Source organism: Passer montanus, unplaced genomic scaffold (genome assembly GCF_014805655.1).
Source record: "Passer montanus isolate IOZ18808 unplaced genomic scaffold, ASM1480565v1 scaffold43, whole genome shotgun sequence".
Taxonomy (NCBI): Eukaryota; Metazoa; Chordata; class Aves; order Passeriformes; family Passeridae; genus Passer; species Passer montanus.
The window spans coordinates 3197484-3485841 of record NW_024369151.1 but is presented as its reverse complement, the minus strand read 5'-3'; the positions used below and the strand labels follow the sequence as shown (position 1 = coordinate 3485841).

Genomic DNA, 288358 nt, shown 5'->3' with positions numbered 1-288358 from the left:
AAAGAGGCACAAAGAGTGCCTTGGGACAGCCTATTCTGTTTGAAACCTCTCAGCCCCAGCACTGGAGGTGCTCTTGGGATGTTGCAGTTGTCCTGTGCTGTGAGCGTGTCTGGTACCTGCTCTCTCCTGCCAGCATCAGCTCTGCTTTAAATGTGCCATTCCTCAGGCACATCCCTGTTCAATGGTGGCACCAGCCTTTCCCCTCTGCCTCTGCCAGGCTGGGCTGGGCACACTGTCCTGAGAACCATCATCCTCTGCTCACCAAAATGATGGGGCCTCTTCTTGTTGGGCAGTGGCTCAAGGTGAGGTCTGTCATCTATTCCCAGTGTTGTTCCAGTGTGAGGGAAGTTCAGTAAAAAGGGAGAGGGATTAAACCTGAGTCAGGGGATTTACCAATTAAAATATCTGCTCCTCCTGCAGGTTTCATATGATACAAGAGAGACCCTCTCCATCTCCCCTGTGACCCCCTCCCAGTTTGTTCAGCTTGCCAGGGATTGAGATCTGGCTCTTAGAAGTAGAGGGGCAGCTGGGTCTAGGTTACATTTTGTGCTGTTTAGATAGGATAAAGCTTTCCTCCCTGTAATTGGGTGATTGGACTTGTGAGGTTTCCCAGATATTAATCTGGAGACCCTAGAGGGGGTCAGATTAGGTTATGGAGACATAATAGGAAATACTGCTCTGGCTGGTTTGGGTTATGGGGGATAGGGTGGATACTCTGCAGCATTCCCCTGCTGGGTTCCCTCTAATGGGGCCTGCACAGTGGGGTCAAGGAACAGTCTTATCTCAGCATCAGGTTGACTTGGGCTTTGCTGGGAGCGACTCTTGTGAACTCTTTCCACCCCTGTAATCCTGCTCTTCCAGAGGACAGGACCACGACCCCTCCTTTGGAGAAGGGAGGGGTGGGTGGTGCTGACCTGCTGCTGCTCGTTCACAGGGGAGAGGGAGTCTTTTTCCAAATGGGTTTTGTGACCCCAGGATCCTTGGGATAGCAAAACCTTTATGCTCTGAAGTGCTTTGTTTGGACCAAGTAAAGATCTTCCTCGTTGCTCCCCCATGTAGTGCCAGTAGTGGGGAAGGGGTTGATGCAGCCCAGGGGGGATCATTTAGTGAGCATTTAAGTGCATGTGCCCCTCTGTCCCATGTGAGAGATGTATTTGAGGAAGGGTGTCATGTCAGTCTAGTCAGAGCCAGTGAGATGAGCTTGTCCCTGTGGCCAAATAAGTGTTTTGGAGTTTGGTGAGGAGCCCTGCACTGAAGCAGCATCCTGAGGTGTCCTGGAGAACCCACCACATTTGTACTGCATTGGTTTTGTGGGTTAAAACCCCCTCCCATTCCGCTGTGTTCTCCTCCCGTGTTTGGGAGCAGGACACAAGTTCTGCAGAGACAAGGCTGACTCCAGGCACCAGTCTGCAACACTCCTTCCAGCCCTCATTTCTTTTTATTAACAGTGAGATGACAGATAGGGGATGGTCATTAATTTAATAAAGGATGTTTCTGATCACGACTGCAGAAGCAAGATCCTGAGGTTTTCCATGGTGGTCTGATGACTCACCCTGATGAAACAGGGTGAGGCTGGCATAGGAAATACCTCACTGGAGCTTGGAGTATGGCACAGAGCAGCCAGGCTTCTACAGTCATTCTGCCATCCTTGGCTGGGCTGTCCTAGCACCTTCCCAGTATGATGATTACCCCCACTGGGAAGAGCTGGATTTCAGCTCCAGAGATACCCGTGGACCCAGTGCAGCTGGGTGAGGCTCACCTCCTGTTTCCCTGGTGCCTGCCCTGAACACCTGCCTGGGGTGATGGTGGAATCAGGGAATGTTGAGGTGTGGCTGGGGGACCCCATTCCCCAGCACCCCCTTTGTGGCACACTCAGGAGGGCAGTGCAGGCTGTGCTGCGAGAGGAGAGCTTGCACAGCATAACAGATAATACCTGGCTTTCCTTTATCCTGTTCTGTTGTCTGTGAAAGTCAATAAATCTCATCAATTCCATTGTTCAGACCAGGGAATTGAGGCCAAAAATCATGTGTGGACTCTAAATCCAGAAGAGCCAGTAAAGAGCAAGGGCTCACAATTCATGTACAATTAACAGTTACTGTGCTGGCTGCTCTCAAGCCCCTGAAGTTCAACTCTTTGGCTGCAGATTTTTTCAGATCTCAGTCAACAATTCCTGTAGAAAGCCTTGGAGTTGTTCTGGTAGATGGGGAGTGCCAAACACAGGTGGATGTGTCCATGCTGCTGGGACACAGTGAGCAGGAGTGATATGTACTCCCAGCACCAAGGAAACCATCATGTCTGCCCCACCCTGATGCTGAGCTTTCATGAAAAAGATGTGGCCACCCCATCTGCCTGCCCTGGGGTGTGCCAGACCCTCTGGGGACAATGTGCAGTGGCTGCAGGGATTGTTCCTCCTCAGCATCCTGACTGGCTGTGAGTCTTCCCACAGCCTTGTAGCTGTTGGGTAACCCCAGGAGGGTGGGATGGTGTCTGTAAGCACAACCCCATCTCAGCACCCTCCCCTCTGGGGATAAAGGCATGAGCCCATTGTCCCTTTTTGAAGTCAAGGGACTTTGATATCTCCCAGATCTTTTACAGTCCTCACAGATGAGCTCAGAGGAGCTGCAGTAGATGCTTAAAATTGGGTGCTGCAGCCCTCAGACCTCAGGAGTGGCTGTGCATTGCCTTCCCAGGGAAGCTGGGAGGATTTTTAGTGCTGGCTCTGCCTGGCTCCAGCTCCCAGCCTGCTTGCTCCCTCCTGTCCCCAGAACAGGCAAGGCATGTCAGAGCTTCTTGGGAACTGCTGAGAGGAGTTCATGAGCCAGAGGGATGGCCTGTGATAGGGGAGGGGACATTGGAAAGCCACCAGTTTGCTGGGATAGTGCCAGGGGTGGGTGGCTGGACAGGCACTGCAGCTGTGTGAGGGTCGGCTGCTCGGCATCTGCTGTGAACTCCAGCTGCAAACAGCTGGAGTGTCCATGGGAACACTGCACTGGGACCAGCCTCACTCGGGTCAGCCAGCTCCCCTTGACTCCCAGCCCTGGGCTCATAGTGTGTGCTGCAGGGAGGGTGCTCTGCCCACAGAACTGAGATCTGAAAATAATCTGCACTAAAGTGTGAACTTCTGGGGCTTGAGAGCAGCCAGCACAGTAACTGTTAACAGTGCACAAATTTAGAGCCCTTGCTTTTAACTAGCTCTTCTGGATTTAGAGTCCACACGTGATTTTTGGCCATTTCTGCTGAGTGCCTCAGTTTCCCAGTCTGAACAGTGGAGCTGGTGAGATTTATCAGTTTTCCTTCTCTGAATGGTCAGTGGTGGGCACAGAGTGCTGTGGGTGCAAAAGCTGGGCAGCAGGGTTGGGAGGGGAAATACCTTTTTCCCTGCCCCTGTGCTCATCCTCAAGCACATTCCTTTTATCTGCTAATAAATATCAGTCATAAAACAATCCAGATCTATCCATAATCCTGTTAGAGCCTTTGACTCTTGCTCCTGTGACTCCCGGCAGCTCTAATTACGGATACTCACGCCGGTGATTAATGACTTGGTTCATCCTCAGTGGCACCAATTTTACATCTGCAGCCTGATTTCCCCCCCACAACAATTTATGTGAGGGCGAAATAATCCCTGTTAAAAACCAACAGCACAGAAATGTGGTGTTGGCATTGTGCCTCCATCTGGCCCTTCTGCATCCTGTCCATCCCTTCACTCATCTCCCCCCCAGCCTTTTATCTCCAAGAGAACGACCCTAATTGCCTCACACTCTAATTTTGCTGCACTGTATCCCATAAATCACTCGGACACATGGAGCATTTTCCTGCTCCTTAACAAAAGGAGTGGGATTTTCTCCTCTGCTGCATGTTTTACAGGTGACTAATTGCATCAAGGCACCTTTGAAGCAATGACTTCATCAATTGCTCATCCTGCAGACACATTGCTGGGTTTGTATGCCTGATCAGAATCCTGCATTTATTAGGATTAATTTATTCCCCAATCATTTTTCATCCACCACAAGGACAGGAAAGTTGAGTGATGTTACTTGCTCAGCTACGTAAGCACGATTTCTTGCCTCATTACTGAGCCTGAGATATTTTTGCTATACACTGAAACTTCTCCAAATGAAAATGAGTAATGTTTCGTCTCAGAGAGAAGTGCTCCCAGAATACTAGAGAAATCAAGTTATTTCAGGGTGCCTACAACTTGGCTTTGGGTATTCATCATCTTCCTTTCTAATTTTGCCCCCCACATTTGTCCTGGGGCACGTCTGTGTGAGCCGTAGCACTTCTTGGGCTTCAGACAGAGTGAGCCAGGGTGGGTAAGATGATGTTTCTCTCACCTAGAGACCATCCAAAATGGTCTTGTTGTCCTGTAGACACAGAGCTAGGGTTGTTCAGCCTGGAGAGGAGAAAGTTCCAGGGCCCTTCCTGTACCTAAAGGGGCTCTAAGAGAGCTGGAGAGGAGCTTTGGGCATGGGCAAGGAATAACAGGGCAAGGGGGAATGGCTTCAAACTGACAGAGGTCAGGGTTAGAAGGAATATTGTGAAGAAATTCTTGACTATGAGGGTGGGGAGGCCCTGGCACAGGGTGCCCAGAGCAGCTGTGGCTGCCCCTGAATCCCTGGAAGTGCCCAGGACAGGTTGAACAGGGCTTGGAGTAACCTGGAATAGTAGGAATTGTCCCTGCCCATTGCAGGGGATTGGAACAAAATGGTTTTTAAGGTCCCTTCCAATGTAAACCATTCCATGATTCTGTAATTCTGTAGGTTAGCAAATCCTTACGAGGCTGCAGGAAACACTCTGGGTGTATGGCTGAGTGTAGGGTGTGGCAGGGCTGGCAGTATGGAAAGGGAGGCAGTGGACACAGGCTGAACATCTCCAGGGAGGAGGATCTGTAACTGCTGGGGACAGAGAGCAGTAAACACGGGCAAATTCACACTTTTCTTAAAGGCTGTGGTCAAGATTTTGTGGGAGTAGTGGCTGATAATGACTGCCAGAAGACCTTGACTCAGCAGCTAACCTCCCACCCCCACAAAAGCTCCTCTTTTGGGAAGAAAGGAGCTTGTTTACATCCAGGCAGGAATTTTGCCTCTGCTACTTCCAGTCTGGTGTTCATGAGTTCTCAGGGGTGGATTTTGCAGCATAGATTATGGTCCAAATGGGGTTGTTTTGCAGCAAAACTGGGTTTGGGACTGGTTTGGGGCAGATATGGCAATGCTGTGGAGCCTCACCTGGATGATGTGCAGAGCTAGGATGAGGAGGTGCAGGAGAGAGAAGCACTAGGAGCAGATGAGTTCCTTCTGTTGTACTGGGAAGAAGTGCAGCACAGCACCAAGGGGCTGGGAAAGGACTTGTGCAGTGCTGGAGATCTGTGTTTGGCAAGAGACCAGGGAAACCTAGAGGATGGCTTTGGAGAACCTGGAGAGAGGACCTGGGAAACACACCAAAGCCTGGCGCTCTACAGGGTCATGCTTATTTGATTTTGCCACAGCAAGCTGGCAAGGTATCAGCTCTTCTGATGGCAAATCTGCTGTCCTGTGGGATGTCCAGCCTCAGTCCACATCTCGTGTAATGGGACTGGCTGTAGAGCCCTGGTCCCCAGCTGGCACCGAGCTCTGCAGCTCTGGCCCCGCGGAGGGGCTTGGGTTGGGCTGGATTAAGAGGGGTCAGGGTGGACAAGAAGGGGGAGAAAAACCGTGTTAAGGAGCAGAATGAGCTGGTAACTGTGGGTCTTTGCCTACAGAGGGGGCTCCTGCACTGCCCAAGGCCATCCGGGCTGGGAAGGCAGGAGAAGGGAGGCAGCGGCTGCCAGCTGACCTTTCTCAAACAGTTCATGGGTTTCCAGAGCAGCCGAGGTGTCAGCGGTGTAGAGCAGTCACAGCTTCCCAGTCGCTGGAGGAGGAAGGCAGGGGGCACTCGAAAGGGGAGGAAAAGGCTCCGTCCTGGAAGGGTGGAAACCTCCCAGCCCATTAACTGTTTCTCCACAGTTTGGAGAGCAAACAAGGGGCTGCTTTTCTCCTGCACCAGCTCACCCACTCCCATCATTTCTGCCCTCCTCTGTTCTGCCCCTGCCTCGCTTTCCCTTCCTTTTGTAAAACAGGGCCTGGGATGGTGAGGATTTGGGTGGAGAATCAGCTCAAGCCCAGCAGCCCTGCCCAGAGCAGCGTGCTGGGGAGCAAATTCTGCCTCGGCACCCGGAGCCCCGGCGTCCCCAGCATTGTGTCTGTGTGCAGAGCCCTCTGCTTTGACCAGCTCCCTGCAATCACACTTAATTAATAGGCAGGGACCCCCAGAAAAACCTCTCACAGCCCTTTCTAAGCAGCGTGTAGCAGGGTGCTCTGTGCTGTCAGATCTGCCTAAAAGCACATTTGTCTCAAGCCAGGGAAGGAGCCATGGCAGCCTAAAACTGAGGCACTTTTCCCTTGCAGATGACAAAGCTCGGGAGTAAATTAGCAGGCAGAGTCTGTGAAAGGAAATGTTTCCTTAAACGTTTCCATAAAAGCTAATTGGCCTGTAAGAGCAGCATACCTGTGGGCCGCTGCCTCCCGGGGTTCAGGGCTTGGGGAATCTATTCCTGGCTTGACTAATAATTTTCAGTGTGACTTTGAACAGGTCATTTCAGTTCTTTGTGCCTTGGTTTCCCTCTCTCTGAAATGAGGAGAATACTCCCTTCCAGAGCACTGATAAGGTTTAAGTACTAAAATTTTATTGCACCGTTGAAGATCCTTGGCAAAGGGATATTACGCAGATAGAAGGTTAATGATGATGATAGGGAGAGAATAAAAGAAGAAATTGCTGTTTTATTTTTATTTTGTTCTTTAAATGATGTTTAATAGCCAGTTTTCGATTGAGGTATAAAACCTAGTCCCCTGTGACCACCAAATTATCTTGCAAATGCTGGTTTTTGCATGCTCTTAAAGCTTGCAGAGAGAATGAGGAGCCCTTCTCTCTGCTTGTAGGAACAATCAGCAAGAGATGGCCTTTTCCCAATTAGGGAGCTTGTCTGGATTCCTGGATAATTGAGGGAGCTTCCCAAGAGTCCTCCACCAGTGGCGTGGGTCTGACAGGGGCTGGTGCTCACTGTGGGGCAGCTCCTTGCCCATGGCCTGAGCAGCTGAAGGCGCCTGCCTGAGGTTATTGAGTGGGTCAGGGAGGCCAGGCTAACAGGACTTTACCTCTGCCAGAGAGAATTAAAGGCTGAACTGAGCCATTACCCCCACAAATTCACCCCACAGCTTTCCAGAATAATTTCTGGGCGAGCACATCCCACCGCTGTGATGAGCCATAGAGCCAAAGCACCCACTGCAGAGCCTGCGAGCGTTTGCAGCAATGCTGAGGGCTGGGAGGGATCCCTGCAGGGTGGGTGCCCACCAGTCCTCCACTGACCCCACAGCCCTGCCCTCGGTGCCCTGCCCTGCCCGGTTTGTCATCCTCACCACAGCCACCGTAGGCTGTAAATGTCAACCACAACGGAACCGGCGCAGTCTGCGGCCAGGACGTTGCTTATTTATTCCTTTTTTCATTTGTTTCTTTCACAAACATCAGCTATGTCAAGAATGGCATGCTCGGCACCCCAGACTGTTACAAAACCTAAGGTCAAATTCATGGTATAATTGTGGCTGGGGAAAAGGACAATATAGATGTGTTGGTCCCTGGTGGGTGAAGCGTGGGGGCTGGAGGATGCTGTCTCCTCTTTTTCCACTAGCTTTGTGGATGAGGATTTCCTGTCCTCTCCAGCCATGGGGTGGAAGCTGTGTCTGTGAAGATGCACTCATGGTGCCTGTGCTGACTTTTTCCTGCTGAGTTCCATTCTGCAGGAATACTCAGTGAGATGGGGTTTGTGAGGGAAGGTTATAGCTGTTGTTTGGCCAACTGTTCTACCTGGAGAAGAAAACGGGGAAAAAAACATCAGGTTTTGGACACATATTCCTCTGTTAGTCAACAGCTAATCCCAAACACCATTCCCCCACCCTCCTCATGCTCCAGTGGCTCATTTGGGAGGTGTGAGACCTCAGCCCACTTTGTCTATCTCCTCACACATGATCAGACCCCTCTGGCTGGTGCTGTCTCCTCATGGAGGTTCTCACTGTCTGTTCACCATCTGCCCATGCCAGGAGCTGAGGAATTGAGGGCAGGAGAGCTTGGGGACTCTTTCCTGGGGGAAGAACCCTACCCCAGAGTCTGTATTAGGATCATGGAATGGTTTGAGTTGTAGGGGATCTTCACAGACCATGTAGCCCAATTCCCCTGAAGTGAGCAGGGACATCTTCAGCTAGACCAGGCTGATCAGAGCTCCATCACTCAACCCCATAATGTTAGTCCATTCCTTTTCCTCTTGGATGTTGACCTCTTTAATATCTCTGAGTTTCTTCTCAACACTTTCAAATCAATCACCTCCACAACAGGCTCCTCAGCAAGGATCCTCTCACTGTCCCCATCTCCTCATCATGTTCTCTCAAAGCTTTCTCCCAAACCTTCCGTGTGTACACAGAGCCATTTTTCTCTTCATCCTTGTGCCCTTCTCCCTCATTCCTTCATCTCTCTCTGGATTCTCCAGGCTGTGACTGGGAGGGGTTCAGCTCAAGGTGCAGGGTCTGTGCTGGGGAAAAAGGCCATGTTCCCCTTATCCCTCCCACCTCAATAAATAACATTGTGGTAAATTTGTTGAAGACATGGGTTGACTTTGGGATTTTTGCCATCTGTGTCTGAGCTGTGATGGTGACAGTATTTCACAGAACATTTCAGGTTGGAAGAGACCCATAAGGATCATAGTCCAGCTCCCTGAGGCAGGAGTTGTCTGCTCATATGTATGCACATAAAACCTCTCCCAACGAGACCCCAATCTCTCTTGGGACCTGCAGGATGAAACAGTCAATACCACTGCCCAGGAAAAGGTCACATTGCATCAGTAAAACTCCTCTTTGTAAAGAACAGGAGCTCAGTCTGTCTCTCTCTTTAAGAGCCAGGCTGCAGGTTGTTGCCAGAGGAGCTGTTTGGGTGCTTGGTTTGTGTGATAGATGATGGGGAAAAGCTGGAGAGAAGGTCTCACAAAGTCTGGGTTTGCCTTCTTCCCCCCCTGCAGTCTCCCTGCCCTGCTCTGGGTCCCAGTGCTTATTCATATCAGTGATAAACCCAGCCCTTTTTTGACCTTAAGTGATGCTTTAGGATTTCTTTTATTTGTGGACCTTGCCTTGGCCTTCTGTCACTATTTGTCTCTCCAAAAAAAGGATTCTGCTCTTTCAATTTCTGTGTCCAATTTGGAGGGGGGGATATTACCAATGGGGGTCAGTAAATAGCTCATCTCACTTCATAATACTTAGCATTTAGATAGTGCTTTCCACTGCCAGAGCCCTCTGCAAACTCCCAGTAATCCTCCCTGCACCCCTCCAGTTAGGTAAGTATAACTAATCCCAAACAAATAGCTTCAGTGTGGAACTAATGTAGAGAATGCATGAGAGTAATTTAAGGTTTAAAAGAAAACTAGTGGGTAATCTCACAACAAAATTAGGAAAAAAGGGCAGAGAGAAAGGAAAAAAAAAACCCAAAAGCCTGAGTTATTCAATGTGAAAGTTAAATCAGACTGGAATATGTTGTTAATTTGCATTTCAAGTAGCCATGAGAGGCTGTAGATATTACAGCTACTTAGTGTAGGCTGTTTGGATGTATGAAATACATCAAAGCTTCAGTAATATGTAAAATACTAAAGTGTAAAATGCCCTCAGGTTTAGTCTTTTTGTGCCTGTTGGATCTTATCAGGTTTTTCATTCATTCATATATATGTATATATGTATATATAAATTTTTTTTTAATCCTGCAAGCATTACTGAATTCCATATTTTCTATGTGTTGATATGCAATAAACTGTAGAATTACGATTCCAGGAACTGCTCAGGACCAGGCTGGATGGGACTCTGAGCAACCTGGTCTGGTAGAAGGTGTCCCTGCCCATGGTAGGGGTGTAGGGGTTTGAACAAGTTGATCTCTAAGGTCTCTTCCATATCTTGATTCTATTTACTTACTAGAATCCAAATTTCCTCCACTTTCTGCCTCTTATCTCTGATGGCTGGGAGCTCCAGAAGCTTGGACACCCTCAATAGTAATTTCATCAGTGTCTTGCTGTTTGAACCCTTGCTTCACATTTTTCCAGGTTCAATTGAACAGTTGCATTTGGAACCAATGGAACTGATCAATCCATGTTCTATTGAGGATAAGTTTCTGAAAGGGTTCAAAATCAGGCTTCCTTTGGAAACTGAGTGCCTGGTGTTGGCTCTCCATAATGACCTGCCTTCTTGTGCTACCTGCAGAAAATCACACCTGAAGAGCTTGTGAGGAATCACAGAATCGTGGAATGGTTTGGGTTGGAAGAGACCTTAGAGATCACATTTTCCAAGCCCCAGCCATGGACAGGGACACCTTCCAATAGATCAGGTTGCTCAGAGTCTCAGCTGCAATTAGAGGCTGAGACTTCCAGGCTGATGGCTCAACAGGCCACTTCCATTTGCTTTCCAGTGTCAGCCCTGGTGCTGGACCAGACCCAGGGCTCCAGACCAAATCTCATGTGAAAATACTTTTGATTGTACAGTTATTTGCCCACCAGAAAATCTGGCAGACTCAGGGATGTGGAACCAGCAGTTTCCCTGTGTGTATTCTCTGAATGGGTCTTGTATGGACTTTAAAAGATCATCTCTATGTAAAGGCACCTTTTTGGATTTCTCATACCCAGACCCTGTGCTGTGTCAGGTGTCACACGATCCATCAGGGTTTTGCAGAGCCATGTAGCTGCAGATGCTATTGCAGGTGCTAAAAACATCTGCTAGTGCAGATGCAAACCCAAGGAGCCCTCAAGGAGATTCAGAAGATCATAAGGACTTTTTGAAGCATGTTTTTACTCTCAAGTGTTGCCCTTATCCAGGTCCCTGCCACTCCCAGCACTGGTGTGCCAAAGCCACAAGTGTCCTTACTGAAGGGAGAGGTTAGATTAGATCTTTGGATAAATTCTTCCCTGTGAGGGTGGTGAAGCCCTGGCACAGATTGTCAAGAGAAGCTGTGGCTGCCCCATCCCTGCAAGTGTTCAAGGACAGGTTGGATGGGGCTTGGAGCACTCTGGGATTGTGGAAGGTGTCCCAAGAAGGGGGTAGGAACAAGTGGAGCTTTAAGGTCCCTTCCAACCCCAACCATTCTATGATTCTCTGATATGATGCTGATCTGCAACCCTGGATAAATGCTGGTGAGGTCCTGCAGGGCAGGGTCAAGGTATGCTGGGGGAGCCCTGGCAGGGAAGAGGGCATCAGGAGGGTGTGCTGGGGCTGGGGGTTCCAACTGGGGCATCTCTGAAGTGGAGACTGAGGGAGAAGCAGGCTGTGGTCCACACCAGGCTAAGCTATGCTTGCAGAACTGCAGTGGATGGTTTTCAGGGGATCTTGTCCCTTATTCTCACCTAAATCCAAGATCCACTGCCTCCTGCCCCAGGTGTTTCCAAGCAGTTACATATTTACTCCAGACTTCTCTTCACCTTCATAACCAGCCACGTTTTGAAAAGAAAGTCATGATCCAACCAGGCTAAGCTATGCTTGCAGAACTGCAGTGGATGCTTTTCAGGGGCTCTTGTTCCTTATTCTCACCTAAATCCAAGATCCACTGCCTCCTGCCCCAGGTGTTTCCAAGCAGTTACATATTTACTCCAGACTTCTCTTCACCTTCATACCCAGCCACATGTTTTGAAAAGAAAGTCATGATCCGTGCCTGGAGAGGACCAAGCATGACCATTTCTTGCAGAGACCAGGTTCAGGAGAGGCAGGAGAGAGCCCACCCCTCCCTTGTGCCCCCCACCCTCCTCTCTGCCCACTGTACCCCTCTGCTGTGAACTTCTCAAGAAGAAAGAAAAATAAAGGTTTGGCAGGTCTAGTCACACAGTGTAAAATTGAATTAGTGAAGGTATGTGAGGAACATGGCTCAATTTCCATGGGGATGAGGAGATTGTTATCACCACCCCCCAGATTATCCTGTAAAATACAAAGCTGCTTTTGGTGCTGGCAGGTGGGCATCCCCTCCGTGAGCCCTCTTGGGGTAAAATCAAGGTGATGTCTGAGTCAGGCTGGCCTTGCTGCACTGGGGGCTTAGCCAGGATGGGGAACTGAAAGGGGAGAACGGAGCTCAGGGGAAGCTGGAATGAATGTCTGGAAAGGTGAAGGCTTGAGCCCAGGTGAGCAAAAGAAGCTGGGAATCCTCATTTGTTTTCTGCCCCCTCTCCTTTGACAAGGTTCAGCACCTTTTGATGCTGTGTGCGGTTTGAGAAAGTCCTGAGCCATGGCCAGGGCAGGAGGGACTGTGCCAGAGGCAGACAGTTGAGGAGATTGCATCCTAATCCCAAAAATAACAGGACTGCTTTCCCTATCCACTGGTGATGAGCTCCACCTCCTCACGTGTTCAGTGTCAGCCGAGAAAATGTCCTGGACCCAACCTGAAGAGGTTCCAGCCGTGTTGCACAGGGTTTATCATCTGTCTGTCCCAGAAATGTCCCTGCAACCCATCCTGGGCTTGTCCACCCCAGCACATGCCCATCAAACCTCAGGGAAGGGCTGAGGCTTCCACCTGAGCGTGTGGCAGTGCCACAGGACAGATGTGACACTGTGAATGACAGGGGAGCAGTGGGAAAGCAATCCCAGCTGTCTGAACTGTTGGGCTCCACGTTCACTGCCCTGGACAGTGAAGTGCAAAATGGAAAGGAAAAGGGAGAGGGAAGAGGCCTGTGTGCACACCCGCCCCAGCGCAGGCAAGCCAAGCCTGGGGCCAGCCAGCCGGAGCGAGCGGCCTCTGTGCTTCCTCCCTCCCCACCCTGCAGGGACGTGGCTGGGTGGAGATCTGGCCAAAGCTCCTGTCCTCTCTCTTGCCAGCACAGCTGAACTGGGGCAACTGGTGTGGTTCCATCACTGGCAGCAGGGAGAAGAGCTGTGCATCCCTACGGTGCAATGGGGACCAAGGAGAAATCCTTGAGTGGGATGGGGTGCTGTGGCTTTAGGGTGTGCAGGGTTTAAAGCTGTGCCAGTTGAGGAGTTGTCTCCTCACTCCATGGAGAGCATGGGAGAAGGCACAGGGCCAAGGGAAGGGGCTGCTGAGGGCACGAGGGCACCCAGAAAGAGGAGGAGAGGGAAACCATGCGGAATCCCCCAGGAGAGCAAACCCATACAGGGGTTGGGGAGCAGGGAGATCCAGCATGGCTACAGATGGAACAGGAAGGCTGGAGAAGCTGCCCAGCCCAGATCCATCAGCTGGATCTGCCACTCACAGTGTCTTTTCCCCACCTCAGGGTGATTTTTCCTCCACTTCCTGCAGAAGGGCAGCAGCCCAGTTCTCACAAGGAGCCTGTCAGATTTGCTCAGCAGCATCTGCCCACCCCATCCTGGGAAAATCAGGCCCAAAATAACATGGGATGAGCAAATGTTCGCCCTGGGCTGCTGCCCACCCTGGATATCCAGGGCTCCATCAGCACAGTCCCAGGTACTGCACACCAACAAGCCTCATCTTTATAATTTGGAAAAGGATGTTTCATTTAGGTGTGACCCTTCACCATCCTAAAACTTAAATATCTTACTTTCCAGAGACTTGGGTGCAATCTCTATGGCTGGGACAGTTTCTGACTCAGCATGGCCCCTTAGGCCCTCATTCACACCTCTATCCTCCCCCAAAATGACAACACAGGGCTGTGAACACTGATGCTTTATTTTTCCAGTGAGGAGCTGCTGATAATCCTACATTTCTCCTGTACAGAAGCTGTGTGCAAGGATCGTGCAAACTCAGGCATCCAAGCATTCTCCAAAATGGGTGGAAAGTCTGCAAGAGGCACTTGGGGAGCTGCTGCAGCAAGATAGGGTTACAGTAATTCAGTTTGTCCCCACACACTGGGGGAAGGCAGAGCAGCTTTTCACCCTGCTCTGTGGCAGTGTCAGCAGCAGGCTCAGGAATAAAAACCATCCCTGCCTTTGGGTGCTCTGGCTGCTCTCTGTCCCCATCCAAGGCAGCTGTCCCTGTATCCCAGGGCCTCACAGGACTCTTTTCTGATGGCAGCACACTGGCTCAGGTGGTGAAATGTTCAGTTCTCAGACTAGCAGAGGGTTAAAAGCAGCCCTGTTTGTGGGCACAGTGCTGCTGCCCAGAGGCCCCTGGGTGCTGAGCCAGCCGGGATGGGGAGCACGGGGCTGCCCAGCTGCAGTGCCAGCCCCAGCCCTTGGCATTTGCCACCACACACCTTCCCTTGTCCCCATGCAGCAAAGCACACGACCCTTTTGCTTGTTTGGTTTCGTCCTCTAACCAGTTCTGTTTATTGTTCTGAAAAGGTTAAATTGGTCAGGAGAAAAAAAGAAAAAAGGATAGACTTTTTTTTTTCTTCCCCTTTCTAATGAGAGTCTGGGGACTTTTTCCCTGCTGACGTCAGAGTCATATCCAATAGCCTTTGCAGTGAGGCCTGATTTGCAAAGGACACCCTGGGGAAAAGCAAAAATCTTGGTGAAACCTTTAAAAAGAAAAAGCACCCTTTGAGACAATTTTCTACTGCTTTTATGTCCTGATTTCACCTTCTAATTACTAATTCCTTATTCCTTTTTTTTTTCCCCCCCAAGCTGAGGGAATGTTGGAGGGGAGGGCGTTTGCAGCCCCCTGTGCACGCACACAGTCTCTCCCTGTGCTTGGCTCTCCCCCCCAGCTGCCATGCAAGGAGAAGCCAAGCCTGAGCAGCTGGGCTGCTCCGTCCTGCCTTGGCTGGGAAGCTGAGGGGGCCCCATCTGGGTCGCTCTGCACTCAGGCAGCCCCAGCCCTGCCATTCCCCGTGTGCTCCTTGCCTTGCCTTGCCTTCCCTTGCCTTGCCTTTCCCTGTCCTGCCTTGCCTTTCCTTGTCCTGGCATCCCAAGGGACGTGTGGCACCCTCCCTCGCTCCCTCCCTCCCTCCCAAGGCAGGTAGGCAGAGCAGGCAGGGCCAAGGTGCAGTTACAGCTCTGCCTGTGTTCCTGCCCATCCAGGAAGGGTTGCCAAGCAAGACTGGCACTTCTGGCATTGTGTCCAGGCTGTGCAGACCCCACTTCCCCAGGGCTGCAGCAGGACCAGGGAGGGTGTCAGTGGTGGGGACATCATTTTAGCTCACTGGGTGTCCCTCTGGGGAAAGATGCCAGAATATCCCAGGTGGAGGCCGATGTCCTGTGTGTGCAGTGAGGATGTGGGAGATGCTCACACTGATGGGGGGGTCAGGGGAAGGTCTTGGCCAGAGGTGGCATTTCTGAGGTGCTGATGTGGTCACTATGGCTCCCTCATAGCCACAGCCCACAGGTGGCTGTGGTTGTGGTCAGGAATTTGACTCAATGCTCTTAATTACACCCAGCACAAATGGTGATTTGTGATCCCACGTGCCCAGGATCCCCAGGGGTGAAGGACTCCTTTGCACAGCTGAGTCATTCAGTACCCTTTGGGCAGAGCTTCTACTTTTACATTTAAATGTTTTACATTTACCATTTAGAGCTGCCTCTTCCCCCTGCATGTGCTGCCCAGGGGTAGAGGATCCCTGCTGTTGAGAGATGGCCTTGGAGTGCTCCTCTCCCCTCCTGCCTGACTGCAGCAGCCTGGCATGTGCAGGCACACTCTGCCCTTCCAGATGTGCCTCTTTGGTGGCTTTCTGGGTAACCTGCTTGCTGGTTCTGAGGATGTTCAGGGGAAGATGTGTCTCATCCTTGTTACATCTGACCTTGGTGAGGTTTGGTGGGCTCAGAGGTTCCTTGTGTCACAGAGCACAAAGTGATGCTGGCCACAGGGTGAGGGCATCTGGTTACTCTCCCATGTCCTGAGCATGAAGTGTGTTGGAGTGGTTGCAGTTTGGGAGGGCTGCAGTGTGAGTATGCAGGAGAGAGGATATGGAATATATTGCTGCCATCAACAATGGGTGCTTCCTCATAGGATGGGTGCCAACAGAAACCAGCAGTACAAACTCAGTAGGAGTTTAGTTTTGGGTCCAAACTTCATGGCTATTCTCTTCCTAAGGAGCTGAATGTTTTCCCAATTGAATAAATCCAAACTTTGAGTGAGCTCAGCTCCTGGTCTGGCTCTTAAGCCAAGCTTTGCAGATTCAATCTCTGCTTTCTCCTGCTTTGCTCTGGACATATTTCAACACTAAGCAGGAGATCTGAGTCCAATAGCCATGCTGTCTTCATCCTCCCCAAAGCTTTTCCTGTCTGGCAGCAGTGGAACCACTTGCGTTTTTGTGCGGAGCCTGGTAGAACTCCTTTACAGAATCACAGAGTGGGTCACGTTGGAAGAGACCACATTGGATCATCTGGTCCCACCTCCCTGCTCCCACACGGCCTTCCCAGATCACATGGCATTTGTGTCCAAATAGTTCTGGAATATCTCCAGTGAGGGAGACTCCACAGCCTCAACCTTTGCTCTACTCTGGTGTGCAGGGTCTGGGCACACCAGGGGGAGTGGACAAGTGTCTGGGTGTCCTCACAGGACAGTGTATGGGACACTTGCACTTCACTGATGCAATTAGCAGGACTTGCTATGAACCTCCCTAATTAACATCTCACTGCTGCAAACATCCTTGACTGGACAGATCTTCTTGTTCCTCTGCTGAGGAAATCCTGCTGGCGCTGGACAGATCTTCTTGTTCCTCTGCTGAGTGTCCCTAGTGAGGAAATCCTGCTGGCAAAAAGGGTCTCCTGGAAAAATAAATCTCTCTGTGCCCTGCTACCAGAACTGTCTGTGTACGGGGGCTCTAAATGTAGTGCTCTGGTGATATGCAGGACTCTGTACCGCAGATATTTCTGCAATAAAGGTACCCAAGGGGGTGGCAAGAGGCTTCACAAGAACAGAGGGCAGGGCTTTAGTATGATGGAAAAAAAGTTCAGCATCTCACATGTTTATTTTAGGGCAAGACTTATGTCATTGTGTTTGTGTCAGAACATCACTCCTTGGGGTAAATGAAACAAGTGGGGAGCAGCATCTGCCTCCAAGAAAAACACCCTGGCTGCTGTGGTCAAGCAAGAGGCTGGAGGGGATGAATGTGGTGGTGTGACACAGGTGGTGAGGAGGTCCTGGTGACAGCTCATCCACTGTCCTCTCACTGCGCTTGCTCCTTGCTGCAAAGCCAAGTTTGTCTTGAACAGCCACAATACTTTGGGAAGGTTGGAAGCACCCTCTCTCTGCCGCTCCCCCTTGTTTTCCCTGGTGTCTCTTGTCTCCTTCCTCCCCCGCTGCCCCACCATCCCTTTCTGCCACTGCTTCTCACTTTGTTACCTTCAGCAAACCCCTCTGCGTCCTGCCCGAGCCAGCACAAAAGCAGCTCCAGCCCTGTGGCCAAGAGCAGGCTTAGAGGCAGAGCACAGACACAGCTCCATTAAGCCAGGCTGAGCCTTACGGGAATCGTTCCTGGCCAGGGCTTGAAAAACAAATATAGCACGTTGGTTTGCTTTGGCTGCGCCAGGAGGGTCACGCAGGGACGCAGGTTTTCTGCTCGGATGGGAGGCAAGGTCCAGAGAGCAGCGTAATAGGCTGGAGAGCCGTGGAAATGGTATGTCATTATTTACATGTCAGGGACGGAGCCAGCAGCAAAGGCAGAGGATGTGCTCGGAGGGACGGCCCGCGTTCGTGCTCGTGCTCGTCACGTGCGGGGAATCGTGGAGGCTGGAGGGCTCTCAGCCACGTGTTCAGCCAGAGAAGATCCTGTAGGGCAGGGATGGGTGACAGCCAGACCCCTGCTGTCCTTTCCTGGAAGGGAAAGGCAGTGTCCCATGCATTGGCGCTCGCTCTACGCCTCTACACCCACCCGGGCGTCCCAAAGCGCGACAGCTCCGCTTCAAGGCAAAGCACCCAAAGACTTCCTGGGTTTTAGCAGAGGTTTGTCCACCTTGAACATGTCCCAGGTGCTTCTCCTGCCTTGGATCGAGCAAGGGCAGATGTGGAAGTGCTGGCAGAGGTGGTTCAGTCCTGGAAGCTTTCTTTGAGCACAGGATTTACTCTGCCCCTGGCCACACAACCTGGGCAATGCGACTTTTCTCCCAGTTTCGCTACATCTAAACTGTTTAAATTGCCAGTTCTTTGGGATCGGAATTATTCATCCATAAAGCATCCAGCATGTGTTGGTTATTATTTGGATATGTTATTATGAGTCAAATAGGCAGCAATAATTTATGCTGGAGCTGGAGCTGACCTTTGTACACCAGGGAAACCAACCTGAAGAGGGAAAACAGTGACGACATCCACTGTGTTTACTGACATTTTGGCTTTTTACTGGCATGTTTTCAAGCACCAAAAAAAGTCAGTAAGTGAATTCACTATAAGTAAATTTAGATGTAGTGTATAAACATGATGTATAAGCATGGGGTTTGGTTCTATATCTTTTTTGTGTGTGAATACATATTTATATATACATAAAAATGCAGGCGTCAGGTTTGCAATATTAATATCTAAATGATTTTCTGTTTGCATGTTTTCTATTTATGACCAAAACATTACTTCTTTTTCTTTCATAACCCTGCATTTAACTGAAAAACAAAAAAACCCCCATAAATCTAGATTATATATAAAACATTCTCATATCATCTTAGAGAAGACTAAGAGGGGGGAAAAAATACCTTAAAGTTAATTTACCATTTTTATTGCCATGTTTGGGGTGAAGGGAGGAGGAATATGGACTAGTACCAAGTTCAGCCTTTGATTTTCATTCTTTTCTTTACACCTCCTTTGGGTGATTTCAGAGGGGGCTGCTGGAGGTGGGCATGGACGTGCCTGTGGGCACGCACACACCACAGACCATCTCTCTCCTCTCTTCCACGCTCACATCCAACCCAGCCCATGTTCAGCTGTTCAGTCATCACCTTATAAATAGCTTTTCCTCCACGCACTCGGCCAAGTGCATAATGCACTGAGTGATACCCAGAGCTCTTTGGATTCTGCTTGCAGGTTTGCTGCAGAGCCTTTTGAGGGGGTTGAAGCTGTTGCTTTGCCCTTGTATCCTAATTCATCTTTTCGTTTGTTCTTTTGGGATCAGGAACTGTCCAGGATCAGGGATTGCGTCTACATGCCCAGCACAACCAGGTATTAATTAAACCTGGGGAGGGCCAGGATTTCTGGAAAAAGGTGTTCATGGATATATACATGTGTATATATGCACAACGTAAATGTATTTAATTATGACCAAAAGGAACAGTTCCCTTTCTTGCCTTCTAAAATAACTCCAAATATTCCATTAAATAAAATCTGCCCTTTACAGCCCCTACCTCCCATCCTTGCCCACTCATAAAACCCACTTAGGGCTAATTTAGAGGTTTTGTTGGGCAAAAGCAAAAAGTTTTTCTCTCTTCCTGACCTATTAAAAACTAAATATTTTTAACCATTGGTGATTGTCTTTAAAAAAGGTAATTTTGAAAGCTCGAATAGCATTGTTCCATTCCAAAAATGTCATAATAGGGCAGTTTCAATGCTACCAGAGGGATTGCCTCACTTTGTTTCCCCCAACCCAAGATTTCTTTGACTTGTATGTCTATTTCTAAACATTTTACTTTTAATAGAAGGACTTTTTTCCTGTGCAGCTGGTTTTGACCTCAAATTCCTAACTAATCCTTCTCACAACTGCTGCCTGGTCTCTTGGGAGATCCTGGAGTTTCTTGGGGATGATGCTGGAGGTGGGACACCAGTTTGGTGATTTTTTGAGTTCCCACCAAAGCTGCAGAGCAAGGGGAGGCTCTCAGGCTTGGACATGGCCACGTCCCTGCCAGGTCCCACCAGCCCAGGTGCTCTGAACTGCCCTGAGCAGAGCTGTGCCAGCCCAAGGCAGAGGTGACTCAAACACCACTGAGAACTGGTGGCCCCCCAGGCATAAACTGGGAGCCCCCACAGTGTGCCAGGCACCAGCACTGGTGTGCAGGTACATGCCTGGAGCCTTGGTTTATTCTCATGTGTTGCAACCACCCCCCCAGGTTGGCCAAGGACGTGTCCTTCTCCTGCTGTGCCACAGCTCCCCGTTGGTTTCCCTTACACAAGGGTTTCCATGCTTGCTCCAGAGAAAAGGGTTGGGTTTTCTCTGAGCCTGAGATGTTTTTGTGTTCTTTTGGTGTAATTTTTTTGTTGTTGTTTTGCACCATCTTTGCAAGGAGAGCTGGTCCAGCTGACAGGCCATGCCTTCAGCCTTCTCCTCCTTCTCCTGCCCTGACATCCATCCCTGGGTGTCTGTGAGCCCCAGGAACCCCTCCTGGCTGTCCCCAGCCCCATGTTTTGAACGTGCTTGGAAATAGCTCCAGCAGCACCTTTCTTAAATCATGTGCATTGCATCCAGCCTGGATGTTCACTGGGAGGCCACTGGAATGGCTGGGAGGGATTTACCAGGCCCAAATTCACTTGACAGAAAAACAAAATTCCAGCGTAATTTTAACCAGCTGTGGTGGGAGAGTGAAAGAGAGAGAGAGGGAAGGGGAAGCAGAGCTGGGAGTGGGGGGAGAGCAGGAAGGGAGGTGGGAGAAGGGTGGTGGTGCTCTGGAGAAGCCCTGGTGTGGGCTGGTGACAGTGGGGACTCCGTGTCTGCCTTCCCCATGGTGGCCATGGTCTCTTTGCTGTCACGGGGGTGGCTTTGTGCAGCTGAGCCATCACAGCCTTTTTTTCTGGAGGGGTGATGGGTTTCCCCTTCTGGACAGAGCAGATCCACACCATGCTCATAACATCTTCAGTGCCACAGTGGAGAGTGTGCATATGGTGTTAAAAAGATTGTCTAAAAATCCAGCTGATGTTTTAAAAGAGAGAAAAAAAAAATAGCGAAAAGAGAACAGAGAGCTCCATGAGTTTAATATTTAGCTTTATTTTTATAGTCTTTAGTAGTACAGGATGAGGATAGCATGCCCCCTAAATATGTACGGCAAAAAAAAAATTCACTTAGTTTCAGTATGATTTTAATTTTAAATTTGATTTAAATTACATAAAAATATATTTTACAGTAAAATAATGCATCTTATACATGTAAATGTCATGTGTATTTTGTATGTGTAATTGGAACAATGTAAATTTAAATTAAATATGAGCTACTTCCCAGTCTAGCTTTGTGAGAATACATGTTCATGATTTCAAAAGTTCGGGAACTTACAAAGAGAGATTCTTTTCAATAACCTGAAATGTTTATAGACATTTTTATTATGTTTTATTATGTTTCCCATCCCGTTTCCATTTTAGACTGCATGTACCAAGCAAGTCAAACATCTGATGGATCTGGGGACTCCTGTTTGAACCCTATTGCTATGTAATAATTTTTCCAGATCCATAAAACATAAGCACAGCCTCAGCCTCTTCAGCAAGCTGCTGCTGAAAAGCTCATTGGAACCAGGAAGATCTCAGGCATACACAAAGCTGTGCCCATGTTGAGAATTTGCAGGATGAGGGCAATGTGTTATGATGCATAAATGTTGGTAAAAATTAGTTCTTGTAGGACATAAATTAAGGAGAATGTTCACACCATTTACAAGGGAAAGCTGCACTGTTCATGCTGGTAAAAGTACCCAACTGAATGCTGTCCTGTGGGGAGCAACATCCTGCTCAACTGAGGTGAAATTCATTGGAGATAAATGAGCTGAGCATCCTGAGATTCCCACTGATAATTTCCATGGAAGTATAACAAGCATTTTTATTTTGTTTTACTTTTTAAAGTGGAGCAGCACAGCATTGTGCCACCATGTTTGCCTTGGTGAGGGCTCCTGTGGGCAGCAAATTTGATAGAGGCAAGAACTGGAGTGTGGTGGGGTTGGGCTGGAGCAGGAGGGCAGAAGGATGGTGAAATCTGCTCGGTCTGTGCTGCACAAGAGGCTGGTGCTGGGGCAGCTGTCCAGGATGTCCTGCAGCATGTCAAGGTGGCTGAGAGTCCTTGCTCCTCCTGTCTCCCCACAGTGTTCTCCTGTTTCCCCAGTGCTGTTGGGGAGGTGTGGTTTGAGACAGGTCCATGTACCCATCTCTAAGTGTGGCAGTGGTGTCTGGAACCTTCTGAAAACCCCAGCAGACACTGTTTGTCCCACGTACTGTGTTCCCATAGAGCCCTGGACTGTGTGCCTGCCCTTTGTCTCTCATTTCTCTTTCCTGTGCATCACATGGCTCTGACAGACCAAATGGCCCAAGCAGGCTTCATACAAGCATTTTTACCCCAATATATACGACTGACTTTGTTTCTATCTGCTCCTTCATGGCTGGGGAAGACTTGAGGGGACTTGTGGAGGTCAGCTCTGCTGGGCACAGGACTGTTTTACCTACAGCAACATCTGTTCAACTCAGTCCTGTTCAGCATGCAACAGGTCAGGATCAGGGAGACTGACACATGGCAGAAAATGAGTTGGGATGCAAATTTCCCATGGATTTCTGAGGTGCCCCTTTCCTCCAGCTGTCCTGGGGCTGTTGACATCACCGCTTCTGGAGATGCTGCTGTCTTAAATATGATTTAATGGGAAAAAACTGAGCTTAGATGTAATATGTCTAAAAGGATCTGCCTTCCCCTGGGAGCATGGAGGTGTTGACTCTCTCTGATCGCTCAGTCCTGGGCTCTCACCCATGGGTAATTATGTTCTTCCATACATGATGCAGAAGGCCAAGTTCTGCTGGAGCAGGAGGATGTGCAGGTGGGCAGTGGTCAGCTCTTCACCTCGTGCTTTGTACAGCTGCTGCTGCAGCCACTCTGTTCTTCTGTCTAGGGAGGGTGAGAGAAAGGAAAAGAAAACCTTGATGTAACTGTCCCTCTTTTCCCTGTTCAGTAGCAGCAGTGAAATTCATGATCCATTCCTGTTGGCGCCGAGCTACCCTTGATGGCTTCTCACAGGAGCACTCAGGACTTTGGCTCAGCCAAGGGGTGACACAAAACAAAACACTTTGTACCTCAGCCCACAGTGATCCCTGGATTTGGAGCCAGGCTGCTGTGGTGACCACCTCCCTCGAGATGCTTAAATCAGTCAGGCAGGGACACATCATCTCTGGTCTCTCAACTTTTTCCCAGTTGCCCTCCCCCATCCCATCTCGCTGCATGTTCTGTGCGGATACCTACCACTCCCAGCCAGTAATGACTTCCACATGGGGCTGGACCTTGTGGACAAATCCCCTTTAACAATAGGAAATGTTCCTTGGTCTCTCATTGTGTCTGTCTTTGGGAAGGAGGAGAAGGCGTTGACGACAAGCCGAAGAGCTCTAATATTCCTCCCGGACAGCTGATTAATTCCATCCTCTGCATCCGCTCTGGACCATCCCGCCCCGCCCCGCGCCTTCTGCTTTTTATTGTTCTCTCCACCTGGTTCCCTCTGGCAAGGAAGCCGATGAGAGTTTGTGCCACGTGGAGCTCCAAATGGAAAACCCAAACTGCAGGAGCCTCCGCTCCCCCCGCGGCCCAGGCCCAGTGGCTCTTGCTGGAGGAGGAGAGGCTGCACCTTCCTCACAGCCAAGTCAGAGCACTGGAACGGAGACGCAGCATTCCTCCCCAGCACGTCTGCTCTGCCTGGGAGAGACCAGACCCTGCCTTTCCCCACTCCTTCCCCCACCATCAGGGCAGCTCCTCTCTTTGCAGATAGCTACAGACTCACTCTCACACTCAGACCTTCTTCTGACATGTATGGGCACATTCCTCCTTAGAAATGTCCAGGATCTTGCCAGGATATGCCCACCCTTGCTGGATGAAGAGCCCCCTGTGCTCATTCCTTCTCCTGCTCATGTCATTTGTTCACTCAGAGGTGACATGGCCAGTGCTGTGGTGGCTCACACATGCACAGGGGTTTGCACATTCCCTCCCCACAGCTGAGCTTCACCTCCCGTCCTTGCCATTCCCTCCCACCAGACTCCTGCTCCAGCCTCACTGCTCAGCTGTGATCCACGGAAGAGGAGGGAAGAAAGAGAGACAAGGGCATTTGATTATGGAGTTGATTTATTAGAATCATTTTAAAACACAAAGCCATCTGTGTGCCTCTTCCCCATCCAAGATTTATAAAAGATGAAACCATCCATCTGACCCCCAGCTCTCCCTCCCTTCCTCTTCCCCCGCCTCATCCTCGCCTTCCATTCTCCTTTGTGGCTCTCTTGCCAAAACACTTGCCCATACTTAATTCTCCTCCCAGAGAGACAATGCTTTGCATTCTTGCATTGGAAGCCAAAAAAAAAAGAAAAAATTTTAAAAAAAGAAAAGAAAAAGACAATTCTATTCTGTCTCTGCTCTGCTGAGTTACTTTCCCAAGAGTCTGTGTTTAAAAAAAAAAAAAAAAAAGATAAAGGAAAAGGCAAGTTGGTGCTGAAAGGTGCTGGAACATCATTGTGTGGGGGTAACTTTTCCATTCACTCCACATATCAAACAGCCACTGGCAGGCTGTCCCCAGGCGGGGCATGTGGGACTGCAGCCTCTTCCAAAGGGCTCACCTTTAGGGCGGAAAGACACTTTTGGACTCTGTCTCCCATCCTTCCTTTTGCTCCCCTTTGAGGGCCTTGGCTCAAGCCCCAGTTTTCAGGGGTTGAGGTGTGCTGACAGATTCTCCAAGTTGGAGGAGCCAGTGGCTGAAGTCCAGAGCAGGAGGAGAGCTGAGGTCCGAGTTTCCTGGACTCGCCTTGTGACAAGCAGGAAGAGGCTCAGCCCTCCTCTTCCTCACTGCTCTGCTTGATGTCAGTCCAGCATCCCTGGGGCGCTGATGTCAGAGGAGATGTGTTGAGGCCACTCTTGTCCAGGCCCCACCATGACCAAGTCTTTTCACCTCTCTGCCTCTGTGTGTTCCAGATCTCCAATGCTTTAGGCATTTCTGTGCTCACCAGAAAAAGTTGAGGTCTTTTATGTCACCTTTCTCACAAGGTTGGAAGGTTGGAAGCAGATCTAGAGCTCTGGAGCTCCTGGAGCTAAAGGGAGTATTAGCATGCAGTTAAAGGAAGTTTGAAATTACCTAATGCATGTTCAGCTTTTTTCTTATTTACACATCAGGGAAGCATTTTCCTCAGTTTCAGCAAATTAATTTGTAGCCAATGTCCAGCATTCAAAGTCATAGTGATGGTGGGAAAAGGTTATGGGTGATGGTGATCTCAAATCTGAGCAGCACTGTTTTGACTTTGATTTTATTTGTGTGTGCTTGGGTACAAACAAAACCTTTCTGGGGTTTGTAACTATTCTTTTGAACTTCATTTTTCCATATAAATCTCATTTTTATGTTGTTAGTGATTCCCATATGAGATCTGACATTTGTTATTTGATACTGGCAGAGGAGAATGAAACCTATTAGCGGAGGCTCATGGGTTCAACAGGATCCTAGGGAATAAGAGCAGGGCTTGTGAAAAGGCCTGAGGATTTAGTGTCACTGTCATCTGCTCGAGCTTTTGAATCTCTTTCCTGACCCCTTTCTATCCACAGAATTGTCTGTCTTCAGTTTTCCTGGTTCCAGGTGTATATTAATTGAAGCTGATGACTTACCCACTTTGTTGGACACTAAATCACCCAAGTGCTGAGTGTCCTCCAGGACCTCTTCACAATTCCCTTATGCCTTAGAAAAAATAGGCATAGCTGCATGTATTTCTTTTGGAAAGAGGCAAAAAAGGAGTTTTACTAAGAGCACAAAACTACCGTGGTTTGTGGGGCATGTCTTTGCACCAAGGTTCCTCTCACTCCTCTTCAGAAAAGACATATTGTTGAAGAAGGGCATTACTCATCTGGCCTACAATCAGGAATGCTAGGAAAGAGCTGGAAGTCGTGGTCTTCCAGGCATGGAGCCAAATAACTCTGCTTAGACCAGCCATGACAAGGGTCCAACCAGCAGCTTTCCCAGAGCATCCACATCTACACTGAAATACCTGGACATAAGGAGGCCTTACAGGTGATTCCCCCTTTTATAGATCTCAAAAACAGTGAGGTCATGAATCTTATAGATCAGAGCGCAGAGATCCCTGGTTGGTCCATGAATGCAGATGGAAGAAAGGGAATTTCCAGGCTGTATTCCCAACATTCTCAACTTGTCCTCTTTGATATCTTCTGAACGCGCCATTCATCTGCGCGTCCAGCCCAGCGCTGCTGTCTTGTGGATTAAACAGCTGCCACGTCCCACCCTCGAGGCAGCTGTGCCTCAGGGCTGCCTCAGGAGCACAGGGCTCTGTGCCCTGGTGCTGGTCCCACTGTTCCAGCAGGATGCTGCCCTGCCACAGGCATAGGTTTAGCTGGAGGGATGGGACAGGACTGTGCCAGGCCATCCCCTGGTCACCCTTCACACTTTATAGTCTGGTACAGAGATGCCTTTTCTCCTCTTATTTTTTCCTTTCCTTTTTTTTTCTTTATTTTTCTCTCTTTTTTTTCCTCTTTTTTTTTTTTTTTTCCCTTTCCATTGGTTGTTTGGATTAAGGGGCCTTAAAGGGGCCAGACATTTTTTGTGTTCTCTCATACCCTATAAATAACCGGCACCTCTCCAGTGCTCCAACTCCACCCTTCAGTTGCAGATTCCACTGTCTAGCTGCCACTGCTCCGCATGGCCTTTCACACTCTTCCTTTTTATTTAATATGGAAATATTAGTTAAAAAAAAAACCCTTGCTGTCACCATCCTCCAAGAGGAGGAGGGGGGAAAGGGAGAGAGAGGTGGGAGCTGGGAGGAAAGGACACAACCAGCCAAAAAGAGTATCCGAAGGAATGTTCTTCTCCCTCCCAGGTTTACAGCAATGCCTTTCCATCCAGAATCATCTGTTTTGTTTTCCTTCTCCCTCAGCCTGAGAGTGCTGCTGCATTATCATGTAATGTTGCTTAATGGGACCGAAGGCTTCAAGTCGCCTCACGGACCGCAAGCATAGCCCACATTCCAGGCCAGCAATGTCTTGATGCCTGCGGTGTCTCATGAAAGCAGAAGACTTGCAGCCCTCTGTCTGCCCCATGAATGGTCGGTTGGGGCTTTGTTTTTTCCTTTTTTCCTTTTATTCTTTTTTTTTCTCCCCAAGGGCATGCCGCCACCCTATCCGGGCAGGGATTTTGTAACCACCGGCATATCTGGGAGGTATGCGTGGAATCTTGGTCAGTCAGTGTTTGGTCAGTCCTCTGTGGTTTCCTTTGAGCAACTGCCCACCCTGCCAGCTCCCACCACCCCTTCCCAAGCCCCCTGACATGCAACCGGTTGCGCCACTCGTGCCGCAGTTTCACATGACAGTTGTCTCCTCTGGATTTCTCTCTGTTCCTTCCTCCTGGCACGTTTCCTGCTGCTGGTGAAGGAGCAGAGGGTAGGAGCCCTGAAGACTGAAGCTATCTTCAAGACCACAGAGCACGCAGAGAAAGAACAAGCTGTTACTTACCTAATGTCCCAATTTAGGGAGTGAGGTGCAAGCCCCACTCAGTTCTAGGTGGCACCAAGAATTTGAGTGAGGGAAGCGGGATTCTCCAGAAGATTAATTTCTTGCTCTAAGGAGTTATTCCATCAGTATTTAATCTCTCATGATTTTTTATTTTTCTGAGCACCCATCTCTGGGACAGGGAACTCTTGTAATTCCCATTTAGGGAAGGCAGAATTGAAGCATACAGCCCTGGAGAGAAGAGTTGGATTGAGTGTTGCTCTTTCCAGCCCAGCTGGTGCCCATGGGCCAGGATGGTGAGCTCTGACCTTGCGGGTGCCAGCTCTTATGGGGCAATATCCCCACATGGCTCTGCAGAGGTGCTGCTGGGTTATGCTGTCTGTGATTTTGTCTCTGAGTGGGTGGCACATGGGCCTGTGGGATGGCATCTGATGGCTCTCCACCCACCTGCCAAAGGCAGGGACCTGTAACCTTCCCAGGCAACCTTCCCAGGTTGCTCCAAGTCCTATCCAACCTGACCTTGGACACTTCCAGGAATGGGGTAGCCACACTTCTCTAAGCAACCTGTACCAGCGCCTCACAATGAAGAATTTCTTCCCAATATCCCATCTAACCTTGCCCTCTGGCAGTTTGAAGCCATTCCCCTTGTCCTGTCACTTCAGGCCCTTGTCACAGGTCCCTTTCCAGCTTTCTTGGAGATAAAACAACACCTCAAAACACCCAGCCCTGAGCAGTGTTCGACTTTTCTCTTCCCTGCCCACCACATCCTCTTGCTGATGCACACTGTCCCCACCACCTCCCTGGGAGCCACAGCTGTCCTGTCACCATCCCTGCAAGCTGCATAGGATGATGTGTTACCAGCAGACATCCTGAGTGATGACTTTTGTCAGTTAATCTGGCTTTCCTCCCCTCCTTCTCTTCTATTTCCATCCCCAAAGCATGGCAGAGAGCACCAGTCACTGGTTTCTATAGGCAGGGTGGCATCAGCTCCATTTCTTTGGGGTAGTGCTTTACAGCCATGTTTTTAGGACCTGTTTTCATTAAAAGTAACTTTTGAAAATGGTTAAGTAATAATTTGCTAAATCGGGCCCTGACGTGCTCAGTTTAACAAATTGTTATTTATTTTTTAGAAGGAATAGATGCAAAGGGAATGGAAAATGGTCAGGTTGGAGCAGGCTGGATGTTAATTCCAGTTCAGTGTCACCACCATCTTTGTGGTCATGGTTTAGTCATGTCCTCCTTTGCATATTAATTAAACTGATGGGTCAGTAAGTGTTATAAGTACAGACTTGGACACTGGTTGTTTTTTTGCATCTGCAGTGTTGCTTTTGCAACATTTGTTTAGTTTTCATTCAATGCATAAAATATGGAGGGAACAAAAAGCTCATGCACATTGTATCATGTAATTAGACAAGTAACCAGATGTTAATTAATATATGAATATCGTTTTTATTTCCAATCGTCTGGCTGTGGTTTGAGCAAACCTATGTCCCCCAGCTGTTGCTACATGAGACACAGCCAGAGCAAAAACAGAGCTCGAGTTCAGCTGCTGTGTTCCCAGAGCACAGCCCATTACCCCAGCTGAAAGAGGAGATGCTTTGGGGATGTGCTGTCCCCAGACATGACACAGCAGTGTGACATTCTCCTGCTATCCAGTGGAGGGCAACAGGGGACACATCCCAGCTGTCTCTCCCAGCCAGTTTGGGAACCCAGAGTGCCCTGGACTCTCTTCCTGGACACCACAGTCCAGTGGGATTTCAGCTCCTGAAGAGTTCTTCGTTATGGTCTCTGCTGTTTTTTTTCTTCTATAAGTAACATAGAATAATAGTGATTGCTATTAATATCAAACTGTTTTAAAGCTTCTGCTCTATTTCCTTGATATGTAAATATTTAAAAAATGTTAACTTCTTCAAACACTTACTGCTGATATAGTGATTTATGGTGGTTTCAAACCTAATGGTGATTTAAACACCAGCTATGTGGCTCATGGATGAGACCCTGGAGCTTTCCAAAATTCAGCCCCAAGCAGCCATGCCCTGTCTCCACATTTGGTCCCACTTTGAAGAGGGTGGACTGGAGACTGTGATTTTGCCTCTCTGTTGAGGCAGGCAGTGGGTCACCACATTCAGCCTTTTGCTCTCAAACAATTTGATTATTCCTAATTTCACCTGGAAGATCTTTTTAAAGAGATCCAAGAACTTCTTTCCTTTTCTCCAGTTCCCATGTGGTTTTGCTGAGACCAGCCAGTACATCCAGGTATTCCTCCTTCTCCTCCTTTGTTTCTGTCTGGAGAAGTTTCTGCTAACAAAAGAACTATTTTATGACCATCTTTAACATAATTTGAATTTTTTAAATATAAAAAATCATTCAATTTCATTGCAATAGCCCTCAAGTTATTTTAATTTCTTTTGACTGATCCCCTGCTGCCTTAATAATGCACCACTTCATCGGTGCTAAAACTGTTGCTGTATTTCCAGTGAGAAATAAGATTGATTACAAGGCTGATCATTGAGGAGCTCTGGTAGTGATAACTCAGTTCCCATCACTCTCTTCTCAGCATTGCCTGTTTTCATCTGTCCACATTCAGTCCCTTACCTGCTGTATAATTCTGCTAATTCCCATCTTTTCTAGCGTACCTAATAATTACCTGTGTCGCATCACGGTGCCTCTGGATACCCAGATAAATGAGATTGTACCTCAGCTCTCCTGTCTAGGGAATGAGCTGTCTCACTGAAGAAATGCATCAGGCTCATCTTACACAGTTTACTAAACCTGGGGTTGTGGTTTATTCTCCTTGTCTTCATCTCATTAAAAGAAGAAAAAAAAAAAAAGAAAAAGAAAAAGAAAAAGAAGAGGGTTCCTTAATGACATAAATTTCTCTCTCAAAGCTGCACCTGTGCCTTGAATATCAGCAAGGAAGGCTGGGCTATCCAGCCTCTTTGCCCATTATGTGTCCATGGAAGCATTGACTTTCTCCAGGCATTCCATCTCCTGCTAAGCCAAGATGAAAGCCCGTGACTCTCTCAAAGTGGTCTGTAAACTCCCTGACACTCTTTCACTTTTCTGCTTTTCCTTCCCTCCATCCCTTCCTCCCTCTCAGTAGCTGGCACAAGGAGAATAACAGTGGAATCACCCACATTGCTGTGGTCTGAGCAGGTTTGTCTCATATTATGTCTAAATAAATATTAATATGAAGAATGGAATAAGAGGTCATTGACAAACTTGGCAAATATTTGCCTCCCATTCCCTTTCCAGCCACCTGGCTCCCACAGGAAAATTTTGCCCTCAGACCAGTGCATTCAGGAAATAAACACTTGGTTTATTTTCTTGGGGGGGAGGGAGGAGGAGAATGAAAATAGCATTAAGGGGCCTGAAGTCCACCTCTCACATTTTGGGTGGCTGGAGGTAACTGCCACCTTGAGCCATGGCTTTTGTCTGTGCCTTCCAGTCATAAGTTATCACAGAAGTGGCCAGAATGGCCTTGAATGGTGCCCATGAGCCCACCTTGATGACCTGCAGTGCTTTTCCACACCCATGGAAGAACTGTGTATCTAAAAAGCTCCCAGAATTAAGAGACTGAGTCTTCACTGCACTTGAAAAATTGAAACAGGAGCAATGGGCAGAAGGAATGAAGAGAGGAAAAACAAGGATATAACAGTACCTGCTCAGTGGCACTCAGTTCTCTGGCCCAGTTGACAAGGTGGGGATTGGTCACAACTTGGATTCAATGATCTTGGAAGTCCTTTCCAGTCCCAATGATTCCATGATTCTATGATGCTTGCGTGACACCTGGCCAAGGCCCCATGGCATCCCAGCTCCCTGCAGCTCCTCCAGCTCCCTGCCATGGCTTTCACTCCAGGTGCTTGCTGGGCAGAGAGTGGGCAGAAATTGTTCCTGGGATACCATGTGGGGGCATTCCCCAGTCCTCCAAGGATGGAGCAGTGCATCCCACTGTTCTCTTAACAACGCTGACTAATCATTTGTTACAAAGGAGGTTGCAGGAATCTAGGGTGGAAACAGCTCCCCAGGACACCTAACTCACACCTCAGCAGCCCTGTTTCCAAGGCACAGCACATGCTGGGGAGATCAGACCTGCTGCTGGCAGGCTCCAGGAGTGGGACCAAGGCTGGTTTATCCATGTGTGTCTGTGGCTCTGTGTATATATATGTATGTGTATAAAAAGTGCATGTGTGTCTGTGTGTGTGTGTATTTTACTATGTTAAGCCATAAACTGTATGGGTTAGGTATGAATTAGAACCTTATAAAATGTGTTTACTCATTCTGTGTAACTCAAAGCAGGGATTAAACAGTAGGAAAAACTGACCGGGAGAATTTTCCAAGCAGAAAAAGTTTTACAGCTCTCATTGTGAAGTGCAGAGGGAGGACTTTTTTTTTGTTCCCCTTTTTTTTGTGTTTAGTTTTTTGGGTTTTTTTCAGGGCAAGTATTTTCTGTTTGAATTTTTATGCTTATTAGATAAAAGGAGGGTGAGGAGAGCAGCTGAAGAAGAAGGAGGAATGGAGGAATAGCAGGAGAGCATTCTGGCAGGCAGAATTCACCCCAGGTACCCAAGCCTCATATTCTCTCCATCTCTTGTGACAATGTACTTTCTATGCCAGTGGCATCCAGGAGGGCCTCCCCATGGCATGCTGTGCTCCTAAATAAGCCCTGCTTTTCTCATCTCCTTGAAGGCATCTTTTATAGGGAAAACAGAATCACATAATGCTGCTGAATTTAAAGGGAATGGGTGTGGGAAAGGAGCAGTGGAAGCAGAAGCAACAGGGAGATGAGGCTGTCAATGAGTGAGCATCTCAGAGGGGGAGAAAAGAGAGGGGCAGGAAATGGGGATGGATTGAAGTCTTACAGACTGTTGGCTCTCCTTCTCATAAGGAAAGTCTGGACAAAGCACCCAGTGAACAACCTCACCATTATCAAGTGAGTCATCCTAGGTCAGCTGGGTGATGTTTGATAAAGAGCAAGGTGTCTTGCAACATGGAACTATTTAATTTATTATTTCCTTCTCTTCTTTGATACAACTTTGGTTCTTCATCCTCTGTTTGGTCTCTTCTACCTTGTAGTTCTTGCTGCCTTGGTGAATCATCCTTGTCTGCAGGACCGGTGATCCTTGTGTAGTTAACAGAGCCTGACTCATTCTCCTCTACATGTTATTTCCACAGAAGGTTGGGTTTGGGTTGTTGGGGTTTGGGTTAGTATTTTTTTAAAATTTATTTATTTATTTATTTTTCTTTGTTTTTGGTGTTTTTTTTTTTTCCACTTCACTTTATGAACATTTTCCAGGGGACTGGGGAAAAGGAAGGGAGAAGAGAGACCTGAGAGGGTTCATTGTTTGGGCAGTTTTCCCTACTGCTAAATGTCAACATCCTATGCTTGATGCTTCGGATACGGAGTAGCAGGCCTTCTATTTCAGGCTTTGCAAGGGATGGGAGAGACTCATCTTATCTCTCTAACATGGGCAAAGTGATGTTTGGGTTCTATTTAGGGATTTGAAGAAAAGAGGGAAGTGATAACCTCACTGCATGAGCTCTGGGTTGGGTACCTGGCCCTGGCTTCCCTCGTCAGCACAGATCCTGGAACAGCCCTGGAATCCATTCACCACTTGGCTTAATCCTGCTCTGTTCATTCTGGAAATCTGTCTTTTGTCATCCGAGTGGTCAGATGTTGCACAGTTGCTGGCGATGACACGTCTCCAATGAACCATCCTGGAGGGATCAGTGGTCCTGGGGGTGGGAAGTGTGCCCAGATACCTCACTTTGCCAAGGACATTTAGGAGTCAAAAGGCTGTTCCCACCACAGAATGCCTTTGGTGAGATGGGCTCCCAGGGCACATTGTCCATCAGATCTGACTACTAACATCTCCCCTTCCCTGTGGAGGACAGGATTGATTTGTTGTGGTTTCTAGGATGACAAAATTGGGAGCAGAAAGCACTGGCATGCCAACATCCTGCTGTGTGCCACTGGCAGGTGTTCTCAGTGCCTGGAGGTTGCACACTTGTAAGAAAGGATTAATAGTCCTTTAGGGATGAAAATCAACTATTAGTGGTGAGAGAGCTGGATTGGGCCTCTGGTTATAGCCTCAGATTTGCCTTTTCCCTGCTGTATTGGAAAAGTAATTTCTCTGCACCCCCTGTGGCACTGCAGCCACTGTGACACAGGTACGGCACAATCAAGTTTTGGCTGAGGGGTGTAAATGACACTGTCAGAGGTATTAATGGCCAACGTGAAGTCTCCACATGTCAGACACCTCATTGGCACTAGTTTGGTCCTTGACATCACCTCAGTTTAAGAAATTAAGGATGATATTCTTTCCTTGTAAGCAGAAGGTCTGTGCAGGGGGACAGGAGATCCTGTCTTGCCTTGCAGTTTCAGTGAAAAAGATGGAGGGATTGCTGAGGTGATGATGGGTGCTGAGGTAGACACCTCACAAACCAGAGAGTCCCAGCTCTTTCCTCATTTCTTGAGCCTTCTAATGGATGAAAACTGTGAAGAAAAATGTTAACTCCATTATTGGAAAATCAGTAAGTGAATGATTAATGAGCTGTGTTAAGAAAGCTGCTGTGCAGGTACTCCAGTAATTTAGGCAATTCCTTGTTCAAGAACTGATGTCAGCTCTTGCCTATGTTAGTCCTAACCAAATGGGTCTTTTCTAGCTTCTGAGCTGGGTCAGATAATGGTTATTTTTTCAGTTTTATCTTGGTATTGCCTTTGGCTTCTCTTGTGATGCCTGCTCGGATAGATGGAGAGTTATGGGAAGAGGCACAGCCAAATGAGAGGCTTTCTCCTCTGAGTCTGAGGTAACAACGTATCTACAAAAATATTTAGAACTCGCTGTGTTTGCACAAGTTTTAACCTTGGTTCTGCAAGCATGTACATTAGTTTATCTGGCACACGAGTGTAATGGAACAACTCACATGAGTAAAGCTAAACATGTGTAAATGTTTGCAAGATACGGGTCAATAATTCTTTGGAAATCATAGCAAACCAACCCTCTATTTTCTTACACAGTGCTGTTCTCTAGTCTGCCTCAGACAAGTGATCAAGAATATCTGTAATAATCATTATGGTGATGTTGTTCCAAAGAGCTCACAGCCAGGATGCAGAAACTCAACAAGTGTAAATTGTTATTGTTCCATTGACTTCAAGGGAGCTACAGGAGATTTTATGAGCTGAGGACCTTCCCCCCCCCATTCTCAAATGTTCAAAACTGCAGAGGAGGGCCAAATAAGAGGTCTGCTTCCATGCAGGTTCCTCCATAAGGACCAATTTTTTAAGTCTTTGTTGGATAGTAGCCTGCAGGTTTGGCTGCAGGTTTGCTGAGTGCTTCAGAATGTGCTGGTCCAAAGTCTTATCACTAATTCATCAGCATCTTTGCACATGACCTCTGTTTAGAATAAATGGGGCCAAAAATATTTAAATATTTCAAATATTTAAAGAAGACTTTCTTTGAAATTGTTGCCATTACAGGTGGTGATTTGGTCCACTTTCCAGGACCAGGTTGTGAAGTGTAAGAAAGGACTAGGAACAGGGTCAGGCAACAGTGGCAATATAAAAGCCCAAAAATTCCACTTTCCCAATAAGTGCAAGGAAATATGAAGCACAGACCAGTTGATGACTTTTCACCATAGATTTACATGAATTTGATTTGATAAATTACCCAACATAATTATGGTTTTAGTAATTAATTGCACACCGAGTTTCATTCTAGGGATTGTTCCTTTCCCTTTGTGCTGGTCTGGTATTTCAATATTTGTGGCCTTTCTTTAGGAAGCTTCCCAGGATTTGTCCTCAGACACAGCTCACAGTGAAAGCTGCTTCCTTTCAAATTTAGTCATCTGAATTCCAGCAGAAGATGGAACCTCCCAGCCCTCTGAACTAGTGAAGCTCAGGTCCTTGGTGCAGTGTTTGCATCCAAAATTTGGTAGTAATTTTCAGATAGTAGCTCATTCCCCTACGAACTACAAAAGTGCTCTGGTGCATTTATGGAGAGTGAGATTATTATTCAGGTTTTGTTGCCATCTCTGCAGTGTCTGACACGTCAGTTTGTGCTGGGGAAAGTGGCTCTGGGGCTGGAGCAGGGCTGGTGGGATTCCTGGTGAACTTAAGGCTCCATGCAGTCCTTGGATCTTCTACAGGCTGCCAGCTATGTGCCTTGGGGACCACAAGTGGTCTGGACCAGTGTTAGAAATTTCTAATTTAAAATAAGCTAAATATGAAAAGAAAGCAGGAGTGAGGGTGGGAATGAGATCTGTGGCAATGAGAATGAGAACTCACTCTGTGGTGATGGACACAATCTTCTGCCAGGCAAGAAGGACCTGAGGACAGAGCTTTGCTTCATGCCTGCACAACTCCCAGTACAAATGGGCTCCCACTTTGCCTTGAAATCAAGTAACTATTTTAACATGCTGCAGAGCCCGAGACAAACTCCAGGGAATAGAGACATTCACTTGGACTCTCCACCGTGCTAATGTGAATACGTGGCTTTGAGATTGGAACTGGCTCATGCCTGGATGTCTCTGAGCGTAGCAGAGTCAGCTCGTGTCTGGCTGGGGCTGACCCTTAGCAACCTAGTGAACCTTGAGAAATCCTGGAGGGCTCACAGCACAGAATGAAATGCTTTAATTCCCCCTCTTCTCCAGCAGCACACTGCCTTGGGGATGTGTTTTTACATGAGTAAAAGTATTTTTTCTGATTTTAGATATTGACTGTGAAAACCAGTGATAAGCAGTCTGTGAAGAGCTCAGATGAAGGAGCAGGGAGTCCTATTGATGACCCTGAGAGAAGAATACACTCATGATTATCCTTGTGCATCATAGAATGTTGCAGCTTGTGCAAATTAAGATAATTTTCCTCTTTTTGACTGGATCTCTTGATGAGAACAGTTCATCTTTCAGTTCCACTTGTTGACTCCATGCAAGTTCCAGCCCTGAAGAGCACCAGTGAATGTATTTGACTTCTGTGACCCTGGAATGCAAGTTTTGCTCTTAGCTCAACTAAAGCCTTGCTCCTTAAATTTAGTCATCTACAGATGCTGTCTTCCATCTGCAAATGCTGTCTTCCATCATCAGAGGAGCTGGTGCTGGAAACCTAGAGGAGATGGAGGCCAAGAGGAGATGGAAGCCCAGAGGAAAGCTCTTCATCATTATTAATATGCGTGGTGGCATACACACATAGGAAGCAAATTCCCCCAAAATTCAGAACTTCAAAAAGGTGAAGCTGTTCAGGGAACTGCAATTTGCACCTTTGTACAAGCTGGGAAGTGAAGCACAAGCAGTGCCCAAAGTTGCAGCATAATCACTGGCTTTTCTGCCTCAGCCTAGACAACCTGTGCCCAGCCAGAGAGATTCCTGATGGATGTGTCTTTGAGAAAAACCATGACAAAGAAATTATTTCTGAGGCTACAGGGTTTTGGGGTGTGGGATTTAGGCTCCCATCTAACATGAGAGGCTGGTGTGCATGGATGCTCCCAGAATGTGGGCAGAAAATTTTTAGTAATAACTGGGCCTTTTTTTATTTCTTTTATAATCTGACAAGCCATGGAGGGAAGGAGGTTTTGACATCATTCCACCAGGATCAGTAGGGATGGTTTGCTTTTAATGATCTAGGCAGCGAGACAGACCATCTGCTGATGTAAATCGGAACAGCTCCGTCGCCTGAAGTTATGTTACACTAATTTAAATCAGCCCATCATTTCCAAGACAAACCAACCACCTATCACTACCTTCCCCCACTGATTGCCAGATCCACAGCACATTAAACCCAGGTACAACCTCACGGTGGAGGAACCACCCTGCAAAACTGTGCTCCACATCTACTCATCCAAAAACCTGGTGCAAGCCTTCTGCTCACAGCCCTCCTCTGACCCTCCCTTCCTTCAAGGGAAAGCCCAGGAGAAGAGGAGGGTGAGGCAAGGACCCCCAAAAGGTGACAGACTTGGAGGGCCGAGCATGCCATTTGTTTCCTCATTTCAGAAACCAAAACCTGGCAAGGGGAAGTGGAGTAAGGTCTCTTTTTCCATCTGCTGCGCTGGCATTGCTCTGGAGGTCACTGCTGGGGACGGAGGTCCTCGCTGGGCCCCATCTGCCTTCTCTTGGCTCCCTCATTTATGCCCACTTGGGCCTCTGACATTCTACTCTGTTTTTCTTTCCTTGAAAATGGATCGGGAATTGGGAGCCGCTGCGCAGGAACGCGCCTGTTCCCCATTACAGCTCCACCGGGGCTGTAACACGATCGTGCCTGCTCCATACCCACACAGATATTTATTTATCCATACAGCCTTTCTCCTTGTTTTCATTAAGTTAGGCAGAAAAGGTTAATCTTTCTTCTGCTAAAGCTTCAAAACCAACCAAACTAAATAAAATATGATTTCTTTCATTTCTTTTTTAAAGGACACTCTCTCTCTCTCTCTTTTTTTTTTTTCCCCCCTAAGTACCAGAATGAGGTCACAGTCAGAGATGCCACAAGAGTAAATTGAAAACAGGTTGAAAAAAAGCAAAGGGGAGAAAGACAGGGAGAAAAATCCACAATCAGGGGAAAGCGCCTGGTAATGTTGCAGGGTTGGTTTCATCCAACCCAGTAAAGAAGCTGTCAAGACAGAGACATTGGTGCCTTCCTACTTTCCCCTTTGTGCTCTTTCTAGGAATCTTGAAGGTGAATGGCAGCAGGGAGGTCTTCTCTCGTCTTAATTTCCACTTTGGTTTGCAGCGCCTGGGTTTTCTCCATGCTGCTCTTGGCACAGGCACATGGGCTGAAGGTGTGGGAACGCCTGTGAGGGTCCCAGAGCTTCCTTTTGCTCCTCGAGCCTCCTGGAGGCTGCTGGCCTCGCTCTCTTGTTTAGTCTGGTTGAACTCAGCGCCGTAGCTCGCCCTGTCCTCGGTGGGATGGTTGATAGGTGATTCATCCAGCCTGCTGTCCGCAACTGCAGGGCGCTGGCACGGCCGCAGTGGAAGGACTGAGGCAGACTGAGGCTGCTGGATGCTGTGTGCGAGCGGTCTGAGCCTGCTCCCAGCCATTTTCATTCCTCAGCCCCCGTTCCTGCCTGTCTGAGCCTCCTGCCATGAGAAATGTGCTCTCTGGAGAGAACACTGCCAGCTCACCCTTGCAGATGAGGCAGCTGAGCTGGGGATGTCCTCCTCCTTCTCCTCCTTCTCCTCCTTCTCCTCCTTCTCCTCCTTCTCCTCCTTCTCCTCCAGAGATGGAGTTGAGTTCCTGGATGGTTATCCCAGTGGGATGACCCCTGGCTATGCCTGCTGTGGCCAGGAGATGTCTGCAAAGCTTCCCAGAATGGGAACCCCTCTGCAAGCTCCAAGTTTGCTGTTATTTTTCTCTGTTTTAAGGAGAGCCACACCACCAGAGTCAGTGTAAAAGATGCTTAGAAAGCAAAAAAGGAGGAGATTTGCCAAACTGCACAGCCATGCCTGTGGATGAGGACAAGGCAGTAGGAAGGGGAGAGAAGGAAATGCCAGCTGGAGGGAGCTGCATCTTCCTGACAGTTAGTAGTAGAGCAGAGATGGATTTTCAAAAGCTGCCTGGGAAGTGGATGGTTTGGGGTAGATCAGCCCTGGGAAGGCATGGAAATGAGGGAGAAAAAAGTCTTTCAAGGATATTAACTCCTTGCACTTAGGAGTGTCGGCATCCCATTGCTGAGCACAGCTGCCCCATAATTTGTAGTCAATGAGCAGCAAGTGACATTTTTTGCTCTATGCACAGCATTTTCCATAGTGATATTGAGCTCTGTTCTGGGTTTTTTACTACTGAGAAGTGAACACAGGTGAGGCACCGGCATCCTCATAGGAGCCAGTTATTTGTCCTTGATATCTGTAACAGCTTATTGCTTTATTTAGTATGACATCAATTATTTATTACTATTAATGAAGGACACAGATGTCTGTCTGGTCAATAAAATATCTCCTACTCCACAGAGATGATCTACTTAGCTATCATTTACTCTGCAGAGAACCTTTGGATTCTTTCTGAAATTTAATAACACAAGCAAAGATACTCAGGCAGTCTAGAAGGTTTGTGCTTCAGGGCTGCTTTGGGAGGCTGAAATCCTTCTTTATATTTGCTGGCGGGATGTGTCCGAACACAAGTCCAGATGGGAAAAAGAAGCCCCTTTGCTTTCCATCACGAGCTACTTATCCATGTAATCCCTTTTATAAAGTGATCAAACTTCTTCCTAAAAGACGGCTGGGTTATTTGCCCTTTGCAGGAATAGACCAACCATTTATCCATGTCCAATTTACATCCTCTTGCCATTACTGTCCATTAACTTAACTATTGCTTTTCCATCTGAGTGCCTGCCCTGTTGATGTGTTCACAGTCATGTGTCTCTATCTTTTTTTCCCCTGTTTTTTTAGGGAATTTGGGCTTTTTGTTCTTTCCCTGTGAAATATTCTCTCCTTTTCCTCTGCCTTGGTCTTGAGCACAGTTGAGGAATGCTGTGCACTTAGTCCTCATGTGGCCTCATGCAGCTGGGTCAGTGTTCTCCTGTTGCTACATGATCCCAGGATAATTTTTTCTTGGTAGGGCAACATTACTGGTCAATCAAGTAGCCCAAGTGTCCAAAGGCAGGTTGGAGAGGGCTTGGAGAAACTTAGTCTAATGGAAGGTCCCTGCCTGTGGTTGGGGGTGAGGTAAAAGGGGATGACCTTTCTTGTCCTTTCCAATCCAAACCATTCTCAGATTTATGATAATTCTCTCACCATTCCACCAAAAGCAGCTGTTGCTGTTGCTTTAGCTCTGTTCCACTGACAAAGTCCCAGTCTAAATCTAGGGAATAATTTGTTTTCTGCTCCTAAAGAAAGCTTAGGAAATTTCATTCCAGCTGCTCTCAGAACACTGAGGACTGAAGGGTCTCTGCCTTCTCTTTTGTGAGATGAACAAATACAGTCTCTGTGTGCTCTGCTTTGCCCAGGGGAGAGCATGGAACAGCAGCTCCCTGCACTGGCTACAGACTGACAGCTCTGGGTAGCTGCCTTGTCCCCAGGGTGTCCCTTCCCTGTCTTTGCTCCATGGTCTGTGCAGTGGCACCAGCAGTGATCTCACTGCTGCTTGTTCAGGTACAGAAAAACTCCCAGTCTTCGGGCTGAGGTTCCAGCACCTTTGTTGGTATCTATTTTGCTGTTTTCATAATAATCTCCTTGATTTGCAGAGCCAACAAGAGGGGGAGAGTTCCCCAGAGGCTCAGGACTGAGCAAAAAGCACCCTCTTGCTTTGTGGATTTTATTGCAAGGGTTTTGGCTCAATCCAAGTGGACACCCTGTTGGCAGACCCTGCAATCTTCATTTCCTCCTGTGCAGGGGAACAGAAATGCACTCGACTCCCTGAGCAGGTCTGATCCATGGCAAACCAGACCACTGTGGGAAGCAGCTGCTGCTGTGTGCCAGGGCAGTGCTCCCTGCCAGCCTGTTCTCTCAAAACTACCCAGAAAGACCATGGAAGATGAGCTTTCAGATGTTAGTGCGTGTCCTAGAGAAAGTTAGCTCTGCAGTTTTTGTCATAGAATGGTCTGTGTTGGAAAGGACCTGAAAGATCATCTCGTTCCAGCCACCCTGCCTTGGGCCTGTCCTGCCCTTCCACCAGACCAGGTTGCTCCAAGCCCCCGTCCAACCTGGCCTTAATACATTCTTTGATTCACTGGTTGCACATGACATTTTCCATTTCATTTTCAGTCTCCTGCAAGTCTGGTTCCACCCTCTCCCTGTCTCAGCCCATCCCCTCTCTTGTGCTCCCTGGCACAGATATCCTGGCTGATCCTACCTGGGGGCTGCCCAGTCCAAATCTTGGACTCCAAGTCCCCTTAACCTCGCCCAGCTCTCACTGCAGTCTCTGCCCAGATATTTTCTTTCCTAGCCCTCATCAGCTGCTTAGAGGAAGATGTGAGATCCCACAGCATTCATCCATGGGATGATCTGTCCCCCCGTGAAGCTTCTTCCTGGTCAGAAGGGAAGTTGCTTGAAGTTAGAAGAGCCTTAAAGCCCTTTGCTCTACTTCAACAACACATGCTGGTCTTTGTTGGTGATTCATCAGGTTTGTAAGTCATGGCAGAGTCTGTTCTCAATGACTCCTGGTGACAGGGAGTTCCCCAATCCAGCCCAATGTTGCAGGAAAAGGGATGGAAATGAAAATTGGAAATGAGTAATAGGGGTTTGTTTGTTTGCTTAAACCATAAACCCAGAGCTGAGGGACTTGTTGAAGGCTGGGCAGCGCTCGTGACTTCCAGGCAGGGATTTTCCTGCTGCCAACCCAACCTGCCTGTTGAGTTGTGTTGGGATTTGGGACAGACCTGCGTCCAGGAGCTGGGCTGAGCTAGAGACACTGGTGACAGAGCTGCCTGAAAAAGTTTGGAAAGAACAAGTCGTGCTGGGAGCATTAAAATGAATAATTAAGGCTTGGATTCCTTCAGGGAGGAAAAGAATTTATTGCTGCTCTTTTCTCTAGCCAAGGGGGATATTTGTTACTGAGTTGTGTGTTTCGAGACAAGACGCAAATGTGGTTTAGGGGGCTGGGGATGAGGGGATTTTTTCTCCTACCTGGATAATTCAGCTTCACAGTGGGATGTTCTGGGCTGGTTATACCACTGGCTTGTTCCTTGGGGTCTGTACCAAGAACTGGTGCTTCATTTCAGTACTCCTCAGTCGCTTTTGCCTTTGGAAAAACAAAAGTGCTGAGAAGGGAATTCTCCTCCTCCCTCCGCTGCGATGTCTTGACATTTCCACATGCACAAGGTACCTGGCACAGCAATCTGGGCCCAGCTTGGCTTACACCAGCACAGCTATCACCTACAGCAGCCTTGCTCCGATTCCCACCGCTGGGAATAGGACACAGCCTGGGCAGATGCTCTGTCTTATTTTCCTCCTTGGTACCTCAGGCTTTCAGTTACACCAGTGTGAAATGGGAATTAAATGCAATGAGCTCTAACCAATAGACAGGCTGCCCACTGCGAGGAGACAGGTTGCACAGCAGTGGACAGTCATGCCCAAAAACCTTAATAAATGGAGCATTTTCAGTTTCAGCTGGGTCATGATCTAAGTGTTTAACAGGCTTTATAAAATAGAAGACTAAAAAGAAAGGTTTTTCCATATTTTTAATTAGTGGGGTTTTTTCTTCAAATGCTTATAAGAAAGCAAGTGTTCTTGAACACTACTGAAGGAGATCCAGTCAGAGCTCCAGGAGCTGGCAGAGTGCAGATGAAAGAGAATGCAAAGCTACTGACTGTCATAAAATTTAAAAAAAACAACCAAAAAACAAAACAAACAACAACAACAACAACCAAACAAACAAAAAAACAAAACCAAAAAAAGTCACATTGAGAGCAATTCCACCCAAGCACTAAAAATATTTTTTTCCTGCTAGTCCAACATGGCAGGTAATGTTTGGAAAAGACCATGCTTTGTTTAAGAGCTGGACACACAGTAAGGACAGGAGATTCCTGTTTAGCCAGGCTTCCAGATCTCCTGTAGCCCACCTCTGGATGGTGGTTCTGCCTGCAGAGTCTGCAGTGAGGCCACAAATCCCCTCTGTGCTGTGATTGCAGCTGGCTATGCAATGATTTAGCCCTGGCCCCCATTCCTGCTACAGGTGGCCCAGGTGTGTTTCCTACTTGCTTTGTCCATAGGTGACATTCTCCATACAGACTTGGGACGTTCCACAGCCACAGCCAGCTGGATGGAGTTTGTTCATTGTGTGTCCTACATAGAGATGTTCCTACAGTGATTTTTAAGTGGTCAGCAGTAATTCTACACCTGTATTGATGCTCTGGTCTCGCTCCTCTCTTTGCTCTGCAGGAGAATCCTTGAGCTTTGCAGATGATTTGCTCTCTGGCCTGGCAACCTCCTGTGTGGCAGCGGGTCGGAGCCACGGAGATGTCCCTGAAACCAGCCTCTATTCAGTCATTTTCAAGTGCCTGGAACCAGATGGTCTGTACAAGTAAGGAGAGACACGTGGGGAGCTGCTGGGGGCAAGGAGGGATCTGCAATCCTGTTATTGAATTGTTAATCACCTTTTTGGTCAGCACTGTGTTACACCAGACACGGGCCAAATGGCCAGACTCTTCCTGTTGCTTTGGGTGTTACACACAGCTGGTGAAATGGAAAACCAGTGTCTGCCAGCACAGTGCTGGAGGCACTGGAAGTCCATGGGACACTCCAGGATAACAGCTACTTTCAGCATTTTGGGTTTCCAGGTCCATGCCTGGTGGACAGTGTTGTCTCTGATGGATGAACCAAGCTGATGTGGTCAGATTGGAGCAAGTTGCCAAGTGCCTGGTGGGATGAAATAGATGTCAAAAGCGTGACACGTTTTTATAAGTTGCTGTTTCCCTTAGCAGGATATATTTGAGATCAGAGAGACCCCAAATCCTTCTTCCCACTGCCCACATATTGTGGATACTTCACTCTTCTGAGATACTTTTTGGGGGTTGAATTTTCTGTTTGAATCTTGTGGATTCATGAGTTTCCAGAGCAAAGGGATAATATCGAGAACTGAATTTTAACTTCTTCAGAAACATTTGGACAGGGTCTGGTCTTTCCAATCTGGCTCATTAGCCAGGGCATCCTCTGTCTTGAGAGGGATATCAGGAGTCAGATCAGTAAGAGAGGAAAAATAGAGCAAAGAGGCAAGGAGACAGAGGAGAGACAGAGTAAGCAAGAGAGAAACACCCAGGGCTTAATGTCAGAGTGACTGCAATAATTAAAACACATTTTGTAGTGAGTAATGAAACTTTTTATGGGACCACAAAAGCATTTAAAGTGAGAGCTGGCAAATAGTCTGTCAGCAAGAACTTTTTAAGACCTTGATTAATACTTTCCCTCCACCGCCCCCCAGTTAAGTATGTTGACAGCCTCCAAAGCCTTTATTGCACATCCCTGGAGCAGGGCTGTCTCCAGGAGTGGTCTCCAAGTGATACCTCTTGCCATTTAATACTATCTGATATTTTCTTGTTAAATATCTATAATGCATAAATATAATTATTTATATATCTGGAGACTGGGCTGCTCTGAAAAGGTGCCAGGGAGAGACTGGAGCAACCACAGAGCTTGCTAATAACCCAACGCCCATAAAACTGGCCCGTTGTGAGCTCTCAGCTCCCAGCTGCCAGGGGCACTGGGAGAGGGAAGAGCCACTGGTTTTGATGGAGGCTGCTGCTGTGGTGAGCACACAGAGCTGGGAGCCAGCAGGTCTGGCTCTTGGGCAGCCTGGGCTGCCAAGTCATCTTCCCCATCTGCCAGGCAGGGGGAATTGCACTCACCCATCCCTTTAGGGGCTCTGTGATCGAATTCCTGGTGTCTGCAAAGGGCTGGGAGAGCCTTGGGTGGAAGGCAGAGGGCTTTGTCCAGGGTTTTGTCATCCCTGTGGTCAAAGCCAGTCCTCTGCTTCCCAGCCCCAAGGCACATTGCCATGGAGGTACCAGCAGAGCTGGCAGTGCCCTGTGCCCTGGGTGTGGCTCCTGCTGTGTGCGTGCCCCTGGGCAAGGGACAGCAGCTTTTGTGGGGGCTGCAGACAGCCAGCAGGCAGCATCCCCTGGCACCAGGGAGCTCTGGAGCTTGTCCTGTGTGGGGACAGGCCCCAGGGTGACGCACAGCTCTGGCTCTGTCCCACAGCTGATGCTCAGCAGGGCTTGGCTCTGCGCTCCCGGGGCGGTGCACACAGCGCACATGGACAGACACATGTTTGTGTGGGCACCTCTGGGGCACAGACCCACCTTCCTGGGCACCCAGAAAGATTGCATGTGGGCACGCCACAGCACCCCCTCCTCGCTGGCTGCTGCTGCCTGCCCGAGCACGTGGCGCAGATCAATAACCCCCTGCTCCACCTTGGCATGAGCTGCTGTGGGTCCTGCCTGCCCAACACACACCCACTTGCTGCAACCTGGGCTCTGCCCAGCGTGTTTACTGAGCATTCTCAGATACACAGGCACCCCCATTACATATTCCTCTGCTCAGATGTCCACACGGTTGCAACACAGCGTGAAGAAAGCCAGAGCAGTGAAATGTGAGGCTAACGCTGCTCTGCGCCCGCACAGACAGAACAACAACACAAACACGGGCACGGGGTCATTTCTGAAATTGAATTTCTTCTGCTTGTTTCATTCGTTTCTGTGGGAAAATAGCTATCTATAATAGCTCTGGGCTGGGTATAATACTGATTATAGCCACTCGCAGGGCTCTGTGCTGTTCTCTAGGCTGGGAGGTAAGCACACAGTCTGCAGCCTCAGAGCTCTTCAAAAACAAATCATTTGCTTCTGCAGTAGTCTGAGGGTATCACATAACCCTAGCAAGGGGACTGGGAGGTCATGGAAGTCTCTTCTGCCCCGTAAATGTGTTGAACATCCTGTCCTTTTCTTCTGTAGTACCTACAGCAATTACACTCTGCTGTGGACCATTCATTTGGAGTACTACCAGCCGGAGATCAAAGCTGAGCTGGAATATGAAAACAAACCCAAAAAAATGTTCTACAAGCAAACAAATAAACAAAGTCTGATTGATTCCTTTGCTTTTAAGACTTCTGTAATTCCAAAACATAAATGAACAAAAGGAGAACTAATTTCTTTGTCCTTTTCAGTCTGAGGAAAATATGTTGCCTGTCAGCCCTTTTCTTCCCCTTGCCTTTAACACAGTGGGGCTAAGATGCCAGTCCCTGCATAGAGGGTTTTCCAGGGTGAGTAGATCATGTCAACAAAGACACATGCTCCAAAGCCTCGTGTACACGTGTGGGCACCCTTGCCAGTGTGTCACACACGGGTGCCCATCCATGGAGATCCATGCTGCATTCCTGGGAATGTACTCCCAGGGACCTATGCATGGGTACTGAGGATGATCCGTGCAGACTGTTGAGTTTTGTTGCAGTTCTTAAAAAACAGAAATCATATTCTTGTGAAATGGAGAAGGTGTTGCTCTCCCCTGAGGTCAGCTGGACCAGAGCTGTCTGTCAAGCTTTCCCCCAGGTGGATCTGTAAGAGAATGAGGTGAGGAGGGCAGAGGGAGAGATGTCGATGTGTCTGTGAAGTGCTCACCTTGCATGGACCAGCCAGCCTGGACAGCAGCCAGTGCCACTCAGAGGGATGGTGTGGGAGCCTTGGGAGCACCAGACTTTGACAGGCAGCTTGTGATGAACCAAAAACAAAACAACAGTCAGGAGGAAGGGCTCTGGCTTGTCTCAGAGATCAAACACAGCTTGGAGTACCCAAACCCATCCAGTCTGTTCACTGTGGAGGCAGGAGCTTCCCCTGGGCACCCCACAGCCTCCCTGAGCCTTCATCCCAGCTCATCCATCTCAGCTCTCACCCTATTGCTCAGGAAGTGCCTGGGGATGCCTCATGGCTGAGCTCTACCTGCTTGGCTACCAGAAGGCAGCTTTGCCAGCCCGGCACGTTTGCTTCAGATACTTGGGGACACACCAAGTAACCCTCAGCCAAAAAGAGAAATTCTGGAAAGGGAAATGAAAACCCTCTGCAGCTCCTCAATGGAGCTGCAGTGCAAACACACCAACCTCTTCCCTGCACCACAGATACTATAATTATAGATTAGATTAAATCCCAATGTTTCACTTTATTTACATTCCTGACCTAGCCTATTCATTTCCAGTGTTTGTGCCAAGAATCAGCACAAAATTTACTGGAAATAATATGGAAGTCATCAGGATTCCTTCCAGAGCCTTTCCTTGGAGTGTGTTCATGTGCTGTGAAGAAGCCTTTACATTCCCTTTGCTGGCTCAGATGGGGTTTCCCCAGGGTGATCATGAACCAGCCCAAAGGCTCTGGGAGAGCACGTTTCAGGGGTGTTGGAAAGGTGGAAACCTCTTCCTAGGGGTTGAAGATTCAGGACTGCTGTTGGAGGGGAGGGGATTCAGTCAGAGCTCAGAATGACAACACGAGGCTCCCATCTGCAGCCAGGACCCACCAGGTCCTGCCCAGGCAGTGTCACCCTCTGTAGGGTCTGCAGGCCATCAACAGCATGGCCAGGCTCAGCTTGGGATAACATGGAACATCCCTTTTTTGGTGAGCTTAAGGAAAAAGGCAGGGGTGTGGAGCAGGGAGAGCCCATCAGAGCGTGGAGAGGCTGCAATCCCACAGGCTGAACGTGCTGAAGGAGCTGGCCTGGAGTGAGGCTGATTAATGCAGAGTGACCTCTGCTGTGTGCATAGCTGGGATAAAAAGTGGGACGGAAAACCCTTGGTGCTCAAGAGTGTGTTAATGCTGGCAGCAGTCTCCTGCTCCTTATATGATGCTAATTGTTGTTGTTGGTCTTTCGTCAGGAAGACACGTGGATGAGCACTGGAGCAATCAGAGGCAGATCCCAAATAGCTCCGTGGCATGGGTTAAAACACATCTGTTACAGCCCTTGGCCAGGTCCCCTGTGTGCACAGGAGCTGTGCTGCTTCACTGAATCCACCTCTCCCGTTCCACGTGCTCTCCAGCTTCCCAAAGCTGAGTGGGGCAGGGCTGTAGTTTCTCCTCAGGCATTCCTTGGTTACAGAAGCTCAAACAAGGCAAGTCAGGAGCTGATTTTGTTAAATCCTTAGCATGTACTCCAAATGCAGGCTCATACTTTCTCAGCACTTTGGGGTTGTGGAAGAACCAGGCTGCCCAAGCACTGGCTCAGGTGTGTGGTTTTTTTTTTTTGCTGAAGTGAGTCCAGCACAGAGCCCTCTGGGCTCACCTGGGCTGTGTGTGGATCTCTGGCTTGCAGGGGGTTTGCTCCATGGAAGATGGGCTGTGCAGGGAGGTCAGGGGCTCAGCAGAAGGGTGCAATCTCTGCACTCATTTCCATGAAGACCCATTTATGGAGGTGGGTTGGGCTCCTGCTGAGGCTCCAGCATCAGGACGATACACATCTAAAAACCACAGAGAAGACATTCATGTTTTCCTCATGGCCTGTCAAGCTCTTCCCAACTTTACCACTTACTTTGTTGAGTGATTTAAAGAGATCATTTTGTCTCACTTCTGTCATCATCTGTTTACCTGTCCCCTTTAAAAACTCGGGTTTTAATCTCTCTCGTGCTGTCTTTGTGTCCAGCCTGGCCTGGCTGGCTCAGATCAAGGCCTCCAGGTGCTGCTGTAGTGTTGCTATGCTATTTGCCATTACCTTTCTAAAGGTTGTGTTTGAATCAGCATTTTCCTTCTGATCTGTCTCTACCACCAGTACTCAACCACCTGGGACAGATGTGGAGTCAGGAGATGCCTTTCTCTGACCTCAGTAGAACCTTTTTCTTTAGTATCTGCCAAGTTTATGGGTATCTCACACCTTTTTGCTGAAAGACTGGGTTTTCCTTCCCAAATTCTCTGTTTCTGCTCACACCTCTTGTCACACAGAGCAACAGAACAGCTTTTGCTGTCTCCCCTGTCTGTCCCCTCTCTGCCCCTTCCTCAGGACAATCAGACTGAAACAACATTTTTGGTTTTGTCCCTAAAAACTGCCAGCATCTAAATCCCAGACCTCTCTGGGTCCAGGCCCATCCACAGTGTCCCTCTGGAGGTGGCTGGAGGAAGGCTGACAGTGGTGTGGCGAGGAAAAGGAAGGAGGAGGAGGAGGCATGGAGGGGTTATTTTGTGGGGTATTGCAGCTGGGGGAGTGTGCCAATATAAGATTCTTCCTGGGAATGGCAGTGGGGTGGAGAGGAAGATTTTGTCCTCTTTGCCTGTTGGTAGACAAATGGATGTTTACAATTCCACCTTTTTCCCATCAGCAATCCCATATCACCAACTCCTTTTAGTCACAGAACTTGGAGAGTTTTCTTATTCCTGACTGTGTGGAAACCTAATGCTGCTCCACGTCCAAGTCTTATCTCACAGACTAATGGGAGAGGGAGTGCAAGAGCTGTGATATAAATATCAACACGGGCCTAGCTGGCTTTGATTTGCTCTAAGCCAGCCAAACCTGCATCGTGCTACTGCCTTGGAGCCATTTGTTTTGTTCATCAGGTCTCCATGGTGCAGAGCACCCTCATCCTGAAGGCTGGAAAGCTCAGGGCCATGTTGGTTTGGTTCTTCCAGCACAGTCTGGACACACTCCAGTTACAGGACAAAAGGAACACAGGACACATCCTGCTTTTTTAATCTTGCATAGAAGAAGGGTGTAAGGAGAAGACAAATGTCCTTGTTGGCCAAGGACAAGGACACACCTAGCAAGGGCAACTGGAAGGGAGAGGTGTGACATGCCTGGAGCTCCTCAGTGATCTAGAGCTGAGCAAAGGTGAGGGCTGGCCATGCTCACATTTCACAGAAGTCCCGCTTCAGGAGAACACTTAGGAGAGTTGCTTTTTGGATCAGGTGGTTAAGAGATGTTCCCTGCAAAGAATTGTATTCTCTTCTTAACTTCCTTGTGCAGACTGGGGACCCAGGTATCTGAGAGTGGAAAGTTTTACAGCTGCCCTGCACCCATAGCAGCTCAAGCTAGTATTTCCAGACAACTCAATATTTGGGCTTATTCAAGCTTTAAAGAGTGGCCAAAAGCAGCACAATTCTGTCTACAAACATGCCCTAGGAAGGATGTGACCAGCTCCTGTGCTGCCAGGTGTTCAGTCACTACTGAACCCACAGGTCTTATCGGAACCCAAACTATCCCCACAGCCCAGGGGTCAATCAGCTCAGACAGACTCTGGGTGGGACCCCAGGTCCCCAAAGGTGGAGATATTTGACAGTGATACTTCTCTGATTAAAAGGATAAGTCACAAGATAATCCTACCTGCCCATCTTTTTGTCCACTCTCAAAAGCAAAGTTTGGATGCCATGAGCTACAAGTTCTGTTCCAGCTCAGCCCAGCAATGTGAATTTCTCTCACATATGGCTGCAAGTCCATAAAAATAGTTAAACTTTATTTTTTGTTTCATTTTTCCAAAGGACACCTGCAGCATATCCCAGCCCATCCTTTTCTTGTAACAACAGCACAGAGAGTCCTTCACCAGCCTTGTCTCCCAGAGAACACTTTGTTATTTTCATTTTCCTTTTGTTTGTGTGTTATTTATTAAAAAAAACCAAAAGTCTTTTAATCTCCAACTTGTGTAGAACACTACATCAGTAAGCACCCACCTCCTGATCATGCCAAAGTTGAGTTTATCAGCACAAAGTGACCACTCCAGCTCTGCCACCCCTTCTCCCCCTCAGGGCCATGGCTCTTTCCCAGAGAAACAGGGAGTTTCTGCAGGGAGTTTGTCACAGGAGAGCTGCAGGCAATGGAGCCCCTGCCCAGATCTCAAATGGCCTTTAATTTATTCCTTGGGGTTTGGGTTGTTTCCCCCCTGCCTGTGTTTGCAAAAGTAGCCAGTAAATTGAGACATCTCCCTTTTGGGAGCATCATGTTCAAGGCTTCACCATCAGAGCCACGGCTCCTGTTGGCTTCAGCTGAATTTGTGACATAGTTAAACAGGCATGCAAAAAGTAACCTCAAAGTAGCTGCTTCTTCTTGAGTTTTCCACCTGTAAAACATATATTAAAACTGAACCACACCCATTGCTGGGCTCCAATACAGTGAGGAGATCCATAGAAAAATGAGAGAAAAAGGCGAGGAGCATCTCTGCTGGGCTGCAGAGATGGCAACCACGTGGGGAGGTGGGGCTTGCTGTGGGTGATGCTCTGTGCTGAGCTGTGGCCCGTTGGTCTCTGCTTGGTCACCCCCATCTGCTGCCACTGCCAAGGATATTTCCTTGGAGTACCTTCAGAGCAATTGCTCCCACCACACGTGCCCCCATTGCTCCTGGTCACCTCTCACACACACACACTTGCTTCCTTCATCAGGAATGAGACAAATTTGATTACACAGCAATATGGTTTCTGTTATGAGGAGGGGAAAAAAATACCCTGGCTTTCCCTAAAAACCCTTGGAGCCAAAGCTTATATCATGATGTAAATTTTCTAAAAAAAAAAAAGAGGTAGGGTCTGTGGGGTGCTGGTGGTTCAAGGGATGGTGGATGGAGGGGTCAGTAGGGTCCTGTTTTCACTGGATGGAGCTGGGTGTGTAGACACTGCTTTGGCAGGATGGGTGTGAAGGGAGCTCAAAGCTGGGTCAGAGGGACATGTCCCAATAGCTTGTCCCAACACCTGGGCAGTGAGCTTGCCATCTTGCCACAGCTCTGGGCTGTCATACCCCTGGATCAGGGTCTGTTGCTTGTCTTCCATCTTTTCTCCTCTTGATTTTTGCCAGGGAAACTCCAGGGCAGCCCATGGCAGCAGCAACCTGAGCTAGGTCTGGGGTGTGCCAGTTTTCTCCTTCCCTCTGAGCATCTCCCACTGCTCTGCAGCTACAGGATTGGCCTCCCCTCCTAATCTCATTGCACAACCTCAAACAGAAGGGCTGGGATGCTTTCATGTTTTCCTTCCCTCTGGTTTGCATCATTGCAACATGCCAGTCTTCCAGCCTTTCTGGGCAGGGTCTGTGGGGATGTGTCCTGCACACCCCAGTTTCTCACATGGGGCAGGGGATGCTGGGGAGGGCTGGTTGGTCTCCAGGACACCCACCCCAGGCTGCTGGGGAAACCTCTCAGACAAAGCAACTGAAACCAAAATATTTCTTCAGTGTCTGGACACGTCACTGCTGATGTAAGGGGAAGGATTTCAAACTATTTCAGCTGCCACAAGTTGTACTCTTGGCCCTGCATTGCGGGGTGGTCTTGGCCCCTTGTGCCCCTCCCCTCTGGGTCTGAGGGCTTTGTTAAGTTGGTGGATGTTTTGTGGTGTTGCATCCCCATGGGCGCTGCCCTCCTGAGGACACAGAGGTGGATGGATCAGGAGCAGGGTGCCCCTCATCCATCCTCATCCATTTCTGTCCATGCTCTTTATAGCTTTGGACCTGGCACTGCGACATCTCACTTTGCTGAGGGTCTGTCCCATACCACAGCAGGTACTTTAGTGCTACCCAACAGCCCCATAAACACACCAATGATCCCATAACCCTACTCCATAGCCCTCAGGCAAAATCATGGCCAGATCCTGCTGTAAGTAGCCTTTGGGTGTGCAGGTGAATTTAGAGGTGGAGCAGTGTGGGATCGTGTGGCTGCTTTGACCCACCCTGGCAGGTGAAGCAAACTGATAAACTCTGGGCTTTCTGCATTGTTGCAGCTGAGCACACAGAGAGCAGATGTCCCAAACGCTGCTGAAGCCCAGCAAAGTGCTGCACCTGGAGTCCCCCTTGTCAGTGCCCCTTGTACCTCCCTTGCCAGGCAGCAGCTTGCAGTGACCCCTGTGGCTTTTCCATTACCTATCCAAACCCTCCTGATCCCTGCTTCACCCCAGTGAAGAAGAGCTCCAGGAGAGCCACCCCACCCCACAGCATGAAGCCCACCCCATAGAATGAAGCCCATGGGATGAAGCCCACCCCACAGCATGAAGCCCACCTGCATCACCCCACACACAGCTCCCGAGCTCTTCCAGGCCACCTCCAGCGCCGGGCTCTGTCCCTGCCTCGTACCTGCTGCCCTGCCGCAAGCTAAATTGTTTTCCAAGTGGAAACTTGAGTTGAAGGATTAACTCCACAAGAGTCTTTCCGTGCAATGCACCAGGATTAAATATTTATGTTGGCAGAAAGCATGTAATGGGCAGCTCCAGATCAGAGATAATGAAATTGAGGTGTGTGGAGAAAGCAGGGGGAGGCAGGGGCTTGCAGGAGCAGGCGGGAGAGGGACCCAAGTGTGTTGTAGTATGCGTGCCTGGGCGATTACTTTTGGTTTTATTAATACCCCACCTGTTTGTGGGGGAGCCCCAGCCCCATTGCTGGGAGCTCTGCAGCACACAAGGGAGCACAGAAATCAGCCATTCCCATTCCTTGTGTGCACACCAGTGTCAGGTAGGAGGAATTGTCACCCAGGCTTTCACTTAGAGCTACCTGAAGTGAGGGGGGGCATGCACTGTTCTGGAGGAGGTGGCTGGGTGGGGGAAGTAGGGATGAGACCCTCTCTGTGTCATCTGCAAATGATGCACAATCCTAAATCATTAATAGCAGTGATATAGGATCCCTGGCTCTTCCAGACCACTGCAGTCAAGGTTATTTACTGGTGACTGTATCATATCAGGCAGCAATGTGGTTTGGATTAGAGGGAGGGTTCCTGATCAGGTCAGGAGAAGGCTCATGGCAGCAACCACAGCATGAGCAGGAAGGTCCATGAGAGAATCCATAGTGATGTTAGGGAAGAGCCCTGCCAGGATAGGCAGCAGGGGAGCACACAGAACGTGGCAAAGGAGAGGTGATGCAGGAGGGAAGACCTTCCTCTGCTTTAGGAGGAAAACAAGGAGTACATGCAATGGCAAAAGCTGCTGCTCTTTCTCAACTCATCATTTTTATGAGACAACAACATCTCCCTCTTTCCACCCAACAACAAATAGCGCAGGAGGCGGCACAAGGGGGTGGGAGTCCCACGCGGGGCCGTGGGACCCCGGCCAGTCCCCAGTCCCCAGGGAGGTATGAAACCAGGCATGAATGGAGTGTTAGGGGAGAATGGAAATCCACTGGCTCCCAGGCCGGCTCTCCTGCGGGGGGTCCCTTGCTCACGATGACAGCGCTGCCTCTCATAAACACGCATTTCCTCATCCCCATTTGTTTCTCTCTCTTGTGCAATCTCTTGTACCAGACGGGAATGGGAGTGAGTCCCACTGGTACGTGAATGTGTTACAAAAAACCTTCCCACCCTGCCACCAACGAAGTACTGAGAAAGAACAACAGGGTTTAAAAGGAAAAAAAAAATAGAGAAAGAAAAAGAAAGATGGGGCAGCTGGATGGATTTGCTACTGGCCATGACTTATTGTTCTGAGTGTAAACTCAAGGGCATGGCTGTGCTGGTAGGTTGCAGCATCAACCAGCACTCAGAAGCCCCACTGCACTTGGTGCTCTGCATCCCTTTGGGAAATGGATGCTTCTTCCCCAAATAATTTTCCTGGGTGGAAAACTTGTGACAAAAATAGAGGCAAACTAACTTGACTGAGATCACATGGTGCTGAAATCAACAGATATCCCAGCTCCAGCCTGCCCAACACCATTCCTTGTGCTGGGTTGTTTCACTTGGGGTGTGTGAGCAGCATTGCTGCTGCCAGTCCCTGGGCATGGACCAGGCACCAGGCTGCCCTTCCCAATCCAGACTGCTCGGACAGAGCACACCTGGGGTGAGGTGTGACACTGAAGTGTGGAAACAAGGGCAAGTCCCCCCATCAAACACATCTCCTGGACTGGTGGTGGAGGTTTAGAAGGTCTCCTGGACCTGGGCTGCTGGAGCAGGGATGGAGGATCAGCTGTAGCTGCAGAGGAAGAAAACTGCAGGGAGTTACAATCCTTTCCCTTTCCCTGCAGAGCGAAAAACAAGGGAAGAAACCTGCAGGGAGCGATGCCTCTGGAGCAGCATTTGCAGGAGAGCAGGGCTGGCTCCACACCTCTGGAAGCCCAAATACAGTCACTGACAAGGGGCTCTCCCATGGCACAGGACAGAGGGTCTCCACTCCTGGCTTCTGGGGTAGCAGGGCTCTGGCTCTGAGCCAGTTGTCTGTACAACCATCATTTCAATAAAGAAATGATTAAAAGAGGGTGGGGAGGGGGGGAAAGAAAACCCCAAAACATCTGTTTTACTTCAAATCAGGGAAGATTCCATTGCTTGCAAGGAATGTGTAAATCACGCCGGGCTGGGAGATGTGCATAACCCTGCCTGAAAGCTCCTCTGCACTTCAAACGAATTCTAACATGCTTACTGGGATTTTGTTTTTATTATTTGTTTTGGGCCCCCCTGCCCCCCTATCCTGCCCTCCACCCTCTCTGTCTGCCTGCTGGACCTGTGAGAATCTCCTGCTCATTGCCAGTTCCTTGCCCTATGCCCCTGGATTTGGGGGCCTTGGGGCACAGGGACAGTGGGCACTGCAGATCTGGCTGGCATCCTTCTGGCTGGCACACAGCATCCCTGCCTGCCACCATCTCCGTGCCAACACTGAGGCCATTGCAGGGCCTCATTGGCTGCCCTTGAGCTCCCAGAGCCCAGCTGGAGTTTGTCTCTTTGGGATCCTGCCTGGGGTGCTCAGAGGGTGCCCCTCTCCCGTGTGCGTTATTGCTGGGCTTTGTTTCACACTGCTGCCTGTGCAAGGTGAAGCCAGGGCTGGCCAGCAGTGCTGGGTACAAACACAGTGGAGACAGATCAAGAGCTCTGCCCTCAGGGGTGCACAGCCACCTCCCTGTGCCAGTTCACTAAGGTGACTGTCCCTCAGGCCCAGGACCAGCTCTGCTCCCTGCAGACAGTGCAGCCCTTGCCTTTCTTCTGAAAGCAGGGGGCCCTACTGTGGTGCCTTTTATAAGAACAGTCAGCCATCAACTTGCTTGCCGTGGACCACCCACTGTTCCTCAGATGACACTGCCCTTTGAAGTCACTACCAGCCCGGGCTGGATTTCAACCAGCAGTCCAGATGGAAGCCAAGCCCCCAGGAGAATGAGAACAAGCCCTACCAAGGGGATCTCAGGAGTAGCATGCTGTGGAGTGTCTGGTTCTTGTTTAGAGGGACTATGAGGTTGGGAGGGGCAAAGATTTCCCAATTTGCCAGGGGTCACAACCTTCCTCTCGCCCATGTCCCCAGGGCCGGTGATGGCCAAGCTCTGCAGAGTGTTGGTAGGTTGAGCAGCAGGGATGGTTAGCTGTGAACATTCCCATTGTGGAGTTCCCTGCAGGGGTCCAGGGTTTTGCTTGTCTCTCCTTTCTCCTTGGCACATCTGGAGGAAGAGTATTCATTCTCTCTCCTTCTGAATATTTATTCTCTCTTTCCTGCTCATCCCCTGCAGCCAGCCACAGCCACCCTGAGCACTGCTGTCTCTTCACAGAGGAGGATGGCAGCCATCCCATAAGTGGCCCAAGGAAGGTACTAAAGGGATGTGTCACTCTGGGATAACCCACCTGGCACACAGCACCAATGCTGTGAGATGAGGCTGAAATCCACCCACCCACAGATCACTGCAAAGACAAGCAAAACCTCCCCTAAAAGCAAAACTTACCCTCCAAGTCCCAGCCTCGGCAAAGCTGGGCCTGGGGGCTGTGGGGTCTCTGTGGCTGAGGGAACAGGGCTGGGTGTCCCAAACTGATGGGGACAGCAGCAGGTGTTGCACAGGAGGAAGAGAGGATGCAGGTGCTGCCAGGGAATACCCTGCCCTGAGGAGCTGGGGGGATTGATGCACATTGCAGTGCCCTTGCAAAGGCTGTGGCAGGCCCTCAGGGACACGTGGGATGCAGAGCCTGAGGAAAGCCCTCCTTTGCTGCACCAAGGGCAGCTCGATCCTTCTCCAGCTCTCACTGATGCTCTGTAGCCCGAGCAGGACCAGCCCCTCATTGGCAGCTTTGGGCACCAACCCAAGCTGTGGCACAGTAGGAATTGTTCCAGCAGCACAGGGAGTCAGAGGCAACTCATCTGACCTCTGTCCAAGGGCTTTGTTGGGTATTCCAGCAGAACAGGGACTCTGGAACTTCACAGACTAATGAGCTGCTGTTGCTTCACTGGAGACAAAAGCACCAGCCTGCAGTGGCTTATTATCACCTCCTTCTGGTTCTTCACTCCACCAAAGGATGTTACAATTCACATTCTGGCTAACATGGGACCTTCTGTGGCCTTTCCAGGCAGTGGGGGGAACACCTTGCCTCAAGCCCTGAGACAGATGGGGAATATTGGGAATAGCTGGGCCAGTTCTTACTGCGCAGCCTTTAGAAACACATCTGCAAATCTTCATCCTCACAGCCAGCAGGACGAAAGCAAGGACATTATGACTGCCAAGAAACACGGACCTCAAACACCCTCTCTCCATCCTCTCCAAAGCTGGTAATTCCATGATGATCCTGCTTCTTCTGCCATGGTTCTGCCTTCACAGCTGGGAGCCATCGCTATGGGACACCCTAGAATTCTGCTGGGGCATCTCCAAGCTAATTAAATCGTCCTTGCTCCTTGGAGAGTGCCTAGGAGCTAAAGCCCCAGGGTTGCGACATCAGCTGTGTTAATGTTATCTGGTGTCAGGGTGGCTGTTTTGGGTGTGTTGTCCTGCTGCCACGCCAAGGAGCTGCTCTCTCATCCACATCCCATCTCCATCAGGAGCTCCAAACTTCTCTCCAGAGAAGATTGCTCTGCTCTTCATTTTACAGAGGGATAAAGCTGCTCCTGGAAGGATGCACTCAGAGAGGGAGGGAAGTGGGAGTCATTATCTGCTTCTTGCAACAGCTGGCAAGGATCAGGGGGGACAAAGGAGGAGATCATAAGGCAGAGAAAAAGGCAAGGAGGGACAGTGGCTCTGTTGGAGCTCTCAGCCCCAGGGTGGTGATGAAGACACGCTGGGGAGGCAGCAGCCAGGAGGGTGGCAATGATCTTCCTGCACCTTCTGGATGAAGCCCTGGCCTGTCTGGCATTTTCCCCTCATTTCCAGTGAAACATGTTTTCACCTAAGGCAGTCTTGGCACCTCTGCTCACAAGGTGTCCGGCTGGCAGAGGGGCTCCCATGGAATCTTGGCCGTCCAACACAGGTATCATTCAGGAGCAGGGTTCTTGGGAACAGAAGGTGGCCTGTGTATCAAGGCTTCTTTCACAGCCATGGCAGTAATGGGAATCACTTCTCCGATGGGTTATTGACAGGGTTTTGAGGGAAATCTTGGGAAATTGAGATGCCGTGGTTGAGGCTTGGAAGGTGAATGCCCTGCTGGGCATTTCTTTGTCAGGGAGACAATAGATCCAGGCAGTAGCAAGGAGTGGTCAGGATTTTTAATTAATTTCTTTCTTTCTTTCCCCTTCACCCTTTGTTTGGATCCTGTTTAACAGGGATCTGAAACAAAAGGAGGTTGATTAAATGCTCAAAGGAGAGAGAGCTGAGCAAATCTGGATCACAGTTTGGCTCAGGTGCAGGGCAGATGCTACCAAGGGGTTGAGGGGACCAGCACCCAAACCTGCCTACTCCAGCTTTTGGCTCCCTGTGGCCTCACAGCTCAGAGGACAAGCCCAGGAGACTTGGGGCAGCAATGTGTGGGATGCTGTGACACCAAAGTGACACTGTCCCACACTGCTGCCCTGTAATTCATCAGCAATCGCTGACCCTGCCCTCCTCCCTGTGAGAAGCACTATGCTCTCCAGTCACTATTTTTGAGCATGCCATGGAATCTGCTGCAATTCAGGCAACCTTGCGATGTGGATAATCCCGGGTGACTTTCCCACGGTTGGCACAAAGCAAAAATGGACCCCAGGCTGTGCAAGGCTGTCCCCAGCCCCACAGCAGTTCCACCTGCCCTCACTGTCTCAGAAATGAAGTCTCCTCTGCCCTTTTCCCAAAGTCTTCCTGATCAAAGAGCTTCTTGCTGTGCAGAGCAGCCTGTGCCTTCCTCCAGTATTTGATGGGCACTGTTTTATCCTCTTCCAAAAGGCATCAGACACCTGAGGCTTGTCCTGGCAGGTACGTCTGACAACTGTGGTCTGGTTTTGTTGGGAGACATCTGTTGAAGGACAACGATTAGTCGGGCAACATTTGCTGTCCTGGGAAGAAAAAAAGTGTGAATTATGAGAAGAGTTTACTGACAGCCCCATGTATTGGTGCAATGGCAAGGTTTTGATACTCCAGTGTGGCACCAGTTGCTGCTAACCTGTTCCTCCATCGTGCTGATGGGAGCAGGTCACTGTCACAGATGGTTAAAGGCAGCTCAGTTATAAAAGGTCCTTTTCTTGGTTCGTAGAACAGTGAGGAGAGCTTTCTAAAAGATTTTTTTCAGGCTTGCACTGTCCAGTGTTTCCTTACCAAAGAAAAGCAGAGCTGGAACCAAAGACAATGAACAACAGAAGACACTTGTGGCAGTGCCAGCCCCAGGGAGATGGCACAAGAGTGACCACTGCCCTGTAAAGTTTTGCCCAAATCCCAGGCCTCCAGCAGGGCCTTTGGCAGGGATGCAGTGTGGTCAGTCCCCTGCCAGGACACTAGCCCTCCCCTGGCTCCAAGGACATGGGCATGGCATGAGCAAGCCCAAAGCCAGAGCCCAACAAATAGACCAAGAAATCCTCTGCTTCCCAAAGCCACCCCCTGCTAATTGTCTGCTCAGTGTTTGCTGCAGAGACTGGGGGGGGTTTGGTCTCATTTACCTCTCTTAATTTTTGCAAATCACAGAGTCGTCAATTAGCTCAGCTGCATTCCTGTGGCTTGTGTGGACCGGCTGCTTTTTATTTGATTTGCTTTCTTTTTAAATTCTAATGGTTTCTGAATTGGGAATGCTTGCACTAGACACAGACACCCCTTTCCATGACTGCTCAGGCAGCTGCTGGCAGGCAAGCCCCACTCCTGCTCCATGTTCCTCAATGGAAGTGGCTGGGAGGCTCTGCAGGGGATGTACAAGCCCACGGTGAGGAGACAGGAGTGGGTGGGTGGCTCCTGGACCACTCACAGCCCATGGCATGTGGCTGGGGATGGCACACCCAAAGCTCTGCTCCACTCTGCAGCACCTCATGGTTCCCACACTGCTCAAGAAGTGTCTTTTAGGGAAACTGTCTGTGTAATTTATGGATGCTTTTAGCTCCAGGAAATGCTGGGATGAAGGTTTAATGCTGCCCACCTGTGGGTATCAGGACAAGGAAACACACTCCCCACTCAAGCCTCCTGAGAGCCCCTCACCTTCGTGTCTGGGAGCTGAGGACAATCCCAGACTACAAGACTGGGAGGGAACAGTTTCTTTGGGCCCCACAAGCACACTGCAGGGTCTGATGGGTCTGTTCCCACCCATGTGTGTGTTTGGGGGCACCATTCCGGCAGCTCCATTCTGCACGTCCTGGCACAGCCCGAGCCCGGCCCCCATCCCTCGTGCCCAGTCTCCGTGCTGAGATCACTGGGCAGCAGGGAAGCACGGAATGCCAAGAGCTGCTCCACTGAGGGCTTTTAAAGGGAGGCCTCGGCATTGTTTTTCAGCTGGAACAGGAAGCGAGAAGGGCTGGCAAGGCAGGGTGTGATGTGTGTGTGTCAGCACGCTGGAGCTGCCTCGGCGGCGTGGGGCTGGGTGCGTGCGAGCCCCGCGAGCCTGGGCTGTGCAGGAGGCACGGACAAGCTGTGACCAGCCAGGGAGTGATGGCAGGACGTGCGTGTAACACCTCAGCCAAGGCAGGATTTGTGTTTTCAGACTCGGCATGACGGGTGGTGGTAGCCACGCTGCCAGGGGAGGGAGAATCCATCACGCTGTGTGTGGGACGCCAGCCAGGGTTGCCCTCGCCGAGCTGCTGGAATTAACAGCAAGAGTCTCGTGGCTGCAGGAACACGGCACCAAGCCCAGGCAGATCAGCCAAGCTCAAGCCAAGCCCCACTGGCAGGAGCATCTTGTGGTTGCACCGCTTTGGAAAGCTTGAGGCCGCGTTTTTGCGTGACACTGGGCTCTGGAGCAGCACCTCTGCCCTGTCCTTCATCCACATGGGCTCCTCTCAGAGCCTGGGCTGGCCACACAGCCATTGCTGCTGGGTGCAGCCAGCTCCCAGGAGACACATGCTTAATTAGCATGGGGGCTTGGCATCTGCAGGAGCACTAATTGGGCTCCTTATCAGAGCCCTTCTCTGCAGCCCAGGCAGCCCATGTGGTACAGCATCTCACGGAACAGCTGCACCAGCCCAAAGGCCTCAGGAAGAGCAGACAAGGCAGACCAGAAATGCCTGTGGTATCTCTGTAGGATATAAAGAAATCAGCAGCCAAGCTAAGGAAGGTCAGACTCAGAAGTCCTTATCTCGCTTCCCGCAAATAAGGATCATGAGTAAAGCACTCAAACGTCATGAGCATCATGAGAGGGAGTTAAGAAAACATGCTGTCTATAAATAAGTAACATGTTTTGAGCTTTCATTCTCAGTCTTAAGAGTTTTGTGCCTTTATAAATTTGTATTTTGGGTTATTTTCTCTGCATTGTGAAAGGATAGAAGCATTCTTTCCTGGGTTTTAAATGTCTTGAAATGCAATGGACAATCTCAACAGCCATTGGGTTCCTTGAACCAAAGCACTAACATCTCTTTCTTGCTTTCTCTTCCTCCCCCAAGAAGCTTCTTAAGCCTGGTGATAAAACCCAACCTTCAGCCAACGCTGGGTGGGGAATTCACAAGGAAGGTATTGACATTTCCTGAGGCAAATGTTGATTGGTTTCTATCTCTCCCTGAAAGTTCCTTCAGGTCCCAATAGATTTGAATTTAGAAGTAAACATTTAACCAGCATAACTTTATAGGACTTTGTATGCTGTGATTTGCTGCAGAGGTGGCAGCATTTCCAGCCATGGAGGGCTGATCTCTGCCAAAAGCATATGTGTTTGGACCTCTCTGAAACCTCTTCAGGTAAAATACATTCTAGTATTTCTAGATATACAAGTTTTCGTGTAGGATCAGGTGAAGAAGAGAATCAGCTGTGAGACAGCAGCAGGGAGCCTGGAGCTCCTTTGGAAAGCGCAGGAAGAAGATGAGGAAATGTGGTGAGGAAGGTTTATCACTAAACAAAACATCTCCAGGGTATAAAGGAGCTTCTGCCAGATCGTAGCTACCATATGGCATTCCAGGTTGTCTGACGTGGGTTTGTGCAATGACTGTAGGTCTGAGACCTTTCAGTTTCTGGCTTTGGCTTCATCCCAGAGATCTCTGCCTTAGGCAAAGCGTTCAGAACTGCTCTTTGGCCTTATTCATTTACAAATTACCAGGGATGGCCTATTCAAGTGCAGCTCTATCCTCATCAGTGGGGACCATGCCTGGTTTGGTCTTGGCCCACAACTCTGTAACAGATTTAAGTGGGGCAGGAGGATCTCCATGGAGTGCTGCAAAATCCCACCTTGCCCTCGGCGTAGCTCCCTCCCTCAGTGTGATCACTTTGATTTTCCCCTGGTTTGTCATGTAGGTGCAAAATCATGGAATGCTTTGTGTTAGAAGGGACCTGAAAGCTCATCTCATTCCCACCCTCTACCATGGGCAGGGACACCTTCCACTATCCCAGGTTGCTCCAAGCTTTGCCCAACCTGGTCTTGAACACCTCCAGGCATGTGGAGTCCACACCTGTTTTGGTAACCTCACCGCCCTCATTGCAATGAATTTATTCCTAATACCTCATCCAAACCCACCCTCCTTTAGCTTAAAGCCACATCCCCATCCTTCCCATGCAGTGGTGGTCTCTCCTGCCACTGGCCACCCCACTGGTGTCCCCTTGGGTCCTAGGCTGCTCCTTGCCTGCATCTGCTGAAGGTTTCCAGCAAGATGTGAATGCTGGGTTTGCACAGAGACACAAAGACACAGGTCTTTGCACTCTCTTCTCTTAATTGTCCATTTCCGGGAATAAAAGAACAAAACTAAACCCCAGCACTCTGCACAGTGCCATTAACTGGCCATAAAACTGTTTTGCTGCAGAGGCTGGGTGGTCAAGTGGTTTGAGAACAAGATTGGAAACCATCATCTCCCGAGTTTTCAAACTGTTCATGTCACTGAGCCTCTCAGGGGCACTGTGCTTCACCCCATATGTCTCTGTTTACTGTCGATAAAACAGAGCTATTAATACTGCTGTGCTTCAGGGTGATCTTTTGGACTGTAATTAATGTTAAAACCTTCTGAGGTCACTGGCTGGAAGGAGCTGGAGAGGTGCAGAGACTGTGTGCTGCTGGGCTGTCAGTCTCCACCCAGCTGGGGTGATTGGTGCTGAGTCCAAAATATGTCATTCACAAGGAATGGAGATGAAAGAGTTTCCTCTAAGGTTCTTGAAAGAGGACTGGCTCCAGGTGAGGTAAAGCAATTGGGTTTGTTCTTAAAAAAAGAATTTTTGACAAGATCAAAATCACTTTGATTCTGATGTTTTTCCATTTACATTGTTGGGGAATTTTGGTTGTTTTTTTTTTTTTCCCTTACGTCATAAAAAAAAAAGAAAAAAAGATGAAATAAGGGCTTGTTTTTTGACAACTATTTTTTAACCCAGGCCTGACCAGGAGAGATGCTCTTGGCAGCTGAGTGACTTTGCTCCTGTGCGAGCTGGGCAGAGGGGAGAAGTGCAGTCGAAAGGCTCACACAGGTCTTCAGCATCACCCAAAGGGGTGGATGTGCTTCAACACCCAACCAATCCTCCTGACCCCACTGACGGTTGAATAGGTGAAATGGGCACTAATTGCTGAATATTACAAATATGTTTTGATACAAGTCTTCTGTTTTCCAAGGAAAGTGCTCTGGCACTGATTGCCTCAGAGCTAATGGAGCCAGCCTGAGCTGCTGCAGGCAGAGCAGAGGTTACACATTAGCTGTGCTCACCCTTTTTCCAAAGCAAACACAGCAGCACAGCCAGGACCCCAGGATGGTGATGGGGAGCAGTACCCTGATGTTGAGCTCTCTTACTGCTTGCTGTGCTTCTGCTGATGAGCAAGAAGAGCCCTGCAGTGGGTGGGCAGCTGGGGTTCCCTGCCCTGTTCTCCAGCTCCTCATCTCCTGGGGCTGGAGTGCCCCTGCCCTGCACTGGGTGCCCCTGTTGGTGTTGCTGAGACAGAAACCTTCCCTGCTCCCAGCAGGAGACTCCTCACTCCCCTTGAAGGGAGGGAAAGGACCAGTGGAACCTTCAGGATGGGATGCAGAGCCCTGCAGTCAGACTCCTGCATTGCCCTATTGCTCTGGGTGTCCCTCAGTGAGAACAGCCTGTGTGTGGTACTTGTGAAGTGGCACAGTGTGGATGTCCTTCTTCAGATACTCCCACTCTGAGCAAGGCTCCTGGTAAATTAAGGAAAATGATGTCATGCCAAAAGGATTAAATAGCATCTCCTTGGGTGAGCTGAGTGTCTGCATCCCCTGTGTGCCCCAGCTTTGTGAAAATGGGAGTTGTCCCTGCACACAAGTGAGTTCCTTGGCAGTCTGCTGGCATCTTTTCAGACAGCAAGTATTGTCAGGGAGCTAATGCTAATTGCTTGCAGGGAATATGTCCTGTGCTGGGAATTGCTACCGTGCAGATGTCAGTTCTTATCAGCCACATGTGGGATGTGCAGGGCCTGCAGGGAGGAGAGAGGGGGCTGGCAGTGCTCGTGTGTGGGGTGGAAAGAGGGAGGCATTGCTTCTGTCACCCCCAAGGATGCTAAGGACTTAGGACCATTACTTAAATAAACAGACATCAGGGTCTCAATCCCATTTAAGCTTCAGCTGCTTTTATAATACTCCTTACACTCACTTGCAAGAGCTGGTCAGTTTTGCCTTAGGCTAAGGAGGGGTGGCATGTTATTTCTCAGGCTGGGAACCCCACCACCAGGCATCTCAGACTCTGAGGGGTTCAAACCAGCCCCTGCACTTTGTCAAAGCCAGCTTGAGTTGCCATGCCCAGCTCACAGTGAGTAAACATGAACTGCTGCCCTTTAGGAGAGTGGACAGAAGATTGTCACCCCTGCTGCAAAGAAGCATTCTCGTCTTGGAGCTTTGATGCTCCGAGCAGGACTCTGAGCTCAGCATCCCGGGACGTTCCATGCAGCCACAGCCTGTTTATTCAATGCTCCATCAGGCACAAAAGCCATATTTTACTGTCAGATGCTCTCCATTAGCTTCAAGTGTGAAATTATCATTCCCACCCTTTGGCCAGCCCCACCCTTGTGAGGAAATGAGGGAGCAAACAACTCAAGGGCCGTTCACAGGATGAGTACGAGCTGTCACTTGTCAGCACAGAGCCCACTTATGGCAAGAATTACTGCCCTGCTCCCAGAAGGGCCAGAGAGGAGCCCGGCTCACAAACACCACCGTGTTAAAATGTTCACATCTGTGCATGGCAGAGCAACCCTGAGGTGTCTGCATCCCTCTGCAGTCAGGAGGGTTCAGGGTGAAGCCCCACAGGGATCCCCAGGATGAGGGGAGAGGAAATGGAGCCCCACAGATTCCAGAAAGGGGTGAAGTGGCCTGTCCTCTCAGCTGGCTCCTGTCCCTGGCTTCTCCTCTCACATCTCCTTGAGATGCCAAAACTGACTGACAGTACCTGGACCACATTTTTCCTTTCTCTTCTAAAGGCCAGTTCTCTTAACAACCTGGTGATGTGGGACTGAGGGATCAAGACTTTGTTCTCCTTTTGCTTCCTGCTTTCCAGATTTACCCTGTACGCGGTGGATACACGAGGGAGACACTCAGAGCTGAGCACAGTCACCCTGAGGACAGCCTGCCCGCTGGTAGATGACAGCAAGGCTGAAGGTCAGTGTTCAGGTGCCTCGTGATCCATGCCAGAAGACATCTCCTGCTGATTTTGATTTTTCTTTTGTCACCATGCTCCCACAAACCTGCCCAGGCCCTTCTCTCCCCGTGGGAAGGCTCCTTTAAATTCACCCATGGGCACAGGGACGTTCATCTGGGGATGGGTGACAAATGGCAGGAGTGTCCAGGGGCAAAGTCTCCTTGGCTGGGCAGCTGATGACTCTGTGATGCCACACAGGCATCCTTGCTTGCAGGGCTGTGGGAGCTGGTACTGTGTGTCTGACACAGGCCCCCTGGAAGAAGAGCAATCCCTTCTCACAAACCTGAGAGAAGCAGCCCTGGCACCTTTGGCTCTGGGTGTTTGAAGGGATGCTGGGGGCAGCTGCATCAGTTTGGAAACAGAAATGTTGATAAAAGCCCAGCTACTTTTGGACATTTGCATTGTTCAGTTTTGAAACTGATCCCACTTGTCCTTATACCAAAACCAGAGCACCTGGCTGTGTTCAGATTTAAAAAGATTCCTCTATGTCACCATCATGTTACCTGTTCTCTTTCTTGCTTGCTTTCAATTGGGAATATCACAGAGAAAAAAAAATGTTTAGCGCTTAATTCTATGTCCAATAAGAAAAGCATTCCCGGGGAAAAAACAGCAAAGAGGACACTAAGGAGAAAGAAGGAGGTGCAGTTTTGTGCTTTTCTCATCTCCAAAAAGAGATTTTCTTTTTTTTTTTTTTACAGCAGACAGTTTATGCTGTTGTTTAACACATCTGAGCTGCTCCAGCTGATGCCCACAATGATGAGATGCTGCATTTCTGGCTGAAGAGCCATCCTGAGATCAAGTGTTGATATCTTCCCACTCTTTAGCACCATAACTGCCAAGGGCTTTTGGTTTGGTGAATTTGGGAAGAGCTTGCCTGCCCTTCCTGGGAGGATAAGGCTATCTGCCTGTCCTGGCAGCTTTTTGCCTCTTCTCCTTCTGCTCCTTCATGGAGTACTGCTGGAGGCTTTGTGAGAGCTTTGCTCATGCAGGGCACCCACTGCAGGATCAGCCTGAGGAATTGCTGAATGCTCTGCAGTCACTGGCCCCTGCTGCAGGCAGCCCCAAGGGACTGGCAGCCACCCCAGCTGCCAAACCCCTGCTGCCAGCCCAGCCAAGGGCTCTGCTCCTCCTCTCCCATGTTACCACCTTCAGCTGGTCATTAATCCCCTGTCTCGATCCTTTCCAGAGATAGCTGACAAAATCTACAACCTCTACAACGGCTACACGAGCGGGAAGGAGCAGCAGACAGCCTACAACACCCTGATGGAGGTCTCTGCTTCCATGCTCTTCCGAGTCCAGCACCACTACAACTCCCACTACGAGAAGTTTGGAGACTTCGTCTGGCGCAGTGAGGATGAGCTGGGGCCCAGGTACCTGTCCCTTCCCTTTGTGCTGCCCTGCCCTGTGCCCAGAGCACCCCTCTGCTTGGCCACTGGGGATGTGACCCTCCTTGGCCACTGGGGATGAGACCCTCCTTGGCCACTGGGGATGTGACCCCCTTGGCCCCTGGAATGTGATCCCCTTGGTCCCTGGGATGTGATCCCCTGGTCTCCTTGTAGCTAAGAGAAGCCCCCTTTTGGTGTTCACCAAGCTGTCCTGCATCCCCTTGGAGCACCAGCTCCTGCTCAGTCCTTGGATGAATGCTGGTGGGACACTTGGCAGCTGGGTGGTCTTGAATGAATGTTTGCATCACCCAGCCTGAACTGGGTGAGCTGGGGACTTGGAAACACTGAGGAGTGGGGGGTAAAGGGTGTAATATAGGCCTGGAAAAGTTTTTCCCTCTCTGTTTGTTCCTATTGGCTTGTCAGATGTGGCTGAGGATCTCTCTATAGTACCAGGATGACACCTCAAAACTTTGCACCCCTTGTGGACATAGATCTAAGCTGCCCTGGGGCTTGTCCTCCCCCAGAGATGACCTTGGTCATAGTTTCTGTGGTAGTTCAGTGGCCTCTGGCACAGAGCCACTCTCATCTTCCCCCTGCCTTCCCTCTGATGACACTGCAGGCTAGTTTGTCCTCTGCAATTGTTCCTTTTTTTCCGAAGCCCTGGGAGCCATCAGCTTCTTCTTACACGTATTTATTTCCCCTGTTACTTGAGATCAAACCCACTGAAGGATGCTGCCTAACCCAATACCTGCTTCAAGCTGTGGGACAGCAGGGTGACATTTAAACTGCCAGTTCCAGGACCCAGCTACATCTGGAGCCCATGGTCAATTTGGCTGCTGTCTGTTGTCTTCACTGAGCCAGGGGAGTTCCTCCCAGCGCTCCTCTGCCCTGAGACACACGTGATTTGCAGCCAGGGGGATGAATTTATAAAAGCCAAGGCAGCCACTGCCAGGCTCGTGACAAGAGAGAAGCTCTGCCATCCAGCCTGGCTTCTCAGGGAGCTTGGACAGAAGCAGAGCCACTGACACAGCAGGAGGCAATGAGGATTTTTTTTTTTTTTTTTTTTTACCAAGGGAGGCCATCTCATAACAGGATTTTAATTGACAGGCTGTTCTCCTTCCCAGGGGGACATGCATTTCTGTACCTTGAAATGTTTATCAGATGAGCCTCGGCTTCACAGTGAATGTTCACTCATAAAACAGAGCGACAAGAGGGGAGTGGATTGCCTCTGTGTAATAAATACATCACACTGAGGTCCTCGTGAGCCCAGTTTCCATGAAAGCCACAGGTTACTGCAAACAGCTGCTGGCAAGAAGACACACTGACAGCCAGATGTCCCAACCAGACCGTTTACATTAAGGAGACATAAAAAACTTAGCTCATAGGTGGCCCTAAACCAGGATTTTCCGTGGTCAGCAGCATCTCAACACCTGGCTTGCCTCATCCTGCTCATCTTCTCTAGCAACAGCAGCCCCTTTCCTGCTCCCCCCATTCCTCTCACAGACACCGAGTGAATCTCACACAGTTAATTTGTTCCAACAAGACAGAGGAATCTGTCTAAATCAGTGAACTTTAATGCTACTGTGCATCTAGACCTCTGGATCCGCGCAGCCAGCCTGCTTCCTAACACAGCCAAAGGGAGATTTCACTATTATTTTCTCTTACTGTGTTTTCAGGATGATTCTTATGACCACTGCAAGCAGGGTATGGCTTTTAAGAGGAGGCAGAACAAATAATTAACTTAAAATCTTTATTCCATGCCCCTATTTGTGGCTATCAGCAACACTGGGGTCAGTACATGGAATCAGCCCAGGGCTCACAACCTGTCCCCTGCTCCAGCCAGTCACCCAGGCAGGCAGCTGGGCTGGCCAAGGGACATGAAATGCATCTCCAGAGCAGCTGCCTTCTGGTACAAGGGGGAATGCAATGTTCTGATGGGAGGCTGTGATAAGAGGCCATCAAGTCCTGGACTCACTGTCCTCATACACAAGGGTCTGAAAGACCCAGGTCAGTTCTCAGTGGAGTGGAAAATCTGAGTTTATGACAGAACCACCTCACACAGGAGCACAGCAACCAGGCAGCCACCCCTCCCTGCAGTCTCAGGAATCTCATTCTTCCTTCCAGCCCAGGTTACATTCTTTAATGGCTCCTTCATGCTGCTTTGCCCTCTTTTAGTACCTCCCTCCAAGGTGAGGCAGGGCAGGGTTTGCCTGGCTCTGAATGTATTTTCATCCCATATCAGCCTTCATGGTGAGTGTTGGCTGTCCCCTCAGCAGCTGGAGGGGACAAACATGCCAGCAGGAGCACCCCTGGCACTGGGCAGAGCAGGAAACTCCTACTCTCAAGCAAATCCTTGGGGAGCTGGGGCTGGCAGCTGGGACCTCAGAGCCCTGTCTCCTGTTCATGCAGGAGCCCTTGGAAAGTGCCCTGGCAGCAGACACCCATCCCCTCCCACTTCCTCTCCCCCTCCATGCCACGAGGCACTGCAGAGGGAAGTGGCTGCTTAGAGCTGTCACTATTTTTAAATCCCCTTCTTCATCATTTGTGACTGCGCTGTGACCTCCTAAATCCACCACCTAAGTGCAGTCCAGAATCAGTCCCTGGCTCCTGGGATGGGCATGTGGTGGGAGAGAGGACACTGCTGGCCCACACCAACATGGGGGGCATCCCCATCTGGGCTGTGGGGTGAGTGGGAAGGGGATCACTACATCCCTTTGGGGACTGAGAGCTTGGGGTCCAGCCACAGGCAGCCAGGAGAGTGACTCCCCTCTCGCTCCCCTGGTGTCCCCTCCAAATTCCTGCCCTTTAATAAGGCAATAAATTGCAATTTCTGGCAGGGATGAGGTTGGTCAGCATTTAGGAAGATTTCATTTCCAGTATTTGAAAAGGTGGTCGTTCTGACCCGACAGCCCTCCATAGGGAGCACTTGGGTAATACCCAGGGCTTGATTTATGGTGTTAAATTGGCAGCCCAAGAACTGCTCCTGTAATTTATTACCCAGTCTTCACCAGAAAGCCTCTCTCTCTTTCTCACCCCTCCCCTCACCCACTCTGTCTCTCTTCCTCCTTACTTTTTTTAAGAGGGAACAGCTGACAGCCGAAAGCTAAATCTAACATTTACACATGACTTCATTACCCTGCTAAAATAAATGACTCAAAGCAGTGAAACCCATCAAAACTGGAGCTTTGGCACTGGACATCAAAAGTCAGGGACCTGATTCCCTCTCCCCCATCACCCTGTCTCCTCTGTGACCACAGTTCAGTGTATTTTCAGTATCTCACAGGGCCAGCCCATCATGTGCCACATCCCATCCTTGAACACGGGTATTTCCTGGGACTGACTGCACAGGGTGAGCTGTGGAGACAGCCCCAGGAGAATCACAGCCTCTGGCACAGCAGGCACCAGCAGGCTGGGGTGGTTTGACCCCTGAATTTCTTGTCATCCTTCAAGTGCTTCTCACATGTAGGAATATTTTCCTGGATAAGAGGCCTGAGTATATATCAGGAAGCAAGGACAACATGGAGAGTTCTAGCAATATCCAGGTGATCATTAAAGTGTAGTGGAGGAAGTAATGAAAATGGGAAGGTAGGGAAGGCCAAGGGAAATGGAGGCAGGTTGTGTGGGAGAAAAGTGAGAGATGGGTGAGGAAAGCTGTGGAGGGTAGGATAGGGGAAGTGGTGAGAAGGGAATAGCATGGCTAGCAGAGAGCCACTGGCCATCTGAGACATCCACTCCTTGTGTTGTTGCTGGCTACCCACCATGAGGGTTTTCCTCAAGGCTGATCATGGCCACTCCTCATTGCTCCCCTCTTGCTATGCCTGGAAGAGGCCTTGTGGTGAGCTGGAATAGTAACCAGTTTGGGGGGAAAACCCAGTGATTGCTTGTTTGGCCTTTGAATAAACAACTTCCCTGTGTTGGCACAGTGTTCAGGTCCATGGACACCAGCACAAGAACAAACTAAAGGGCTGGGGAAGGGCCAGTACCCCATTTTGGTAGTAGAGCTGCTTTGGGATAAATCAGGGTGATCATGGAGCTGTGGCCTTAGAGAGATGAGATTTCTCCTCTGTGAGGGTGTTTTGGCTGGACATCTCTTCCTGAGCATGGCCAGCTGACATAAGAGTCCATCCCATGAGGTGATGTTGATCCTGTGCTTCTTCAGCCTTCCCTGGAAGGGAGAACCAGTGCAGATGTTAAGAAACAATCTTCCAGCGTGAGGATGGGGAGCACTCAAAGAATCACCAGCTCCTGACTTTAGGAACAGGTCAGAAGAAATTCATCCAGGCAGGTTGATCCCAGCAGGAAGTGGCACAGGTGATGGCTTTTGTCCCTTCCAGCTGCAGTGACTGATTTGCTGAAGTTTGGCAGCTGTAGTGACAATCACTACAGAGTTCAGTTTGCCGCTGAGCTGAGCTTGAATCAATCAGTCTTCGCTGAAGGCACCTAATGCCATCATGGAATTTGTGGCTCCAAGAGGCACGCATCCAGCAGCACAGGACCTGTTCCTGGCAGCATGTCAGGTCTTGGTGTGTGGTGGGAGCACCAGATGCTGTAGAAGGTCAGGTGGTTGCTATGGAGAGTAACATGAGTAGAGGTGTTGTGTCAGAGCTCAGCCCATGACGTCATTATTATAGATGTGTGTGTAGCTAACAAGGCTCAAATTGCCCTGTCTGCCTTGTGTCTTGTGGATAAAATCCATAAATGGATACCATGGAGTGTTGTCCAGGAAGGCCCAGCTTCCTTTGTTCTTCCTTTGCCCTCGAAGCTGACTCAGAGCACATCCCCTTGGGGAGGGGTGGGACAGTTCTCCATGCGCAGCCCTGGAGGAGCAGTGGTTTCCTACAGCCTTTCATCAGTGTTCCCACTCTGCAGGGAGAGGTCTGAGCTGTCTGGGGGTGCTAGGATGCCCTCTTGCCTCCTGCCATCGTCTCTGCCCTCTGCTCTGGCGCTGAGGTGACCCTGACCAGCCCTTCCCTGGCATCCCATCCCTGGACATCAGGCTCCCAACGCTCCCCCCGGGCTGGGAGCTCACAGCCTGAGCTGCAACACCACTCAGCTTTCATAATCAAGTAATCCCCATGTTTATGCCTTGCTGACTGACAGTGCTGCCCCTGACATATCATTATCGGGAATTTACATTCCTGCAGGAACTGTGAAATCCCCGACTCCTGAATCCAGAGCTTTCCTGTGGCACCAGAGGGAGAGGAAATAATCTGTGATCTTGAAACTTTCAAACCACTGAAGTAAACCCTCTTCCCTCCCTTTGTTTGATTTAGCACTTTGCAGACTCCCACAAGGGGATTCTTGGTTTCTTACGGGTTTATTTTGTTTTGTCTTAATGTGTTGTGCTTTTTATCGTCACTCTTCTAGTGTCAGTCCTTTTGGGCTGTTTACCTCCTGCAGACTTGGGAAATCAGGAAAGGGAGGGCAGTGCTCGTCAGTCAGGGGCAGGAAGGTGCTGGGGGTCTCACCAGGGTGCCAGGTGAGGTCAGCACATGTGCTGGAGCTGGCCAGGATCATACGGTGGTGGTGACAATCTAGCTGGGCAGACTGTCCCCAGGGCACACAAGCTGCTCCAGTAGGTCAGACCTGAGGTCTTGGTGCTATGAAATGATAGATATATCCAGAACTTTGGGAAAACCAGAGCTTCTCTCCACTTGGAACGGGAAGACTGTGTCTTAGGCAATGTCCATTCTTGCCACAAGACAGCTGGTGGCAGAAGTCCTGACTCCTGGTGTCCCCTGTGCCTTGCCTGCCCTGCTCTGTTCCCATCTCTGTCCCCTCCAGGAAGGCTCACCTGATCCTGAGGAGGCTGGAGAAGGTCAGCAGCCACTGCTCGACGCTGCTGCGCAGTGCCTACATCCAGAGCCGCACCGAGACCATGCCCTACCTGTTCTGCCGCAGCGAGGAGGTCCGGCCGCCCGGCATGGTCTGGTACAGCATCCTAAAGGACACCAAAGTCACCTGTGAGGAGAAGATGGTCTCCATGCTGCGCAACACCTATGGGGAGTCCAAGGGGCGGTGAGGGAAGGAGCGGGCCTGGAGCTGTGGGAGGCAAAGGGACTCCGAGGAGTCAAGGACTTGTGATGTGCTGAGTGGCTGGTGGGGTTTGGGGTCGGGTGATGTTCAGAGGGGGTGGAAGGGGACAGCGAGGCCAAACAGGACTTTCTCACACAGACAGCAGAGAAACAAGAAATGAGCAAGTTGGACTTTAATTTCTTTTCCTTTTTTTTTTTTTTTAATTTTTCAAGAGTGAAAAAAAAAGAAAAAAAAAAAGAAATTACCTAATTTGACTCAGCATAAAAGCCTCTCCTTTTTAATCTTTTCTTACTGAATTTCCTGGACTACACGCTCCAATACCCTGGGAGGAGGAGATACCCACTCGAGGCCAGGGCCAGGCAGAGGGGAGCTGGTGGGCACAGGGTGATCCCCTCCCTGCCTGCTCTGCCTGCCCTGCCTGCCCTACCACCGGGCAGCAGCCGTGGGGCGAGGGGCCCCGGTGCCGTGGTGGCCGAGGATGCCAGGAGGAGGCGGCGCGGGTGGCCGGTGACACCGCGCTGCCAGCGAGGGTCCCGGGGCAGGGAGCCAGGTGGGTGCCCGGGACGCTGCAGGCAAGCTGGGCTTTTGTACCACTCCGAGTGGACGGGGTGGCTCCGTGTGCAGCCTTCGTTCGAAAGGCTCCCGGCAGCTTGTTCTGTGCATTAAAGATTCATATCAAGTCCACCTTCGCTGCCTCCCTGGTGCTTTTTCCTGTCGCGGTTTCACCTCTGCTTGGGCGTCCGTGGGGTTTCAGTTCTGGTGTGGCTGAGATAAGGGAGCCCAAGATGGATGCACAAAAAGGAGGGAAACATGCAGCCTTTCGCACAGGGTTCTCCTCTCCTCAACACCCAGCCTAGCCACTGGTCCCAGTGGGAGCTGGAAGTGTGTGGGAAAGCCCAAGAAGAAAGCCAGGGGCTAAAAAGACATGGAGAATCTGGTTTCTTTTACTGTCAGATGTGGGTTAGGCTGGCCTGGGCTCCCTGTGGGTAATGGATTTCTCAGCCTGGTAGCCAAACCAAAAAGTGTGGGAGGGTGAGAGGGGAAAAAAATACAAAAATCAGATCAGCTCAAAGCTATTGCTTTTTCCTTTTTAAAGCAGAACAACGAACCTGGAGAGGGAAGAGAGAGGAGTGTGAGTAGAATTAATCCGTTTAGTCAGCCCAAAGCAAATAGTTTTGTTTAGTTTTTCAGGTTAGTTAACCCTTTAACATCAAATCAAACAAACAGGACATGAGTTTCAAAGAAAAAGGTTTTCAAACCAAACAACAGTGCAGAATTTGATGTGGAGAAGGTTCTGCCAGAGACCTTTGTCTTCTTAAGCTAAACCTGTTTGCCTGATTTGCACCCACTCAAATAATTCTGATTGCTCCTTCTGAACTTCTCTTTTTTTGCCCCTTTGGTTATGTCTCTTCATTTGAGCCACATTCATGTGCTTTGGGAAGGACTCCAGCACCTGGTCAAAATCCTGCTGAAGTACACAAAAAACTTTGCTGTGACATTGCAGCCTGTAAGACAAGCTCCAAAGCATTGCAGGTTGCCTGAGGTTTTAATTTTTAAGCTAAATCCCTTTTTTCTGATGGAGAGAGGGAGGAGGATGGCACTGAGGACTCTGAGCTATGGCCTGTGTGTCTCTGAGGGTCGTACCACACTGAAAACAAAGACCAAGGGGGAACCATTACACCACCATGTGTTAAAATCTGAGTGCCCAGCACTGTTGCTGCCTCTTCACCATCTCTTTGCCCTTTGGGGGTCAGTGGTGGCCTTGGAGTTTGGTCGTGGGGGTGAAGGAAATGATTGTGATTTGTTGCAGTCAAATAATGACTTTGGTTTTCCTGGTTGGAGCTGCAACAACACACACCAATAGCCTTGGAATGCCAGTGTGGGGGTGTTTGGGGGTGCCCAGACTGGTGTCAGACCGACCTGCCCATTTCATGTGCTGCCCGGACACAGGATGTGCACTTTGGGTGCAAAACACCCAAATGTGACTTTGGAGTCACTGATGCAGAGTGACTGGGACTAATGTGCACTTTTGAATGCCGCAGTATAAGAACGATCTAAAGCCATTGGAGAATGTCCAAAGCAGGGGCACAAAGATGGTGAAGAAGGGTGGAAGCCATACAAGGAGTGGCTGTGGTCACTTACTTTGTTCAGCCTAGAGAAGAGGAGACTGAGGGGAAATTATACCACATTTTGCAGCTTCCTCACCAAGGCCAGTGGAGGTCCAGGCCCTGATCTCTCCTCTGGTGGCCAGTGACAGTTCCTGAGGAAATGGCATGAATATATGTCAGGGGATGGTCAGGCTGGAGCTCAGGGCAAGGCTCTTCCCCCAGAGGGTGCTGGCACTGCCCAGGCTCCCCAGGGAATGGGCACGGCCCCGAGGCTGCCAGAGCTCCAGGAGCCTTTGGACAGCACTGCCAGGGATGCCCAGGGTGGGGTTGTGGGGGGTCTGGGCAGGGACAGGAGTTGGCTCTGGTCCTTTTGGGTCCCTTCCCACTCAGGATATTCCATGATCCTGTGACTCTATGATCATCCCCTCCTGGCATCTGCAGAGCAGGCAGTGCCTCTGCTGCCTGTAGGACAGGTCCCCTGGACACTCAGCAGGACACAGCTCAGGCCAAGGCTGCCAGGACCAGCAGCAGCCACAGGGAGCTTGGCTGGTCCATCCTGTCCCTGCTGCTCACCGGGTGCAGCTCCAGGTGCTTTGAAGCTGTCTTGTTTTCTCAAGGCTCTGGCCCACAGCTGTGCCGTTCCCTGTACTTTATAAACACAGGGGTTTATTTTGTTTTTGTTTGCTTGGCTCAGGGATGATTCATTTCTCTTGGAAGCCCTGTGCAGCACATGGTGATGGGGAGCAGCTCTGTGGTCTCACTGCAGCCAGTGTTGACCAGCCTGAGGGACAAATTACCTGTGTTTTCTGTCAGTGACTGGGCTGGAGGTGTGACAGGGATAATGCTGCCCCTGGGATTCCTCTCCATTGTGAGTGTGGTGCTAGGTGTTAAGAACAGGAGATGCCAGCCAAAATACAAGGCAGCTGGCTGACTGGCTGTCCCTCAGCATGTTTTTCTCCTCTCTGACACTGTGAGCTCCCCCACAGTGGTGTTTTTTGCACCTGGGATGTGCATCTCTCACAGAGCTCCGGGGAAAGGACAGAGCTGCAGCATGGAGATGTTTTGTTGCAGATGGTGATGGAAAGGAGACTTTCAGCTCTGGTAGCCCTGACTCGGAATACAGCAGGAGCACAGGCTGGTTGTCCCCTGGATCCACAGTGCAGCTGTGTCCATTGCAGAGGCTTAGTTTGCTTGTTTTGGAAGGCTGCTGAGGAGCTTTGCTTTGCATCCGTGGTGAGACTGGCTGCTCATATGGGTACATGTACAGAGTGAGTTGTGTGTGAGCCTGTGTTAATATGTACAGAGCAGGTGGAAGAGTCTAGACTCTGGGCTGCAGAGTTTGATGACCATTAACCTGTCGTGAAGCACACCTAGCTCTCAGATCAAAGCCAGGAGAGCCTCTGGCTGGTGATGATACCTGGCACAGTGCACCCAAGCCAAACAAAACAGAGGAATTCGTTGAGGTTACACATCCTCCAGCACACAGCTGAAAGGAAGGGTCTGTATTTTCTCCCTGGAAACTTTGGAGAATGTAACCCTCTGGCTTTCAAGATAAACACTTGTAGTCATAGCCCAGCAATGCTGACAGATGGACCTGTGCTTTATAGTGTACACACACACACACACAGACCCCTGCCACTCCTCTGACTACCTTGGGGAAAAGGAACCCCAGCTCCAAAGCAAGTTGCTGCCCCAAAAGCTGGTTCTTTTTGCCAGCCAATACCCTGACTTTGCTGTGTATGGGCTTTGGCAGACCAGAGGTGATGCTGTCCTGGGTGGGAGAGCACCAAGGGGTGGATGAAGCATGAAAAGCAAATGGGGAGAGGGGCAAAGAGATGCCATCCTCCATGTTTAATAGATAAACTACCCACATCCATTTGAAAAGCTCAAATTATTTCCCTAATGGCATTGCTGGGAAAGGTAACTTGGCTTCAATGGCTCCGGGATGGAGTGATCAGCTCTAGGATGGGTTAAGGTCAAGAGGAGAAACCTTCTCCATGTGTCTTTGCAGTGAGTGTATGCACACATACACATTGATAACGGCATTGATAGAGCAGCCATGAGTTCATCCTGCACAGCCTGGCTCTGCTTTCCCCATCCATGCACCCCAGCACCCCATAAACTCCAGCTCAGCAAGGGGAGAGGGTTTTCCTGCAGAGAAACCTTTAACAAGCATTCACTGCCACTTCCAGCCTCCTGTGAGAGTCCCTCCGGGCACACGCCCTTCTTGAGGGCACCCCAAATCTGCCACTTGTCTGGCAGCTCAGAGCTGGTGACAGCTGCAGGTCCCCTCCCAGGGCTGCATGGGGCTGTTCTCTCCGGAGGAGCTGAACAATCCCCATTGTCCCCACGGCCATTGTTCCCTCACCCTGGTCCCGGCCGGGCTGCAGCTGGCACGGCACACAGAGGGGCTGATTGTTTGGGTTTCTGTGCTGCTGATGACACACCACTTTGGGACAGCTTCTTCCCACGGCAGAGGCCTCTGGAGTCAAGTGCTGCATTTGCTCCTTTATTTATTTGTTTGGTTTGTGTTTTTCCTCTTTTCTTTCTTAAAAAAAAAAAAAGGAAAAAATAATTTTCTTGGTTGGATGAGACTCTGCTGAGGCTGGGGAAGAAGCCAAGGGAGTGCCAGTGGCTGTGCTGTGTGGGCAGCCCAGGTTCTCACCATCCCAGGGGGTTCCTAGGGGGACAAAGTCTTGCAGTGGCACTAATGCTTAGCCCTGGCAGTGCCCTGTGGTGCCACAGATGACTCAGTAGCCTGCAAACTCACGTCTTGTTTCCCTGGGAGGATGTAAACCACTCGTTTTACCTGCTGGACCAGGGGCAGGATTAGCTGTCCAGAAGCTGAGCATCATGCCATGAATTGATGTGTGCACTGTGACACACAAAGGAAAATGTTTCTGGTTTATTTTCCTAAGCACACGTGGTCTACCTGCCTCCCCGAGTGTTGGTGGTCATGATGTTAAACCAGGTGCATGGCTCACAGTGCCACCATGGTGGGCTGACATGCCCTGGGCAGCTCTGGCCTTGCCAGTGCCCCTCACAGCATTTCGGGCACAAAAATCTACCAGGAGACTCTTGGTCCGGGGCACCAGGAGCAGCCAGGGCTTCAAGGATTGGTTTGAACCACTATGATGTGCTTCAACTTGGGCATTTCCTATTGTGCCATGAGAGCTGGGGATCTTTAAGTGCTTGGGTAGAAAGTTTGAGCATTTCAGTAGTAATAAGTGTGCAGTAAAAAGAATTCCCATTCTCTTCCCTGCACCTGCCCACCCTCCCATCTCCCCAAGCCTGTTTAGCAGACCCTGTGGCATGGAGCCTTATGGAAACACAGCAGCACCAAGGCTTGGGAAAACCCATGTTATTAGGGTGGTGTTTGGAAAAGAACAGGTGTGTGTTACAAGGTGTGTGCCCAAATACAAAGGTGAGTTTTGGCATTCAGCCAGAACCATCCCCATATCTCAACTCTTTCATCAAAAATGTCAATGGGCTTGAAGCATAAGTAGGTTCATCCCTGGGGCTAGATGAGGATAAAGAAGAGCAGCAGTGACCTTAGGTATGGGGCTCTTGGGTTTCTTTAAAAAAACATATAACTGGGGAAGTGATTTATAAATAAAAAAACTGGCAGATAACACCTTAAAAGCAGGGCGAGGAGAGTGGCTACAAGGGATGATGTTGTTCTTTGGATTAGTTCTTCATTCATCATAAGCAAACTGATCAAAAAGTTGTGAATAACCTTTTATCTGAAAAAAAAATAATGGAAGTTGTTTTTAACCACTAACAATTCTCCCCAGGCCCAAGAGAAGTCAGCCAAAAGATTGTCAAGACCTTTAAAACTATTTTGACACAGTATTGCCTCACTTGTACTTTAAAAAAAATGAAGACCCTGGCCCTTTGGCTGCATTCTATCAGAGAACTTAGGCCAGTTGTTGACTTGAATGATGTAGGCAGCTGTAACTCCAATTCAGGGCAGAGGGAAAAGTCTGGGGCCATCACAGTGTTGGGATAGTTAATGATCAGCAAAAAGCAGAATTCTGGCCTCAGATCCACTCACTTTTCTTCACCTTCCAGATGTGTGTGCCTTAGAAAGTGAAAAACTGAGGAAGTGGAATGAAAAGTCCAGGAAAAGGTAGTGCTGGACCAGAAAGGGTTTGCTGGGTTTGCGTGTCTACATGTGTGCAAGCAAGTGAATCCATGGTTACAAACCTGCCAGTCTGAACATTAATTTGATTTTCAGATGTCCTTGTTTACATGAAAAGGAGGGTTTTTTTCATACTTGTGAGTTGTTTTCTTTATATTCCAGTCCTCCTAGGGAAGCTTTTTAAGCCTTCGTGTCTTTTTGACATGAACTTTTTCTGCTGATAACAGCTCCATTTTCTCATTACAGGATGATCTTTAAGGTCCCTTCCCACCCAAGCCATTCTGTGATTGTCACAGTCACCAATGCCATGCCTGTCTGAGAAGCTGTGACTTTGAGCTGGGAGAGGATTTTGCCACATGAATTCAGAGCAATTTCCCCAGCTTTCTTTAGTGATTGATCCCCAGACAAGACATGTAACCTGGACATAGAAACTGTTGTTCTGGCTTTGCATTCCAATTGATCCTGGGGTGGTTTTGCATGTGCAGGAGGAGTGGAGCTGAGCAGAGCCCAGCAGGAGTGAGCTGCCTGCTGTTCCCTGCCTTCATGGCTGCTCCCACCTTCAGGTCTTTATTAATCCCTAATAGATTGTTCAACACACAGCCAATTGATTTGTGCATTGCTATAGACACAGCCCCTTTAATCCTTCATTCCTGGGCCTTTTTATCTGCAGCATGTGCTATTGATAGGGCTGTGTGTGACGCACTTATACTCCATTAATAATGCATTGACCAAAGACAAGGATGGTATAGAAAACACAATGCATTTTTGCTCATGAGATTTCTCTCTCCCTGCTCAATATGTTGCAGTGGTTTTTCACAGGTAAAATGCAAACTAGTTTCTTTTTTTTTTTTTTTTTTTGATTTATTTATGCCAGAGTAAAAAAAAAAAAAAATTATTTATTCTCATCCCTCAGGATATTGCCCTCACCACACACAAATCATTGGTGCACACCTCACAAGGCCTTGGTCTGGTGGGGACCAGAGGTGTCAGAGAATAGGTTGGACTCGATGATCTTGAAGGTCTCTTCCAACCTTGTGATTCTGTGAGACTGCAAACCTGGCTCTCTCTAGACCACTGGAGACTGATTTATCTTTATTTGTCTGTTTTCGCATGTGCCCCAAGGCTCTGTGCTTCAGGATGTTCAGCTCTCTGGCTGCACATAGCTTGCTTCCAGCCTTGCTTCCCTTCTAGGTAATACCCCTGAGCCAAGGCAGGCTCCCATCGGGAGTGGTTTTCTGGATGAACATGTTCTGCATGTGATGAAGAAGCTAAGAAGAATATGAACAAGTTTGATTTTCAAGCTCTCTCACACCAAAACCTCCACCAGCCTGCCTGGAGAGAACAGGAGCCGAAACCCCTTGGCAGAGCCAAACCCACTGGAAGCGAAATGGCCTCACAGGGCCCTGGACAGCACCGCCTCCCTCCACCCCCTGCACCCCTCTGACAACACAGGGGGGTTTTCAACCCTCTGCCCCAAAAGCAAAGAGCTGGAGCAGGATGCTGAGCAGCTGTGCAGCCAGATGTGGGACCCAACAGCCACTCGCTGCCCACGCTGGGTATACCCCCATGGATTGGCTCGACCGAAAGCAAAGGAGACGTGGCAAGAGTGAGGGGTCCAGTTCAGAACTCTTTAATACAAGCTTATATTGTTTGTGTTTCTGATTCTCTGTTCTCCCAACATCTGGGGACATTAACCCTCATATGTGTGTGAGCATGTGTATGAAGATATATACAAAATCACACAGTTAAATATTTAAGCATACAAGGTATTATATATTTATATAATATAGAACTTTAGGGTATAGGAATCAACAATGGCAAAATATTTCTGATGAATCTGACATAACTTTTTTTTTTTGGAGTGAAACATGACCTGTTTTTGAAGGACCAGAGGAAGTTGTTGCTTATTCAAAGAAAGAGAAAAAGCTGTATAAAGAAATTCTGTGAAAATGATTTAAAAAACATCATGAACCAAAAAGGACAACTGTTAAAAACTGTATTGAAAAAAAAATAAATTAGATGAACAATTGTGTAAATATAAATTAAAAAAGATGACAATCTTAATAAATAAGCTTTACTATTTACATCTTTATATATTGCTTGGAGACTTAAATTAGATCCGTTAAAAACAAACGAACGCAAAATAAAACCCAAAATTGGAGCAGCAAACGTACAGGCGTGAGGTACAGAATTAAGGGTTGAACTGTATTTTGCTTGTTTCTTTTTTTTTTTTCTTTTCTCTTTTATACAGTAGACCAGTAGAATTCTTGTGAAAATAGATCCTCAGCACTTCATTGGAGTATTGGTTGACGTGGCTTCCAAAAGGTGCCAAGAAAGATTCCATAATAATAATAATAATAATAACCATAATAATCATAATAATTATAATAAAAAGATACAATATGATACATAAATATGGAAGAGCAGTTGGTAATATGAATACATTTTTCTCTAGACGAGATCACAGTTTTATTTGTAAATATTACACTGATATATATATAATATTACACATATAATATTATATATATATCACATATATATTTATATATATATTTATATATATAGTATGGCTCAATCCTGCTCCCAGTGAAGTCAACAACAACAAAAACCTGTGTTGACTTGATGGGAGCAAAATTCAGCCTCTCATCTGCAGACAGGTACGTAATTACAGAGGCCGTACAATGCAAACTCCACAATGGTTCCAATTCCCTCTTGAATTGCTGGTGAAATGTTTTGTTAAAGCCCTGGTTCTTTGCACTCAGAAGATGGAAACTGGTGGTTGAATGTGGCCTCACCAAAAGAAGGAAAAAACAAAAGACTAAAAACTAAGCCAGAATGGGAACCAAAGACAACTTGGACTTGTTAGCTCCACATCTCGACCCAACAGGACTAAAACTACCAACAAGTAGCACCAAGACTCCTCACTGAACACCTGAGGCCAACCCAAGCTCTTGAGTGTGGCCTCAGAGGAAGTGATTCTCATTCTCAATGAATCTTGGATGTGTAGATCCGGTGAAAAGGGAAAAACTCAGTTTGCTAAACGAAGACAGAAACAAAACATTAAGCCTCACTTTGCTCCTGCTAAAAAGAACAGGAGGGGTTGAACCCCTCCAGGTGGCAGGAACAGCCCAACACCAAATCCCTACTACCCAAATTGACCATAGCTACAAGGAAATACATCTTGGGCCACCTGGACCTGCTCCTGCTGATGTTCTGCTCATGCTCCCACTGAAGGCAGTGGTCAAGGTCCTCCAGGGAAATGGGACTGTTCTCGGGCCTTCAGTATGCCCAGCATATAAGGTCACCCAGAGGCAGGAGTGCTGCTGCCCTCAACAGGGAGATGGCCCTCCCCAGAGGATGGGGTAACATGGAAAAAATCTAAAACAGATCAGCTCAGCTGCACCACTGAGACCAAAATGGGGCCCACAACCATGAAGATATCTAGAGATACCTACAGCATATCTCTGCAAGGCATGTGGTCCTCTCCCAGTGATATGAACATGCCCATCAATTCTCACTGGGTCCTCCAGGGATTGGGCAGGGAGGGCAAGATGCTGCCAAAAGGCTGGGAATTTCCACAGCATCCAAAATAGTTCAAAGGCCAGACTTGCAGCTCTGAAACCCCTTTGGGCATCCCAGCCTTGCCTGACTTCACCCCATCTCCTCCTGTCTTCTAGCTTGGCCTCGAATGGGCACAAGGGGCTGGAGTGTGGGAAGGGGGTGGTCAGCACCCCGCTTCCCCAAAATGGGAATCACCTGTCTGCTCAGGTAGCAGCTTTCTCCTTCCCCCTTCACTCCCAGTCTCTCGCAGCTCTCCGGGATTCCGACTGTGCAGTGCTTCTGAGTGCAGTAATTAGAGCACAGTGAAATACTGATTAAATGCGTATGTACAGTTGGATAACGTAAAAATAAGCACAAATACACACTTAAAAAAATAATCTGGAAAAAAAATAACAAACTCCACCCCCTCCCTCCCCCCACAAACAACAATATACCAGGGGATAACCCCTTAGCCTTAGTTCCTGGACTTATCACAACACACAAGGAAAACAAAACCAGACAATGTTATAAAACCTCACGGTACTTCTAGGGAAATCTACACTTAGTATCTAGCTCTCTACTCAGCTGGCAGAATCGGTGTTTTCCTTTCAAACACACAAAAATAGGCTTTGCTCTTCTTGGATTTGGATTATGCGGGTTTTCTTTCCTTTTTCTTTTTTCCATTTTTTATGGGTTTTGTTGTTTTCTTTTTTTCTCTCCTGTTCCTCTCTGTATAGCCTCACACATTATTTTTTTTTCCACTTGAATCACTTGCAGCAAAAAAATTTTGTTGGCTATGGGGCTTTCTTTTTTCTCTCTCTCTTCTTTTTTCTCTCTCTTTTTTTCCCTTTTTTAAATTTTTTATTTTCTTAGACACAGGTAAAACCTAAAACAAACCGACAGTTACAACCAAGTGAAACTGAAACTAGAAGGGAGGTAGCTGGAACCCGATTCCAAGAATCCTCTGGTGCCATCCTCCTTTCTCAGCCTGGGGGTGACAGCGCAAGATGCAAGAAAAGCAGGAGGACACCAGCTCAGCCTGTCTGCGAGATGGTGGGGAGGGAGAGGGGTAGCAGCTGATTGGAGTTTCCCACCCCACCGTGCACCATTCACCGCTTTCTGCTCCAGCTTTCCCTCCTGCTGGCCATGGCCATCCCCCACAGCCTGGTGGCCCTAGATAAGGTGCAACCCTGGCTCACTATCTGTGACAGAGAAGATCTTGGCACTAATGGGAACTGGACTTTATGAGCAGCTAAATTTCACCAGCATCAGCACCCGCTTCTCTTCCCCCACACTTCTGGTTTGATATTGTCCTATGCTGCTGGCTCAGAGGGTGGAGGTGGGGGTTGATGTCCCTCTCACTTTCCACCCACTGCCCCCCACAGTCAGGGAGGGTCTTTCCTAGGACTCCACTGGGCATTTGAGGCCCATACAGTGGTAGATGATGTGAGGATCCAGCTCACTTTGAGCCTTGCCCAAAGTTGGAAGCACAGAGGACAAGACCTGAGCATGTGTCTGCTCCCCTCTTGGCATCTCTCTGGGTGCTTGATACAGCACCTGAAAATGCAGAGGGGATTTTCCCCAATGGAAAAAAAAACCAAAAAAAACCAACAAATCATTTGATTTAACACGACTCAGAGCAGAACTTTTTTCCACTCCTGATCCCATCAGGCCTACTGGAGGATATGGACAGTGCCAACATAGTAGTTAAAAATAAAAATCAAATAGCAGCATGGAAAGTCTGCTGGTGGGAAAGGGAATTGGGGCACACCAGGACTGCAGGAGGAAGCTGAAGAGTGAGGCTGTGCTGGTAAGAAGCCACTCTCCTTTGAGCTGAGGTTTCCAGCTCAGCAAGCAGGGGCTGGCCCTGGCTGGCCAGAGGGGCACAGCTGGCCCTCAGCTCCTGTGAGCCCACAGCAGCAAGTGGCAATAATATCTGTACAGACCGGTCTCTGCTGGGCACTGTCCAAGTGGGAAAAGCAGATGGGAAATCTCCTCCATGCTGAGCTCTGCACTGGGAAGGGCATTTTCAGCATGCACACAGGAGCTGAACTGAAGCTCCCTGCTGGGATGAAACCCAGGTGGGATGGAGAGGGGAAATCACACCAAGATACCTCAGGCGTTGAGGACATGAAGTGCCAGTCTGAAAGACTTTTGAGGTTGTGAGCTCTTCTGACAGGCTGGGTGGTACACGAACAAACTGCCAACAAAACAGGGGAGGGCAAAGGGACCAGAAGGAAGCAGCAACCTTTGCACAGTTATTTGCTTCCTATACTAGGTAGAAGGCAAAGGGCAAAAGTGGAAGCTTATGCCACTGTTCTCTAAGCTGGGGGATGTCCAGTCTGATTCCATGGCAGGAACCCTGATCCCATTGCACCTCCCTTTCCAGGACACCCCTGCACAGAAGGGGCAGAACTAGGTAGAAGGCAAAGGGCAAAAGTGGAAGCTTATGCCACTGTTCTCTAAGCTGGGGGATGTCCAGTCTGATTCCATGGCAGGAACCCTGATCCCACTGCACAGAAGGGGCAGGGCCATCCACACAGCTCCCATGGCCAGGCCTTCTCTAGGAATAGCTGGAGCTTCACAACAGAGAGCTCCTCACCTTCTTAATGACAATCCCCTCTCCAGACCTCTACTTTGTTCTTGAGACTCTTCTCTGGTTCATTCCAATAGAAATAACCCCAACAGTGGGTAACAAGAACCTGGCTCCCTGCACCTATTATTCTATAATTTTTCCATCTCTAGTTCTCCAAATCATTTTTACATCTATTTCTGTGAGCTAAATGACCCCTGCCCTTACCCTTCTGCCTTTCTCCAGTGCCTAAAGCAGGAGTTAGAAAAAAATGTTTTTCTCTTTACCCAGTAGATTGTGAAAGTCACAACAGTTCCAAGGAACAAACAAACTTAACACTGGGAAGGATGCTCTTTTGGATGTGTGTACTTCTTAGTGGGAACTTGGAGCACATGCCCAAGCCACACTGGAAAGATCTCTGGGATTTCCCTGGGATGGGCTGCAGTAGCAGCAGCAGCATTGGATGCCCTGGGTATCTCAGTGACTCAATGTAATGAACCCTGTAAGGAAGGGAATCACTGAGGGTCTGGCACATGTTGCCCTCTGGGCTGAAGCAGGAGGATGACAGGGTAGTGTGAGATCTGCTGCAGCTAATGCCCTTCTTTCTGGAAGATTACAAACAGCTAGGCTCCTGGTCTATCCCAAGTGTCCGACCCACTGGCCTGGCAGCTTAATACTGACAAATATGGCCAAAATTCTAATACTGTCTCCTATGGGCCTTTCCTCATGGCAGGTGTCTCCTCCTCCTCTCTCCCTCTCCCGAGAAAATGGGATCAAGAAGCAGTTGTCAGAATCAGATCACCCTAAGAGTGGGGTGGAGGAGGCTGCAGAACCACTTGGCAGAGTGGAGACCAGAAAGCAGATTCCTTTGGCTGGCTGGTGTCCTGTTTTCTTGCCCCAGTGCTGAGGAAGAGACCAGAGGGTTTGAAAGGCAGGTTGTAGGTAAGCTTTAAGGCAGACTGTTTGGTTGCATGGGGTTGTTTTTCACCCTGTCCTGACACAGTAAGGAAACTATTTGTATGGGACATAGCAGCAGGAGTAGCAGCAGCAGACATGCTCAAATGACAAGTGCGGGTGCGAGTTCCCCTCTCTGTGCTCCTCAGAAGCAATCATCCATGTTCCTCATTGCCAGTCCTTAGACTCCCCACTCCCTCACTCCACCATGGGCCCACCTGCCCAGCTCCACACAGAAACGCCCCAGAAGCCCTGCAGGCTACAAGGGGGCTTTTTGTTGGCTCTTTGAGGGCAGGGGGAGAAGGAGGAGCTGTACAGAAAAGCCACTGCAGTCTGCTGAGCTGCCTGGCTGGAAGTAGCGTTCCTGTGAGGAGCAGATGCATCCCACACCTCGAGCTGGCTGGGTGCCTGGCAAGTCACTTGCCAAGAGGCCCAGCCCTGTGGAGATCCCACCCCAACCACAGTGCCCCGAGCATGCGATACCTTGGCATTCAGCATCAGAAAAGGCTCAGCTTAGAGTCCTCCAAGAGCTCAGCCTCTTCTACAAACGGTCTGAGTTGTGAGTGCTGGGGAGGGGAAAGTGTTTTTGCGTTGATCATAATCTCTCACTCTTTCTCTCTCTCTACTTATTTCTATAAATATGTGTATATAAATAGTTTGTTTCTCGCCTTGAATCTAGATATGAACTGTTCAAATTAGATGGGCATAACATGCTGTTTTGATACATGAAAATCATCTTGACTTGACTCTTGGTTGTTTGTTTTTTTTTTTTTCTCATGATCACCATTTAAGATATAATTAATACATGAACCCCTACTTTGAGTTCTTCTTGGACAAAAATTAAAGGCAGACTGGTTGAATTCTAAGGGTCCCTGGTGCAGAAATGCCATCCAGTTGAGCAGCTAAATGTTAAAAACAATACCAAAAGGGATGTGGTGTCTCTCCTAGCCTGCCTTGAGCAGTGTGGTCCTCCTTTCCATGTCACTTGGCTTTATCCAAGACTGAAGCCACGGAGGTCTTTCTGGTTGTGCTCTTGGGCGTTGGGGTCCCGGCAAGCACACTCTCCTTGTAGGTCACAGGACATAGGAAACGGTGTCACCTGGGAAAGAAGCCAAAAACACAAAGGCATGAAGGAAGGAACACACCTACGGCAGCCTGGAGAACAAAAAAGATCTCCGGGGTGAGATCTTCAGAGATCAGCTGCAATATTCACTTTGTTATTTTTTACAGTGATTTGTGTTAGTGCTGAGCTGGTGCTCCAAGTAGGTTCCTAAGAGCCTATGGTTTGGGTGCTGCTGCTTTATTTAAGTCCATTTGTGCACTTAACTATGAATGTTCTTGTGTTCAGTTCCTCAGGAGCAGAACCAAGCACTGTCTCACAGATCAGTGCAGCTGGAGTCCAGCAGAGACTTCTCGGAACACCTCTTGTGTTTGAGCTAACAGGGACTGAGGCACAGCAGAGGAATGCAGTGGGAGACTGCTGCATTCACCATCTGTCATCTCTGTGTGACCCCTCTGGAGAAGCGTGGGAAGGAGCTGAAACAATAGCCTGCAATGCTTGCCCACTGCAAGTTGATTTGGGCCTTTCATCACAGTATTTACCTGCAGAAAAGGCAGTGGGACAAGTGTCTCACTTGCCCTGAAGTGAATTCCCAAGAATTTCTCCCATCTGCAGGCTGAACAAATGACCTCATTCCCCTCCTTTACACTCCTTCCAAGGCAGTGCCACAACCTGTTCCAATGTTCCCAGCGAGGGCTGCACACGCTCTCTGCTCCCCCTGGCTCTGCTGCCACACGTTCACTCTCCCTTTCACAAACACTTTTCTCCAGGCTATGATGCCTGAGTCTGCCTGCTCCCTATGCATCACCCACAGCCCATCTAGGAATGTGGACCCAGCATTGTGCTGTCATCTCCAGCTAGACCTTCCACACGAGTCCCTGCCTGTCCCTCTCCAGGATGCCTTTCTCCTGACGCACACAATTTGGGAAGGAGGGGTGTGGAGCTTTATTTCACAACTGGGTAGCCTTAGGCAGGGACATGCTGACAGAGACACTAAATAGCCAACGTTCATCACCAAAACAGGACTTAGAGAGCCTCCTCCCCTTGCTTTTGATTCCATTCACAGAAGACCTGACCCTCCAGGTGGAATAGGGTGATGACTCTTCATCAAGCCATGGCCTCGGTGACTTATGAACTAGATAACCAGTGAATAATCTGAATCTACAATTGCACAAATATGGAGATTGCAAAGAGAAGAAAGAGTCCAAAAAGTTAGAAGCTAATGAATCCAAATAACTGGCAACTGAATAAGTTTGTAAACTGCAGAAAACAATAGGAGCTTAAGGGTCACTGGATCCAACAGAAGCCAGCCCGAGCAGGACTGTCTCATATCACAGTGTTATGAATATTCTTAGATAGGAAAACAGAGAAGTCTGTAAACAATGAGGTTTGGGGAGGAGGCTGAGTAGGGTTTGTTTTATGACTGAGTTAAAATACTGGAAAGGAAAAAAAAAAAGATACATGCAAAATAAAGACTGAGTTTTTTCTGTTCAGTGTAGAAGGAAACATTTTGGTTTAGATTATCTGCTACATTGCAGGTTTGACCTTTCCCTTCAAGACAAACAAATACAAAAGACTATTTCACAGCAAAAGTTATGTCTTGAAACAAAAACTTGTTTCACTTAGAAAATGCTCAAACAAAACATTTAAGTATGCCTGGAGCTTTCCGCTGTTTTCATTTTTTTTTTCCTGAATCATTCAGTTCAATCTGGATTTGGCAATGATTTTGACTTAAAAAATCCTCCCTGATGTACAATGAAGCTACTGGTTGGAGGCGAGACCTGGGAACCTGATTCTTTCATTTGTCTTGATCAAGCTTTTTCCTCTCCCTGGCCTAGATTCCCTGTGTTTGCCTGTAACAACCTGACAAAGGAGATTAAGTAGCCCCTTCATTCAGAGGAGAGACAGGGAAGATGGATCCACACTTTGCACTGAACACAGGTCAGCCACACACCCAATTCAGGCATTCCAGTAAAGTGTCTGAAATTAGCGGTGACAGCCTACTGCACTTTGTCTCTGCTGCTGCCCAGGCTTAAGCAGGATGTGCTGCAGGCACGGAGATCCCAAACATGCTCCCATTTCACCTGCGGGAACATCAGAGCCAGGAGAGAAAGCTCTGCATAGCTCTGTCTCCAAACCACCAGCTCACATTCCCCTCACCGACTTTCTGCTGAAACAGCAGCCTTAAGACACACAAACTGGCATGAGTTTGATGTTGCCTGAAGTGCAACATCCTTCATTCTCTCTCCTCCCACTTCTCCTCATGAATCCCTTGTTTTCCTCTTTGCTTTCTCACAGGCTGTGCTCAGCCCTGGAGCGACCTGAAAAGGTGCACGTACAAGAGTGGATTGCTGCTGCATTACAGCCAATTCCTGGGGAGATGGAGCAACCAGAGAAGAAATGTCTGGCTGTTCATTGTCTCCCAGTAGTGGTCATGGATAGAAGAGCAGAAGCTTTCTCTGAGGCAGAGCTGTGGCCCCCAGAGCAGACAGCTTTGTGGCTCTGCAGCAGTTCCCAGCAGTGGGTAGCCTGATGGAGAAGGGTTTCTTCCTGATCAGATCAGTCTTATTCACTTTATGTCCCTTATGGAGGCTTTTTATGCAATTTGATTTTTACAGTGCTTTTGTCCAGATAGATGAATTGTTTTGTCTTATGGCAGTGAGCTCCAGAGATCAGTTTTCTATTATGTGAAAAGGCAGAGATTTCTATGGGTAATAAGCACAGTCACAGTCAAATTAGGCATGACAAAATTCTCCAAAAACTTAGCAGTAATACAGGGTTTTCCACTTTAAACAACATTTACAACAAATACACATTTGAGTTCCCCAAGGACCTGATTTCCATAGGTATTTAGGGAATTTAACCCACACACAGAATCTGCTGGGACTGCCTGAAGTACCCAGCTCAGGGAAACTGTAAAAGCTTAGAAAGTCCTTAGAAGAAGGACTGTCTTTTGCCTTGGGCTCACACAGTGACAGCCTCTGGAGTACACAGACATGAAATAGAGCTGCTGGATGTGCTAGAAATAATAAATGCTGATCCTTTCACTGAATGATAGTCCATTTAGGTGTGGAGCCCAGATATACATACTCCAAGATTAACTACCTCTTTTCTTTTTAAATAGGTCTGTGAAAGCCCAGCTCATTACCAGAATACATGACCTGCATTGAAATTCCCAGATAGACCCATTGTAGAGCCAGGAGCAAGGATCAGCTCCTCTTCCTTCAAAACACCAAACTCTGCATTTCATCTGTGTCCATCTCCCCATGTAGAAACCGCAGAAAATGTCTAGGAGAGTGAGAAGAAAAAGCTAAAAATTAAGTTTAGGGTCTGTCTTGGACATTTGATAAAGTAATGCAAGATATTATACCCTCAGACCAGCTAAAGTAGATTGAAAAAGACATAAGTAAAGAACACAGCTCCACACACCTACACATACAGCTCTTGGAGATGATCCAGCACAGTCATGGCACTGGATCAACAACGCTCCGGGGAATGTGAGTCACACCACAACCACACTGGACCACAGACTATCCATCATCAAGAGAAAAGAGACACAACCTCCATCATTCCTGTCACCTGGAGTGTGCAGGACATGACACGTCCTGCTCTGAACCTAGAGGAGCGAGGGCAGCAGGTGTGGGCTCACAGGATGGGCGGGAGGCTGGCACAGACAGCCAGGTGTAACTCACGGGGGATCCAAAACACCTCTGCCAACTCACCACCATTGCTGCACAGTGCATGACCTCAGACTTCCTTCTCCACCAAGGCATGGGAGCCCTGAGCATCCTCTGCCACACTGAGTGAAGAGACTTTGGATAAACTCAAACTGTCTCTTAGAAATAGGGCTAGATTTGTGCTAGATGCCATGCTCCCAACTGTGGGAACAAAGGAAACAATGCGACAGAGCAATGCAGAACTGGGATGCAGGTCATGGAACGAGAGAGAGGTCATTACTCCTTGCTACATGCACCTATCTGAAGAGGCTGGTGACATCCCAAGGCTGATGCCTGCTGAGAAAGGCCAGTCTGTAGGGAACTGGTGCGAATGTTGACAGGAGAAATCCCAGACAGGTAGAGGGAGGGATGTAAAACAGCTCTGCAAAGGCTGTAAGCTTGTCCCTCACAGAGTCTGGTATCAGGCTGACCTGGCTGTGCCTTCTGCCCATGCCTGGGGTTGGCTCACAGCAGCACCCAGGCAGGCAGGATCGGGCCCAGGGAGGGGGAAACAGGGGAGGAGGGCTGCAAAGTGTTGGGAAACAGGCTGTTGTTAGATTTCAGCCCTGAAGTGTTTGCGAAATCTCCCAGACAGGCCTCACTGGGGCTGCGGAGGCCCTGCTGCAGGCAGAGCCTCGGCGGGCAGTGTGGCCTGGGAGATAAGTGTGGCAGCCTGTGCTGAGTGTCACAGCCCTGTGCCTCCCCAGAGCCTCCCAGCTCAAACACCAGGGACTATTCTGTTCCCTGACAAGGCCCTTGAGGGATAAAAAAGCATCTTGGAAGGATCTTCCCAGTGGTTTTCAGCATTGAGGTCAACAGTTTGAGATAAGGGAGCAAGAGCAAGCCCCCTTTTAGCTCTGAGCACTGGTATGTGGGTTCACACCTAGGGCACTGCTCCAGAGGGCCTGGGAAGAAAAAGCTTGCAGGAAACCTCCTCTCCATGCAGCACATGCAGTTCTAAAAGCCTCTGTTTTCATTGACTACCCCACCATAAATTGAACTTTCCTCCAGTGAAACCAGCAACTGTGGTGTATTGAGCCGTAGCTCAGCTGAACCCAACAGATGCTCTGCTCTCTCCTTCGTGTGCAAATTGGGAGCTGCCTCACCAGAACCAGTGGCAGCAGGATGGCCCAAAGCCAGCAGGGATTCCCGGGAAAGCCCAGCCCGCATGGATCCCGCATCCCCGCCTGCCCGCGGAGCAGAGCGAAGGAGCCCGCTTGCCAAACCACATGGAGCTCAGTTGCTCAGCAATCAGCTGTGCTTCCTACTCTCGTGCTACTGATTGTGCAAACATGAATGTAATTAGTCTAAATAATCACCGAAGATTTAATAGGAGCCAGACCACCCAGAGGCCAAATAGCTGGCGGTGGAGCAGGGAAGGTTTGTTCGCTGTTTTTTGTAACACTTGCTAATGAAGTGAGGTCGGATAGCAAAGCAAACACCCTCCACTAGCACATCCCCTGGGAGCGCCGTATGTTGTGGGAAGCCCCATGTCCCTTGAAGCCAAGAACAGTTCTCTCAGGATAGGCAACATGTGCTGCTACCATCACTGCTTTTAATTTATTGACGCCTGGAAAGCCTCCCTGAAGGATTATGAAACCAAGCTCTGAGCCCCAAAATAAGCTCCCATCCCAACCAACCCTGACTGGAAACGCTCCTCTCACATGGCAAGCAGCTACAGCCACTGAGCCTGTGACTGAGGGCTGGTGGGGAAGTGAGTTCACCCACACTTTGGGGAGAACCCGCGTGCTTGGAGGGCTCAGCTGCTTCCAGAGGCATGAAGCAACACTCAGCATTGTATCCTGCCTTCCTCCCTGCTCACCCACCATTCATTCTATCTCCCTGGCTAATTATAGAGCTGGCAAACACACCCAGTTAGGAGCAGCATTGTGGCAGGAGCATGAGTTCTTCTGGATGAACAGGATTTCCTCAGCTGTGGTGGTCACTTAAGCTTCTAATGTTACCAAACTGCCTCAAAACCATGTTGTGGCAATGGAGAAAGATCTGAGATTGCCTAAGGCAGGTCTGTGTTGCAGTCAGAGAGCTGGGAGAAGGTGCTTGTTTCTCCAAAATACCAAGAAGTGGTTATTTCTGTTGGCTTTAGGGGTAGGAGTGCAGACTCATTCCCCTCCCTTCCCAGGGAGACAGGGACAGCCTTTGGAAATCCCTGCTGGAGCCAGAGCTGCCCCTCAGTTCAAAGCTCCTTTCTTTAGGCCTTGAATTCTCGGCCATAAAGTCTCTGAAGAGGTTTTGATAACTGGCCTATCTTTTAGATAAGCAAAGCTTTGGATGAATCCCACACAGCCCTCTATCTACCACAAGTCCTCATTTGTTTTCCGCCAAGGCACTTGCTGGTTTTCCTCTCCAAGGTGTTGGACAGAAATGTCAAGAGGCTGAAGGGACAGGACACTTTTTCTCTTTTTTTACCAAGTGCTATGGGGCAAAACAGTTGAAGGAAAACCTGAGTGATAATTGAGTGAGGCAGGTTTTTCTCATGGGAGCTGCAGTTTTACCCCTTATGCGACAAAAAGGAAAGGCAGAGAGGAAAGACAGATGAAAGTTCACCCTTAAAAAATGGTTGAAGTTGAGGGAATTTTAAAAAAGCAAATTCAGTGTCTTTAAATCTACAGGGACCAGACTGCAGGACCTTCAACGAGGCAAATCTGCAATCCCAGTCTGGAACAAAGTACGTAAGCAGAGCCTAAAGAAAGAATTTCTGATTTCTGCGAGGCCTTTCTAGACAGTCTGCTCTAGGGAAAACTTATAAAAGGGAAAGGGAAGAAAAGAAGTGGAGGAGACAGTTACTGGAGAGAAGATTTCCTGAAATGAATCAGAGGAAACAGCCAGAGCCTCTCCCAGCAATGCTGCACACCCCACAAGCTCCTCACCGGTGGCCAAGAGCCCAGAGACAGCCAGTTATGCCCAGGTTATTTATTTCCCTTACTCTGGCAGTGTCACGTATGTAATGTTTTAGAAAATAGTGTCTTCTTTTATCTGCAGCAGGATACAAAGCAAGAAGCAGCTTCCTAGAGCAGCCAGGCAGAAGGGAGCTGGCAACCTGTGCTGGGTCAGGAGGGGAGGAAGATTAAAAGGAGATGGGATTTTGCTTTGTCCTTCACGGAAGACTTTATCCCCTCCAGATACATAACAGAAGCTTTCCCTCCCTTGGAGGTTGGCCGGCAATGGCCTTCCTGTCTCTCAAAGCTGCTCCTGGGTCACAAACAGGGCAGCACGGCCTGTCCCCTGCCCCAGCAACAGATCTGCCATCAGCCCCCTGCTCCCCACACTGCCTGCCCATGTGCCTGCTTCCTTGGGTGGCACTCAGCCCTGTGCCAGCCCTGGCTTCTCACCCACTGCAGGGCGACGCTCATCAATTAGCGCACAACAAATAATTAAGCTGATGAATGTCTCTTTTTTCCTGCTTTCTGACTGCACTTGCCTCGAATTTATGCCCAGATTATGACTGAATTTATTCGTTGGCACTTGCAGCATTCAAAAGAGGCCGTTAATGATTTCTTTTAAGCTCTCCAGCCTGATTGTGAACAGTGCAGGGCAAATACTCATTATTTCCTATCTAAGCAGCAGTGCTGATTAGTTGGTGCTTGGTCAGATAAGTCACACTGCTCCATTCCCCACTCGCTGACGGAATCCACAAGGTCATTCCCTGCTAATGCTCAAATGCAAAGGGAAAACATAGGATAAGCATGGAAGTCCCTTGTGCATTTTCAGGGCAACAAAACAGGAGCGTGCAAAGTCTCACATTAAGTAAGAGGGCTTGGATTTAAAGTGAACTTGGCTCGAAGCATTTTGCTTTCAGGCAGCCTGTTCACAGCACTGTGTGCAGCCCAAAGTGTGTTTGGGAGGGTAGTGGGACTGCAGTGAAACTTAAGTCTTGACAGTTTGCGGACACTAAAGATCTGAAGCCAGCTCTTACTCGACTGTTAACTCCTGAATCTTCACATGGTGCAACGTTAATCTTCAGCCCTTTCCCAAAATAATGTGTGGAGTTGCTATGTTCTCTTAAATGTGAACCATGTGTCACCTCAGCAATGGCTGCTGCGGGGAAAAGATGATAAATCTAAAGCTTTTAAAATGTCCTGTGACATTTTGGGAGAAAAACAGGTGTTGCATAAATGTTGGACATTTATGGGCAAACTTGCAGGGGCTTTAAAAGACTGACACATCTGCCACATAGTATGTAACCCTAAAAGAAAAGGAGCAAAGCAGTCTCTTTCATGTGTCTCACTCCCTCTACAACCGTATGAAAATACATCCTCATCTGGTATTGGAATTAACAGAGCTGGACTCGCCCCTCCCATGTCTCCTCCAGGTTTTTGGCTTTTACACCCAATGTGTATTTTAAAACTGTGCCTTTTTAAGTAGGTGGCAAACTGTGCTGGAAGGATTTGGTATGCGGAGTATTTTTATTCAGCTCCTTTTTCTCTCACCTTTCATTGTTTTTCCCTTTGGAATATCTCCTGTAATGCTCCACTCATAAACCTCTTCAAAGGGAGGGCTGTATTTGAACAGCCTGGCCTGAAATCTGGTCTCAGTCAAAGGCCTCAGATGGGAAAATAACTGGGAGAGCCAAGCCCCACGGCCCCACGGCTGCTGCCGCAGGTGTCGGCAGCCGCTTTGCAGGAGCGAGGTTCTCCTGCTGCCTCCTTGACTCTGACCCCACAGCCCCCCTGGCTGGGTTATTATTCCCCCTTTTACCCTATAAATGTAATAAACTGGGACTTAGCATCTCGCTTTTAGTGTGGAAGATCCAAGGAGAAGGTGGTTTTCCTCACTTTTCCCAGGCGTCTCATTCAGCTCCTGGGATGTTGTTGGTGTTTTGGGAGAGAGGAGGAGACTTTGGGAGCTGAAGGCATGCCAGGGATGTGATGGGCTCCATGGCTCAGCCCTCCACCTGTGTGATCTTGAGGATGGGGGATTCTAAACTGTCAGCTAGGGCAAGTCTAATTCCCCAGTCACAATGATCCAGCTCCCAGGGAAGTCTGTGAAAGCAGACTTATCTCCAAAAAGCTACAAAACCTCCCCTTCCATGGAGAAAATCCATCAGATGTGTGACCAGCTGCCCGTCTCTGACCATTTGCCCTTTGCATCAAGCAGTTTTAGCACAAAAAACATCAACCCACTGGGCTACAAAGTGCTTCCCCTCCTTGGGAGGTCACTTGGTTTCTGGGTGGCAGGGAAGCAGCAGATATTTTGAGCGTGAGTCGCCTGGCTGGTAAGTGTTCACAACTCTGTGCAGAACCCACTTGGTCTCAACTCCCTGCCCAGCAATAAATTCTGCTCCCAAACCTTAATCCTGTCCCTCCCCACTCCCCCTCAATTCAGCTCTCACATCCCCCTTGTTTCAGTTGTGCCCTCAGCTCCTGTCTTGATGGGGCTGGTTTGGGTTGGTCCCCTCCCAGGCACCTCGCTTTTGTTCTTCTGACACTGTTTGGGATTTTTCATCGCCTGCCCTCCAGCCTGCAGGCAGTGAGATAAAGTTTCCCAGGCAGGCTGTTTTGGGAGGAGAAGACCTACACCATGCTGAGCTACCGGGCACTTCCAGCTCTGCCCTCCCGACTGGTGGGAGGTCAGCGAGCAAGCTGTGCTGCTCTTGGGCTGCTCCTCCCAAGAAGCTGGAAAATCAGCCAGAGATAGGAATCTCTTCTTGGAGACAACAGATGAGCCACTGTCTGTCATCCTGCTCTTCTCTTCAGAGGTTGTTTCACCAGGGAGCCCCTTTTGGGGTCTCCATGCCCTACTCCACCCGTGGGGAGCTGAGGAGCTGCCTTGTCTAGGCTTCCCTGCATGTGGCTCCCAGGACTTTTTTTTCAAAAGGAACACCACAACAGAGGGGAAAAGAGCACAGCTAGGAAAACAACCTCTTCCCCTGCCTTTTCCCCAGAGGAGAAATTAACTCCTTCCACTTGCCAGGGCATGCCCATCTCCCTTCCCCAGCGTTCCCAGATGGACCAGAGACAGCCCACAGTGCCGAATGAAGGAAAAGAAGTCTCCAGCCAAATCTGGAGAGAGGACCTCTTTCCTCAGCTGGATAACACGGATGGTATCATTTGTTCAGCCCAAGCTCCCTCAGGTTTTGTTATTTATTAATATGTATCAGATACTTAATGCAGCTGGATTTTTCATTCTGTTCTATCCACAAATCTGGAAGATAAGGTAAAATATTCACCTGGCAGAAACTAAAATTTGCTTTATTTTTGGGGAGGAATATAGTTCCAAATCCCTGCTGGTTAGAAACTTATAAAATGTTGTACTGCTCCAAGCCACAAGCTCTATCACCCCAGTCACTATCTCTAACAGTGCTCAGAAATTTGTGTTAAAGAAGCAGAAAAAGGGGAGATGTGTGTGGAGGGACTCTTCCCCAGGCCCAAACAGCCAAGGGTTCAAATATTCCCCAGAAACTGCATCCAGATCACAGTGTCTAATAACCACTGAAGGAGCAAAGCTCCACAAATAGGCCTGTTCTTTTTTTGACTTCAAATATATTTTTGTTCTTAATAATGCTCTGTGGCAACGCATCCTATTACTCAAACACACACTGTGCCAATAAGGATGTTCTTTCGTCTGTTTGGATCCTGCTTCAAGGAAATTACCACTTCACCCCCTCATTGCTGAGTGATAGAAACCAGTGGATTTTACTTTTCTAGGCATCATGCCTACTTTAAGTAATGATTTTATAGATCTGTGTCACTAACTTGTCTCTTTTTGCAAGGCTCTGGTCTATGTGGTCTCTGTGCAAAAAAATATTTGATATCTCCACCCAGCCATGCTGCCCTGCTCCACATTCTTCTCTGTCCCACTCTGGGATGGGACAGTCAGCAGCAAGCCAGGCACATGTGGGTACATATGGATCAAAGAACAGATCCACAATGACACTTTCCTTTTACTCTCTCCTATTTTCCCAATGACTTCTAACTTTTAGTTTCCCTTTGGAGCCTTGAGGATGGATGATAAATGAACCAGAAAGAACTCAGTGCCTATGGTGAGCTGATGCCTGGGCTGAAGATCCTTCTGAGACCTTGGACCTTCCTTTTTTGAGCAAAAATAATTTTTCCAGGCACAAAGCAGCACTCAACAAGGAATTTCCATGGGAAAAGGAAGGAGCATCCCTACCTTTTTGGTCTTGACTGTTGAGGCGCAGCAGTCCCCACCATCATAGTTGCAGAAGGCTCTGTTGTTGATGGAGTCACAGTAGTTGTCCCCCATGAAAGGCTGAAAAAGGAAAAAGCAGGAAAAGGCTGAGAGTGTGGACATGGATAAAATGAGCCCCTTCCTTATGGAGACAGGGTGAGAAAGTAGTGGCTGGAGAGGAGAAGGGTGTGTGGAGACCTCACAGACATCTTCCAGTGTCTGCAGGGGCTACAGGGGGACAGTTCATCAGGAACTGTGGTGACAGGACAAGGAGAAATGGCTTCACAGTGAAAGAACGGAAATTTAGGCTAGATGTCCAGAAGAAATCCTTCCCTGTGAGGGCAGTGAGACCCTGGCAGAGAATCTGTGGTTGCCCCTGGATCCCTGGCAGTGTCCAAGGCCAGGTTGGATGGGGCTTGGAGCATCCTGGGACAGTGGAAGGTGGCCTTGCCCATGGCAGGGGTTTAGAAGTGGATGACCTTAAGGCCCCTTCCAACCCAAACCATTTTATGATTCTATAATCCTGAAACTTGTAACAATATTTCAGAAGAAAACCACAAAAAATTTGAAGGAGCCATAGAGTTTGTAACATACCAGCTGCCCTGAAAAGCAAGAGATAATTATTCCCCTTTCCCTTCAAAACAGACAGGAAAAAAAGGACAGTAGATGGAAGGGAAATGAGCCCTTGTTGCCTCTTCACATCCCACATAAGAGGATGCTTCAGGAATATTAATTTGACTAGGCCCACAGACAGCATCCAGGCATCTAAAATTGTGGCACCTTTGATAATTTTAAGCTAACCTTCCTAAACTGTGTGGGATAAGAAGAAGGTTATGCATTGCAGCAAAATGGGCTTGCTTTTAATAGCTGAGCTTTTCACCAGAGTTCTCCTGACTCCGCAACACGTGTCAGCAACGAGGGCACAAAAAAAATCACCAGGAGGAATGGAAGAGGTCTGAGCTCAGCCCAGGGACCATGTTCTCCTGTTCTCTGAAAAGCAGTGACTGTGTGGGACCTTGGCCATGGCACGTGATCTTCCCCCACTCCACAGCTCAGAGATGGGATAATGGCAATTATTCAGAGGGACATTGTGGAGAGCTGTTAAGTGAAATTCATAAATCACCTTGAAAAAGAAAATGTGGTCATTAGGCTGGGCAATGTGATCACTAGTCCATGTGCTGCACAGGGCATGAATAATAACCACTATTCTAAAGGAAAGGCCTGAAGTCTTTCATTGCACACTGGAGCCCTTTTGTTCTGCAAGTACAGAAGTCTTCCTTGGAAGTCTCAGCTGTACCTAACAGTAAAAAGGTCCATACCATGTGTGAGAATCCCAGGCAGCAATGAAAGCTCAGAAAAATGGATGATCAGCAGAAAGCACAGTCATATGTCTGTAACTCTCCACTCAGAGGCTCATGAGGCCATTCCCATTTTATCTGCTCATTGAAAAATTCACTTATTTTGCGCTGAGAAAAACACACCAGGGACTCTCCTGCAAGAAGACATCATTGCAGAGCAGGCAGGATGTCTTGGGGAGGTTTCCTGGGAGGATTTTGCATCAATTGCAGACCCAGAGTGATGGATACCTGAAGAAGCAGCCATGACAGCTTGCCGTGCTCTCTCCAGATCTCGCCATGGCCACACTCATCAGAATTGAAATGAACTCAATGGAGCAGGGCAAATGCACACTTTTACTGCTGATGTGCTGCAAATTTAAATATTTCTATCAGGTAGAGGAAACCCAGGCAATGATGGCAATATCAGACCACAGCAGGACTACCAGGAGGGGACAGACTCACTTAGTGTCACTTGTTTAATTACGTGCAGATACTGCAAATGTTGGCAAGGAAATCAGAGTTACAGTGTGAGGCTCCTGTCCTTCTAAAATGTCTTAACTCCACCGATTTCCACAGATATTGATTTATTTATACAGGCAAAGGCTTTGACTTGAAAGCCCCCTTCCAATTTAATTAATATTCCAAGAGTTAAAAGGGAATGATTCATAAATACATGAAGAGATATTTTGAGGCCAAGCTGGTCATATTTAAAACTGTGAACTTTGCTCAACCTCACAGGAAATTCTGCAGGCTTCTCCATGTTTCTCTTGTGTTGCCTGGCTGTGCCTGCTTGATGGGAAATCTTGACTTTAAATTTCCATCCCTATGCCTGTACCCTACACCTATGAATGCTGGAAAATCCATAAAGAAACTCGTGGAAGAATTTGCTCTGGCACAGAGTAGACAAGCCAGTCCTTTGGAGGAGAAGAATGGGACAAAAAGCATCTATTCTGATTTGGGACCAAAATCTTTGCTTGGGAGATCCTGGAAGCGTGGCTGTGGAGGGTGAGGTCTCTGTTGCTCTTCATGCACGTCGTAGTGCTCTGATATTTTTGGAGGACGACTCATGTAGTCCAGAGGGACTCGTTTGCTACTGAAACACCCAAGTTAGGTGCAGACAAGTACGCGGCTGACTCATAAACCTCTGTTCCTGCCACTAGGGAGCGACAAAAAATCACATTGCAGCAGCTGCAGGGGTTCCCACTGCGATCACCAAGAGCCAAATAATGCCCCACTTACAGCCTCCTGTTCGGGGAAGCCTCCCTAATGCCAAGGATGTTCATACATTAGGGTTGTATCAGCTTAATGGCCCAGCATTATTGACCTACTGGCTTATTAGTCTCTGTTTCCATAGTCATGGGAAGAAAAAAAAAGGGCATGGTGAAGATGGCATTTCTTCTGAAATCTTAATGCCAGGCTCTGGCTCATCCATGGATCCTGGAAGCATCATGCTCTGAAAATGATGCTAGAGGCCATTATCAATTGTCTGGGCAAAGCCTTCCCAGATGATGGATTAGGATGCAGTGACACTGCTGAATGAATGTTGAAAAAGAAGAAAGTTCCTGTTGATGCAGAGGGCTCTGGCAATTAGCAGTGATGGAAAGGAAGAAAATGCTGAGAAGCAGCATGTCAGTAATAATGGCTTCTGGTAAATTATTACATCATTGCAAAGTTTGTCTCAGTAACAACTATCCTTAAACAGCAGGAGGATGGATACCCAGTGGTGCATCAGCACCTGAATGGCATTTTTTAATGGTGGCTGGATGTGATTTCAGCTCTCTTTGGAGAATGGGGGCACCCAGCCAGCCTGCATGAATGCGATGCGTGAGACAGCTTATGACATTCAGAGCACTGACAGCAGAATGCTTTTCATTTAGGGAACAGCTAGACAGAAACTATTACATTGTTGGAGAGTTATTACCCTCTTGGGCCCAACATTTGTATGCGAAGGAAACCTGTCTTTCACTTCAAGACAAATCACATCCCACAGCAGTGTGGTCTGGAGCTTTGTGTCATATTCAGGAATTCAGTCTCATGTTCTGACACTTTGGGAAAATAACTTCAGAGTGCTTGGGTCACTGGGTGCTGAGAGCCTGGGCAGTGTGGTAGAAAGTCAGGACACGTGGAGGGAAGACACAGCTCTGCCACTGCCCATTTCCATCTGTGCCTCTGCTTGTGAGCCAGCTCATTGCCAAAATGGGCATGGAGCTTCCCAACCTTCCAGGGGTGCCACAAGGATTGACTTCTTGCTGTGGGTGAGACACACAGGGGCTGGCATGATGGAAACCACATAAGTGCCATGTCACAGACTGAGGTGCTCCAGCCCTGTTTAACCATCAGAAGCATCTTCAGTCTTCTCTGACATTTCAAAAATTGTTGCTGGCAGAAACAACATCCTTCAAAATAATTACTTTTTTCTCAAGTAACTTGCAAGACTCTAAAAGTCTATCACAGCTGAAATGTAAGTGCATGTTTCTGGTTATTTTTTTCTGGTTTAGACAGAGGTGGCCAGTGGAGGGAGGTGTGATTTGTTCCATGTCCAGCTGTGCTGTCCACCCAGTGGTATCATCCCTGGCTTTCCTAAACTTTCTCTGCCCACACCGATGCCCAAAGCTTAGCTGGCCTTAGAAAGAATTGTCCCTCAAATAAGTCAAGATCAAGGAAAAACAAGAGAAGGCTTTTGCAACTTCCCAGAAACTCCCAGATTCTGGGAAATTCTTTTGGTCAACCGATGTTTTTGAGCTGTTTGATCATTTAACTCCAATGAGAGTCACCAACCATCATCTCTGGGAAAACCACCAATTTCCCCACTGAGTGTCAGAACCAGTGCAGGCAATCAGTCTGTGTGATAGGGTGGTCAGGGCAAAATTCTGCTTGCCCCACTTGAAAACCGGAATTTACAGCCCACGTGCCTGCAGTGATTGTTTCTGTAAGATTTAGGAGAGTCACCATGGACCACCTGAGCTAAAGCCGAACTCACCTCACAGCCTTTAACACAATGAATCAGGGAAGGGTGAGGGTACCACTTGAGTCCTGCTGTGCAGACAACACTCTGGAGGGAAGAAATAAAAAAAAAAAAAAGCAACAGGTTAAGACAAAGAAATCAGTGTACAGAAAGTCAGTGTGCTGGCTCCTATGGCTCTCCAATACTTAACCAATGAAGTTCAGTTCCTAACACCTCTTGTGTTCTCAGGACCTGGCTGTCCTCCAGGTATTTACAAGAAGTGTTGGACTTGACACTTGCAATAACAGAGCATTTGAGATTAAAATAATATTTGAGGTTCTCCTAAAATGTCATGCCCAATATTTCACTCATGGTGGGGGAACGTGGCAGGGAAAGGCAAAGGCACAGGTCCACTTTTGCTCTTGGGTAGGGGGAGGCATTCTAGGAATTAATTTAGGGATTTCTTTGGTGTTTCCAAGAATTGCTTTATTTCACTGCCCATCATACCTTTGATTCTTGAAGATGGAAGCAGCTAAAGGTGGATTTTCAGATACTTTTTAGCACCATCTTAAATAAAATCACCTCCCACTATACACCTTCAGAATAACCCCTAGACAGGACAGCATCCTTGGCTACATTTTATGAGCTGTATAATAATTTCTTTTCCAACTTTGTCTATAGAAAAAAGTTGTACACTTGGTTTTGGGCAAAAATGATGACCAGCCTCCTAGACAATGACAGAGACAAGGACACCTAGATTTAAAGAGTGGATGAAAACTTTGGCTGGTCAGTGGAGATGATGGTTCCACACCATGGGCGTCCTTAAGATAGGACTCCCATCCATCCAGCAGAACATCAGGCACGATGTTCCTTTGGGGTTGTTGCCCATAGATGAAACACTACAGTGTCCAGTTGAGCAAGATGAACACACAGGCACTCACCTAAAGTGTGGGGTTGGGGTTGGATGGAGGCCTGGGGAAGGAAGGGATTAACATTTGGGAAGACCCAACGCACAAGCCATCCCTTCCCCTGTTCATCTGAGGGCTAATTTATTCCATCTGCAGGGGAACCTCAGCTTGTTTTTACAGTTTGTGTCATTTGAGGCTTACCTGGCGTGTGCTAGAAAAAAGGACTTTTATACTATCTGACTCGGGCTGTTTATCTTTCCGATGCTCTTGGATTTTCCACTATTAGTCAAGCCCAGCTTGCCCCACCTGCCTCGCAACAGGGCCTGTCTGTGTGAGCAGAGAGGTGGCTGGGGAGGGGAGGATGTTGTTTATCCCCTGGGAAGGAGGGAGGGAGGCTGCAAGGTGCGGGGGCCCCGCGGTGTCACACATTCCCCCAGCGCGCTCTTGACAGACAGCTGGAGATTTCCAGGCTGTTGCCTGCCACAAATGGTGAGGGCTTTTCTCTCCCCCCACCCCCTTCTGTTTATTGCACTTCAGAGGGGGAAGAAAGGAAACTTTTCTAGGTTTGAAAAATAAACAAGGCAAATCAACAGAGTGGGAGCGGGGAGAGTAAAGGAAGCAGTTCAAGAGCATTTGAACCCAAGAATTAGAATGAAGTGGAAAAAACTCAGGGGTCTGTCTCCTGTATCCAAGGCCAGCAGACAATAAGTGGAAGAAGTGCACTTCCAAAGAGCACCTCACATTCCCCTGGTAAGAAGCATCAATATTTACAAAACCTCACAGTCTGTGTGAGTGTGTGAGCACGCAGAGTGAACAAAAGAAACCAAATAGCCCTGAACCAGGCTCTTCAGAAAGGAGCTTTCCACATGAGAGCAATCCCTTTTAGAGGATGCACTGACTGTTTTCCTGACCCTTCAAGCATCAAAACACCAGCACCTCCCTTAAAGGAATGGCTGGGAGGTGAAGTCTCTGCTGAGACAATTCTCTCTGAGTGCTCACTCAAGGTCATCCTCAATCCCAAACACAGCCATGGGCTGAGCATCCTCCAGGGAATGGGAATGAGCCCATGCTCTCCACAGCACAGGAAAGCCAGGAGCCAGGTGAATCACTGGGTTACTTGGACATTTCCATTCCTCTGGAGTGGCACTTGCCAGCAGCTTCATACCAGTTACTTTGTCTTTCCCTTGGATCATCCTTTGCTACAGAGACCACTAGAGCTGAATTCAATCCTGCTAACATTCCTGGAGCTGGAAGTAGAGGGAAGAACCCTAGGCCATAGTCCTGACTCCTTTAACTGGTTTTTCAAGCCCTCAATTCCTACCACCCAGCCTGTTTGCACCCTCAGGCTGCTGCTGTGCTGTGTGCAGTCCACTGGGAGAGAGGATGTGAGCAGAGGGAGAGACTGGGCTAGAAAACCAAGAAATTGGGAATTATTTGGATTGCTGGGCATTGTTTGTGCCTCCTGCAGTTCCAACAGGCATACAGGTGCCACAGGGTGGTGCTTGGGGCACCTGAAATAAACAAATGTATAGAAAGCAATGAAGGATGGGTGAAGGTGGTACATGAGGATGATCTGACGGAGTCGGTGTGCACAGACAGGTAAATGAGTGCTCAGAATGTCAGCAAAGGATGGCATGGTGCATGGAAGCACCACATCCACCACATGCCAGGTGGTGCCTGGGAAGTAAAACCCATCTGGCCACTGTCCCTGGGAGCCCTGTCCCTTCCCCGTGCTGCCCTGTGCTCCAGACCCCCATGGTGACATCTGCTGCCCTGCTGGCCCCAGCTCCCCTGTGCACCAGCTCCTGCAGCACAGCTGTGCAGCCAGGTGGGTTCACTCGGGTCCTGTCCCCACCCAGGAACGCCACCCTGCCACATCTGTGGAGGGTGGCTGGGACTCCATCTGCTGTGAAGGGAGAGGGAGCCGGGCTGTGCTCCCACAATAGGTGACAAAGAGCCAAGGAAGCAAATCAAGCTGTCATTTTCTTCTTTTGAAGGAAGACCCAGTGCCTCCGGTGCTGGAGCTTCCCTCCCCTGGTGGGGCTAACACAATGATGTCAACCCTTTGCAGGCTGCAGAGGGGATCAGGTTTCCCCCAGAGAGGCCAGTGGAGAGCTTTCCTCCACCTTAGATGGTTCAAGTGTCCCTGCTGGGCTGGAGCCCAGGGACAGGCATCTCCTGCTCTCAGCTAACTCGCTCCTCAGGCACTAAAGGAACAGGACAATTAACCGTGGGCTTTAGGAGTGAGGGGATCAGCCACTGCTGCCAGGAAAGGGGACTTGGGGGCTGCCTCCTCCTGTAGCTACAGATGGAATGGGATCTCCTGCCTTCCCAGGAGTGGAGCTGCTGCACCACAGTAGGTCACATCACTGCTCTGTGACTCAGTTTCCCTGCTGCAAAATGAGCCCAAAGCTCTCCAAAACCAGAAAACAAAACAAAACAAAAACAAAAACAAAAACAACAACAAAAACAAACAAACAATACTAACCCCAAAACAAACAGAAAAAAACTGAGAGGGGAAGGAAGGAGGAAAAGTGCAAAGATTTAGTGATTATGGGAGTATTTAAGGAGCATTCCCACTAACGAGTTCTGGACATTTTTAATCCCAGGGCTTGCAGTCTGCATGGGAAGAGGGGCCATGGTCACGCTCAGCCCAGCAGAGCTGGGACATGCAGACCCTTTGAAGGCTCTCCCAGGCATGCACATGCCTGCACACTATTTAGCCTATCCCTACTCAGCACTAAGGCAAGAACCCAAGTTCAGACAACATAAGAAATGAGGTGTCTGCTCTGTTTCTCTGCAGTCAATGGGAAAGAGCTGTCAAGCTGTCTCTCGGAGATATTTCCCTTTTTTCTCCCTACTGCCTGTACAGTCAGCCTTGGCAGCTCTACCCATCGGTGTCTTCAGCAGCTCTGTGTGCCACACAGAGTGAAAGGAAAATCGTGGGGACAGCACTGGCTGCTCTGAACACACCCCACTGCAGAACAGAGGCATAGAAAATTTCAGGTGATTTTTTTTTTTTTCTTGCTGAAAATACTGATTTGGAAGACACTGCCAGCTTATACTGATTTCAGCAAACTGTTTCAGACCCAATAAAGCAATTCAACCTAAACCAATTCTGAAAGATACAGAAATATTTAGACATTTCGTGAAATGAAATATCTGTTGTTGTTTATTGTTTAAGAGGACATTTAATTTCTAAGTCTTTGCTGTGTTTTTGTTTTTTCTCTAATTTTCACTAAACAAAAAGTTTACAAAATCTCCTTGGAAATGAAATGCTACGTTATGTTCAAACCAACATGTTATTTCTTCCAATTTTTTGGTTCACCAAAAATCACAATAACAAAAGAGTCCCTTTGATTAGGAATTTTTTTTTAAATTTAAGAGAACTTTGAGTGAACCGAAAAATCAAGTGATTTGCACAGCTCTGCTCTAAACAACCCTCAGAGAAGGGATAGTTCCTTCTTTCCATTTTGCTTCCATAACAGATGTTGCTTGAGCTGCTACAGACAAATTATTTATTTTTCCTTGTCAGCTCTCCCTGTGTTTTCTCTGTCCCCATCCTCTCAAAGGTAAGCACCACAGATCAGTCCTGCCTTTATCGTCTTCCCATCCTGCCCTCATTTGTACTTTACTTGTGCCTGAAATTAAAGCAACAAAAAGTGTTTCCTTTGCGTCATTCAAGGACTCTGAGATGCACAAAGACTGGCCGTGTAAATGCAACCAGCTGCTCCCTGTGCTCATATGGCACAACAGCAAAGCTGTCACTGGCCATAAACAGAGACATGGGTTATTAATGATATATAACACATTGCCATGGGGACCTTCCCCCAAGGCATCCCAGTCCCATCTCTCCAGGATGTCCCCACTCCCACGAGGCAGAGTTTCTCCTCGTATCTCCCCAAGAGGTGACTCTCCCTGTGGGTGACATCCTGTTATCTGCAGAGTTGGATAAGATGGATGTTTTACAGCTACCAATTTTTTTAATTAGGGATTTTTTTAATCCCTTCTGGCATGTATTCCCTCCCAACAAAAGTACTCCAGCCCAAATCTCACCCTCTAGTTACAAAGCATTTGTGGAGTGGAACTTGTATCTGCTCAGGGCCTAAACTCTTGCAAGATCTTCACCATCAGGGGGAAAAAACCGGCTTATTTACCGCTGTGCTCTTGGAAACCATGATTTCTCCTCCATCCCTCACTCCCCTTGTCTCCCCCTTTACTACTCTATGTTTTCCCTGCTGCCTAATGAGCCCTCCAGAGACCTGCAGGTATAAAACTCGTTACAGCTCCCTCCACCAACCCGCATCAATAAGTGAAGGAGTGCAGAGAGAACAGGAGGGAAGCTGTCACTTTATTTCCCCATGAATTACAAACCACTTTAAAGTCTGGCACTCAGGAAAGGGCCAGTGAGAAATTGCCCCTCATACAGAGATAGGGGTTTTCTTTATGTTTTATGCCAGAAACTTGGCAAAGCCCTGGCTTAAGGCAGTCACAGAACCTCAGCGTCTGGAGCGAATGGGAAGCTGGGAAGGACATTATGAGCTTGTCATATTCTCTGGACTTAGGTTTCCTACTCCTTTCCCAGATTTATTCTCTTGCTCTGCATGAAACAGTGAAGTTCAAAGTGGTGGAGAGTTCTGGAGCCACTTGCTACCCACAGCCAAGGCCAGATTTCAAAAATCCCAAACCCTAGGTGTACATTTAGGCATGTAGAGAAGCAAATAGACTGTCAAAGCTGCTCAAGACATGCTGGAGCTGTGTTGGCTGCTTGTTCTCCTTCTTAATGGAGTTCAGGTGTGTAAAACAGACTCCTGCAAAGCCAGGACCAAGTATGTAAAAGCCAGAGGTGTTTGCTCAAGCACCATCAGTAACTTGCAACCTAGTGACACCTGATGTGCCATGGTCTTCCACCATGTGCTCAAATGTGTCCAGTTTGATTTCCACACCTGCAGAAATGCCACAAAGCTACAAACACCTGGTTTGTTTGTAGGAACAAGAGGGTTTCCAGGAAGAGTTAGGTGAGTGTGCCTCTCACTGACACCCAAGTGTGGTCATGACACCCAGCAGCTGTTTGCTGCCAGCAGGGCTGAGTGTGTGTGTGCAAGGCACTGCACATGGTGTGCAGATCCCCACCAGGGCACGCTGCCACTGGTGTGTGCTGGAGGACGCTCAGGACGGGGAGTGTGAGCAGCTAATGCTGGCTCTGTGTTTGCAGCAGGCAGGAGGGAGAAGTGGTGACCTCTGGAAGGGGCTGTGCTGAGCAGGCAGCTCTCGCATGCGGGCGGAGGGGCGGGGGGAGCACTCAGCCATCTCCGCAGGGTCGGGAAATGAAAAACCCTCTGTATCAGCTTCTTTTGTCATCCAGAAGTAGCACAGAAAAATCCAGCCCTGCCACCCAAAGAATGCAAAATACAGAACAGGAGGAAGAAAATAAAGCCTGGCCAGTGCCCTTTCTCTAGCTGTCCATCACATCTTCCTGTGGCATGGATTCCATTTCCAGATCAAACCCCACTGATGTGAGGCCTCTACCTTGAACTGACTTTCACTTGGTAAACACAGAGAGAAAGCCACTTGGAGAGAAAGCCACTATGTTACTGGAACAGACACAAGAAAAATCAGGAATTCTTTCCTAAAGTTGCAAATTCCCCATTTTGCGCAGGTAACACTGATCACTCTCTGCTCATAAACATGCAACAAAGGATGTGGTTCGTGCAGTCGCCAGGCACTGACCTTCACTCTCTGAGGGTTCATCCAGTGCTGAATGTCTTGCACAGTCTCATTCACGCGCAGGAGGATGGGCTCGTGACTGTGATCCAGACAGGAGGTGGTACACTCCGTGCCTGTTCAAAACACAAAGGAGATAAAGCTAAAGCATAAAGCAGGGAGCTTCTGACCCTTCCAGCATCCTTCCAGCTGAAGGACAGGATTACGGCTCATTTTTCCTAAACTGCAATTAGCAGTCAACCATAACTATCACATATCTCCTAGCCACACGTGAAGTGCTGAGTACAACCCTGTACTGAGCAGGAGAGCGTGGGGGTGGCAGGTATTCCAGGGCCTTTTTGAACAAGCTGCAAATCTAAGTGTTTCTCTGGCTATTAACTCCAAGAAGGGGGTCAGGTTTTGCACTTTCAGATCATCAAGACAATCTGAAGGTTTTTCCATTTCAACGGCTCTTTCAAACCGTGGGGCTGATTAGGGAGAGGCTGTTGAACTCATCTCACCTGTGACATGGCAGAAACCTATTGTTTGATCTGTCAGATTTACAAACATCCAATAATAATCTTCCAAAGGGTGACCAAACCTAATGATATCGGAGACCAGCTATCACCCAAGTCCCACAGTCAATAAGAAGTATGCAGAAAGGTAATGATGGCTTTGTTCACACATAAACCTGCTTTTTCTCTGATTAACTGTCATGCCCAGTGGGAATCCTGTCCTTTCTTTATTAAAACATGCTGTGATACTCTGCAGCAATATCCCAGAGCCCTGTGGTGACACAACCATAAGCCCTTGTGTGTTGGACCATTACCATTTCCCCCCTGGAAAATCACTCTTGAATGGCACAGCTGCTGCAAACATGTCATTAGGATTTCTGCACTCCAATCAGCGCTGGGGGAGGAATTAATCTCTGCACTGGTTTGAAGAACTGAACCTTTGGCTCAACACACGCCTCAGCCTGGAAGGGCAGATTAGGTGTCTGAGGAATTACTGAAGGTGTGTGGGATTCATAGTGACCACGACTGGTTGCTATTATTTTTCCCACCTGCTTCTGCCTTCTCACATTCTCCACTTGGAGGAGTCAGTGGGAGCAGCCAGACCTAGGCTGGAAAGATGGGGAGAGCTTGAGGTTTGTTTTGCTTTCCCAGGACACCTGGAAGTGGCTTCAAAGACCTTCTGGATGAGGCCGATTGACACCACCCCCAGAGTGAATGACTGGCTCCTCTCCATGAGCGTGGTGGACACTTTTCAAAAGGACATTGATCAGGCTTTCAAAAATGCAAAGAAGAGAGGAAAACCCCAACATCTGATCCCAACACTTGGTGCTGGGTGAGCCTACAAAGTGTGTGGTATGTCTCCATCTGCTGAGAATGAAACCCAGTGACCACTGTGCCCTCTTTGAGCTCTAAATACCACTCCAGAGAGAGCCACACTCTTGTGGGGGGGTCTGCCCCATGCATCCCTCACCTCCATGATGCTGTGTGGTCCCATCCTGGGGTCAGGCCCACCACTCCCTGGGATTGGCACCTGCTGACAGTCACTGCGACAGGAGCCAGAGCTGGCAGGCACCCAGCACTCAGAAGCTCCCCTCCAAACCAGCAACTGGGGTTTCTCTCCTTGCAAAAACCTGTCTGGCCCTGGAGGTAACCTCGTCTCAAGGGTAAAACGCCTCTCCACATTAAGAGTCGTAGCAGCCTCCTCGCCGCTCGCTCTGCCGTGCTCCACCACGCTCGTGGAGAGGAGCGGGTCGGAATTGTTTTGATATATGATCTGTAATTGGCATCATTACAGAGCGGTGATCTCATCCAGGTCGTGTTCTCCTCCCCGGGGAGGGAACACAAGGAGGCTCGTAGTCCTCCGCATGGCTGCGATATAATGAGGGAGCCGTGCAAGGAGGAAATTTCTCCAAGTTCAAAGGGACAGGCAGAGGCAGGAGGGGGATGGCAGGGGCTGGGAGGGGGGCTGCAGGAAGGGGCCTCACAAACCTGTGTGGGCTGCAGGCAGTGCAGCTCCTGTTGCAGCCCTTACAGCAGGGAGACCCCCGAAATGGGGGCTGAAAGTACAATATAGCGTGTACAGCACAAAGTGTCTGTCCCTCCCTGTGTCTGGTGACACGAAGCCAAGATGAGCACAGGGGTCATCACACCATGCACAGGGAACAGGTACCCCAGAAAGGATGAAAACAGACCCTTTAAAACAGCTCTTAAACAACTCTCATAGCAAAGGGAATGCTTAGCTGGTCTCATACTGTTTCTGGGGAGACCTGAATTATCCTAGCGCTGCATTCTCCTGTCAACTCACTGCCTTTCAGCTTCTGGAGCACGGGTTTGTGCATGTGGCTGAAGGAGTGGGGCATTATGAAAGTGTAAGAGCAAAAGCAGGTACAATCCCTCCCTGTATTTTGCAGCCTGGATGTGTCTCTGGCACAGCCTGGCATGCTTCTGCCCCTGAAAACCAGCTGGCCAAGAAGGCGCATCATGAAACTGGAAGCTCTGCAAGGAGCCTGCAGTCAGAGCATGTTACATGATGCCTGACCTCTCAGAGCTTCATGTTTTCTAAGAGCATTTCCCTGAAAAGTCTCCCGTAGCAGGTTCTCACTTGGACAAACAGGTTACTTGAAGGACTCCTTCCTCCCTCCCTGCCATTCCCATCCTCTTCCTGGCCTCCTGCTGCCTGCTCACCCACCTATGCCGTAGCCGCCGGCGCACTGCAGCTTCAGGTGGCTGTTGAGCTGGGTGGGCAGAGCACACTGTCCCTGCATCTCTCTGCACAGGTGGAAGGACCCGCTCCAGGTGCCATCCTTCCGGCAGTGGATCACATTGCTCCCACGGCCCTGGGAATGAGGGAAGGAGATAATGAGGATTAACAAAAAAATAGCAAGGAGAGACTGAGAGGTGAGAAGTGAGCAGAGCTGAGCTAGGAGCGAAGTTCTGTTGGAGCTGAAAAAGCCCCTGGTTGGGACTGCCAGTTCTAGGAGGGGTAAGAAGGAGTTTTCTTCCAAAGAATAAAGAAAAGGAAACCTACAGTGTTCACACACACACAGAGAGAAATAAACACATCTCTTCTCTGCAATTCAAGGTCTTCATAAGCCCCTTGCAGGGTCTACACCTTAGAACAGCCCCACTCCTATTGCAATAAAGGTGCTTTCATCCCATTTTCCTTCCTCCTTGTTACAGAGAGGTGGTGTTGAATGCAGACAGTCTTTTTCCTCTTTGCATTTTCTAACCTGTTACATCATCTCTGTTGAAAAAGAAAGAATCCCCAATGGCCATCTGAAGGAGGAAGGGAGAGTGGGACATGAGCTTAGCAGGGCAGAACGTGCTCTTTAGAGCTTGGCTGCCTTGAGTGACAGCAGGCGAAGGGGCTGAGACAGATGCACAGAGGCAGGTGGGAAGGACGAAAAATCCTCTGGTGTGGGAATGAGTAAGGAATAGAATATGACATTTCTCTTATAGAAGAGATTCTTCGTATGATAGTGAAGAATGAATACCAAAGTCCGAGGGGAAATATCATGCCCTTTAAAGACAACAAAGGAGTGCACAGGCAATCTTTTGTCAGATCTATCCACACAGCATTGAGGATTTCTGTGCAAACAAGTTATTCTGTGGGATCTGAGAGCCCAACTGCCATGGGGCAATGTGGGACATTCAACAGGAGCTGGTCTGGTGTTGTTGGGCTCCAAAACTCCTGTGGGGGCCTTACTGGGTGGGAGAATCATGCAGGATCTCTGCTTCTCCGCTCCCAGTTTTCATGCCAGACACGTTGCCTGCAATCTACCCACCCTGCTCTTGGACACTATGCTGGATATATTTGGGGATTCTTTAATGTGCTGTCCATGCTGGGATCCCTGTGGAGGAGCTCTGCCCCACAACTCACACCCATTGTTGCACAGGGACCTGCACAAGCCCCTGGTACTGGCATGGAAAAGGGCTCAGCCTTCAGTGATATTCTCGTCCTTAATATCCTAATGCTTCCCTTTTTTTGTTCAGCTTTGTTAATGAACATAGTGTTTAGTGAGATGCAAAGTGGTATTAGCAGCAGACTCCGGTGTGGGACTTGCTTCCCCTTCTCTAGACATCTGGCCATTGCCAGAAGTAATAAGGAAATCATATGAAAGGAATAATGGAGCAGATGGACTCAGGGTGAGATCCTGCTTGGTGATTCTCACCTAAGGGCCAGTTTGGCAGAGATTGATTAATTTAGATCTGACTGTTGATATGATTTGTGTACAATATGCAGAAATGGAAGACCCTTGCTCTGGTGCCAGGGGAGGTACCTGCTTAAATGACCATTACATTCCTGGTGATTAAGAGATGCTGTATGTGCAGCCAAGTAATGGTCTTCCAGCATGGTGACAAAGCCAGGAATAAATTGCTAAATTATAATTGAGCACAATTTGCTGTTTTAGCAAGTGTGGTGCACTTCCCTTGCAATTTTCATGCCAGGGTTCAAATGTGATTCTCAAAGATGAGCCATGAAACCTGATTTATGTTCCTGGAGCTGGCTGTGCTTGAGGGTACCCTTGTATAGTATCAGCAACATACTCAGAGATCCCAGGATATCCATTGCTATAGTAACATACTGTCCATCATTCCCTGACCTGCAAAATCTCTTGTGAAAACCCCTGCTGGGTTTCTTGCTTGGATGCAATGTGTATTATCACCTTATATAGCTGAGAGAGACTTAGTGGGGTTTAATCCTTAAATAATTAACACTTCTCAAGTGGTTCTGGCTTGTGCCAGGAGCCCTTGCTCTTCTTCTGTAGACTATTTTCTGAGATATCTGAAAATACTTTTCACTGTAAATACCTTTCTCAAGATTTTATCTGCTCCTTTGCCCAAGGTGCTTTCACAGCTGAGTAGTCACTCCTCTCCCTCCCAGTGAGTAGACAGAGTTGCGTCTCTCCCTTTCCTGAGCTTACTTCATTACTGCTGTAACCCTGATTCCTCTGCTTGCTCCTCTTCATGTTCACCTCATTTAAAAGCAAACACAAGCCCGTTCCACCAGCTGTCATCGCCCTGGAGCTCCCAGTTTCCCCGCCCTAGCAGTGCTGGAACACAGCACAGGACATGCTGCCCCTCTGAGCAAGTGGTGGATGCACAAAGCCACAGCTGCTGTGTCCCAGAGCTCCCACCCACTCTGCACCCATGCCTGCAACTTCTCATTTCACACTGCTCATAACCTCACTCCAAGTCTTAAACAGGGAAAACTTTCCCAGGTGCCCTGATGTGAAACGCTGGGGCTCTGTTGTCACCATGCAGAAGGCAGGCCAGAGGACAGGGAACAGGGGCTTTTAACATGTGGAGCAGGTACCAGAGGTGTCTTTCACATAATTGCCCCTAAAGCAGCGTTGGTATCTTTTTAAAGGTCCTCAGATTCTGATCTGATGATCTGAATTCTGATGATATGAAACAGCCTTTGTCAGAGCACACCCTGCTCCAAGCAGTGCCTGAAGTTGCTGCAGCTTCCACATCCCCACTTTGTCTTCCAAAGCAGAGGGAGCAGCAGCACTTCTGGGAGAAGTTACTTATCTCAGAAACTATAATTACCTCTGGTGAGGAAAACTAGGCATTTCAAATAAGATAGTAGAGGCCAGACCTTCTCATATCAGTGAACACAGCTCCCAGGAAGCCAAAGGCAACACACTGATTTGTGCCAGATGGGGATCTGACCTCTGATGCCAAATGACACCTTCACAGCCAGAAAAACTTGGAAGTTTAGAGTGAATTCACCTGAATAGTTATAATCCCTATGGTGCTAAATTATCACACGACACACAGGCATAAAATGGTAAGAACTGGAGAGAAAAAGAGAGGTAAAACAGAATGAATACATGGGATATGTATAGATAACACACATCCTACTTACTTTGATTTGTTGCTCCTGATTTTCTAGCCAGATCATAAAGCCACTGTGGCAGATTTTTCTGCCACTTACTGTCCAAAAACAGTAAGTCAGTCACTTCTAATTCTCTACAAGTAATAGTTAATACTGTTCCTACTGTCATAAAAATAATATTTCCAGGCTCTCCCTCAACTTCCAATATGATTTTCCCTTCTGCATTTCCCTGGTTTTGGAAGAGCTCAATGTCCCTTGGCCTCTCCAAGATCAGTGTCCTTAGGGAAGATATGAAAAAGCCAGACTTGTGTGGGCTGAGGTGATTTGGGTAAGGGGGACTCACCGACTGGCTGTCATCATCCTCGCACTTGATTCGGCACTCGCTGTTGAACTGGAAGCCGTTGGAGCACTGGTAGAGCCCGTGGAACTTGGAAGGTGGAGGGTCACAGGTGACAGGCACGCAGGCGCCTGGCAGCCACGTGCCATCTTGCGTGCACTGGATCTTAAAGGCTCGCCTTTTTGTGCAGAAAAAAGCAATATTTAGTGAGTGGCTGAGTCAGCTGGGAGCCTCTAAAGCCTCTGAGCTCTGCTAGCAGGTTGCAGGAGATGGGTGTGCTGGAGCTTTTAACGCTTGGGGAACAAGTTGTGAATCTGCGTCATGAGGTCTCTGAGCAAAAATAACAATTATTTGCAAAACCAACACTGAGCTGCCCAGCCTAAACTCCTCTTTTGGCCTTGGACACATCTCCCAAGAACTCAGCTTCCCAGGCTTGTGGGCTGTGGTTGGTTTGAAGTGGGTTTGTGCAGAGTCAGAAGTATACGACAGCACTAACCCTTTTCTGCAGGGTTTCAAAGGGGACTCCCCAGGTTGCATATCAAAGGGGTATTTCTAAGGTAAAGTCTGTTTTTTGAGTACTGGTCAGGATTTTTAAAGAAGCCTAAGTGAGCTGGGTACCTAAACTGACACTTCACAGCTATCTGCATGAAGGAATTGCTCCATGCTAATCCCTATGGCACACAGAGTCTGTGACAAACAACCCCTTCCAAAATCACTGTAACTCATGGCTTTCTGAGCCAGGCTGATGGCACAGATTTAGTCTTTCACGTACTTTCTTGATTTTCTGGAGGATCCAGGGACGTGGTAACCTGGTTTGCATTTGTACTTGCAGAACGAGCCCACTTTGTGCTTGTCTTCTCGGCAGCGCGAGGTCTGGAGATCCGCGTTGGGGACGATGGAGGGTGCTCGACACATCAGCTCACACAGGGCCTCAGGAAAGGACCACAACCCATCCTCCATGCAGGTCAAGTTGCTGTTGTTTCCTGAGAAGAACAGTGAGCAAAGTTAACAACGTTCAGCAGGAATATTTTCTTTTGAAATGTTGTTACACCTGTAAGACATCAAAAGCCCCCTCAGCCGATGTGACAAATTCAACTGCATTGAGCATTCATCTGTCCTGTGCGTTCTCTCACTCTAGATGATGTCATTAAATCATTAAGGACTCTGCTTTCAGGTGACAGGCAGGCAGTGCTTATTTCAGGAAATGCTATAGCATAGGGGAAGCCACACGGGCTTTGTCATCTTTTGTATTTCTCTTCCTTATTTTGTTCCTCTCTGAAAGGAAGCTTGTTTCATACACCAACCCCCTCCTCTCCAAAGCCATGGCTTTAACAGAGGGTTTGGTGCCATCACATTCTTCATTTGGCTTCTGTGTTATATCTTTTCCCTGAATCTGTCCCTTTTATTTCAATTTGGAACCTTTTGGAGCAGCATCTGTTAGTATTAGAGTCACTACTCCAACACAATGAGGAGCCATTCTCAGCTGGGGACTCTCAGTCCTTGGGGACTACTGTGATAAATATGATTCATAATACTCATTAGAGACTCATTTTCCTCAGGAAGCTTTCTTGGCCAACACCTCAAAGGTAAAAGGTACAATAGATCTATTTGCCTCTGCTATGACCTACTTGACTTCAGAAGGTTAAGCTAAAAGTAGCCCAGTCTCAGTGTATTTTACATTCTTTGTTATTTTATACCATATGTTGAAAAGAAATAAGCTTTTCCTAAGAAACAAAGCACAGCTATGAGCCACTAACCCTTCAAAAATCCCTAATATTCCATTGAAATCCCTGAGCATTGCTGCAGGAACTCTTCTCAACCCACAAGGCATATTTTCAACAGTGAGCCAACTTCGGAGTTATCCGAAATAATACTGACAAAGTGCTAACCCCGGAGCAATGCCATCTCTCTCTGAGGGGAGGAAGAGAGCCGGGGCATGAGGCTGGAATTCAAAGAAGAAGAAAACAAAAGGCTCTGGAGGGCTCAGGAAGGTATGTGGAGGAGCCCTCCTGCCCTGCCCTCAAAGATAAGAGAAGCCACATTAAATCAGCCCCGGATTTCTCTCTCCCCTCCCCAACTGCAGATGATTGCAGAGGTATTTTGTGCAGAAGGGAGCTCTTTTCTGGAGCACCAGCATGTTCCTCTGCTCTGACTCATGCAGCAGCTCCCAGCCCAGCCATGGTGATATCATACTTGCCACTGCAAAGCGATAAGCTGTGACATTACCAACAGTGGCTGTCATGACGTCAGTGATTGAATTAGCCATGAGTCATTCCAACACTGTTCTCCAGAAGCTTAGTGGCAACATTTATTAGTCATCAGTGATGGCTCTACACCAAACAGAGCCTTTACCTCACAGCTCAGTGTTTCTGGACAAAAGTGAAGTGATGTTACACACCAGAGCTGCAGCCCCTGATCTGGGGTTGGTTGTCATCTCTCCATCTACCCCTGCCTGAGTCATCAGCTCTTGTTGGTCATGATGACTATAATTATTTTCACCACCCGCTCAAAAATATTTAAAGCACTTAAAATGAAAAAAAACCTTTTGTTGAACATAGCCCTGTGAGTGAAGAAACAGAAAAAGGGAGGTTTTTGCAAAAAAATAGTCTTAATTTTCTCTTAACTATCCTTTGAGTAGTCATAACTTTGACTGTGTTTTGTCTGTTTTTAGTTATCTCCGATCAGAATTAAAAAGAAGTAAGCAATTTGCTTATATATGAAGAAATCATCATAGCCTTTCTCTGAAATGAAGAATACTTCCCATGCCTTCCTTTTTGGGGTTTGCAATGAATCCCAGCAGAGAAGGAGATATCATGGGTCCAAAAAAAAGCTTATATTGAGTTTGTACCTGAGTTGACAACAGCAGTTACGTATATTTACAAGATGGACAAGTTCCTTCAAATTAACAATTTTCTTGTTTCCTGAGGACCAGATCAAAAAGGGAAATGTGCCAGTGAGCAGAAGAGTTGATGGTGCTGAGAAGAGGATGGGGATGTTAGCAGAAAAGTAGCAGGGAAGAATATAGAGGAGGAAAGGACAGAGGGCAGCAAGCTGTGTTATTTCTAGGGGAAAAAATAAAAGAAAAAAGGAAAACATGAAGAGTGACAAACAAGAAGAGGGCAGGAAGGTCACAGTAGAGCAAAATGAGTGTGGAAAAGAAGAAGGGTGATGGTGGATTAGAAAAAACAGTGATGGGGCTCTGTGCCATTGGGACGTGTGGCTTTTCAGTCTTCTCTTGGCTTTCCAAATACATGGAGGAGGCATAGAAGGGGGACAGACAGTGGAAATAGACAAGGCATGGGAAAGAAGATGAGAGAGTTCAATCTGATTTATCCCTATGACTTTTCCATGTTTTGGTTGTATGGAAGCAATATTCCCTGTCATTGCTGCCTGGCCAGCTGCGATCAAGGAAAGGTCAAAGCAAGGTAATAGAGAGATGCAAAGGAACTTAACTTCTAATATAAATAAACCTTCCATTGAGTCCCATAATTCTTCCTACTTAAAATATCATGAATAACTCTAAACCAACAGCAAGAGAAACATGTATTCCTAGGAGCAGTCTGCATTAGCTGTGTCTCTCAGTCACTGCACAGACATCCCCCAATACCTTTCAGAAGAGCAGGAGGTCGGCATGTGAAGGAGCATTTCTTGCCAAAGGTGGTCCCCTCACTGCAGTTGAAGGTGGCTGGGTAGACATGGTACTGGTCTGGGACACCACAGTCCACGGGCTCACATGTCACCTGCTTGTTCCACTTCCCATCCATGCAAGTCATGGTGACGCTGGACTCCGTCTGGAAAAAGACACACGGCTACAGCCACAACAGCCAGCAAGGGAGGAATCAAAACCATTTCAAGCCTAATAGCCATAATTTTGGCTCACAAGTTAAGCACAGCCATGTCTGGTCCCTACCATCATCATTTAGACAGCAGCTACCAAACCCACCAAGGCTCATAAGGAACAGTGTCAGAGAAAGGATTTTCTGCCACCTCTGGGGCGAGACACCAAAGTGCTTGCATAGAAAGAGTGCAGCTCTACAAATAATCCAAACTCTCTTCTGGCCTCCTGAGACAAGGAGGGAACCTGCTGCTCTGCCCTGCCATTGGAAAGGAGCACAAGCCTGAGCTGTTTGGAGCTGACAGCTGTCCCCCATCCCTGTCACCTTTGTGGTGACAAAGCCACTCCAAGGGGATCCCTCTGTGCTTCTGAGTAGTCAAATTCATTTTTGGGTTTGAAGTAAAAGCCAAGCTGACATGAAGCCATTTGGGATTCTCATCCAAGGCTCTCCCGAGAGGTGTCAGTCACCCTTGGATGGGGATCTCTGGGGAAGTGCAGATACTGACAGCTGCTGCTGAGGCTGCTCTGGCAGAGTGCCCCAAGGCTCCACGCAGAACCAGGACCCTGCTGTCCTGACACCACAGACACGAATGCCTGAGGGACAGACCTTTTGCAGGAGGAATTTACCATGGCCAGACCCAAGAGTGTCCTGCCCATAACTGGCACCTGGAACTTGAGAGGTTGTACACAGAGTCAGTGTCTGTGCTTTGACTTCCCCAAAGTCACTCTACCATCACAGCTACACAGAAACTAAACTTCTATGGATCTGAGGAATAACCAAAACTGCACAGCACACTGGAATCCTGGAGTGCTAGGGGCAAAGAAGAAAAACGGGGGGAACTAAAGAAGCCACCCATCTAAAGCTAAGATGAATTCACTGAGTGACTGAAGGACAAACAGATGTTGGCAAAGAGAACAGGGTAAACAACATATCCACTTTCTAATTAAAAATGGAAAAATATTAAAAGCTAGTAGTGAGGAATCTAACTCTTCCCTTTACACCAGAATAAAGAGAGGGACAGAGGTTAAGAAATGTGAGAAACCCAAACATGAGAAGGGGAAGATTCTGGCGAGGAATCTGACCAAGCCATACAGCAGCACTCCTCTGCCTCCAGGGAATATTTTATTCAGGGCTGGTATGCTCACAGGAGATTTGCACCGCCGGCCATTGATCTGGGTTTATAAAAGGAAAGGGAATTTTTCTAGCACACATCAAAGGGACCTGGATTCCCTTTTTGCAAAAACACCCTAATGGTTTCAACAGAAGTTCAGACCTGTCTCCCTTTGATATATGGTTGCATTCAGAATGGAAAAAGCAGTCCCTGAGCTGAGAAACTGGACACTTCCCAAGTGGGCACAAAACCCCTTTGCTAGACCGTAGAGTTTATTTAAACAGGGAGCACTGCTGACAGAAAAAAATGTCTTTTCTACAAACTCAGAGTAGCACATTCTGGGATACTCAGAGCCATCAGGTGAAGGGATACTGTGTGTTCACATTCCCAATAATTTCACTCCCCAGTGGCTGTTAATTCTCTCTTTGTTGCTTATCAGAATATCTGTACCATTAAAAAGTGTATATAAAGTGTAGGCAGTTGATGTCCTGAAGATTCCAGAGTGTTGCAGTGTGATGGCTACAGGAGAAGGAACAACACAGCATATTCCCCTGTCTTGCAAACCATCAGCACTCCAGGATGAGCTGCTCCAGCATCCAGCAAAGACATCCATCCATTTCCCTTTAACAGATGCTATTATCTAATAACACAGTAGCAACATAGCTGCTGGAACTTAAAACATAAACCCAAGATATTGATGTCAATAAACTCGAGCTAATGATGTCAGGGGCTATCCAAATGTTATGGAAAAGACACAGGTCTTGCATAGTTTCATGTTGGATACTGGATTCATGATGAACAGAGGGAAGCTGTATCAATGGCAAGAGATTCAGCTCCAGGAATTAAGTTATTTGGTGTGGCTGTGATCTAGTTCAGGAATAAATGAGTGTTCATAGTAGCTGCTACTGGCTGCTGAAACACAGTGTGGTGCATGAGGAAGTTTCTCTAATGATAGGGTTACACATCAGATGTACCTCTGCAGAACACCAAAGAAACAGAAACCAGAATATAACACAAAAATTTAAACAGAAGCAATATCTGTGCATGACAGTCACACTTTACAAAAGGATTGGTTTGCCCAAGTTACCACTTGTGAGAGTATTTCAGCTGCAACCCGTGGCCTTTGTTAGCAGAAAGCAGCAGGACACCAGAGCCTGCTGGAAGTGCTACAGGCCTGGGGTCCCCTCTCTTTGGGAGGGATTCCTCTCCACAGCCATACTCCCATTGTCCTTTATCTGTGCCTATGTTCTAGACCTTGATATCAAAATGTTAATAATTAGTGTCTCCACATTTTCATTTTCATTTTCATCTCTGGGTTTTTTTCTTGTGGTACTTTCCCCACAAAGCCCCTAACCTAATCTGTAAGAGCTCTCTCAGACCCCTGTGGATTTTCCTCATCCTGGGAAGACCATTCCCCAGCAGAGAAGCTGTGCCTATGGAAGACCCTGGCTACTCATCCTTTCCTAGTAATTTGTTCCATGTTTGGTATGATGGAAGCTGAGTTTTTCAAGGTCAGACATAATAATGGCACATTTTAGAGCATGTCTATCATGTCATCACTTGAAGCACATGTAATTCTGCAGCAGGACACAGCAGAGAGCATTCCCTGTGATGGAGACAAAGACCAGTGGCTGTCATTGGAAGCACAGAGGACAAACCTACCACAGAAATCATTGCTGATGGCACCCACCAGCTTTTGACTTTCCCCTCTTTCAGTGTCACACCTGAGGGAGGGATCTGCAGTGCCCAGGGGCAGCACCCCTGGCTGCTGAGCAGGATCCTGTCCCTCCCCAGCTCCATGCCACACCCTGGAGGTATTTCTGATAGACTCAGCCCTTGGATCTGGTGCTGGGTCTTAGTGGCAGCCTCTGCCTTTGCAGCTCTCCCACCCGGAGCCGAGCAGGCACGTGCCTGTTTCGCCTGTCTGATCTGACAAGGTCACCCAGCTCACAGCAGCCCACACGAAGCACTTGGCTTTCTCATCTGGTTTATTAGCTGTCACTTTGGGCACTTTGTGCTGCTTTGACTGGCATCACAGCAACTGCTTCCCTTCATGTCCTGCCTTCCAAAAGAGGCTTAAGCAAGGAGGGAGGGTGGGCAAGGAGGAAAGAGGGGGGAGAGAAAAGGGGCCTCCAAAGATGCAGTGAAGAGGATGCAAACTTAAACAAATCTGGTGCCAGAAAGATTTGTTTCTTGGGACTTTTAACAGCCTGGGAGAATTCATGTCTCCTTCCTGCTGCCCAAGATCCCAGCCAGCCCCTTCTTCAAGCGATGCTTCACGTGTGAAGTTTCCTCTCCTTAAAAATGAACAGCTGTGCCCTCCCCTCTAAGTATTCTTCCACTTCTGCCCACTACTGTGCCTCTAATTGAACCCACATGAGCCGTGCTTTCTTTTCCTGGCATGATTGATGATGCCTTTGCACAACATTAGGGAGCTGCTGGGTTTTAAATAACACCTCTTGACCAGAGCAGCAGTGGTGGTGGCTTCAAGGAGAGATGACAACAAGTCACTGAATGAGCAGGGCTTTCAGTGAAGGACAAGGGGGAGGAAAGCAATGAAAGACAAAGGGGGGAAAGAGGAAGAAGACAAGAAAGAGCGATGGAGTTGTTGGGGGGATGGGAAGAAATCAGGGAGGGAGAATGAAAACATCCCCAAGATCTTCTTTGTGAGAAAGATACATGAAGGATTTTGCTCCATCACTATGCAAACCTCTTTGTTGTTGTTGTTGTAAGTCACTAAATGAGGATGAGAGAGAGCTCAAGAGTCTGTAAACAGCTCAGCTTTCTTTTTCTTTTCAAGCAGCAAACAGTTTCTGCTGCATAGCGTGCTGACGAGTTTTAGGGTTTGGTGATTTTACAGGATTTTAACAGAATTTGGGAATGTCAATTTCTCAGAGAGGGAATGAATGAATGTTTTGCCCTAAAACTGATTAAAATGGTAGCTTCAGAAGACACAGAGTCCAGAAAGTGCAGAAACTTTTAAGAAGATTTTTCAAAGACCCTTTAGATGTAAAAGATTGATTTGAAATGTGACTTGTGCTCCTATATAACCAAGATGCTTTTGAAAAATGTCACTTTTTGTCACACTCTTTGCCCCTTTTTTTCAGTCTTTCAATGAAATAGGGAAGACAAATGTGGTTCAAATGCTAAACGAAGGTGTTTCCACTGGTCTGTGAGTCACCTTCACCAGCATGCAGTGGTTGTGGGCCACTGATGGTCAGTCTGCTCTTTGAGATATTGCACCTTAGCCCAGCCTCCTTCCTACCCAAGGGTGTGAAACATCAGTATCTGCTTCCTTCCTCCTCTTCCTCAGACAGCCCCACACACTGACAGTTAAAGGAGAAAAAATGTATCCCTAGACCCTCAAATTAGTCAAACAAGTGAAAGAACCAATTAAATGGCAAAAATGAAACAAGGAACAGCTTTGTGCAAGGTTCCCCAGCCATGACAGGGGACAAAAGTCCCTCTGGCCATGGACAACTCATGTGACTCATGTGCCCTTTCTCATCCCCAAATGCTTGTGACTGGAAGAGGAACTGAAGCTGGGAAGCAAATAAGGAAGAAGCACCATGCCTTTTGATATGAGAAATCCAGACCATGGATTCTGGACTTTCTCAGATAATTCATTTCTTGTCTACATGTTCCAGAAGTTCTAGTTTGAAGCACCTGACACAAAGAAATCAAACAAGTTGACAGTGAAAGAAACTGTCTGTTCCTTTCCAGCAGATATCTGAAGCACACTTACAAAACTTTAAAAGCACGTGTTTAATGTGCTTAGAGGGTCATGGGTATCTTTAAGATGCTCCGCTCCTTCCCTAATTTGAACAGTGAATGCACAGCACTGAGCAAAACAAAGCCACTGGCCTCAGGGGGTTTTATTGGTGGAAAAGACAACGAAGTGCAATAGCAGAGCAGGGTGAGAGGAAGCGTGTTGTAAGAGGCAGTGAATCACATTAGTGAGGGGTGCTAAAATCCTCTGCTCCTGTCATATGAGTCTGATCAAGGCTCTGAAACCAAACTTCTCCCAGCAAAACCATGCCCAGCTGGCCAAGCCTCTCCAAAAGGTACTGCTTGCATAAATAACACAGGGCTGGTGAAGAATGCTCAGGCTTTTTTATTTGGTTTGTGATCCCTGTGTGCTTCATGTACCCCATGTACAGATCCCTTCCAACAATTTCCTGGTTCAGCCGCTCAGGCTCGTTTTGGGAACTGGTTTTCTGTTCTGTAAAAATGCTCAGCTGGAGCTGGGGTTCTGGTGCTGATGCCAATTAGGATGGAAGAGGCCCCAGCTCGCGGGGTCCTGTATTTGTTTTGTAATTGAGTTGAAAGGGTTGACTCATTCCCCTCCACTCTGTCTCCCCCCTCTGCAAGCTTATGAAGAACACAGTATTTCATAAGTACAGACAGGCTGCTGAGTGTGGCTGCCCCAGCCCCCGGCCCAGATGTGAGTGCTGCCCCAGATGTGAGTGCTGCCCCCACAACCAGGGAGAGAAGGTGCTGATGGGGGAAACCACCCCCATGTCTCACTCAGAGGATGTGGCAGTGTTAGAGATGAAGGCACAAAGTGGGGTGTCAGCTCTGCATCCCCCTGTCCCCAGCATCCTGCTCCCAGGGCCATGCTGCACGTGTATCTCATCCACCTCCCCCAGCACAAAGCACTTGCTTTTTTTTTTTATGTTTAAAAAAATTGCTGGTTTTCCTCAATACCCCCCTCACTGCATCAAGATGTGCTGCTTTTGTAGGACTGGACTATTAATGCACAGATTAGAGAGGATGGGGAGAATTTCCTCCCCTGCTGGGGAGGTTTTTGGTGATTTGTTTGGAAGCAAAAGGGTTTGGGTGCTTGTTCTGTGCCCTCCATGCTCTACATGTCAGGGTGTGGTTGGAGCACATGGATTGAAACACTGCAAAGGAGTTACTATGTTGTTCATCTCAATCTGAGAAATAAAAATAAGGTATTTTACCCAGAAATTGGTTGTGCAAAAACATGAGCACCCTACTCTCAAAACACCAGCCCTTCTACTCCCTCTACTCAACCTAAACAAATGGTTTGGCTGAGTAGAACCAGTGAGATCAAACAAGGACTGAACACAAACATGGTTTTTGGTTTGAAAATTTCTAAATTAAGTGAACATCTGAGCTTTGCTAATTGCCAGAAACTCTTCCTTCAGAGTCAAAGGGCTCCTGTTCTGATGACAAGCATTTGGACAAGACCTTGTCCCAAGGCTAGGCTGAGATTTTAGCGTCTACCCTGAGTTATTCCTCAATTCCTCCACAGCTGTTTGCTCATCCTGGTCTTGTGCATCATAAAAAAAAATCACCGTGGCAGGACAAACCTGGCTCTTGATGAGATCATCGTCTCTGTGGATGTGCAGGATGTAGCCGGTCCTGCAGCTGACGTTGCACTGGGCGCCGCTGTCCCAGCCGGTGCCGCCGGTGCAGTTCAGCACCGCGTTCTCGATCTCCAGCCTCTGGCAGTCGGTGGCTTCGCAGGAGTAGTGGACACAGCTGGGAGGGAGACAAGGAGTGGTGGTGTTGTTATTTGATTATTTCAATCCATTCCACAAGAGCAGGGTCTGAGTGACAGACTTTGGTCAGAGAGTTCAGAGCCCAGCTCAGGAAAGGGCTCCACAGCCTCTTGGTGCGTGTCCTGAAGGACAGAGGCAGTGGGCACAGTGGTGACAATGACAGCAAATTACAGGTTTTATAGCAAAAGGGAAGAGCCTGCCAATTCTGCAGAAGTACCTTCTGTTCTGCAATATTCAACTGCACTATGGTCTCCCTACTCCTGTATTAATGTCCATTTTTCCATCCATCCATCCATCCACCCATCCATCCCTCCCTCCCTCCCCCCCTCCCTCCCGTGATAACACTCCCTCCAAGAGCAGTCCTCATGACCCATCCAATTTTAAATCTGCTGAATCCATGAGTGCTGATATTGGCAGTGATAAGTGGGCACATGTGAGGAGGGGTTTCTGTGATAGACACTCTTATCTTTGAGAAGCTCGATTGAAATCATCACATTCATTTTATTCCACTTCACAAGGAACACCAAACATCAACTGTGTAGCTGTGTTGATAAGCCCTTATCAAACTCAGCAGCATGCTGTCATTTCAGATCTCTCCAGTTGCTCTCCTGCCATCCATAAAATCTTTCTCCCATGGAAACTGTCTGTTCTCCCTCTGGAAAATTATTGTAACATTTAGCACAACTTGCAAAAAGAGATTTTTGTTTATTTTTTATATACACTGAGATGTCTGATTAACACAAAATCTTCCACCATCTCTGATGATCTGAGTCAAACATTATAGCACATCTTCAAATGTGAATATGGGCTAGTTCCTCAATGAAAAGCAATGAAAATGTTGAGGGTCTTAAAGAATGAGGGGAGATTTAGACTAGAGAGAGGGAAGAAATATTTTTACAATGAGGCTGGTAAAACGCTGACACAGGTTTCCCAGAGATGCTCCATCCCTGGAAAAATTCATGGCCAGGATGGACAGGGCTCTGAGCAATCACATCTAAAGATGTCTCTCTTTACTGCAGATGACCTTTAAAGGTCCCTTCAACACAAACCATTCCATAATTCTATGTGCAAAATGTTTCTGGAATAAAGATGAAATTTCTGGGATAAGGACACCTACAAGGTGATATTTCTGTGATGAAATTAAAAATTAATTTAATTTTAATACAGTTAAATTTGTTCTGAGGAGGGAAAACGTTAACTTATTTCACTATCTGCTTATTTAGGGAAGAACCTGAAAGGGAAAATTATAGAAAGAAGGGAAAGCAATACATCAATATACATATTTTGAAATAGATTACAAGCAGTTATTCCTGTCTACAGAAAAAAAGGGTTAACAGCCACTAAAGCCCTGTTCAGCTTAGTAAGCCCTGACTTAGCATGTGCATGGTGTTTTGCTGTGTTCAAAGCACCGTGCAGACATTATCTAATTAATTTTTGTGACACCCCTGCGAGACACCTGGGCTGGTATTGTTATCCCCATGTTACTGATAGAGAAGCACATCTGCACATGTCTCTACTGTGCTCTAGATCAGATTAAATGACTGTATTTATGTACCTGCACAACTCTGTCCCTCACTAGTGCTATATGGGAAGTGCCCACTGCTTGTAATTTAAGGTTGATTGTTCAGTGTTGGCCTTTCCCTGGAGTATGATGAGCCATAAACAATTCCTACATTCAGAAGTATTTTATTTCCTCATGGTGCACAAAGCATCACTGCTGACAGAGCTGAGGAAGGAGAATTCCACCTCTGTGTTGGCCAACTCCATACCCTTGTATGCAACAAACCCCTGGCTATCAGCACAGCTGTGATGTTCATCACATCTGCAGGTTGGATGATCTCTGCCAGAGCTGGCCTATCCAGGGTGATCCTGCTTTTAGGAGGATCCCCACCCACTAACCAAGGATTTCACAGATTTCCAGTCACTGCATCTCACAGCCTGGCATACAGATTTAAACTGCCATGGGTTTAACCCTGTAAGGATCAACAAGGCTGTGGTTGGAGCAGCAGCAGATCAAGTGAGCAGCACATCCTTGTGCCCAGGTGGCCCAGGTGGTGTTTCTCACCAGAGAAACAAGGTGAGGAGAACAGCCAGGTGCTAGTTCCTGGCAAATGCCCAACACTAATCAGCTGGGGGTGTGAACACAGGCTTTACACACCATGAGCCTCACACCCTGTGGGTCCCCAAGCAGAGCAGGACCTTACCAACCCCTTCCTAACCCTACCAACCTCATGGTCCTGTTGTTTGAGTAAGACCTCAGCTGACATCAGCGATAACATCTGATGCTGGATGTTGAGTGAGAGTGTAAATGGTGGAATGATGCTTTGTGGAACCCTCCCTCTTACACATCCCAGTTAGACTGGCCCATGAGGGCCAACTCTCACTTTGCTGCCTTCCATTTCTCAGATGGTGAGGCAGCAGCATGAGTGTCTCCTGTGCCAGGGCTGCAGTGCTGAGGAAGTTGACTCACTGGGGAAAAAAAAGAGCAGTATTGCCAAGCCACTCTCAGAAACACAGACTGCAAACCTCGACTGCCCATTGCAAAACTGCCTCAAAATCTGAAAGCCTTCTTCAAAGTTGGAAAAATAAATTAAAAAAAAAGCAGACTTCTTTAATCTAATACTTATGTGAATTAGTGGAGCACTGAATTCAGATTTGAATGGCTTCAGAGGGAAGGATGAGCCCAAGAAAACCCTTGTAATTTGCACAGAGGGAAATCTGAAGCAACGTCACCACAGCCAGTGGCATCGCTTTTCATTTCCATCAATGTAAAGGAGAAAAATAATCTGGTTTCTGGAGTTCAGATCAGGACACCAGATGAGCAAGCCTGGGCTTAGAAGTCCTACAGAACTGAAACGCCACAGACAAAGGCATTAAGAAACACTTATTGTGATGTTCTTCTTTCTGTTTACAAGTCCCCTTGTGGTCTTCTGAAATGGCCAGGGAACATTTTTAGCCATCCCCTCCAGGCTCCAGATTATGCCTTGGTTAGCAGATCATCTGGGCAGCTCTCTCTGTCTGTAACTCTATATGAATGACTTCAGTGACAAACAATACAACCATTCACTTTTTGTAAAAAAACAACCACTGCCACCAAATGTTTCTAATTTAAATATTTCTGGTTCTCTAGCTACTGGTTCCAATTTGGTATCAGCTACTGTCAGCCATAAATCCCAATGAATTTTGAAGTCATGATCCTGAATTGAGCTCTGCAAATGCAGAATTAGGAAGGAGAAATTAATATCTCCAAGTAGGACGTTTAGACAAAGAACCCATCACATCCATTTGTGGATTACAGAAGCTCTTGCATGGGTACTGCCATTTAGCAGTGGTCAGTCATCACATGTTCCAGAAAATGTGCATTCCTCAGGAAAGAAACAATATAATGGCATCTGAGAATGAAATCACTTCAGCTTTAACTCATGTTGACTCCTGGCATAGGACAGTTTATCCCATTTTCTTGCAGTCAAAATCACATGACTTCATCAAAACTGCCAATTTCAAATCGTCCCTGCTCTATTCTAACTCCCAAAAATCCTTACCAGAGTACAAAATAGTCTGGAGCAAAGCTACACAAAGGACCCAAGGACCACTCTAACGATTTACTTGAACAAGTGTTGGTGCCTGGAACATTCCCTGACAAGTGTTTATTTCACTAGGTTCCCTTCAGGATCCACTTGTTCCTCTTCTTTCCCTGGCAGTGTACAATTCCTAAAACAACATCTTCACACTGAGGTGAGTGCAAAGAGTAGTGGATTTCTTGCACACATTTTCCATTGCATGTTCAAAACAGATCAAGGAAGGATGTTTCAATGATGTAAAAAGCCCTGGACTGAGTTAGCTTCACATGTAGGCTGAAGTTCTGAGCCAGTTGTTACTTGATTCAAATCCATTCTGCCCATCCCAAATCTAAATGAGCTCAGTCATTAGGCTCTAAATCTGTATTTCTCTGTGCCAATATTGGCCCCAATTCAGCAAGGCACTTAAATATGTGCTTAACTTCAAAAGCACAGTTAAGTCCCACTGATAGATTTGACTACAGGGGGATGTAAGCAAATAGCTCAGGGCTTTGCTAAATTGGAGCTTTAGTGACACAATCCTAGAAACATTTGTATTTTAACATGTTTATAGAAAATTATAACAATTAAGTGGAGTTCTTCCTTCCTCACATAAAAACAATTCAGGACTTCCTCTTTCAAAAAGCTTACAGCAGCCAAACTTTCTTTTCCTAACCTCAAGGTCAAGCGCTTTTCCAAGAACTCATCTTAACATGGTGCCTTAATTATTTGTTTCCTCTGTGATGGTTCTGGACACATATCGAAGCTCAGGTGAGCTTAAAAGCTCATGGTGGGTACTTTTTAGGAGAAGGGCTACAACATAATCTCTTGGACAGAGCAAAAAACTCCCTTTTCCACATTCTGGGCCAGCCTGGGCTGCAGATCTGAAGTGCAATTTGGTTTTGTCCTATGCCACTATCCACACAACTCACATACATGTTGCCTTCTGAGGGTTTTTCTAACATATTTATCCTTATAATGGGTTTGTGTTCTCCTCTCTAGAGGTTACTCTAAAGGCAAGAGCAGGCTCTTTCTCTCTACATATATGTAGAGGCTGCTAGCCATATTTCTTGTCATAGAAATTTTAAAAGAAATAGAACTGAAAATGTGACAATGTCTTCTTCAGTCTTCAGCTAAAGCACATTGTCTCCTTGTATTACTACAAAATCTTGAATATCTACCCAAATCCATGGGTCTGGATGGGGACTGGTGAACCTGTGCTAACTGGAAGAAGGATCAAGCTCTTTCTTAAAAAGGTGTTTGCCTTCAAACTTCATCCATTACAGCAAAAACGTGAGTGGTGTCACCCATGGTCCCTTCAGCTATGTCCCCTCAGTACTGCTGGGTTTGACTCTGACAGCGATCCCAGCAAACCCCTATTTCAAACTGAAAGGGTCAAATTGAAGCTAAACCCAGAGGTTTACAGAAAACCTTTTCTCCAGCCCAAGGTAAGCCCAAGAGAGATGAGCCAGCACGTCCCCCTCACTGTCCCCATCACTGGCAGGGCAAGTTCTCCTTGGGGACGGGCTCTGCCTCCAGGCTGCCTGCATCCTGCAGTGTGAGCTGCTCCTGCCAGGGGGGTCCATATTGAACTGATAAAGCTCTCAAAGCCCCATCACTCTGCCAGCTTGGAAGTGGGACTGTGTCCCTGGGCGTCAGCAGCCCCACAGGTCTCCCTGCCAGAGTCTGTCCAGGCAAACAAAGAAAATGCATTGCCTTCCACTTTAATAAAAGCCAAATGATGCCGTTTGCCAATTACCAAAACGGGGCGAAGGTTAAAAACCCATTGAATTATAACACATGTCACGGACCAAAGCTTCTATGATTAACAGTTCTGTGAGAAATTCATTAATTTCACCCGAAGCAAGCTGACAGAGATTGTGCTTAATGACAGAATGCAGGGCAGGGGAAAGGCGGCCGAACGGAGAAAGAGAAAGCTGCATTAATTCACAACAAAAAGAGACGAGGAAACCCTTTTTTCCCCCCTTATGAAAAGGGAAAAAAAAAAAAAAAATAACCAGAGTTGTAAAGAGCGGTTGCATTTGCTCTGCTGCTGAAGATTTATCTTCATCATTTCTTGTTGGGGAAGCTGACAGCAGGCGAGAACAAGACAAAGAGAAGAGCTGGAGTGGGCTAAGAGTCCCTGGGGCTTGTTTGGGGCAGCAAAGGGTGCAGCTCAAAGGGAACCTCTCCACAGAGGCCAGAGCAGGTGATGATGTGGTGGTGAGGGGTGGGTCTTGGTCTACAGTGTCAAACACCCTGATATGCACACTTAGAGAGGGAGGAAAACCCAAGATCTCCCCTGCAGAAGCAATTTTGAAGCTGTAGCAGTGATGCTGTGCCAAGGTTTAGCCAGAGAAAGCAAAGGAAAATCTTTTTGCTACACTCATTAGAAAGCATGAGGTGGTGACAATGTGAGGCAAGAAGACTGGAGAGCAGTGGGGAGCCAGGGGGGACCTGTCTTCCCTATGAACACAGAGTTAATGGTGGATTGGGATGATGGAAACTCCTGAAATGCACAGCTCTGACAGCTGGACTGGGTGAATTGGGCTTTCCTGTCTGCAGTTTGCAGGAGAGGAACAGTGGCACCAGAAGGGGTGGTGGAAGAGACAGGTCTGGGGACCATGGCAGGGAAGTGCCACCAAGGAAAAGCAGCACTTCCCAGGAACTGCCTTCCCAGGGATGGGTGACCCACAGCTGACATTGCCTACCCAGTGAAAAAGACAAAAACCTGATTTTCGAGGAACTGCTGTCAAAGGAAGCCACAGCACATCAAGCCTTCTTGCTGCTCGAGTGACTGGTGGGTGGGAAATTACACCTCTGCTTCTGCACACCCAATTTCACTGTCCACTGCGTGAGGCTACACAGGAAACAGTAAAAGTATAATAATTCGAGCTATAAAGCACAAGAGAAGAACTAACCAGGCCATTATATCTGGTCTAAGGATGCAATGTGGAAATAAAGAGTCTCATTTTTACAGCACATCTCCAGCAGTGAGGTAAACTTCTGCTGAAAACAAAAAAAAGAGCCTGTAGTCACTGGCAGCAGAAAAAAACAACTGGAAGAATAAATTTGGAAAGGACAGAGTAGGAATTTTCAAACTATAAATGTCTTCAGGAGTATGGAATGTATTTTCAAAACAACTAAAAATGACTGAGGACAACTACCTATAAAGTCCAATTGGACTTTTAGATTTAAGCCCATTTTTCTCTAAAATACTAACTATAATACATATTTTAAGAAAGAAGAGTAAGTGCATGTTTTATTTTCAGTCATTAAGTTGTCACTAGCCCTTGGGAGGGATCTATTCACCCTCAAAATAAAAACTGTGTTAACTTTTAAAGGACAATATATTTCTTTTCTCTCACAATTTTAAAATCTGCACACTTGCCTAGAAATATCTGTATCTGGCTATAAATCCTCTCCAAGCAAAATAATTCTCCTTGAAATAGAGAAATAATACCTCTTATAGAGAGAAGCCAAAAAGCAGGCAAAAATGAAAGGGGTAAAACTGATGATCACACATAGGAAGACAAGTTCCTTTAAAAATTCATTAAACACCTTAAAAATCATATTAGGCAAATGCAACCAGTGGGGAAAGGGAGAAGGGAAAGATGGGCAGTGTGGAACTGGCACCTCAAGGGAATCTGATGGGCAGACTGTGAGCAGGGAAGGCAGAAGAGCCACATCCAGCCTCTGAGCTGGTTAAGAAATCATTTTAAAAATCTATCTTTCTCTATTCTTCCTGGATTGGGTAAAATAACCAAGGAAAAAGACAGCAGGTGACAGCAAAGGTGTCACCTATTTCCTGGCTGCAAAGCTTAATGCGCAACGTTTTCTACATTTTGGGTACCTGAATTGCTTTGAGTTTTTTGTACAGGAGAAAACAGACCTGGCCACCCCAAATGATCCCAGCACAAGGCAAACTGGGACTGACTCTCCACTGAAGCACTGTCATCAGTGGAAACAATTCCACTGATTTCAATTGCCTTTGGACCAGGGCTTTACTTTGGAGAGTTTCTAGTTCCCTGTCAGACATGGGGAATGTATGATCAATCCAGTGCTGGAACCTCCAAGACCTAAAACATTACTTTGAAAGAGTGAGGCTCAGATGGGGGTTTGGGAGAGCAGGGGGCTGAGAGGGTTCAGTGCATCCCCAAAAAAAAATGATACCAAAAAATCAAGAAGAAACATAAGAGGCAAAAGGCGGGTGATTCCTCCTCAAGGGATTTCTAAAGGTTGGGCTGCTGGGCTGCAGAGGCTCACTGAAGCTTTGCCTAAGGGGGATGAATTTTTTATTAAGGAAATAACTTTCCAAACACAGAGCACTTCTAGTTCAATAAGTGAACAAATGGTTCAATTCCTACTGAAAACTTGAGAGGGCAGTGGAATGTGGCCCTGTGTCTCAGTCCTCCTGAGCTCCCTGTTGCTTCTCACCCTCTCCTTCCAGTGGGGTTTTCTTGCCCTTTTTCTGTCCTGCTTTGGCGCTGGGATTTGGCCACACTTCCACCACCAGACTTCTCATCTGAAACTTGATCCTGCTGTCTTTGGGCCTCTGAATTTATACAACCTATTGCACACAACGATCAGACGCTTTGAATCTAGGTCAGAACACACTGACTGGATTGATTTAGCTATAGATATACTCCTTTTTTAAATTTTATTTTCCCTTCCCTCTCCCCCTTCTCACTCTCCCGCCTTTCCTGGAATAAAAGCAGGTCCTCAAAACAAGCCAGAACATTATCAAAAAACCTGACAGCTTGCTTAGGAGGCTGAGCAGAGGTTTGCTGGGATATGCAACTAGTTTTACTATTGCTGCCGCTATGGTATGACAACTGCTCACAACTTTGAACTCACAAAGGAAGGAAAAAAAAATATTCTTTCAGGGGTTTTGCTAAATTCTCTCCTCTTCTTTTCACTGCCTCGCTGAAAGGATCCATGAAGCTGCTGCACCAGAGGCCATGAAAGGTCACAATCTCTGTGGGATGCTGTAAAGCAGAGACTGAGAGGGGTTGGTGGTGATCTATTGATGTGTCTGTAATAACAACAAGAATAAAACGGTAGCCATAAACCTTTCATCCTGGGGGGTCCCACAGAGCTTTTCAGAATGGGGGTCGGATCCAGAGAGGTGCTGAGGGCCTCACCCAGCCATAAAAGCACAGCAGATGCTGATGGCCAGGGCTGAGCACCTGGCAGGATCCAGCCCCTCCAGGGCACAGGCGTCACTCTGTGCACTCTGTGTCCTCGTGGTCCCTTCCCTGGGAGGTCCCTGGCACTCTGGCAGCACAACGGGGCTCAGACTGAAATGCTGTGTGAGTGGCCAACACCACACCGAGCTGGGGAATGTGTGCAGAGCGAACTGGCCCCAGTTCCAGGCTTGGCATAAAGGAGGGAGGAGAAAGGAAGAGGAAATAATTCACTAACAGCATCCCATGCGGGTTAAATGTCCCATCCATCCTGATCAATGAGAACACTGCCGGTTTTTTACCCGTGACACAAAGGGGTCAGCAGGGTTCAGCTGCTGTGCCCCTCCTGCCTCCTCCCCAGCCCCAGCAGGCGCTGGGGGTGGTGGGTGTGAGGCAGAGGGAAGCAGGGCTGACAAGCTCACCTCTGCTCCGCAGGGCTGTAGGTCTGTCCTTGCTGGCAGCTGCTGATGGTGATGGGGTCGAAGTTGTGGAAGGAACGCAGGGCCACCCCAGAGATGGCCACAAACTGGGAGCTGAAGCTAATGAGGACAGCCTGGGTGTGATAAAAAGGGTGACTGAGGTCATGGATGACGGGGATAATCAGGGGATTGTTCCTGCAGCTCAGGACGTGGACACCTGCCAGAGGAGAGACAAGATCAGAGGAAGGGTCAGGCTTAACACAATTGCTTCCCGAAGCCGTGGCCACTTCAGAGGCATTTCACCCAGAGGAATGGCCCTATAGAGCTGAAAAGTTATGGTAAGCTGCCTGGAGGGGCTTCCCAAATGGCTGCAGAGAGCTTAGCAGAGAAGCAGATCCCTCCAGACAGCTGAAGAAAGGCTGCCATTCTCTCCGCGAGCGCGGCAGGCCCTCGGAGCCGCTCCTTTAGACCACAGCTACGTTTCTATTGTGCTCTGGTAAATCAGGAGCAGCCAGCACGGGGGAAGCAGAGTCACACCATTGTAAAACGGGTCCTGGAGGACACTTGGAGTCTTTATATGCAGGATCAAACGGTGCCGGCAGGCTGGGGGGCTTTGTGCACCAGGGCCGAGGCAGCAGCAGCTTGTTTGGAGCTGTGCATGTCATTAGCACTCAGTGTAAAACTTCTTTTTGCATGAGTTTTCCACTACCTTTGCCCAGGTTTGATTTTTTAATTCAATAGTTTTGAGCCTAAGGGTATCTTGCTCTTTGCAACAAAAGGCAGATTTGGTCCTGGAGATAAAAATGAGGGTGATGGAGCCACTGAGGATTTTACAGGTGATGTCTCTCGAGAAGAAAATAATTGTGTTCTGGGGAAGTAAAAGTATCTCAAGGTTGCAGTGCACAGAAACACCAGAGAGGTGGCAAGGAGACTCCTGAGTCCCTTTTGTCCAGTGGATAAGGCACTCAGTGACAGCTGGGGAGAAATTCCCACTTTCAGGTAGAAGCAACCTGAATTCAAATGGGCCAAACCCTTCTCAGGGGGAAGGCAGAGGACGGACAGCTGTCGGCTGCCCTCAAAATTCATTAATTGAGATTCATGGCCTGCTGGCTGCCTGCAAGGCTCTGCCTCCACAGCTCCATGGCATCACTCCGAGGATCAGCTTGGCTCCAGATCCATTTGCTTCACTGGAGCTCCCCCAGCAATGGCTTTGGCCCAGACCCCTTGGCTACCCTGATACACTTACAAATTTGAAAATAAAATAAATTCTATTTGCATGTTTAACTGGCTCAGGGATTTCTGTTATTATTTTTTTTCCCCCAGTTCATATTTCTTGACTCAAAAGGAAAGGAATAAAAAGGCTTTCATTTTTCTCCTTAGAAAGTGATTTTCTGTGAATTAAGACACGCTCTTTAAACATCTATCTCCCACCCTCTACTTAAAAAAATCTTCCTGTAATAAAAAAAAAAAAAAAATAAATATATATATATATATAAAAAGCAAGTCTCTTTTTGTTTTGGTCTTCATCTGACCCTGAAATAACCTCCCTGTCTACTTGCCTCCCAGAAGTCTTTTGATATCAGCTCCTTGTGGAACGGTGCACGTTTCTCACTTACAAACAGGTGCAGTTAATACTCAAAATCCCGGGTTCCCAAATTCCTTGGAAGTTTCTGCATTCTCTGATGGAAAGCCAAGACCTTATGGTATGAGGCTGTTTATTCACTTCTATTTCATTCCTTGCACTCAGGTGGTGTCCGCAACAGAGCAGAACCTCAGAGCTGGGCTGCACTGCTGGTTATTTCTGACCAGGAAAACGGTGGCTGGACAGGTGAAGGTTTTTTAATTCCCCTGAAATACCCATAAAGATGGTACAGGTGCCCATGGGGGCAATCAGAGCTGTCTCAGGATCACCCCTGTTTCTGTGGCTCTGTACCCATCAGTTCAGCAGCTGAACCCTGGTGTCTCTGATGGCTTTGAACCAACAGCATGGAACTGTTTGGCATCCCAACCTCTCAATTTTCTACCAGCACTTAGAAGAAGCTTCACATTATTTTCTAGGAGTCCACTTGCTCTGATCGAGGCAGAAAACTGCATGTCTGGATAGGCTATTCTTTGCTCATGGCAGTGTCTTTAGCACACTGGGGGACTGATTGAGATTTAAATTATTGCTACTTCCTTTTGGATGTACTTTCAGTTTGCTATGAACTTCTGCTTAAGGCTCATTGAGTGTCTCAGTCCGTCCTGCCCCCAGTGCATGCCAACATTTGCATCTCAGCTGCAGTTTCCAGCTTGCCATGGTGATAATTCAAACACATGAAACACAATATCCAGGAAAAGGACTTCACGTCCCTGTCAGAAGTCAGACAGAACAGCAGTGGGGAGCTCTGCCTGAGTGAGAGCTGCTGGGTAGCCCACCTACACCTCTCCTCTGCTCCAGGCAGCCTCTTCTGAAAGGTCAAAGGGGCTTTTCCATGATGAAAGCAGCATTTCAGCTGGGAGGACATCCAGACATCAGGCTGAGCCATGCCAAACTCATGTTGCAACTTCATTGAAGATTTCAAAACCTAACCGTCCGTTTCCTCTTTGCTCCTCTTTCTTGTTCTCTTTCCCTCCCAGCCTGCCTGTCTGTCCCTATAAAATGTCACATTAAGTACTGCTGGCATGCTCGTGGCTCCATCATTTATTTCTCAGAGGGATAGAGCTATGTGCCACTGTTTTGCAAAAGGAGGGTAAGATTAATTCAAGGGCTCTGGCAAACTGGGAGCCATCCTGACTCAACCTGCACAACTTGCTACAAATTTCAGTTTGTTCTTGGACAACCGACACCATACGTATTTCCTTTGTTCTCCTCCACACCCCACCTAATTCTGTATTATCCTGGATGCTCATCCAACACGTGTCACTCTGTGTCTCTTCTTCTCATCACTACTAAGTTCATTTGAGTTTCAGCTTGTAAAAATTGAAATACTATAGTAAAACAGAAAGCTGGGGGATGGGAGTTATGTTTCCTTAAAAACTGCTCTCAAGGTGACCTGGCCAGCTTTCTCCTCAGTGAAAAAAAAAAAGGCAGAGAACATCTGGAAAGGGATTATGCAAGTCCTACCCTGACACAGATTTGGGAGCTAGAGAGAGCTCCTGGGTTCTGCAGCTTAAATGCAGCCTGGGTCAATTCACCAGGCACAACGTCCCCAGCTTAGGGGCCTGTGCCAAGGGTAGAGACAAAACCTGTCTGTGCCAGCACTTCAGCACAAGAGCAGGTCCTGCCTCTGTCAGGCACATCTGCTTGAGGCCATGCCAGGAGTCTGGCAAGGCCCTGGAGCTGGACCTTCACCCCCTGAAATATTTCACCTGGGGAATTCTGGTCATTAAGTGGCTCTGGAGACCTCCTTGCAAGCAGGACTGGAGATCACCCAGCACTCCCTGTGAAACAGAAGCCTTTGTGCAGCAGCTGGTGCAGGTGCCTCACTCCCTGCTCCCAGGGGTTCACCTGTAGCACCATCAGTGTCTCTCCAGGGCACTGCTGGGTGGGAAGCATTGAGATAGTGCTGAATTTAGTGACTGAAGAGGAGCTAATCACCTCTGAATGGATAGTGAACAGCTATGGAGTAATGTCTGTATAAAATAACACATAATTTTCAACAAACTGTAGTGAGACTCAGGGCTTGGAGCATTGAGCAAGCACCTTTTTTTGTCTAATTCTGAAAAAAACTGAGCAGTAGTACTGGTGAATGGGGGCATCACCACACTAAGCAAGCAGTAAAGAGGGAGTTTAACACAACACAGTCTTACCAAGGTCGTGGCTTTGCTCTTTGGTGTCAAACAGCTGCACACCAATGGTCTCTTGCTTCTGGTCCAGGTAGTAGGTCCCATCTGTGACCAAGTGAACAAGGACTGCTGCAGCCACCATAGGCTGGGAAAAATAAGCCTGGGAAAACACAAACCCCACAAAGCCTGAGGTGCAGAACTGTGGTGGGCTTTAAAAAATCCCCAGGAGTCAGTCCAGGACTTTTAAAAGAAGAATTCCCATCCCAGGTCACACAGAAATCTTCTCTTCCAGTCTCTCCTACACAAACTAGATAAACTCAAGTCAAACAGCCCTGAAGCTGAACCCTCTCAGAAATTCAATAGCCTTGTCACACACAAGGGGACTTCACTACTCACTCTCTAGACAGTGCTCAAAGACATTGTTTTGCTCTTTTGCTCTAAACATACTTCAGAAAGGAGCAGCTTGGCCTTGGGAAGGCTGACCCACGATATTTTGCCTGCTGGAGAATCTTTGTAGAGGCAGTCAAAGAGGAAACTTCTGAATGGTGTGTGCACTTCCTACCTTCAGCCAGAAAATGGTCTGTGCCATGTGGGAGTACTGGAAGTTGGCCGTGCAGGGATACCAGGCATACTGGGACACTCCATCGTTCAAGTCGATCACCTTGGTACGGCACATCTGCAGCAGGAAAAAAAGAAACACCAAAACTGATCTAGAGGACAGCAAGGAAGGGTTCTGACTGCTTGAAGTGGGGAAACAAAGTACAGATGCACTCCTAGGATAAAGTAATGCACAATAACTGTGCTTCTAAATATCATGACATTATTCAAAATTAAGTTTCTAGGTCTTCTACCCCAGGAAGAAAAACTGAAACATGAACAGGAGCTAAAGACTCACAGCAGCAGGGTGGCAGCCAACAACCTCCTCTGAATTTGGTACCAGGTTTTGACAGCATTTAGAACAACTTTGCTCCCACCCAAATGGACCAGGATCACTTCTGAACACTCCAGCTCCCAGCACAGACACTGTGGAGCTGCCTCCACAGTGCTCCAGCACTACCCTATTTAAATCTGATATTACTGTAACCCCAGAGGAGCCACACATGGCCCTGTAAACTTAGAACCAGGTGTAGCCAGGGAAGTCCTGCTGCTGGAACCCAATTTAAGCAAATTTGTTTCTTCTTTCCCCAACCAGTTCTGCAAGTGGAATCACCTTCTTCCTACACCTTTCCATGGCAGGCAGCAGTGAAATTGAAGGTAAACTGCTCTTTTCAATAAAGTACATGATTCCCAAGTCCTGTTATGATGAAAAGCTAAAAAAAAGCCAGAATCTAAACACCAGAGTGCCACCAGTATGTCAGATGTGAAAATGAAGCTGCAAGAAATGGTCAGAATTACCCTGAAAACACACTGCTCAGTGAAGCTGCTTCAAAAAAGAAGCATGAACCACCGCAGCCTTCACCTCCACAGCAAACAGAAAAAAGGGAATGTCCACCATGGAAAAATTTACTATGCATTAGAAGGATGCTTATAGCTGAGGCTCCTGGAGCATCTGAAAGGTACCTGTTGGATTCACAAGCTTTGATGAGCTCACTGACTGTCATTGCCATAGGAATAGATGGAATTCCTTGTGCTGATGTGCTGTCAGTAAAGCTGTTCCCATCAGCAATTTCATTATTAAACCAAAAAGAGAACCCTGAAGTGAAACAAGAAAATTAGCAGCCATCCAAAATCCTATGCCCATTCGATAATTCTGCATAGAAATGCCCTCTTGGTCCTGGTACTGCAAAGAGAGCCTGGGATGCCTGGGAATGAGAAACCAGATTGGCTAAAAGTGAGGTAATCCCCTTTAAAATCTGAGTCCCTCAAGATCCAGCACAGAGGAATCTTACAGGCAAAACATAAATCAGCTTTAATGGGCTGGAAGAAGATTTTTAGTTTATTTATTTTTTGAAACAACTGGGACCAAGCTTCATTGAGGCTAGCCAGTGGATAGTGTTACATTTTACAGCAGAGCAAGGCTTTACATAAACTATCTTTGGCATTTGAAATCCAGGCCAGCAATTCGACATGTACCGTTTCGCAACTCTCCCTTCTTGCGTTTTCAGCAGCCTGTCTCTTGTTGGGAGCATGGTTTTTATTTTAATACTTCTCCAGCTAGGGAATTTATCTCACCCACATCTGCAATATATATGGTCAGAGAGCTCTTTGACATGAACAAAGGTCTCATTAGTTTTATATGATTTTGTTCTTATTCTTACTTCTCCTCCTGCTCTGTTGGTCCAAAAAGGTGGCTGAAAGAAACACAAGCACTGACTTTTGGTACTTTTTAAGTGCCACTTAATGGATGAGTGAAAACTTGTATTAAGAAATCACCCAGACCTTCACCAAAAGTTTGATTCTAACCCAAAATAAACCCCTGCTGAGGTGGGCTGGAAATCTCTGATAACTTTTAAATGCCTCGTTTGATTTGTGCGTGTGTGTGAACCCTAGCACTCTCTGCTTCTGCTGGAGAATATTAGCAAAAATCTGAGCATTGCATAAAGAGCCTGTGTTCAGGCCACGTGGGCTGCCAGACTGGCCTGGTTTGAGCAGGTTAGATAAGCTTCCCCCTGCTGAGGCTGATCCATCGCTACCCAGACAAGTGTTTCAAAGTGGTCCTGGGGTAAAAGGCTCTTTTTGAACAGTCTAATTGAGAAGAGTGGGAAAAGTCTAAGAGAGATGAATGGCTACAAGAGCCTCTTCTCCACTTGCTGCTGGCCAGTAAACTTAGCTAATGGCAAAAAAAAAAACAAAAACAAAAACAAAAAAACCACAAAAAAACAAAACAACAAACCAAAACCAAAGTTCTTTAAGTTTCTCTGGAAACAATTGGGCTAGATAAACAGCTCCTGCAACCTATAGACTACACCATCTCACCAGGCTCCAACACATGCGGTAAATCCATCCCTGTTTCAATTCTGCACATGCACTAAATGTCACATCACACCTGCCAAGCCTGAGAATCACCTGCTGGAGGAGTCTTTCACACCTCTGCTTTTAAGGCATCCTCAGACTGTGGCAGCAGCCCAAAGACCCCTATTAATTAATTAATTGTTGGATTCAATGATCTTAGAGATCTTTTCTAAGCTAAATGATTATGTGATTACTGCAGTACCAACACTTCTAGAAGCACAAGTTCCAATGGCCTGGAAAACAGAATATCATCTCTTGTCATTGCTATTCATAGGAATTCACACTTATGAGAAACAGACTATATCCTAACGTCCTCGAGTTTGCTACAGTGATGCAAAGCAGCAGCTAAGGCACCTGACAGCTGCAGATGTGTTCATCGATAGCCTTCTCATTTCAGGGTGTTACCAAACACTGAAGTATTTGCTTTGAAGAAAGACAGCATCACACACTGCTCCAAACTTCACTCACTGGGGCTTATCCAGACTCTCAGACCCACACAGCAAGTGGGATATCCACAGGAGCTTAGTATGTGCTCCAAAGTATGCAGTGACTATTTGTGTCTAGTTACTGGAAGCCCATGTCATCCCCCTCCCGAGGAAGCTGCTTTCAATTAGAAGAGCTGATGTCTGTTCCTCTCGGAGGTTCAAATCCAGCTCGTCTCCCACCCACACATTTTGTACACAAACATCGGCAGACAGAACGATCAAGGCCAGGGAGCACTGTGGGATCTTCCCACAAGAGGGAATGCCTGGAGGATTCCCTTTGACTGATTTATACAACCTCTTGTCAATCAAAGGCACAACATGTTCTTCAAACCGCCTCTCCTGTTTTCCTTCTCTTACTCAGGGGGACCGAGGAATGTGTCAGCAGAAAGGGAAAAGTGATATATTGGGAGCACTTAGCTTTTTGCCACATCAAAAACACATTTACTATTGCAATCAACTCCATTTCCTTCAAAGTAATATGGGAAAATTTGCTGAAGAGCAAATTTTGGAAGGCACCCTTGTGAATGATTCCCAGCCATCCCGTGACTGCAGGCAATGTGAATTTGCATTGATGGGTTCCTGTTGCAGCTGAACTACATGTTAAGGATCCCAAATCCCCTGGACTGGGCACTGGACTAGATCCCAGCCCAACTGTGGCAGTGCATGGTCCCAGTACGACCTTCTGGGCAGCACTTGGCTTCTCCAAGCCTGAGCTCTCTGTTTGAAAGATGAAGATGATGTTCCCCCACACCACACAGGCATGCTGAGGATGAAATCCATGAGCTATGAGCCACACAAAGATGCTCAGATGTCACTGAGAGCACACACAGGAGTGGGCTAAACACAGATCCCACCCCACTCTGACCTTCCCACTGAGCAAGCACAGCCAGACACCACAGGCTTTGCACACACTGGTGATTCTCAGCACTATAACATCAAAATAATTCTAAATGCAGACAGAAAAGCTGCTATTTAAGCTCGGATGCTGCCCTACTCAGCCCTGGCACCGTGGTTGGAGTGGACGTGCCTGTCTGCATGCCCAGGGGCGGCTGGAAACAGAGCAAACTTCCAGTGCACAGATCTGTCTGCTCCCAAAATCCCATCTGGTGAGCCGTGGCAGGGCCTCCTCCAGACCGTGTCCTCGAGCTCTGTCTGGCTGTGAGGGGCATCATGGGCACTTGGTCAGGCAGTAGCAAGCATCCTCCTTCTGGAGAGGGGAGTGGAAGTGGAAATTGTGCTACAAAAACTTCCTCTCCCCACTCCTTTCTACAAGGGACTGTGCTGCTGACACTTCTGCACCCAGACAGACAACTCAGAGCATTTCTGGGATGAAACAGGCTGTACCCTGTCCTGTTGGCAAAACTGCAACTGTGGAGCAGGCAGGAACAAGATCTTTTGGGAAAACCCACAGTAGCAGCTATTTATTGAGCACAAAACATCCTCAGTGAGGCTGCAGAAATGCACAGAAAAACTCACAGACTGATACAAAACCCATGGAGGCACAAGCTGAACATCTTCTCTTGTTTGATAGTCCAGCTAAAGAACAGATTTCAGCCATAATACTGAGACCTACAGTGTTCTACAGTAATCTACAATATTTATCTGTTTGCTATGCAGAATGCTATTTGTATTTAACTCAACACATGCCAGAGGATCCCAAGCATGACATAAGCAGCATTTTAACACATCCCTTGCAGCTGAAAACTTTCTCCCTCCCTTGCCAGACCAGGGTGCTGGCAGTCACCCAGCCTTTTTATTCTTAAATATGTTATTGTTCTTGCTGACCTGAGGTTAATCTTACCCAAGGAGGAGAAACTATGGTGCAGTTGCTAAATATCAGAAAGGTTCCTGCTTTATTATTGCCCAATATTGTAAGGCAGCTTGACTGCCACATGGACACCACCCAGTTTGCCGACTGCAGCACAGACCTCCAATCTGTTCTCAAAGCTGTTGCACTGCTTTTCTCATTTAGGCTGGGAATTGGGTTGGAATTAGGGAAAAATGAAGTTGCCCACAAGTGAGCACCGAACCATTAAAAGGCCTCCAACAAACACCTCAAACCCCAGCCAATTTCTGTGATCATTCCAAACCTCAGGAGCCTACAGAGCTCAAATGGAAATTGTACCCACAGCAGTACAAGGAATTTTGCTCTGGGTTTTCTTCTAGATTCTGGTCAGAAGTGCTTTTGGACAAGTGTCATTATCAGATGTCTTTGTCAGTGGACTTATCCCATCAGAAATCTGAGTCCAGAGTTGCCTGCCCAGCCTTGGGTCATTCTATGATGGCCTCAAAAATTTAAGGAAACCATTCAAAGCTACTTTTCCCAAACTGGGACATATATTTAATTTTATGTGCACTAACAATGTGTTTCTGTTGCAGAAAATAAAAAACTAAAACCAAATCTGAGATTCAGCAGCAGGGGGTCTAAACATAAAATGGGGGAAGAAACCTGAGTCTCTCTCTTTCAACAGCCACCTTCCCCTACAGTCTACTCCTACTTCCACAGCAGCAACTTCCCTTCATCTCTGATGCTCATCAACTGCAGCTTCTCCCCCAAAACTCTCCTTGTCCTCTGTGTCTGATAACACAGTTTTACTGTTTCATGCTCTTTGTCTGTTTTTGCCAGTTTTCATTGGGGTCCCTAAAGGTCTGATGGCAAAAAATCAAAAACTGCTGCGTGTCCTGCTCCAGGACAAAGTCCTGTGGGCAGGTGATCCACAGAAAAGCTTTATCAACTGGAAGCTGATGAAACTCCTGGGGTAACACGCTGATGCTATATTACTCCCAGATTCAGTTGGCTCAGAAGTCAGAGGAAATCTCATCTGTTAATTTTCCCTGTGTAATGAAGAACAGGATTTGGCTGTGGCATTGGGAAGCAGCTTACATCTCCTGCAGGATGAAATAAAGCCCCGCTGCCAGTCCCTATGTCCAGTCTCAGCACAGCCACGTCCACTTTGAACCTGGAGCAGCTGATGTGTCTGGACCTCACAGACTCAGTATCCATTAGCAAGATATTACAGCTTCCTCAGCACAGAGCCACGATTTTCAGTTGAAGATTTGGCTGGATTTTTTAGTAATTGGAAAGTGACCTTTCTGTGAAAACACCACGGACAGGGCACCAATATTTTGCCTGCAATGTGACATGATGATAAATTCCTCTACTTTACAACAATAGTGTTCATCTCCAAAGGGAAATTTCCTCAGAGTTTTGGATGTAACACAGGGCTGTGATTCAGAAATGAGTGGGAGATGCAAGGGCTATTTCATTTTGTCATATAAGTTGGTTTAGTTTGAGGCAAGTGAAAAGGAGCTACAGGGATTTCCATTAGATGATGGCCCAGATTGCATGTGTATTCAAGGTGTGTTATTAACTTTAGCTTTCTCAGAAATGCAGTTATTTCACTTCCAAAGAGCTGGTATGAACAATATATTTCCATTTTTAAATCGTGCAGACCTGCATTCTTTGAGCTTCCCTTTGAATTTCTGTTATCTCCAGATTCAAAGCAAACTTCATTTAAAACGAGTGAGCTCAAATCAAAATCACATCAAACCATAAACTTCACATGGCATACCTGAAAAAACTGTAAATCAGTTCTGACTGGCCCTATCCCAAACTCACATGGGCTTTGACAGCCAGCCAGGTGTAATCAAATATATAGGATGCTTGCTGGACTCATGGAAAAAAAACAATATGGAGTTTTGATTTTCCAACAAAACCCTAACCAGATGATTTTTGCACGGTTCAAAGGATCACCACGTGGATGTCAGTTAAGCCAAGGCCAGAAACTACAGAAATAGATGGAGAAAAAGGAGAAATAATTGCACTAATGGGATTTAAAAATCAACTCATCTTTTACGGCAGCCCACAAGCAAACCCCAGCATCTGGAGCTCCTGGGTGCAATTTGCACATGGCTCTGCTTCTCTTACCATTCAGAGATGCAAACTGAAGAGATGCAGAATCAAGAGATAGTTCTGAGTGCACAACACAGTCTCCTGTGCAGCACATGAAAGTGCAATCTAGCAATTTGAAATGTGCTCCTGTTTATTCCTGTCAGTCCTCTGCTATTTTTTCATCTTGGCAGTAGGACACAAAGATGCTGCTCTCAAAAAACAGCACTGCTGGGATTCCACCTCAGGAACAGGCAGCAGCACCCAAACAAGAACTTATGCCTTCAGTTCTGTGAGTATCAGCCTCATTAAAACTAAAAGACATTCTCAAACTGCAGCACAAGCTCCTGTCTACAACTTCCACATTACTGCTCACAGAAGTGTGAAGGCATTATAGACTGATAAGTGCTTTAGCAGACTGTATATCCATCCACTGGAGAGCAAGGTTAAACAAATACAGGAGCCAGAACATTATTGTTGGCTGAGCGCTCGGGTTCCCGAGCTGCCCGTCTCTGACTCGAGCGGGCCAGGTCCACTGCAGCACAGCTTCGTGGAGCTGCGGGCCAAGGCTGGCCGTGGGGTGCTGCAGCAAAGCAAAACAATCCCATCCCATCAGCTTTCATCACCGAGGAGCAGAGCAAAAGCAAATTCTTTTTTTTTGTTTTTCCTTTGACTGGAGCATTTCATTCGGGAGCAGCTGGCACCAGAAAATCAAACTGTCAAAGGCAGGATGTGTGCCACACTTTAGGAGGATCTTAAATATATTTTTGTTATTATATTCATAGTTCTGGCTCACTAGATTCATTGTACTTTTGCAGCTCCTGTAAGGCAAAGTGGGGTTGGTACAATCCACTTGGTAACATTCCCTCCTTCCTTCCCAGAGCTGGTGCCATACATTTGTTTGGATGAAGAAAACACAGAGCTAGGTAGAAAAAACACAAAAGCAACAACAACAAATCCCTTAAGAGCTTGAGTTCTCCATCGGATAATACACTGGCTGAGGTGGACAGAGATTCTTAGAAGCACATGGACAATGACACTAATAAAAAGAGAGATACAAAAGAAAGACATTAAGCCACAAATTTTTCAGCTCTCAAGCAGGAAAAAAATCCTGCTGCTTTTGTTTCCAGTATAGTAGGAGCAAGCCCTAAATATTTCCATACCTCACCCCAACTCCCTGCACCACCCTGAGTGCTCAGAGGGCACAGGAGCCACTTCCCAGAGATGTGAGCCAAGGCAGGTGCCAGCCTGAGCCCTGCAGACCCCTCACTAAGCTTTGCCTGTGCCTGAGGCAAACAGCCGTGCAGTGGTTAATGTCAGCCCCGACCACATGATCACACTCAGAAAAGGTCAAAAGAGTGATTTTTCATTTAAAAACATCTGTGTGTTTAAAGAACAAAACTTTCTCATGTGCAGAAAACCAGGGGTTTCCAGTACTTTTATTTCCAGAGTTAGAGCCGTGCTTTTCAGCTTTGTTTAGGGTTATGGCCCATGTAAACACGCTGTGTAAACCACACACTACACTCAGCACACAGCGTTTCCACAGGCAGGGATAGTTGGGGGTGCAAATCTCCCTCTCCCTGGCTCCTTTTCCCTCTCCAGGCTGCTCAGCTTTCCCCACTGTGCTCCCAGGGAGCCAGCCAGACACCCTGTTGTTGTCCTTCCCTATATGAAGACGTACACATGCCTCTAATCCTAAGGGTGTAAGTCTGCTCTGGGCTGTCAACAGGCCTTAATTGGATACATCCAGGGAGATGATGCATTGGGAAGAGGCCCTGAATTTAATAGGAAAAGGGAGGCTGCAGAGAGGCACCAGGGGAATGTGGAAGGGGGATTGGAGGACTGCCCCGTGCTCCAGGGAGCAGTCACACCTCAGCTGGCAAAACCTTTCAGTTCCCATCCAGCTATCAGCCCTCCATCAATGGGTATTAATCGAGATTTAAACCCTCTGGTTTGTTTTTCAATACCTGAAGACATGGCTTGCGGTATGAAAATCAAAATGTTCCCTCTTGCTTCACTGGGCTTTTCCCACTGAAACTGCAGAGTAATGAAACCACCATGCTGCAAACAAATTCCTCCGAATGTGCTGGACCATCCAGGCAGATCCAAAGAGCAGCTGCTGCCTCCACCCCGTGCACATCTCCACCCAAAAAAAGCTTGTCTGGGGAAGCCTGTCACTCCCTTCTCACCTTGGAACAACCTTGGTTGCTCTGATAAACCTCAAACTCCAACAAATTAAGCCAAAATACTTGGAGCATTTAGTCCTTAATGTCCCAGGTTTGTAGGGGAGTGCAGAGGAGCTCCCAACTGCTCCCAGAAGAAATTACTGGAAGAATTAAAGGATTGTGTGAAAGAGGAAGCTCAGCTTCTTCAGCCTCACTGCCTTCCAGGAGCAGGCTCTGAGAAGATGGACTGGCAGCAGAGGGGATGGAGGAATACCCAGCTGCCAAGGCTCAGCCTTTCTCACCAGGAACAACCTCTGGGAAACAGGTAAATTTCCACAGAGTGTGGCTTTCCCTCTCTAGCTGGTCCAGCTCACTGTGCATACACAGCAACTCTGCTGGAAGGCCAAATGTTTCAAAGGGATTTGAATGGAGAAAGGTACGAAGAAGGTCATCCCTACCCTGTGCTTCACCTTCCCCTCTCTGAAGAGTGACTTGTCTCCTGTGAGCATGGTGATGCAAGGGTTAATTACAAAAAAAAAAAAAAAAAGAGGAAAAATTACATTCACTCCCAGCAGTGTTAAGTGTAGGGATTTTGGCCCAGTTACCAAAATGGCTGAGCAGAACTTGATGTTCTCCTGAGCTGAGGGCTTCTCCCAGAGAGGAGGTACATGTGGGGACAGATAATAGCACTGATCCTGCAAATAACCATTTCCTGGCACATGTGACAGCTTGGAGCCAGACCCTGAGACGACAGTGGAAACCCAGTCCCCAGGAGACTCCTGCTGATAGCACGGGGGAGCTGGGCCACTTACCAGATGTGAATTTGAATTACCAGGGTGAATCATGTCTTCTTATCAGATTCCCCACTGAAATGACCTCAGAGGAAAGAGCGGTCCTCCAGCTTTGCCGGCAGCTCTTCCAAAACTGAGCACAGATGTGGGGTTCCTCCACAGTTACAGTTCCAACTAAGGAGCTGCTCAGAAGAGACTTGGAGCAGCTCAACAGGGAATCCAAATGGTTCCCACTTTGTTATTTGTTGGTTTGGGTTTTCTCCTAATATGTTGTTTATTATTATTATTATTATTATTATTATTATTATTATTATTATTATTATTAAAGCTGTTTCTTATTTTCAGGTAGGGACAGAGGGATTGACTCAAGATACTTTCAGGACAGTACTGGGTAAACACCATCCTCCAAAACCATGCCTTTTAGAGACATCTTAAGATGAACACCCTGAAATTCATTGGCATTCAAAATACGAGGTGTCTTATGACAATGTGGGCTAAAATGCCCACGGTACTCCAAACAAGTGGTGCAGACAATCCCTCATTTACAAAAAAAAAAAAAAAGAAATTCTTTGCTCCTGGCATGAGAAAGTTTACTTTCAGCTTAAAGAAATGACCGTGTGGTTTTGGGGATGGCATTCCAATCTGCTGGAGAGCAGCACCCTGCCTGCCTGTACATCCGTGGTTTTGTAGCTACATTACAACCCTGGAGAGCTCTGTTTACATATTTGACATGTTTCCTTGTGCAGAACATGAAACCAAATTACAGTGTAAAAGCCATTATGGCTTTGCTCTTGCACCCTTTTCCATCCCCTTCTCCCATTGCTTGGTTTAGATCTATCTGGGCATTTTTAACTGTGCTGGGTCGCCTGGCACTTCTTCAGGCAGGTTTATTTGCTGGTGCACAGGGAAATCATGGAAAAGCTGGTGAAGCCACATGCCAGGCAGGAGGGAGAAGACGGCGGGGCGGGGGTGGGATGAGAAATGCCGAGAACCCTTCGTGCATGAACAAAGCAGACGTGTCGATGCATTTATGCAAAATTCATTCTGCTGTGAATGGAGAGGGACCCAAGACAAACAACCCGGATGGGATGCAGGGGAGCTATCCCACGCTCACGGCTGGACATGCTCTGCATCCCAAGGCTTGTGAGCAGCAGCAGCAGACGGGGAGAGTGGCAGGTTGAGGGGCAAGGGCCGAGGAGGGGGGGGTCTCCTTTCAGAGGAGTGCATATTAATGAGCAGTGCCTCTGTCAGGGGGTCTGGCTGCCTGGCTTGCTGATGCCAGGGGGGTCCAAGCTGTTCTCTATTGATGCCTCTAATCTGGGTGGGTGGCTGGGTGTACAGCAGATATGATCATAAAATGGTAATTTACTTCCTAAAGAGGCACATAATCCCTATTGCTGCCCAAGACAATATTCCTTTCTTGCCTTTCTTCTTGCTTCTAGAAACAACAAATGCCATGGAATTCTGCTCATGTTTCATTAGTGGTAAATCTCTCTTGGTTCTAGGAAGATGGGACCAATTTCCGGCACCTGAGGATTTTTGGTTTGACCTTCATCTCTGAAAAAGTCGGATTGAACCTCTCTGAGAGTACGGTTGGCTGCTTTGCTCTCTGCATCATTCTTTGTTTCTTTTATCTATTTTCTCTACAGTACACAAAGGGAACACAGTGTACCAGCCCCTGGTACTCACTGTTCTGTTTCCCTTAGATGACTTGCATATGTGCTCTTGAAAAATTATTCTAAAAACCAAGGGGGGGAAGGGAGTGGAAAGAAAAAAAAAATATATCCCTTGAGTGTTTGTCAAAATTGCTTGGAATCTCCTCTGACATCGCATTGTGTTCTCTCCATCCTCCCCTTATACAAATCAGCCAGAGGCTACAACATCAGCCATGGGGTCTGAGGTTTACTCCAGCCAGGAGCAGAGGAGCACTGGAAGCCATGGGGGTGCAGGGGATCCCTGTCTGTCCTGGCTGGGAGCAAGCAGCCAGGTGAGGCGCAGCATCCTCCAGCAGCTCTGAACTGACTTTCAGGGTAATGCTCTTCCTCAGCCAACTCCTTGCAAATGAGCCTTTTCCAAGCCAGCTTACCTAGAAATCCCATTTCTCATTTCATTCAGCTCCCCAGAATGCTGAGATCATTCCTGAGTCATGGCACTGGTGGCATATGACACATCCTTGTAGCATCCCTCACCTCGGACCCTTGGCATGGACGACCTCCTCCAATGGGGCAGAGCAGCAAAGCAAACGTGCAAATAAGGAGCAGTGGAGTTCTTTTGCAGAAAGTTTGCAGAATCCAGCTTTCCCAGCAAGTCAGGTGGGAAGCACCATTTCCAGTCATTAAAGCAAGGAGATGGTGGGACAGTTTTCCAGTCCTTTTGTACTGGGAGTGAACAGCCAAACTGTGCTAGGATCAAGACTGATTAATTCACAACCAGGATGATGTGAGGGGGCTGACAGAGCTAAAATGCAGATTTAATGACCTCAAACCCCTCCAGGGCTCTGCTCCCAGGCAGCAACTCTCAGCAAGCCCTGAACAGTTTTCTTTTTATCCAAGATAGGAACATTTCCCTTTCAAGACATCCTGAACTTCCTAGTCCTTGGGAGGTTTAGGCTCAGTAATGCCCAGTGCCTGCAATGTCTCTGAAGGATTTTGAGTTCTAATCCTCAAACAGTAGCTTTACCTTTCTGTGCTCCCATTTCCACCTCTATTAAACGGAACAGAAATGAAGCAATGTGGCTGTGATAAGGCTTAATAAAGAACTGCACAAAAAAAAAAAAAAAAAAAAAAAAAAGAAAAAGAAAGAAAAATATCATGACTTCATCCAAGGAAGGAGCATTCCAGCCTGAATTTGCCTGACAGTCAGGGCCAGGCTCATGACGCAGCTCTCCAGCCTCAGGCAAAGGACCAAATTGGCTGGTCTGTAGTTTCCAGGGGAAATGAAGACAAAATTTTGGACCCCTGGAACTAACTTTAGACTGGGAGACTGTGTAACCTAAGCTGAAGGCCTTCAGTGGATCAGCCAGTACTGGAAATGAGCTCAGCCACGTACAGCAAACCTACATTCCTCCTGTGACAGCCTGTGCACAGTGTCCAGTTCATCTTTTTCCAGAACTGGTCTCTGATCACTCATGGTTCCTCCATTAATGGTTTTGCTTAGTGGGATTCTGCCCTCATCCTCCAGAGCTTAGTGGTTCAAAGTCTGGCTTGGCTATAAATAACAAAGACATTTGCAAAGCAAATCATCTTATTAAAAATGGGGAATTTTTATCCCTCTAACCACAACAAAACTCTTACCGTTGAAGAGCAACAGGACTTGGCTGTGAATTGGGAAGTTCAAAAAGGGCCACTTGCAGAGCCGACAGACAGACACCCTCCCTCTTCTCAGCAAGATCACCCCAAAGGAAAGGAATGGCTTCTCCATTAAAAGTTGCAGGTTTCGTCTCTTTCCACTCCTGTTCAAGATTACTCTATTTGCTGGCTCTGCTGGATCTCTGGGGAATTTTCTGCAGCATTATATTTATTAGACAGAATAAAACTGCATGGCAGAGAACTTCATCATATTTCTCTTTAATTTTCTTATGGTATTTTCTTACCACTCTTGGAGCCCTTGCTCTACCATGTTATTTCTTTTAGTAGTCAGGATATTTTTGTGCTCCTGTCTTCTCCTTTTGTGGGCTATTCCAGACATACTGCAATTCTAGACATCTTTGCTGCTGGTGGAAGGCTTGCTGCAGCAAGTCTGGATGAGTGCAATTGTGGGAATGGTAATGGGGCAGGAGGGGGCCTCTGTTTGTGGGAAAGATGTAATAAGAATCCTCTTCCACAACTTCTTACTCCATAGAAGCCCCCGTGGGGTACCCAGAGGAGAACAGGGTGTGTTCTTTAGTCCGGGAATGAAAACGAATCCCAGGATCTGTCTGTGCCCAGCAGCCTTGGGAAAGAGTCCCTGTTCTGTTAACTGTGCCTGAGCTGTGTGGCTTTTTCCATACACTGTAAAACCAAGCTCAAACAATGGCATAGGGCAAAAAAAAAAGAGTTTTATATATATATGTATACACGTATGGTTACTTGGTCTAAACAACTTCTGCATAGCTGGGAGGAAATGCAACAAAAGGCAGTTCCTGGGGGACTGTCCCTCAAAATCACCAACCCACACCAACAGCCAATTCTTGAGCACACTTGGCTGTGACAGGAGTAACAGGGTCAGGAATCAGCCACCTAAAGACCCATTAGTCCATTTTTATAATTCTCTGTTGTAAAGGCCCCAAGGGAAGCTTCAGGTCAATCACTTCTCCAAAAGCAGGAGTGCCACCAGCAAGAGGAAAGGAGAAATGGCATCTCCAGTGCCCTGTGATCAGGCTGCACTTGTCTGCCTGTGCTCTGCTCACCCCAGCTGGAGCATCCCTCCCAGAATAGGCCTGTCAGAGGCCTTAGCAAAATATCCAAATCCCCCCTGCTCAGTACAACTGACTCCAGCAAGAGAGACTAACAGGAGCTAAGGCACTCAACCAGCATAAACTGTGGCAAAAGAAAACTAATGTGCAAGGAGAGGCTGTTTGCAAACTTATAGCAGAAGCAGGAGGTGGGGAAAAGCCAGCTCAAGAGTGAGGAAAGCCATTATTGCTGAATTCCTCCTGCAGCTGACAACAGGTAGTGAGCAGCGTCTGCTTCCAAGTCTGTGGAAGACACAAGATTAGAAATCAAACTGCAAAACTACCCTGCACTGGTGTTTGCATTTCTGTGCTGGTGCAATATTGCTGACTGGCCCTCTTTGGCTCTGAATATGATGCTGTCAGTACTGAGAATATTTCTTAATCAGCACTGAAGGGTGGCTGCCAGGAAAGTAGAAGTGGCTGTCTCTCAGTCTTGCTTCTGCAGAAAGGGCGATTGTTTAAAGGGGGGGCTGTTTGACCTTTCCATTTTTCAAATCTGTATCTCTTCGCCAAGACTGTGTCATTCTTTGTAAGCGTTTTATTGTTCAAAACAAATCTTATACTGGGAACTTGCTTTTTTATCTCCCTTACTATGTTGCCAGTCGGCAGCCTCACACTAACAAGTGATGTAAGAGCCATCTCAAACTAATAACTAAGTATCTAAGGAAAAGCCAGCTGTAGACATGGGCAATGTCTGCAGTGAACTGAGCAAAGAGGTCACAGAAACAGCCCGACAATAACAAGAAAGTGCTCTCGAGCTTGTGCTTATCAGCAATCCCCCAACAGGTAAACAAGGCACGTGGGCAGATACTGCTGAGAGATACCACAACAACCAACCAACTTGGGATGCAAACTCCTCAAAAAAAGCCTTGACAGAACTATGACAGCCATGCAGAGAACCTGGCATTAAGATATCCAAGGATGAGAAACATTTTAAGTCAGGACATGCTTAAAATGTTTTAAAGCGCCTTGAGAACACTGGGGCAAGGATGAGAGGTGGGGATGGCTGACAAACAGGCAGCTTATGTATTCTGTATATTGCTGGGCACTGCACTCAAACATATCTTTCATGGCATTCCTGATGAGAAGCCAACATAAATACCACTCTGATTAATCAGGAAGCTACCCAGCAACAACACGAAAAGTTTGCACAAGACCAACAAGCACACAACCTACTCTGAAAGGTATCTGGGTGAGGAAAGGTGCTCTTTTCATCAATACAGAAAACCCCTAAGGCTCAGTGCTTGTGCAGATAATGAAGCCAAACATGTTTACACACCAGTGATCATTACATGCAGCGATTAGAGGAGATCTTAGGTTAATTTTCATCTCCACAAGCTAACAGACTGATGACCTGCTGCCCCATCTAACCTCTTCAGAGTGACAAGTCAGGTGCTTTCCCAAGACAACTGTCTTGTTCCTGGGGGAAACAAAAACTTTCCCATCATCTATATGATTAAAAAGGTCAATGAACCCCATGCACTCAAACTGGTGTAATAGAACCAGCTGAGCTAAAGCAAAAATTCTTTTTGCTGGAAGTAAATAGCACACTGTTATCTCCCCAGGGGCCAGGCAATAACAGGAGGCATGTTCCCATTCACTCTGCCAGTGTGTGATATGCCACTGCTCTGCCTATAAATACAACAGCTTTTTTTGCCTTTTTTTTTTTTCCCCAAACAAGGCTGTGACAACTTCATCTCATCTGGGTACAACAAACACGCCTGAGTTGTGTCTACACAGCAGGGTTTTGTGTTGTGTGTGTGCGTGGTGGTTTTTCCACCACAGGACCATATGTTACCTACTGTGTGGTGTGGCTGAGTTCCTTCCAGTGCTTCAGAGAAAATCAGGGCAGCTCTGGAGCAGCTGCAGGGGACAGAATGCCTGGGGACATGCCCAAAAAGCAGCACCTGAACTGGAGCCACTGGCCTTTGGTTTGCACAGGGAACATGAATGAGGAGGAAGTTGTGAAGGCACAAGCAAGGGTCCAGAGGAAAGTTCCTTTTACAGCGTGAAATAACAAATGAAACAATGACAAAAAGTCAATACTGGGCTCGGGATTCTGTCTTGATTCTCTGCCAGCTAACCACGCTTTGTGCATTTAGAACTGACCTGGTCATTAATTTGTTACAGACTTGTGCAATGTGAGCAAGGCCAAGTCTCTTGCATAAAGATGTTTTCTCTTGCAAGCCAACTGGAAATGCTTAACATTTGCTATTCACAGAGAGATCTGCTTGTCATATCTGTGACACGGCACTCCTCTCTGCACTGCCCACTCAGGACACCTCTTGGATAATTAGATTCTTAGAAAAACTTTTCTGCATCCAACCAGAAGTCAGCCAAAGTTGATTAGTGTGATAAATTCTCTATCTCTAATAAGAGAGAGCAGTGGGGGCTGAAGGAGGAATATACAAAGCAGCTCTTATATATGAAGAGCCTTTCCTTCTAAAAATCATCAACAAGCAATGCAGACTTTCCCAAATCAGGTTGCATCTGAACTGCTGCATCTGCATCATGTACAGCTCTGTTTTCCAGGCATCTATCTAATGTTTTTTTGAACTCATTTGGATCTAATTCTCTCAAAGAGACAAAAGGTAAAGTTATGGTAACTGGAGCTATTTATGTTACAAAGGAGACATAGGAGAAGGGGGTTAAAGCTAATGAATGGCTTTGGGAATGGACAGGACCTTTCTCAGAATAGAACAATAGGGTGCTTTTATGGAACTGGGAGGCAGAAAACACAAAACTATTAAAAAAGAAAGAACACTCTTTTGTATTATTCGGCATTAGCCTTCAGAACTCATTGCCACAAGCTCATTCCCTGTGCTTGCTGTGAAGAGCCCGTCTATCTCTGAGGTGATGATGGTTGGGAGAGGTGACTCCTGCACAGCTCATTGAATCAACCCAGCCACAACTTCAGCCAGTTCCAGTTGGGTGACTGGGACTGAATTTCAACTCATCACTACTAATCAGGCTCAGAAAGAGAGAAGTTGCTGCCAGGGGCCATCCTTGGTGAAGCAGGCAGGGGTAACAGCACCCCTGAACGTTGACCACTGAGCTCCACCTGAGAGCATTTCTCCTTGCTGGATTTGCAGGAGAGGAAGAGGAACATGCTGTCCTTACCTGGGTTGCAGCTGGCTGACCAATGACCACCCACCCTGGGCACTGCTGGTCACTGTGGTGTGAGACAGAGACGTTGGAAGCCCACTGATCCAGGAAGCCTTTGGGAGTGTAAACGCCACAGTCTTTGATGCTGGTCATTTGCTCAAATTCCTCACAGACTCCATCGCCGTCGTGGAAATAGCACCTGCTGGGCTCATCTGTCAGGGGAAACAGAGAAAACAAACTACATGTGTCTGCAGGGTAGTTCCTAGGACCTGATACCATCAGTGGTCGTGTATCTGCTGTGTCAGGTCACTGGGAGGTGGAAGCATTGGTCACTTCTAGGTCATACCAAGGTGATTTAAATAAAGCCAAGCAACAATAGCCAACTTTTGTATTGGGCAATTCCCTGAAGATATTTCCTAATGTTTGGGGGGTTCTGCTTATTTTCATCTATCTCCTTTTAAAAGATATAGAAGAAAGCAGAGATAGAAAATACATAGAGAGGCAAATGTGGGTGTTGGCATAATTCCACCAGCTGGAATGGAAAAATGCCAGCAGAGGGTTTGGTCTAAAATGTTTCCCTTTTTGTTTTTAAAAGATATCTGCAAATCAACAACAACAGCAACTGCGGCTGTAGAGATGGTGAAAACTTCCAAGTTCACAGTTGTAGTGACCAAAGGGCCAAACAGATCTGTTTATCCAAGGCAGATACAGTACACACAGTGTGAGGGTGAGTTTGCCTCATAAACACACGACTTCAACCAACATGACTCAGATTTGACCTGAAAGGATCAAAAGCAGCAGGAGACTTTATTATCCTTGCCCATTTATTCTGTGGCTTCTCTAATGAGACTGCCAACAAAGATGCCAAATTTTTGAGGTTGTTTCTGTAACACTGGCCCATTAAAAACTGAACTGAGATCCATCTACTCTTTTCAAACAGACTGCATAGCAATAATGACTTTCAGTCATTAGAGTACTCTGTGAAATGGAAACCTTTGACCTGTTGGTATCCTATTTTGTATTGTATTATCATTGCCAGTCCCCAGAGGTATCCAGTTCTGACAGCCTGTTGTATTTTTGTCTGGCAAATAAGCCTGTTGAAAAAATGGTAGGAAATTAGCCAGAGCTGCTAGCTGGACTGATGGAAAGGATCCCTAAGGAAAATCCTGTCGGTAGCATTGGACTATCATGAGCTAGGTGTCAGAAAATCCAAGGGCTGCTCAGTTTTGAGCTACTTCCAATCTACTAAATCCCCTGTTTATTTTTTCTCCTGGTTTACACAGTGAAATACCATCATGAGCCAGAAAACATCAGTTTATTGCTATTCAATTATTTAATGACTTTCACTCCTTTTCCTCCTGTGCAAGATTCCAGGTCTTTGAGAGGGTGGCTTTGAAAGAATAGTCTATCAGGGAAAAATGGCATTATGATCTGATTTCATCACAGCCTCTGCGGACAACTTGTGTACATGGATAAATGTAGGGAACTGTGCATTTGACAGGCCAGAGCTCCAAGCTGGTGAAAAGAAGCACAAGTCTGGAAGTGTTTCAGCTGTATGAGTGCAGTCCTGAATGAATATTCCCAGGGTGGCCAAATTTCTCGACCTTACATGTCACATCTTAACATCTTAATTTGTCTGGGAGTCACCAAACATGTATCCCATCCCTCAAAGAGCTCAGAGGAGGGCTTGGGGGAGTGTTTCCCAGACAAGAGATGACAATGGCTCCTGGGGTGTCTGGGTGGATGTGCTGATGGGCCCTAAGGCAACCCAGCAGTGCCACCCCCATGGGGCTCATTCGTCCCTGGGAGAGCCATGCCCTGTGTCTGGCCAGCTCAAGGAACGGGTGGAATGAGAATGTCACTGTGATAGCCATGGAGACAAACTCTTGGTTCCCTCACCTTATTCTTTTGCATCTTGTGTTCTGCTCCTCTCCCACATCCAGGCATAAGTCAGGTGTCAGGACAATAGGATACAATTAATTAGCTTACCCACTATGTCCCAGTTTGAGTGAGAGGCCCAACAGAAATCTCTGAAAAATGTTCAGCCCTAAAAAGACTGAGATCAGCAATCAAAATTCCTCAGAACCAAATGCCAAACAGATGCAAATATGTATTTTTTGAAAAAAGCACTTTGTCATTTTATGAAAAGAGGCTTATTTCTGTAAAAGAGGGGGGGATGAAAGGAAAATACCTATCCTGTTAAAAAGACCTGACCTTCAGCCTATAAACATATGCACAGTCAGATATGCACACATACAGTGAAACATCACCACCCTGCTGCACACCCACGCTGACAGAAACACTGACACACAAACGCACGGGCGCTCCCTTTACACATCCCCGACTCAGCCACCCCCCATGAAACACATACCCACAAACTCACAGCCTAATTTTAGGCACATGCATTTAGACAGTGTTTCCCGGCCTTCCCAAAGCACTGACTTCTTTTCACGACAGGCACTGAAGTAAGCACAGCATTTATAGAGCAACACACTCCTGCACTGGCTCCAAATGCTCCCTCCTAATACGATGATAAACGTAATGGGCTTCTGATAAGATCATGTGTTTGGGATAAAAGAATACTCAGGGCCTACTTCAGCCTGATGACTTAATTCATACTCACGTGGAGGGGAAAGCAGCCCTTGAATATCTGTGATCCAGGACAGTGTGTGATCCTAACAGAGGCTAATTTGTTCCTGATTATGCCTAAGACCCCAATAAATCTGTCTGCTCAGAGTCTGCAAAACCCGAGGGAGGAACCAAACAGAGAGCCTGAGATGTCTGATTTAAATGGGGGCTGCCTAAATGATTAACCAAGTCCTGCTGAACTGCAGAACTGCTCACTGTCATGAGCTCTGGAGCTCTGCTGGCCCTGGAGTGCCACTGCATCCATGGGACAGCACCATGCACAGAAGCTGAGAGACGAGGCACCTACTTGCCTTTGTGTGCTCTGAAAAATGATGAGGGAAGCTGGTTTTACAACCCTGGTTACTTCTAGGGAAGATCTGCTGCTCTCACTATTGACTCATCACACAGTGTGCAGAACTCTGCACTGAGGGGAGTGCCGGTGAGAACAGGGGAAGGCCTTTCCTGCCAGTGGGCTTCCCAATTCTGAGTGATGGCAAACAGGGGATTGTCATTAAATCCTTCTCAGACACGAGGGCACCAACCTTCAACAGCCAAATGTGGTGCATCACTGTGTGGGCTGCCAGAAACTAGCAGAGGTTCTTCCTTCAGGTGTTGAGCACCAGCTCTGACTGCAGATTCTTCCAGTGGTCTTGGATGATGGGCAGGTTACATGTTGAGCTTTACATTTTCATAAGCAAAGCAAAGAACAACCAGATTGTTTCTTCCTACAACTGCCCTCACAAAATAAAAACTAACAGGCTTTTTCCCTTTCTTCAGTGATAGGAACAGAGCTCAGTAATATTCATAGAGTCCTCCAGGCTCGGAGCCAGAGAGGACAGTGTCAGGAGTGGTGTATTTCTAGGAATAAGTAGCTAATGGCTTTATTCTTATAATGATGCAAAATGCTTTTTCTGTTTTCTTCTTGACTACTGTGACACCAAATGCATCCATGGCCTTGGCAACATGAGCTAATTTTTATCTCCACAGAGGTCCAGAGGCTTCCAAGACCTGGTGATGGTTGGGGATTGATCACGCATGACCTGCACCATGGACTGTGTTCAACACTATGGACTTTGCTCTCCTAAGATGAATCTGATTGAAGGAGATATGGACGAAAGGAACACAAAGGATATCTGATTTGTCCTCAAGGAATAAATTACTTCAAAAAATTAAAAAGCAGTTGCCTGGAAATCCAGCTGAAATCTAGAACAGTAAAATGTCTGCAGGCATAGCACCTGGCCGCAGGAGAGAGCATCTCTGGGGGATTAACAACAGATGATGGAGGATGCTGAGCTGAACTCAGGGAACACATTTTCATTTAGGCAGTCCAAGCTCCTTTTCCCTTAGAAAATTCTTACTGAAGGCAGAAAAACATTAGGGCTAAACCAAAGCTCCTGTCTTGTCCTTGTTTTGGGAAAAGAGGGATTAACAACAGATGATGGAGGATGCTGAGCTGAACTCGGGGACACATTTTCATTTAGGCAGCCCAAGCTCCTTTTCCCTTAGAAAATTCTCACTGAAGGCAGAAAAACATTAGGGCGAAACCAAAGCTCCTGTCTTGCCCTTGTTTTGGGAAAAGGCAGTCTCCAGCTCAGCAAAGATTTCTGTGACATCGGGGAAACCTTGAAGGAGGTTCTGTGGCAGCATCAACCTGGAGAAGTGTGACTTGAGGAAACAAATTAGCAAGACCTGTTTTGCTAACTCCTGAAGTCAGGCCTTAAGATCCAAAATAGTCTTGGGGCTCTTGTGTGTTGCACCAGAAAATTATGCAAACTCCATCTCTCCTTGCTTCCTAAACTGCCTGAGCACAGTGCAAGAGGCAGTTTTTTGTACCAAAATACAGATCCCTCCTCTGCAGTGCAGAAATGAAAGGATGCCTGAGATAACACAGGTGATTTAGTGAGCACTGGGAAGCATGTACCAGAGCAGGTCTGGATAAGCAGGTAGCTTCCCATCTCCTTTACCAGTTTGAGGAGAAGCTGGGAAATCATCAGCAAAATGAGTGAAGACTTATAGAGGCCAGCAAGCAGACAGGCAGGATATACACTTATCTGTGATAGGCAGCCTTCCACCTCATGAAATAAAGAAAAAAGAGAGATAAAAAGATCCAATTCATAGTACAGGGCACATCCTCAAACAAGGCTTTGAATGTCCAAGCAGGGTCATCAAAGTGCTGGGGACAGACACTGGGGGCAGTTTCCTGTTTTCAGTCAGGACGCAGTGATTGGCATCGGCATAGTCTTCTTTTGTGCAGTAACTACCATTTTTTTAAAAGGCCAGACAAAAAAAGAGAAGTATTTTTAAGCTCAGCTGTTTACTTAGGGATGTTTCCAACTATAACAAGCCTCATGCCACATAACTATTTGTCCAGAAAAAAAAAAAAGAAAAAAAAAGGGGGGGGACAAAAATGCAGAAGCATTGTCTCAGAGTAACAAATTCTTGGAATGGAACAAGATTTGCATTTTAACCTCTGAAAGGTCTCTCCAGAGGTGTGCAGTCTTTCAGACACAGCAAAGGCCAAACCTCAGGCTCACTAAAGTCAGCAGCTTCTGCAGAAGCAGGGTTTTACCACCACGTCACTTAATCGGCATCTCCAGTACTGGTGTTTATGTTCACACAGAGGAGAAGAAATGTATCCAGAGGTTTCTATCACAAAAAGGGAAATAATTCCACTGCAGATCACATGAACTCAGCGGCTGAGTGACCGCAGAACCTGCTCCATTTATTTCTATGGGAGTTTCACCTTTGGCTTCAGTGGGAAGAGAGTGAATAATATGGCCTGCTTCCAGGATATCTGCTAATCTCTTCTTTAATATTGAAGAAGGCAGAGACAGAGATATTTCCTGCTACAGTAAAATATTCAAGAGTTACTTTCCTTCCTGGATGTTCTGATTGAAAGGAGGAAAACCATTACATGGAGCTTGGGCAGACCTTTCAGAATAAAGTCACATATCAATAAATGGTGACGTCTTCCTTCAATGAAATAAAACAGACACCTTGGAAATGAATGCAGCGTGGGTGTTGCAATCTACTGCGGAACATCCAGGGGCCTCGCAGGAGGCTTTTTTCCGTGGAATATGACAATCATGTCTGAGCATCTCCTGAGCAGAGCAGGCAGGGATAATGCCTTTGCAGAGTGAGGCTCCCTGGTAATTCAACTGCTTGTGGAAATGCATTCCTGGGCGTGACTGGCTTTCTTTGTGTGGTGGGACTCAGCTCCTCGCTATGATATAGCAGTCGGAGCACCAGAATTATGCAATTGATCTGCCTGCTGCAGACAGATACAATTACAATTCCCTCGCAGAGCCTGGCACTGAAATTTGATATTTCACCTCCAAGAACATGAGTCTTTGTCACTTAAGAGAAAGGATATTTCCCATAGCTGGCAGTGTTAGCAAGACCTTGTCTGATCTATCAGTGCCAAAGTGGCCATCTCCAACCCTGGCAATCAGGCATGGCCAACAGGACCCAGCACAGCTATCTCTACCTGGCAACTAGGAATGGCCAACAGGACCCAACACAGCCCTCCCTAACCCTGGCAATCAGGAATGGCCAACAGGACCCAACACAGCCATCTCCAACCTTGGCAACCATGAATGGCCAACAGGACCCAACACAGCCAACTCCAATCCTGGCAACCAGGCATGGCCAACAGGACCCAACACAGCCCTCCCTAACCCTGGCAACCGGGAATGGCCAACAGGACCCAACACATCCATCTCCAGCCCTGGCAACCAAGTATTGTTGTAAGAACACTAACACATATGTTCTCTTCCTACCTCACCTTGTTTCCCTCCCTGGATGGCTGGATAAAACAGTGCCAAGAAGATTTTGATATGCAGATTTATCAGCTTAACTTGGAAACTGTTCAACTGAAAGTCTTGAGGTTTCTGTCACACAAGGGAGTAACCATCATGGTCATGAGAAAGGTGGGCAGCATGGCCCCTTGAGACACCTGGCACACTTGTTTGGGAGGAGGAACACAAGAGTAAAAACCCAGAGGTGCCATTCCCCAGGGAAAACAAAGTGCTTGTTTGTGCATGCAGTTGGATGTTACTGCAAAGGAAAGTCTTGTGCTCAGCCTCATCCTCAGCACAGTTGTTCTTGGGTCACAAAGGATGCTCTCAGGATGGGAGTCTGACCAGCTGTGGAAGCCTCTCAGATCCATGGAGAGTAATGTGTGAGGGATGCAACAAGCAGAGGAGTAGCTCTCCTGCTGGACTCTCATTGTAGCTGTGTCCTAAAAATTAAAGCTGGATTGAGCTGGGTTGGAGTCACTGGCCTAGGGAAAAATGCAGGCAAATACCACTCCAGCCCACATTCTCCCCCACAAAAAAGCATCTGTCCTTTGTATTTTGCTGCCTGAGATGTCTGCTCTCTCTGCTCTGTGGCTCAGCTGGCCTTCCTAGGATTGCACTATTAATGATGACAGTCTGAAAAGCACTTTAAGAAACTTTACGAGGATTCTGTGATTACTAACTTGCCAAATGAGTGCTTAGACATTTCAGAACATGCAGCCACACTTCTGCGAGCTGCAGGAAACAGTCAGCTTCAAAGTATTTGCCTTAAGCTGAAGGAGTCACACAAATATCATCTGAATAACCCCGGCCAGTAAATTCATGACTATTTGCCATGAAATTCTGTTATAGAACCTCAGCTGCTTTAACAACAGCCACACTCTTTCCCAAGCTCCTTGGTCAATGCTTTCACCTTATTGATGCCCTGGGAGATGCTGAGTTTCTCTTGCAAGGTGGCTCTGTTTCTCCCATGCTGTTGTTCTACTGAAAGCCCTCGGCAGGGTCAGCCAAGGCCTATTTAATGCTGGTGAAAGAAGGCAAAATCACCATTAGCTGCTGCATGGGGCCACGGTTTGGGCAGCCAACGCTGTGTTCCTGTGCAGTAGTATGAGGAAGGGAGGGGGAGAGGATGGGAGAGCTCTCAAAGCATGCCCACAATGAATATGGATGGTCATCCATCAATTTATTTTAAGCACATTACTTCTCTGTCAGAAAGGGAAAAAAGGAAAAAGAAAGAAAGGAAAGAAAAGACATATAAAATTAGGTTTGTGTCACTCATTTAACACTGCAATTTCCCCAGAGGATTATGCACCAAACACAGATAGCAAGCTCATGAATATTAATCATTTCCCTGAATGCAATGCAGCCCGCCAAACAATAAGATTAGGGGAAAGTGCTATGCTTAATTTATGGATAATGGGAGAGGTAAAGGATAGAGCTCCCACAAAGGTAAGGCTCACAGCTGGAGGGAGAGGCCTCTGAGGAGGAGGAAGACAGATCCAGATTTGTAAGGTAGCAGAAAAACATTTGGGGCCAAGCAGGAGCAAAAGAAAAGGTGTTTAAGGATCATTGTCAAATTAAAATCATACTTCTCCCTGAACAACCACTGGTGACTAATGTTTCAAGCATGCCAGAAATTGGTGGTAAATTCAAGAGCTAGATATATTTATTTTCTCTTTGCCTCTGCTCTCTGTCTTTTCTTTGTATTTTATATCCCTAAGGCCCTGATCCCACACACCACTGAGATGTGTGTCTAACCTGAAACATTCCCATTCTTCAGGGTGACCACTCCCATCTGGAAGTCAGTGCAAGTGCTGCCCTGTTTTGCTGTAAAAAGGCTTTAGCCAAGAGTCCCTTATAAGCAAAGGAGATAAAGTATGGCAATAATAACGCCAATAAGATGTGACTGAAACCCCTATAAATTACCTGGCAAACTTAAGGGGAGATAGAAGTTCTGGAGCTACTTCCCAGCTGTGTTTCAATGTGTCTATCAGTCTTTACTCATCTCTTTTCATATTACTTTCTCTCCCCCTCCCTCCCTTTTTATTGATCTCTGCATCTTTTTTATTATATCCTTCTCTTTCTTCAGCACTGGTGAGCTAAATCAATGCATAATGCACATCCCACTCCACAAAAGGAATGCAAATGAAAGCTGGGCTCTTTTTCAATGTCCCACATATATCTGGGTGTGCAGTGCTGGTGTGTGGGAGAGTGCACGCCAAGGACAAGGTGCTCAGCTGTGCCTCAGACACCCATTTCTCAGCACTCTGCTGGGAATGGATCAAGTGCTAAGCCCCAGGTTCCCACCACTGTGAATCATAACTCTTACAAATGGGGTCTGTTTTACACAGGACACGTCAGGTTGAACTTGGCTGAGATCCGCGGTAACCACAAAAATCTGTTATCTCCAGAGTGATCAGGAGCAAGGTGAAAGGAAAGCAGCCCAGAGGTAGGAGAGGGGTGCATCAGTCACACAGACGTGGCTTGGAATCACCTGTCTCCTACTAATCAAAAGGCAAAGTGAAACTTTCCCCATGGGACAAAATTCTGTGTAGAAAAGATAAAAATATGCAAAATCCACTACAGGAAGCGGCTGTGGGTGGGGGGAGAATAGGTAGAGATGATAAATTTCACGATGGGGAAGGACGAGACTGCTGCAGAACTTAAAAAGCGGAGCACTGCCAGATGCTTCCATTAATTAATTAATTAATCTCACTGTCGCTCTTCAGCATGTTGCAGGAAGAAAATGCTATTAATCTTTTCTCTTTTCTGTTGCTCAGCTTTGTGCTTGGAGAAGGCCAGGACAGCCTGACAGTGAGACCACACAGTTTTCTTCCCTGCCTCCCTCCTTCCTTCCCCCGCGCCCCTCCTCCCTGGCAGAGCAGATTGATCCACTGTTATCTGATTAGAGAGGAAAGAAGGAGGAAAAACAAAAGCAAGACTAAAAATAAAAATAAGTGTAATTTTATTACAGGCACTAGTGGAAAGTGTCTTGAGAGCCTTGTGCCATTTAGTCAAAGGAAAGTTGGACCAATTAAAAAAGCCCATAAACCCCATGATCCTAAAAAGCAAAGAGAGTGAGAGAGGCAAAGGGACACCTGCAAACAGGCTGCCTCCATCCCTGGAAATATCCAGAACGCAGCTGAACATGACCCTGAGCAACATGCTCCAACTTTGAAGCTGGTTCTAACTTTGAAGTTGGCCCTCCTTGGACCAGAGACCTCCAGAGACTCCTCTGAACCTAAATTATTCTGTGATTCATGTCTCTGAATCTAAAGCCTGGTGGTGCTTGCGGGCTCTGTTGTATTTTTCTCCTACCAAGTGAGGTGACTTGCGTGGTCTCTGCTTTAGGAGGCAGGAGCCCACTTGGGCTTTGCCATCAAACCTCCTCCTCTGGAACCCGCCCACGACGCCCCTTCAGCCCCGTCTTTAGCAAACAAAATGTTTAGCAGTTCTTTCCAGCCACGTGGGACCCAATCCTGCAGACAATTTGTGACAAGCATTGCATTCACTGTTGTGGTTAGATTTGCTGAAGTCTAAAGAATGCCTTGTGGTAGTTCAGAAACATGCCTGGAAGAAAGCATTTGCAAGATCAAACCCTGAGGCCCCCGATTCAACAAAGCCTCTGAACATGTGTTTGAGGCTCACTGAATTCTTTGGTGAAGGGGAGTGATTCCCGGGGCTCTGAAGAGCTACATAATACAACAAGAACATCACTGAAAAAATAACACTCTCTGAAATAACTGCTTGTTGTTCTACAGGATTATAACATGTGTTAGCCTTGTAAACATGGAAATAAATTACACTTATTTTTCTGTGCTCCTGAAACGGAGACCCAAGAATTCTGTATTTTCCACAAAAATACCCCACCAATATCAAAGAAGATTTTTGTTCAGCTTAAGGCAGAAGATTAGGTGTGATATTGTTAGATTGTGGAGAATGCTGAATGTCTGCTCTTTTTTACTATTATTTATTATGTAATATGTACAGCCACTCACTTCCCCAACATCTTTATATTTTCTGGTGAGATTTTAATGCTTGATATACCAAGCAGAATATAAATCAGCACTGTTCATTTGTCTGAAAGACAAACTGGCAGTGTCTCCTTAGCTCTTGGGGTCATAATTCATGGTGGTCCAGCTACCACAAGAGCCATGAGGATGTGTTTCACAGGTATTAGCTCCTCTGAACATGTCCTAGAGACCTGAAGGCTGTGTTTGCCTGAGAACAGCAGTGGGGCTCCCTCACAGACCCTGCAGAAACACTGAGCCCATCACCACCACAGCAGTCACATCAGAACAACTTTTGAAGTCACACAACCAAACATTTTTAAGGTCTCTGTTCCTGCACCTTCCCTTTGATTCAGCTAATTTGATTCATCTGAGTCCCTATATTCAATATTTCACAAGGAATTTGATATCATTTGTTTTGTAATCCAGGATCTGTGCAAACCACAACCTTCCAAAGCCCGTGACAAACAAACAACTTTTTTGCCCCTGGAATTCCCCTCTCCTTTCCAACACAAGCAAATCTGAAAACCCACTTCCTCTGTCATGGAGTAGAAAAATCTGTATGTTTTAGTTGCTTTATTTTTTAGGCAGACTGCTGTCAGGCAGCCTTGTTCCACACTCTCAGGAAGCCCTGTTGCTGCTCCTGGAGTTGGATGAGGGATGGATGGTTGGTTGATGGTAGGTGGATGACACAACTGGACTCATGATCTTAAAGGTTTTCCCAACAAAACCAATCTCATGATTTTATATAAAAAGGCATAAAGCAGAGTGTTGCATACCGCTAGGACACCACTGTGCGGTCCAAGGCTTGGGACACCCCACTTTTACTCCTGTCCATGGACTTATTTGGAGCATTTTGCAGCTCCCACCCAGCCCACATCACCTGGTTTCCTGGAAAACTGATGGGCACAGGGGAGGACCTGGGTCATATCCTAATGTAATGCTGGGATGTGGTGAAAGCATAGACCTGGACCAAGGAATTCAGCCCTGCTGTGGAGCAGGGTGATACAGACACAACCATCCAGCACCAGCCCAAATCCTTGCTGGAACCGGCCTCACACCACGCCTGATGTCTGGGGAACCCAAAACATTTGCGTAAGTGTTTATCCCACTTTCAAAATATTATGACTAAAATCTTGCAGTGCTTGAGGCTCTAAGGCAGCAAGTTACTTGAAACACAAATGTAACTCCAAGACCACCAGTTGTCGCAATTAGTCTTGACCATAAATTTCCCTGATTTCAATAGAACTATTTACATATGTAAATAAGTACATCACCAAATCAGGCCTCAAGTCTCACTCACAGTGTGGGAAGCTGAAGTTAAAATGTAGCTGTTGTGATGAGCCAAGCAGTCCCGTTTACCACCCAAAGGAAACATGGTGCCTGTGAGGTCCATTCTACGTTGCTCCAGGCACAAGAGATAATGGTCAAATTGCCAAAAAAAGGCAAATTTCAGACTTGCAAACACTACAGTATCTGCTGAGGACTGATGGCCTGAGCTGAAGGCATGGGATCACTACATGGGTGTTTGCTTGGGCAGTCCAGATAAGGAATCTCATAAAATGTCTTGAGAAAAAGCCGACCCTTTATAAACATTAACTTTGGTTCCTGAAACTGCATGTTTTGTTCTTTCCCAGACCTCACAGACCCCTGGGTGGAAAAAGCAACCCCACAACGTGCGGCTACTCCACAGAAGGTGCAGTGTAAATTGGTCTCCATTTCCCTTCTCTGTCCCCAGCATTCCTAGAGAGTTTAATAAATATGTAAAGCTCGAAACTGCAGTCCCGATAGCTCGAGCATCTTCCGGCCATTGTGCTTACAGGTTTTGCTAATCAGAGCAAACCAGGCTTGCAAATGAAATCTGATTAAGTAGTTTTCACCTCTGAAAAAGGGGATTAGCCAGACCTTTGATCCTCAGATATTGATTTGCAACTCAAAGGAGGTGTGACCTCAGCTGGACTTGCTTCTGGTCTCAGTCCCTTCCCCTTTCACTCCTCCTCCTGTTTACCAGAAAAAAAATCAGTTCATGTCTTCTCACGTAGTCAGATCTAAAGCCTATTGAAGCCAGTGGAAAACCACCCACTGACTTCAATGGGCTTTGGATCAGTCCCACAATGGCTGACTTAGCCCTAAGTCCTGGGCTGTTTCAAAGCCAGCAGAACCAATTTCCCATCAAAATGACCAGAAGCTGGGAAGATATGTTCACCTTTCAAACCTACAAATTCCACCTTTTTTCTCTCTCCCATGACAACTCTTCAGCTGGAAATGCTGAAAGTACTGCTGCTTTTTCCCTTGCACTCTGTGTTGGGCTGCTGCCCACCGTGGGTCTGAGGGCTCTGAGCCTGACTTACCGATGCAATTAAAGGACAACTCCTGCAGGCAGAACAGGGAACAGCCATCACCGTTTATCTTGTTCATGTCATCACATTCTTCCCCCAGTTCTCTGCAGGCAAAAAGCAGTCAGCAGGCAAAGTAACATCAACCTCATGGTCTGTGTAACCCCACTGAAGAACCCCAAAGCCCTCATATCTTGTACAGCAGCTTTGTGTGGCCAACCCCTAAAATACCTCTCCCTTCCTCCTTAAGGGAGCCTCCTGGCTTCATCCTTTTCATTATTCCTCATCCACAGGCTTGCCTGGCCAGCTCCCTGCTGCACATGTGGATACCACTTGCTGTCCTCTGATGAGGATATGAGCAACTTCCTTCATAGCTGGTGTGGCTGTAGCTCAGCAGGTGGGGAAAAAGAGAACAGGAATCTCAGAAACTCTTTGTATTAAATCTGGAAGGGCCAGGCTGTGACCCCAGCATGGGAATAACAAGGCATAAAGCCTGGAGCGTGGTTATTCCAGGTGGCAGAACTCAGAGGAGAGCAGTCAACAGGGAGCAAGGGGTGTTGGGGATGGGTCCTGCCTCGTGCCAACCCACACGGCTGAGGCAGCGTGTGGGGAGAAGAGTGGGAACCAGATGAGAAAGGGGCTGCCACAGCTGCAAGTGGGGCCACAACCAACCAAGCTGTGACACAGTCTGGTTCCTGCTCGCTCCTGAGGCAGCTCAGCTATTGTTTGACACTTGCTGCAAAGCCACAAGTGATGTTTGAGGAATGTGCAAACATAACAGTAGCAGAAAAGTTATGTAAAGCAAAATTAATCTGTCTTTCTCCACCTCTCTTTCCAGGATTGCCCTGGATTCATGTGTTGTTTGATTGTTTTCTTTGCTTTCCTTGCCTGTTGGGCCTCTTCCTGCAAATATTTGCTGCCAGGTATATCATCTGACAGACTTGTGCTGTGTGATTGCTGATCAGCATTATTTCAAGCAAATAATACTGGCTGGATTAAGCACTTGCTTGTTGTTACTTCCATAGTTTAAATAATTAAATTACCTAATGCCAGGAAGCTTTGAAGCAGTAGCCTTAAGGGCCAACATAGTAAAGGAATAAACTCTAACTTACTTGTGAAGGATTGTTTTACATTTTCAGTGGCCTGGGGACTGGTGAGAGGGGAGCTGATTGAGAACATGCAATTCCCAGCACTCTCCCTCCGAGGCCAAATCTATCACTTCCAAATGCATCCCAGCTCTGGTGGTCAGTCAAACAAGGGGTTGCACCAGGAACTTGGCCCCAACACGTGGCAGGGTTTTACCCAGCTGTCACACACATGGGACAGCATCGAAGGCTGTGTGAATTTTTCCTGCTCCAGGTCTGTGCAGGAAATGTCACATCCATGTATAAAGATACAGATACATGGGCAAACAGCATAAACAGCACAGAGCATCCTTGCCTATTGATCCTGCTGTCTGGACTCCATTATCTGTATCTCTGTCTGTATCTCCTGGTGCCAGGAGAGAAGGGCCTATGTTACAATTAAATGTCATCATCCCAGTAATCATCAAGCACGTGAGTCATTATCTACAGATGAGAGCCAGCCTAACCTAAGGAGACATCAGAGGTCATCAATTCTTTCCTAGCCTCAGATTCTGGCTGAGGAGATGTGCCCAGATTTATTTGTTTGCTCACTTACATTTGGATAATCCCATCTCCGCAGTATCCACTCCCAGAGATGTAAACGAGGGCGGGGGACGGCTCGCTCTCCTCCATCCCGGACACAATGACCACCTGGTATCTGTACGTGGTCCCGTCGCTCAGCTCCCTGCCAGACAAAAGGAAAGTCAGTCATTCATACAACAAAGGCAGCAGCAGCAAAGGGCAGAGAAAGAGGGACTGGAGCAGGGTTTGGCTGCCAAAAAAGCAAGGTACAGTTCGATCAGCTCCTCCCTGCGATCCTACCTTGTTTTGACGTGATTAATTCTGGGTTGGGTGCCTTTTTTTTGTGAGCACAATCAGCACTACCTTTGTCTATGCTTGATTTATGCACAACTCTGATATAGGTGCAGTTCTTGACCATCTGACAGCTACACCATTTCCTGATGAAAACAATTATTTCGGTGAGTTGCTGCTTTCATCTCCACCTGCTGCAGAGATGGCATTGCAGTGACACCGTGGCAATGCCAACCTTCACCATGAGTAGTGGGAAACACTGAGATTATCACCAACAGTCAACAGTACTTCAACACCTGAAGAACCAGCCCTCTTCCTCACTGTGTTCAGACTTGGACACTTCTGTTCCATGTCAGGGACAGCAAGTCTGTACCACAGTTAATTTAAGGAATTTAAAATACCCTATTATTCATTATTATTATAAATACTCATTATTTCCTGAGCAGCCCTGAGCTCAATCCAGCTGCACCTGGAGCCAGTGGGAATGTGATGATTAGTGTAAGCTGAGGATGTTTCAGTGATGGACGAATAAGTTATCCACATCACATATGGACATTAAAACAGAAGAATTAAAAAGTTGGTTTCTTCCAGAGCAAAAAATAGGATCCACACCACAGCACAGGATCAGGGTATTAGCATTGAAATATTTACAGAAAGAATTAGCAAACTGTTACATATTTATGCAAAGCCATAATTACCTAAAACCTGTCCATCTGTAAATGAGAAAGAATATTTTTCATATGTAATATGGGAATAATATAATCCTAATAAAAATGTTTGGCTCTTTTACACTATCAAGACTCAAAACCTTCCTCAAAGAAACTCATTTGTTGTCTTCATTGTGCCGATTTGTAAAGACATGGAGTGGCCAAGGCAAAATTATTTGCTCAGTCATCAATCAGGTTAATTGCAGAGCAGGAAAGGCAACCCAGCTCTTCCCTAAGCCCGCCAGTCCTGTGCTCACTGTGCTCACATTGCCCCAATTACTGACAGCAATATACATGGCTTTTTGTCACAGGAACTTGGTCAAAAAGCATCTACTAATGAAGTGTGTACTACGAGGAGATAAATCTACTACGCAGAGCAACAAAGCCATTGAAGTGGATATCAATGAGTTACTGAAGTCTTCAGGTTCATGAAATAAGTATCTCCTTACAACATTCATTAAATTAACAATCATGACTTAAACTCCAATATCCCACATTATATTTTACAACAAAGCTGTTTCTCATGGGTACTGTGCCTGCAAAAAAAAACTGGCATTGAATGAATTGCAGGCCAAGAGCACTGGGATCTGACTCTTTGTTACTGCACATGGCAATGGAATGGGAGTGCAACTCAGTGGAAGGAAAACAGAACTGGCTTTCTCATTCCTTCTGCACCTGATTCCTGTCAACAACAGTCCATGGCTCCTATTAGCTAAATTTGAGAGTTCATGTAGCACAAACAGTATCTTAATTCACCTACAGGCTGGGGAGATGTCTACCCAGATATTGGTAAGACTGTTTATTCAATCAAAGTGAAAAGTTTCAAACTTCTGCCCCTTGGGGCTTGTTTAAAGCAACTGTTTTTCTGGGGGAAAAAAGAAATTATAGGAAGCAACTAAAGTGGCCAAACACACACTGTAGTAAAATAATGAGGGTTTTCCTTTAGATTTCACTCCCAGATAAATCCACTTACTAAGATGGGAGGTTTTCATATATACTGATGAAATCAAAACAGAGCCAAGCTTTGATTATTTCTCAAGTTCTGTCTCAAAACCATCTTAATACCATTTGTAAAATATTTAAGATTAGCAAGTACACTTGCAGAAATGTGGATTTTGTCACTGGGGATTTGTTAACCACAAAAAAAAAAAAATCAATTTTTGAAAATGGTAACAAATGAACAGTTGGGGCAGCTGCAAAATAAATAAGGAATAAGGCCATCCTGCTTTCTGATGCACTGAGATTGCAGTCCTGAGTGCGAAATAGGAGTTTGCGGATTCTGATTTTTGGTGTGATTTCCACCAATACCTCCAGGTGATGAGGCAGGCTAAGAGCAGTGAGCGCCCCTTGCACATGGCCTTTACTGGAGGGAAGTATTTGTGTGCACATGTAAGCAAAGGGACAACAGGAAAAGCTCACACTTGTTTGGAAGTTTTCAGAATACAGTGGAGGAAAACCTAGAATCAAATCAAGCACAAGGAGAATGTGGTGGTTATGAATTATGAGGTGGCTGGAGATGAATGTGTACATGGATGAATAAGACAGAAAATTGGAAATTAAAATTATTAGGTGGGGAGAACTCTGACCTATTTATGGATTAAGAATGGAGAACTTTGTTTGGAGTACATTGGCTGCTGGCTGTGCTCTAACCGTGTCACCTGCTGCACATCAGGGAGGGGAGATATCCAACTGCAACCTGCTCAAAGATGGAATGCTCGTGGAACTTTGTGTTGTGATAGGCAAATGACCCTCCAAATTTAGTAACACAAAAAAAACCCTAAACAAAAAAAAACCCAAAAAACAAAAAACCCCCTCCAAAACCCAAAAAACTTAACCCATTTATTCTCCAAAAAGAAGGTGAACAGAATCTCTGCCTCCTTACATATTACTTGCACAGTCTGGTTCCCCTTACTCCTCTGCAGTTTGGGTAGAAAATAAGAGCTATTTAGTTATTTATGGTCATGATACCCCAATATCTTTGTCTTAGGTTAAAATACAAAGAAAGGAAAGAGAAATGCCTGGGGATATGTGGTCCCTGTAGAGTAATGGCAGGTCTCCAGAGAGGCCGGTCCTCCCCATCCACATCCCAAATCCCCTTCTGAGCAACCTGAAGCTCCACAGTCTTCCCTGCACTGGGGAACAGCAGGGGAGCCCCAGGGTGTGACATCCAGGGCAGCACCAATGAACCAGCTGTGCCCAGAGGAGCTCGGAAATGGGATGTCTGCTCCAGAGGGACTCTTCAGCACCACACACAGAGCTGGAGATGTGGTTGGACTGGAACATCAAAAAAACACCTCAGAAACTCAAAACTGAAGCCATCATGGTTTCAACTAACCTTGGCCTGACACAACGAGTGACAAGAAGCTGACTGAGATGCATGTGGCATTTCACGATTCAACAACTGGAACGTGAGATACTTATATACTCCTGAACTGTTAAATGTGTCATATTGGCTGCAACTGAGAGTTTCAGCATTCCTTCACAGTGCCCACATTTTGGAGAAATATAGCTGTTAAAGGGATGATATGTGCAATACCCCAGGCAGTAATCCAGCCCCATAGTGAAGGAGGGAGGAAGGAATGCAAGGGGAAGGGTTTATTCCCTCTCTATAGATATAGGATAGCAAGGTTGATAGTTCAGACTGTATCTGGAGATGTCAGCAAGACAAGCTGTGCTCCAAGTGGTGACAAAAGTGTGATTTTTGACCATTTAATTCCTCTGCCACTTTCCTTGGGAGCTGGTGGCACAGTGACAACAATAAGGGGCCCTTTAGACTCTGCTGCCAGGCAGGACCCAGCATACGGTGGCTCTGTGAGAGGCAACTTAAGGAAGTGAGAGAAAAGAACATCTTTAACATCAAGGATGTGAACAAACACTCTTCAAATGTATATCTATGGTCTTTTAATGACCTTTTCCAGAACTGAGTAAGCTGCATTGATCGCTGCATCTTCCGCCTGTGGGGAGGCAGCCTTATTAAAAAGCAATGACTCAAGCCCTCTGCTTAGAGGGGGAATTAGGACGTGCCGTGTGAAATACCACAAGGGCAACTTTCCTGTCTGTTGTGGCAAGTGGCAGATCCAGGGTCAGGAATATAGAACCCTCTAATTCTTGTCCTGTTTTTACTGGAGAGGCTGGGCGGTGGAGTTAATCTTGCTCTCTCTCTCCCCCAGGCAAGGGACCTCTGCTCTCAGTTTGGGTGTTCCTGGAAAACTTAGCAGGAATAGTTATACCTGTGGGAAGTTGTTTTTTACTCAGACCAAGGTGGGTTTAAAGGATCATTGAATTTACAGAACACTCATGTCCTTGGGTTCCAGCAGACCTGCAAAGGCTGACACTGCCCCAACCACATGTGCCCCGCGCATGCTGTAGGGTTTCAGGACCTGAGGACACACTTAAGATGCAGTGAAAGAACTGAGGGAAAGTAAACATCCTATGCCTCTTTTCCTCTTACCATGGCATATATGTTTTTCCTACTACAAATAACAGCAGGATGGTTTCTTATACAGCAAAGACTTGTTTCCAACATAATTGAAAATATCCTTAAGGCTGAGCCCAGCTTCTGCCCTATGAAAAGACAAATGGTCAGACAGCAGTGAAAGCAGACAGTGTTCCTCTCATTTAAGGACAAGATGACACAGGCTTAAGCATCTCCAATTAAATTACAGCTGTCACAGCCAGTGTTGTGTGAAACAGGCAAATTCTACACCTGAAGTGTCCTCATGAAGGACCCATTTGTCTTTGAACTTAAACAGCCACCAAACACTTGAGACAAAAGATGACATTTCCTTGTCATCTCTCTGCAGCCCTGAAAAGAGCCCTGGTCTGCTGGTGACAGCCCTGCTTCCCTCTAACACTGTCACCTTTGCTCTTCTCTAGCAAGGAAGTCTTGCTGAGCAAAACAGGAAATCTGCTGGCAGCAAACAGCATCAACGCCACATCTTCCCTCGTTGCAATGCTTTAGATCAGCTGCCAGGGTGGACAGGATTACAACCACAAACAGAAGAGCTGAAGGTCTACACTATCCCTTGCCCTGTCAGACACAGCCTGGAGCTGTCCAGTCTGCCCGCACATGCTGCTCACAGCCTCTGAAAGTGCCAGTTCCAGAGGTCCTGAATTACCCCAAATACTCACTAACACCATGGTGTTTACAGGTTTCACTATCCTCAAGTACTCCAGAAGTAGCTGATAAAGAGTAAGCCAGGGGGACAAGGTCACTTCAGGACAGTCCAAACAGATCTGCTCCCCAAACTTCCATTCTTTTCCCCTCATTGCCATTGACTGCACAAATACAACTGTTTTCTTCTTCTTCTCTCTCACACATGCTCCCCCTTGCTCTGCCTTTTTTTAATAAAAATGGCATGAGAAGCACGGCAGAAGATAATGAAGAGAATTCCTGCCTGGCTCTGCAGTCAGGAGAGAGGAGGGGTGGGATGCTGTAAACACAAGAAGGACGTCAAAAATCCCAAGCTCTTGCACTGGGCTGTTATTTCAGCTGTGGTCCAAGCTCTCCCTGTTTGGATAAGCCCAACAACATGGCAGATGCAAAGGCCTCAAAACAACTCTCTTGCCTCTCTCTCAGATACTGAGCTGACTCAGAAGACACCAATGCCAAGGAAACAGCCTTGGAGAAGCTTTTCTCTCTGTCTCTATGAGGAGAGAGGTGCCAACAGGGACCACATGTTTGCTCTGTGCCTTCCAGCTTTTTTATGATTTGTTTGCAAGCACAGGATTTGTTTACAAAACAGAGTAGATGAAAACTCAAGAGGTGGATGGGTCACTGGGCACTGTATGGTGGATTTCTGCTCCCAAACTCAAACCTGAACTGTGTGTTTCCAAGGAAGAACCACGGAGCAGCCAACGGCCTGAATAGATAATCTCAGCTGAGCACTTGGTGGGTACATTCTGTACCAGCAGGACTCTGTTCTTTCTGAAGCCCAGACTCAACTTTTGCTTCTGGCTGTGTCAGAAAGTTTAACTAACACCTAAACCAGCCACCTTACCCACTTATGCAATAATCCATGGGCTTGGGACTAAAGTCAGAGGTTAAAGGATCGAATGTATTAGAAAAGGAAAATATCCTTTGATCCTTGGAATATTTCTAGGAACCAAAGCCACCACCAACTCTCATAATCACCACAAATCCAAACCAGGCAATGAGTTTGCAGCACTGCTCTCGCCTCCGTTGGTGTAAATCTCAAGTAGCTCAGCAAAACACTGCAGGTTTAAACCACTGCAATTCAGCTGTTCATCTGTCCCTCTGAGGTGCATTTGCTGCTCAGAGCAGCTCCATGCCTGCACAAGATGCCCAGGGGCAGGATTACATGTCTACTCTGAAACTCAGGTCCTGTTTAAGACCTTAAACACACTTGATTTTGAACACTTCTTTTTTTTTTTTTTTTTTTTTTTTTTTTTTTTTTTTTTTTACACATACTGTTCTCCTCTGTCTTTCATGCAAGGACTGTTAAGTTTTCTAAGTAGCAAATCTATAGATATGTACACAACTGATTAACTCCCGCAGACTTTGATATAAGCAAGCATTTGCCCTGCTGCCAGTTTAAAACACAGTAGCATATTGAATAAAAAAAACAAAGTTTACAGCCAAGGCCTTAAAGATAGTTATTTAAAAAAAAAACAAACAAAAAACCAAAAAGAAACAATGTCAAGAGATGATTTTCTCCTCTCATGTTTAACAACAACAAAAATATGAATTTTTAAGGCAGCTGATATAAATGGACAATCTCACTGAGATTAGGTTACAAATCCTGGGATAAAGTAAATCCTCAAGGCCCTGGGCCTCACATGGGTGTTTGCACTAGACAGGCAATTTCATGGCAGCACACAGGTTAAGTGTCAGAGCACCTGGTTGCTATTAGAAGCAGGGAATGGAGGAAGGAAAAAAAATCTGTTGTGTTTTCTTCTTCACTTCTTCACTCAGACCCTGAGCGAGATGGGAGCCCTTCTCAGCATGAGGCTCAGATGTGGCCACTGCAGGAGGGGAGGCTGGTGTGGTTTAGCTGAGGAAGAAAAGACTGGGGACATGAAATGCAGAAAACCCTATCTCCATCTGGCAGAAGCCAGCAGCTCTCCATTGATTTTGAGGGAATGATGCCAATATCCTCCACCTGAGCACAGTGCTCGGTGTCCCAGTGCAGCAGAGAGAAAACAGTAACACAGCCAGCAGGCAGGCTGGGACAGGACAACAGCTGTCAAGGCCATCACTGTCACTGATGAAGCTCTGCCTGTTGCATCATGCCTCTCTGTGAGCACTGCCTGGTTCCTGACACCCTGAACCACGTCCCAGTTGTGACGCGGTGTCTGTGTAACAGCGCCAGCCTGGTTCCACTCAGTGCAGGAGAAGTGCCTGATGCACACCCTGCCCACCACACCCTGGGAGCCAACTTTTTTATCACTAAAAAGGAGCCAACTTTTGCATCATGCCTCAACTTTTGGATCACTATTGGGAGCACTTCAGCTGCTGCCCTCAGCCCTGTGCCAGTCCATTGGGTTTGGGCAGAAATCTCTTCCCAGTTTAGGGTGGTCAGCTTGGCAGAATAATCTTCTTCACCTTCTCTGAATCCAGACCTGACTTCTTGGATTTCTTTTCAACAGGCCTGATTTTCAGTACTCAATACCCCCCTGTTTCCCTGTAATCCCACCAAAATGGTGAACAGAGCCATGGGAACAACACTCACAGTGTCTGATCCGGAGGCTCCTGGAGCCAGTGGAAGTTATTTTGTGCATTTTCAGTAGAGCTTAGATTGGGCCCCCAAGTGAACACAGATGTTTGCAGTGTTCTCTGGTTTCACATCCACCATCCCACCTCACCAAGACCTATTTTGGGGGTTCCAGGCAGGAGGGCTGTGGCCATCCTCCTCTTCGGGAGGAGGGAGGGATAATAGACAGGGATGAGCTGTCACACCAAGAGCAGAGTAGAGCACAAACATGGGTGAGGAGATGAGGCAACTCTTCCAGAGGAACATTTTGTCATTTCCCTCCTCAGGGGTTCTGTGTTTTGCCGTAAGCCACTGCAGATTATGAGAAATCCTACTGGCTGGTCTCCAGTGGGATCTCTAATGGTTTAATAACTGAACATTACTGAACATACTTCCACTAGCCTCTTCCTAAAATCCCATCATGAGCTAATTTCCTCTATTGTCATTACATCTGCAACTGGTCTTACAGTTTAAAAAAATGCTGTACCACTGTGAATACATGGTCTGGTTTACTGCACTGGGCTTTCAGGGACTGATAATTTGGGGTATCAAATTCCAGGCACTGTCTCTGAGGTACAATTTGAAAAGAAGAAGGAGCTTTCTTTCCACCTTGCTCTTCCTATTGCAGAAGCACCAGGAAAATGCTGGAATTGGGATATCAGCACAGAGATGCCCAATGCCACCATTCATTTAAAGAGATCCTGACCAAAAAGACTGAGAGAAGTTTGGGTGAAACAATCACAAGATGGGTGCCTTGGGCCTGCAGCAGGATCAGCAAGCTGTACACCAGGCAGTGGTAGATCTAAAATAATGGAATTCCAGAATTTGGGTTGGAAGGGACCTTAAAACTCATCTGATTTCAACCCTTCTGCAGGACCAGATTGCCCTGTCCAACATAGCCTGGACACAGTCTTGTCTTGTGTGTCACCAGCTCCTAAGATACAAAGGACAGCACAGATATTTCAGTCTAACTGCAGCATTCTTTCCAAATCCTTGCCTGCTTGAGTGTAGATTCAAATTTAACAGAGACTTGGAATGGCTTTCCTAGGAAAATATATTAAAATAAAATGCCCAGGAAATGATCAGGCCAATAGTTCAGCAAAAGCAGCTGAGAAAAGCTGTATTGGCTGACTGATATAAAGGTAGGTAACACATTTCTGCTACTTCTGCGGTATTTGAGGCTCACTCCAAGTTTTACAAGAGAGTTATTTTTAAATTGTTGCATAACACGTCTGTCCAATATTTATTTCCTCAATCAAGCAAAGAAAATGCATTTGTTATTCCTGGGAGATTTCTGGTGCTTCTTATCTTATTTACAGCCCAAAATAAAGATGCACACAAGAAGCCAAACATCAGAGAGAAGTTATTATCCATGAGATAATGCACAGCCTAATTTACCACATATCTGAGACTGTTTCACCTGCAATAAATTATTTTACCCAGCAGGAAAAGTCCTGTTTGACCTTCTATTTTTTTTTTTCTCCTGCAGCTAAAAACTCTGCTACTACTTCTAGGTCATGAGTTCAAATTCCACCCTGGCTGGGAGTGATTAAATATATCAATTTCTAATAGTATCTATTTGGATAATAATAGGACAGCTGTTAATGTTAACTTTTTTAGGGACACTTGCACATGGTTAAGTTGTAGTCTACAGGCTGATCTTTCTACAGCCTCTAAGTACAGCCCAAGAGGTACTTTGGAGATGGGAATCCAATGTAGCAGCAGTCCTTGGGGAGTCCCTAGCTGGAACAGAGTTGATCCCAAAGCCAAGTGTCACTCCCCAGATGGGGCAGTCCCTCTCTCCTGAAATAATTTATTTAGGAGTGGTGGCTGTGGGGCATTTAGAGCAATCCCATCCTTCAGAAGTAGACCCAGCCTGAAAAAATTCCTCTGGGATGCCTTGTCTTGGGATCACAAAACCATAAAGATATCAACCCGCCCTTACTACCTTTATTCTTGCATCATGTGCAGCCGAGCCAGAACAGGAGCTACGGATTCTGTCAAGTGCCAGCTTTAGTTACAGCGTTACATAAGAAACCGCAACAGCGAGGAACCACAAATCTATCACTACAGCTGGCACCAAACAGCCTCTCTGCACAGGCTTAGCGGAAAAGCTGCCTCCTGAATGGGCAAAGAGTGTCAAATTGTTCTTTCTCCTCTTCAGGGCAGGGTTAAGGCAATTTGGCAGAGGGTGGTAAGGGAAAAAATTGCTTTATCTGCTCTGTGTGTGAGGTCAGGAAGTACGTTTTCTTCTTTTGCAGAGATAACCTGGCACCTTTAATGAAGAAAGCAGGGAAGAAGGAAAGCCATCAGAATGTGGCTTCCAGCTGTCAAATCACATCAGCCAAGTGGAGATGCATCACCCCTGAGAGCAGCAGCGCCACTGGCCCCCAACACTTCACTGGGAGCTCTTTGGATGGAGACACTCTGTGTATTTCCTCTGTGAAACACCCAGCACACCACTGGCAGCTATAAATAATAACAACCACTACCACGGGATTTAACAGCACGGCATGTGAAGGAGAGAGGCAGGAACAGGAGGTGGAATAGAAGCAGTTTTCATCTTTTTCCTCTTTGTGGCTCACTGAGCCCTCAGTGCAGAGCAGGGCTGTGTTCCCCTACCTGGCACAGGGAGCAGCATCAGTCACCCCTGTGCCTCCCTGTCCAGACCCGTGCAAGCCACAGGTGAGGCCCCACTGCTGGGAAAGGAAAGAATTTCCCCAAGGGGTGTTGGCAGTGCAGTTGCTACTGCGTGGAGGAGTCTCCTTCCCAGAGCACGTCACCTCTGCTAGGGACAGGTGAACCCATGAGCAGTTTCCTGATGCTGGGAGGGAAGGTGTGGGACAGGCAGTTGTCCCGTATTGTTCTGCTCTTGCATCATAGGGGATTTCCACATTCATTAAACAGGAACAACAATCTATATTGGCTGCATGAGGAAGGAGTTGATGACACAGCCAAGGCCAGGTATGGCCTCAGGGCAGCACAGGGACAATGCCAGCCCCTTGCTGAGCACCAGGACTGATACAGTGTCCTACACCAGCTGCATATCAAGCATCATAACTTTGCCAACACTGACCACAGGCAGCTCCAACATACCCAAAACTCTTTACTGACAAGGTTTTTGTGCAGTGACAGCACGGCCACTATTCCTGCTGGGAATAATGAAACATTTACTTCTTAACAAAAGGAGTTTCGATGAAGAACTAGGCAAGTTCTTCAACCTGACCCTGGAAATTACAGGGGTAGGAGAAACCTGGTGGGACAGAAAGGTGTTTGCTTCTTGGGAAAGCTCAAAATAGCTTTGTCAATGGAAAGCTGATGATAGGGAAGCTCTTAGAAATTAGCAAGAAAGTGTGAATAAGAGTAAATCTGTTCATGCCGAAGCTTGGTAAAAGTGTTTCTACTGGATAGGAGCTGTAAAATGTCATATGGATATAGCCAGGGATCTCTAACCTATTACTAAAGAAAAATAATATGGAGAATTGTGCAATTTTGAGAAAGAAACCTCCTAGTTGGAACTAGTGAAAAATGCTTTCAATAACAGCAGTTCCCTGGTAGTGTGTGATGTGAGAATGGGCATTAAATACTCAGTGACTCAACAACAGACACATTGTTTTCATTTACATCTAGTAGCAGCAATAGGCTGGATATAAAGATAAGTTTGAATGAAAATGGAATTTTTTCATTCAGTTAAAAAAAATCAGAAACCCAAAAGTTCCAGTATTCAGAGACATACACAATTGGTAAATAGGCTCAATGCAGAGAAGGATGGAGGTATAATGCAGAAATGAATAACTTACGGGTTTGGATATCTTGAAATGGTCCATATGTTGGTATAAGATAATATTACACATGTTAGGACCAGGAAAGTCTGCATAAACTGGAAAATCTTTATTGTAAGTGACAGGGGAAAAGAGCTAATTGGAAAGCCAGGCTGGACGGAGGTCTGAGCAACCTGGTCTAGTGAAAGGTGTTCTGAACATGGCAGGGGTTGGAATGAGATGATCTTCAAGGTCCCTTTCAATACAAACCCTCCCATGTTTCTGTGGATTCTATGATTTATTCAATTGTAAGACAACTATGAACCATCAGGGGGATGAAAAAGCATAGGAGGCTCTTGCACATATCAAGGCAAGGCCTTTCCAGGGTAGCTGGGTAAGTGTTGAAGCACAAGGACAGCTGGAATGCCATCTACAATTCTAAAGCCAGCTGAGAATCCAGATGTGTAGCACACCAGTATCTCATGGACAACCTTGCAGATAAATCTGGGCATTCAAAGTGTTTTCTTAATATTTTAGTCCTATCTTAGATAATCCCCAGTATTTCCTGGCGTATTGAGAGAGGTTTGGCGTAATAACTGTGGAGGTGGGATGAGCAGAAGATGGGTGATAATATGGGCTTCAGCTTTTGGTGTAAGGGAAAAAACCACCCAGTGATCTGTATCTTGTTTGGATGGAAATATGGTGTTAATTATCTTCATGACAGATAGATTTGGCAATTCATTTTAGTTGCTTTAGATCATACATTCCTCTGGCTGGTAGACCTTCAGGAAAAAAAAGAGAAATAGATCTTTGAGGTGAAGGAAGGAATGCCATAATAAGGACAGATGCCACTGTGAAGTTTTGGTGTTACATTTTGCAGGGACTTAGGTTTGGATATCATCAATGTGATATTCATAATCTCCCAGTCCCATTCAGCTGGGCCAGGGTCAGGTAAATGCACTCTTCTTCTTGATTTCAGGGGCTGAAAGGCACACCAATAAGTGACTGTAAGGAAATTACAGGTGGGATAGAAAGGTATTTACTTCTTAAGAAAGCTCAAAATAGATTTGTCAATGGAAAAAGAAAATCTTTTGTCTTGCTCATTATGAACAGCTACTGCTGATTCTCCAGCCTCTCTGCTTGTTCATATTTGTAGGACCCTTCAGACTGAAGAGTCACTTTCCATTTGTCTCAATTTTTCCTCATCTGGGATTTCTGACGAGTCACTGACCATATGCCCCTTCCAACTGGGGACCAGTAACAAACGCTATATGAATCAATAAGGCAAATTTGGAAACAAATTATTGTGTTGGATGATGTAGAGGGCTAAAGCTTGTGAACTGCTAAGGACCCATGAGCAATGAAACCCTGAGGACCCACAAAGAGTGCCACAGGAGCCCTCTAGCCATCTGCCATCCTGAGGGTGGCAATTTCTCTGTCATTCTGCAAACACTCCAGGAAGCCAGAGTGAGATCTTAGTCCACCACCTTGAGGTGTTAAAACAGGCTTAAAGCCCAAGAAATGACATGGATTTTATAAGTTCAGCACTGAATGGAAGTCCTGATCCTAACAACATACTTTAAAATATTGCACTTACTTGAACAAGAACTGCTGTTTACACAGATGATGATCAGTCCCCTCCAACTATTATCAAGCAACAGAAAAGGTTTAGCCATAGAATGTCAGTGCAAAATAGCCAAAATTGAGAAGAAAAACCTATTCCCTGTACAAGAAAATGCAAGCTTCTCTCTCAGTGTTTCTTTTTTGAAGTCTGAATGCAGGATCTCTATGTGTCAGCTCGGTACCAAAGTTCTGGAAGGAATGGCTCAGAATAACATATCACAGGACTGCAAACTGGCTTCTCAGTGAAGCTCAATTCTGCAAACCCAAACTTTGTACCAAGGCTTCGTGCTGAGATTCTTTCTCAGGTTATTTCAGTCAATGCCTTTGTCTTGAAAAAACCCTACTGGTTAACACCACAAAGACAACCTGATCCAGTGCTGTCCACCACACTTTGAGGCTTCTTACAAAGTTTGTGGCAGAAAACTTGGGAAAATTTCCAACTCTGAAACTTTTTCAGTTAATCTGACGACTTTCCAAAACCAACCTCTGTGTCTCTTGGCTTGGACTGCCAGAGGAGAGCACACAGGTCTTGTAAGTGTACTCAGCTCCTCACTGCTCACAAAGTGGGATACTGGGAGTGCCATGGGGAACATGGACTGCCCACCCCAGACTGCCCTGGGGGGACTGACACCATCCAGAGAGCTCTGGGCACTGCCTGCTCACTGAGCTCTTAAGAAAACAGCAATGATTACACTCCAACACAAAAATGGGAGCGTAAAAAAATCCAGTAAGGGCAAAAAGCCACTACCTCAATTGCCATTGTGACCATGTCACACAGTATTTCTAGAGAACAGCCTCTGAGCATGTGCACAACCCACACACTGGATTAAATTGTGAGCTGAGACTTTGAGACTTGCAGATGAGGCTCCTTCTTTATCAGTTGCTGTGGTGTGAAGACTCAGCACTTCTATGCTGCACCTGGCCTGACCTCTTTTTCCCCCCACTGATTTATTTAGGTTTCTTCTCTTCTCCTAGGATCTAACTCTCATTTTGTATGCCAGATACCAGCAATTCTGGCTGATCACACACAGTGGAATTGAGTGTATCTTGCCTGGTTTCTGTAAAGTCCAAGGATAAGGTCCTGAATAAGGTCCTGTCCCTCAGAAATGAATGTTTAAGCCTCAGCTTGAGCCAAGACTTGAGATCAAAATTCAGCTTGAGAACAGAAGGTCTGGCATTATTTTGCATTTCTTAATAAAATGTTTCCACTGTTCTAGTTATTTACTCTCCTCTGCGGAGCACCCAGTGCTGACTAGGCAAGGGCTATCCATTAAAGGTTGTCTCTCCTCTCAGCTTAAAAGGAAGTTCCCTCTCTCTGACAGGAAGAAGGTAGAAGAAATTAATTTTTCTTTCAACATCGCCACACCTGGGGAAAGGATCTTGCTTACAGATAACAGTGCAAGCAAATATTTTCTTTGGGAGAAAAAGAGAAAGTAAAGATCAAGGTCAGAGGAGGCAAGAATAAAGATATGTGACTGCCTTCAAAATAGCCTTCCACAGAACATGTGGGGGTGTTGTTTTATTTAATATGGAAAACATGCAAGGGCACCAAGGAGGGGCAACTGGCTTGGGGCTCACAGGGAGATAAAGAGGCTGCAATGTCTGGATGCACAAATATGCTGAATTCCAGTGGTGCAGAATGAAGTAAACAGGCAGATGTGAACAGGGGAGAGAGACAGTATTTACCTCTATACACATTCATAAGTAGGAGCATGGCCCAATGCCCCTGTCCCTGAATTCCCTTGTCCTTTCCTTCCTGCTTAGGGAGTGCAAAGACTCTGGCTAGTCTTTGCACAGGGTTCCAATGGAAATTCATAATGCTTTTGCCTCTACAGAAAACCACAACCCCATGCAAAGTTTCAAGGAGTTTGTTGTGTTTCAAGGAATGGTCCAGCAGCAGCCTCTGGATCTCCCCATCACCAGGGGATACAGAGCAGTGCTGTGCCTGGATGACATGATAAAAATTAATCTCACTTCTCAAAAGTTCAAACACATTCAGAAGTCTTGAATCACACAATCACAGACTGGTTTAAAGATCATCTTGCTCCAAACCCTCTGCCATGGGCAGGGACCCTTTCCATTATCCCAGACCACTCCAAGCCCTGTCCAACTTGGCCTTGGACACTTCCAGGGATCCAGGGGCAGCCACAGCTTCTCTGGACACCCTGTGCCAGGGCCTGCCCATCCTCATTCAGCCAAAACAGTCACAAAGCCATCTATGATTGCTGAAGAATCTGCATATCTCCTCACCCAGTGACTAAAATTTCTCTTCCCAAGTGTCCTGCCAGAGCTCACTGGCAGGATTTTCCCTCTGGTACCCGGTAAGACACAGAGGAAGTGAGCCCAGCTGGCCTGGAGGGTTTGGATGGGATTTGGTTGTGAGGTTGGCTGTGCCAGCTTCCAGGAGCATTCATTTCTGTCCACTGATCACAGGTGGAGCCCAGAAAGACTAAATTAAGTGTTCTGTCTGATTCTTAGTTGGCTGTGTAACTACCCGAGACATACAGACAGGGATAGTGCTGTTACCCAATGTGATTTAATCAATGGCCCTCAGCAAAACTGTCATTAATTCCTGGCTGAGTTAATTCTTAGAGCACTTCTCCACCTGAGCTATCTGTAAGCTTGAAGTGACCCACAAAATCATAACAAAAGGCGTAGAAATAGAATTCAGAATACAAATTATGTTTTGGGTTTCTCTTTTTTCTTTCACATTGTGTTATGAAGTCAAAACTGGACCTGTTTCTGTGGGAACTTCAACAAAAGACGTAGAAATAGAATTCAGAATACAAATTATGTTTTGGGTTTCTCTTTTTTCTTTCATATTGTGTTATGAGTCAAAACTGGACCTGTTTGTGTGGGAACTTGTGCTAAGGTATGCAAATATTTCAAACCAAACCAGTCCCATTTTCCAGTGAGAGTGGGCTAGGTTTCAGGCAAAGATGCTTTCACAGCAAAATCTTGGGAAAATTCACTACTTTCCACATTTCCAATATGCCAATATCCATCTCATGCTAAGTGCCAGCAATTGTCTGAAAAAGGCTACAACCCAAGAAAGCACTTAAGCACATGCTTAACTTTCAGCACATGAGTAATCTTAGTGATGTCCTGCATTTTGTTTTTAGATTCACTATTGTTAGTTACCTTAATTTTTTAAATCTGTAGGGACAATTTGCATCTTCTGAGATGCATAATTGGGCCATGAAAAGGGATGGTAGCTCATGACTACTGAATTGTTAATTAATCATTTTTATTCTATTTAAATATGCTTTAGAAGACCGTAATGATGTATGCTTCCTTGATATTAGCTGTACTAATTAGATCATCTTTTCTAAATTAGAGTGCAGTTTTCTTAGCAGGTTTCCTTTTATCTGGTGTTCATTTTTCAAAAGAGCTTCATGTTGCTCCCACAGATGAGTGAATCATTTCCAGGGAATCATGTTATGCAAAAGATATTTTAGTTCCTGGCAAATGCTTATGGGTAGATCACGGATCTCCTTGAAATTAGTAAATATTTTGAACTTTCCTCAACAGTAATGCATCCTTTTACTAGATGACTGTAACTGTATCTGGGATGACACTCAGTTTCTACAACAAACTAGTGCATTTGCCATGTTTCTCATTTCAGAACAATCTCACACCAACACAATTGGTTTAGTGACCCATGAAAGCAGAAAATGGAAGTAGGTGAAACACATCTATACACTTGAACATGCATGTGTATTTCTTTACACACTTTTTTGAGCAGTTAATTGGTGCTCCAGCACTGAAAGCCCTGCTTTCTCCTTCTCCACCAAAAACATTATTTTCAAAAGATTGCCAAGGAAATGGTGAGCATGTTATTCCAGAGGTCCTCATTTAGGTTAGCCTGAACATTTAATTTATCATACCTTACGTAGACTGCATTATCCTTTCTAGTTAAAGAAAGTCTGAATGACACATCTCTGTACAGACAGCCCAGAAATTTCTCAAAAACTCTCAATGAAATCTCAGGTTATCTCATTTGGGTTTAATGCTCCTGGTTTCAGGGACAAACTATGCAGATATCCTGACTTGGTAATTCTTGTCATGTCTGTCTAATTCAACACCTCAACAATCACTTGTAGTGCTGGACATTAGAAGGGTGAGAAGAACAGGGCATTGTTTTGATCTATCTAGCTGTCTGGAAAGCAGCTACTTACGTGTCCACAAATCTCCTACTGAGGTTTGAGATGACCACTGGAGATCCAGACTGGAAAGGGGGGTCCCGCACCACTTTGTACTGGATGGGTTTGCAGCCTGAGCACAGGGTGCTGTGGGGGACAGAGCTCAGCATGGCAGCGTCGATTTCCAGGTGCTCATCCAAGGTGTAGATCTGGATCCCATACACCTCCTCTCCCACTTGTCCCACATCCAGCTTTATGGTCAGTGGGATGTCACAGAAGACATTCTGTGGCCCGAGCGAAATGTTCTTCCCGCTGACAGTGAGCAGCTTGATGTCATTCACTGCTCCACTGGAGTCCCAGTCTGGGGAAACAAATGTCACCCAGATTGTGAGGGACTCTGGAGTCAGGGGGTAGCGAAATTCCAGCTGCAGGTAGCAGCCCTGGGGCTCGGGGCAGGCTGGGGGCACCGTGTGTTGGTTGACAGCCGAGTTGGGACTCCATGTCCTGACACTGGATTTACAGGGCTGCTCAACGTCAGGGTGCCCTGGGAAGGAAGAAGGAGGCAAAGAGAGGGCACAGAAGAAGTAGAAGTTAGAGAACATGAGTTTTCATTGGCATCAGTTTAAAGACAGACTGGTAGCAGGAGAACATATCTGTCCAGGAAACCAATTATTTACTTAATCAAAACAGGCAGGGCCAGCACGGGGAGGAGGAACAGAACACCAGTGTCTCCTGGCCAGGTGGGAGACACAAACCCAGTTTAAGTGCCCAGCTGAACTGGACGCCACACAACAGACTCTGTGCCAGTGCAGCTGGGCCTGTATTTCCTATTTCTAGTGTTTTGCCCTGTGCCAAACTATAGTATTTTCTACTTCTTCCACTTGGTAATTTACCTGATAAACAGAGTCACTTTGCCTCCAGTTCACCTCCTACTTATTCCCTTGCCTCTCATTGAAAAATACAATCTTTTTCCCTTTAACAAAGACAAGAAAAGAGCCTTTGTTTGTTCCAAGAAGCAGTTGTGCTGTTCAGGGGCAACTCCTGTGGCATTTACAGGTTGATCTAGCATGTTGTGCAAGGCCCCTTTTTTGGAGGCACATGGAGCACAGGTCTGAGCTGTCTCTTTGCTCTCATTGTGATGAAACAACAGGCACTTGTGCTTTTACTCTTCTCACCATTGGCTGTGTTCAACTACATGGGAGGTAGTACTAAAAAATAATGAAAGCCACAATGCTTGCTGGGTTCCCAAATACTATGGTAACATTACAACTTGGCGTGGAGTCATGGACTGCAAGATCCAGAGGGGTCAGACGGGTGGAACAGTTGGTAACAGAATCCAGTGAGAGCTATAAATTCCCTTTTCCTACCCAAATAATCACACAAAAAGGGAGGCAAGCATGACAGGGAGAAGGCAAAGTACAGAAAAGAAGATAAAGAAAGGTAATGAGAGGAGAGAAATGCAGAAGGCAGAGGGGAAAAAAAGGACAGCACAGTTGTTTGCAACTGAGGAAAAAGCAAGATAAACTATTGGGCATACATGGACAAACAGGACATCACTACTAATTTAAAGAGAAAAGGGCAACGTGTGAAGGTTATTCTGATTGTCAGTGATTCAATGAAGTGTTAGAAATGTGTCTCTTTTGTCAAGGATAAACAGCTCAGGGAATTCTCCTGTTCATACCAAATGAACCCAGATGCAGAATAGATTTCCTGGCAGCCTTCCTGCGATTCAACGTTATTGTCCTGCAGATGCCCAACTTTTCATGCTTCCCCTTCACCTCCCATATCCCAGAGCCCCTCTCTCCTCCTCACATGGCAGAAAGCAGCGGGAATGCCACTAAGACCAGCATCTGGAGAGACCACAACAGTGATACGTTTTGAAGAGAGCCAGAGGCCCATTTAACACGCTCGAGTTTCCCCCCTGGCAAGTGTGCGAGCCCTGTGGATAATCACTGTGAGCAGCAATACCCCATTCAGCTCACGTTATCTCACCCTCATTGGCAGCTGGGTGTGCTTGGCTGAGCCCTCTGACGACTTCCTCAGACCCACAGCAAACTCCTGACTGCAGCCCTAAGGTCTTTTTTAACTCCAGTATCTCAGAGGGCTTTTGGAAAGATGTGTGAATTTTACCACTGCCCTCTCGCAGAAAAGAAAATGGAGCTAATGGCTCACAGCCCAGTACGTCCCCACCTGGGATCCTGCAAATTCACCTCTGTCAGTTCAAGGCTCAGTAAGACTTAAATTCCAAACAAACCTGCATGTTTGGGTACATCAGTGTGCAATCTCTGGAGAGGCATGAATTGGACTCAGCCTCCAGGGAGCTCAGCACACAGAGCATTACCCCAAAATAGGTGGCAGATTTTAGTCATTCATAAACTAAAAACCTCAATGAAATTGAGATAAAGATACTCTTTCTTAAATATTATGAAACATTTAGACCCGGGTGAGAAAGATTCATTTGATTATGGAAGAGGACGAAAACCTTATTTCATATAACTGGACTTCTAGAGATAGGTAAATACTCTGAAAATTACAAATATTTTTATGTTAAAAGAAAAAGTATAGAAGCTATTCTTCCCTCCGTACTCGGATTTTGAAAATCCTTTGCCTTATGAGACAGATCAGACAGAGAACAGCATCTCATGCAACATCACGTCTTGCCTAACACAAAACAGGAATGTGAGTTTTGTGAGGAAGAGCCAAACCCCATGTCCTGGTTTGAGAGCAGGGTTGGAGTTAGGAGGGTGCCTTTCCCTGAAATGCTGTCCTACAGCCTGGTGTGTGGATCCATCATTGTGCAGTTAAGTGCAGTCCCTGGGATGAATTCCCCAGCACAGGGACAGAGCCTCAGAGGCCATCTCACATCAGGAGTAGACCTCTTCCTCAACTGCAACTCACCTGCCTTATTTCTTAGGTGGTCAAGATAAAGGAACAACCCAATTCTCCAGTGTCCAGCTGGGACTATTAAGATACAGAAGGAATTGCTCTTGAGGGAAATATTAGACCCAAGAAAAGGCTGAGCTCTAGAGCAGCACAAGGCAGCAGCAACATTTTTATAAAAAATCTCACACTTCTCTCAGTCAGCAGTGAGCCAGGCAGGAGGAACTGACTGATATATGCACATATTGCACAGCAAGCAAAGGTACCCACTGGGCTTGAGCCAAAATCACCTTTCTTACATAAAACCCCCCTTTGACAGAGTTATGGAGGTGCTGTAAGGTTTGTTGACCTAGCTGGTGCTGCTGGTGAGAATCCAGGTAGGCTAGAGCCTTCTGTCTCTACAGTGAAGATAAAGAGTAAATCAGAGCTGCCTGATCTCATGAGCCTTCTAACAACCTCCGCCAAGGAACAAGGAGCCCCTCGTTCAGGGGCCACAACTGGCTGAGAAAGAACCACAAGATGCCTCAGCCTTGATGTTGGATTCCACCATGCTCAGGAATGAGCAGGGAATTAGGAAGGACACTGCCCACAGCAGGGTTTTGCAATGGGTACAGCTCCCACACAGCCCAGACCACTGCTGGTGCAGCTGCCTGGGGTAGGAGACCTCAGGAAAAAGATCAGACCAACCAGAGCTGCTCCAGAGACATGTGAGGAGTGTGGTTTTCTGCTCAGAAGCTGAATGAGTCCTACGGAACATTTTCAATGAGTGTCATCTCAGATTTTAAAACAAGTTAATTTTGGCGGTGCTTGTGCCTCTTTTGTCTTCATTTTCCATGGACATTCAAGCAGTGGAGATTTACACACAAAAACCCCTGCAGAAAGTGAATTTAAAGCTTGACGGCTTGAGTAGTCACAGATAGACAATTAAAGAAGCCAAACAATGATCTAACTTCTATTTGTAACTCAGAGCAAGTGCAAATAGGCAGAGGGTCTGAGTGTCAGGGAGTGTGGTAGTGGAGACAGAAAATCATGGAGCAACAAACACCATACACTTGGTATACTTTCTACCCTAAAGTGGCAACAACTCATTAATCAAGAGGACATGATTACCAAATTTCTGTTCCATAGAAGTGGCACAGGAGCAACTAAATGAGACAGATAAGGATCAGACTGCAGCCTTCATAGTTAAGAACATGCAGGCACACACAGCAAGAAGAGGAAATTAAATGCAAAATGCTGCTGAGTAATAAATCTTAGAGTAGCTTAGTTTCTCTAGGAATGATGCCTCTGGCAAGACGTGCAAGATCTAGAAGTTTTCAAATCAAAGCTCAGTGAAGAAATTTTAATGGAACTGCATATTTCAATGGAATACACAGTCCTTTCAAAATAAAAACACTTTGCAAAATTTGGTTTATTTGGCCAAAATTTTGTCCTGGAAGGGAAAATAGCAAGAAATTTTTAACTATTGGAACTATTTTAACTATTGGAACATTGTGTTTTGACATTTTTGTGAGAAACCTTTTCACTTTTGCATCTTGAAACACTTTCCATTTTGATATTCAAAGTTGCTTTTGCCCTAGATTCTATACTAAGGGTATATTTTCGACTGTCATAATTTAACCAAAGTCCATACGAGCTAAACAAAACATTTTGGCTGGCCTCAAACACTTTTTGCTTTTAATTTTCCTTCATGGAGAATTTCAAAAGTTTCAAGTTTTGTTCCAAATGAAAACAGGTTTCAAAGTCTTGCGATCCTTGGCTAAGTGGAAATTCCACCTTCTACCCTGAACTGCTTCTGCAAGTGATCCAAACTTTGCTAATGATGTTTACTGGGTGATCCAATCATCCTCAAACCCAGAGCGCAGCTTCCCAGGATGGAGCTTCCACCCACAGGCCAGGTGTGCTCTGAGCTGTGCCCAGCAGCCTTGGATGTCCTGAAACCATGGAATGGTTTGCTTTGGAAAAGACCTTAAAGTTCCACCCCTGCCATGGGCAGGGACATCTTCCACTATCCCAGGTTCCTCCAAGACCCATCCCACCTGTCCTTGGACACTTCCAGGAATGGGGAAGCCACAGCTGCTCTGGGCAACCTGTTCTAAATTTAGGGGGTGAGTCAGAGTGAAACACAACCTCTGCTGGGCTCCCACCCTGGGACACGTGTGTGTGGGGCAGAGGACACTGATCACTGTCCCATTAAGCAGCAGGGGCACAGCTCATTCCACATGCTGACCTTAGGACAAGGGAGAGCTCCTGCCCAAATAATATTCCTTGCAGAATACCTCCCACATGCTTTAGTTGCAGGACAAATAAACCCTTAACATAGGAAGGTACTTGTATAATGAGTTTGCAAAATCCAGGATTGTCCTTGGGGCTCAGTGAGCTCACCTGTGTGCGCATGGTGAAGGGTGGCTGCTCCGGAAGGAAAAGTTCATGAGGCACAGGCTGAAATAATACTCTACTCTTTCCAAAGTGTGATTTGGGATAACTGACCTTTGCCTGGTACAATCTTAAATATGCTCCACCACATACACCCAGGGACGTAACGGAAGGGACGTGTGGAGGAGTTAATGATGGAGATCTAATGGCACTGCACAACCAGCCCTGCAGACCATTCTCCCTGCAACAGGCTCCAAGAGAATGACTTGCAAAACACCCTGAACAAGAGGGCTTGACGTGGTCACCTGCATTCCTGCTGCAGGGCACTTGCCCAAAGAGCAACCTCCTTCCAGCCTGGCTGCTGCTGCAGCCCGCTGTTATTCACCACAAGTGAAGGCAGCACAAATCAGGCCCAAATAAATAACAGCTCCTCACTTTTGGAGTTGGAGTAGAGGGAGAAAACAGCTCCCCTGAGGAATTCGTCTGGCAGATGTGAATGGTCAGAATTTCTTGGCACTCTGCTGCTTTGTGAAATTCATGTTCAGCTCCTGGAATTCACTTAATTCATGGGCAGGGGCAGGACTCAGGGGCCAAAACACAGGCATTTGAGCCAGTGGCATTCCTTCAGGGCACAGCGTTCCTCTGCCTGCTAGCTCTGTCCAGGTTACATGCAGATATAACAGACCATTCCCAGATTTTCCCACTGTCTTTGTGGCTCTCCCTTTGCCCTGTCCCACCTTCTCTCCCACCATGTGTTTGTTCCCATCCCTGTGACTCACCTTCTGCCTCCCGTGGGCTCCAGTGTCCCGAGGGATCGCAGGGCATGGGAGAAGAGGCACTGAAGGCGTACTGCACCAGGACTCTTCCTTCTGCACACAGATCACATGCTGATCCCACTTCTCTAGGAGGCCAGGAAAACAGGAAAACACACCAACTTAGTAACAGCTGAATGAGCTGCTTATTCAACTATATTAAAAGCAATAAGATTTAGAATTCAGGTCCACTTAACCCCCTTTTCTCAAGACACTGACAAAAGTGTTTTCTGATGCTGACCTTCTGTAGATTTAAGTCAAGAGCCTGTGTAGAAAGCATTTTTGAGTGCTCTATCCAACACAAAATGACAGCAAATTGGGAAGTCACGTTCACCTATATTTCCCCCTCCCGTACTGGACCAAACTATGACAAAAGAAAACATGCATTGCTTAGGGGTTAGAGCAGAGAAATTTGCCTCAGGTGTTTTCAGATCTATTTCTGCTCTCACCATGGATTTATTTATTGCTTGAACTTGTAATATCTTTAGGATTGTCTTACCAACAAGATTGGCTGAGCAGGGGTTAAACACCAATTCACAAATCACAAACTGGTTTGGGTTGGAAAGGACTTAAAGCTCATCTCATTCCATCCCCTGCCATGGCAGGGACACCTCCCACTGTCCCAGGCTGACTCCAAGCCCTCTCCAGCCTGGCTGTGGGCACTGCCAGGGATCCAGGGGCAGCCACAGCTGCTCTGGGCACCCTGTGCCAGGGCCTCACCACTCCCACAGGGAGTAATTTCTTCCTAACATCTAATCCAAAACTACCCTTAGTCAGTTTAAATAGTTTTGCTAACAAATTCACAAGATCGGGGTTTAAGTTGATGTAGACTGGAGTAACTCTAATATCCTCCATAAGGTTAAGATGATTTCTATCAGCTGAGGATGCAATTCATACAGTTCAGCCCTATGTTCCTTGGGGTCACAAATCTGGAACTCTGTATGACTCAAAGTACATGGTTATTTACCCCAGTAAGCTGCTTACTATTCAGAATTAATTGTTCTGCTTTAAGGAACACTTTCTGCTGAAATGGAAAGTTAAAAATTAATTATCCTAATGATCAAATGCACCGGAAAGGACAGAAGTTTTAGGCAAACAATTTGTGTGTAACACAGTGTACTCTCTGTGCTACTCTAGTAAGAATGGCTTGAGTAAATTATTAAATAATTCATATCAACTATTATAATCAGCTATGCTAATTTTAACCATCATTACCACCACTGCATGATTTATTTTAGCACTGCTGTGAAGAGAGGACTGTGATCCTCAGGCAGAGGTTATTTGGGATCCTCAGTGGCTGAGCCACCCTGAAAGAGACAGTAACTGGCTGAACCTGTGCAGTTCAGGAGGGGATGCACCTACTGAAAACACCTGAAAAATACAACATGGCAATGGGGCAGAATAAAGAAGAGAGAGAAGAAGGCGGCCCTCACTTTCTTTCATGGTCTGCAACACTGGTAATGAAAAAATGTGGGCATGTTGTGAGCAACTTCCCTTCGTGTCTCACTTCACCCACCTGCACCACTGGCAAGATACTGCCTCCCTGTTTCATTTCTCAGCTGCCTATTTAGCAGAGGTTTAGGTGTCTGACTCAGCTTGCCTGAATAATACATGCAAAACCAAAATTTCTTAAAAAATCAAAAGACCTGAATAAATGGCCCTGAGAAATCAAAATGTAGAATTATTGTTCTGCAGTTGTTCTTCAGACACTTCCACGACCAGTCAGGATAGAAGTCCTGCAATAATAATCCTTCAGTTTCTCTACAAAGAGACTCCTGCATTAGCACTTGGTCCTGGATGAGGAGAGGGCTCTGGAAGCCAAGTTTCCACAATTAGGACTGCTTTTTACTCAAATTAGCAGCTATACAATTTCATCACAGGCTGCCATGGTGGAAAAAAACTGTAGGCTTATGGACAAACATTTCCTTTTACCAGTGAGGACTTGGAGGTAAGAGAGAAATCACAAGGAGCATCATGTGGGAAAGGCTATGAGCAAACTTTCTCTTTTTACTTTTCCAGTCTGGGAGCCAAACTCAACCCTGATGTAACTCCACTGGCTGAAAGGACTTACACAGGGGATGACTCCTGGGTTAGAGTTTTTGGTCTGCAGACTCTTGCACACAAATCCTATAAAGAGCCATGAATGTCAAACCTAATTATGGAATTGCATTTACAGGCTTATGAAAACCTAAGCCAGGTCCTTATACCTTATGAAGCCATAGACAACAAGAAAAAAAAAAGAGCATAAATTGGTTCAAAAACCACTATTAATTGGAATGATAGCCATATCTGCCACCTTATACATGGCGGCACATGACTGCCCAAAGTACAGGCTAATGGAAAATCTAGACTTCTCTGTTTTCTAATAGGCCAAGTACTGGGGAAATTCCAGCTTATGAAGTTCAGAGCACAGGAGGAATTCACTCCTACAGCATGACATTTCAGTGAAGTGGGTTCAAAATCTAAAGATTACTAGCGAAAAACAGACCATTTCCTTCAGGGCCAGCACCAGTTCAGTAGGCAACTCAAAATCACTAAAAATCTGTCATTCCTTTGGGTAAAGAGTGCCTGTTTACAGACTAAATTTGAGCTGCTATACTTGAAATTCAGGATTGGTCTTCTCCCCTGTCAGGCGCTGAAACTTTCCAGCAAGGTTTAACAGAGCGATTATCAAGCCCAGCCATCTCTGGGACACCACACTGACCAAAATATTTGCTTGTTAAGAATGAGATAGAATCAGATTCATGGAAATTAATGCTGTCACCTCAATGAAAACTTGAAGAAAGATGCATTCAAAGATTTCTGCCTGAATTTGCTGCAGAGCCCCATGACAATAACTGTTTACATCTGCCCACGCATCTCAGACAGGAGGTGCATGAATGGATGTTCAGAGACAGCAGATGAACATATCCAATGGGTGCAGTCAGGAAATGAAGGGACTTCTCTTTTTCTGGCTTGTTTTGACTTGTTTCTTTTGCTTTATTGTTATTTTATTATTACATGTTATTGTGTGTGCATTTTTTCATGCTTTTTTCAAAGGGAGGATGAAGAACGGGAAGGATTCCAATCCTGTGGACAGGAGCTACAAGAAGAAATGCTGGTTCTTGATATATTTGATTATTAGGGATGTCTGGGAGCCCAACCAGTTGCTGGAGCTTAGGGTCAAAGCATCCTGACAAATTTACATGCAGGTAAGTGACTTTTTAGAGTGAGAGAGCAAATATCAATAGAACACTCTGAAGAGGCCAGAGGGGTCCACCAGGAAGAAGATTTTACTCCTGGGCAAAACTCTTGTGTCTACTTTTGCTAAATTGGGAGAACACAGGAGAGCCACCCCCAAATTTACAGGAACTAGGAGTTAACATTGCTCTCTGCCCCTAAATCCACATAAGTAATCAGGTAATTTGAAGACCCTACGAGGAAAGCATCTAATTCACCTACGACAGAGTTGTATCTAAGCAGGGAACAGACACACAGTCTTTACTTTCCATGCCTCATCTCCCTTCAACCTGTCAGGACCTCCCACAGACACAGCTAGCCCAGTGCTACGTTTTTAAACAGAAGGCTAAATTTTCCCTCCCTGACTTTCATTAAGCAGAGGTCACTGCCTGTGCACAGCTCTGGAGAATAAAAGAGACATAAAAGGAACTTGAGTTACGCTGAGCACGCCCACAGCAGCATCATAATTGGGATCAGGAGTGAGCTCTGGGAGTGAAATTCCCCCTGTTCCCTGCTTCCAGCACTCAGAACAGTCCTGGAGCAGAGAAGCTGGACCCAGTTTTACCAGGAACCAGAGTGGAGGTGTGCTGCAGGACCACACCTGATGTGCTCCTGTGGGAGCACCGTGAGCCCCCAGCCCCTGCGGTGTTGACGTCAGGTCTTCATTAACAACTGTTTTGCGCTGGAGATCTACTTCTATTGGGCCACAACACTTGCTAATGTAGCCAGAGCCATTCATCCTTTGAAGGCTCTTTTACACTGTCAAAACAGCAAGGAAGGGGCCTCTGTGCATTAGAAACCAGGCCCAAGGCACTCAGCAGCTGAGTATCAGTCTTCTGTTTTTTACATGAATAGTCCCATTGAAGTGAATGAGTTTATTCATTCAAGTGAGGCAAGTAAAATTTGGGCCAATGGTGTTCACTTTGTGTAAAAATATCTGCAAAGATTTACAGTATTCCCACACACAGATAAGATTATACTTGGCCAATTTTACCTCCTACTTGTCTTGCACAGTGACCCAATTTCACAAATTGATACAGGCATGAGTCTCTGACCGAGCAGTGCTGGACACAGCGGTTCTGGAAGTTCAGCACGTGGGCTTTTCCAGGATTAGTCACTAGAATAATACTATCATCCTTGTTTTGATTAGCAGATCAAAAATTTGGGCATGTTTTAGACAGGGTCATTTATATGTTTCAGTGACATTTTTAAATGGTCACGGCAACATTGCTGTGTCCGTTAGCAGTGGGAATCTCATTTTAACAAGGAATTGGACTCAAAGTATTTGAGGCTGTCTCTTTAAATCTCTTCAGTAATACTGAGCACACAGATTTGAAAACCCAAAGGACTTTTTTTTCCTGGAAAATCACTCTTTATTTAACATATGATAACTCTGTTATGAAATTTTAGATTTAACAGGCTATCCACTGTGTGTTATTTAAGAAGCAAGTAACTAGAGGTTATTAAGAACATATTGATTGAGTTATAAGAAATATGTAATAAAGTCATATTTGGTTACATAACAATTAACTCTGCATCAATGTGTTTTTTAGAGGCAGATGGCATTTATTTAACACACAATAAGCATCTTCTGAAATCTAAATTAAATTGGAGAAACTTAATTAACCTAAAAATGATTATAGGCTGAAAAATTCTGAATTAATTTTCAGAACTATATGAGTCCTTTTCACAGGTAGGGAATAAAAGGATTTGGTTACAAAACTATAATTAAAGCAAACACTGTTCAGAGCACAAGAACTCTCTTTATCAATTCCTAACAGGATTTGATTTCCCTCCCCATATTAATCTCCAATAAGGGTGGAAAATCTCATCTAAGCAGAAAATAACAGCTCTCTGTCTAGTGGGATAAAGCACAAGCTGGCCACTGAAATGGCCATGGTGTCCTAGCGGTGCTGGAAGGAGTTTCATCCTTGATGGAGGCAATGGTTTCAAGGTGCTCTCCCAGCACAAAGCAGCAGTGCAATGCTGAGGCAGCTTTTTGGGTGCTAATACGCTTGTAAATTTGGCCTCCTGTGCTCTGAACTGCTGCGGTCCTGAAGGACACTCCAAGTTTGCTCTCTATAAAACAACAAAGCAAGAGGTGGAGAAGAAGTGCAAACGGGGATGTGAGTTAATGGTAATGCGAGAAGGTCAGTGATTTGGGAAGTTCTCTGCCAGGACTCCCATAGCTCCTGCAGCTCATCCAAGAGCTGCATAAGAGCATTTAGATGAGCTACCCAGTTACTCGGGTCATACTGGGGCAGAATTGCACTGAATATGGGCTGCAATGAGGTGCAACTCCCGCCCAGAGCCCTCCATTTTCCATTATTGATATCACATAGCTGCATGCCTGCCAGACAGGAATACACACCCCTACACTGAACTACAGGAGATTCACATCCTATCCAGGGGTTTGGGACTTTGACTCTGCCCTGCTCAATTACCATCTCACATCTGCAGCTCAGGGGAGGAGGCAGCATTTGTCCCTGTCCCCACTCCAACCACCTCCTTGCCCATGAGCTCTGTGATGTAAAAACAAGATCCACTTTGTCCTTGCAAAGGGAATGTGCAAGGGGAGGAGGGGGGAACATGCAGGCACAGCGGAAGCCCACAGGTATTCGTGAGCAGCAACAACAGCAGGAATCACAGGGCCGGAATCTTTGATTGAAAATTCCTCCCATAACATATGGAGAAAGATTTGCCCTTTACATGGCAAATCAATGGCCTTCAACTGAGTGCTACAGGCTGAGAAAGGAAGAGCAGACAACAGATCAATAACCTCCTCAGTATGAACCAATTTAGGAAAGAGCCTTAAGTCAGGCTGAGCACAGCACATGACCAAGCTGCGCTCCTGGAGTGGGGCCTCCAGTTCTCCCCTTCCCATTTTTCCAGCATGAAAGTACAGAGCAGAGCATGATCACCTTTCAAAGAAGTGGCCATCGATGGGTGGAAACCACTCGAGGGTGACAGAGGTGGAGGTGCGAGCCACAATCTGGGGGGCAATTGCCACGGGAGCCGGTTTCTTGGTGGGCTGCCAGCTCTGGTAGACGAGGTCCAGGTAGCAGTGCATCCTGGCCACCTGGTTGGGCGTGAAGGAGTTGGTGCAGTCATCATCTAGAATTCAAACAGAAGCCACGTCAGCCACGTGGGACAGGAGGTGGGAGCAAGGGGAAGAATTACGACCTGGTGAATGGCAGCTGCTTGGAAGGGCCGGGCTGGGATCCCACAGCACTCCAGAGTTAATGGGCTGTGAAGGAATTAGCGCAGCCATCACTTGTGGAGGCAGGTGAAAAGAAACAATGGTTGAAAAGGAAGGAAATAAATCAATAAACGTTCCCTCCCCCTGACCTGGGATACACCTGAAGCACCCAGAGATCATCTCTAAATCAGGCAGAGACAAGGAGGGGAAGAAACAGAAAGCTTCAGTGCAGCACCTTCTGGGCAGGATTTGGGCCACCAGTGGAGCTCTGGGTTTAAAAGAATTTCACATTTAAAATAATATCTCTCAGAAAGAGATAAGGAAGATGGAAGAGTAAAGGAGAAAATACTGACTGGTAGTCATGCAAACTAAGGGCAACAGACTGTCAGTTCTGTTAGATTAAAACACCATAGCATTTTAAAATACATAATTTTAAAGTTCTTAAATTTTCTAATGAGCAAATAAAAATGTTCTGGAAGATCAATTCAAAATATAATTTCAAACACTGATAAAAACGTATGTTTTTGGTGCAGAAAATAACTTTAGTTCTATAAATTCTCCCCCATTGCCACTATGATTCTAACCCCTTTCTGAACTTTTCACAAACATTTCTTGATATTTCTTATTTATTTTTCATTCAAAATGGAGGAATAATTATGCTGGATAACTTCCCATAAATACCCATTTCTCATTTCATCTTGTTTTCCTCAAACATGATTTGGCAACAAGAACACATCCACTGCCCTCTGAACACCATACAGCTTTACAACTACAGTGCCCCAGAGAAGTAGAAAATTGCTGTTTCTCTATTGTGCAGATCCCAGAGGGAATAAATATGTTGTGCAAAGTCACCCAGCAAAGCTATGCTGAGGAACTTGATGCTAAGCACTTCAACCATTTTTCTGGTGTTCTTCCCATCAGATGAAAAGCTCTTGAAAACACAGAGTGTTTCTTCACATGTGCCTGCAGAGTTCCCAGCCTGGCAGAGCTTGGTCCCAGCTGGGATCCAAACAACAATGACAGTTCTGCCCAGGTCAAGTGCTGCACTTCTCTGGGAAGATGCAGGTCACCGGAGGCTGCTCGTGTAAGTTCAATATTGTGACAGCATTAGGAGGTGCTGTGATGTTTACAAGTCCATGCCCTGTGGTACTGCAGAGGAACAAGAAAATATGAATTTCTTCTAAAGACAAATGAGTATTTGCTGGCTAATTTAAAACCTGGCCACATCTTCCCAGAGATGCAGGCAAAAGGAGACGGCTCCAGTCGGGATCCAGCAGCCCTCCCACAGTAGGGACACACCAGCACACGTGTTTTCCTGTGTTCCTCCCAATTCCACTGAGCAGTGACACTCCTCTGATCAAACATGCACAGCAGATAGACACACACCACCCTCTTGATAATATCTACAAATCCCTGTGGATATGCAAAAAGCTGCTTTAATGTGACATCTCTGGATTTCCTCAATAATTATCAATGGTCTATCCCTGAGCACGCTGTAAAAGCCATAAATATTCTTCACGGAAGCACAGAAGGAGACAAAGGCCCTTAATAGCCATCATAAAAGAACAATAAAATATATATAGGACAAAGCAGTGGGACAATGGCACAGGAGAATGATGACCTGCATTCTCAATCTGTTTAAACATCAGCACAGCCTGTGTGCAGGGGGAGGGGAAGGGAGGAGAGGCGAGGGAGAAAGGTGTTCCACTCAATATCAAGAAAGGTTCAAGATCCTCAGATAAAGCAATAATTAGAGAAATTCTATACTTTGCTGGGATGATTACTCCAACAGAATTCAGAGGAAGAATTCATAATGATTTCATGAAAAGTCATCTAAAATACTAACTTATCTTTTATTTGGGAACACCACAGATATTTGGACTTGTAAAAATAATTTACAAGTCCTATTTCTCACACTACCTAATCTTTTGGCAATTGTAACTTGTTATTCCAGGAAAAATAAAAATTATAAGTCAAAGTCACTTTGCTCAGTGCTGGGGGTAGCTGGACAGATGGATTGGACAGGAACAGAGAGACAAATACAATAGGATCAAGCTGTACATGAGCAGCAAAACAGAAATGAAAGAAAGGCAATTCCTAGAACTGCATGACCTCAACCTACATGTTTCAAAGGTATTTTGACAGCAATTTGATATCCTGATATATTTTACTCCACTGGCAACAACAGAAAAGCAAACAGATTCATGCTTGAGCTCTAGAGATATCTATCATGTTGCTTCACTTAATTTTTCAAGGAAAAAGAAGAGGTTTCAGCTCAGAACACCAGCACACATGTAGCTCCCAGGAGCAGATGGGTATCTCTGTGGTCTGCCTCTGCCTCAGCTCCCGAGTCAGCTGGCAAGGCAAGTTCTCTTTGGAAGATAAGAGCTCAGAGTTTTGAAACAGGCATGCTCTACTGCTCACCACATCCATACGAACAGATTTGGTGGGGGGATTTTGTCATCTGGAGTGGCCCTGTCTCATCTGAGGGATGTTACCATGGGGCTGGACTTGGTGCTCAGGCTCCCTGCACAATCACAGGCACCACAGCACAGAGCACACTGAGGAGCTGACTCGGTGTGTTTGTCCCTGAAAACACCCTCTAAACAAACAGAAAAATAGAGAGAAAACTCTGCATTGCTTTTAGCTAGTGCCACAAAGGGCATAAAAGCATTTTGGTTATAAATCATTTCAATCCATGCCCCAGATGACATTAAACACTTTGCTTCTCTACAGTTTTATTACAGAATAAGCACTCCTGTGACCTTTTGAGTGGGAAATCTGTGTTTTTGCCTGGAGTATAAAGGTGCCCTTCAGTGTCTGTAAGTATATTGGTTGCCTTTAAAATGTTGTTGATTCTGTCAGCTCACTGTCATAGACTGTCACCACAGAGAGACCCTGCAGCCCAAAATAAGGGGAAATACGTCTCAAGGTATCCCCTGCTCCTTCTGAGAAATAACAGAGGAGCTTTCAGCTCTCCTTGAGCTTCCAGAGGTGCATCAGTGTCCCCACTCCAGCCTCATCCAATGGGACAGGGTCACAGGAGCAAATGCCCTCTTTGGGATGTGCTCTGTTGGGAGAATGCACATCTGGTCAGCAGAGCTGTGCCTGAGAGTTGTAACCATATCAGCTTTTGCTTTGAGGGGTGGTCATACCACATTGATATGGAGCCTCTATTGTTGCACTCCCAGCACAAACCAGCACAGCACACTGGTAGTCCTTGACCAGGCAGAATCCCACTATTCACATCCTAAGGATGGAACTGGGATGTGATTCCAAATCAAACCTAAACATGGCATTTCAACAGACACCTGGAGGCATGGGCAGTGCGTCATTAGTTGTCCACTTGTCACAGGGTTATCTGACAGCCTTGATGGTATCAATATTCATATGACATTCAATATCTCCTTGGGAGAGTATAAACAGTCTCTGGATTTGAGTTTTTCAAAGACCTCATACATCAGGCATCCAGATCTCAGAGAAATAGGGTGTCAGGTTTGCTGTAGAGCCTTTAGAAGCTGTTTTCTTAATGCTTATCTCATTTCCTCCATCCCCCAAAACTTCTGCCTGGTCTTCACATGAAACTCTGTGAATTTGAGGAAAACTGGGATAAAAGAAAAGAAGAACTAGAAGGGATTTCTGATCAATCAGGTCTGATCCCTCATCAAGCCGGGACCTAGACCTTTATCAGCATAAAGAAGTGGACTGAGAAATCAGGGGTTGTGGTATTCACATTCTCTGAACAGAGAGAGACATAATTCACTCTCCCAGGATTTTTCCTGGGAAAGACGGTGAGAAAACAATTCTTACCTCTATTTGCTGCTCCTGTTGTTTGTCACATGTGGAATGTGTTATGGAGATTGTTTACCGAAGGTGATGATTGTTTGGATTGTTTGGCCAATTGGGTCAAAGCTGTGTCCTGGCTGTCTGAGAGAGTCACGGGGTTTTCTTGAGCATCTCTTTAGTGTAGTTATAGTATAGTATTAGTGTAATATAGTATAGCTTAATAAAGCAATTGTTCAGCCTTCTGAATCATGGAGTCAGAGCACATTATTCCCTGGCTGGGGGATCGCCTGTCTCTATGATAAGGGGTAATATCACAATTCTTTGTTCCTGCTCAGCCACAGACCCCCCCAGCAACCCAAGCAGAGGCCAGTACCTGCGTAGCTCATGAAGTTACTGAAAGGCGTGTTCAGGAAACTGTGGAAACCACAGGTGTCATTGCCAGGCCCAGGGTCCCCACACAGCTTGTGCTTAGGAGCAGGGTTGGTGTCACTGCAGAGGTCTCCAGTCTCAAAGGAGGGCTCTGTTTCCATGCACGGGTCGCTGCAGGACAGGATCTCAGAGATGCCCCTGAAGACGTGGTAGAGCCCCAGGCTGTGCCCAATTTCGTGGATCATGGTGTGTGTGTGGCCAGGGATTCCGTAGAAGGAGGGATTCAGCACGATGCCACCTGCAAGGGGAAAGAGAATGGCTTCTAGGTTTGCCTTGTGTTCCTCAGGACAGCAGGAGAAAGGGGAAAGAACAGCTTCCTAAGGGTAGCTCCTCTGGCAGTTTGTTGGATCCTCTGCAGCACAGACAGTTTTTTGCAGAACCAGACATATTTCCTGCCCAGCAAAGTTTCATCTCACCCTTAATCTGGGGCTCTAAGGAGAAGGAACTGTGGGACAAAGCTCGACATCCCAAACCAAAAACACTGCAACAACTATTATTTCAACAGAATAAACTCAAGGTAGGTTTTTTTTGGTTAACTTAGAGGAAAATCCTGCATGAAATTACTTCTTAGTATGCTATTTTAGATAATTTCATGTGCTTTGAGAGTGTGACTCTGCCCAGAAAGGTGTAAGCAATGTATTTGACACCAAGAGTCAAACAAAACACACCTGGAACACTCTGTATAATATTCCCCAGGGTAAAGATGTGAGAAAAGCCTATTAACTTCTGAAACACCCTGAGAACTGCAGAATGCTCCACCAATACTTGCAAATTAAGAGCTGGGCAAAGCAAAGTGTGCACACCCAAGGCTGGAGCAGTTTTTTCAGGGTGTCTTGGAGGCAGCTTTGAAGTAACTGTCAGAAACACACTGTTCATGTATTCAGACAAGCTTGGCTTGATCTGAACTGCACAGTCCACTAATGAATATGCATTAAGTCTAAAGTGTCAAAAAAATATGAAATCCTGGAATGTGATAACCCTGAAAGAACTATGTGGTTATTAAATGTTTTTTTTGCAAAGAAAACTAAAGGTGTTTTCTGTTGTATGAATTAAGGGATGTGCAAATAAGCAAATGGCAAATTAGTGAGGACTTGCAGTACATTGAATTAATCATATGAACTATATTTTTAGCTCAGTTAGGTGTACCTTTGTATTTAAAATATGATTGATGTTTTCATTATTTAGCTTGTTGATCTCAACTTTTCTAAGCCCTTTATTTAATACCCTTTTTGTGTCCTGCCTTCCATGAGAAGAGGAGACTGCTTTGTAAAAGTTATAGTGGGAATATAGATCTTGGACATGGTACTCTAATAATTTAGTGACAATGAGGAGAGAAAAGGTTTTGGCAGCGGGAACTTTATCAGTGGCTGTAGCACAGGGAAGATGAGATCACTGGGTTCTGATGCACCATAGACCCTTCATCCTCATCTGCCTGGGGACTTGGTTGTAAAAACCATGAAATTAGAGGAAAATGAGACCATGAAGTTCTTAAGAAGTCCACTAAATTCCACTCACAAGACAATTAGGTCTGTACCATCCCTCACACTCTGGCCTGTTGCCTCTTCACAACCCCTGATGGCCCTTTATTTAATACCCTTTTTGTGTCCTGCCTTCCATGAGAAGAGGAGACTGCTTTGTAAAAGTTATAGTGGGAATATAGATCTTGGACATGGTACTCTAATAATTTAGAGACAATGAGGAGCGAAAAGGTTTTGGCAGCGGGAACTTTATCAGTGCTGTAGCACAGGGAATATGAGATCACCGGGTTCTGATGCACCATAGACCCTTCATCCTCATCTGCCTGGGGACTTGGTTGTAAAAACCATGAAATTAGAGGAAAATGAGACCATGAAGTTCTTAAGAAGTCCACTAAATTCCACTCACAAGCCAATTAGGTCTGTACCATCCCTCACACACTCTGGTCTGTTGCCTGTTCACAACCCCTGATAACATGACTGCCCCAGCAATCAATGTCAGCACTCAGCATCCCTACAGCTGCAAGGATTTAACTCACATCTAATCTGAATTGATTTTTGGCAATTTAAGTTCATGACTTCAAGTCCTTCCTCACACGGATATGAAGAACAGAAGATTCTCCTCCCCTTTCATCAACTTTTATGAGATTGTCATCATCCCCACTTCAGGCTCTTTCCCTTCAGCCTGAATCACTGTAATCCCTTCAGTCTTTCCTTGGAGCTCAACCCTTTTCCTAGACCTCCCTGACTGTGGTTCTGCTTTGATTTTCCCCATTACCTCAGGTCTTCCTCTAAGAACAATATCCAAAACACAACATGCAGCACTTCAGTTGAAAGCTGTGTCAGTGCTGAAGGAGAAATGTGAATGTCCTGAAGGAACACATGCACAAAATATCAGGAGAAAAAAGATCTTCCCTCTGAGCAGGGGCACATGTGAAAATGTGCACAGGGTGGAGAGGAGTCCCATGGGCAGGTACAAATCCATAAAAACTATTTCAAAAAAGTGAACAGAAAATGTAAATATGTACACAAAAGAGTAAATAAAATCTGCCACGCTGCAGCATCTTGTGTCTTATGCCACACGTAGCACTGAACTGTTCCTCGCACCAGTTCTCCACATTCCCAATTAATTATATACAGACCTACCAGCATGCAGCTCAACAATAAACCCATGATTTCTCTCTCTCCCTTCCTATACAATACAAGCTGTGATTCCTCTGGTGTTTGGTCTCTACCCAGGTGGAGCCATTTATAGGCAGAGCGTACCCTGACATATTTTTTTGGGTCCTCTATCCCAAAAAGAATTACAGAAGGTGGTGGTTTTGTTTTGTTTTGTTTTGTTTTTGTTTTGTTTTGGTTTTGGTTTTGTTTTGTTTTTTTTTTTTTTTTTCCAGTGGCTGGAATATTGGTGAAATTCCTCAGCAGGATATGCCTCCAGTAAAGCCTGGTTAAATTGTTCTGGCATTGGAGAGCCCTGAGGCAGCTGGAGAGGGAGATTTTATTTTTGCCTTTGTTGAAAATTTATATTTTTTATAGCTGTCAAGAATCTAAATCAATTGCAGTTTTACAGAAAAGATAAACTCCCTCACCCAGACAATCTCTATCCCAGCCTTTAGATCTGCACCACAGGACATATTTCATATTTTTTATTAAGTACATATTGGATTTATAGAAGAGAGTAAAAAAGATTAAAGATGAATTCTTACAAACGAAGCACAGGTCTGGGAGGGCTATTATGACAGGAAATTATGAGCATTATTTATTTATTTTTTACTTTTTTTTTTTCCCTCTAGCAAGTCAAATTTTATCTGCTGTCCAATGTCTATTTTTTTCTTGTGAGATCTTTTTTTTGGTCAATGAACTCTGTCAATGCTCTGTAGGAGCTGAATTTAAATTGTTTTGCTCAGGCATGATGCTGACAATTAGCTTAACGAAGTGACAGAAGAACTCATCAGGGCTTTGGGCGAGCCCCAGCCCTCTTGCAGTAGGTTCTTCTTGGCACTCTGGAGCTCTCCCCTTGTTCTCTGCTCCCTCCCATGGCAACACCAAGGGAAGCTGTGAAAATCCTCATTTAAGGAAGGAGCAGCTACATTGCAGCCATATCCCACTTGTGCAGTGACACTGGGGCTAATGTTTCACAGAGTCTCTGAACTTTCTGGGCTGGGAAGAACACACAAGAATCATTGAGTCCAACTCTTCAGCAAATGGCCCACACAAGGATCAGACCCACAACCAGAAATCCACGCTGATTGTCATCCCAAAGTGATAGAAATCCCATCACTGTGGGTGCTGGTCAAGGCTGGGGTTGAGAGCTATCTTTGTTTTTGCCAGATGCTGTCTTGGGGCATGCTCACTGCTGGGCAGCTACAGGACCCTTCTGTTTTGAGCACTCCCAGTAGGAGCCCCAGAGATGAGGCTGCAGGCAAGCCAGGGTGGAAGTGGTTTCAGTTCCAGCTGAGCTCAGCAGGAGTGTCAGTGTGTAAATGCTGCTCCTTGGGAAGGGAAATTTGCTCACACTTCTTCCAGAGCAGCTGCAGAGCTGGATGTTGTAATAAAACATTTAATAAACTGAAGTAGGGCAGCCAGTGCCAACTGCTTGGTCTGACCATGGAGCCTCTCTCTGCTGCAGGGACAGGTGACCATAAAGACATGGTAACATCCCATCTTTGGGGTATTTTTGACCTTGGAAAAGCCTCTCTGACTGATGGTTATTCCACACAGCTCAACTTCCATTGTATGTTTTAGGATAATAAGCACTGCTTGTTCTCCTCATATAGGTTTATAGTCACCATATCTTTTTTATTTAGCTCAACACAGGGTTGGGTAATATAAAAAACTGGCTGAAACAGTCTGTCACAGATTTAACTTGACTTAAACTGGACTTCACTTCCAGCCTAGGAGAGTCTGGATGAGTTGGTGAAATATTTGAAAAACCTATGTGACCTCCTGCTCAGAGGAGATGACCAGGCCAGGTTTGCAGCTGGAGGGATGTTTGCGAAGTTAGGAGAAGTTCACACTGACTCAGTCAGTGCCTTCTGAACCTTTTGAGGCTCCTCTGACGTTTTGCAGGGAGCACAGGTCCAGTGGCACTGCAGGTGGCAGTGAGTCATTTGGGAGGCTGCAGAGCTTTGTCTGGATCCCCAGGTTCCAGCAGCAACCTGGTTATGAAACACACCAGGCAATCTGCAGGGTAGTAAACTCCTTCCAGTTCCACTCAAGTGAACATTAGAAATACAATCCCTAAGCTGTTTGCTCTTTTGCACATTGGTAGAGAAAAATAGCAGCAGATTTTAGCTACAGTCTGTGAGCTAATTGAATACTTGCTAATGAACTAAGGATCAGAATGTAACAAGCTAAGGTTAAAGATTCACCTCTGTCTCATCCCCACACCTATCCCCCAACCTGCAAACTGCTCCCATGGAGTGAATGCCCTGTAAAGTAGCTTCACTGAAAAGGTGAAATACTTTCAGCTTGACATCATCTACAAATACCATAATATGCTTTGGGTTTATAACCTAATATTTTCCTGGTTGTGAGCCAGTATCTGGGAATCATGAAATACTTTTTTTCCCCTGACTATATATTAGAGGAATGATAAGAAATCAGAACAGAGCTTAACGCATATTTGTCTTTCCTTCTTAGTGCCTCAAAAGAATGCTTTGCAAAGAAGAAACATCTTTATCACTCACCTAGATGCATCAAGGCTTCTTTGTCCCAGGGCCAAGTTGCCACTCCAGCCAGCTCTTCCTCAGAGGAATTGGCAAAAAAGATGTTGAGGTGTGTGGATCCATCCAGTTTGAGTATGTTCTTAAGTTCATTGACATCCAAGTATGCCCTGTAGAAAAAGAAAAGCATTTTTTTCCTAAAGGTGACACAAAAGCAGCAGAACACTGAAGAAGTGCTGCAATCCAGGCAAAGGTCTTACAATACCCTCCATATCAATCACCTGAAATGTTTTAATAACCCACTCCCAAACTTTGATTACTTTGCATTCCTGTAGTGAATCTCATCTAAAACTTCAGACCATTGATTAACTAAGGCCACAAAATCCAAGGTAAATACATAAAGCTGTCCACATTCTCAAGATAAGTATAGGAATCTATTTATTATGAATGTAATTAACCAAGTATTATGGTCAGTAAATCTTTTTACACCAGCAGTTAGCTTGCACATTTTCCCTAAGATGTTTGTTGTTGTTACCTCTCATTTTCTTTCACAAGAACAAGTTTCACATCCTCAGGCTGGCACCACAACTGACACCAGCTCACAGAGCCACTCCTTTAGCACCAGTGGCAGACACTGGTGCTGAAACCCACGTGGCCTAACCCTGACATCCCACAGCTGGTTGGGAATTGCTGTTCCCAACAGGCAAAGTTGTGCCAAGAGGTTTCTTTTCATGAGCTCTCCCCAGCAGTGGTACCATACCATGACATAAATTCCTAAGGTTCCTCAGGTCCTCCTAGGGTGAGCAGCATTTCTCCTTAGCTTTTGGGATGCCTGGAAATCACAGAGCAATCTGTCTGCAGACAAGCTAAACCAATCCCTTAACCTTGATGGCTGTTGGAGGTACTTTTTGCTCCTTTAAAGGAGTAGATTTAGTACTGGAATACAGGAGGTACTTGTCAGTGCACATACCATGGTGCCACACTGCTTGCACTGCCCCAATTCATAGAAAAGCTGGAGAAAACAAAATGTAAGATTAAACCCATTGGTTCTCTGTTTCCAGCTCTCATTGGCTTTTGATATGAAGTGTTGTGATAGGAGAAAAACTAGAAGGGGATTATGTTGTAGTATCTTCCCTTGACAGGTGGAGACCCTAGAGAGGGGGATCACACTGAGCCAAGCACAGTTCAAAGGCTGTAAGGAACTGACACCACCATGGCCATGAGCAGGCTGATTCCTGCTTCCTGGAGTCCTCCTCTGTGAGTGTGCATGGATGTGTGTAAGGCTCACACAGCTCTCCCAAACCACACACCCCCACAAGCTCTGAGAAGGGTTCCCTGCATACTTTGCAAGGCTTTTGCTCCCAGAAGGGTGAAGAAAAAAATGGGGGAGCTGGCTCAGCACCAAGATCTTTTTGTCCTTCCCCGGAGGACTCCCAAATGGAAAACACATTCATATTTCCACAATAGCTTCCCCTGCCACTTGCTGAAGTCATTGCCTCCAAAATAGATCATGGCTGGGTGTCCCCAGGCCCTGGCTGACTCATGGAGGAAGACGTGCTCTTTGGGGACACCAGTGGAAGGGGATGTTTCCGTTCCGTACAGTGTTTATCTTCCAATCAAATGGGGATGACATCCTGAAGGACAGGTCAGTACTGTGACCCTTTACACATTTCTCATCTCGCCAGTGTTCTCAACACATCCATGGCAAATACACAGACCTTCCCCTTAGCTCCTCAAGCTTGTCCTGCCTGGATTGGCACAGTGCTCTGAGGCTCTGCTCAATCTACTCCCAGGATCTTCTTTGTGCCTTAGAAAACATCTTTTCCAAGCATGGGCTCCTACGTAGACACATCCATGAGCAATAGCTTGAAATTCCATGTGAGAACCAATGTGCACTTCCAAATATTCTCAGTGTGAGAGCATTGAGGGAATGTGTGACAGGGGGTGTGACCATGGGGAGGGGACAGTGCGTGCCTGCACCTATGGCAGCATCACTGACAGTGAGCAAAAATGTAAGAGACAATGTGGGAGTGATGTGATGTTTTGTGAAAGAAGAGGGGCAGAAACAGAAGCCCCTAGTCTGACTAGAATAATGTTTATGTGTTGGTATCCCAGCGGGAAGGAAGGTCCTGCTGCCTGGACTGACGGTGCTGTTGGCTCTGGATGCAGATGCTTTATGCACATGCAAATCCCTGTAGGAGTAACCATAATCCAACTCCCCTCCTGAGATTACCATTTTTATCCTTCCTCTTCACTCATGGTTTCAAATAATCTAAACTTATATTTCTTTATTCTTAGCTGTCTCTTTGCTTATTGTTTACACAATCCAATCCCCATTTATCTCCTCATTGCATGGCCACAGTTGCTCTTTCTCTTCCATACAGCCCATGTGTTCCAACTTCCAGGGCTACATGGATTATTACTGCAAAAAACATCCAGAGCAGACAGCATTTAACTAATTGGCTAGTGATGGCAATGCTTCACTGAGACTGGACTCATGCCTTATGTAAATCCATCCTACTAAGTCCTTTGGACTTGACTTTCTGATATTTCTCTGACCACTTTTCTCTGCTAGCCAGGGGAAGGCTCTGAGTGAGCAGGATATATTCAGTGGTGGAAGATCAGAATGCCAAGAGGATTTTTAGCGAAGGATCTGCCCGGGTGTAGGTGCAAGTAGATCATGCTTGGAAGGCAATAAATGCAAACTCCTTCATGGAAGCAGCCAGCAACCCCCAGCACGTAAACATGCCCAAGTCCTGAGCTCAGGCAGAGCCCTGGGAAGTGTGTGAGTGTGTGCTGTGTGAGCGTGCAGGAGCAGAGATGTGAGTGTGGCAGTGAGGGTTTGGACACTGCACACACGTGAGGCAGACAAGAAAATGTGAGGAACCAGTGTGTGCGTGTGTAAGAGATAAAAACACGAGCTGGAATTCCTTCCTCTCCTTCCTCCCCATGTTTCTAATAACCTCCCATCCCTATCCATCATCGCCACATTCCTACACTCAAGGAGGCATAAATTAACTACTTTTGCAGTTCATGTCCAACTCCGTAACCGCAGGCAGCAGACCCAACAGTTACCAGGTCAAAACAGCTTTCAGTTATTGCTTTGGACTAGGCTGACTCCCCCCTGCTTCTTTATCAGCCCAGACTATCTGACCCAGTGCAATCTGCGAGCACTGCTTACACTTCTCAAGGTTATGTGGGTCCCCTGACAGAGGACATTATGTCTGTCACATGGGCTCGTGCCAGAGAGAGCCAGAGAGCCCAGCCTTTCCAGCACTGCCAAACTCGCATTTCAAAGACATGAGTGCAGTCTTGGAAAGGGATCAAAGCCTTTCCAACTGTCATTAGAATATTTCCTTTATGCATCTCTCTGTGAGTGCCAGCAACATATTTCATAAAATTCATTGGCTTGAGATGGTACCTCCAATATAAACCTGAATGGGGGAACTGTCAGGGCAAGTCTATGTGGAAAACAAAACAAAACCCAAAGCACAACAAAACACGTGTAATTCCTGTAATGGAAAAAACATACGATGCTGTGAGCATGCCTTGCTGGAGAAAGCCTAATGAGCCTATTAGTGCATCATAAAAGGTCTCCTTTGCTGGAATCTGTTTTAGACATAGTAATTCTATGGGCTGTTTAAGGCCATTTGGGACACCAAATCATATCAGGCAATGCTCACATTCCCACCCAGATCTTTTCATCGACTTATTTGTTCAATGCAGTTTTTTGTTTTCTTTTTCCCTCTGCTGCAGTGCAAAGAGCCCTCTGAATCTGTTCTGTGCAGCAGCTTGCCGTTATCCAGTGAATCCCAAACCTCAGCCAGGGATATGGATCCATGCAGTGCTCCAGTTTCAGTCTAATGGAGTTTTTAGCTCACGCAGTAGTGTCTCTCAGCGGCCCTACCCATCACACAGCCCACCCCATCAGTCACCCAGCCATTATCCCCGTGCCTGTCTCATCTGTCAAACCCATTTCCTGTCCATTTGGGCTGTGACTCGTCCCCAGGCGATGAGGTGAAGCCCTTGGCCACCAGCCCCACCTGCCTGTGGGAGCCACTGTGAGGAGCTCCCTTTGCTGGACCTCTGCTCCACATCCAAACCCAGCCACAAACCCCTGTGCTGATCCACAAACACATTTGGCAATGGCTCTTAAATTCAGCTGATATCAGTTTTAATCATATTAAACCTGGTTTTGGTGACTAGAGTTGATAAGTTTTGTTGGAGGTTGGCAAATCTTCCTCCTTTTCTTTTCTTCTAGGTCAGAGAGTGGTTGCCCCAAGTTCCCCTGATGGGGCTGGGCAGCAACCTCTTGCACTCCTGGTTGTTTTTGCAAGGAACACAGAGTTTTCCAGACGCTATTGTTAGGAAATTTACTACTGTTTGCTCCCAGTTATTCTCTATTTGCCTTTGTTTTATTTTGTTGGGGTTTTTTTGTTTTTTTTTTCCTTCAAAGACAAGTGTCACTTTACAGCAAGAAAACAAACACGGTACTTAAGAGATCATTTGTAAGATCCTATCCAACATAGAGTAGGAACTTTGCTATCTGCACACTATGGAGTATGGTTTGCAACTGCCTGGTGAGTTTGCTAGGAACAGAAGGCACTACATTTCCTTAAAAAAACCCCAACCAACAACAACCAAAAGCCAACAGCTCCTGAATTAGGAAGTCAGCCTCAAAATATCTCAATTTTCAATACTGACGCATAGTGTCCTATCCTTTACCTACTGGGTTCAGCACACGGCAGGACAGGGTAAATCTGCTGGAATCACAGGGCCCCAGGGAATCACTTTTCTTCCCAAGACTACTCAGAAGTGTCGCCCAGCCTAAACCATGGTACATGATTTAGACAAAGACTTTTTTTTTTTTTTGGACAGCCCTGGAACACTCTCCATCAGCCTGTGACAGATCCTGGTGTGATTCCCAACATTGTGTGGCTGACAGGTCTCAGTAGTCCCTGTGTCCCTCCAGGTCTCATCCTGGCCCCAGGGTTCTGTGGAGCAGCAGTGACCACTCAGCCAGTGTGTGCCCAGGCACCCAGCACGTGTCTGTCCTGGCTGCCCAACCCACACAGAGTGCCCCAGGTTTCAGGGTGCAGTGTACACCTAGAGATTCTCAGTATCTGCAGAGAAGAGCAAGAACAGTTTTGAGATACAGGATATTCTTCCTGAAGATAGTGGCAAGAGCCACGACTGCAACTGCACCGAAAGCTGACCTTGAAATGGGGCCATTTGGCAGATGTGCACAGCTGCAATTTATCTTTTCCTCTTGTGATTTCTCAGTCCTGGGTGATTAGACAGCTAACTGTCCTTTTGCAGAGGCAGTGTTGATGCCAGTGTGAGAGCTGCCTTTTGCCCTCTGTCATAGGGTCACAGAAAAGTGAGTCTGGAAAGGCTGTCCAGAGTCCATGGCTGCCAGCCCTTCACCCCACAGCTAAGGCATCTTCCTGTGTCACCAAGCAAATTTTTATTTAGCTCCCTTAAAACCACACATGACAGGGACTATGTCACTGTCCCAGTAACCTGCAGCCCTTGTTCCAATTCCTTTATAGTCAGAAAGTTGTTTTTTTTTCTAAAGGTCAGCCTAAATATTTTTTGCTCTATTAGAGGAGTATTTGTGCCATTCAACCCCTGACAGGGAGATTGGGTTCCCTTCTGCTTTACCAAACCTATTACTTATTTGAAAGCCTACTATATCTCCTGTACATCATTTCATTTTTAGGCTAAAACCATCTTATTTCCTCAGCCTTTCTCACTGCTTTTAAGACCTCTGCTTGTTTCTGATGCTCTTATCTGCACTCTCCACATCTTTCCCAAAGGCAGGTCATCAAAAGGGGACACAGCCCTCAAGCTGAGAGTTTATCAGTGCCATATAACTGCTACGTTTGTCCTGTCTGTCACCTTCAACCTGACACAAAGACACAGGAGAGATTTCAGACCTGCAAAATATTTCTAACTTCCTTTTTTTTTCCCTTTTTTTTTTTTTAAAGACTGAAGTGTTACAGGTCTATAAAAAACCTGTATAAAAAAAAGACAATCTACCAACTCTCTTTAGCAGTGGACATGTAATAAAATTTGTGTCTGACCTGATGTTAAAGATTTGCCTTTGCTGGCAAATTCAATTTTGCTCCTCATTTCAGACGGATTGCCATAAATCACGTGCAGCAGGAAGCGTGCCTCATCTACACTGAGTTTAGTGTTAATTTAAGACACTGGTGTAAGTGTAGTAAAAGTCATAATAATTTATTGATAAAGGTATAAATCTTTCAGTGATTGGGACAGAGCCTGAAACAGAGCAGAACCACAGTACCACAAGTGAGAGGCTTCAGGTCCCGGTTTAGATCCAGATCACTGCCTGTGTTCACACTGAAATCCAAGTGTGCAACTGTAATTCCAGCCACATCCAACCCAGGCAGTTGCTAGGTCATGTCCAAAAGCATAAATTGCAAAGCACTGTCAGCACATGCAGGCTTGGCAGCTCTGAAAGAATTTCGGTTTATCTGCTGTAGCAAAATGTCCTCTGCAGGCCCCAAATCTGATCTTCCGTTACGAGAGAGGAGAAATGTTTTGGCAAAAAAATATAATAACGATAAGGATCCAAGAAAAGCCACTTAGGATAATTGTTCAAACGTAAATCCAGCTCCTTGGATGGGTTTGTAGCCCCTGCTGAACTCTGTGTCACTCTGTGACACTGTTAATCCATTCAGGTGAGCCTGCTAAACCTGGACCTGGGGTTTTTACATCACTGACAGGTTTTACAGTTAAGACTGACCCCTAACCAAAAAATAATGCAAAGTAGAAGCTAATGTGGCTATAAAACTCTGGGTGTTCATTTATCCCAGGTTTCCCTTCACCAAACTGAATTAATTCTACCACTAGGATAGTGACTCAGGCTTTACTCACCCAATTAAAGAAATATGTAAAAAAAAAATGACAGGTTTTACAGTTAAGACTGACCCCTAACCAAAAAATAATGCAAAGTAGAAGCTAATGTGGCTATAAAACTCTGGGTGTTCATTTATCCCAGGTTTCCCTTCACCAAACTGAATTAATTCTACCACTAGGATAGTGACTCAGGCTTTACTCACCCAATTAAAGAAATATGTAATAAAAACTAGCAGGAAAATAAGTTTACTGTAGAAAATATGGAAATCCTTTGGGTCTGGGTTTTCTTTATCCTGCAACAGAGTTTGAGAGCACCTCCTTGCTCTAAAGTAGAGAATTTTTACAACTGTCAGGTTATCAATTTCATACCATTTGCTTTGAAACCCAGGCTTTCCAGCAGGACAGTCCTAAAAATACACAAATTGTTATTGTAACAATAAATCCATAGGACTGAGAGGAAAAATAACTCACCCAATACATAAAGGATATTATTTGCTGTTAATCAGTATTATCATCTTAGAACACTAAGGGTGCATCCCTGCCCAGCCCTCTTTGACCTCAGAAAAGACTTTCAATAAATGCCACAGCTTTATTTCATGCAATCACTTCACTCCTGGAGGTTGTTAATGCAGGATCTACTTAACAGGCTGAACCACAGCAACAGCCTGGAATAAATTTGGTGCCTGGACTACTCCAGACTTTGTGCTGGGTCCTCTCATGGTTTGTTCATGTGAGCCTGCACTCAGAGCCAGCCTCTTCTCGCACTGGGCTGCACACAAATATCAGCACTGACTGTGATGTATTTGCTCCAGTGTAAATCTAGAGTTAGAGAAAAATTTGATTCTCAAAGTGCAGTTTCAGGTTCAAATCCAAAATCTCAAAGGAAACATCAGTTGGAACAACCAATTTTTGCCCAATTTCTGGCCAAGGCAACTTGCTTTTTAAAGGAGGGAGGCGGGTTTCCTTAGATCTCCACTCGGATTCTCTCAAAGGTTTGTAAATCCTTGCCAAATCCTTCACAAACCTGGGCTCAGATTCAGAAATACAGTGAAAACAGATTTTTTTTTTCTTTTTTTTTTCCCCCCCCCGGCACTTCTGCTGCTGGTTCTGGCCAGGATAAGAAAGAGCAGAGGCTCAGGGAAAAAGATGATGCAAAAATTTTCAAATGTCTAGCATGTTCTGTCTGAGGTCTGGGCAAAAACTTGGGATGGCTCTTCATGTATATAACATTATATGTTCCTTCTCTCTCTTTATCCTTCCAGGCTCTACTGCCCAGTTCTTACACCCCACCTTTTGATAACCTTTGCATAGGTTTAGAAAGAGCTGCAGTGCTACAGACCATAAATATCTGCTCACTGAGGCTCCACCTTTTGCAAGGTCTACATCCAAAAGTGGAGCAACTTTTGGGTTCCCTCAAGCAGCAAGGACTGAAGAGCCCATTTCCTCGCATGACCAGAACAAATTATTAAGCTACACAGAACTCCATAATATACTACAGAAAACAGCAAACTGTACAGAACTAGGAAAAGATACTCTGGCTGGCCAGCTTACAGGGAGAAAAAAAAATAGAATACAAAGGGAAAGCCTTGGCAGAGAGAATTGTGATCTTACTGTACAATTAACTTCTGAGACAGTGAGTAGGATTAAAGGATGGAACATTTCATTTAAAACAGCAGAGCACTATGAAGCATACATGCACATTTCACAGGCCTTTGAAATCAGCAACACTGGCAGGTTTATTTGTTTTCATTGACTCTTTTTCTTTCTTTTACAACTTTGGGATTTTTTTTCTCTTCTTTTCAAGACTAGAGCCAAATGACCCATGAGAAATGTACTGTAATTTGCCTCTTATCTATCCCTCATCTCCATCTGATATTCCCTCTGCCCTGGTTACCCTGATGTTTTTCCAGACTCTCCAGCCTGAGCCATTGTAACAAGGAGAAGAGTCAAACCATAAAGAGAGAAGTAGTGTAAGGATATTTTCAGGAACCTGTTCTGTTAAAACAGATTTCCTTTCCCACTTCATGAAAACCTCTTTTGGCTGCAGCCAACCTCATTCACGTACACGGGAGAATTTAAATCCATAGAGGAAGGTGTATAAACTTCAGGCTAGTTTAACTCTCAGTTGTGCTGCTTGGCACTTGCACACTGCTTCCCCTCTGGGCCTCAGAAAGCTTCCTAAACATGAAGAGAGAAATTCCGTTCTGGTCAAAGCCCTGACACTAGCCCTGCACTGCTCCAAACCCCATCCACCCGCTGAAGTGATGCTGAAGCAGGACAAAACCCCTTGTGCTGGGCCTCCTCTCAAGAAATTTTACCATGAGTGAAGAAGTCATGAAATAGGCAAACAGAATATTTTTCCTTGTCCTCTGAATGGGAAAACTGACAGCAAGGATTAGCTCCTCTATCCCTTGAGCCTGCATTCTCTGATAATATGGATCATCTTTCTTTTAAATAAGTGGTGTCCTGTGTTGCAGATACTTGACGTTTTCTGCTGGTGGCCACTAATCATACTTTATGAGCCTTCACTCATATTTTACAATCTTTGGCTTGTATTTTACAATCTCCAAAAATGTCCTGAAGGTCTGGTGCTCCACAGATGGAATATCAGCGCTCCCTACAATGAGCTGATCCTCCCCAAATCCCTCAATTTCACCATTCCTGAAACCAAGGCAGCTCATTAACTTCATTCTTGTGGAACCAGGCTCTGCTTTCAATGAGGGAGCAGCCACTGTCCTAATATTTGGCATCTACCACCTCTCAACCCAAAGCTTTCAAGAACAACCAACAGATATTGGCACAACAGCACTGCAAAACAGCTCATATAAGGAACATTTTGGTTTCAATCAACCTGATTCTTTTATTCAAACACCAGAGATCAGGAATGCAGCCTGTCTCACTGAACAGGGGCAAGAGTTAGGTAGAACCTCTGTAAATTAGAGATCTAAGGGAAACTTGTAACTTTAAGACAGAATTTTCTTTAACTATGAGACTAACTCAGACCAACTTCTATATTATTTTTTTTTTAAATTCTAGTCCTAACACTCAACTCTAGCCTGCCTTCCTCATCTCCATCCTGGGTGAGGCTTGAGATCACATTTGCAGCCTGCCCAAGCATCTGCCTTGCTGCTGGGACCCGTGGGAGGCACAGTTGGAGTGACTTTGGTTTGACACTTATGGAACACTGGGAAACACTTTGTGTCCTCTCTGCAGAGTGCAGGAAAGCATGGAAGTATCCCATGAACACAGCTCTGTCCTGGGCTCCCTGTGCCCTCTGCCCTTGCAGTAGCAACCTTTTGTAGGTGGGATGGGTCAGGCTCCTGGATAGGCTCTGTAGGTGACATATGTGGGAATATTTGGGATTTTTTTCACATATTTGAATATTTAGGAGTTTTAGGAAGCAGCACACAGGTCTGTGTTGGGAGCACTGTGGCCATGGGGTGCTCACAGTGCAAATACTGCTCCTGCAGGAGGGGACACATGGCACTGTCCCTGCCAGTGCTGCTAGCACTTTAAAGGGCTGCTCCTTCAGCATCCTCCCTAATTGCCACACAGCAAAAAATGCAGGGTGAAAAAAGAACAAGATCAAATTCTTTGCTCCTTTCATCCCACTTTTTGACACTAATCCTCCCTGCACATAAACCCAGTGCCACAAAGGGAGATATACATTGAGATTGGAATGAAGAGTGACTTGGAATCAGGCCGACATCAACATAGAAAATAAAATAAAATCACATAAAATCACAAAGGACCGAGCATGTTTATTGCAGATCCTTCTGGAGTTGATGGGCCAAAATAACCACTCCAAATATGCAGCTTGCAAAACATCCCTTTTGCTTTGGAGATGCCGCTTCTTTTCTGTTTTCATTTTTACAACTCATGGACTTCCAAATCTCCTTTGTTAACCTCCTGGCAGGGTTGTGCATGAAGCGGGTCCTCTGCAGTGGGAAGACCATCAATGGTTAGGATAATCCAAATCTTCTTTCGTGAGAAAGAAATGAAAATCTGATTCAAATGAGACTGCTTGAAATTTCCTCTTATTTCATCTTATGCAGAAAAGTGTAGGAGACATTCAAGTGAGATCACAAAGAACATGGTCTGGTGATGGAAACTTCAGTTCAAGGAAACCAAGGGTCCTGCAAGAGAAGCCTCACATTTTCAAGGCTCAGGAGACTTTTTATCTCTGTCACAACAAAGGAATTATATTTCTCTCTATCTGGTTTCTAGGGAGTTTTTTCAGGCGATATTGATGGATCATAACAATAAATCTTTATCTTCAGCTGTGAAGCCTTGAACACATTTTTTAAGGAAAAGAAAAAATTGAATAGTCAGATGCAAAGGACTACTAAATATGAGATTTACAAAAGCTGGTTACTCTTGTTCTTTCCCAGCCATGATGAGATTACAAGGAAATAGAAAATGTCAGTCGCTGAAAGAGAAATTTTACATGAGAACATTTAACTTTGAAGTTCCCAGAATCCACAATCAATTGCCAGGTGATCTGGCAGAAACAACAACACACCTGCAGTGAAAATAGTTCAGAGTTGCAAAAAGAAAATATTGCGGACAGTGTACTTCCTAAAGCCAACTTTTTTTTTTTTTTTTAATTTCTACTCTCTAGGAAAACAGAAAGAAATGAGAAAATATTGCGGACAGTGTACTTCCTAAAGCCAACTTTTTTTTTTAAAAATTTCTACTCTTACTCTCTAGGAAAACAGAAAGAAATTAATAAAAGAGCAGGAGAGAGTTGTAGTAGATCATACCTTTGTCAAGGAGACTGCTGGGAAGCAAAACATGCCAACAGCGTCTGTAACAGACACCACAAACATAATGAACTCCTTGACATTGAATTCCTGCCCCTCATTTCTCTCTGCTGAGCAGGAGGAAAGATGTAAATGAGCCTTTTCCAAACACTCAAAAACTTTCAGAATTTCTGTTTTTTAAACCTGTGCAGGACCCACAGCTCCTGCATAGATCCCTGGTGTGCATTTGAGCTTCCCAGAGTGGACAGTTCCTGAACTGGAGGAAGCAGCCAGCAGAAAATCAGCAGTGGGCAGCAGTCTGAGCCAGTGCCCAGGTCAGGAGCTGGATGGAAGGACGTTTGGATTTCTTCACATATGGATCTGCTAACGTGTGTACCAGAAAACAGGCACTATCAGCCCAAAACACAAGGCTGATTGTAAGCGTTCCCTGGGGGACACATTTCCCCAGACCCTGCTAAATTGGACTGGCAGCTTATGAAACGCACAGCTCTGATCCAGCATGTAACTGTAAACTATAGGAAATCATACCCATATATTTGGCCTTCAGACACGAGTACAGAAATTGCCTGTTTTGGCACCACAAGCCTCTGGATCCACGTGAATCAAACCCAGACCTCTTGCAGAGGGATGTGAGAATGCAAAGATCTGTTCTCCACTGTCAAATGATAGCACAAGATGGGGGAAAACTCTAATTTTCCTTTTTGGCAAATTTCTTGAGCAACTTTTGTCCTGATCATAACTGCTATGGACAGGCCATGCAGTTTAATTTCCCCACAAATTTGCACTGTATTTGCTTGTTCAGCCACACATCAGCTTTTGCTCTGGTTTGCTCCTGTAATTTATTTGTGATGTGTCACTAACCACTTCTACAGCACTTAAGATCTCAATTTGGCTACAAAACCAACTCTGCAAAGGGCCCAGCAAAAACTGCAGATTGTCATTTTTGTCCCTGCACACAGACTCCAAATTACACAGACCCATACTTACAAAGCCTTTGTTAGCATGAGATGTCTTGCACCTCCCTGTCATAGGCAGAGTGGGACTGCTATTAATTCCCTCACTTCCACAACTCTGTGCCAGCCCAAGCACTTGCAAAACTTGACATCCTTCCTTATTCAGTTGTGGGGGAAGAGAAGGCATCCTGCAAGCCGTATTGGAGTATCTCCTCATGATGTTTTTTAAAAATCAAAAACTAGAAATTCTTCAGGTATTGTTCCCAGGAGGATATAAAAAGAACTTTGTGTCTGATGAAGATGAGAATAGTTGAAGTTTTGAGCCTGAATTAAGACGTAATCAGAGTCAGTTAAGTTGAAAAAGACCTCTGAGGTCTTTAAGTCCAACCTATGACCGAACACCACCTTGCCAACAACACCATGGCCCTAAATTCCATCTTCAGTCTTTCCTTAAGCACTTCTAGGCACGGCGGCCTCACCACATCCCTGGGCAGCCCATTCCAGTGTCTAATCACCCTTTATAAATAGGACATTTTATAGCACAAATGCAAGAATAAATCTATCCCCAAAAGTAAATGTCAGAAGAATTCTGAGTGTATCAGGAGGGAGCCAGGAACTTGCAGCCCTTTTCTGAATCAAATTGGATGCAGGGAGGGAAATCAAACAGCACAGATTTCTCCAGGCAAACTGGGAGAAACACTCTGATGTGTCTGAAGGAAGTATTTTACTCTGTGTTTGGAAGTTTATCATGACCGATCAATTCTGGAGGAATTAGTGAGTGTGTTCTGGGTTTTGGCACTGACACAGTCGTGGTAAAAATGCTGGAGGCAAAAGGGAAGTGATTTTTATAATGCTGTGAACTGTTGCCATCAATCCTTACCCAGAACATTTCTCCTGCTTACTCCAGTGCAGTTTTGTTGTATAGGAGCTTTGCTCTGAGCTATCACCCTTCGTCTCAGGGAGGCTCCCAGTCTCTCATGTTCTCTGGATGGAGAGATCGAAGCCAAAGACCAAGGTCTTTGGGAGTTCAATCTTTCTGTGGACTTCAAAGAGCTTAGGATATCCAGTTTAGTCCAGGCAGAAAGCAGAACATCTATTTGGAACAACATTATGTACTTAAAAATAGGAAATGTGGAATGATTATTAAGGAACACAGAATGATGGGGGAGCCTGATGTGAACTGTGAATGAATTTAGATTCCTGCTTTTGGGCTCTAAACTTGGTGCTCTAAATCTTAGTGGAAGGATCTACCTTTTCCCAGCAATTATAAAGACTTTTAAGATTTAATTCTCTCAATCATGTCTATACCTGCAGTGAACAGATGGCAGGAATCATTCCCTAAGGAACTGAGAAACAACTACAAATAGCCAGTGCACATCCTCAGCTCTCAGTGCAGTAAGTGTGACACCTCATATTTTGGGAGGAATCAGCATGAAGGCAAAATAAAACCCCTTAACCAGAAATGCCAAGCCAAAACTTATTCAGTGTTTTGAATAATATAAGTTTATGCAATTATGACTATTTCTCAGGCATGCCTGTGTTTGCCTCCAGATCCATTTTCAGGGATTGAGGACAGGAATAGAGCATCATCAAGCTCATGGGAAACAGGAGATCACAGAAAAATGTTGTTTTGTAATTGTTCTCAGCCAGTTGTGCAAACCTAAGCAGTTCAGATAGTTTGGAAATATTTCCATTCTCTCTCACACTCACGTGAATCAAACTAAGCTCTGGCTTTTCTGGTGTCTACCCACATTCTCTAAATGAGTGTGGCACTCTTTATTTACTTGAAATTTTTCACCAGTTAATCTCTCCCTGTCTATTTTTCAATTAAAAAAATCAAATTAAGTAATTAAGGGAACACAAAGCAATTTAAAGAAAAGCTTTTCAAAGTGTAAAGGGGATTTTGATACCCACACTCTCCCAACAGTCAGTGGATCTTTTCTTGGCCTGGAATGCAACTCCCCATTGTGCCTTTGGAAGGTGCACAAAAAATGTGCAGATGATTACAGTGATGGTTCTATTAATTGATAGCATCTGGATTTTATGATATTTAATCAATGTCTGAGTTCTGACTTCAAAAGCAGTTCTAATTGTCTCACTCCTTTCTGCTCGATGCTCCCAAACCTGTCGTCTTCAATATGCAAATATAATTTGTGAGTCTGACAGGGCTACCAGTCTCATTATATTTCATCATGGAAATTAGAAATGAATCAATAAACAGAGAGGCAAATTCCTGATCAGCTCCCTCCATCCACACATGTGGAATTCTTCACATTTTACCCCTAATCCCATGTCTGATCAAAATGAAATGTCTCCCGGGTCAGGAATGCCTGCGCTTCCTTTTGGTATTTAATCACATCTCAGAAAAGCTGATACTTTGTGTCTATGTGTCTTATCTTCATCCTCTGTACACTTTGTGCTGTTTAATGCTGAAGAAATAATTCAGCACATGTTTCATGTGGTGGGGCAGATCCTTAATCGAGGAAAAATGCTGGCATGGCCCAAAGTTACAGATTAAATCCCCTTCTTGGCATATTCATTTTTACTGTGTCTTCCAGCATAATTTCAACATGGAATTTTCCTGACATAAATCCCACAGGTTTCCCTCTTCCCCTCCACACCACACTGCGTAGCTCTGTGTTTTGGTAAATCTCATCTATTAATAGTTGCCCTCTGTGGCTATAAAAAATACCTCAGTAGTCAAAAGGCAGCCCTTGCTAGGGAGCAGCTGTGGATGCCTGAACACACACAGGACCCAGCATCACACAGCAAAGCCCTTTCTTGGCTCTGTGTCAGAGCAAACCCATTAAATATGACCATGGAAAGCTAATGGAAAAGGAGCCCCTTCTCTGCAAGAGGGAGAGAGAGACTGGCTCCAGCACTAGGCTGGAGAGCATCAGGGTATTTCCATTTTCTCACTGACATTTTCTTTTTCCTTTTTTAACTCAGCAAACCCCCTCCCGTGTCTTCCTCACTTCACCCTTCTGCCAAGTCCCAATAAAATCCTGCACTTAAAGAAATAGGACAAAGACGTCATTGCAGTGAGTAGCAAAGGTTGCAGGGTAAATTTTAAGGTCTAGTCTACCTTTTTTTTTTTTTTTTTTTTTTTGATTGATTTAACTGATTAAAGCATTTCTGCTCTTCCTGTTCTTTCAGCAGCATCCTGGGTAACTCAGGGGAAATTCAAACCAACCAGCTGTGATCTGTATTACAAAGTCGAGGCTGGAAACACAACACAAGGATGTTGATGGGGCCATACTGGAGAGGGTGAAGGGAGAGCAATATCATCTCCTGCTGATGTGACAAAGTGCTTTTATGTGTTGGAATGAGAAATACTCAGCTTAGCAGAAGATACAGGGAATTGCTCCTCCTCTCTGGTGCTGCAGGGTACCAGTCCCAGCACGGAGCTGCTGGTGGGTGACAAAGGACCCTGTGGCAGGACTTTCCCCCAGATTTCAACTTGAGTTTTCATTTGCATGAACTAAAGTTGTTGAAAATCCTCAAGAACTTCTGAATTTCAGGGTTATCCATGCAAAATGTACAATGCCACAGCAAGGGAAGGGAAGGGAAGGGAGGCTGGAGCACACCAGACTGCCAGCATACCCGGCCTGAGGTCAAAGGAACTCACAAGCCCAATGCCACATAAATTCAGTATTTTGCCAATTTCCCTGTAGACATCTTGCTAAGATAAATTTTAAGGGAAGGGAAGGGAAGGGAAGGGAAGGGAAGGGAAGGGAAGGGAAGGGAAGGGAAGGGAGGCTGGAGCTCACCAGACTGCCAGCATACCCGGCCTGAGGTCAAAGGAACTCACAAGCCCAATGCCACATAAATTCAGTATTTTGCCAATTTCCCTGTAGACATCTTGCTAAGATAAATTTTCCTTGCAAAGCTGATGGGAGTGATTTGAAAAACCAAGAGAGTCTTGAGCTGGGAAAACTGACTGCCACAGCTTCTCAGTGAAGCCCACAATTTATTGACACAACAAGGTTATAGAATGAGAAGCAAATTTATTCTGTATTATCTACTGGCAATGTAGCTCCAAAGATGCATTTTGAGGCAGCAGAAAGAATTTTATTCTCCAAAGCCTTGTAACTCAAGCCTGCTGAAGCTGCCCTCACACAAATCAGCGATGACACATATTTTCAACATCTAGGGCCAAAATTATTTTTAAAATCATTGCAGGTAATTGCCACTGCTCTTATTCCAAACCACTGCTGTTTCCACTCTTTTACCATCACTGATGTAACCAACAAGTGTCAACAGCAAACATGGCCTGCTTCTGCAATGACTGAATTTATGGAAATAGTGCCTTTCACAACAAGCAGCTCACCCCTATCAATGGCCATGACCAGATCTTTAACTGCAATTTACAGGAGATGGTCTATATTTCCAAGGTTTCTTATATGCTACTCAAACATCTGGGTACCTTCTAAAATAATTGGTCTGCAAGGTGTGGATTTTATTGATCTTTTTCACTGGGGTGGATTGGCCACAAGAGTTTTTAAAACAATGGTAGGAAAAAATATGCTGAAGCTAGTTCTCCTGAAGAATTTCAGAAAGATCAAATTAGGGCAAACCCTCTAATTTTGATTTCAGGGAGGTCCCTTTTTAGTAGGGGTCCTTCTAGCACGGTCCCTCCTTTAAAAGAGAAAGGAAATTAAAAATGAAAAACAGCAGTGGGGAGAAGTTAAGCGTGTACTTCAAACTAACACATGCCAGGAAATTTAGAGTTAAAGGTGAAACTCCACCCTAAAGAGTTCCATATTGGAGATATTTCAGTGAACAAACGTAGCATATTCTGAAATACAAAGACCCAGTAGGGTGCACTAGGTATGGAGTTTCAGCCTTCACTCCAAATTTCCTGGCTTTTTGGAGGTTTATTAGAGTTTCATACCCCAAGCATTTAAGTACTCCAAGAAGTTTCCTCAGTACAGCTCACCCTGATTCTTTTGGAAGCTGAGAGCAAGCACTCTGATGGTGTAGCCACCCATCCATTATTAATGAACTCAAAAACAACTTCTTGCAAATTTATGGTAATTTGGAGTGCTGAAATTACATGCAAACTAGGTAGTCTCAGTTGAGTTACCCTGAGAAACTTCAAAATTGCAAATCTACTCTGAACCAAACAGAAGGACAGGATTTCATTGACCCCAGCAGAGCACATGCTCCTAATCTTCCTCCACAGTATGTGGGTGCTGGAACTCTGCTCCAGCTGCAGTGGAACAATCTCACAATTGTTTCTGACAGAAGTGGTGTTTGTATTCCTGGTCTAAACACTCTGCCATGTCATGGGGTGTGGATATGTCCATCCTACTTCTCAATGAATCTGCCTCCAAGGGAGGAAACGTGACAGTGGCTATCAGCATCACACTTTTTTTACTGCACAGTTTTCACAAAAACCTTGCAAATATTGAAGTGGTTCCTGCATATCTCTGTAGCCCTGACAGGCCTGTTTGAAGCTGTGTGTTTTAGGAGTATATGATGATGCCAATGGGTGTCTTGACCTACATCACATATCGTGTGAAATTTGCCTCACCAGTTACTCTGCACAAGTGCACCTTCATGGTGGGCAGGTACAAAAGTGATGGGACAGCTCCACATTGTCCTGATCCTGGGGTGTTTGAGGGACAATTAATTCACTTCAGTTAAGAGAAGGTAAACCAAGACATCCACTCAGTTTCCCCAGCCTCTGCAAAAAAAAAAAAAGCCCAACTGAAATACTTTTTGCCCAGGTCTAGCAATCCATGAGAGGCAAAGTCAAATGCACCCTGTTTGTGGGTGCTGTAAATGGAACACAGTGGAGGCTGCTCTGCATTTCCCCAAGGGGCAGCTACTGCTTGCAAGAATTGGGCTTAAATCCCTATCAGAAAAGAAGTCTGAGAGATAGAATGGGATTTGCAAATCTAAGTGTTGCACCTGGTTAAGCTTGCCACAGAACTAAACTATGCATCTTTTTTCAGTGTGAAAGGTGTGTCCTCCTGAATTTACACAGGAGGTTCAGCTGACATTAACTAAAAATGCAAAGGTCACCCCACAACCAGAGCTGAAGGGAGTTTGTACACCAATGGCTATGGGAGAAAACCAGGGGCATTAATACCAGGCCCCACAGCATTGAAAGAGGACTGTTAGACACGATCAAACTGTGGGTCTGTGTGAGAGATGCTACAATTTGAATTGATCAGCAAAGAGAATAAACCAGCACATACCCATGGCCACATTGCACATCGTGGGAAGGGATGAGCTCCACCTCATTTGCTTAACCAGAGGCTGGTAAGGTGTTGCTGGAAAGCATCCATGGGGCAGCTGATCCTAGAGGATGTGGTGTACCCAGCAGCAAGGGGCAAATGCAATCCCTGTCACATCTGCAGACTCTGCACTTGCAAATCTTCCACGTGATGTTTCAGAGACAAACAGGTCTGAATCAGCACTGGGGGCATAATAATACTTTAATCTGTTGTCTCCCGCAAGGATTGTTAATGATCTCTGATAGTTTACTCCATAGATTTTATAGACCCCCTTCATCCCAAGCATCCTGCAGTTTGACCAGACAGTGATCTTTTTCCTTAATGGATAACATCCATGAAAGAAACCATGAGTTCTATGAGTCTTGGCGAAAAAATGTTTCTTGAAAAAAGCTGTTGGAAAAGTTGACTGTGGGTCAAGCTAAATTGAGCAAACTCCTACTGTTTCTAGGGTGTGGAATAGTATAGAAATAGTTTCTTTAGCACTGCAGTCCTGTCTGTATCAGAATTCAATACTAGACTTATAAATGTCAGTTGCTAGCATGGGAACAGATGCAACTCCTCCCAGCTGATTAACATCCCTGACATCTGGAACAGAGGACAGAATAAACAGAGAGAACAGAGGATTTCCTGTTGGGACTTGGCTTTTGGGTGACAACTACCAAGATACAGCAGCTCCGTCCTTGACAGTATTACTCTTCGCCTCCTAAACAGCCCTGGAGCTGCTAATTAAAGAACTGGACATTTAACACTGAATCCCTAGACAAAAACTCAGGTATTTGCTATATGTCTGTCTGATACCTGTGTGAATGCAGGCGTCCTTGATGTCAAGAGCTGCACAATGGTCTCTTCGAGGCAGGGGATTAAGTTCTCAAGCTCCCGGAACTGAAGAGCTTTGAAGAATTTCTTCTGTTCTTTTTAGTGTTTAGGATTAAGTGGAAATTAGTGCTTTATTGGGAATGAAGGAGTGTTTCTTACAACTTCAGCTCCTGGAAAAGGGCATTCAATGTGCCTCCCTCCTCCAGAGTAAGTTGACCATATTTTTCAAGTACGTCTCATGAAGAGAATTCCAGCAGAAGAGAAGGAAAAGAGGTTGAGATGGTACTCCATGGAAGAGCCCTGAAGTGCAGCTCAGTCACCTCAGGCTGAGGCTGCCCTGGGCTATGGATTAGCCACCACCTCCTCCTCCCAATGCTACTGCTTTGGCCCACATGCCTAGCCCAGTGTGCTCACACACAGCTCTGTCACACCCACTGCTGCTCAAAGCCACTATGGAAATTCCTACAAATGGGTCAGGCATGTATTTTAAATCTAATTTATGTATGCCTGGAATGTGGTGTGACACGATATGAACAAAGCTGAACTGTCCAATACAAGTGCTAGAAAAGGACACAGGCTCCAGCTCTCAGGGAGGGCTGGAACTGGATGATCTTTAAGGTTCCTTCCAACCCAAATCATTCTGTGGTTCTGTGATTCCTTGGTTTAGTGCCAACCTGAGTTTGCTGCAAATGGACCAGAGCTTGTACAGCTCATTCTGCTCCTCCTTTAGGCAGAAATGAAGGGCTGTGAGCCTTTGGGGCACACATGTGGATGTTGAGAAAGTCTGTCCCCAGGACAGCTATTCTGGGGTGATTTCCAACAAGTATGTGGTAGGCCATATGGATTGAGGGAGCTTGAAGAGACTCCAGTACTTTTACTGCTTCAGGAATTTCATCAACATTTTCCTAAGAAGGCACCGAGGGGAATGCTTCCTTATCTGTCCATGGAATCCTGTGGTGAAGCCTGATGTACAAGCCCAATATTACATAAAAGGAACGTCTCAGTTAACCATAGGATGGTGCAAGAACTCACCACATCAAATGGCATTTACCGAGCATGATTTCCTATGATCCCTTGCTGCTTCTTTCAAGTTCTTTGAAAAGCAGCCATGGTAGGTGTCATGAGCTCAAAGTCTTCCCTGTTTTGTAACCAGCAATATACCAAATAACACAAAGAATGAGTCTTTCTGGCAAGGGTGTTTATTCTTGCTCCTTCCCTTTGTATTGGGCCAAACTGTATGATCTTAGCATGTTCTAATTTCCCAGAATTGCAGAAAAGCAGAACAATATTTGTAAACCTTCTGCTGGGACAAAATACATTTTGTCCCACTCTCATGAAATTAATGAAAAGAAGTGAGGCAGATATTCTTGGATAAAGCCTGCTGTGTGGCTAATGATAACCAGTCCTTTGTTTTTTCCCTGCAGGCTATTAAAAAAGAGGAGAGATGATCTAGTTGGTACCACAATGTTTACAGCTTTTCTGCTGAGCAGCTCTGAGAGCAGAATTCCCATTCTTACTGCTGTCCCTCTGACAAACTTAAATCTCTGCCACCTCACTATGGCATGGAACATCAGCTTTTTGGAGTTAAATATTTTTGGAAAGGTGCCACAAAGAAGGCAGGAAACAGAAAAGAAATCTACCAGCTGTGCTGCTGGGATCTGCTCTGAAGCCACCACAGTTTTACCACCACAGTGACTGAATGACACCATCAAAGTACCTGAGCCCTTTGTCCCAGGTGCCCATAAGGATCACAAGAAAATTGCAACACAGATCAGAGGTGTCTTGGAATTGTTCCAGTGGTTCCACTTAATCACAAAGCACCCACAGTGTTTTTTGCATCACGGCTCAGAGCAACTCTGTCCTAGGATGGAGCTTCATGGACTGGGACTCATAATAAGAAGGAAAGTGGCTGGGAACAGATAAATCATCTTTTTTGGAAAAAGAGGCACTGAGGAGGGTTCCTGTTTATTACAGCATTAATCAAGCATTAGCACTTCTTGCTTGGTTCCAGAGGACAGAAGTATTTAATGAATAAGCTCTGCTTGGTGAACAGCTGGCTGCAACTGCTGACACTGAGGGTGTGAAGAAACAAAGCCCAGTACCAAGGAAGACTCTGAAAAGTCTTTTTAAATAAAGTTCAGGAAAATTTTTATTGGTACCACTTCATCTTTCTTCCCTCTCTTTCCTCACCAGATTGACGGATCTTTGCCCTTTCTTCTGCTATTGTTGGAGTGAACTCTGGTGGAGGAAATACCTGAAATGAGATGTGAGTTCTTCATGGCTGCAAGGCCTTCACTGCTGTGGTACAAGATCTGCACTAAAGGGGACTGAGGACTCTTGGCCAATGAATGCAATGAGAAAGGGGGCTGGGGATGCAAAACAGGCCCAGACGGTGCCAACCAAGTTTTTACTTTGTCACTAATTGACATAGAAATCTGTTTCTCAGGGGATGATGCTGACATCAACACCAAAGCCAAAACCAGGATTTGAATCTTCTCCCCTGTAATCAGTAAAGGCTTTACTGCCAAAATCACTGCCCTAAACCTGTATTTGTTAACCTAAATTCCCAAAGCAGTATTCAGGATCAGGCTTACAAACTTCAGTTTCAGTAAATCCAACTGCTCTATTTTGCCTTACTGAGTACAAACACTCATCACAGTAGTGAGTTTGAGTTCCAAAGCACATCAGCCACCAAATAAAGACTCCAGAGACCTGGAATTTCTCCCACTGCCCTCTGTAGTTTCATTGCCAATGATCAATGCTGCAATACCATGTCTGTGCAAAGATAAATAAATTAAATGTCTGTTAAAAAAAAAAAAAATCTTTGGGGCATCTCTGGATTTTCTGAGGCTCTAGACTGTGGAAGGGGATCTTCAGGCCTCCCCTCCTCTTTTAGATCAAGAGGTTGCTCTCAAGTCAAAATGAACCTATAGAAGATCTGTGAGATGAGGGCCATGAGATCTAAGTCCTCCAGACAAGCTCAGTCCGGTGGTTGTCTCCAAATTGTATTATGCTGGTCACAGAACAAGTGATAAAAGGGTACTATCAGATTAAAAAGAATGTATTTTTTTCCTAAAAATTGTGTTAGTTGCTATAGCTAACACCTTGAGTTCTCAGAACTACAGTGTTAAAACAATCCAATTTGCATTATGCTTTTGATGATATTTGCTTAGTGGAGTTCTCAATTTGAACAGTATTAAAAACTGGTATTTTTCCTTTCAATGTTTTCAAGCATTAATATTTAAAGAATTTCCTCATTTGAGCTTTGTTCACTGGTAAGTGACTGAAGTCAAACTGAGCTAGAAAGATTTTTTTAAACAACAACCTTGCTGGAGTAAAAAAAAAAAAAAAATTGGCTTTTCTTTCCAACTTAATTATGTGTATTTAAAGCTCCAGTAGAGCTGATAATGTTGTTTAAAAATTTCTCTCTATTAAGGAAGCTATAAATATAGCCTGAATTGCTGCAATGGAAGGGACTCGTGAAGAGCTTGTACTTTCCTTCTTTACCTGAACTTTAGTGTTGGGAATTCTGACCATTTAGAAGTTTCCCCTCTATGGCTCCATGAACTACCCTAAAAAAGCTGTAACATGGAATGCAGATAACAGAATTTCAGCTTTAATTTTCATATTTTCTGTGCTTATACTTCTAACTCATTCACAAGAAACACCTTATTACTTAAACGTACTAACTTATCTGAATTTGGAGTAATTGTAGGTACATGGTACCCACCTGATGCAAGTTATTTGACCATGCCACTCCTCAAACTGCAGCCCAAGGAAGCCTGAGCTGAGGAGCTGAGGATTTTATGAGCTCACATCCACCTACAGAAGCTGCCCTGCAATGAAGTGGCATTACTCCTGTTCTCATTTTTGTTTAGAAAGGGGAACAGAGGAGTTTCATTACCCACCCAGAACATGCAACAGGAATCTGGTACCCACCTCCCTCCTCACAGCCCCCAGACTCAGCTGCCCCTCCACAGTAGTGCCCACAGAGAGCTGTACACAGCAGTAGGAGTATGGAGTTACCTAGCTATTCTCAAAGTGCTACAGAATTAAAGTCTACCTAAGAGTATTCATGTTCTGTTTCATGCCTGAGGGCCTTTTCCCTCTCCAAATACACATGAGCTTTCTGTGACATCCAATCCCCACTCTTCAGAGCCTGGAGTTAAAATAAACTGTGCACTGTTACAATATGCTGCTCATAGCCAACCACTAATGGGTCTCTCAAAATTGGCTGCTTCAGTCTTTAGAACAGATTTTCCTTAGCCTGGCTGGGAATATCAATTCAGGGGTAAGACTGCTGAGACCATTACTGAGATTGCATTTGGAGAACTGCAATGTGAGCCAAATACTGAGAAAAAAAATAAATTCATTAAACTCCAAAGCCCATAATAGCAACAACGAAAGGCTTCAACAGCCAGCAGGATGATCAATACCTAGACAGATATTCATCAATATGGTCATAAAAAGAAATTGCCTACCTGTAAGGAGAATATGGGTCAAAGCAGGTCTTGGTGACTTCTGTTATCTCTGGGTTGCAGCACTCTCCCCCATCGAAGTTGTACCTCTCGTAATTACAATCCATGTCACACACCCCATTCTGCTTCTTCTTGTTGAAGAGCGTGTGGCGGACGTGCCGGCAGTCCCCGCCGTCGTACCCCGTCAGGGTGTGGTTGCACTCGGGGTCACAGTTCTCATCCCCAATCTTGCTGATGTCGCAGTTGGCCAGGATGAGCCGGTGGCGAAGGGAAGAATTCTTCACCTCCAGCACCTCCAGTTCCCAGGTGATGTTGTAGCGGCTGAAAGCCTCGTTCAGGTGCTGGTGCTGGAACTCGATCTGCTGCTGGCTGACGGTGGGGTTCTGATGTTTGTCGTCGTACAGATTCACCACGCGGTAGCGCACGGTTTTGTTGCGGCGGAACCTGGGCAGTTTGTTGTAGCTGGCGATGACATCCGTGTTGTCACACACTGTCTGCCCGCAGAGAGGAGGGTCCAGGCTGGTGTCCAGCAGATAGCCGTGGTGGTAGCTGAACTTGGTCTGAGGGCTGCTGCCATCCTTCATGGGAGACCAGCTGCTTTTCACATTCAGTAAACTGTCTTGAAGAACGAGCTGAGGTAGGGGCGTGTCTTGCCTGTGAATCGTCTGCTCCATGTCCAACAAGATCTCCTTTTGAGACCGGGCTGTCCTCCAGAGGCTGAAGTGCTCCACGTAACCCCGATAGTTCTGGTTCAGGGCATTTCCTCCCAGCATGAGCACCTTGCACTTCAAGGTCAGCAGACTGAAGATGCTGCCCACTTGCTCTCCACTTGTGGCCACCTGGGCACCGTTCACGTAGAGTCTCATCAGGCGCCCATCGTAGGTGGCAGCCAGGTGCACCCACTGGTTGGGGAGGTAGCTGCGGTGTGCTGCAATGGTGGTGACTTTGCGAGCACGGTCCGTCTTCAGCGAGAAGAAATAGCGGGGGTCTCTGTTCCCCTGGTCACTGACGGTGTTAATCCCCAGGACCCAGCCTCGGTCACGGGAGGTGTAAGAACATTTGTCATACAGTCCTATGTGCCCCCAAAAGAGAAATATGAATAAATAAGGATGACAGAATGAAGGTGTTAGTCTTTAAATTGTGTAAATATATCTCTCTAAATGTATATACACACACTCACCTACATCTGTTAGATAGTTAGTGCACAAGGAAGGCTTTAAATCATCTAGTGCACCATTGTGGGAGGTCATGTCAAGACTTCCTATTAAAGGTAAAGATTTGCCAGTGGTGTGTACAAATGGGATTCCCTTTTCTTGACCAAAGTCCAAAACTTTCCTGCAAATTCCTATCAGTAAAACGTTGGACTGTGCATTTGGTTCTTCCCTTCCCTCAAGCCATTCATCAGTGGTTGAAAACAAAAACAGTCTTGAGAACCAATCCCTGTTGATGTCATTCATCCCTCATACCCCTGAACCATGTGTCTAATAAGGTCCAGAAGGGAAATAAATATAAAATCTAAATTCTGCACACTTTGAGAAAAACTGAGCAGCTGCAGTCACCTTGTTAAGTTCAAGCACACAAATCCTGCAGAGAGTGAATGGGATGTGTTCAGGCTGCCTTCAAATTCATACCCAACAAAACCCAGTAGGCACATGGCATACACTGGTATACACCACACTGGGGAAGGGCAAGAAATACACTCAGATGAGCATCCCCAGAAAGATGGACATTCAGAAAGGTTCCCGCCCCTCACAGGCACACTTCCTACCAACTCAATGTACCATGGAAAGATTTCTCTCCCAAAGTGTAGATCCATACTTAGAGCTCTCTCACCCAGCCCTCAGACAGCTCCAGGCAGTGGACAGAGCCCACTCCTCCCCAGTTTGGGACACAAGGCTCAGTGAGTTAAAAACAGACATTTCCATCCTTCAGTCCTCAAAGGCCAAGGGCTGCAGGGACACCCCTCACCAAAAACAAAATCATTGGAGCTTTCAGCACCAAATGGCCTTTCTACTATCAGCACATAGAAAACAATCCTTCCCCAGAGCCTCCACTTCCAAAAGCCTAAAGGAAAATAATAAATCTCTGACAGTTCAGTCCTCGTGAAAAGACTAAATATCCCCTTACCTCACCCCTGCACCCTCACCCTCCCCTCACTACAACCAAATAACATCTTCTGCTTCTGACTAAGTTGCTCAAGAGCCATCTGTTAACAATCACTCATTAACAGTGCAGTCTTGTCTAGTATCAACAGAGCAAAGGTTACAGGAGCATTCACTGTATTTTTCCTCCCCTCTCCCAGCACCCACCTTCCCCCCTTCTCCTCACACCCTGCCCCTCTCCACCTCCTCCCCCTGTAAAAAAAATTCTTCTGATGGGAAAGTTAAAAACATTTAAATGGGCTTTTTTTCTGCACACTGGTATTTTGCTAGGGATTCTGAGCTCCCCCTTTTCCTGTTTCCTTTGGAAGAGAGCTCCCAGAGTTCGGAAGGTAATGTGTTTATTCATCTGTAGGGTGCACTCAGTTCAAAACCTTTTCAAGACCAGCTTCTGGTTTATACTGCTACTTCTGATCATGAGAAAGGAGAGAAGGAGAACCAGGCAAGAAAAAAACAAATGTGCTAAAAAAAAAATTACATTTGCTGGGATGGGTATTTACCCGAGGAACTTGTGATACAAGAGCCAAAGCTACCAATAGCCTTCAAATCTGTTTTTGAAGCATTTTAAAGTTTTTCTTTAGGAAATAAATGCTTTTACATAGCATTAATTTTCAGATGGATGAGAGCCCATAAAAGTCTGTATTTTTATGCATCTCAAATGAAGGTATTGTCCAGTGATAGTGGGTGGATAACACTGCAATGAATAACAAGACAGCTGGCAAGACAAGTCCCTCTCCCAAATAAGTCATAAAAATCTCAGCTTATTGTAATAAGACCATTAGAGCTGATCAGGCATTTTGTAAGAGAGTTTTTGCCTGCCAGGAAATGCCAGCATGGTGAGAGAAGAAAAAGTGATGCAGAAATGGGCTTGTCCCAACAAATCCCTCTGAGAATCTGCATGTCTTCAACATGGCCAGGGGAACCCCAGGGACTCCCTGGGCTGTTTTGACTGAGGCACAGAAGAAAAACTCATCCCTGCCACAATCCCCACAATCTCCAGCCTCATTTACCATCTTTAGTGACCAAATCCTCCAGGTCTGTGGATCACAAAGCAGTTGCACACACATAAGCTGCCCCACCTGTTTCTTCAGGCATCCAAGATCCCCACGGTTGGATGGACAGCTGGAAGTCCTGGAACAGGTCTCCAGTTCCAGGAAAGTCCACCATACAGTCTTTAAGGGTCAAGAGTTTTTGCTCTTTACACTGGCCGGGGCTAGAAATATTCCACCAAAGAACTGATAAATTATTGTAGGATGGAAGTCCAGTTTCCCAGGCAGCATTTAAAGAACATCTTCCTCTCTCTGAAGTGCTGCCTGATGCTGGTGATTGACCTCAGCTGAACATGAGGAGCTGCTGGAGGAATACTACAGAATAGTAGCAATCCTCCCTTGCCTTTGAGCCTTTAAACCCTGATGTGATGCAACGTGCCTTGAGTTGGGCTCAAACAGCTGCCATCAATTCAAGATTTACAGGGAGCCAAAGAAGGACAGGAAACGAAAAAAATCCAGTGACAATAGGGACATCACTGAACACACCAGTATGAAAGCTGATGAACTAAAACACTCTACTATTCCAGCTCCTTGCATTTTCTGCTTTAGGGCAAAGGTCATTACTGAATCCTTATGCCACGTACAGTATTATTTTCTCAAACTTTTACTATTGCAGACATCCAACTCTTGATGAAAAGGTGGATTGAGCACAAGCCTTTCAGCAGCAAAAGTTTGTTTTATTCTTAAGAGAAAGGAAAAAAATTTAAAACAGGGACAAGAAACCCACACTCCCTTGTGCTGGGGTTAGAAACCCAACTGCCTTGCAAGTTGTACCACTTCTTTATGACCCTCTTTTCTTGAATGCTTCACCTATTTTCCCAATCCTTCACTTTACTTTTGGCTTTGGACTGAGGATCCTCCGGCTAAGGGAGTGTCACTTTTCCGTTTTGTCCCCAGCACAATGAAACTAATTTCAGCTGGGACACTGGATGTCATAATAAAAGAATTTATTACTTCTTCTATGACAACTAATAAGGGCAAAGCCATTGGAAGAGGGACATGTGAAATAATTGCCAGAACTTCTGAAAACTGAATAATTTGATGTTTTCACAATTTATTTCAATTTAGTAAAAGGTTCCATAGCCGTGAGTTATTTCTCAGACATAATTAAGAACATTTTAAACAAGAAGAGGCCTCTTTTGCCCCAAACAAGGCTGGTTTTGAGCAAAATCACCCCACATAATGGTCGACACTCCAAATTTCAAGTCAGCTGTGACCACAACCAACATTTACATGAAAAACATACAAAGTTTAAATTCTCATTTACACTGAGAATTCTTTACAATAATGCAGTAAAGGACATTTTTAGCTACTTAATATCTCTTTACCAACCAAAGAGGCCTCATGGTAAATGAGACACAGCCAATGACTGAAAAACCACAATTTGGCGAATGTGCCTGAAGTTTCTGAGCCAAGAAATGGTGTGAAATAAAACTGATGTTTGTTTCCCCACAGAAATTAGATTAAAAAAATATGTACTAGTTTCATACAGCAGCAAACAGTTTTCTTCACTTCTGCTTGCCCTGAGTTGCTAGAAAGGGATGGAGCTCCAGCTGAGGAGAACACTGACAGCCCTTCTTACTCCTTAGTCTGAATGATTTTTTCCTTCTAAAGCTCTTGTTCCTGAAGCCCAAGGGACTGAAATGGAATTTTGTATTTAATTAAAAAGAAAAAAAAAGACAAAAAGAAGAGGTGCTAGTTCAGCTTTCCAGCAAGAGGCTCTGGAAGCCTCCCTTCCCCACAAAGGAGTGAGTCACTTCTTGGAGGACTTTGGAGAAGTGCACAAACAGAGGAAGATGCCACATTCCTTTATACTTGGCCAGAGACAGACTTCAATGGCCCACAAGGCTTCTTCCAGTCCTATGATGTTTGTCCCTTATAGGAAAAGTAAATTCCTAGGCATCAAAAGAGTGAGGAAAGCTGTATAATTCAACTGCAGCAGCTCAAAGCCAAAAGCCAAACATGGAAAATAAGAAAGACAATCTCCCTTTTTCCTTTTACAAGCAAAATCTCAGTTCTTTGGCTACTGACCCACAATAGCTCCACCATCATTGTCCATCTGACCTCTTCCAGGAGCCCCTAACCAACTCCAGCATTTATGACCCCCTTTGTTTTCAGGACTTTTCTGAGGATTTAAATAGAGCCACATCTTTACATGGGCTCTGTGCACTGGGCAGGGCTTGGCAGCATGAGCACAGCACAGAACATCAGCTGCTGAACTTGTGGGAGACAACCCAGGGTGAGGACAGGAGACATTGATGCAATTGGGATGGGAGCAGAGGAACAGGAACTCACAGCTGGAGGCTGCTGGAGCCAGAAGCAGCCCTCTGTGGGCAGAGTTTGACAGAAGAGAGGCTGGAGTAGCCCATACAAGCTGTTGTAACCCACTGTAATGCTATAAATAACATCCTCCAGGGCCTCCTTCTCTCACTTCAGTGCCATTTCTTGTGTCTGGATAACAGCAATCTTTGCAGCAACCAAACCAGCCATAGAATAAACTAAGAATTTCATTCTTCATGCAGGAAAAACTTCCTCTCTTTCCTGAGCAATGGGAAGTGGGGGGAGAGGGAGAGGAGGAAAGGCAAAAGAAAAAGTAAAAAAAACCCAAACCCTTGTTATGGTTTCATTTCCAGGAGGGAGAGGTGGGGGGAAGGGGAAGAGGGAGCTCAGTGTGACTTTGAACACATCAGGTGCTGTGGAGCCGTCAGAGCCACGCAAGGCAGAACAGAAAACAGCGCCCTGCACTTCTGAAAGTTGGCCGTGCCTGTTTTGCTGGGAGACTCCAACCAGAGGTGACAGGACTCAGTTATGAAAGGGGAATTTAGGTCAACAATCAAAGCTGCAGTCAGGGGGCCCAAGAACAGGGAGCTAAAGGTTGGGGCTGTTTTTTTCTTTAGCATGCTTTAATCGTTCAGTATCAAAGCGCAGAAGAACGCTTGAAAGAGCAAATATTCTACAGGAACCTATAGAAAGCTTTTATCTGTCCAGAGGAAAATAATTAAAACCGACAGATTTGGGTTAAGTATCCCCATGTTCCATGCAATTGGATAAGTCAGTGAAGATCCACTGGAGCAGTTCTTGAGTTCTGCACTGGATATTTCATGGTGTGACGTTGAAACCAATATAGTTTTACAAAGGGGAGAAATAATCTCTCCTTTCCTTTGCTGTGCTTCCCCCAGCCCCACTTCCTTCCACAACAGTTAAATAATTCAAAGTCCAGAGTACTTAAGGCAACATCTCTGTCTATACCATTTCCAACACAGCTAAGAGGCCTCCTGAGGTCACCCCCTGAGACAAGGAGTGGTTCAAGAAAACCACCTAAGGCTTGCTCAGGTGGCAACATACTACTTAAAGAGCAAAAAGGGGATGTTTGCTGCTGCTATCAATCTAGCTGAATTCACACCAGGCTTTATCCTTTACAAGCCATGCCAGAGGATTCAGACCTGAGAGAAGGATGGAGTTCTTTTCGTTCTGCTGCGAAAGACAAGAACTTCATCATGTAGAAATACAGAGTGTAATACAGCCATGCCTAATTAAGATAGAGAATTTAGCCCAAGGCTCTTTAAAATCAAAATCTTTATATCAGTGTAATTTAGCATCAAATTAATCATACATTGTGTACTGTTTCTCAAATTCTCAGTCACTCATTTGCTCAATGAGATACCTTGAAGTCTGAAAAGAGGGAGGTGAGAACAACTACAGCAGCAAGACATGAATTTATAGTGGCTGGTTAGTTATGAACATTACATAAATCCTTCCCTGTTGATAACAAAATCATGTGGGCTGCAAGAGAGCAGCCACTGGCATGGACAATCATATTAGTGACACTCCAGTGAGCCTATTGTGGGAATACACCACTAACAGTATAGAAGAGCTTACTGCAAATACATCTGGTAGGCTGGGCTTAGTGAGAAATTACAGATTGTGAGGGTTTTGAGGTGTAAGTGAACACACAGCACAGGGCAGAGAAGGAGCTGAGCCTTGCAGTCCTTGCTATAAAAGACCCAGCTCAGGGCTGGGTATGGCTTTTCCCAGGGCTCCTTCATCTACAGGCTCAACGTAAACAAGGGTTAGTGGGAAGGTTTGCTCCTTATCTAGATCTCCTTAAGCATTTCACAATAAAGCTGCAGGACCAGTGGAGACTGGTGCTTTGTGAATAAACTGTTTATGATCTAATAACCAGCTTTAGGTGGCCTTTTAGATGGACAGAAAAATGCACATCCTTCACAAGGGTCAAACTTCAGTCCCCACTAGGAATTCTGGGATCATGGAAGCATTCTAGATAAGGGTAAGGATATTGTAATACCTGCAAAACTATTTATTTCTCCTGCCTTGTTCTGAGCAATAACTGAATATTTTTGGATGAAGCTTGGAAAACCAGTATATGTCCATGTTATCAGAGATGATTTTAACACACACAGGCATAGGAGCAGTGAAAATAGTAGAGACAGGCTTCTCTTGGATCCTGCTTAAAGTTAACTCTGATGTTCCATCAGGGAATCACTGCTTTAGTCACAAATATGGGAGACTTTGCATACAGCTTGATTCAGAGAAGAATTCAGGATTTTGGCTGCCAATTTAGACACTCTGGTGTTGCCTTATTAAAAAGCTGAGTTTAGTGTTTATGAAAACCCAGATAACCTTCAAATATCAGGAATGGAAAGCACTGAGTAAGTTTGTTGGTTTGGCTGAAAGGGATCATCACACACCTCTGAACTCCCAGTCTTATCTCTGCTAACTGCCCAGCAGAACCAGATTACAAATTAACCCTCCCATTGTACCTGAGGCAGCTGATTCACCTCCAGAGAAATCCAGCATTAGCACCATTCCCATTTGAAAAGCAGGTGTTACAAAACACATGGACACACATCAGGAGGAACACATGGAAACCATTCATCTTTCAGACACATGCATAGCACACACAAACCTGAGAAAAAGGACATGAAGATAAAGGCACAGCAGCAGAAGAGTCACTGGACTCACACAGATGAAGGTACCTAGGAATGTTTGGTGGAACACAAGTCACCTCTGCTTCCACATCTCCTCTTCCTCCCTGTGCTGTTTGCCAAACAGTGATTAGCTATCAAAGCTCTACAGAGAAATTTACTCTTGCTCACACTGAGTGGCTTTCTTCCCCTTTGTAAGAGTTAATGCTTGAGAGCAACCACAGAGTATCTTCTGTGGAAAGAATAGACATGTAATACCATAACTTCCAGGCAATCTAAATGATAAAGAGATATTTCTGGGCTCCTTTCAGAAAAGAGCAGAGAGAATTGATCATAAACTGGGTCAAGATAGGTCAGCATACCTCAGAGCAGATCAGATGGCCAGAGCATCCCAGGAGGAAATATCCTCCTGGAAGGATTATTAGGGGCACATCTGTGCCATCAGATGACCGTGCACAATACCCATCAGCTCATGGGGAGTTCAATATGGCATTTCCTTTCAAAATGTGCTTTGTGTCTGACAAGCAGTGCAAGTCAATCAGCTGTGGCAGCGCCCGAGCCCGGAGCAGGGCTGGAAAAGCGCCCGACACACTGCCCTGGACGGCCACAAACACAGGGCTGGGAGAAGTGGAGCCTTGCACACGAGGTGGCTTGTGGTGCTGATCAAAACACACAGCCAGGATTAAAGGGGGGACAACAACACAGCTTGTTTTGCCTTTTAGAATTCCCTTGTCTCTGACCTTTACAGCAGCTTTAGGGCAGTGCTGGAACCAGCTGAGCAGTTACTACTCCCAGCTGCAGCCAGGAGAGCTTTTACACCATTGCACAATGCATGTGTGTTTGCAGGGGGGAGGTTAGGGCTGGAGAACAAAGGAGGAAATCTAGTGGCACCTAAATCAAACATTATGATCAATGAGGGAGTGGGAAGAGAACCTGGGGAGCAGGGACAACCTTACAACCTTTCCAGGATCAGACAGATGGCCAACATCCACATTATTACAGAAACAAAACAAAAACAAAAAATTCCATGAATGCAAACTAGGGCACCCTGCGAGGAGACTGTAAAAATCACATCATGATAGCTTAGACTTGTCTTTGTAATTGAGGGGCATTTCCACATGAAACAGTTCTAGTTATTTAATTGGATTTTGAGAACATTCTTGGGCAGACACTTTGTGAGTGCAAAACGGAGTAGTTCCAGTGCATTTATGCTGATTTATACCCTGCAAGGACTTTGCCTTGTGAAAATTAAATATCTTATTGTAAAAATATCTTAGATCTTATCCAGACTCAAATCTCTTATTGCATCTGGCTTTCCCATATGACTGCATCTTTCCTGTACTAATAGAAACAACTGAGGCATTTATCAACCTTCAAAGAACTGACTCCAAAACAACCCACAGAGGAGGCTGCAATAGCAGTGGGGAGAAGGGAGCTGATCCTGCCTGTTTTCTGCTGTCGCTTATGAAAGGGATCCGGGCCTTTGCTAATCCTGACTATTTCATGCCTCAAATTCCCTGCTCCATACTTGCACACAAGTTCCAAACCCATACACAAACCACAGAGATATTTCTGCTTTCTAGGAAACGTCCTACTGAAAAAAACCCTGCCTCTCTAACATGATATAACTATTATAGTATGCATTCCAGATAGGCTGGAGTCACCACATACTAACCTAAGTATAGAATTTTAGAGCTTTATTATTCCGCTCGGTTTGAATCCAATTTCATTTGTTTTGGTATGATTTTCCTCCTGGAAATACCTGAACCTGTATTTCTGCTCCACAAATACCAGTGATCACTTGATCTGTGAGCACAAATAAATAGACATCTAAAAGCAAATTCTCACACAGATACTCAAGATGTCTTAGAAGTGCACAGAAACAAATTCACACCTATTAAACCGAAGACTGTAGCTGTGAAAATTCAGCCTTTAGTTCTTAAAGGACAAGATGGGACAGCGATGGGCAAACCTCCAAAAGGTCACAATTCTGCTTCGCTTTCCATAAGTGTTGCCAAAGCTAAATCCTTCTCGAAAGTAATTGGCCTTCTCAAGTCTGCAGAACTGGGAGAAAAATGTAAAAGAAACAAGCTACCTTGGAAGATTTTTGGCAATTCTTGTATTTAGCTGAGCAGCAGGAAATATCATATGTCCAACCTTTCTTATGTTATTTCAGCCCTTTTACTTCTGGTTAAATTTGGAAGCAGAGCAATGAAGACTAACAAAATACCATGTACAGGCACGATTTTCTCTGTGCAGGGGCCTATGTATACATGTGCACATGGCTTGGAGGGAGCAGACTGGGGCATTTGGAGCACTTGGCTTAAATTTGAGTTTTGAGGAACCGTCTCCAGCTGGGGATGGCCCAAATGAAATGAAATCCTGTCTCAGAACACAAATTATCTTCAATTGGGTTTTGGTCAATGTTTGCAACTCAGCTAAAGTCACAGGAATAGGTCATTCCAGCATCCTGCATCCCCTAGACTGGTGTTCTGCCCCGAGACTGAGGCAGACCACCCAGCAAGGGGATGACAAGCTAAAGTCACCCTCAACTTATTCTCTGCTTTCTCATCCACTTTGTTTTTATGTGTCTGCTGTGTTGGCTTCACATCCTGGCATTGTCAACGATCCAGTTTCTAGAGGGTCCTGTTTAATTTTTTCTCCCCCAAATCTATTCTGGAGGTAAACTCTTGGCATCATTGAAGTCAACAATAAAGCTCTTACAACCTTCAAGGAGAAAAAATTTCAGTCTTGTTTTTCAGGTGGTTTTCGGACAGTGCACTGGACTGTTTCAAAGGGGAGAAGTTAAGTCGTTGCTCAGCACATCATTCTAGAAAAATGTAACAATATCTAAACAGGATTAAAAATACCATACGAAACAGAGCCTTACTATGAAACTGCAGTGATGGTAAGGAAACCCTACAATCAGCTTGAATTATTGTGGTGATCAGAAATATCCTACTGGTGTCAAGGAGACCCCATAGAAATTAAAAAGAGAGAAATTAAAAGATTTGAAATTAATATTAGTGTTGCTTGCTTAGTGTTGGCTTCAACCATTTTTCCAGTAATAGCAAAAAAATCCCTCAGAATAATCTGACATCAGAAGTTCTTAGACACAATATGGGTAATCACTGAATTAATTCCTCTTTAAAGACCTTGCAGTTAGGAAAAAACAATTAGTTCTTAATTGAAAGCTATGGTGACAGATATTCCACCACTCTACTCAGAAAAGTTTTTCAATTACTGACTACTCTCAAGGCTGAAACACTGCTAAAATATTCTGTTCTAAAGTTGCTTAGTCTCCACTGGATCCATTGGATTTACTTATATCCTCTGGTACTCATTTCCAACCCACAATTATCAGTTCAATATTCCCAAAACATTCATTTAAAGATCAAGTGATTTAAAGATCAGGTGACCAAGTCACCTCCTAATCTTCTTGAGCCCAACACTTCAAGACTTGTTACAAATAATATAATTATTGTCACTGCTACTTGTTTTCTCTCTAAATCCTCTTCCAAAAAACATCCTTCTTAAACTGTAGACACCAGAATGGGACAAAGTTCTTTGGCAACAACCACTCCAGTATCATTACAGGGGTAACACAACCTCCCCAGTCCTGTTCAATATCTCCTTGTTTACCCAGCCAACAATGACTCCAAACCTTTGGCCACAGCCCCACATTGGCAGCTCACATTTACATGCTTTATCTATTCCAAGAGGCAGTTGCTGCTCCGCATTCAGCTTCCAGGTGAAAGATCCTTTCCTCCCATCCATCCTTTGTGTGTGACCTGCTGCCCCTCTCTCTATATGAATGACTTCACATTTGGCTTTACTCTAATGCATAGTTTTCATGTTCTCAGCTTTTGAAAACACCCAACTGAGAGTCCTGTTTTGGTCATTGTTTACCACTCCCTGCACTCTGCAACATCTGCAAATTTTATCAGCACTGATTTTGTTTCCTTGCAGGTTGTTGACAGAAAATATTAACTAGTAAAGAGCCAAGATTGCATTGTGCTGAATAGGAGGGAATGTGGCCAGAGTCACACTGTTCAGGCAATGGGTCTGTTTTTCAGCAGAGGAAAATAAATACCTGTGATACTCATGAATACGAGCTTACACAAGTCAAAAGAAAAAAGATGGGACAAATAGATAAGTAGGAGATTGGCAAGATGTGCCCCCTGTCTTTCTGTCTCTGGCATTCCACAACCTCAGTCTTCCCTTTACAGCAGCACAGGAACCTAGCACGACCCTAGCCAGCAGTGGTTCTTGGCTGAGCATTCCAACCTGTTGGTGCGAAGAAGTGGCATTTGTCATTCACTGCTTCAATCATGAAGCAGTAATGACATTTCCTCTTCCTTACAAACAGCATCTCTCTGCAGGCTGCTGAGAGCCATTATCCCACCTTTGGAGATGGAAAGGACAGAGCTGAAGGCACCTCTCAACAATTGCAGAACAGCAACTAAAACCCCAAAGCAATTCCTGTGCACTTCCACTCTGCCACAGAACCAGCAGCTGGAATTAGCAGGAGAAGGAATCTGCTGCTCTCACACAGGAGTTGCATCACTGCTGAAACAAACACCCTTTCTTTCTCCCCAAGCATCTAATTTATCACTGAAGGAAATCTCTGTTCTCTTTCCGAAAGCACCAGCCAAGAAGGAACCTCTACCCTTTGCAACAGCCTCTGTTTTCTCCTCTGCCAACTGGTCTCTGTCCCTCCTTCCTTCATAGAACATCTTGTTGCAATGCCCTGCTAGAATAATGTTCACATAAACCAGTGTGCCTGTTCCAGCTTGTCCTGTTACCAGTGTGTGACAAGTGTCAGAGAAACCCATAAAAGCCAGGCTGTTGGCTCGACAGGGCAAAGGACACCATGTGTTGAACACATTGACAGCTCTCAATAAATAACAGCCCTGCTGAACAGCTGGTTGGGTTGCTGGGTTTGGAAGAATGTTGGCCACATTGCCTACTTGCGTGCGTCCTCCTCGGTGAGGCACAGAGAATCCTGCGTGTGGGGAGCGGAAATACATCACTTCCAGAATATACCAAAGAGGAATGAAAAAATAAAGTATCTGAACACAAATTAAAATGTCGACTCAAGTTTTGTGGCCAATTTTGGACATACAGAAGTGCAGTAGGTTGTTGGTTTGTTGATATAGGTGCAAAAGATGTTCCTCCTGAGGGAGTGGAGAGTTAGGAGGTGGTAGGAAGAACTGTCCTAATCTCATTTCCTTCTTTCCTCTCTCATGGAATACATAACTCCCATTTCATTCAGTCTGAGCCCTCTTAAGTCTGAGAGCACAGAAACTGTTCACAGAACAGTTTGGCCTTCACAGTGTGAGGCAAAACACAAGGTTTTGGCAAAAAGAATTTTGCTTCTCTGCCTCTACCATCAGTGTTTGAAGCTCAGAGAAGAGTTTGGACCAACATTCAGCCTCCTCCTGCTGCAAGGTCTCTTCCTCCAGGAGTGCAAGTGCTCCCAGCCCACCTTTGCTGCCAAATCCCAGCCCTGCAGAAACCTCTGGAGAAGAAACACGGCCCCCTTGCTGTCTCATTTTGCCTCTGTGAGACACAGCTGCTGTTGCTTCCCTCTCTGGCCTGTTCCATGGAGCCTGCAGGTGTTTGCAGATGGCCATTTCCCAGTAAAACTGGTGGTATGCTGATGTTTAAAACAAAATAAAATAAACCCCCCATGCTACAGCGTCCAGTTGAAGACCACTGCTGTTTGAGCATTGCCTCTGCTGAGACACAGAATATAAACAATCTGTTTGATTAAACCACCCCTAGCAAGAGGACTGCGGGGAATTCCAGCCTTTCCCAGCAGAGGATCCTCTGCTCTTCAATAATTCAGAACTCCTCAAAGGGTAAGAATGAATTGCTCAACTTTCCTGCGAGGAGATACTGTTGATAGTTACACTGGAATGCTTGGAGGAAGTTCACCAGTATAAACCAGGTCCATTTCTACCACTGCTCCACCCTGCTCCTTTATTTAACCTGCTCACAGGCAAAGGGATTGTGCAACAATTGATAAACTTTGTCCATGCTGCAATGCAAAATGCTCACTTCTGATTATCTTCCCCCATTGGGATGGGAGGTGGAGAGACCACACTGGGGTAGCCTTACAGATAAGACTTGACAGAAAATATTTGTTCTCTTACTACTTTCTCTTCCTAATTAAAAAAAAAAAAAATAAAAAAACAAAAATCGATAGATAAGGCTATTTTAAACCATTCCATTGTAAGGTTTGGAGATTCTGCCAGCACTGGACACCCTTTGTATTACACTTCTAAAACTTCGAGGCTTTTAGAACTAAAAGTGGGACCACAACTTCCACATTGATTATATCTGTAAAAGCTCCCTTAGCCCCAAATTCCAAACACATTCTTTATGGAAGAGCGGGAGCTGGAACAGTGACACAAGCCTTGCATTGACACTCCACCTCTGCCCAAGTGAAGAACCATGGGCCTGAACAGGCTGCCTCCCTTACTGCCAGAGCTTTTCTATATCTGATGATCTTCCTGTGCATTGTGAGTGGCCAGAAAGATTTATTAGAGGATCCAATTATTTCCGGGAAGGAAACAAACACCTAATCCACTCATCTTCTACCTGAGACCAAGGTGCAGTGCTAAAGACACAAACCAGGAGAAGCCACAAGAGAATGGACTATTTACTCAGCTGCCCCTGTTCTGTCAGAGATTTGTGGAACCCCTGGAACAAGTCAAAAAACATTCTATGTTTTCCAGCTGCTGGCACCATTACCATGCTTTGCTCATGCCCAGGATGACCACAGTCCCGTGTTACCCACTCCCCTGGGTCCTGCTCACTCCTACCTCCTGAAGGGGCGGTTCTGGGAGAATGGTGTGCAACACCAGATGTACCATCAGCCCTGTGCTCAGACTATAGTGGACAATTATCCTTTGGGCTATTTTGGTCCTTTTACAGCCTTTGCGCAACTCAAGAGCAACAGTTTTGCCAGGAGCCAGAATCTTAATTTTGATGTTAAAACAACAACAACAACAAAACAGACAGAATCAGTGGATTTACCAAGAAGAAAATCTACAGGGTTACTAAAGTCAACCTTCCTGCTTGGGGTTCTCAAATGCTGTCCGTGCTGATTTCAAAGCAAATTTAGACTACAATTTTTCCCCATTTCTTTATATTTTCCACAATGATGGGAAAAGATGAGGAAGACACAGAGTTAGACAGGCAAACATCTCATCAAAGAAACTCCTACAAGCAGATGCAGGGCAGGAAACATCCAGCAACCCTGCTGGCTCCAACCCACAGCCGGGCCTGGGTGCGTGGTGGATTTTCACTAACTAACTTTTCTTCCCGTGAACTTTCTCTGAGGGTGTTTGTTTATAAACAGAGGAGGGAATATTATTGCTGGAGATGGGACAGTACGGGCGGGGGTGAAGGAGTTTAGGCCACAAGCCTGGAGAGCAGAGTTCAGGAGTGTTTGTTGCCGGAAACACAAAGGGCTCACTGTAACACTGGTACATGGCCCAGTTCCACAGCCTGGAGGGATTACGATATAGGTATATGCAGAAAATACTTCAAAAAGCAAAAAACAACCCCACATTGTACAAATGTTTCCCACTGCATCACCATAACCATTACACACCCAAATAAAACCACCGACAGCGGTGACGATGGTTGGAGGTTGTTCTCCACAACATTCACCTCTCAGCCTGGTCAGTTTCCCCATTGCATGCCCTCTGTCTCTGCCCCAAATTCTACACTTTCACAGGTCTGTAGCAGCCCTCCTCCCTGATTTCCTCTCCAAAGGAGTTACTCTAGGTTTACATTGGTGTGTTCAACAGCAGAATCTGGCTTATATTGCTCACCCTTCTCTCTGCCAAGTATGTTTCAAAACTCTGTGTGTAATCCATTTAGTTAACATTTGCTTTTTCTCCCAGTACTCCTTTTCTCCCTGAACATCTCCATTCACGAGCTACAGCACAGGAGGCTTCCAATTCTTGTCTAGTTTACGCTGAAAATAATTCTCATTAAATTATCACTGGTGAAAGGTGCTGCTTTGACCTCCGAGAGGCTGCTCTGTTTATCCACAAGACAGATGACATGTAAGACAGTAGTAATGCAAGCTCCAGATTTCAACTTTAGCACCTCAGACTTTACAAGCACAGATGTTGCTGCATTCAGAACAACTCCTGTGGATTGGACGTACAGCCTCCCTGGTGATGCTCCTGACAGAAACACTGGTTGTTCAGCCACGAGGGTGTGCACTGGGTGGGGATCCCTCCCCAAAAATCCCCTGGGGCCCCTTCTGCAGCCTCTCACCTGGTCTGGATTTAACTATGGGGTAAGCTTTATGGAGTTGCTTTTGTCCTTAATTTAATAACCTGAGATATACAGAGGCAGATTTTCAGCATTTCCTAAGAAGATAAGCAGTTACAACTTCAATGTTTTACAAGCCATTTCAGCAAGTCAATACAATAATCAATGTGCAGACGGATAAAAAATATCAAAGTGTTCCAATTTAAATTGGAGTGCTCTGAACTAAGGAGCTTTGCTGATATTTGTTTTTCTCTCCCATTGGGGGCTGCACACACTGTTCCATCTGAGAAATACAATAATTTGTGTGGATTCAACCACCACCAGTGTTCTGGCTCAGAGATATGAATTCCAGAACATCTGATTTTCTGCTATTTCCAAAGAGCTCATGTCACAAATTCCAAATGCCTTCTTCCCCCAGCCCCTGTGTTGTCACCAGCAGGATGTCACTTGGCAGGTGACAGACTCCATCACCACCACTCTGTACTGCCATCATCCACTGAAGAACCATCAACCACCAACAAGGAAACATCCTACAGGAGTTAGGGCATGTAACTCCACATGGGGAACAATCTCAGCTGAGGAATAACCATCATCATCCCTAAAAAACAATAATAAAATAACAAAAGGGCTGCTGGTGGGTTTGATGGCTGACTTTGTCACCAGCACAATGCCACATCCAGGACGAATCAGAGCATCCTTCTGTGATTTTAAGGGATGTGTTCTCTCACACCTGAGATTTATCACCATCAGCAGCTGGAAGTTTTGTGGCAAGTTCAAGACTATAAAACCATAATCTTGCTGCAAAGATAAAGAAAAATAACAGCACTAGGATACATTAGTACAGGAGAAAAACACTCCATTCAAAACTAAGTAACACTGGTAACAGCAAAGGCCTTTCCTCTCCATTTCATTCCCTGAGTTAAATAAAACAAACAAAATAATGGTGATAAAATCTGTTTCCTCAATCCAGTGGATGATCTTTGTGAATATGTTTCCAACACTAACAGCAGAGAACAGACAAGGAAGAGAACGAAGGAGGAAAGGAGCCTGCAGCTGATGCTCGGTGTCAGGAATAGGGCTGCTCTTCTCCCAGTTCCATGACGACAGAAGACTCCTGGGAATCAGATGAGGGAGGGGAAGATGGGTCAGAAGAGAGAAATCCATATGGGAAAGTGATTTAAAGTAAACAGAGAGACAATAAATTAGATAAGGAAAAGGAGGAAAAACACGGCAGAGGGGAGGAAGGAGAAGAGATAAAAAAACCTTAAATATCACCCAAAAGGAAGACTCGAGAGCCCACCAGGCCCCAGGAGGTGCCCAGCACAGAACAGAGTGGTCTGTTTCTCTAACACAGCAATTCTTGTGCTTTCATGAGCTGGTATCATATCTCTCAGCTGCTGCTTCACCAGGCCAACTCCAGATGCTTCTCAGTTTCGCTTCCCCCTCGCTCCCTCTCTGTGAGAGCGAGCGCTCGCTCCTTGTTTGTGCACGGCGAGGATGGATATTAAACAGAACAATATCAATAATTCCCAGAAAATAGGCGAGCCCATGAGCCTGGCTGAGCACACAAGCACACTGCCTGCTTACCCTGTGTTCCCACAGCACTTCCAACAGCAGCTGGCCAAAGCCACCAACCTGTGGCCACCCTGGGAGGGGACACCACCCTCCTGCAGCACAGACGACAGGAGAGGAGCAGGAAAGCAGCAACAGTGCAGAGAGGGAAGGAGGGAAAGCAGGGGAATCAAGGACACCAGATAGTAGGGGAGAGACTGAGGCTAGGATGGTGATAAGAGAGGGTGGAGGGATTGGACACACAATTACATCACCCTGCAGAACAGAAAATGAGAGAGTGGGTTTGGAATAGGGGATATTTTAATGTTGAAAAATAAAAGGAAAAAAGAGAAGGGAAGAAAAAGAAGAAAGGTTGAAAAAACAGAGGCCAATTTGAGATTTGGAGTATAGCAAAACCAAATAAACATGTCTCCTTCCTCTGATGTTAGGGCTTCACAGTTTTTCTTCTCTCACATCTAAAGCAAAAAAGTCTGCAAAATAAAGGATACTGAAGCAAGGAACACAGACAGGTCCAGGCTGTAGAGAAGGGGTGTGGAAAACTCTCTGAAATCACAGCCTTTGCCAGATTCAGCCAAGCTCAATGGTATTTTTCATGATCTTGACCAGGTTTAGGATCAAGTCCATGCTTCCTGTGTAACCACGAATCCAGCCCCATTCTGCCAAGGCATAATTGATCTGTATTCATATTTGTTCACTTTTAACTGAGATACACAATGTACCCTCACTTAGTGCTGCCAAACTCAACAGTCCTCAAATTGTTCTGATCACTGTCAACAAGGATAGCAGACAGCAAATTTCTGTGGTAAGATATTTCACTCCTGTTTTGTTTTTACCTTGCCTTTTTTAGTTCTGCTCTGCTCCTGCTCAGAGTAAGAGTACTTTAACTTCATGGATGGCTTTGGGGAGAGTAAACTTTATAATAGGCACTAACATCAAATCAAAGCAGTTTACAAGATGTGCCACTTGTGTCAGGATATGTGGGGAAATAAACAAGCTGCTCCTCCTTGATCATTGGAGTTTAAATGCTCTATTGATCTGGGAAGAAAATCAAAGAGGCTTTGGAAATGGTGTGTGTATGTGCATGCATGCTCACAGCAGAGAAAATGAAGAGAAATGTGGAGAGACAGAGAAAATAGCACAACAATCAAGTATTCCTTTTCCATAGAAAGGTGAAATAAAATCAAGAATCATACCCAGATGTCAACAACCCCCAGGTGGGGAAATGGGCACAGAGCAATTGAAGGATGAGGTCAGGGAAAAGATACATCTTCATCTTCAGAAACCTCTTTTTTGGGAAAACAAAGAACCAAAATGCACAGCACAGCAACTATGCCCAGAACAATGCATGAAGCAAATGCCCAGAACCCAGGCAACAGAAAAGTCCAATATATTTCATATTTATGAAATGGGAAGACTAATCTATACTGCCCATGTGAACAGTACTAGATGGAAAAATTGGTACCATTGAGAGAGGAGGGTAAATGAAGAAAAAGATTATATTAGACTTGCTGATGCACTTGAGAGAAAAAACATGGAGGATTTTGATCAAACAAGTATTTTCTGATGCATTTTCTCAATCATCTGGAATATAAGATGCAAAGAAGTAAAAACACAATCAAGCATTGATTCCTTCTACAGTTGTAGGGATGTAGGAACTGCCACACAGGCTAAGACCAGAGAAGGGTGGGAAATGTTTGATCAAATATTTTTCTCAGGAAAAGGAGAAATTAATCAAAACAGACTATCTGTGGGAAAGGATCAGTTTTGGCAAATATTCCAACTTAAAATTTCAATAGAAGTTTCATAACTGTCAAAACACCTGATTCATTTTAACTCTCTGAAAATAACAAAGCTGATACCTTTTAGAGCCAATGTTTTTCTTTCTCATACTTAACAGTTTTCTAAAACAATGTTTTGGATTTTAGGTACTTAAGACGTTGTCGATCTGTCCTTCTCTTTTCCTGTCTTACATTAAAATGGTGACTCCCAGTCTTAGCTAAAGAGCTTTGGTTTATAGTAGAGCACTGGGAAATCTTCTGTGGCCTGTGCTATATCAGAACCCACAAAGTGGATTTTCTGTGAATGTTTGGACTAATTATCTGCTGTTATATCCCTGACACTGCAGGGGACTGAATTTGGCAACCCAGGTGGTCCCTCCTCTACTTCTGCTCCTGTAATTTCTACTGGGGAAAAGAAAAGGGAAGCGGAAAAAGCAACAGATAAAATTAGAAGCAAAACTATTATATGGGAGCATTTCAGTCGACCCCAGTCATGGAAGGGTTTATTTTTGTTTTTTCAATATGTCTTTTTGAAAAAAGACACTATACTTTGGCTCTTTTTTTTTTTTCCTGGCTCAGACCAGCATGAAAACCCAATGTGAAAGCACTTGGTTAATCCTGTAGCCTTGAGAGCACCTAAACTCTGCTGGTCCTGGAATATTTTTCATAAAATGTTTTGGGTTGGAAGGGACCTTTAAAAGTCATCCCATCCCACCCCTGCCATGGCAGGGACACCTCCCACTGTCCCAGGCTGCTCCAAGCCCTGTCCAACCTGGCCTTGGGCACTGCCAGGGATCCAGGGGCAGCCACAGCTGCTCTGGGCACCCTGTGCCAGGGCTGCCCACCCTCATAGGGGAGAATTTCTTCCTAAGATCTGAACCAAACCTATTCTCTTTCAGTGTGAAGCCATTCCCTCTTGTCCTGGCACACCAAGCCTTTGTCAGAAGTCCCTGTCCAGCTGCCTTATGCCTCTCCAGGCCCTGCAAGGCCACACTGAGGTCCCCCCAAAGCTTCTCCTCTCCAGGTGAACAATCCCAGCTGTGCCAGCCTCTCCTCCCAGCAGAGCTGCTCCATCCTCTGATCCCCTGGTGCCTCCTCTGGATCTCTGCAGCAGCTCCAGCTCCTCCCTGTGCTGGGCCAGGGCTGGGGCAGCTCTGCAGGTGGGGTCTCACCTGAGCCCAGGGCACAGGGGCACAATCCCCCCTGCCCTGCTGCCCAGACTCCTCCTGACACAACCCAGGACAAAACTGACTTTCTGGGCTGCCAGGGCACCAAACACTTTAGAGTTAAATGTGCTCCTGGATGCATTGTGGCTTCACCTCTCTTGTGACAGACCCATGTCCTGGCAGAGCCAGACCCAGACTCCAAGTAAGGCATTTCTGCACCAAAACTCCCTGCTCCCCTCAGCTGGCTGCCTCTAAGCTGAGTCAGACCCCAGTGACCAGCGACGTGTCCGCTGGCACTTGGATCCTTCCTGGTCAAAGGTGAGTGGACTCAAGGACCATGGAGCTTCAGGTGGGGTCTCACCTGAGCCCAGGGCACAGGGGCACAATCCCCCCTGCCCTGCTGCCCAGACTCCTCCTGACACACCCCAGGACAAAACTGACTTTCTGGGCTGCCAGGGCACCAAACACTTTAGAGTTAAATGTGCTCCTGGATGCATTGTGGCTTCACCTCTCTTGTGACAGACCCATGTCCTGGCAGAGCCAGACCCAGACTCCAAGTAAGGCATTTCTGCACCAAAACTCCCTGCTCCCCTCAGCTGGCTGCCTCTAAGCTGAGTCAGACCCCAGTGACCAGCGACGTGTCCGCTGGCACTTGGATCCTTCCTGGTCAATGTGGTCAGCCAAGGGTTTCTGCCACCCTTGGCAAAGGCGAGTGGACTCAAGGACCATGGAGCTGCCTCAGCAAACACCTGGCTCAGCTGTGCAAGCAGAGACCTGTCTTGTTCAGCATTGGAAATTGGCACTTCTCTGTGGGGAGGGTCTGGGTTTGGGTTCCCAGGAAGCCAGCACCAGTGAGCCCCTCTGGGATTTGGGATTTAAGCTCATCCCTCCCCACGCCACGTGTGGCTGGGGCTGACAGGGGCTGTGCTCAGTGCAGCCACAGCCTCAGCACCCCTTGGCCACCTACAACCCCCCCTGGCACCACTGGGGTGGGAGTGGGGGCCTGGAGAGCAGCTCCAGCCTGATTCCCAGGGTGCTCCAACCCCGCCCAGGGCTGGCTTTGGCCATGGCTTCGCGTGCGAAGCCTCTCCAAGGGCTTCCCCTCGCCCTCAGCAGCGAGCCCGCCCTGCACAGCCCTGCTCTGCGCTCCTCCAGACATCCCCAGCAGTCCCTGAGGACAGCCCTGCTATGCTCTCTCTCCAAACACCATCCTCACCGCTTGCTTTCTGCCTCACGCGAGTTGTTCTAACTGAAACAGGCTGGCTTGAAATAAATCAGGCTGAAGCTTGGAGAGGAAAACTCAGCCTGGGACACAACCCTGTGCCTACAGGAGACAGCCATACATCATTTTGGATTCTAAATTTGCCACCCTTCACACACAGAGTCAAACTGACCTCTGTTTTATTATCATTTAATTAATTAGAGCAGCCTACGTGTAAGGGCTTAAAGGGAAAAAAAAAACCCACCAAACAAACAGCTTCCTTCTAATTGTGCTCTTCTTACTCTAGCTGGTCAGATGTCAGACTAAATTGAAAATGTTATAGAAAGAAAAATCAGTTTCTAATTTTTGTCTCAGCTTCCACAGGCTGAAGGAAATATGCTGTTCAAATGCAAATACTTAGTAAATGACAAGCTGTGAGGGTATTTTGTTCAGTGACCTATGAGTCAAGCCATGTCCAGATCCATAGTCATGAAGTGGATAATCATTTGAACCCATCCACAGGGAAGCCAAACCCACACATCTTCCCCCACCCCTCAGCAATGGTGTTTCAGAGATTTGTCACCTTGCAGGAACATCTGGGCAGGTGTTCCAGCTCCTGTCATTCCACTCTGCCCACCATGGCCAGCACCCTGGGACCTTGCACATGCCAGCACTAATTAAACAGCAGAACTACAAGTTTCATATTTGACTTCTCCTTCATTGTAGTTCTTCATCACAGAACACAACTAGAAAGTTCATACAATTGAAAGACAACAGGCTGTTGGAAATGCCATGTTATCTACCTGCCTATTGTTTTAACTCCAATGAAACTCTGAGTAAACTTTCTATTGAAAACATCCTCAAGTTCCCAGCACACCCAGCACAAGGATCAGCTCTGGAGATAGGACTCAGCTCACCAATTCTACTTGAAGTGTATTAAATCAATATCAGAGTCCAAAACTTCAGAAGGAAACAGCTCCCCAAAGCAAACATGTATTCTTTAACTCTGCAAGGGACTAGACCTATGCAGTGTCAATTACATATCTTTATAATTGCCTGATAATTGGACCCTGACACAGATGTTTCTCAGTCCCTTACATGCAAAAGCTGTGGCTTTAAGTGAGCTCCACCATGCTGATTTTGGCTTTTCTTTCCCTTTGGATTCTGCTGCAGTTTTATGTTCATCAAGGACTGAAGTTGGGAAAACATAGGCACTCCCTTACATATGAAGCTTTATTAAGTTGGGATCATGCTCCCTGTTGGCAGGCTGAGGAATAGAGAGACGGAGGGGAATGAAACCAAGAAGTGGGGGGAGAAAAACAGCAAAACAAAACCAAAACAAAACGAAGAAAAAACTTTCACTCCTCAGAGCAGGCACGCCTTCTTACTCCGGCTCCCGCTGCCGATCATTCATCCCGCTGCTCTCAGCTCCCAGCTAGTAAAGAGTCAACATCTCGCTCGTGTGAAAACATGAGTCACCCCACACCCCAGAAAACAGCCTGACAGGGACTCGGGAGGATCCCGTTTCTTAGGATGGGCTTGAGTTTTCACAGTGGAACTGAAACATCTTTGATTACAACAGCAGCAAGGTCAGCAGCGCTTTGAAGCCCCTCATTTCCATGGTGTGTGTGCATTACCTAACCCAGCACAGCCCCACCTTAACCCTTTCCTGCCCCGGCATCCACAGGCTGCGCGGGGAAGGTGCCCGAAGGCGCGGAGTGACTCCGTGTGCACATGTGCGTGTTTACAAGAGCGATGTGCTGGGCTGCGGGCTAGGTGCGCACATCCCAGCAGGGTTTGTCCGAGAACTCTGCGGCCCGGGAGGGATGGAGGGAGGGAGGGAGGGATGGAGGGAGGGGGAGTGCGCAGGAGCCGGGAGCTGCTCCGGGAGCCGCACCGCGGGAGCCGCTCCGAGGAGCGCAGCCCAGCCCCGACAGGGCTCCTGAGCTTTTGCGTAACGCAGATCAATGGGTCAGACTTCCAGTTTCCCAACAGCTTTCCCTCTGACAAATGCCAGAGCAGATATCAGCGGAGTCAAACAGGGCGGCAATAACATCGCTGCCAAGCAGCGTGAAAATTGGCAGAGCCTGGCACCAGGACTGCCTCTCATCAGACACAGGGCATGGCCCGGCACAATGACGAACCCACTTAACAGCGCTGTAAAATTAGCCATTTATGAAAACAAATTGAATACTGCAGCAGAGGGTGACGTAAGGAGAGTTGGCTCCAGACAGAAACTCCTGTAGCCTGGATTAGCAGAAGAACTCCGTTATGTCAGGGCTCAGGCGCAGGAGCTGATAACAACTTGGGTCCTACATGAGATTTTTAACAGACACAACAGGTTTCCCCTATAGGCACACAGGGGACTGCTCCTGAACCACTTGCAGTAATTTCTTACATGCCAAAGGAGAGTGGTGCAAGGGGAGCAGTTGTCACGGGCAGAAAGTGGGGGGGCAGAAAATAGGGGAAGACACAAGAGCAACTCTGAAAAAGAGGTGTATTCCAGTCAATCCCAGCCCTTCCCTCAGATCTCTACAGCCACACAGCTTCCCAATTTACAACTGGGACGAAAGTTGGGGGGAAATTCACTTCTGGCACTGCCAGCAAATGTGCCCCAGTCCCTTCCCCTCCAAACACCCAGATGGGCTTTTGATTTCAGTGGGGTCCCACAGATGCAAATGCAACAGCAGAACTGAGCTCCTCAGTCTGTCACATCCCAAAACAGTGAGAATGTGAAAGCCAAGAGTTTTGGCAGCCAGAACCCTTGATTTCCTCATTGAGGGAAGCGTAATCTCTCCCTAAGCTTGCTGCAGGTCTGGGAGGCTGTGGTGTGCAGAGGATACTCCAAGTGAGTTCCTCTTGGACCTCTTCCAGGTGTTTACACACAGAGCCAAACCTGGCTCCTCTTCAAGAGTGTGTGCGAGGGGGGCAGGGGGAGCTTAAAAATAAAATAAAAATCACAAAGTCCTCCTGAGCTGAGCTGAAGCTCTACGGTGCAAAACTGGGGCATTTCTCTTCATTTTTCACAGTGGAATGTTATTTCCATGCATAAAATGGGTCAAGTGTTTTATACAGGCAACAACCTAACCTCCCCCATCCAATTAAAGTATTTTACTACAAATGATCTTTGTGTGTGTTTGTCTAGGTTCCCTGTCGTGAGAATTAGAGATACTTGCACCAAAGACAGACATGGGGTCCTAGGTGTTGGATTAAACACATTAAAAAATACCCTGACCCTCTTTTGGTACCGATGAGATCTGTGTAAACCCCAATTCTGCCTTTCCCAACTTGAAAGGGAAGCACTTTGAGCCCTGGGGTTTAAGTTAGGGTTGGGAACCAGAAGAGCAGAGTGTGAGAAAGCCAGGGGGAATAAATCACGGAATGATGTGGTTCACCTATGAAATCACTGCTCTGAAGGCACACGGGACCAGCCCATGCCCGGCACCTCCTGCCCACCCCGGCACCCCCGCACAAGCGGCGTCTCCCTCCTCACAAGCGAGCGGAGCAGCTGCGATTAGGGAAAGTTAAGGAAAAGCACGGCTGAGTTCACCTCAGTTGCTTTTTTTTTTGTTTGTTTGTTTGTTTTCTTTAGGACAAAGCAACTTTCTTGCGAGGCGGCAGCCGCGCCGGTCAGGGCTGGGGCAGCGGAGCCGGGGATGTGGCAGCAGGGAGGGTGGCAGGGGACAGCGAGCGGGGCTGGCGGGGCAGCGGCGCCGCCGGCACAGGCAGCGCTGCCTCCTGCGAGGAAGTGACTCCACTTAAAGGGAAAGGGGAAATCCTCCCTGTCTCTTTAAGGCATCCTAGGACATGGAAACCTCGTACTTTCAGGGAATCTCCTCGCCAGAAGGACTGTAAAACATGTCTTCCCCCCGCCCCCCAATACCCGTTTCTCTTTCTGACTTGTTTCCTTTTTTTTTTTTCTTTTTTTTTTTTTTTAAGGGCATTTCCATTTTCTATGACTTCCTTCAGAGCAAAGATGGATGTGGCGACATTTATAAGGGTTTGTAACCCTCCGAAAAGTATCCGATTTCACGACAACTTCGCTGCACTTTATCACTAAAGCGAGGAAAGGGCGGGAGGTAGAGGGAGGGAGGGGGAGAGGGAGCGAACGCGGGGAGAGGGACCCAAATTCAGAATGGGCTCATAAAATTTAAATAAGAAAAGTGCAATGCTCCTTGTTATTGTCCAGCTCAGACAGCTTAGACTGGTAGCTGCTTTGAGTACTAAATGATTTTATAGGGCTGTTTGACCTTAGAATCATTGATGTTACACTTGCCATTTCTAAGGGGAGACAAAAATACTCCACACATCCTCTAGCTGCAGTGCGAGTCCCAGCCGTAGCTGAGTGTCGAGGGGTTGGGAACTTTATAAACTCATTTGATTCATTTGAGGTTTCACAATAGCCAAAAAGTTCCTTTATAGCTTTTTGGAAACCACATGCTAACACTGCATCTAAAGAGCGAACAGTGGAGTACACTAAAAAGCCAATAAAACCAAGGAAATCGTAGGGGGACCTTAGATATGCGTTTCTTTGCAGCCACACACCAGTCACATACATTTCTTTCCATACATACAAACAAACCACTTTCAAATGCTCTACTTACAGTTTTCCAACCTGAAAATTAGACAAAACCCCACCGTAAGAGCTGCCTCTTCTACCTGCACCTCAACCCGCGCACCCAGCGAGACAGAAACCACCCCAGGGCACTGCCATTTCCCCTATGCAAAAGTTTACATAACTTTTCCTGCGAGCCTACACTTCCAGCCGGTCCGCAGAGCTCCGGGATCTCCCGGAATATCTGGCGGGGCGAAGGCGAGCCCGGCGTGCTGGCAGAGGCGCTGCCATCCATCCATCCATCCATCCATCCATCCACGCACGCATGCATCCATCCCCCGTGTGCCGCGGGGCACTCCCGCGGGGCTGGGTGTGCTCAGCCCGCTCCCGGACACACGCACGCCTCCAGCCGGCTCCCGGCACGGAGCGGGGATGCTGCAGCCACAGGCACGGCCAGACCTACCTGCAATGACAGCCGGAGATCTCTGTCCGCCTTCGGCTTTCAGCCACACTTGCAAAGTGAAGGCATCTCGGGGCAGCTCAACGTCTGCCTTCAGCCGCAGCTGATCACCTTGGCCACTGAAATAGAGCGCCCTGCTCGGGGTAAGGGACTCCTCTTCGTCCTTTACCTCCCGCTGTTGCCTCCTGCGGGGGACATGCCCAGGCTCCAGCCCAGCAGTGGAGCGCCTTCCTCGGGCTAACCTGGTGGCACAGGTGCCCGGGGCAGTGTGGAGGAGCTGGCGGCTGTGCCTGGTGTCCCTTCGTGCCCTGCGGGAGCGCTCGTCCATCCCACATTCGGGTCCACTGGCTAGGGCTGTACAGAGAAGCGCAAGAGGCAGCAGCAAACTCCAGAGCTGCATTTCCAATCTTCCCCCCCCTTCTCCCCTGCAAATCCTCCCGATCTGCCAGCTTTGGGCTCCTCCTTGCCTTGACTTTCTTCTCTTGTTCACCCTTCTTGGTATTTGCTCTTTTTATAACCCTTCTCAGTTGCTTTTTCTTTTCTTTTTTTCTTTTTCTTTCTTTCTTTTTCCTGCTTATAGATTTTTTTTCTCCTTAAAACAAATAAAAATCAAATAAATCAAAACTCCTTCTTGGTTGAAATGTATTTCTCTGTTCTTCCTTCTCTATCTGTCTTCTTCTCCTCTATTCCTCCACAGCTGGAACTCCTCTCTCTCTTCTTTTCTCTGCTGAATTTTCTTCCCTTTATTTTTTTTTCTTCTTAAAAAAAACACACACACACTCTCACACACACTCAAAACAAAACAAAAAACCAAAACAACCCCCCAGCTTTCTCCAAGACTCAGACCCACTGATTTCCCTCCCCCCAAAAGATGCTCTAATCTATTTATTTTTTTGGCCTCCTTTATAACATAAGCCACAACCCCCTCCTTTCCCCCAACCTCCCCCCCTCCCTTCTTCTCCACAAAATGAAAGAAAAGAGAAAAAGCCCCTCAGAAGATGAGTAAACAAGAATATGCTAATCTACTCTAGGGTGCTCCACCTTCCCAATTGAATGATTCCCATTAAAACTGCAGGGATCATGACTAATCAATCAGCTTGAAGGAGCAGATAGCTCCAGAGGTTCAAACACTTTTGCTGTTTTCCTTTTCCCCCCTTCTTTTCCTCTCTTCCTCTCTATCCCCCTATCACTTCTCCCCCCCTTATTTATTTTTTAAAGAAGACAATCAGGATGAATGGATCAATGTGACAAAAATCCTGCACCCCCCTTTTTGCAATCTCCCCAGCTTTCTTTCTCAGTCCAGTCCAAAACACACATTCCTATTTTTTTTTTTTCTTGGCAAAAGAGAAAGCTATTTCTCCTCTCAGACTCCCCGTTGCACTTTGCTGGTAAACCTTATGCTCCTCTGCAGCACATAAAGAGTCTTGAAACTTGAGTCTCAGATATTTTTTTTAATTGCTTTCTTTCTTTCTCTCTTTTCCACTCTCTCTCTCTCTCTTTTTCTAATTCCTTCTTTTCCTCTTATTATTTTCTCAAAGTTATGCAATCAGCCAGGCTCCCCCTTTTGTGGTCCCCCTCAGTGCAGTTGTGTGCAGCTAATCCAAATGTTGCATCAAAGGTCCCCATCGAATCATCAGGAGCTAAAAGGAGAGAAGCTTTTTGAAGAGCATTTGCCTTCCAGAAGCTGTAGCAACAGAGTAGGATTTGGCTTTTGAGTGCTCCAAAGACTCCTGGGTTATTTTTTGGAAATAATAATTTAAAAAAAATCAAATTTTAATTTTATTTGTGGATTGAATCAAAAAATCTTCTCTCAATATTGCTAATTTTCAGCCTAATGAATTCTGGTCCCTGGTTTCCTTGGCTTGGTTGTAGCCACAGGTAAGCTCCTGGCTGCTTGCTGGTTTGTAGATCTCTGTTTCTGAGCTGGGACGTTTCTTTTTTTTTCCTCTTTTCTTTTTTTTTCTTTTTTTTTAAATATTTTTTTTTCACTCTTGAAAGATCTCAAAAGCTCCCCCTGATGGCAACAAAAAGGATTTTTCTAAGTCCTTAATCAGTGGAAATGACTTGGCAGTGGCACTCACGGACTGTCCGGGCCACTGCTCTCCTCTGAAGAAATCCAGTAAAAGCAAGTTAAATCACACCAACCCCGGTCACAAACCACTCCCATCATCCTCTTCTTCCATCTCTAAATTGATTCTCACATCTTACTTTCCTATATATTTACAACAGGAATCATGCACCAGAGTTTTCCTGGGACTGGCATCTCTCTGCTTCTGCAGGCTCTTCTGTTAACATAGCTTAGTTCTGACAACTTCCACTTAAAATGCACATTATAACAGTAGTGAAAATCATTTTTTCCAATGAGAAAGGGCTGTTGCATGCTCACAAGTCTTCAAAAAAAAAAGTTATTTTTAAGTTTCTTGTTAATTTGAACACTCCATGATACATGACTGGCATTTTCAGTGGTGCTGGGTTTATCCACAAAATCCCAGCAGAAGTCAACCAGCAGCACAGCCTTAGAGCCCCTCTCTATTCTCCAGCCCATCCCTCCACCACAGCTCTTCCTACAAAAAAGACAAAATACTGGGAGCATCTACAAAGTTTATAATACAAGACCTCCAAGCCATTAAGCCTCTCAACAGCTGAGAGGAAATGTTTAACTGGGAAATAAACGGTACAAACTCCTATAAATGTCCTGAAGAACTCTCAGGGATATGAAAAAGACACTTCTCTCTCTGTGCCTGTTTGGCAGAAACAATTTAAGATCCCAGCTAAGTGCTGCACTGCACTGCTCTAACTTAGCTCGTAGAGGACACTGCAAACCAACCAAAAAATCCAGAAGTTTAAAGTGAACCTGTTCAACTTCAGCAGGAGCTAAACCAGGAGGAATCCTGCTGCCAGGACACTGCTTTCTTCATATGACGACTCCTCTGAGGTCCCTGGGACCTCTGCACATGTCAAGGCTGGAAGAGCAGGCTCTTAAAATAATGCTGGTTCCACTTTTTCCAGGAGAAAAAGCTAATTCTGTGAAATCGTGGTGTTTCTTAGGGACATCACGATTTGGCTGAGATCATCAAGGAAAATTACTGAAACACTTCAATTTGATAGCACTGCACCATTTAATTTTGGACATACTTGACCTTCTGTCTCTTACAAAAGGGTTTCACTGTGACCAAATCACACTTCAATGCATCAGCCTGCAGCTCCAGTGACAAATTCTGGGATATTCTTGCTGCAGAGGAAAAGCCCAGAGCTCTGCTTCCTGTACTTATGGAAGACAGAAAAAAAGTATGGAAAGATGGGATTTACCTCTAGCCCACAAATTACATCTTCAAGCAGTTCTATTCCGACGACATAGTGAAAGCATAGAGAAAATGTAATATATAAATTCTAGATGTGATAGAAAATGAAGTGGAAGAGATTTGATTTTAGCAATAGTGAGTAAATCTTGGATTCCTTAAGTCTGTGGGTCAAATCTAACTTCCCTGACCAGATGAAATTCTCCTCTGCACAGATGGACATTTATTCTCTGCTTAAGCCAGTACTTAAATGATGTACAGACCTGGCAGAGAAGTTCCTGCCCAAGGAGAATAATCCAACTGCTGCACCTGAGTGCAAAATTCTCCTCAGGAAAGGGAGAGGGAGATTGTCTTGCATCAAGAGGTATTTTCATGAGAAAAAGGAAAAAAAAAAAAAAAGCATCTAACCCTAGTTACACATATAGAGAGAAGAATTAGAATAGATATTTATGACACTATGCCAAAAAATAGCATTGAGCTAAATGCTGTATGCAGTCATTATAAGGAGAAATACTCAGCAGGAATCTTAGCTGAAGCTGCCAATAACTCCCAGGTTCAAGACTGGAGCTGAGTGAATAAATCATAACAAATAATGGTTTTGTCAAATTTCGACTTTTTCCCCTCCTATTTGCAAGTAGACTGCGAAACCTCTCAAATATGTTTGAAATTACATGGCCATTTCTTCCTCATCGTTAGTATTTCTCTGAGGCCAATTAGCACACAATTTGCTGTAATGTACACATTTTCACATTTGTTCTGTGTTAATTGGGCAAGGAAGTCACACAGCATTATTTTTGGCTCCCTGGGGGGTCAGGTTTAATCACTCATGATACAGTAAAATTACTAATTTTACATACGATGGGAGTTTCCATGCTTGAAACTCTCCTTGCGAAAAGCGGCGCTGGCTCTTCAAATTACTCACACGAAGGTCAATTAAAAACAATATTTCTTGAAAGTTGAGCTGAAAAGTCTGCCAGATACAACTGAATTGAGGCCCTACTATTCTGGGTAAGTATTTGTGCATATTTGTCCTCTCCATGCACAACTCCATCAATCACAGCAGAGGTTTCACAGTCTTTACCCCTCACCGATATCCCAATCAAGTCTCTCCCAACTTGGCTTGGGTTAAGGATGGCTGGAACACCATCCAACAGCTACTCTGCTCAGAATCAGACAGGGCCCAGACACCAGATTTTAACACAACGTGTTGGATTCAGGGCATATTTTATGCAATCAGCAATGGTATGATCGGAATCACGCTGCCTCCACAGAACAGCATGGAATGAAACCCAAAGAGCTGAGAAAAGCTTCAAAGAAAAGGGGATTTGGGCACCCTGGCTTGTGAATCCCATGAAGTCCAGCACCTTTTAGGAGAAATAGAGTTACTTGCTCGGTGACATAGTGGTGGTGCAGGGGTTGCAGTGGGTGGAGTGAGGCCACAGCTCCTCGTGAGCCTGAGGAAACACTAATGAATGAAATGGTAATAACTTTAAAAAAAAACAACAGTGAAAACATGTGAAGCATGCTCTGTCTTGGAAAAGACTTAACAGAAGACCTAATGTGGACTCAGTGTAAATCCACCAGATTTTTCTTTGTTTTCTCTATCTGTCATTCCTCTTCTTGTTTTAAACAGAGTGATTAAAAGTCTGTGTTCTGCCTCCACTGTCGCACTCCGTACTGATAACAATCCTGATTTCAAGGATTTATAACTATTGCCTGCACACTCATCATTGCACACAACTCCACTCACTTGAAATCACAACACCAGCTCTGTGTTGCCTTTATTAGTGGATAAGAGACTCTTCTGCTGCTGGTCCCTCGGCTGCCCCTTATGTAAAATACTCTGTTAATTTACATCAATAAAACAGCCCCATGTCAATTTGAAAGACACCCTTTAATCCAGAAAAGTTTACTGAACAATTAAGAAGTGCAATAAATGACAATCAAGACTAAACGCATAATTGATGACTTTATGAAGGTTTCAGTAATTTTATAAGGTAATTTGCAGTCAGTGGCTATAAATTCCTATTTAAACCTGGCATACCACTCTTTTTTGCCCTGCAGAGAGCTGTATTTCCTAACAATACTGATGCCTGTTTGCCTGGAATTCAGTTACTTTAGCCTTCAAATTTCCCTTATGAAATATTGTATTTCCAGAAAAAGTTATATATTCTTTGTATTTTTTTCACCACATTCTTGAAATACATTCTGGGGGGTGGGGCAAAAATCTCTGTTCTACACTGTGGTGAGAGTGATAAGCCACAGTAGATGATGCAAGCAAAGGGCCACAATCTTCAATTAGACCATATAAATGCTGATTAAATTAGCTGACTCATTTTGATTTGGACTGAGTATTCTAATTCTAGGTGCTCAGGATGGGCTGTCCAGGTGAAATCCTGGCACTGAAATCCTGCCCTGATTGAAATCCTTGCTCAGGCATGAAGAGGGTAAAACTGTGACCTCACCTGCATGGTGCCACTCCAAGGCCATGTCCCTGCGACCCAAAACATGCTCATGAGGATGCTCCAGGTTTATGGGATCAGCCCCAGTGAGTCTCACACAGTAAGTTTTGGACCAGAGCCTTCACATCCCACTTCTCCAGGGCCACATCTCGATGTGGGAGAGCACCAGGCAGGTTCAAAACCAGCAGACTGTTGGGGGCAGCAAAATCACAGCCTAAAGCAAAAGGTGCTGAGAGGAGGAAGGACCTCGTGGGTCCCAGCAAGTGCCCACAGCACCCTGCCCAGCCAGCCCCACACTCCCCAGCCCAGGGCATCCCTGTGTGCCCTTGGCATGGACAAGCTCTCAGCACCCTCCCAGGCCTTCCTGGCATTGCCCCTCCATCAAAAGCAATGCTTGGAGCCACCTGCCCCTCTCACACAAGTTAAAAATCCCAACAAGAACACAAAACCTTCTTGCTGTCCCCCCTCAGTTAAGAAGCCTAAAATGATGCCTCTTTAAAAGTCTGCTCACCCAGAGATTTAAGTTTCCCAGATGAAATCCTGATGGTAAGACCCAGAAGTGCAGAATGCTGTGTTTATCTCTTCTGCACTGTTTGCCCCATGAGGAATTCTGGAGTCACCATGAAAAAACAGGAAAAACCCTGATGAGTGCATGAGGATCCCCTGGTTTTCCATGATGCAGGATGTGCTATGTGGTTCCCAAACCATCTCACCTAAAACTATACATCTTCCAGTACTTCTGGGCTTGGATCAAAAGCCGGAAGAGAAGAGGACCTGGTTGGGATGGAGTAGAGAACAAGACAAGCAGCCAACTGCCCAGGGAGGAAACAACCCCTGGTGATTTCCATCTCATGATGATTTGCAGACACTGGTAGCTGGTTTATGGCTGGCAGGAGAGGGACAGATCCATTGTTTTATAAGAACTGTCACTGTGTTTGAGCTCCCTTGAGAGAGCTGTGCCCATGACAGGACCCACAAGCCCACCCTGACATCTGCTGGGGCCACCTCAAATCAACCTCTGGAATGCACAAGAGTAGCCAGGCTCCCACAGCAGCCAAGACCAAATTGTGAGGATTTGTCAGAGAAAAGACTGTTTCACTGAATCAAAGATATATCTGACAGCACCAGACAGCCAAGTAACTCTGCAAATGAAAAAATGTAGTTTTGCTTTTTACCAAAAAAAAAAAAAAAAAAAGCCAGGGGGGTCCTGGCTCTGTAAACACGGAGTGCATTAGCAGATTTCTACCTGTGTATCCACACAAAACCCACACCACTGCAGTCTCTGGTCATTAGTCACCTCCCCACAGCAAGCCTCAGCCCCAAGGTCAAGGACTGCCTGAGCTCTGGAGCCTGAACTCTTCTCCTAGACCTCCTAATGTCTTCCCCACAAGATAAACAGCTTGCAGGGGTACAGAGAGAGGAGGGGGCTGCCTTGGGAAGGCACAGGGGGCCTCTGCTGTCTGGGTACCTGTGCAGAAGACACATGGGAGGTCATCACTCTTCCAGGGCTCTGCTCTCACGTCTTCCTGGAGCCATACATCACTTTAACAACATTAATGAGAGAGAGGTCAGCAGCAGCTCTCCTGGAGGAGGAACCCAGGAGGAGCAATGGGGTGGCTCTCCAGCCCCCCACACAGGGTGGGCTCCCTTGGGCAGAGTGGCATCACTGGGGGAGAGCTGGGTCCAGGAGATGAGCATGGAGAAGAGGGTGCTGCTTCACTGTTTGCCCCATGAGGAATTCTGGAGTCACCATGAAAAAACAGGAAAAACCCTGATGAGTGCATGAGGATCCCCTGGTTTTCCATGATGCAGGATGTGCTATGTGGTTCCCAAACCATCTCACCTAAAACTATACATCTTCCAGTACTTCTGGGCTTGGATCAAAAGCCGGAAGAGAAGAGGACCTGGTTGGGATGGAGTAGAGAACAAGACAAGCAGCCAACTGCCCAGGGAGGAAAAAACCCCTGGTGATTTCCATCTCCTGATGATTTGCAGACACTGGTAGCTGGTTTATGGCTGGCAGGAGAGGGACAGAGCCATTGTTTTTTAAGCACTGTCACTGTGAGCTCCCTTGAGAGAGCTGTGCCCATGACAGGACCCACAAGCCCACCCTGACATCTGCTGGGGCCACCTCAAATCAACCTCTGGAATGCACAAGAGAAGCCAGGCTCCCACAGCAGCCAAGACCAAATTGTGAGGATTTGTCAGAGAAAAGACTGTTTCACTGAATCAAAGATATATCTGACAGCACCAGACAGCCAAGTAACTCTGCAAATGAAAAAATGTAGTTTTGCTTTTTACCAAAAAAAAAAAAAAAAAAGCCAGGGGTGTCCTGGCTCTGTAAACACGGAGTGCATTAGCAGATTTCTACCTGTGTATCCACACAAAACCCACACCACTGCAGTCTCTGGTCATTAGTCACCTCCCCACAGCAAGCCTCAGCCCCAAGGTCAAGGACTGCCTGAGCTCTGGAGCCTGAACTCTTCTCCTAGACCTCCTAATGTCTTCCCCACAAGATAAACAGCTTGCAGGGGTACAGAGAGAGGAGGGGGCTGCCTTGGGAAGGCACAGGGGGCCTCTGCTGTCTGGGTACCTGTGCAGAAGACACATGGGAGGTCATCACTCTTCCAGGGCTCTGCTCTCACGTCTTCCTGGAGCCATACATCACTTTAACAACATTAATGAGAGAGAGGTCAGCAGCAGCTCTCCTGGAGGAGGAACCCAGGAGGAGCAATGGGGTGGCTCTCCAGCCCCCCACACAGGGTGGGCTCCCTTGGGCAGAGTGGCATCACTGGGGGAGAGCTGGGTCCAGGAGATGAGCATGGAGAAGAGGGTGCTGCTTGTGCTGTTCTCTCAGAAGAGCTACACAAGCTGCTCTGAAAGCCAGAAGGGAAGTTTGGTGCTGGCATGTGTGTACACACAGGGAGAGATGAGGAGCAGGACCCAAATCTCAGGACCCAAACAGATGGAAATGCAAGGCTCAGGAATAATCTAGACAATTCAAATACATCATGATTTGGTATTCACAGGCAGCATCTTCAAGAAAGTTTAACATACCCAAATGTTTTTCCTAAACCAGATTTCTGCTTCAAAGCCAGTACTAACAAGATTAGCAAAAGAGACCTGCCATGTCTTGCTATTGGAGATGATAATCAAGCAAACGATAAACAAATTGATCAAGAGAAAGACACCATGTGTCAGTCTGCAGCAAGGAAGCCAAAAGACAGAATTCTGAGGAAAAGCTGCTCAGCATTTGAGAGCTATTCCCAGTGAAATGGGATTTCCCCTCTCTGCTTTCATTTGAATGGCATTTGAAAAACACAGCTGCAGAGTCCCATGCACACCAGGGATGGAGCCAAGAGGGGAACCCTCCCAGCCCTCAGCAGCACATCTGAAGGGAGCAGTCTGTCCTGAATTCACAGCACCCAGAGCACAAGTCTAGCCCTTCCCTCAAACCTTCCCAGACCTTCACAGGCACCTGATCCCCAACATCACCTGGCACCCTGAGATCCCCCATAAATCAGCCAAGAGCAGCTTCTGCCCCAGGCTGGCACAGGAGGCTCCCTCAGACCAAACAGCACTAGTGGCATGGGAAGCGACCTCTGCCAGCTGTGGATCATCCCTTAGGCCTGGAGCTCAGAGCAAGGCAGCACCTGGCACTGCAGAGCGAGGTGGTTGCCTGCCTGCCTGCCTGCCTGCCTGAAAGGTATAGCCAGTCTCTGCAGTCATGTGCTTAGCTCCAGAATCTGAAAAATCTCATAACTTTCTGTGTCATCCCCTTGCACCTGAAGCAGCCCCTCCCCAGTCCTCCCTTCCTGATCCCTGCCAAGCTTCCCCAGCCTCATTCCAGCCCTGCACCCCAGCTGCTTCATCTTCCTGTGCCCCCCAATGCTCTGCCCCCAGAGCCCGCAGATATTAATTGATTTGTCAAAAGAGAGTTCAGGCAAGGATGTATTAAATCTGAGCATTCCACTCATACCTCCCGGGCTTCCCAGTGCAACTGAGATTCCTCAAACATGGTAAAAAAACAAAACAAGACAAAACAAAACGGAGGAGGGAAGAACAGAAAGAGTGGAAATAGAAACCAGACAGATGAAAAGCAGAAGGGAAAAGAAAACCAACAACAAAACACAAATAAATTGGAGGACAGCCCTCACTAAAAGCTGCAGGTTGAGGTTTTTTTTGGCTAAAAGTTTGGCATCTGTGGCCTCCTGTGATATGTCAGGGGATGACATAAATACAATATAGCAAGCTTTACAGGAAACAATTGCCATATGTGAGGGTGGTGGCAGCCTGTGCTTTCCCCACCACCCCCTATTGCTTTCGTCTGCACTAAAGCTGAGTTTAAACAAGTGAAGTCCATGTCTATCTGTCTGAATGTATAAATACATTTTCAGCCAAGACCCACCACTGGCTGCAGTTGTATGGCAACACTTAGTCGAGATGTCTAAGCAGGGTTTTGACTTTATCCCCAGCTCATTGTTAATGCATTTAACAGCATTTTCAGAAATTCCCTTTGCTCTCGGAGGTGACACCCGTGTCTCCAGCAAGGCATTGCAGATCCCTCTGATGCAGCCCAGCTCTCCAGTGAGTGTCAGCCCCTGCTTGCCCACAAGCATAGAAAACCAGAAAGCATCATATGGACAGCTATAAAAGCTGCACAGAACTGGATCTGAGAGAGCTACAACCTTGTTTGTGTTGGAGGAGATCTCCTGTATCCTTCTTTTCAAGCTGGTGGTTATTGCTCGAGCACATCTGTGTGCAGAATTGGACACGCTGCACGGGCTGTGCTGCTGAAAAGGCAGCTCAGCTCTGCTGCTCAGGCAGGTAATTAAACCCATCAGTGAGTGAATGACCTGGTTAAGAATCTCAAGAAAATAGAAAATTCCTCAGGAGGCAAAAACTGGAATTGAAATATCAAAATTTATCCTGGAGCAAAAAATAGCCTCCTTTCATTCTTTTGCCACCAATGCTTTAAAAAAGGATGAGGAAAATGAAAAGTGCACCAAATAATACATGAAAACATTCTCCCCAACTAAATAGACATAGAAGCACAAAGCCCTGTATATATTCAGTACTATTTTTAGAAAACATTTAAACCTACAGACTTCAAAATTAATTCTCCAAAGTACATTTCTACAGTGCAATACAAATCTCATTAAATTCCATAGTTCATAATATTTATACAAGAAGGTACCCTTTGTTATTAAATGCTATAGGACCTGCCCAGAAAGGTTAGCAACTCTTTCTAGGATACCAAAACCTTTTCAGATCAGTCCATCTCTAAAAAAAAGCTGGGGCTGATTTTAATTTGATCAGCCTTGAGTTGTTGTCAGAATAGTTTACTGAGCAGCTCCTACGGAAAACAGTGAGGCTTTTTATTGACAAATGAAATCAATTTTGTTAGGAGTATTCACAATATTTCAGCCCTTAAAATGTCATGTGCTCCAATTCAGCACAAGCTTTGTGGCAAGGAGTGCATTGCCAGCTTTTAATAGGAAAGGCTGCCTGTGGAATTTACAGCAATGACTTCATGGGGAATGTGGGGAACTTTCTCACTAAAGGTGAGTGGGGTGATGAGTCCTGCTGCACAGGTTGGGACAAATCAATCAAAATCAAGGTATGCTGGTGCCTACTTTTCCAGTTATGTCAGTGGAAGTGAAGAATTTAAATGGAAGGTGACATTTACATATTCTGTATAATTTTCCACTAGGTTGCAGTGAGAGCTGGTCTTTGCTAACCATGGCTGTGCTTGACAAGGGGATGGAGCTGATCTGATCCTTTTTGCTTGCCTCATGTGTCCCCATTTGTTGGAAAACATCAAAGGCCTTCAATCCTCAAAACACCACCTAGAATCCACCTGAACATGGGAAGGAGCTGGAACTGCTGGAGAGATCCAGAGGAGGCACAGAGGGATCAGAGGGATGGAGCTGGAAGGAAAGGCTGGCATTGTTCAGCTGGAGAGGAGAAGCTTTGGGGGGACCTCATTGTGGCCTTCCAATGCCTGAAGAAGCCAAAAAGGAACAGAGAGAGACTTTTGACAGGAGCCTAGAATGACAGAACAAGGGGGAATGGCTTCACACTGACAGAGAATAGGGTTAGACCAGATATTAGGAAGAAATTATTTATTTAGAAAGTAATGAAGCCCTGGCACAGGGTGCCCAGAGAAGCTGTGGCTGTCCCTGGATCCCTGGAAGTATCCAAGGTCAGGCTAAACAAGTTTTGGAGCAATTTGGGACAGTGGAAAGTGTCCCCGCCCATAGCAGAGGGGTTGCAGTAGATGACCTTTAAGGTCTCTGCCAACACAAACCATTCTGCAATTCAGAGGGACCAGGACAGAGATGCAGCAGACAAAAACCTGTACTGACATTTATGACACAATTTCAAGTCTCCATCCCATGTGTAGCATCTTCTGCCAACACAAAACTCACCAAGGCTTCCATCAGAGAAATGTGATTGAAAACTGAGAAACATTAGCAGACCCAAGAACCATTTCTTTAAACTGCATCCTATATTGGGGTTTTGTTTCCTCATTCCACCAGCTTACTTTTACTAAGGCTGATTGTAACAACAGCATGAAATTAAGAGAGGGAGAGGGGAAAAAAGTGGAGGAAAAAGGAAGAAAAAGCACTCTGTCTGTTTAGATTGGGTCACATTGTGAATTTAGGTTTCATTTTTCTCTTAATTTTTTGCAAAGATTGGCCTTAAGAAGAAACACATTTCTGGAATTGGGAACCTACATCATGGTACAGCTTTCAAGACACCATGCCAAAGTGTCTCTTTAATTATTTTTTAGATGAATTTTCCTTGTTCTGAGCTAATGGGTAACAGACCATGTCACAAAAATATTCCACATCCCTATTTATTCAGCAGAGGAGATTTTTTTCTGAGAGTTTCCAAGGGGTCTAAAAAATATAGGCAAAGACTCCTTGGAACAATTGCCTACAGGCTGTAAGCACCTACTTCAGGTTCACTGGAGCCCCATTTAGCCCAGGACTTCTCACTTCAGCTGCAATTTAAGATTAAACTCAGGATGCTCATGAGGCATCAGACCTGTTTGTGTTCCTGTTCCCAGAGTAAAACCCTAAGAGAGCTCCCAGAAACTACCAGTACAGCTTCAACAGCCCTTTAAAATGCACAAAATAAACCTGCTCGAGCTATTAAGATGTTTTTGATGTTGAAGATCACTGAGAACATGAAAGTTAGCAGATAGCCCTGAGTTGTCTTCAGCCAGAACAGCCATAAGAAACCCTGGAGCAAGGCGTTTTTGGCTTTGAGAGGCGCCAAGGTGCATGGCAAGAGGGACTGTGGGAAGCTGGCTGAGAACACTGGCACTGGGGAGCTCTCAGCTCCTCCAGGATCAGCCCCAACCTTCGGGAAGCACTGCCAGAGCACTGTGTTGGTTTGGGGCACCCCAGATAAGAGGGATGCCCCAAACTGGTGTTGGATGCTGATTCTGGGGAGAGGGAGACACAAAGCCCCAGCCAGCCCCGCTCTGAGGGACAGGGTGGGATCCTCTTTCCACAGGAAATACAACTTTTCTCTAACAGAAGCCCTTCCCAAAAGGGCTGCAGAAGCCAGCCTGCTTTTTGTTCTCAGTAATCACTTTACCAATATTTCAAAGGCATTATGTAACTGAAACAGTGTAAAGTTATTGCTACCGACATTGTCAATAAATCATTAACATTTCTTAACAGGAACAGCACGACTGTTCATGTCATGGCTGTCTCATTCACTTTCAAATCAAAGCTTTCAAATTAAATATTCATTTAATATTAAAATATTAATGCAGACCCACTGTTTCTGTAATATTAATTTCTTATGGCATTTCCAGGCAAATGCATATATTATAAACTTCATCTCCCACAGGAGGTCCCTCAGCCTTCCCTTTCCTTCTTTCAGCATTATCCTGATCCTGGGCCAGGAAGGGACTTCGAGAGAAGGAGGGGCTGCCTGATGAAGGGGAAGCAAGGTGGATAATTTAACTTAAAGTATCCCATTCCTCCCCTCCCACACAACCTCCCCACCCTTAGATCAGGATATCGAAGGCTGCCATTATATCTCCCGCCTCCAGAATGAGTCATTCATACATTCAGCAATTCCTGTTGGAAAAACAGTGAATGCCTCTGTCACCAGAGCCCATTACAGAAATTAAACTTTGCAAATCATCAGGGAGGGGCAAGATCTGAGGCATTTCAAGGCACACTCCTGGTCTCCCTGGGCTCAGTAGGAGCAGAATTGATTTGACAATAAGCTTTTACAGCCATAATGCCTATGGTAGCAGGAGGCACATACCCGGGTGGGAAGCAGGTCAGAGGAATATAGTGCTGCCCTCCTGGATAGTTTCTTCCCTCTTTTTTTGGTGTTATTTTTTGTTTTGTTTCTGATTTTTTGGTGATTTTTTTGGGTTGTTTTTGATTTTGTTTTGGGGGTTTCTTGTTGTTGTTTTGTTTGTTTTTGTGGGGTTTTATTTGTTTTGGTTTTTGGTGGTGTTATTGTTTGGGTTTGGGTTTTGTTTTTTTTTTTCAGTTCGTTTTTTTTATTTTCCTTTTATTTTCTTGCCGAGTGGTTCATCTCAGGCAAAATGACACGGAATGGAAATCCAGAGAGGCACTGCCATGGTACACCATGGCTCACCCCTCGTCCATCTGGCTCCTGCTGGGTGTCCCTGCATGAGGCTCCCCAGAGTCACCGAGCTGGAGGGAACCTGTGGCACCCCAAGGAAAGCTTGGGGCTGTCAAGGGTTTCACTCTGTAGGAAATAATTGTGCTTGGGAGGATCCAAAGGAAAAGTTAAGAACATTCACCGACAATTTGTCAAAACAAAACCCGTGTCAGAACTGCTGATTTTCTGCACAGTTGTAGTGGTTTGGGCTGGGGGAGGAGTTAATTTTCCTCATAGTAGCTGGTGGGGGCTGTGTTTTGTATTTGTGCTGGAAACAGTGTTAATAACTCAGAGAAAACTTTTTTATTTGGTCTAGCTAAACAGCAATCACCTTTTACACTTTTACTCTTTTCCACAGAGGCCTTTTCTGCCTTTCACCCCACCAGAGGAAAGGCTGGGGGTGTGCAGGGAGTTGGGAGGACATCCCCCAGCACAGGGCATCATGCTCAGCACACAAAGCTGGGCCAGAAAGAGGAAGAGGGGAACACTCAGAGGAGTGGAGTTTGTCTTCACCTTGTACACACCAGGGCTCTGCTGTCCTGGGAATGCCTGAACCCCTGCTGGCATGAAAATGAATTCCTCAGTTTGCTTTGCTTGTTTGCATGGCTTTTGCTTTACCTATCAACTGTCTGTATCCAGGCCTGGCAATCAAGGACACCTCACTGTCTCAGGCCCTGAGAAATATAAATAAAAGTGAGTTTAGGGGGGAGCAAACTCGAGGTGAATGACCTCATTATCTGAAGCTGTAATTGGCAGATTAACCCCCAATATGCAAATGGACCAAACTTATAAAGGTGTGAAACCCATGACCCATCGTCCATTTTGGGTGTAGGTCCTGGGTGCTTTATCTGCCTGAAATGTACCTGAAGGCCCTTGAATAAATATACCTGTTTTTTATTGCCTTAGTTTTGTCTGGCCTCTGTTTTTAGGTAGCCTGAAAAAGGCATTGCTCTCACTTTTCCTCTTCCCATTCTCCCCCTCATCCCCACATGGGGCTGGCAGGGAGTGCCTGTGTGGGGCCGAGTTGCTGGCTGGGGTTAAACCACAACAGTTTACTATAATTACTTCTGCTGCCTGGAGCTTCCTTATCCCTCCTCCTGAGACCATTAAACCTGCACTGCTCCTCTTCAGAGCAAGGAAGAAAAGCTCTTCAGCCTTTAGTCTCCTTGGTATTTTCTCTTGCTCTTTCCTTTCCCACTCATGAGACATCCTGAAGTTTGTTTGGGGATTTGGGTTGGTTGGTTGAGGGGGTTGTGTTGCTCTTTTAAGCCAAGTATATAAAATTTGCATATATTTCATTCACTTGCATTCTTCAGGGTAAGAGAAATTATTTCCTGTCTAAATTGGCCAATGGCCCCAGACCTTCCTATTTCTGCATCATTTCAAGGCCTGTGGAGTCTGCAAGACAGGGGCAGCATTATCAACACCATCTTCTAACAGGAGTGGACACAGGTTGCAACTGAAATACTCCAGTGCTGGATTTCAGATTAATTGTTGGTTGCTGACTTTAAAATTATGAGAGATTCACAGAATCCTAAAAGAGTTTGGATTGGAAGGGACCTCAAAGACCATCTAATTCCGACCCCCCTGCCATGGAAGAGACACCTCCCACTCTCCCAGGCTGCTCCAAGCCCTGCCCAGCCTGGCCTTGGGCACTGCCAGGGATCCAGGGGCAGCCACAGCTGCTCTGGGCACCCTGTGCCAGGGCCTGCCCACCCTCACAGATAAGGAAAAAATTATTATCCAATAAAAAAAGCAGGAGGTACCAAGATGGAGATACCACATCGCTGTGTCCTTCTAATCCTGCTACATGCCAAGATTTCGTGTCTGGATATTCTTGGCCTGAGTGCTCAGTGGGATTGCAAGAGCTACTTTCTCATTTATTCTGGATACAAGAAAATTTGTTTGCTCAAAAGTGTTCTTGCCTTTCTTTGAGGTTTGTCATCACAAGGCACAATGCAGAAGCCATTTCATCACTTAGGATTAAACCCACAATGGACTATCTTTGAGAGTGCTAACTTTTGGTATTCTTATCTCTGAGAGAAGAACCTGGAAGCTTGGTCTACCTGAGGGTTCTTCTGCTTATCAATCTTTCTTTTCATTTAAATCCCATACAGAGATCATCTTTGGAAACTGCATTCCTGGTACAGAAACGAGCACTATGATGAATAAACTTAGTACTGGAATTGTGTATTCTTAAATTCCCATGAATCACATGCCAGGGTTCAGCCATCACCTCAGAAGAAGCAGAGAAACCCACCAGATTTGTCAGCAAAATCTCTTTCCCAGCCACCCTCCCTTCTCTCACATCCCTGCCTCTCTCCCTCCCCTCTCACAGCCACCTCCCACTACCCCATCCTTCTCCACTCCTGCCAAAAATTGTTCTTCCACATCCAACCCCAAATCTAACATTCACCTCTCCTCTTCTTTCCTGTTCTCTAAATGCAGCCTTCAAGTCTTGTATTGTCCAACTCCTCTCCATTCATTTTCCACCCTCCATTACTCTCACTTTCCATTCTACCCCCTTCATCCTTCCCACTTGTAAATGGTATCTGTCCTTCTTTACATACCACTTTGCCCTTTCTCCCTCCAAATCAGCATCCAGCCCCTGGGAGCACTCCCTGCCTATTTTACCTTTTCTCTGTAACATTTTTCCTAACTTTTCTTCCTTTTTTTTTTTTTTTTTTTAAAGGATGGTCCATAAAAATAAACTATCTTCTTTTTTGAAAGTCCCTGTGACCATTAAACCACCACACTCAGCAGTGAGTTTTTACAGCTCCTCATAAAGCCTCCTGCAGTCCCATTATAGTTGACTGAGGGAATAAAACATGGTTCAAAAATAATCCCAACTGTCTCCCATTACTGATTTCCTCCTGTGCCTCTTAACCAGTTAAAAATAATAAAAAAAATCAACATATAAGAAGCACTCTGTCCCCAAATTTCCAAGCAGTGCCCAAAGGAGAACAGAGCCTCCAGGGCAACTCCTGAATCCATCCTGATGGTTACCAGTCCTTGCCCAACACAGGGAGCAGATAAAACACTCCCAACCTCTCTCCTTGTCCTGCACCACAGAGGTGTCCAGTCAAACCTCCCACCAGGACACCTTGGAGTGGCACCTACCCACTTTTTTGGCCAGAGATCATGGAGAGGAAGGAACTCAAGACACTGAGAAAGAAATAAAGCCCAGGAGCAGCTTCAGGAACAGAGGACAATGCTGGAAGAAGCCCCAGGCCTCTTCAGGAGCAGGTGGCCAAGGGCACTGCTCCATGGATGTGTTTTGGGATGGGGGAGCAGGAGGAAGTGACACAAACACCAAGGATGAGTCAGAGCCACACCTCACAAGGGGCTGTCCCCAGCCTCTGACTGCTGTGCACAAGGCTCTGGCCTTAGCAGGAGTTTTCTGGGTTGTGGCCAATGAAGGGATTGCTGTGAAGGGTATTAGGCGTAACAGGATGTTTTCCCAGAAAGGGCTAAGGCAGAAGTTAGGTCATTGCTTTTGACTTCCTTTCTTCCACACCTATACCAGGGATGAAAATGGATCCCAAGGTGGGAAAAAACTTTGAACATGCAGTCAGCAACTGACTCTCCCTCTTTTTGAATGAGTTATTTAGAAGTACTAATAATTGCATTAGGGATGAGCACATTTTCTGGCTGTCCGGCTCTCTCTCCTTCCCTGACGTTCCAAATAGACTGTTAGACAGTTATACCATTACTAGATTAAAAGCATGTCACAGGCAGCTTCGATGATAAATTCAAGTGATTGTATTAACTGAAAAAAACCTCCCCTCTTTAAAATAATGATGTTGGCTTTATAACATTATTCTCTGCAGTTGTGGCAGAGAGCAGAGGGTGATAGACCCATATCAGAAGATGGGTAATGTCAGCCCAAAGTTTCTTTCAGAATCACAGAATCATTAAGATTGGAGAAGATCTCCAAGTCCAACCTTTGACCAAACTCTCCCTTGCCCACTAAACCATGTCCCAAAGTGCCACATCCACTCATTTTTTGAATAATTTCAAAGATGGTGACTCCACCACTTCCCTGAGCAGCCTTTTCCAATGTTTAACTGATTTTTCAGTGAAGAAAATTTTCCTAATATGCAACCTGAACCTCCCTGGTACTCTCCTTTTCCTGCACCACAGAGGTGCAGGAAGAGACTTGAGACCCTTGTCCTATTACTAGTTGCCTGAGAGAAGATTGATTAACGGTAACAAAAAGTGTAATCTTTAATCAGTTTTTCACTTCTCAGCAATTTCTCTGCAAAGGTAAAATGCAAAGTGTATTTTAATGATAATTATGAGGAGCAGACATAATTTGGGGCAGGAATATTTTTTCCCAACACTTGGGAGGGAGCAGTTGTTCCCCACCTTTTTTCTCTAGTTTTCTCTAGTTTGCTTATCCTTATATGAGAATAAGGACATTTTCCTTAGATCACTTACAATCCCCAGAAGTTCAGAGTTTTGTTTGAAGGACCATCCCCATAAATCAGATGTTTTGCTGCCTCTGCTATAGGCTCTCCACACTTCTTCAGAATTCAAAGGAGGTCAGGAAACTTATCCTAGGATTCATGAATTGCCCCTGGTTATCTCTGACATCATCCAAAATCCCCTAACATTTTGATATTCCTGGTGCTGAGAAGCCAGGAATTGCACTTGTTTATGGAAGCTGAAGCTTTCTGCAAAGGTAACATGAACCTCCTCTAAAACACAAAATTAAAGCAAAGATTTGGGGGAAAAGATAAATTTCCTTTCTCTAAACTTGCGCTACCTATCCTTAGCTGGCAGCCTGCAAGAAAGACAAGTTTAAACCTTCCTCCTGTGCTCTGTGTCAGCTCAGTGTAGGTTAAGGATGATGATGATCCACATGAAGCTGCCGTGGCAGAGCTGTAAGAGTTATTGCAGCAATGAGTGGCCACTACCTAAGAGAAACTAGTGAACTGTGAGCTGTCTACAAATATCAGTAGAGATTTTTACAATAGTGATTAAGAGGACTGCAAGTTACAGACAGGTAATGGCAAATGTATGTTTACACCAGAGCCTGACACTTCCCACAGTGCATAATGTTACAGTCCCCAAGACTCTCCCTTTTTATCTCTTTCAGTTTTTTTGCCTCATCATGGTTTAAAAGCCCAGCCATCTGTTGCAATTACAGCACTAAATTACACCACCACAGATGGAAGAAAATTCATAAGGCTGCAGAGTCAAGATTTCAGTGATTAGGAAATCTCTGAATTAAGCTCGACGAGAATTTGTTCCTCACGCTACGGCAACATCACCAACACTACAACCATGTGCTCTGTTATCACATTGTCCTCAGGGCTGCCCATCTCCCTCCACAGATCCCTGACCCAGGAGTGCACTGCAGAGCAAATGAAGCTGGTTTTGGCACATGAACATGGACAGGAGGCTCTTCCTCTGCCATGCACTGATAATTCAGGACCAGGGGCTCCAAAACCAGGCAACAATGCACAGTTGGAGGATTAGCTGCAGATTTAGGATGAGAGAAATGCAGATCACAAGAGTGAGGCCCCCACAACCTATTAACAAATGTCAAGTATTTTTGTGTGGATGTTTGAGAGTTTCACATTCAAACAGCTGTGAGCTTGTTTGGGCTTTTTTTTTTTAAATTTTTTTTATGGGCAATACAAAATAATTTCCTCCCAATTTGTTCCTGGAAAGAGAAGATGACTTTGGCTCAAATGTTTTAAGAGATGAACCAGAAGGAAAAATTTCAGCCTGCATGAGTAACTGAAAAAAAGTAATAGTTTTATATTGACAGCACTAGAAAATCATAGGCTTGGACATTGTCCTGCACCTGGCCTGTGCTCAGAAGCAGCTACACCTGAAGGCATTTGTTTTAATGTAGGTTTGGGGTTTTGCTTTGGTTTTGTTGGGAGTTTTAAGTGGATTTCTGGATCATTCACAATTCCTCTTGAAGCTATATAATATTAAACTAATAGTTCTGGCCAAAAGAGATGAAAATTAAGAGAAAACAAAAGCTTTTGAAAGAGTCCAAATATTTCAGTTCCAACTTTTCACAGTGATGGGAATCAGTTTTTCACTCCATATGAAGTTTGGAGACCAAATTTACCTCAGTTTATGTACATTCAATGTTTTATTTGGAGCTACACAAATATTGTTGTCTAACCAGATGCCCTCCATATCTTGAGGGAGAGGCACTTCACAAGGTGGCAAAGACAAGAGACCATTGCATCAAATACCAGCAGAACTATTTTGCGGGCTGAAATCTTTTCAAGATCTGCAGAAGCCCCTTTCCAGGACTTTTTGCATACTTCTTAGGGAGAGAGAAATATTTCTAAGACTCTAGTTATCTGAGGCTCTGCTTTCCCTCTTTGGGTGTGGTTTGGAAGATGCTTTCCAGAGGCATCCTCCTCAATCCTGCAGGCACTGCTGTCTGCATTAACACCTCCATATTTGGCTGAATTGCTGGTCCAAGGTACTTTCTGGAAGTTAGTTTTCCACTCCTGACTTCCACAGTGGAAGGTGTCTCTGCCCATGGAAGGGGCTGGAATGAGATGATCTTTAGAGTCCCTTCCAACCCAAACCATTCCATGACTTGCAGCACTGACTGTTCTCTGCAAGGGCATTTTGGTTCATCTCTGGGAAGCTTCCAGGAGACTGCGGAAAAGATATTCATTAAAAACATGTCAGTGTGGTGTTTGGCCTGTCTTTGGAGCAGCCCAAAAATCTTTTCTTTCAGGGGTAGCCTCTTGTCTTCCAAAAGATACATCAGAAGTTATTTCATTTTTTTTCTCTCTGGGAGGGGAGAAATTTCCCAAATTCATTGAATCATCCTGATTCTAATTTGAGCTATGTATTAACAAAGGCATCTGTCACCTTGCAGGAGAGAGTTCAGCTCCAGACTGAGGGAGGATGCTTCTCCCCTTTGCCATGCAGAAGCACTGGCCAGATTGTCCTCCACTATCAATTCACTCAGTCTCTTTCTCAGGACAAACTATAAATTTTTCCAGCAAGTACACTTATTATTAAGTTTGTTTGCCAAGTGGAGTGGTGTTCCCTCCCTCCTTGATTATGGTGATATAAAAGTGTTTTTGTTTCAAATGAAAAACAAATGGAATAGATTCCCTCGCCTTCCAACCCTCGCAGGCACCTTTGGTAGGTTTATCACTCAGCAAGGGTGAGGGGGAGGAAATAACTTTTTTGGATGCCCCTTGTTATGCTATGGACAGCTGATCATGCTACAAGGTAATCCACAATGAATTATTTCTGTCAATGTTTTACAAAAGTGACACAATGGTATGCAAGTCAGAAAAGAGCTCTAGGCCAAATCCCTAGAAAACATAAATTGATTTATACTTGAGAAAATGCCCCTTTGTCTGTAGCTCACAGAGTTATTCATGCCAAATCAGTTAATGGAGAAGTTTGGGCTTTTTTTCACATTGCTGGACAAGCTACTTTGGGATAGTTTTGCTGGTTCCTGCATAAGAGGAACCTCATGATCAGAGCCGATCTCCACCCCATATCCAGCTGTGCCCAGCACAAGGACCAGAAGGTTCATCCACATGACAGAACAGGTGAGACCAAAGGTAAACCAAAGCCCTCTGCTTTTTATCCCAAAGGAAAAACGAGCCAAGTACCTGCAAACCACGCCTACAGTGTGACTTTGGCAGCCCACAGGGACTGGATTCCATGTTTCCCCACCAACTTTCCTTCACCAGTCATGCATCCATTCCTACCTGTCACCTTCTGCTAGATCCATGCCTAAAAAGTCTGTGTGTGTGCTCATGGAATGCCATGGGCCCTCGCTTCTGGGAGCTTAGATGGAACAACCGTATTTCACTGGCAGAATTAAAAGAAAGAATTACCTACTGCTCTCATCTGAGACTGTAAGGAACATTCAGAGTGGGATTTCTTATCTCCCAAACATTCCGAGGCCTGGCCTGAAGGACATGGGCTCCGTCTCCTTGAAATAGCACACAGCGTATTACATCAGGCTCGCGCCTGTCCCAGGCTGAACTACACAGTAACTGGAGAATGGAAAAATGCTGCCAGCACCCAAGTTGCCTGTTGCCACCTCCCACTGTAAGCTCCTTATCTGGGAAATGCCTCATGAATCGCATGGCAGATTTTCAACTGACAAGCCACTGCCCCTTCTTGTGCCCATGCCACCTAAAACTGCCCCCCATGGCATCAGAGCTGACCCCAGGCAGGACAGTCCTGATCCTACAACCCCACAGGAGGAAGGTTAGGGTGAAGGGACAGCTCTCTGGAAGAGGACTGCCCTTTCTGGGCTTTCGTAGCTTTACGTGTAACACACCAGGATTCTGATAAGGAGGGAGGGGGATGGCTATTTTGCCATCAGCTGGAATAAAATTAGCTTAGGTGAGTAAGGGTGTCTGGCTGGCAGGCAGCCTATTTCAAATGCAGCCCAGCGAGCTCAGCTCCATGGCCAACAAAACAGTGGGATTTGTATTTTAAAGTGCTTTGCTAGATCAAGTGCTCGTAGCCAAAGCTGAGAGAAGTCGGAGGGGGAGGAATGGGGTGGTGGCAGCTGGGAGTCTGGCAGCTGTGTGATCTCTGGGGGCTACAAATGAACATGTAAATTTCTATATTAAGCAGCAAAAGCATCTATTAGTGTAAAATTGCTCCAGCTTAATTGTTAGATAGGCATGTTTGTTAAAATACAATTTAGGCAAGATCGTATCATTCTTCCTCACTCAGGAGCGTATTCTCGATAACGTCGTTTGTCAGCAACTGCCTATTATGTTAAATAGCTGAGGAATTGCTGGATAACTTTCTGCTTAGATAATAACATTAAAGTTTCTCGAAGCATTTTAGAAGTCTGACTAATCTCGCTGTCTCTCTATTTTATTTTTCTAAAGTGAATTTAGTGCTGGTGAAAGGTTCCAGATTGACAGCCCTGGAGACAGGAGCTGATTGCTTATCCACATAATAGGTACGGTCCAGACAGCTGCAGTGTACACATGGCTCCCTCCCAGCCACAGGCTCTGGATCCTGCACCTTGCAGAGTCATCTTGAACACTGGAGAGTGGCTTCAAGGCACAGCTGGAAGGGCGATGATGAAGGGTCTCACACAGGGCATCCATGGTTTTGTCAGGTTAATCTTCTTGGGTTTCCTTTACAGACAGTTTTTTATATATGTATATATTTGTATAATGATTCACCCTCCAGAAAAGCCAGCAGGAGCCTACCTTTGTCTTGTCCATTTCCTTTTAACCACTGAGGGAGCCTTAGGACTTCAGGCTCACAAAGCTGAAGCCATCTACGTGGCTCACTCAGACATACAGGGAGTCTCTGTGGCTCACTGACCATCTGGGAACTGACAGCTTTTGTGCCTTTCACCACTTGCAAGCAAACATCCATGACCTCAAACCAGTCTTGAAGCCCAGGCCTCGAGAAACACCTGCAGCTGAGAATGGGCAAAGGCATGGAAAACAGTTTTTGGTCAAAACTGCCTACAAGTTGGAAAAGAGTCTTTGGTTAAAGCTGCCTAAAAGTGCAACAACCAACCGCAGCCAGACAAATGACAGGGGATTTGTTTGCTTCTGACACATCCAGAGCTGAAACCACCTGGGTGCCTGGACAATCATCTGCTGGCAACAACGCTCAGACACCAACAACCCAAGATGCCTTTGAATGACAAACTGGTTACAGGAAACCTAATGGCATGCGCTGCCAAAGCTGTCCAAGTCCCTGACTCACAACCTCCCTCCCCATTCAGTTCTCATTCCTGGGCATTCCCACATATTGAAAGATGGATGCATTCATGAGAACAATATCACCCTGCAGGAGACACAACAACTTGTGAGAAAGCATTTGGTTAAGGGTGAAAGGTGTAAAAGGTATTTATGGAAAATGCATTGAGCTAGAAAAGTCCTCTTTACAAATTGCACCATCACATTTTCTCCTGCTGGCAGCACTGGAAGGTCTGCTTTGGCAAATCCTACTCCAAAATGCAATCTGTTAGGTTGAATCCATGCAGAGCATGCAGCAAACAGGCTAAGAAAGCAGCACATCTAAGCAAATTGGGTAGATCTGGATGATATTCCAACTGAATGAAGGGGATTTTTCATTTTGCTGTCATTCCTGTTCTCATTTGTAGAAATGTTTTCTCTCTTTGGATACTGACATAACAAGCAAAGAGGTGATTAACTGAACCAGGCTATGGCTTCTTCACAGAGGAGAAGGCTTTTCCTCTCTCCAACCAGCTGCCTCCAAACATCCACATCCAAGTTCAGTGTTAGCAAGTCATTTCTGTAATGAATTAGGGCAGTTTCCGGCATCAAATCCTTGTGACAGCCAGCATGAAAAGCAATCCTCGGGAAAGCCATGCTTGATAAATGACCTTTACTCAACAATTCTTAGGTTGCTCTTGAGAAACTGTAATTGTTGAAGGAGGGAGGATAAACCACAAGCCTCAACAAGGAGAAAGGGTTTATGCAATAGTTCCTTGTTTTCCAACATTCCCCCAAACAAACATCGCAGTGGCAAATTCTATACTTTCATTTCATACTCTTTTGGTTCTCAGAGGGGGAATATCTACATCCCCAGTCTTGCAAAGGTGTATGTACATTCTTAATATGTACCTTCTGATTGCTGATTCTTGCAGCTATTCCCAGGGTGCAGAGCTTTGTTTACACACAAAAGCCTTTCCAGAATTGGGGGTTTGTGTTCTTCTGTGCTTATTCAAATGCAATCAGACATTATCAGTTTCATTTCCTACCACTGGAGCATTACAATTGCAAATAATTTCTCTTTCATCCCAAATATTGACTATTTCAAGCCACAGAGTGAAATTGCAAACATTGGAGTTATAACTCTAAAGAACACACACAGCATAAGAGCTGAGCTCAATCCAGTCCCAAAATTGATTTGGCCTCCACACTTCTGCAAATTAAGTTACGCATTTCCATGCTCAAGTGAAAAAACCAACATGTAACTTTAATGCTTAATATTTAAACAAAGTGCTCAATGTTTACACACTAAGTTCTTTTTTTTTCCTAAATTTAAGCATTTGCCTAAGTTAGACAGAAAATAGTAAGAGGTGAACCTCAAACCATTGGAAGGTTGGGTCCAATTCAGAAGCTTATCCAAACGCCTTCTGTGTTTGAAAAACATTGGCTTGAAAATTTGCGAGAACATGAGTCATCTGGATGTCACTCTGACTTATTATAGACCATCAAACTTTGAGAGATGGTCCTCAAGTTCTTTCTGATCACCTGTTTGGCCATTGCTTTCAAGTTTAATGATGCTGAGTCACACCAATGATAAAATCTTCTAGAAAACCATTTTTGTCTGTCGGCAGAGCCACAGCCAAATGAGGTCTGTCTGAGCCATGCCCCGGTTTGCTCCCATCTCAGCCTATTCCAGTCCACCCTGGAACATTCCCCAAGGCTGTGGCTGATGCAGAGGTGATACAAAATTAATAGATCTGCATTGGACTCCCCAGTCCTGCTGTCACCAGGGGTATTCCAGAAAGGCCCTAAGATTTCACCTGCAGCACCTCTCTGTCAGTTCAGTTTATGTTAAGAGCCACAGAAAAAAATATCAAATCAAACCTTGTGGCTGATGCAAGATGTAGATGTGAGAGAGTTATATAAAGTGATGAACAATGTCATTCACCCCAACTACATCCCAGGGCTTGGCAGTGCACAATGAGAAGAACAGCTTTTCTCCAAACTAAATGTGTATCCACTCTGAGGAGAAACCTTCATAGTCTTATCTCTAGACACTGTCCAAAAACATCACGTGGATCTCTTGTTCTGTTAAAACTCACCAGTAATGCACCACGTTGGGGCTCCCATCTCTCTTTATCTGTTTATTGTAGGATGATGTGATCCACCACGAAAATCACAGCAGCCCTCATAGACCAATAAACAATTGAAATATTCTTAGCTCAACAGTCCAGGAATAATAACCATTCTTATCACTGAGAGATAAAGGGAGACAAGAAAAGATAATAAGAGGATAACCAGGGTTTCTGGAGCCTAAGCAAAGCTTGATACCACTCAGAGTTTCAGTTAAGTAATGTTTTTTTCTGCTTTAGTCTAAGTGAAAATAAACCTGAGTGTCACTGAGTTAATAAAAACCAAAACCATGGGAGCAGAGGATGTTTTGCAGAGAACAATAATGCCTGATTCTTAAAGAAAAAAACAAAACAAACAACCAAAAAAACAAAACAAAACAAAACAAAAATCCTGTTTATGCTGCTTAAAGACTATATGCAAGTCCATTGATGTTAATAAATGTCAGAACCTTCACTGACTTTATCATCCTTTCCTTCAAAATTGCTTTTCCTTCATGGAATTACCCAACTGGCACCCAGGCCAGCCTCACCTCCTGCTGTTGTTCATGTTAGGGCAGAAGATTCTTTCCACTGACAGACCATTGGGTTGCTTTGACATGGAGAATGATATGGGGATGAAGACCACCACTTGGGTGGGAATTTGCCCTTTGGTATTTCTTCTTGCAGTTATATCATTCCAAACAGAGACAGAAAAGACCAACAGAGAGAGCCAGAATGAAAAATAATAAATAAATAAGTGCCTTTAAGTAATGGCAGTAACTTAAACCAAAATTATCCATCACCTGTGATGCTCCTCCAGGAATTTCTGGACTCATTCCTCTAACAACTTCAGAGAAGAAACCCAGGCTATGAAAGGACCAAAGCTGTGTCCTCTGATGGCAACATCACAGAGATCAAACTTAATTAAGGAAACCCAAAAAAAACCCTA

At 46.2% G+C, this 288358-nt stretch overlaps 2 protein-coding genes and 1 long non-coding RNA gene across 7 annotated transcripts in view; 1 reads left to right on the top strand and 2 right to left on the bottom strand.

Annotated features, from left to right (window-relative positions):
• ASTN2 (astrotactin 2) overlaps window positions 1-73085 on the top strand; it is a 323200-nt gene extending 250115 nt beyond the window's left edge. For all 4 annotated transcript variants that reach the window (XM_039720164.1, XM_039720165.1, XM_039720167.1 and 1 more), the window contains 4 exons: window positions 43067-43208; window positions 65270-65370; window positions 66597-66780; window positions 72580-73085. In XM_039720164.1, coding sequence (XP_039576098.1) covers window positions 43067-43208; window positions 65270-65370; window positions 66597-66780; window positions 72580-72817 — 665 coding nt within the window. In that variant the 3' untranslated portion in view covers window positions 72818-73085. The remainder of the gene's footprint in view (window positions 1-43066; window positions 43209-65269; window positions 65371-66596; window positions 66781-72579) is intronic.
• Window positions 73086-80694: 7609 nt separating this feature from the next.
• LOC120507496 lies at window positions 80695-82912 on the bottom strand. The gene is made up of 2 exons (XR_005628785.1): window positions 82837-82912; window positions 80695-82116 (listed from the first exon to the last, which is right to left on the bottom strand). It is a non-coding gene; the product is annotated as an uncharacterized LOC120507496 (long non-coding RNA).
• Window positions 82913-86991: 4079 nt separating this feature from the next.
• Window positions 86992-262021, bottom strand: PAPPA (pappalysin 1). 2 transcript variants are annotated; one of them, XM_039720237.1, is made up of 22 exons: window positions 261200-262021; window positions 234016-235084; window positions 209897-210042; window positions 204677-204970; window positions 200240-200432; window positions 194067-194188; window positions 188068-188575; window positions 170829-170957; window positions 169164-169255; window positions 156393-156589; window positions 139121-139234; window positions 138583-138718; window positions 134797-135010; window positions 125440-125611; window positions 118764-118947; window positions 115929-116139; window positions 115163-115334; window positions 111667-111814; window positions 108991-109100; window positions 102389-102460; window positions 98054-98152; window positions 86992-87245 (listed from the first exon to the last, which is right to left on the bottom strand). In XM_039720237.1, exons 1-22 carry the CDS (start codon window positions 261594-261596, stop codon window positions 87138-87140), a joined length of 4887 nt encoding a protein of 1628 aa, XP_039576171.1. In that variant the 5' UTR covers window positions 261597-262021; the 3' UTR covers window positions 86992-87137. The 2 variants fall into 2 exon arrangements, with proteins under 2 accessions (XP_039576171.1, XP_039576173.1); XM_039720239.1 differs by lacking the exon at window positions 261200-262021 and adding an exon at window positions 260922-261019 and having other exon boundaries at window positions 87084-87245.
• Between the last annotated feature and the right edge of the window lie 26337 nt (window positions 262022-288358).

Excerpts from the sequence above, each read along its gene's own strand:
- PAPPA (XM_039720237.1), bottom strand. The coding sequence starts at position 261,596 with ATGCAGCTCTGGAGTTTGCTGCTGCCTCTTGCGCTTCTCTGTACAGCC. Across the intron at positions 118,948-125,439 it reads ATGATCTCATCAAGAGCCAG|ACGGAGTCCAGCGTCACCAT; the intron begins GTTTGTCCTGCC and ends GTCTTTTTCCAG. Across the intron at positions 116,140-118,763 it reads ACCTCCTGCTCTTCTGAAAG|GAAACAACAGCAACTTGACC; the intron begins GTATTGGGGGAT and ends TGTTCTTCTCAG.